The 253,270-nt window shown below is 46.2% G+C and overlaps 11 protein-coding genes across 21 annotated transcripts; 8 read left to right on the forward strand and 3 right to left on the reverse strand.

Moving 5' to 3' along the window:
- The first annotated feature begins 2,643 nt into the window (after positions 1-2,643).
- Positions 2,644-17,766, forward strand: LOC139345833 (uncharacterized). Its single transcript, XM_070984684.1, has 7 exons — positions 2,644-2,683; positions 10,261-11,478; positions 13,994-14,313; positions 14,399-14,859; positions 15,341-15,591; positions 17,063-17,242; positions 17,398-17,766. The coding sequence occupies exons 2-7, from the start codon at positions 10,741-10,743 to the stop codon at positions 17,605-17,607; spliced, it is 2,160 nt and encodes a 719-aa protein (XP_070840785.1). The 5' UTR covers positions 2,644-2,683; positions 10,261-10,740; the 3' UTR covers positions 17,608-17,766.
- A 7,435-nt stretch (positions 17,767-25,201) lies between these two features.
- On the forward strand, positions 25,202-27,103 carry LOC139345446 (cytochrome c oxidase subunit 6B1-like). 2 transcript variants are annotated; one of them, XM_070984024.1, is made up of 4 exons: positions 25,202-25,297; positions 25,966-26,088; positions 26,203-26,303; positions 26,901-27,103. In XM_070984024.1, the coding sequence occupies exons 2-4, from the start codon at positions 25,983-25,985 to the stop codon at positions 26,952-26,954; spliced, it is 261 nt and encodes an 86-aa protein (XP_070840125.1). In that variant the 5' UTR covers positions 25,202-25,297; positions 25,966-25,982; the 3' UTR covers positions 26,955-27,103. The 2 variants fall into 2 exon arrangements, with proteins under 2 accessions (XP_070840125.1, XP_070840126.1); XM_070984025.1 differs by lacking the exon at positions 25,202-25,297 and adding an exon at positions 25,406-25,514.
- A 10-nt stretch (positions 27,104-27,113) lies between these two features.
- LOC139345447 (solute carrier family 2, facilitated glucose transporter member 1-like) lies at positions 27,114-45,333 on the forward strand. The gene is made up of 11 exons (XM_070984026.1): positions 27,114-28,348; positions 28,652-28,773; positions 34,472-34,573; positions 35,049-35,209; positions 36,121-36,361; positions 36,484-36,646; positions 37,950-38,137; positions 38,886-38,990; positions 39,080-39,178; positions 39,479-39,682; positions 39,783-45,333. The coding sequence occupies exons 2-11, from the start codon at positions 28,762-28,764 to the stop codon at positions 40,098-40,100; spliced, it is 1,593 nt and encodes a 530-aa protein (XP_070840127.1). The 5' UTR covers positions 27,114-28,348; positions 28,652-28,761; the 3' UTR covers positions 40,101-45,333.
- Positions 45,334-46,191: 858 nt separating this feature from the next.
- LOC139345448 (polyhomeotic-like protein 1) lies at positions 46,192-57,712 on the forward strand. 4 transcript variants are annotated; one of them, XM_070984030.1, is made up of 15 exons: positions 46,192-46,355; positions 47,788-47,915; positions 49,110-49,220; positions 49,603-49,674; positions 49,758-49,886; positions 49,991-50,149; positions 50,246-50,327; positions 50,528-51,507; positions 51,777-51,912; positions 52,015-52,187; positions 52,278-52,368; positions 52,920-53,007; positions 53,561-53,756; positions 54,824-55,034; positions 55,371-57,712. In XM_070984030.1, the coding sequence occupies exons 2-15, from the start codon at positions 47,793-47,795 to the stop codon at positions 55,520-55,522; spliced, it is 2,703 nt and encodes a 900-aa protein (XP_070840131.1). In that variant the 5' UTR covers positions 46,192-46,355; positions 47,788-47,792; the 3' UTR covers positions 55,523-57,712. The 4 variants fall into 4 exon arrangements, with proteins under 4 accessions (XP_070840131.1, XP_070840128.1, XP_070840130.1 ...); XM_070984027.1 differs by having other exon boundaries at positions 46,239-46,355; positions 49,110-49,226; positions 53,543-53,756; XM_070984029.1 differs by having other exon boundaries at positions 46,239-46,355; positions 49,110-49,226.
- Positions 57,713-76,621: 18,909 nt separating this feature from the next.
- LOC139345821 (tyrosine-protein kinase STYK1-like) lies at positions 76,622-85,569 on the reverse strand. Its single transcript, XM_070984666.1, has 10 exons — positions 85,360-85,569; positions 83,105-83,160; positions 80,573-80,776; positions 80,186-80,422; positions 79,864-80,045; positions 79,192-79,260; positions 78,638-78,849; positions 78,105-78,145; positions 77,657-77,753; positions 76,622-76,836 (listed from the first exon to the last, which is right to left on the reverse strand). Exons 2-10 carry the CDS (start codon positions 83,157-83,159, stop codon positions 76,641-76,643), a joined length of 1,293 nt encoding a protein of 430 aa, XP_070840767.1. The 5' UTR covers position 83,160; positions 85,360-85,569; the 3' UTR covers positions 76,622-76,640.
- A 2,428-nt stretch (positions 85,570-87,997) lies between these two features.
- On the forward strand, positions 87,998-117,389 carry LOC139345819 (chloride channel protein 1-like). The gene is made up of 24 exons (XM_070984665.1): positions 87,998-88,048; positions 93,281-93,584; positions 93,676-93,807; positions 93,904-94,032; positions 94,467-94,600; positions 94,756-94,833; positions 94,980-95,058; positions 95,299-95,424; positions 95,941-96,025; positions 96,434-96,535; positions 96,867-96,951; positions 98,728-98,883; positions 102,854-102,923; positions 103,614-103,724; positions 104,746-104,959; positions 105,140-105,273; positions 105,399-105,490; positions 106,019-106,090; positions 106,408-106,495; positions 107,530-107,612; positions 109,528-109,572; positions 110,708-110,812; positions 116,459-116,545; positions 116,901-117,389. Exons 1-24 carry the CDS (start codon positions 87,998-88,000, stop codon positions 117,387-117,389), a joined length of 3,051 nt encoding a protein of 1,016 aa, XP_070840766.1.
- Positions 117,390-121,011: 3,622 nt separating this feature from the next.
- Positions 121,012-162,919, reverse strand: LOC139345458 (uncharacterized). Of its 4 annotated transcripts, none has more exons than XM_070984048.1 (11): positions 162,652-162,919; positions 141,452-141,489; positions 133,886-133,921; positions 131,424-131,520; positions 128,042-128,260; positions 127,486-127,626; positions 125,991-126,146; positions 125,728-125,894; positions 124,519-124,653; positions 122,717-122,854; positions 121,012-122,112 (listed from the first exon to the last, which is right to left on the reverse strand). In XM_070984048.1, the coding sequence occupies exons 1-11, from the start codon at positions 162,677-162,679 to the stop codon at positions 121,885-121,887; spliced, it is 1,383 nt and encodes a 460-aa protein (XP_070840149.1). In that variant the 5' UTR covers positions 162,680-162,919; the 3' UTR covers positions 121,012-121,884. The 4 variants fall into 4 exon arrangements, with proteins under 4 accessions (XP_070840149.1, XP_070840148.1, XP_070840151.1 ...); XM_070984047.1 differs by having other exon boundaries at positions 131,415-131,520; XM_070984050.1 differs by lacking the exon at positions 133,886-133,921.
- Positions 162,920-180,365: 17,446 nt separating this feature from the next.
- Positions 180,366-187,378, forward strand: LOC139345476 (glyceraldehyde-3-phosphate dehydrogenase-like). Of its 2 annotated transcripts, none has more exons than XM_070984085.1 (12): positions 180,366-180,566; positions 180,797-180,844; positions 184,258-184,357; positions 184,670-184,779; positions 184,861-184,951; positions 185,119-185,234; positions 185,388-185,469; positions 185,774-185,925; positions 186,056-186,134; positions 186,376-186,459; positions 186,788-186,885; positions 187,008-187,378. In XM_070984085.1, exons 2-12 carry the CDS (start codon positions 180,822-180,824, stop codon positions 187,075-187,077), a joined length of 1,005 nt encoding a protein of 334 aa, XP_070840186.1. In that variant the 5' UTR covers positions 180,366-180,566; positions 180,797-180,821; the 3' UTR covers positions 187,078-187,378. The 2 variants fall into 2 exon arrangements, with proteins under 2 accessions (XP_070840186.1, XP_070840185.1); XM_070984084.1 differs by having other exon boundaries at positions 180,367-180,566; positions 180,792-180,844.
- A 1,587-nt stretch (positions 187,379-188,965) lies between these two features.
- On the forward strand, positions 188,966-203,245 carry iffo1a (intermediate filament family orphan 1a). Of its 2 annotated transcripts, none has more exons than XM_070984045.1 (10): positions 188,966-189,080; positions 189,409-190,528; positions 196,960-197,020; positions 197,727-197,822; positions 197,893-198,033; positions 198,101-198,285; positions 198,363-198,480; positions 199,132-199,224; positions 199,424-199,554; positions 200,286-203,245. In XM_070984045.1, exons 2-10 carry the CDS (start codon positions 189,546-189,548, stop codon positions 200,437-200,439), a joined length of 1,962 nt encoding a protein of 653 aa, XP_070840146.1. In that variant the 5' UTR covers positions 188,966-189,080; positions 189,409-189,545; the 3' UTR covers positions 200,440-203,245. The 2 variants fall into 2 exon arrangements, with proteins under 2 accessions (XP_070840146.1, XP_070840147.1); XM_070984046.1 differs by having other exon boundaries at positions 199,135-199,224.
- A 2,081-nt stretch (positions 203,246-205,326) lies between these two features.
- On the forward strand, positions 205,327-212,636 carry vamp1a (vesicle associated membrane protein 1a). The gene is made up of 5 exons (XM_070984090.1): positions 205,327-205,579; positions 206,850-206,979; positions 207,638-207,796; positions 210,509-210,560; positions 211,044-212,636. Coding segments are annotated over exons 1-5 (360 nt in total). The 5' UTR covers positions 205,327-205,577; the 3' UTR covers positions 211,061-212,636.
- Positions 212,637-212,737: 101 nt separating this feature from the next.
- chd4a (chromodomain helicase DNA binding protein 4a) lies at positions 212,738-239,258 on the reverse strand. 2 transcript variants are annotated; one of them, XM_070984037.1, is made up of 41 exons: positions 239,002-239,258; positions 238,301-238,457; positions 235,702-235,811; positions 234,906-235,148; positions 231,968-232,086; positions 231,579-231,844; positions 231,280-231,410; positions 231,051-231,189; positions 229,864-230,030; positions 228,907-229,140; positions 228,155-228,358; positions 227,872-228,080; positions 227,141-227,272; positions 226,809-226,908; positions 226,534-226,725; positions 225,176-225,376; positions 224,916-225,053; positions 224,645-224,766; positions 224,369-224,542; positions 224,092-224,233; positions 223,867-223,998; positions 223,634-223,751; positions 223,210-223,334; positions 222,968-223,060; positions 222,610-222,748; positions 222,366-222,535; positions 222,053-222,230; positions 221,258-221,347; positions 220,922-221,013; positions 220,679-220,812; positions 220,121-220,265; positions 219,783-219,933; positions 219,506-219,612; positions 219,175-219,427; positions 218,840-218,893; positions 218,524-218,724; positions 218,323-218,431; positions 218,080-218,212; positions 217,775-217,970; positions 217,440-217,615; positions 212,738-213,048 (listed from the first exon to the last, which is right to left on the reverse strand). In XM_070984037.1, the coding sequence occupies exons 2-41, from the start codon at positions 238,359-238,361 to the stop codon at positions 213,034-213,036; spliced, it is 5,895 nt and encodes a 1,964-aa protein (XP_070840138.1). In that variant the 5' UTR covers positions 238,362-238,457; positions 239,002-239,258; the 3' UTR covers positions 212,738-213,033. The 2 variants fall into 2 exon arrangements, with proteins under 2 accessions (XP_070840138.1, XP_070840137.1); XM_070984036.1 differs by having other exon boundaries at positions 229,864-230,033.
- Positions 239,259-253,270: the final 14,012 nt, after the last annotated feature.

Raw genomic sequence — 253,270 nt, forward strand, 5'->3', positions numbered from 1 at the left:
CCCCGCTAAGATGCTAATTTGTGGAATTAGAGTAAATGACTGTCGTGTCAAAGAGAGATAGAGGCTTAATTAATTTTTCAAATGCCTTTCTTTCATTTTCACACGGGAGCTGAAAGGGAAACAAATGGCCTTTGTAATATCTGCTGGTGATCTTCTCTGCATGTCTGAGCGCTCTGATGTTAACGATGATGCATCAGGATGCTTCCAGCTGCCACAGTGGAGCTTCACTTCACCGCTAAATCAAAAGTACAGTGAATGTCAGGCGATGGAGAGAGTCTCAGAACCAAAGAGGGAACAATGGCTTCCTTTAAAACCAATATAGACATACAGCGAGGAACCCGTCGGGGAGGAGGACGCGCAGGAAGCTTCATCGACTCCCACAGGCAGCGGCAGAAAATAGACCAAAACGCAAACACAAAAGCTGTTTTTTCGGTTTAGTTCTCACTTTTTTTGCAGACTGAAACTCACTTAACTTTCGCACTTTTGTTCTTACTATCGGTGCCACTCTCCTCCTACGTGTGAAGCCCACAGCTGAACACATTTCAGGTCTGATCTGCAGCAGATTGTGCACAGGGACCGCGGGAACTCGTGTGCGCTGCAGGACGAGCGAGGCGGCCGGAGAAGACAGCGAGTTCACAGTGGCTGAGCTCACGAGCACACTGATGCTCCACTGTTACTCCAAATATTATATAAGACAGGTGAGGGAAACAGCATCTTCCAGATCAAATCAGGCCTTTTTCTGATGAAGACGTGTTCAGGTTTTAGGAGCTTCCTCTCGCTCTGTGCACTGTGCATGCACATAATAAAAGGTGGCTTTTAAACATAATGATCAACAGGGTTTTAGATGTGAAGGTGTTTGATTGAATGAGGGAGGGAGGCTGTGTTTGTGTGGAGTGTGCACGGCTGCCTGTGCACAGGAATATAAGAAATATTCATCTTCATCAGCCATGAACAGCTTAGGAGGAATATGTTTTTTGGGAATAAGGGATCGTCTGTTTCTGCATGAATCTGACTTCCTTATTCACAAACCTTTGGGGAATAAACTCTGGCATGTTGGATAAGAGCTGTGGACTGAAGTCCTGAGAAGAAAAGCAGCATCCTCCCCTCCAGCTAAGTGCTTATTTTAACCCAAACCGTGATCCTTCCCTTCACTGTAGCCAAGTTTTTTTTGTGCCTAAACCGAAACAAACCTCAACCAAAGCGCTGCACATCACAGAGCGTATATCTATTAACTTAACTTTTCTTCTTTGAAAGCAGAAATGTTGGAATCCTGCAAGAGTCCTTTGTCGTTCACCCACAGCAGGAAATGATCGTGTCTGAAGTCTCAAAACAAACAAAGATGTGCTGCTTATCTTCTGTTTGTCTACAGTCACATGAATGGAGTCAGATCACCAGAACCTTCCTGTTATCTTAGTCAATATTCTTATAACTGTTTTATAACTGAACTGTTTTCTCCTGATTCAGATGACGTCACTGCATTTCTGAGGAGCTGATGGAAACACCAACTGCTTTAAATCATCTTAAATCACATCTTTGACTTGTTGTTTTCTCTGACTGCATCATTAGTAGGTCTGTCCTCCGGTCAATCAGGTATGTGGGACTTTTCCTGTCTGAGTCTTCTGCCATGACGGAGGGCGGGTCCATCTCCTGCGATGCCCTTGTGGGTGGCCGTGGTTGAGATCCATGCATGGGGGCTGGGTCAAGGCTAAAGGCTCAACTTAATCTTCAATTAAAGGAATTCAGATGCCAAAGTGATTGGAAGGAATTCAAATAGAGTTTGACCCAGCTCACGTAGAGCGTGTACAGTCTGTGTCAGACGATGAAATGTGTTTGTAGAGTAGAAAAACTCTTTTTTTAAAGGATTGAAGAGAAATAAAAAGGTAAAAAAGCAGCTTGTTTGATGGAGAAACTGATGACCATCTATAAGACCTTCTGTTGCCTCTTTTTGGTTTTGGCTTTCTTGCTGGATTTTTTTAATCACTGGCAATGTTTACATGCACAAAATATTGGGCGTTTGCCAAAAAAGACAGCATCCCTACTAAGCTGCTAATAAAGGTGTTGATATCCAAGCATTTCATGTTTAAAAGTAGGTTTGTTTCTCCCTCTCAGAGCTGACTGTAAACAGGCCGTGTGTCCCAAACTGCTGTAAAAACCCCAAACTGTGAATGCACCGTGCACATGTCCAAAGGATGCTCCTAAAACCTGAAAAATATCAGCATGTCCCGCATGTCTCGATCAGAAAACGCTCCATTTGGAACAAGGCCCAATTCAGAAAATCCAACGGGAATCTGCTGTTTACATGAGACGTATAAAAATGTCATTTTCAGACTAACATTAGTGGAATATTAACATGTATGTAAACGCAGATTAATGGTTAAATAAAGGCTGATCTGTCGCTGCACGTTTGCATTATGATATAATCACGTTAGTCATAAAAGTGGGAAAAATGACAGTCAGTCTGACTGAGTATAGGCGTGTGTGTGTGTGTGTGTGTGTGTGTGTGTGTGTGTGTGTGTGTGTGTGTGTGTGTGTGTGTGTGTGCATGTGTGTGTGTGTGAGTGTGTGTGAGTGAGCGAGCGAGCGAGAGAGAGAGTTAAAATTATCCACCTGAAGCCAATCCTCCTCAAGCTGATCAGTGCGCTGAATGGACTAAACAGCTCGGGGACGTCAAACTCGCAGGCAGGTAAGAAAACTTTTGTTTCTTTTCCACAAACTTAAAGAAAACCTTCTGGATTTCAAAGCGTTTTACGCAGAACTGTGAAATATCCTCTCACGTGAGCAACTCCGTCAGCTGGTCAGGTGGAACTCAAAGTGAGAGCTGAGCATCAGGTAGTTTGTTTACAGAGATGCAGATGATATAAATAAATAAATAAACAAAGCTCCTGCAGGCTGAGTAAGATCTTAATATTTGTTCAAAGCATCTGCAGCTTTGAGGGAAACCTGCTGATATTTATTTGCTATGTAAACTTAAGGTGGGATTCATTTGGTGATGTAACGCACGAGGGGCCAGCACTGACAGTCAACCATAAGCTGTTAGCTTACAGGCTATCAGCACATACAGCACAGCAGTGAGGTCTCATTTCTACTGAAAACATGTCTGAACCTGATCTGAAATGAGAACTTTAAAATCAGTGAATTTACCGTCTGACCTTTGGCCCTTAAGGCAAAACAGTTTCAACCAAAGGTGAGACAGACGGACCAGAAGCAGGAAAATGTGAGTGTGTTCATTCATTTGCAGCTCTGTGATTCTCTGCGATCAAACTAAAATCTCATGAAGTGCGTCTGGTGCTGACGGGCAGCAGGTTTAGCCAGAGACGCGTCCTGACCTTCGTCGAATCACGTTGCAGAGCTGTTATATGAAGAGATGAACTGATGTTCGTGTTGAGAAGACTTGAACTGAAATCTTGAAACAGCAGCTCACTTACACAAGTGCCTGTTTACACATTAGATTTACTGACACAAAATGAAAATTACTGCATTAAATTTTTAAAAAATTCCATCAGTTTTGACTTGAGGCTGAATGTGATTCCTTGTTTTGTGTTGTTGGAGTTGAGTGCTGAAGTTTTTTGTCTTGTTTTCTCGTTTAACTCTAACACCCCACCACCACCATGCTCCTGGCCCCACCTCTGCATGTGCTGCCCCTTCAGCCTCCTCTAATATTCAGTGCAGTTTTGATGAGCTTTAGATCACGTGCGGCTGAGATCTTGATGTGTTTGACACCTCGTCTTTAGCCTTTATGCAATCGCCTTATGCATCTCGACTGTTGCAGTTCTAAATACATCCTCTTAAATCATGTTTGAACTCTAAGAAACTCGGATGCTGTCAGCCATTAGCATAATCTTGGTTCAACATGTCAAATATGTGTATTTTCTGAGACTGTATCTGTTTATCAAAGGATCCGCTGAGGTCATACAGTGTTGTTTCAGTATGCTCGTCTCTCGTGGTTGTGGCCTTTGCATCCTTCCCACTTCCCGTCCTGTGCATCCCGCTGAGCCTCCGGTGCGGCGCTGACGGGTCGGAGGCCACGTGCAGCGCTGAGACCTTGGTTTGACTCCTCATTAGCGGCAGCGAGGCCAGAGGCGGCTTACAGGAGCCAAACAAAATGTGAGGAGATCCATCACCCTCAGATCAGAAACCCATCTCTCGACAGCCGAGAGTGAAGATAAACGATGTGTTATTCTAAAGACTGAGCGGTGACTGAAACCTTTGCCGGGCAGATAGTCCGCCTTCACAGACTGGATCCCGACACTGGAACGTTCTGCAGCCTTTAACTTGTCGTCGTGTTTACGGATGAGCGTTTTCTAGCCTGGATCTTCACAGGAAACTGTTTTTGTTTTAATATCTGCTGTTGTCCTCACATTGAGCAGCTTTGTACAGCCCAGCCCTTATTTGTGGCGTGCTCTTTATTATCACACTATCGTGCAACACAAGAGTGCTTCACAGGGACAACAAGCAAAATTAAATAGCACAGAATAGAGTCAACTCCACGTGAAGAGCCTATTAAAGTTGCAGAGTGCTTCACAGAATGGGATGAATATTAAATTGGGGCCTCATTAGTGGCCAGATTCAAAACAGAAACCCTCTGTCTCTGTTACTGGTGATATATTTGACCTTTGACTCTTCGCTTTTGTGCTAATGCCTGATTTAAGTCCCTATGTTGCACCAGAGAGTCCAGACCTCTGGTGGGAAACCCGAGCTCCCTGCAGAGCAGCACACAGCCAGCGCATTGTCGCATCACTTGGTTAACGTTTTCGCTCTCTGCACTTGAGCCTGAGAGCTTTCCAGGGCATCGCAAGAATTCCCAGCCGGCCAGCCAGGCGACCCCAGGCGCGGAGGTCTCTGATGAAGCTGCCCCTGCGTCAACTCAGGTGGGGTTTTGACCTGCAGGTGAAGGCAGGGCGCTGACCTGTGACTCACCCGAGCGACCCAGCAGGGGTTAGCCTGAGTCCACTTTGGCCTGAGCTCACCCTGGTCCCCCCTAATGTTGTCGTGGGAAACATAAATCCCAGCTGTCGCTCACACAGCCGTGTACCTCCAGCAGTTTAACCTTACTTCTTTTTTTACTCCTGCTGGTGGCCGATCTGTGTGCATGTGACGATAACATCATAATTTCATCAAAGTCGTTTATATTAACATTTTGCATTTTAAATGCTACATTACTGATTTACAGCTTTGTTCTGTTTATCACAACAAACGTTCTGGAAATGATAATGTATGCAAAACACCTGGCTGAGGGTTTGCTCGTCATGTACCTCCAGGAAGTCACGGCTGGGGCCTTTATCCAATGCTGCTGTGCTAAAAAACAGCTGACAGGTATTAGCATTGACTGTTACAGTCAGACAACCTCCAGGTTTCGCCGCATTTGGTGGCACGATCGGGCCAGTGGATGCAGTTCAAAGTGCGACAGTCACAACAGACTAAATTACTGACATTAAAATGTACTGAAGTAAAAATGACGGTGCAGTAAAGCCACTCAGAGCGTGTGGCGGCTCCACAGTCGAAGGCTCTAAACTGTAATTACATGTAGTCAATGTGAGGCGGGACTGGACTCCAAACGGCAATCAGAGAGTCATCTTCAGCTTTTTCAGATGATCTTAATGTAGCTGGTGCCTGTTCTGCAGTGACAGATAAACAGATCTTTGTCTTATGTCCACAGCATTAGCGTGTGAGTGACCCGAGGTTTGTTTAGAACTGCCTTTTAGTTGAAGTATTTCTATTAATGAGTACTACTTACATTACACATTTACATTTCAGCAGCAGTATGTTTACAGGAGGATAACAACAGTACGGTGGCTGGGACTCAGACATGACGTCAAAGCTACAAAATGAGAAGTAATACACCAAAATAATACATATGTTTTATGATTAGGTCGTATTTCATCGCCCTCCTAACTTTGACTGACAGTATGGGCTCGGTGGTAATTACGGAGAGAAGTGGAGACAGTCAGTTTTTTCTATATGGCCTGGACAATGATAAGACTTTTCCAATGTTTGCATTTCAATGTATAATTAAAACAGCAGGAGGAGTGACAGCGTCCCGAAAACAAACAATGAAAAGTCCTCACAAACTGCTCAAAAAACACAATTAGACACAAGCAAAAGTTAACAAAAGTCGTCACTGTGGGAAGTTCTCAGGACAAAAAGTCCTTTCAGCTGAAAGTCCTCACAACTAAAGGTCCTCGCAGTGTCCTCATAGCTAAAAGTCCTCACAAATAAAAGCCAGTACCACTGAAATCTTCAGGACAAAAAGTCAAAAGTCCTCGTAACTACAGACCTCACAACTTGAAGTCCTCACTACCAGAAGTCCACATTACAGAACACAATTACACACATAATCAGAAGGAAAAATGCACATTTCTGCAAACCACTAATATTAATATTTGTTAAATCATGGGCAGCCGATATGTTGAGACTTTTCGTCCCGGTTGTGAAGACACTGTGGTTAACGTGGTTTGGTTTGAACTCCAGAAACACTTAGTTTTAAGGAAAGATCAAGTTTTGTCACCTCAAACACAGCTGGACACTTTTGTTGTCTCTAACGTTTGTCTTCTGCTTGCTAGCTATCTCACATTGTTGTCATGCAGCCACCGTCCCCTCCTCCTCCTCCTCCTCCTCCTCCTCCTCCTCCTCCTCCTCCTGCTGCTATGAAAACTCAACTCACATACATGATATGAGCCACATCGCTTTAGAAACGTTGATACAATAAAACGTAGAAATGATGAGTTCTCATAATGAAAAGTCCTTCCAGCTAAAAGTCCACAGGACAAAACACTGAAGCCATTTAGTCTCCCTCAAAAATAAAGAAAGGAATGAAATGAAAGCTTTAATTGAGTGCAGACAGGAGAAGTGGCTCAGACTGTGTCAGACTGAACAAAAGCTTCAGCGCTCAAACAGTTTGTTTATGAGGCCGAGAGCCGGAGGGAGGCTTTTATCACGATGTATCGACAGATACGAAGACCGCTGAGGGGACATTAAAGACCGATTTGTACAACTTTGCTCTCTGATGCATTTGTTTCGCACTGAGAGGGAAGTTTTGATAATGAAATCATACTTCCAGCAATGGTTTTATGCTCATAGAGTCTGTAGCATGAGGTTTTTTATTGTTACTTCAAGTTGTGATTCAGTTTAGAGCAGTCAGTGATCATGAAGATGAAGTCTCTTGGTATTGATCTGAATTAGTGACGAAGCTTCTTTTGTCTGTTTGCTGTCTATCTTGGTCAGGACGCGACATGAAAAGCTGTTTTTAATCTCAAAATTGATCTAAAATTGTAAAATATATTCAAGTTTTTAAAATTGGATGCTTTCAGCTGCAGTTTGGGGACAGTTTTCTCTTTGCCCTCTGTTGTCGTGAACAGTGTTTTCCATCACAGTTGCCCATTTCTGTGCTGGTTGTCCATCCAAGTGTTGGAACGCTCCCCCAGCCCGTCATCTTAATGAGTCACGTTCATTCCGACATGACTCGCCTCCAGTTTACGTCCAGCCGGAGCACCTGACAGGGAGGGAGGGAGGGCTGACTCGTGTGAAGTGTTGCGTGAGGCAGGGAGGTGAGCTCAGGACCCGCGGGGGGGGGGGGGCATCTTTAAGCTGCCAGGGCTGAGCCACATGGTGGGACGTATACCCAGTGAACCTGGATGACTGATCCACACTGGGGGCTAGGATTGGCTTGACGAGATGAACATGCACATGTATGGACACATGTTAGCATGAGCATTCCCACCAAGCCGAGCAGGATGTCATGGAGGGGGTTTATTTTACCTTTATTAATATTTTTAGAGCTTTTATAGCGTGTATCGTGGGAAGAATGGGTCAGTTTTAATGAGAAATCAACAGCAGTAACAGCTCTGTGAGTCCACTCAACGCTCTTCATCTCCTGATTCTCAGTGAACACTGGACGATATTCATTGATGTGGTTTTTCTTCATATTTGCCGTCGACTGACTCGTGGTGATCACCAGCTGCTTGTCACGCACACGTTCTTCTGCAGCGACACGTGTGACAACAATGGCTTGACTTTGTGGTTCGGGGTGAGGGAGGAAGAAGTTCCTCTGGCCGAACTGGGACCCTGCAGCCAATCCCTTGTTAAATAGCATTAAATCCAACCAATCCTATTAGTCTGTCACCCTTGAGAGGAGGAGGAGAGGCGGGACGAGTTCCTGTGGCCTGTTCTGCCTCCGCTGAAGCAAACACGAGCAGATAAGATGCTCAAATCTGCCTGATGTACTGCAGCTTCAGGGGCCGCTGTGGGCACTGAAAACCAGTAACTGTATTACCTGCAACAGTGCGTATTGTATTTTAATGTAAATCCTGAAAAGCATGTCCATTATTAGAAAAGGAGACGATGTGCAGCTGTGAAACCTTTGCAGCAGCCACACTACATGCGGTCATTTATACAGGCGTACTGCCGTCCGTCCCTGCGTCTCAGAGCAGGGGAAAGACAGCCCTCGGGGTCACTGTCCTCAGTGATGCTGGTCATGAAGCGATGCTCTCCGGGCTCGTGTGCGATGCCTCGTGCTTCGCTGAGGTATCATGTCTCTAAATCCCCTCTAATGTTGTCTTTAAGTATCAGACAGCGGGCTCACTGTCAGATCGAGGCCCTCATCTGTTGGCTGCATGCACATCTCTGAACACCTCATTAAACTGCACTCAGTGTACCGACTTAAAAAAAAAAAGGAAAGAAAAAGCATGTTTGCCTTCTTCTTGTTGGCACTGTGAGGTCATCAGACGGCCATCAGAAGGTCCAGCACATAAAACCCCATAAAACCCAACTTGTTTTTACTCTTTTTGTACAGATTCAGCATTTTGATTAGAGAAATTCAAAGGGCCTCGGTGCTGATTCAGAGCCAGAATAGCTGGTTGTGTCCAGTCTTTACGCTAAGCTAAGCTAACCAGTTCCTGGTTGCAGCTTCATATTTAACAAACAGATATCAAAGATGGTATCAATCGTTTCTGACTTTTGACAACCAAGCAAAAAGGTGCATATCTCAAAATTTCAAAGTGTTGCTGTAACAGTGAACATAAACCTACAAAGTCTGACAGTGTTTGCGACCAGTGCTGTCGCAGACGGCGGACGGCGGAGACTCGGTGCTTTGTGCTTAGCGGGTGCTGTGGGTGTTTGAACTAGTGATAGGCTATGGAGATAAGAAGCTTAGAGGGAACAGCATCCTGTGTGTTCTGAAACTTCTTCTTGGCTTTGCATGTTGCTCTCTGGCTGACCCAGCAGGCAACGCGGGACACTCGCCTTATACTGTGACACACATGGAAGGTTTTTGGACTTCCGAGCTGTTTCATCCAGAGTGGGAAATTTGTTTTTCTCCAGCAGGAGACGTTTAAATGATTAGCCTTGCTGACTTTCAGTAGAAGGAAATGTCTCTGCCATGGCAGCAGTGCATCATAAATTTCCTAAAATCAAAAACCTTGATTTTCTTGATTGCTAACAAGCAACACATCAGAAAGGCAGCCAGTTCCTGATATAATTAAATAACGCAGCTACGTACACCCGGGGACATTCTGGCTTCTCTGCTAACATCAGCGTATTTTCTGGGGTCCCTCCACTCTCTCACGCCTTTGTCTCCCCTCACTGTTCTGTCTTTAAACAGCCAATGAACACGCTGTCCGGGGGCGGACGAGCTCTGACACCGATTCATGAGGCTCCGGTGTGAGTTGCTGGACTCCACAGGCCCGCCCAAGTTTCAGATGAAAACCAGCTTTCATTACTTGAATGGCTGGGCTGTGGTTTAGGGGGCAGATTAATTGACTTTAATCTTATTACACTGTGGCCTGCTGCAGTCTTGACGGACCCCCCCACTGGCCTCCCCTAGGCACTGTTTACCTGCCTGCTGACGTCACTGCCGTCTGCTGCTCAGTGCCAACGGACTGAAGCAGCGATTTGATAATTGGAGATGAATTGCCTCTGATGTTGATCCCCTTTCACTAATGCACTCACTTCCTGTTATGTACCTGAACACATTTGTACTAATATGGCGGCCATCTCTTCATACAATACTGTATTTTCTCTTTTTCAGTCCTCACTCAGATTCCCGTCCTTTAAATCTCTTTCTTCTCGTCTACTCTAGTTCTTGCTCTATTTGGTTGCAATGTACATTGTTCATGCTTCAAACAGGAAACTACGTGCAACAACATCAAAATACTCCATCATTTCATTATGTTTTCCATAATATCTCAGGACTTTTTCTTTGTTTTCTTCTTCGTTTTAGTCATACAGTATCTTGTTGTTTATCTTTTTACTCTCTCTGTCCTGTAGGTAAGAGCCCTCTGCGGTCTGATGGGTGGTTAGAAGCCAAAGTTAAAGGGATTACTCTTGGCTGTCGAACACAGGAGGTCTTTGGAGCCAAGAGGGATCACCTGGCTGGCAGCTGCCTCTTGCCCGAGACAACAGACGGACCTATCATCATACATCAGCCCAGCGTTCGCAGGTCTTGCGATGGAGCCAAGAAACCTTGTGTGATGCTGCATGGTTGTCTCGAAGGCAAACAGCTGAAGAGTTTGGCAGCACCCTTTGTGTGCTTCTGGAATACCGCCTTGGAGTTTGTGCTGCCTGTCATCTAAAGGGGATTCATGGTATCTGGGAGGAGATTTCATCTGCAGTTTTATTGCTGACATGCTTTGCCGCAACGCCTCTCAATCCAACGCCTATGACTTCCATTCATGGTGTTCGTCACAACAAAGCTAAGGCCTGGGAGGACCGTCATTTGTCAAGGAATAACTTTGACTCTGGCCAAACATGGCCCGAGACGTCAGTCCTCTGAGCCTCATGCCTTTGTCTGCAAGGCAGCAGCAATGGGTTGGAGCCTCTCTGGGGTTCGCACTCCCCCTCTTCCCCCTACGTTCTCTCATTTTCTATTACTTTATGTCGTGCGCAGCAGCAGCAGGCAGTTTGCCTGGTATAGAACACGACTATGGCATTAGCCCCAAATTTGTTTGCACTCCAATTCCCCCAGAAGCAGACCCCAGCTGCTATTCTCCACCCAGTGTGCCCCATGGACCGAGCAGCAACGGCAACACTAACGGCCACAACGGCAGTAACCGGCGGGGCATGATGTCCGACGAGGCCAAAGCCACCATCTTGCACCTGCGCGAGAGCCTTGTGAGGCAAAAGGAGACCATCCTGGACCAGCGGGAGACCATCAGAGAGCTGACCGCCAAGCTTACCTTGTGCGATGGCTTCGGTGGTCACCACAGCATTGGCCACCACGACAACCACCACGATAACCATCACGATACCCATCACGGGAACGACCACGACGACCACCACGAGCAGCACGGCAGCCACCATTCCTCCTCCTCGTCACACCACGGGCCTTCGGCGTATCACAGCAACGATCACCACTACCCCCACGGCAGCCACAGGTCCGACCCCCACCACAGGAAGGGCTCGTCGTACGGAAAACACAACTCCTTCTCCCCCGAGCAGACCGGAAAAACGCTGCAGACGCTGAAGGAGAGGCTGGAGAACTTGCAGGTGAGCGCTAAAATCTGTAATGCAGAGAAAAGACGCAACACTGTAGTTTTAAAGAGATGCAGACTATTGGTGGATAGAATCAAATGTGCAAATTGATTGCATCAAATTAGAATAAATGAAGAAAACCCTCAGGACGCTGGTTGTACAAGTTCACCTGCAGCGTTGACTTTCTGGCTCGTAGCTTCAAACACTGCGGCTGAAAGGTTTCAAGCAACGGTCAAATGACAACGCTGCAATTCCTTCCTCAAGGAGCTTGTAGTCGCAGTATACAAACAACCAGATGAGACGGTGTTAAGCCTTGATACAAATCTGCATTTTGTGATGTTTATTGTTAACAGTTAAAAGTAGAAACTTGATTCTGCTAAGCCGTGTTTGAGCTGTCCGTTCAGTCCTACTGAGGTCTGACAATTGTTCAAGAATTGAGTCCAAACGTTTGTTCTCTTTTCTATAAAGAAAACTGTAAAACTGCAGCATCTCTGTCTCCTATCTAAATATATTCCTATGGCTGTAAGTAAAACTCTGATGTTTCAGGTCAAAAGGGTAAACAATCTATAAGAGCTGCTGAGGGAGGACTTACGCCGTCTGCACCATGTAGACATTTTCAGATGCTTAGTAATGTGTCTGCAAAGAGAGGCTGAGCAGTCTGCAGGGAGGCGGAAGCCTATCAAAGGTTTGACTTAATTGGGGTCATATCTTGCGTCACTAAAGGTCACCAGCTCAGCCGGCGAATCAGCTGCCAGCGATGTCCGCTGCCAAAATGCTGTAAGAAGGATGTGTTTCATGAAGACGTGGAAACCCAAAGGACACCGTGTCTGTTCACTACATTAAAGGGCCATTTTTGACTAATGATGCATATTTTGTCTACAGTTCTGGAATAAACACAAAGAGACCACAACGATTAGCTGATTGATCGATTAGCTGATCGAAAGAAAATGAATCAGCAACTATTTTGATAATTGATTAATCCTTTCAGTCATTTTAAGCAAAAATATTACATGGAAGAATTTTCTTTGCCTTTTTATTTCTTTGTCTTTTATGATGATAAATGAAAAGCTTTTGGTTAAAAAAGTAATTTGAAGAAGTCATTTGGTGCTCTGGGACAATTAATCAGTTAGAAAATACTCACCAGATAAATCAATGATGAAAATAATCAGCCTTAAACTTTTAAGTAATATTCACACACACAGCATCCACCCACCCACCCATCGGCCATTGTCAGACAAACACCGCCTACAAAGCTAACATCACAGCTGTTTGTCGGTTGTCTCTGAGCCGTTCCGGCTCTCAATCTCTCTCCTGGATATCAGTGGCCAAGCCTGAGCTCAAGCAGGAAGCTGCTTTAACTTGATTAGCTCTCCCCCCTGACTTAAACAACCCCTGCATCCATGTGTTCATCACATGATGGAGTGAAGGTGAAGCTTAGAGGAGGACAGGGACGTGATGGAGGATGAGGAGGAGGGATCTCTGAGAAACATCTCTGGTACATCAGATCGCAGTATTGTTTTTTGTACATTAATTTGAGATGAAGGATCTGTTTCCTGTGGGGAAACCAAGCCAAGTAAGTCAACTTTGCATCACAAGCCAAAAAATCTGGGACTCACTGATCCAGATATCTAAAAGAATTCACTTTTTAACTTGAATTTAATTCAATGTGAACTCAACAAAGCAGCAAATCAGAGCTCACTGGCAACCTTTGTAGCTGTTGTTGTTGCTCTCCCAGAATTTTATTTCTAGGAGAGCAGTTTATAGATATTGCACATGATGTGAGAATATGTGATACACTTTCCGAATTGTGTCCCGGCACCTAAAACAAGCCGTACATATGGTTCTGCTGTCTCACTTGTGTTACAACATTTAATGATGATGGTGTCGCATTGCGAGACTAAGACCCTGCTGCCCGCTGGCCTGTGAAAGCCTCATTATCAGCACAGGTGGTCTCAGTCCTCGCGCAGGGAAGGTGTTGCCAGAAATCCCCTTCAATCTCCCTCAAAGGTGTGAGACAAAACAGAAGCCGGAGCCAGGATTTACCTTCCATAACTCCCTCCTCTAACAGGATGTCTACGCCACCGGCCTCTGGCCATGCGCCGAAGGCCGCTAGCCAGCCTCACCTTCAATTAGCTTCATCCTCCCTGACGAGGCTTAATCGTGGCGTGCGCTGGCAGGGAACAAAGCCGGATTTGCCGGTGAGAAAGACGTGGATGAGCAAGGGGGAGCTGGAGGGAGGACTCGAAGGCAGGAGGGGAAACTATTTGCCTGCAACTTTAAACGTTATATCACGTCATATCATGATTTTTATTCATTGTGTAGTGGCAAGTGGTAAATTTAGCCGACTTGGCTCCTACTGACCACAGACGGTTAACACAACGGTTTTTGGTACTTGACAAAAGCTCCTCGCAAAACATACACTTTGATCGAGTGTGTGTTAAAGTGCTTCCTATGCAGAAAATCACTTCCTGCCCTCCATCTGCATCCACACCACAACAAAAGAGTGACGTATGTATGTTTGCTTCTGCAGGCCAGGAACTCCACCAGCTCCTACTCCAGCTCCCTGAGAGAACTCCTCCAGCGGAAGATCACCGCTCTGGAGGAGCAGCTGCACAGCTACTACAGAGATCACCATGACTACGGTCACCATAATGACCACCACGACGACCACCACGATGACCACCACGACGACCACCGTGGCAATGGCCACCACGATGACCATCATGACGACCACCGTGGCAATGGCCACCGTGACAGCCATCATGACAACCACCATGATGACCACCACAGTAACGGTCACTATGACGACCACCATGACAGCCATCGGAACAGCTACCACAGTAACCACAGGTTAGTGATCATGACGGTGCTGTCTCATTATCGTTGATGACGCATTTAGCCACAGTTTTTGTTAACGAACTGAACCCTACCACAGGTACAATCATCGCAATGGTTACCACAATCGCCATCACGACTACCACTACGACTCGCACCACAGCCGGCAGCAAGGTCACTTTGGCAACCATCGCAGCAACCACCATGACGACCATGGAGACGACCATCAGGGCCACCACGACGATCACAGTTTCGGTACTCACCACGACGATCACCACGATGATCACCACGGACCTGGATACCACGATGACCACCACCATGACCACCACAATGACCACCATGACGACCACCACGACGACCACCATGACGACCACCACGACGATCACCACGACGACCACCACGACAATCACCACGGCTACGACTACCATGACAGCCACCACGGTGATGATCATCACCCACGGAGGCTGCCTTTCAGCAGCAAAGAGACCAGTGTGCGGGGCGCAGGGCACGGCAAGCTGGAGACAGTGCTGAGCCAACTGCATCATGGGAACACTAACCACGGTACACACACGCACACGCGCACACACACGCACACAGCTACTGCACAGTTGTCATGAAATAATTACTTTTACATTTCAGACACAAGCAGTGAAGTTTCTCACAGGAAAGGTCACAGTTTTACTCTAAAGTTAAACTTGGCAGGTCTGTTAACATCTACTGCCATTTCGACTAAACTCTGCATTTCAGATTAAAACCTTTATTCCTCAACAAAACAAAGATGAGCGCTGAGTGTGGAATTACGTTCTTGTTCTTGTTCTTGTAGCTCACACAGTCCTACTCCGTAGAGAGCTGCAGGTGAAGTAAGAAGACACATTCTGCAGCACATTAACTCTACGAACTGTCTGCAGATACTGCGTGTTAAATGAAGCTGAAGTGTTACAGCTAACCGCAGACTGTTCAACTGAAACCAGTTGCTGGTGGTAGAACAATATACGTCCTTTACAGATGAGTGACCTGAGTCTAAATCTCTTCGTCTCACCAGGAAATCACCACAAGCTGAAGAGTCCCACCGCTTTCCTGCTCGACTTCCCCATGAGGACCAACTACATGTACGCTCGGATGAAGCGGTCGGTGGTCAACGAGATCTTCGCCCTGACAATCTGCCTGTGGTTGAAGGCGGGATCGGGTCCTGGCCTCGGCACTCCCTTCTCCTACGCCGTGCCGGGACAAGCCAACGAGCTGGTGCTCATCGAGTGGGGCAGCAACCCCATGGAGCTGCTCATCAATGACAAGGTGAGGGCAATGCAATGTGAAGTTAAAGTCAGTTAACACACTCTGTGTGTGATGGTTCCTGCTAACAGTGGTTCTACTGTATATTAAAGGATTAAAGACTTCAGACTCCAGTCAAAACGCTGCTTCTCTGAGCTTTAGGGGACCACTGTCCTTTGTTAGCACTGCTAGACCAGAAAACCTGTATTTGGTCAGCTGGGGCTGCTTGTGTCTTTTCCTACAACCAGTACAGCATTTTCAATGGCTAGTTGAATAAAACAAGGTAAAATATAAATTACCACAGTGTAACTGTACTTCAGTAACTACATGGACAGTGAAATCACATACTACATCTGTAATTATAAGCACAGTACTGCGAACATTGTGGGCAGTAAAAAAGAGAGCATGACATGGCCTCATCACTTTCAGTACATTTGTGCTGTTATGCTAATGCTAAGTATTTTAAAACATAAATTCTACCATTTCTGTTTTGTTTCTGGAGCTCTGTTGATGCTGAACTGCCGTTTTCAGTCACAACACTTTGAAATTTCAGACCTGCAGAGGTCATAGCTCAGAAAAGGTTGCTTATCTGCGTTTGTGCATCGGAAGCTGTGGAAAAAATTTAGCCTTTTGCGTTTTCTCTGAGGCTGTTCGTCAGACAAGAATCTCTGACTCTGAGCCTTTTGTGTCATTAATCTCATTTTATGATAATTGACAGTCTGAATGAGGCTCGATGATTTAACGAGACGTTAACTTGTGCACATTCTTGACACAGATTATTCATTTATTTTATTAGCCTCCTAATCTTTCATTCTCTGAAAGGCTTGACACCTACAGGGAAGACAGATGTTTGTCTTCTTCCTTTCCTTGCCCCAGTTCTGAGCCCAACAAACAAACCAACAAAGCGATTAATCTGATTATCAGAACTGATTGGCCTAATTATCTGTGAGAGTGACATTACCCCGAGGGATCAACTGTCATGTCTGTTCTAGTCACACACTTGGCAATCATCAAACTGATCAATGACACAGTCAAACGATCTCTGGAATGCAGATTAAACTCGTCTTTGATTAATCTGCTGGAGTTTATCAGATTCTCATATTGTACTAATCCACTTTCCTACGTTAGCGAGCGCTTGCATGTGAAGCTGAACGGAGGTTTTTCATGGATGATGATGATGTTTGGAAAGAAGAAGGTCCAGCGTTTTCCTTGTTTTTCTTTCCTGATGAAACAAAGGAAAATCCTTCTTTCTGTGTGGATACTCTTACATGATTATTTGATCGGGGTGACGTCTGCGCTTTGATGGAACTCGTTGGTTCAGGTCAGACCTCAGTTATCCTGTTAAGCTCAGACCAGATCACTTAAGTGATGCATCTGTGGCTTCGTTTTACCAGTGATGTTTTTAAGAAGCTGTATTTCAAAGAGAAAGACAAGTTTTTTGTAACATTTCTTAAAGGTTGTAAACTTTGTCTTCTCTGTCCACCCGTGTTTGTAGGCGGTGACACTGCCCATAACCATGACGGACGGGAAGTGGCATCACGTGTGCGTGACGTGGTCGACACGCGACGGCGTCTGGGAGGCCTACCAGGATGGCGTGAAGAAAGGCTCAGGACAAAACCTGTCGTCCTGGCACCCCATCAAAGCAGGAGGGACCTTCATCCTGGGCCAGGAGCAGGTAAGACCTGCAGCATGCTTTCAGTCTGGAGATTTTCAGCAGACCTCAGCTCACATGCGCAGATGTTCTAGAAAGCAGGACTTTTGAAATGTTGTGTTGGATGTAGAAACTGTCGCCATATTCTTACTCTCCTCACTCCTCGCTGCGCCTCACAGGACACGATGGGAGGACGCTTCGACGTCACTCAGTCCTTCATGGGAGAGCTGTCCGATCTCCAGTTCTGGTCCAGAGTCCTGGCGCCCAACGAGATCTACGCCCAGGCGACCTGCGGGGGCCACCTCACCGGTGATGTCATGTCGTGGTCGGAGGAGGTGGTGGAGCTCCACGGAGGCCTCACCGAGTTCTCCTTTGACCCCTGCCACTGAGGACTGACGCCGGACCCCCGACACCCCCAACATTTTGGATAACATGCCCACGTCACAAATAGATGGACAGTGGTTAAATGTTATTTTGTCAGCGATCGAAGATGCAGGAATGATTTCTCTCTTTGGTTTTTCTTCGTTTTGTTCTGCAGGAGTTAAATAACACAAACGAACGGAGCAAGGACTTGTTTTGCTTTTTCTATATGTTTTTGCCATTCCTGTTCGATCTTTCTGCCTTCTCCACCTACACCCTCACTTCTTCGCTCTGACGCTGTCAGCAGGACGACTTTGAAGGCTCCAAAGAGCGCAGAGCTTTGGATTTACCGGCCGTGCGGTCATGACTGTGGCTGCTCTCAGAGATCCACCACACATAATAGGATTTCACTCCATCAGAACAGGTCCAAAGGTTGCCTGTTGCCATTAGCTCGCCCGCACCAGCTTGTTTTGTTTGGTATGCGAGCAACATAAACGTCACAGGAGGTGAAAGGACAGGAAGTGAAGTGAAGCCACGTGGAGATCTGAACTGATGATTCATGCTTGTTGATAAAGTACTGAATATCTGCTCTTGTTTTGTGGAGACAAAGGAGTAAAGCTGCTGCGGGACTTTTTAAAATGCAGAGAGAACGTTGGAAGACTGATTTATAAATATAGTATTTCATATTGAAAACTCAACTTTTTTAGTAGAAAGAAACAAATAATCCATGTGTTATGTGTTGTCACTGCAGAACTAAGTGTGATGTTTTAATATTCTCTGTCTCTAAGTGGATCTGCTTCTCTCCGGCCGTTACATAAGAGCTCCACGGCTCAATGTCAGACACGACACGTTGCAGCCAAGAAGCCACCTGACAGCGTTAACCGTCGCTCAGCATGTCAGCCGCCGTAAAGCTGATGTCTCCTCGGCCGCCCGTGGCTTACAGCGGGATTTACCTGTGCACAACCGATCTGATCCTGCCTATTTCCGACCAGCTCAAACCACATGGCAGAGTCAGACGCACAAACACACACACACACACACGCACACACACACACGCACACACACACACACACACACACACACACACACACACACGCACACACACGCACACACACACTTTCAGAGAAGGTTAAGAGATTAAAAGAGACATTATTGATCTCATGCTAACCGTTTGTAGACGCACCTTCATGTTTTTTTTAACAAAAGAGGTTTTTGTACGTGTAAATTGTGTCAGATTTGAATTATTATGGCGTTTCTCATGTTGTGTAAGTTTAATAAGTACATAGCACTTTCTCACCCACTCTTAACCCTGTGTTTGTTTGTAAAGCACATCTTCGGGAGTCAACCGTTCATGGTTTGTTTGTTTCCCCTCTGAGTTCAACTCAGATCGCATCCTGAGTCTCACTACAGCTGTGAATACCTGCGAAATGTTTCCTCGACTGTAATGCCAAGACGAGCAGCACTTTGAAACCACGCTCCCGTTTCCTTCCTGTGATAGTGGGCCAAATGCACGTGACATGTCTTTCATATGTTCTTCCTCCTGTCTTTGTTACGTAGGCTTCGGTTCAAACACCTCCTGCGACCAAACTGTGTAGTTTCTAAGCTGAATGTTGACATGAAACAAAATATGAGATACAACTTCATGCAGAAAAAAAACTTGCTTGTTCTCGCCTTTGGTGTGCATTTTATCATTGAGTAGGTTTTTTGTTATCTTTGTGTCTTTGGCTGTAAATATATCCAGTGTGACATTGTGTTCAGTCAACAGTTCCCCCCCCCCCCCCCCCCCCCCCCCCCCCATGTGTAAGCCAAAACTATAAATTGTAAAACTTGAAAGAGGAAGAAAATGCACTATAAGATGTCAAATATTTGTAAATATGTCAGGATTTTGAATAAAACAATTTCAAATATTTTATGAATTCAAACAGAAGTGCAAACTCGCTTCTTTGAACGTCGCACAGTGTCTGGCCTGAACATTGTTCTGTGTCCTCTGTGGCTTGTCTGGATATCAGCTGTGCTTTGCATACAGCTGCAGAGGAGCCGGTATTTTCATATGAGACATAAATCTACATGAAACACTCACCTGAGGGACGCTGGGCTCCTCGTTCGTACCTGCTTTTGAGAAGCAAAGAGCTGTTAAAGCGGCACAGAAGGCCAGAGAGCGGCTGCTAACACAGAGACGTTATGCATTCAGGCAGCAGTTACTGAACAAACCTTCAGTCCTGCTGGAGCTGATGAAACCATGGGAGTGAACAACGGATCCGCTCTGCTGGAAGAACAGCAGCAAGCATCTGCAGACAAAAGTATTTTTCTTTCTTGTGTGCATTTTAACATCAAATGCTTCTAATTTTCAGTATAACATCACGATGTTGACAGTAAATGAAGTGTTTTTATTGTTACGCAGAGATCGAGTGCATTGAGTGGATTTTCTGAGTGCTTCCAATTGACGGGTTTTATGTTTGATACCGTTAATCAATGGCTTGCATGGACTGAGTTTTACTCGTCAGCTGATGATGTTATTAACGAGCTGCTCTTCCTGCTTTGAGGATCCACTGAATAGTTGAAAGGTTCTGCTCTAAACAACAATAACAGTCATAAAAATAATGTTTTTTTCCTCTCATCTGCTCTGATGTTTGCTCATGCAGAGAGCTCCAGCTTTATTTGCTGAGGTGTGCAGAGATGCCACTTCCCTCCAGCTGGAGTGAATTTTATCAGCTGTGTTCAAAGCATCAAGGTGACATTTTGAAGATTGAACATAAATGTTTCTTTCCAGAAACAATATCCCAGTTACTTAAGACACTCTACAAGCCTCGCTGCGGCGCGGCTGAAGCCTCACCAACATTTTCAGCACTTCAGCAGATAAAACTGAAGCTATCAGCGTGTCTGGACTCCACTAGAGGTGAGTGAGCGCCGGCGTGCGAGCTACACCTGCAGAGTATCATCACAACAACGGACAGCACAATAACTTCATCACTGTTTAATATAAGGCAGTCCAGTGCGACGACACCTCCGCCCTCAGCCACACAGGGTTTACTGCTGGGCTGATGTGGGTGAACTGGCCCTTTATTTAAATGTGCAGATGGAGAAACAGTCTGTGTGCAGCTGAAGCGTTGTGCTTTGTCTTTGTTGCGTCTCAGGTTGCTTCAGTCAGCACACACATCTGGCTCATTACTTCTCTCTGCTCTGCTTCCTGCTCGTCATCATCACCCTGCTGCAGACTTTCTGCTGTGAGTACTTCAGGATGCTCTGACGCTTTTATCCTGACCCGTCAATGGAAACTGGTTTTTATTATTCATGCACATCTTTGACTGAATGAGCTTTACTTCAAACTGCATCCAGCAACAAGTGACACAAAGAGAAGAATTCAACATAACAATTAGAAGGACAGAAAAATAAACACATACATAAATATCCAAGATGAAGCCAAACTTACATGAACATTAGTTCAGGATCAGGCTGGTGTTATTCTACATGTTGTTGTCCATAAATTTAATGAAAAGAACAAATCAAACAGTGTGTTTTGGTCCATCTCTCAGCTCTGAGCCCCTTGTTTAGACATAAATCTTTCAAAATGACTCCCAAATATGTAGTTTTATTTTTTAAAAGGCTCAGTGCCTTCATAAAACAGCTGCTCACTGTGGATTTTAGTTTGAGTTGGCATTTGTTGGGGACTATTTTCAGCGGCGGATTAATCCACATTCAGTGTTCTCGTGAGTATTTGTGTGTGTTGGACTGAGTCAAAATAAACTGCAGAGTGTGTGTTCGTGGTAATGAAGGAACGTGCCAGCAGTGAGGCTCACTGATGTGTTTTTAATGGTTTTTGGACATCGGCGGCGCCACTGAGGAAGAAGATCTATGAGACAACACTTCGCGCTGATTCGTCGCTGGTTTGGGGTTTTGTTGACAAAAAGGACCTTGAACATGGCGGAGATGTATTTTTAAAAGCTAAAACTTCACGGCATGTGTTCATGTCAGAAATCCAGAATATTCTCTCCTGTCATGCCAGCAGCTGTCAGAGAGTCAAAGTCAGTCTTTATTTAGCCTGAATGTCTCCATTTGAAGGTTTGCTGAGAGGATTAACTCTTTTTGTTTCCAGTGAATCAGTCCGCTGTGCCCCCCCGACACATCCTTTATTATCCTGTATCCATGGAAACGCGTGATGAGACATTGTGTATGTCATTTTCCGTCTCTCTGCTGTGTGTGTTCGCAGTGGTTCAGATCACCTTTTTGTTCCAGTCACAGTCGAGTCTGCAGGAAAGCAAACTGAGAGATCTGACGAACAGGCTGGAGACGCTCAACCACTCGTATCGCCTCCTGTTCTCCCAGTATCTGAACCAGTACTGCCCAGTCAGCAACTCCACCACCGGTGGTAAGCTCTTAGATGGGGAGCCGGGCTTCAGGTCACTTCTTCAAAGGGCTGTTTGAGGGCTGAGACTGAAGTTAACAGAAAGGTCTAGATGAAGGTTTGGAGGTAGGTGTGCACTGTAGGTGTGAAGGTTAAGAGTGCATTTTGACAAAGCCCTCGTGTATGACGCTCAGCCAAACATGCAGCCTGTTCCTGATTTTTCCTAAAGACGCCATAAGTGGCAGCTTCCAGGTGTGCTGCTGACTCAGCAAACCTCCCCTCAGTAAATAAAGGTTTTAAAAAATTAACCTTTACATGATTAAAAGTCTGTAAATTCAATGCAAATCAGCACAAAGCATTGCCACCCTCTGCAGATGTCTGCAAATCTGTCATGAACTGCTTGTTTCCCCTCTTTTTCTCTGCATCAGAGACAGAAAGTTCCATGAAAGATGACGGCAGAGGCTGAAAATCTGAAATTCAGTTTGGTATTTTTTGTCGGTATTGACTCTCCCGTCGTTCTGCGGAGTCCAGCAGCCATCTGCAGATTAAACACCAGGACTTATTTGCAAAAACCGTTTGACCGGCAGCTCTGATTTGCATAGCGATTTGCAAAAGCACACAAATCAAAAACAGCTCAGGCATGACCGCGTCAGCTGTGCATTTTGGATTCAGATAAGAGTTCTCCCTGTGGCTACCCGCTGCAGTGGACCATATATCCTCCATTCACCCCCAAATTAATGATGGACTTTGCACTTGTGCACACACATTAATTAACATGTTCAAAACAAACCTCAGTGGGAAACATCTGGACATGATGTTAGTGTTGTTTTGATGTTTTAAGACTGTTTTTATGCATTTGAATGGAAAAAATGAGTTTATGGTTTTGTAATTCTTGCATGAAAGGGCTGAAACAGTCGTATAAGGAAAAGCATCTCATAGCAAGACATTTCTGTCCTGAGAAGGTCATGTGGAGCTTGAAGCCGATTAAAACCAACACTGAGGATTGTTTTTTGAACCCAGAGAGGGTGTGCAGTCCATGTCCGGCCAACTGGACGCGTCAGGGAGACAAATGCTTCCTGTTCAGTCAGGACAGGGCTGACTGGATCAGCAGCCAGTACCGCTGTATGGCACTGGGGGGCGCCGTGGCCACAGTCAGGACGGAGGAGGAGCAGGTGAACACGCACACACTTTGACATTTCCCATATTCCATCCATGAAGTTATTCTAAGAGTGTTTATATTCCGTCAGATCGCTCAGATCATCGCTGGAAGCTGAAACTCTGACTTCTCTTCTTAGTATTTACGGGTGTGATAGATTCTGCATCTGTCCAGTTGTAAACAGATGAGATGCTTTCCCTGTAATATCAGCTGGAAGATCACACATTTCAGAGAGCATGCGCGCACACACACTCACACACACACCATCAGAGCGAGAAGTTAAGAATAGATTTAAGACCTCTGTGAAATATGGGGACGTCTGCAGGAGCCGTCGCTGCTGGAGGTCATCTGAGGTTTTGTCTTTCACTGTTTTACTGTAACACGGTTTATGTCCTCGATGCTGTTCCTAATGAAGATGTGTGTGTGTGCATGGGGGGGGGGGTGTTGATCACACTTCAGATGATTTGTGGAGAAGAGAGAGAGAAATGACAAAGTGATGACATGTTTCTCAGGTGTTTCTGTGGAAAAGGGCCCAGAGTCTGAGCCAGGGAGACTCGTACTGGCTCGGTCTGAGGGGCAGCGGTGGTGACGGGGGCTGGCGGTGGAGCGACGGCTCCCCGGTGGAGAAGGGACCAGAGTGAGTAATGACAGGGAGGAGGAGGAGGAGGAGGAGGAGGAGGAGGAGGAGGGTTGGATGGGGACAAACTGGGCTCCTGAGGTGACAAACCGCTGACGCTGGTCTCTATTCCTGCAGCCTGAGAGTCTGGCCACATGTTGCAGGTCATGAGACGGTAAAGCAGACGATCCCTGAGTGAAACGTTCGTGCTGTCAGAGAAAAACACTCTCTGTGTACACTAAAGAGGTGTTTAAGTTAAATCTGCTGAGTCCGCTCACATTCAGACACTTTCCTCATAATTTAAACATAAAAATCAATAAATAACACTGAAATAAACAATGAGGAGGTCACAACATGAGAGGCAACAACAGGAGACTTAAAGCGAGCAGTACTCAGCACTGTTATGGGATGTTTCATCAGTGTGTTTGTTTTGATGCCATGCAGTTTAACATTAAAAATCTACAGATTAGAATATTTAAGTCTTTTATCATTATACTACTGCCGAACTGATTCCATGTCTTATTTTAAGTCAGTTACACCCTGCTCTCAGTGAAAAAGTACTCATCAGAAACATGTTAAACAAGTTATAGTCTAATATTTCTTTTCTAATGAATGAAATGTTTGAATTTTTCTCAGATATGAGATAATGTTTCAGGTCTGAGATGAAAACAAACATCATAGAAACTCCAGGCTGATCCTGAAAGAGTTCACCTTTGATTTCAGAGGAAAGCAGCAGACATGGCCGCTGTGCTCACGCTCATATTTCCTGTTTTTAAAGGAAATTTCTCTTATAGCAACCACGTACAGGTGACATGAAAGGACCGCTGAGATGTTTTTCTTTAATCGTAGATCATACTTTCGACCAACAGTATCTCATCTCTGCAGGTTTTGGCAACGTGAGCCTGATAACGCAGACAGCAGGGAGCTGTGTGGTCGACTCACCCCAGGAGACAACTACAGGACGAGCTGGTTCACCTCCAGATGTACCAGCCATCTGAGGAGCATCTGTGAGAGGAGACAAGCCACTCTTCAGTGAAAGGAAAGGAAAGGAAAGGAAAGGAAAGGAAAGGAAAGGAAAGGAAAGGAAAGGAAAGGAAAGGAAAGGAAAGGAAAGGAAAGGACATTAATGACAAAGAAGCACAACAAAACCAGATTTGTAAGAAGCAATTCAAAAGTGAGAAACTGATATATGTCTATGTGTGCTGTTGATTTACATGTAGCTGTTCTAACAATAATAATTATATATAAAAAAAATAAAATAATTCTTATTTATTTGACATATTTGTTTGTTCACATTTTCTGTCAGACTTACTATATTTTCAAGGTCAAGAACGAACTTTATGCCTCAGAGGTGATCTGTAAAATATTCTTATTTTCACATTATTTGACGCACCATTTGAACGCGCTGTTTAATGGTTTTGTGTTAGCATTAAGGCTACTTGACCATTAGCTGCTGTACCTCCTCGGTGTGTCCAGCAGGTGGCGGTGCTGCCTTTTCAAACGGTACCTGAAGCGTCATTTCTGTTTCCCGACATGCACTGCGACCGAGCAGCCCTCAGTCAAAAAGCTGCTGAGTGCGTTTGTAGCGGAATTTCTCTGTGAAAGGTAAACCGTTTCTCTCAAGAATACAATGATTGTGCTTCATCAGTGCGTTGTTAATAATCGTCTTAAAGGTTTTTATGTTTGTTTGTTTGTTTATGGATTTATTTCTAGCAAACAGCTTAAACGTCCACTAAATCATTATCTTACGTCTGCTGTCAGCTGACCGGCTTAACGTTAATTCAGCTCATCTTTATCTGTAAGGATCGACGTCAGTGAACAGGTTTACAATTTCATTACTTTTAATTTTCGGGATTTTTTTCTGTACAAGCAGCTAAACACTCGCTGTCACTGAACCGTTGTCGTCTCTAAGCTAACGTTAGCCGATCGAACCAAACGCCTCCTTTACAGACGCGGTTTGCCGAACTCCGTTTGGAAAATGCGGTATTTTAGTTTTTCCTGTATAATTGCTAAAGACGTTGCTCTTTGAGAACAATTGTAGGTCTCTAACTAGTCATTAAGGTCATCTGGTTAATTCGGCGCACAACAGTCACCAAAACTGGTACAAACTGAGCAAATAATGAAGTTTACCACTTGGTGTTCATTGCTGCTCACTGGCCTGTGCTGTGTGTTTTTAGATTTAAAAAAGCTCTCTCTCGTAATGTAGATCCACTGTCTTTCTACTGTGTGTGATCTCAGCTCAGAGATGCTCTCATGCTGATGGTCCCCTGCAGATATCCAGCAGCTGAAGATGTCTGACCAGATCGAGGAGAAGATCAAGAACTACAGGACGGCTCCATTCGACGCCCGCTTCCCAAACACCAACCAGACCCGCAACTGTTTCCAGAACTATCTGGGTAAACAAGACGGTCTGCTTCATGCAGGCCACCTCACGTAGATCTGGTGCGTAAAGTCTGGACCCTGTCAAGCTTGTTGCGATGTGTCCCCTTTTTCTGTCTGCGTCTCTGCAGATTTCCACAGATGTAACAAAGCTCTGTCTGCCAAAGACGTGGACACAGCTCCCTGCGACTGGTACCAGAGGGTCTACAAGTCCGTCTGTCCCCTCAGCTGGGTGAGTTTCACCACATGCCTGTTCATGCCTAAACACCCCATTCACACCTGGCCTTAAACTGGGATCTGCATCTGATAGTAAGTGATGTGACCTCGCCTTTGTGTTTACACCTGCTGTTTTCAATACGTCCTCGCTGTCCTCACTGAGACCAGATCTCCTGTGCTCCTGTTTGTCCCAGCGTGATGCGTCCGCCTTGTTAACAGCAGATCAGCTGCACACACAGTTATTTTTTATTAAAAATCACTCATTTCCCACCTGCAATGCTTTTTCACTCAGTCCTGCTAAATAACAAATCTTGTGGTGCTTTTATGGCACAGATCAGATGTCTAATCCGTAATTAGAGGTTTGTCTCTGTCACCTTTTTGCTTTAATATTAGCTAAAAACAAATGAAAAATTTGCTCATTTGTCGTCATCGTTTAACAACAGCTGGGATTAACTGTAACTGCATTAACGTCTCTCCGTCTCAAGACTGAGTAACTTTAGGTGCTTTATTTCTCTTCATGTGTCTCTTCAGTACATGAACACATCTTATCGTCTGTCTGCTCACATCCTGCTTACATCACATCAGGTATTAACGTCCGCTCTCTCTCCTAAAGGTTCAGAAGTGGGATGACCAGTTGGAGGCGGGCTCTTTCCCTGGAAAGATCTGATTGGACACATCCCTCTCAACCTGTCCTCATCCTAGCATCTTAATGTGAAGCATCAGCTCTTTCTGCACAGAAGCAAATGAATATATGATGTTACTGTGAACACTGCTGTGTAAAATTAGAATATGTGCATTAAATCTGTTACAAACATGAGGTCGAGCTTTACGAGCTTTTAATTTGAAAAGTCAAAGTGAGGTCACATTAAATCTTCATGTGTAGTCCTGAATTATCAGACCACTTTATTCACAAACTGCCTGATGGAGGTTTGTGGGATCAGGTCGGATAAAAGTGTCAACAAGGTCGAAACATGAGGAGAAACGACAACTTTTTTCATTTTGTGAGAAAATTAGAAAGAAGGCGGCAAACGTGGGCATGAGAGACACTGATCACTGAAAATCAAATTATTTATGTAGCCTAAAATCACAAAGCTGCGTCAGAGGGTCCACAATACAAACAACATGACATTTCAGTGCCATAAGGAAAGATATATGACGCTGTAGTACAGAAACAGAATGGCAGTATTACATAAAGTACTAATGTATTAACAGTGTTTGTCAGTCCCAACAGGAGGTCATTCAGCAGCTCTAGTCCAAGCGTATTTTGTCTCTTAGGCTGCAGAGAAACATCTCCGATCAAGAGTTAAAAGTTTAACCTCACTGCATAACCTTTTTCCACAAAGTCCGACACACAGTCAGCTGACTTCTGTTATTGTCTCTGAGTCACCAGCGGATCATGAGACCTGCAGCGTGAGCGTGACGTGAGCCTACCTGATGTGTCCGGTGACATTTCACATTGATGTGTGCAGCTGATCACAAACTCACTGTCTGCAAACAGAAAAGGCTTGAAAAGTAATCACTTCTACAACTGGAGCATCACCTGGGCCGCACCGCGTGACCCGTTGCCTCAGTAACGGGCCGCGTTGCATCAGCATCCGCAGCATCAGGCGCCCCGCGGCTCCGGTCAAGGTCGCCGGAGAGAGGCATCATGGGAAGCCGAGGAGGACGCGGGGGGCGGGGGCTTCATAATCCCTCCTCACGACCCTCAGGATCCACCTCCGTGCGCATGCGCCCGCTCAGATGAAATGACCAACTAACCGAACGGCGGCTGCAGCAGCGATAGGACGCGGTGCCGCCTCGGCTCACGGGATGCGGCGATGACGCGCAGGAGTCACGCATTTCTGCACGTAGAAGCTGAGGGGCGGAGCGACGTCACGGCATCCCAGCGTCCCAGTTTTTCATAGGTTGATGGAGGCGATGAAAAAATAAAAAAATAAAAACAAGTGCGTGCTTTTACGTGCGGTTCTCCTCGCAGCTCCTGCATGAGGCGGACTGAGACGGAGGGAGGCAGCGCCGCAGCTCACCCAGGCTTTCCTTTGTCCGGCCCGGCGGTCACGACAGGTGAGCAGCGGTTCACTGTCCCGGATCCGCTTCGCTCTGGATTTGGGGTCTTTGGGACGAGCAGGGCTGAGAAAAACCTCCAGCTTGCTCCAGTTTGACCGACAGTGCAGACATAGAAAAAGGTTAACGGAGAAAAGCATCTGCTCCGGTCATTTCCTGCTCTCTGTGCGCGGAGATGCTCTTTAAAACGCATGATGTCGATTATTAGCGGATGGGAGGGAGGGCAGCGCGGTCGTGTCCGTCCTTGCAGAGCCGGTTGGTACCACGGACAGCGCCTAATGAGGTGTGTTTCTTTTCCTGCAGCTTCCAGCGCCGGAGGGCGGGTACTGCACAGCTTTTAACCACCACCTGAAGATACCCTCTCTGCACCCTTCAGCTGGAGTAAACACATCCACCCAGCTGGTGTTCAGACGATGGAGAGGCAGGTAAGTGATGTTCAGCCCGCGTGGCTTCTGCCGTGAGACGCGTTCAGGACGAGGTTTTGCTTTTTCTTTAGCTTTTATACTGAAGAACGTCTGAGTGATCGCTGCTGAGTTGTGATTTCTGGTTCATGTGTGAAAATCATTTCTATATAAAGTGTCTGAGCCGCGCTGTGTGGGCGGCGTGGGCCTCCGTGTGTGTGTGTGTGTGTGTGTGTGTGTACGTGTACCGTGACAGCTCTGAGTCAGCCACGAGATGTGTGTTAAAGTGTGTGAGAGAAACACTGTGTGTGTGTGGATGTCCGCCATGGCTGTATGCTCGAGTTTTGTTTGAGCACAGATGAAATGAATATGAAGCTTCAGTTTGATGCTTCTGTATATTTATGAGGACCAAAAATCCTCAAAACAAGAGACAATTAATCAATTCGACGGGCCAGTTTGGGGTGAAGAGGAAGTTTATTTTTTAAGTTTAAGGTAAGGATTGTGTTTGTTTTAGAATAAGGATGAAGGTTAGGAAAGAAACAATGGAAGTTTAAAGGGATTATTTCCTTTATTTCCTCCAAACATCCTTTAAAAAGCATCAGAAGCAGTTGCAGTAGCAGAAAACAGCCCAGAATGCAATGCAGCTACAAGTCCTTCTTCACCCCTTTAAAAAGCCGTCTGCACGTCCACGTAGGAGCCACAGACGGACGCGGCGTTCATCACGCCTTCCCCTCAGGTTTCCTGTAAGACCTGCTTTGTTAATCTGATGCTCTCGGGCCTCTCCTGCAGGCCACAACCTGAGCTCAGTGAGATTAGCTAGTTAAACAAAAGTCGGAAAGCTACAAGAGAAAAAGTTCATTTGTGTAAAACGACACAAAGACCGCAGGCGGCGATGATATTTAACATACAAACCTGTTGCTGTGGTGCTCATAAACACAGGCTCATGCCTCACAGGCTCACAGGCTCCAGTGACTCCCAGTCCAGCTGCTGGTATAGTTGCACTTATGTGTGTCATCCTGTGTGTGTGTGTGTGTGTGCGTGTGTGTGACTCTGCATCCTGCTCTTATTGCTCGTGCCACCACTGACCAGCCCGTCGATGCACGGCCGAGCGATGTGAGACGAAGCAGGTCGATGCGTTTAACCTCCTGCTTTCACTCCAAACTCAGCTGATTGAGGAGCTGTGGGCCGGATTGTACTCATTGTGCTTGTGTGTGTGTGTGTGTGTGTGTGTGTGTGTGTGTGTGTGTGTGTGTGTGTGTGTGTGTGTGTGTGTGTGTGTGTGTGTGCGTGTGTGCGTGTGTGTGTGCTGTGGTTACTTTTAGCCTGTGTCAATAAAATGTCACCTCCAGGCTGTTGCCATGGAGATGGAGGAAGAAGGGAGGGAGGGGACGAGGGGAGGGAGGGGAGGGACTCTATATGAACACTGTTGGTTGGAGGGAGCGGGAGCTTAAATGAGGCAGGAGGAAAGATGATGTCGCTGTGCAACGAAAAGCTGGAGTGTGAAGTCAGAGGACGACGGGTTGAGTCACTGATTCAGGCTCACAGCAGTTGTAGTTGAAACACCTGTAGTCATGTGATCTCCAGCTTTTCTGTCTGTTTGTTTTGTCAAAGTGTTAAAGTTTAACGACATGATGTGTTTTTCATGTGTAACAGCTCGACCTTTGTCACATTATTTGTTGATTTGTGCACCTAAACTATCAGAGAGATCCTTCATTTTATTCACGTGAGGGTGCGTTTCATTCGGCCGCCTGTCGGTGGCGCCGTATCCTCTTTGCCCCCTCCAGCTGCTCCGTCAGACAGTGAAGAAGAAAGTCAGCCAGCTAGCTAGCTAGCATTGTTTGCTTTGCTCTCTTGTGATGGAGCACACTTTTTTATCCCATAATCCCACGCTGCTTCGCGCCATCATCAAGCCACATGCAAACCATCAAGTTGGATTTGTGTGTGAGGACGGTGTGATCTCATCCCGTCGTCATGGCAACGGTTACCGCGACATCTGTTCAGCTGCAGAAGGACAGCAGGCGGAAGTTTGTCTGGAGCTTCGTGAAACGCCTGAAACCTGAAACACTCTCAGCCGGCATTCAAAGATTTGATCATGTTTCTGCTCAACGCAGGACATTCAGGCCTCGTCACGTTTGGACCAATGAGATTAAAGCGCTTGAAGTCCAGCTGAGTGATGATTGGGCTGAATAATGCCAAAATATCCAACACTGGTAAGAGGAAAAAGGATCAGAGCTGTTTGAACTGAGGGTTTGTGTCCAGAGTCCAGGATGATTCACGAAACAGGGACGCTGAGGAAGAGCAGCAGGCCGGACCTTCATCTCTGCAGACATCCCAGATGCTAAACAACGCTCTGGTTGAAGTCACCAACGAGCAGCTGTGTTGGTTTTTGTTATTGATCCTCATCTGAGACGTTCTGGGAGCCGTCATGTGAGCAGCCATTTCTCCTGAGTCACTGTGACTTGACAAAAAGCAGAGACGGACACAGTCAGAGGAAAGAGGAAGGTGAACTGCAAATATAGCAGAGCGTGCGTGTGTGTGCGCGCGCGTGCGTGCATGTGTGTGTGCGTCTCACGGGGTTGATAGAGCTGCTTGCAGGCTTCTCAGACACCACACCGAGATGCATTTGGGTCTTGCGTCGCGCTCAGGGCTCCTCTCTTTCTGCCTCCTCTAATTAACTCTGAAGTGATGGTGATGATGTTAGAAGCACGATGAAGGATCGCTTTGAAGTTTCTTTGACGATCTTCTGCTGGAGGTTTCTTCCAAAGGCCGGCGACCTCTCTGACATTGGCTGTTTTGAGCAGTTAAAGGAGCAGTTCGCTGATGTTCCATCATCGTTATTTTAGCTCAGCTGTACAGACTTCAAACAAAACAGTGAGTCTGCGTTACAAACAAAAGTCTGAAGAAAGAAACTGCTGAGTCGCACTTTGAAACTGAAGCTGAGCAGTCAGACTTTCAGAAGTTAAACACGTCACAGTCTGTGATTAAAGCAACATTTCTGAATTTTCTTTGACACACAGCATCATGAATTGCACATAAACGTCATTTTATTCTAAATTATACAACCTTTGCATATTTCTAATCCTTGATTGTCATGATTCTCGCCTGGCGGTGGTCATGCTATGCTTATTATCATCAGTGAGTAGGTTTTATTCTCATCTTAGTTCACATTCACTCAGAGTATAAGAAGAATAGAAGTGATCTAAAGTCACTGAGAGTGAGGAGAGAACATCATAAACCTGCACGTGAGTTAAAAACACCTGTCGCTCATCGATCAGCATCCAGCACAAACATCGATTCACGGTCTTTTTCAAATGTCTTTAAATGTGCGACTTTCCATCCGGTTTCATTAAAGTTACTGAAAGACACAACAGGACAAATCAGCAGGGAGATGCAGGGGCTTTTAGACTCACCGGGTTATTGATCGCTCGTAAATGTCACCTAAATCCTGAGGGGATGCATGCAAATGAAGGGGGGGGGCAAACAGTGGAAAGGCTGTTTGATTTCATTAACTTTGAGAGCTGCAGAGGACTGAAAACACTGTGCAAGCGGACGATGAAAGCACAGAAGAAGACAGAAGGTGGGGTTGTGGGGAACAGCCAGGTGCAGGACCACAAGATCCTCCATCTCTGTGCTCCATCAGGATGCCTCCTCGTGTGTTATGAGCTAAACGCCGCCGTGATTCACCTCTTGGCTCGTTGGTTCAGCGTCACAGTAGCAGCGTCCGGCCTCCTTGCTGCCAGCTTCATGCTAAACGTAAGAGAACCGCTCCAGTTTGACCTTCTTTTCATTTCCCATTCACGCTTCTCCCTCGCGTTCTGATTGGTCCCGAGCAGTCGACGCCCACCGAATCCTGAGAGGTGCGGTCCTCGCTAATATTGTCCGACCTCGCTCTGTTATTGTGGCACCAAGGGCAGTGGATGGCCTGAGGCCCGCAGGCCTCTGCGCCGTCTCATATGACAGCAGGACGTTCTGCCTCGTCAGCGCAGGCTCGGTATCACAGACATCAGCACAAACAAAGACACAGTGGCCTAATTTCTCCTGCGGCGACCCGGCGTGACCTCCCCCCAGCTTCATGTGTGGGCTCAATCATGAAGCCTTTAATAAACTTTCACCTTCTCTGACCTCTGATCTGTCTGAAAATCATTAAAAACCTACAGAACGTGAAAAAAAGGTTTGACAGCCTGAAATCTCCTGGACGAGTAAACCTGACCCCACATCCGGCCCGTTGCATGCTGGGATAGACTCCAGCTCCCTGCGACCTTGATACAGAGCACCATGATGCTATATAACTACAGGCCAAGTAGTATTATTTTGTGTATTAGAAATATAATTTAAGTGTAGAAAAGTCAGTACAAGTACACTTAATTGTAGTTAATTTAAAGTATGTTTGATGTATACTTTTTAAAAATGTACCTCTAAATACATGTCATTGTATTAAAACTTATATAATAATTCTGCAATACTTAAAGGGGTATTTCAAAATACTTATAAAAAGTGTACTTTATTGAAAGCGTATTATAATATATAACTAAAAGTTGACTAAATTACAAATACTTTTAATAGTAATAAAGTGTACTTATGTGAAGTATTCTTTTTTTCAACTCCTTTTTTTAGTAAAAACAAATGTCACATACTTGGTCTGACAGGTGAAAAATGACGAGAAGTCAGAAAAACAGAAAACACATCAATGAAAGAAAAATGAAAATGTGAAAATATGAAAGAAAAATTAAACTTTCAAACAGTGTTATTATTTCTTTTATCTACGTTCAGTTCATCTAACAAAAAGGGCTCGGACCTGACTCAGGACGGGAGCGATTAGCTGATTTATTAATGATATGATGCATCTCACGGAGGCTCGTGCAGACGTTTGAACATCCGATGGCCGTGACGACAGCCAGCGCTCGCCCTGATTTCATTACAGAGATGAATCGACGGCGCTACGGGGGCCGACGCGGAGCAGATGGACGGCGTCACTATTGAATTTCTTCTGCATTAACTGATTATATCCAAGAAAAAGAAAAGGATCTGATCGCACAGATGTCTTTGTTCATGCAGCTGAAACATAAAATCTGCACATCATGTTGGTTTTAAACCTTTATTTGTGGCTTTTAGAGCCGCAGCGATTCATCGATTAGCTGATCCGAAGATGATTAAACGCCAACTATTTTGATAACTAATCAATCGTTTCATTTTTCAGGCAAAAATATCAAACTTTTGTTGGCTCCAGCTGCTTAAATGTGAGGATTTTCTTTGCCGCGTATGATAGTAAATGACGAGTCTTTGGCCTCTGGGAAGCTGTGATGAGTGTTTTGCATCATTTTCTTGACATTTTCTAGCCTGAACAACTGATCGATTCATCGTTGAAATAATCATCGATTGCACTCCTGGTAGCTTTTACAGTCTTTTTTCTTTATATTTGACTGTTGGTGTCGTGGCAGTACGTTAAATACACTGAGTGATCTTGTGTGGCTGCATGTCGGGTGTGTTCAGGCGTAGTCTGACGTCTGATATTAGAGTCTATGTGTCGCTGCATCACTCACCTGTCTGCCATCAACATGCAGTTTATTGCATCTGTTTGCAGTCTGCAGTTATTGAAAATCAGATTATATTATTATGTATTTCATCCCTCTGTCTGTCTCCCTCCTTTAACTTCCACATTCATCTCCATCTCTTCTTCTTCTTCTTCTTCTTCTTCTCTTCTTCCTCCTCCTTCTCGCTGCAGGAAAAGCAGGTGACAGGTTACCTCCTGTTCTCTCTGGGCACCGCCGTCATCGGCTCTCTGCAGTTTGGTTACAACACAGGAGTCATCAACGCTCCCGAGCAGGTTGGTGATCAGCCGGTAACCTCCAGATGTGAGCAGGTGTTTGTGAAGGGAAACATCTGCACTTCCTGTCACGTGAAGCCACTTTGTGAAGTCTGGTGACATATTCTACACTTATATCAAGCTGAGATATTTTTTTGGGAGCTCAAAAGAGGCTAAATCTGCATAAAGATGCTAGATGCTACGTACGTTTAGGAAAATTCAATGTCATCTCTGTTAAGTGCTTTAGCTTAGCATAAAGACTGGAAGCAGGGGGAAACAGCTAGCCGAGCTGCAGTACATCTACCAACACCTCGACAGCTCACTCATGACCAGATTTCTGCTTTCAGGGACAATTAGAAACGTTAGTTAAACAAACAACATGCTTCCTAAAGATAGGAAAGATGCTGCAGTATTAACATTTCTACCTTTGATTTCTGCTCCCAGCTGCTTTTCCTCTCTTCCCTTCATCCGTTTCTTTATTTGTCGCCGCCTTCAGAAACTACGGTCCTTCTTCAACGACACCTGGGTCGAGCGCTATGGCAAGCCCATCAGCCCGGGGGTGTGCACCATCGTCTGGAGCATCGCCGTCGCCATCTTCAGCGTGGGCGGCATGGTGGGCTCCTTCAGCGTTGGCGTCATGGCAAACCGATTTGGCAGGTGGGGACTGAATGTGTTCAGCGTGACCAGCTGAGGTGTGAGGTTTTCTCTATGCGGTCGTCTTTAATGAGAAGCTAACCTGTTCCTGTCTGTACAAACCACAGGAAGTAGATTTTTTGGGCTCGTTGAATGTAAATACGAAGAATTCCTGAGTGTTTTATTTTCCCTTTAATGGCTCTGTGTGTTTCCTGTGTGGCTCAGCTCAACTGTCACAAGCCATTACTGCTAATGGAGGATATGGAGCGTGTCTGTCTTGAGACCACTGCTCAGCTCTAATGTTCCCCAGAGTCGCTCCTTCATCCCTCCGTTTGCCTCTGCGCCTCAAACCGCAGCCCTTTCTCATTTCTGGCTTTCAGATTGTTTGTTTTAACCCTGCCGTTAATATGTTTTCCACGAGCTATTAAAGAAACGCAGGGTTCACAGTGGAAAAACACTTTAGCCTTCATGCTAAGCTAAGCTACTCACCTCGTGTTTAACGCAGCCGTGAGCCTTCAGAAGCGCTGACGTGTCCTTTTGAAGGGATCTGGTGATAGAAAAGACGTCCTCATATCCTCCTTCTGACACACAGGGACGCACACTCACACGTAAACACACATGTTTGCGGTGTCAAACTGCACTAACACTTGTCTGTCAATGAACTAATTAGACAGGAAAGCTCCCGACCTTCACACACTCTCATGCAGGTCAACCAGTCCTGACACACTGATGGTTATTTCTCAGTTAATCAATCAACTTGTCAATTTAGCCACAAACCTCTCGGCTGCTCCTCCCACCTCCAGCCTCCTCTCCTCTCTCCTCATCGACAGAAACAACACTGAAGCTAATCCGCTAAACTGCATTAACATGCTCTCTTTCCGCCCCCTCCTCCTCCTCCTCCTCCTCCTCCTCCTCCTCCTCCTCCTCCTCCTCAGGCGTCGCTCCATGTTCCTGGTGAACTCCCTGGCAGTGATCGGCGGCCTCCTCATGGGCTTCTCCACCATCTGCTCCTCCTATGAGATGGTGATCGCCGGCCGCCTGGTCATCGGCCTGTTCTGCGGCCTCTTCACCGGCCTGACTCCCATGTACGTGGGCGAGGTGTCACCCACTCCCCTCCGAGGAGCCTTCGGCACTCTCCACCAGCTCGGTGTGGTGGTGGGCATCCTGATAGCTCAGGTCAGCAGTCTCACTGTGTGCTGTGCTACAGTGTTTGCTTCGCCGGGAGTCTGACTCACCTGCTGTCCTCCTCGGTCACCTGCTGTCCTCCTCGGTCACCTGCTGTCCTCCTCCTCCTTCAGGTCTTTGGTCTGGAGGCTCTGCTGGGCTCGGCCAAGCTGTGGCCCCTGCTGCTGGCCCTCACTGTGGCCCCTGCTGTGCTGCAGTGCATCCTGCTGCCCTTCTGTCCCGAGAGCCCTCGTTTCCTGCTCATCAACCTCAAGCAGGAGGAGCAGGCGCGCAAAGGTACGCACGGATACTGCTGCGATACTGATGATAGTACTACTGATACTGCTGCACCGCCGCCATTCCTGCTGCTGTTACTGCATTACTACTACAGCTACTGTAATCCACTCTGCCAGTACTGCTACTGTACGCCCGCTACTGCTACTACTGCAGCTACAGATACCCACTACTAGCACTGCTGATACCTGTACTGCTACAACTACTACTAACACTCCTGCAGCTACTTCTGTTACTGCTGCAACTGCAGTTGCTACTATCATTCATACTGCCAGTACTACAACTGCCACTGCAACTACTGGCACTGCTACAACTACTGCTAACACCACTGCTGTCTCACCCGCTGCTTTAGTACAGTCATTACTACAGTACCACCACAGCCTCTGCTACAGGCATCACCACTAATGCTAGCTGTACTACTGCTGCTAGTGCTGCTATCACTACTACAACTACTGACTCTATAACGAAGTATTACAAACACAACTACAGTTACAGCTACTCATAATACTAATGCTGCTACTATTAGTACTTCTGTTGTAACCACTGCCTCTATCATTACTATAATACTACAACCTCTACGACTACTACTACTGCTGCTGCTGCTGCTGCTGCTGCTAGTATACTGCGACTACTTGTTTTACTAGTATCAGTAAAGGTGTATCTTAAGTATCAGCAGAAGTGCTGTTAGTAGCAGCTGTTTCTGCTACTTGGGAGGTCACTACTACTACTGATATGACTACAGCACTGCATCACATGCAGTACTGCTGCTTCTGACAGTATTACTACAACTGCTAACATTACTGTTGCTCCCTCAGTTATACGAGTTGCTACAGCTGTGGTGATAGAGAAATACTGTAACTGTAAGAGAAATCAGCAGTTAAGAGACACCGGCTGAGCTCAGGTGAGTCAGGGCGATGTTTCCTCCACCAGGCAGAAGGTTCTGGCATCTGCTCAGCCTGAAGCCCGTCAGGGTCGGCTCTGAGGCGCTGACCCACTTCTCCTTCACACCTCCGATCCCACGCAAACAAAAAGAGACGTGAAGCTCAGGCTCCAGTGATGGATTCTGCGACTGTCGGGTGTTTGTGATGCATTTTATCCAGTCTGTGCAGAGCTGTGACGGATGATGAGGAGAGAGAGAGGTGGAAGGAGGGTTCCCGCCGGGACTCAAACCACAAAGATGCCCTCATGTGGTGGCTTTACAGGCGAAATCCAGGGATTTGGCTCAGCTCAGCAATAAGAGCCAACAGCTAAAGTTAAACCTTAAAATACCTTAATTTTACACTGACTCTCTGTAAACACCACACAGCACTGGTGCGTCTGCGCGGCAGCGAAGACGTCAGCAAAGACCTGCAGGAGATGAAGGAGGAGAGCGCCAAGATGGCCATGGAGAAGAAGGTGACCATCCCCGAGCTCTTCCGCTCGGCGTCGTACCGACAGCCCCTCCTCATCGCCGTCATGCTGCAGCTCTCCCAGCAGCTGTCCGGGATCAACGCCGTGAGTCGGCAACAGGCAGCACGCACGCGCACGCACACGCACACGCGCGCGCACGCACACACACACACACACACACACACACACACACACACACACACACACACACACACACACACACACACACACACACACACACACACACACACACTGATGGCATGCAAGCTGCTGACCATCAGGAGCGCACACACACACACACACACACATTAGTTGTTACTGTATTGTTGTTTTAATGCACATAATATAATCAATGCATTCACTACATGCAGTACATGTTACATTAAAGGCCTGTCACTGTAATACATAAAACTAGATCAAAGCCAAATTTATTCTGAACATATTACAGCTAAAATTAAACGTACCATTAAAGAAGAAATGTCCTTATTTTCCTTATTTATCTTAAAGGTCCGTCTTCTAGATTAGCCTCTCCGTTGCTTCACATCACTTTTTCCTGGATTCATGAGACATAAAGAGTGACAGAGCTTTCAGTGACATACGGCTCTGTACCTAACTGTGTGACACTCATAAATCTGAGCAGACCGAGGCTGCGATAACTCAAAGCGAACAGCTCGTTCAGGGAGTGCAGAGGCCGCTCTGTCACAGCTGCCGTCTCTGAGGACGCGGATGTCACCTGCGCGAGGCAGAGTGCATGTTGGTACATTATAGGATCAGACCTTTAGATACTATAATTATAAAATATGCAAATCCTCATCCCTTATTTTGTCTTTTCTGTCCTCTCTGTGTCCCCCAGGTGTTCTACTACTCCACGGGGATCTTTGAATCAGCTGGCGTGAAGCAGCCCATCTACGCCACCATCGGAGCCGGAGTCGTCAACACCGTCTTCACCGTTGTTTCCGTGAGTGACGCCGGGATGCTTCTCTGTGTCCCTGCATGTGTTTGTGAGCGTTCGGCAGTGTCTCACTCCGTCCTGTGTCTGTCCTCCAGCTCTTCCTGGTGGAGAAGGCGGGACGAAGGACCCTGCATCTCCTGGGATTGGGTGGAATGGCGGTCAGCGCTCTGCTCATGACCGTCTCCCTCCTGCTGGTGAGTTCAGCGCTGCTCTCTCGTGCAGCCCTGTCTCCGTCCTCGACAGACACAGTGTTTGGACATGAGACGTATACACAGGCTCCGATCCAGTGCCAGACTCTGCAGAAGAATGTCTGAAAGCTCTTAAAGCTGCGTTAATTGATAGAAGCTGTAAACAACCTGACATACTGTCTCAATATGAAGTTGTCTCATCTATTCGTCTTCCACGCTCTCACGATCATTAGATAATCATTGAATTGAAATAAAAGATGTCGTCCTCTGTGCGTCTTCTCCCTCTGCCTCCCTCTGTCTGAGCAGAAGCACATTACCGTCATGAGCTACATGGCCATTTTTGCTGTCATGCTGTTTGTGGCGATGTTTGAGCTCGGCCCCGGTCCGATCCCGTGGTTCATCGTGGCTGAGCTGTTCTCCCAGGGGCCCCGCCCGGCGGCCATGGCCGTGGCCGGCTGCTGCAATTGGACGGCCAACTTCCTGGTTGGAATGAGCTTCCCCAAACTAGTGGTGAGCGATTGTCCGGGTTGGAACTGGTTTGGGTTTCTATTCTTATCTTTAGCGAGCACAAACATGTAACATCTGCGACTCCCCTCCTTCGTCTCCTCAGGAGCTGTGCGGGCCTTGGGTCTTCCTCATCTTCGCCGGCTTACTCATCATCTTTTTCATCTTCACCTTCCTGAAAGTCCCGGAAACGAGGGGCAAGACCTTTGACGAGATCGCCCGCGGCTTCAGCGGCGGCGCGCCTCCCACCTCCTCGTCCGCGGAGGACCCTCCCGCCAGCGCCAGCACCACCGCGCCGCTTCCCGCCTCGCCGGTGAAGGAGAAGGTCCCGCTGGTGGAGGCGCCGGCGGCAGCTCCGCCCCCCGTAGCTGAAAGCACGCCCCTTGAAGATAAATCAAAGTCCACGGTGCAGGAGAGTGTGTAGATTTAATGGGTGAAGGGGGTTAAAACGAAGGAAGAACCACAGATTTCAAAAATGCTGTAAACTGTAGTTAATTATCACCAATAGAAACTACATAATTTTATAATAGACCTGCTGAGAACAACAGCGTTATCAATTTATAGGCTTTGACCTTTAAAAGGTCATGCTTTCTGCTACGTAGACTTCCTATTTATCTGTGACATTTCCTACGATTCCTTCTTTTAAACCCTCCCTTCCCAAACTGTGAAAGGGAAGCGGCGGCTGTACAAACCACAGATTCAATCTACTGTACATTCCTAGGAGCTCCACTAAGCTACACTCATTACGGGGGTGAGTCTCTTTCACCACGGCTGTGCGTCTAGTCAGGGCCACACTTTTCCAGCAGGGCAAACACAGGTTGCGTTCATGGAGGTCGTTGCTAACAGGTGAGAAAAGGTCCAGGTGAACTCACTGCAGACTAGAAGCAGAGCGTCTTGGTGACGGCGCAGCCTTTGTGCAGGTGTCTGCAGAGGGTTCAGGTCCATGTGGTGAGACTGAGGCGACGCCGGCCGCGACCATGCAGTTTTATTCCCATATTCCTGTTATAGTGGATATTTTAGTGCAATATAACTTTCTAGCTGTAGTGTCATCATGTATTTGATTATGTTTGCTCGTGTTGTGTTTTCGGAAGTGTTCTCAAATCACAGAGCCGAGAAGGGAACTTAAAGCTGAAGCTCTGCCTTCAGCGTTTAGCAATGCCAAAGCAGTGAGCTTTAATTGCCATGTTGTGAACACGTGCGACCTCACATGTGTTTCTCCTGCTCGTTAAATTCAGGGTGGGGAATCAGCAGCAGCCACAGGTCGTACTAAGTTTACTCACTGACGGTCGAAGCTCTAATCCACAAGTTTATTCAGCTTCGTTCAGCTCCGCGCCGTCCGCGGTGCTAACGGCTCGTTTCGTGGTCCCACGCTGCTCCTCTTAGGTTTGTCGGATGGTGATGTTGGTGAAGTCCACATTTACCCCAAACAAACAACATTTCCAGAGAATTTGCTTCTGATTTATCTCTAGGCAGTGTTGGGAAAGATCACTTCCTACATAGTTTGAACTTTGAACTAGTTCAAAGTTCAGTTCACAAATTTTAAAACAAACTAGTTCAGTTCATAGTTCATAATTCAAAATTTTGAACTAAGTTCACCTAAAAATGAACGAGTTTACAGTTCTTTTCTTCCACACGTTGCTGCAAGCTATTATTTTTCAAAATGATCAGTTTTAACACTGTAACTATGCGTCAGATTTCATCTTCATATCCAATTTTGAATCCTTATCCAGCCAGGGTTTACATTAGCATTGAGGGGACAGCATTTCCCCATCGCTGCTTTAACGCTTTGTTGCTGTCCATTCAGTCCACACGAACAGCAGCTGCAGCTTTCACCTCATGTGACTGAAGCGCAGATTTTCTTTTTGAAAGCCGGCGGGCAAAGTTTGCACAGAAATGTCAGATTTTTCCCATCCTCACCGACCTTGTCATAAAACTCGTTTAAATGATCACACGACGCCTCCATGCTGCTTTGTCAACACTGTCTCTAGGTAACTACAAATATGTCGATTTATTGTTAAATCTTGTGGATTATTGCTTTACTGGAGGGTCTGTGTGTTAAAGTCATGACTGTGGCTTGTGCATTTGAGGACTGTTTTACAGATGTAGATCACAGTAGGGTTAAGTGCAATGTCTATTTTTTGTTAAAGAGAAAGAGTATTTATTATCATAGAAACTGATTATTATATAAAGTATATAATCGAGATGCTTTCCAGACATGACGTGCAGCTCTGACATTTCAATTTGACTGACGGTTAAACGCTGTAAATCGCATTTGCTGCTCTGTTTAGATGCACTTTGTAAAAGAGCAAAGCGAAGCCTTAGAGCCACAATCGCCGGTGTAGACGTGACCGAGCACAACAGCGCTTTATGTCGAGTTCGCTGAATCGTGATTAAAACGATATTTACCTGAGCGACTGTGTATATCTGACCAGGCTGTTATTAGAATATAAGAGTACAAAATGTGCAATCAATAAAGAAACTTCAACCTTATAGGAGCTTAAACTGTAGAAGCGAAGGTAATCTACACTTTAGTGGAGGAGCAGCTGTCCTGAATGGTTCCTGTTTGAGTGTCTAATCTGATTCATGTGTTATTCTTTTGTATTTTCACAAAGGGAGAAATGACTACAGCGACTCTTCAGTTGTGCTGATGATAAACTGGATTCTGTGTGAATTTCAGGTTAAAGCAAAACGAGGAGCTTCGTTCCGCCATGATTACACGACTGGCAGCGTGACGTGGAGTCATGGTGGATTCAGAAAACTGGGAGTTAATCTGTTGACCTCGAAGATACCAGATTGAAGTTTTAGTTTCATATTAAAAGCAATGTGTCTTTGGTGATTTTAGTGATTTTAAAGGTAAAGCTATGAGAGAAAACACTGATGTGATGTCGTTAGCCTGTTAGCTGATCCTGCACTTGTTTAGGTGAGCTAGCTTGGAAGTTGTATCGTCATGTGTCAAGATGAATTAGAGACAAAAAGACGAGACATTTTTTAATTATTGATGTAACAAACAGTTTTCTTTGTGTCTTAACTTTGTCTGTTAGCCGTTAGCAAACTGGCACCTGGACACTGCTGAGGATCTAAAACTACAATCTGCCTTCAAGTCAAACATGAAGCTGTATTTTGGTGTAAAACCTTCAGGTGTGCACGATGCAGCTCTGACCCAACATGCCGAGCGTGTTCAGACGCTTTAAAACTGAAGCAGCGAACAGCGTGTTTTTATCACAACATGAGCTCTGAAGCCCCTCGAGCTGCCTCACCTGCTCATTGAAGAGCCGCTGCAGTCGATAAATCATGACATTTCAAATTGAGCTGCAACTTTTAGCAAACTCTGCATTCCAACATGGAAGTTTAGATGATGATTAAATGAGTGTTTCGTCAGGTGTTGTCAAAACCAGACTGCTTCTACGTTGTGACGCCTGGTCTGAGGGTCTGCTGCAGCATGTCGGCCTTCACAGGTTTCTGTGTTACTAACTGTGTACAGCATGTTTGGTGTTTGACACGAGGTGTATTCTGTGTATTCTGTGGAGACTGCGTGAATCACTGAGGAGGGAAATAACTGTCTCTGCTGCCGTGATTCATGCTGCACTTTGAGAGTATTTATTTATGTATTAGTTATTTTTTGACTACACTGGAGAAATATTTATCTGGACAAGCACTGCAGGTGATTTGTGCTGAAGTGGAGCGTTCGATGACAGACTGAAAAACAGGTGAAAAATGTCGCTCTGCTGTCATTTGTCTCCTGTTTTAAGAGGCGTACGCCTGCGAGACGCTGTGATGGGACGTGAAAGTCCTTGTTGAGGTGGACATTTCTCTCAGTGAGGGGATCACGGTCGGAGTGGTGGCTTCGTTGTGTGTCGCTGTGTTTGTGGACGATCGTGACGTGCTGTGTTTGCACTGAAGGAGGCGTTCGGTGTCCTCCTCTCGTGGTGGTGTTCAGTGTTGTGGTCAGCCTCTCCTGCAGGGTCCCGCTTCCACGCCCACACTGCTCCTCGAACCTGAGTCGAACATGGATTCAAAACGCTTTCTACTGCTCAGCTCGCCCGGCGGGGTTTGCCTTTTGTGATATCACAGTTTCAGATACCTCCGAGATTTGTGCCCTTTTCTTTTTCTCTGAGCGCAGACGTGAAGCGAAGGTGTCTCAGGGGCAAAGGTGAGGACGCAGACTGAGAATTGGGATTAATAAGGGAGGTTCAAACGCCTAAATGGTGCTTCTGACCAGGAGGGATTTGCTTTTGGTGCTGCAGTGTGACGTGCAGGTCTGAGGCCGACTCCAGGGTCCAATCACGGCTGGTTTTCTCTGACTCACACTGCTGAGCAGAGCCTGTTGTGATTTGCTTGGAGGTAAAACTGCCAATTTACAAATGAATCAAAGACTGCAGATGAAACGCTCACCAGCAGCCTTGTTGTTCAGTAGAGATTTGGTCACTTGCCATCCTGACAGAATCGATATTTTCACACTTTGGACGACTCAGAGGTGTGTTTCTCACCTGGTCAGAGTCAATTCGTTTGTCAAAGACAGCTGAATTCAGCGCATCACAAAAGCACATGAAAGGATTTGAAACATGTCTGTGGACCCAGGCGCACACCGCTCCTAACCTTAGCCATCCGCTGTATGCACATGTACGAGCTGTCCCTGTACAAAGATAGGAGAGTACAAGTATTCATGTGTAAATATGTATTTTTTAAAAGAGCACTATTTCTATGTTGACTTGCGTGCGTTGGGCTTCTTTTCCTTTGGGGTGCACATGTTCGTTTGAAGAGGGGAGGAACCGTCTGCTGATTTTAGTTGAAAACCTCTTTAAATCTGCACATTTTGCTCCTTCTGTGCGTCAACAGGAGTCGATCACCGACACGACTGCCTCCTCTCTTTGCTTTTCCTCTCTTTCTCTTCGCTCCGTCGCAGCTACGTACTTCTATCTGCGTGCCTAATCAGACGTCGCTCAGAGCTGGTGGTGGTTTTCAGGTGTTCGGCCGCCATGTTGCCATCCTTCTCTGGCAAAATACCCAAACTACTGTATAACAAATCTGCTCTGAGTCATAGAGAAACGTCTCAGCGCCATCAGCTGCTGTGACCTTTGCTTTGTCTGTTGTTCGTCTGCTCCAGATCTGTGACTGTGTAAATAAACGTACTGATTGTACTTTGTTTGAGTATCATGTACTGTAAGTCTGCTATCTGTGCCTCTCTGCACCTCACTGACTGTCGCTCCATGTGTGTGTTTGTGAGAAAGCTTCCCGCCGCTCGTGTGTGTTGGACGAAATCACTCCCTCACTTTCACTTAATGAAACACACTCGGCAGGTCCCGCTAACAGGTGCTGCGCCACATTCACACACCTGGAGGAATGAAAAACAGCGAAAGAGAATTTTTGAAGGCTGAAAAATTTTACTTCCACAATCTGGACACTGAAAAACAAACTGTACGCGAACGCTTTGCTGTTTCTGTGGTGGTGATTCACTTGTTTTCAGGACGTTCAGGGAGTCAGATCTGGGTGATGACCTTTGTGTTTGATGGGAATGAACCGAACACTGCAGCCTCAGTGTGAATATCCAGGCTTTTTGACATTTCTCTGTGCCACACAGTGATGCACCCCAACTGTTTTTGCTTCACCTGTGTTTGTACTGTCCAGTTGTTAAATAAAATATTCATGATATAACAAGACATGTGCTGAATGTGGACTAAGAGTCTTTTTTCTCTGAGTTTTGGGTGCAGTGGAGGAGCTCCTGAAGTAAATATATTGCACATTATAAGCAGTGAAGCTATGATTTTTATTGTGATCACACATAACAATCAGCTGTAGGATCAAATTCAAAGTCAGATCTGAAGACGTGACATCCATAACAAAGCAGGCTCAGCGTGTTTTTATTTTATTGTCTCACTGATGACTAAAGTTCTTCTCTTCGCAGACCTTTAAAGTTGTGTCTCATCTTTATATAGTTTAAGAAAAATTATGAAAAGAATTTAAATATCAGACAATATGTTGTAGCCTATTTTCTAAATGCTTTAAGATGTAAACAGCATCAAATATGAGAAGCATGAAAACCATGTAAACCAGCCTAATTTTAACAAAAACAGCCATAAAGACACGAGTCTGCACTGAGTGCCACGTCGGGATTTGAGGGCCTCATAATAAATTTAGACAGTTTGGGTTTGCTGTTATAAATTTGGTGGCACAAACGAGGCAGTGCATAGATTTAATTATAGCTATTGTTAATATGAATATATATATTTTAACTTTCATGAAATTGTTTTTTGTATTTTGAACATCTTGGAACCACGTTGCAGGCTGTTCTGGCTCTAACACTGGTGCACTTTGTCGGTCCTTAAATGCATCATGATAAAAGACACTCTGCGCACATTTGGGGGGATAATGAAATCCTGATTGGAGGGTCGGGTCCGGCCCTGCACCGGGGGAAGGTGTCCCCCTCTCTCCGTCCTGCTGCTCCGTCATCCCGTCGCGCCGGAAAAGGCAGAGCAGCGGAAAAAGGAGGCGTTGCCCTCCAACAACACATCAGCTGCAAATTTATGCAAAACGGTAAAAGCGCTGCTGCTGCTGCGGCCGTCCTGCACAGCAAAGACACCCGAGCAACAACAGCAGGCTCCAGAGGCCGCCCCGACGCCTGCACACGGTTAGGAGCGGGCAGCCGGTGCAGGAGCAGGCTGAGAAACCCGGACCGGCGACGGTAAGGACGGACCGAGAGCCCCCGTTAACGTGCCAGACAGCAGCAGCGGTTAGCGGGATGCTAGGAGGAGTAGCCTCCGGTGGATCCAGCGTTAACCGGTCTGAAGCGTGGAGGGTAGCAGGCTAACACTAGCTCTGTGTTTGTGTCTGAGGGTGGATGCAGCTAAAGAGGAGGCTGGTGGAGGCTGAAGGTGGCACGCTGCTCGCGCTGGGACGGGAGGTGTGTGCGCGCGTGTGTGCGTGCGCGTGTGGTAATAATGATACTGCAGGGATGAAACGGATGGATCATCAGATGTAAACAGGCTCGTCCAGAGGAGCTGAAACTAGAACAACAAAGAAATGAATAGTTTGATGCGTTTGTGGAAACAGAGATCAGAGAGTTTCTGAAAGGTGAGCAGAGTCTCTAATGTTCTTTCCTGGGTGGGGGGTCGTTTGGGGGGAGGAAAGGTGCTAAAATGGAAAGAAAAATGAGTCGGACCGTCTGTCTGATTTCTGTTGCTTCTTCTTGTTCATGCATTTTTTTGTCCTTTCCCAAAGGCTCCTTGTACCTCCAGACTTTCTCAAAGAGTTTTAATTCTGCTGTAATCTCTGTTTTGGTGCGTTCAAGTGCACATTTTCTAATCTAATATGTTGTGGTGCGTTCATGTGCATGTTACTACTCTAATCTCTGGTGTGGTGCGTTCATGTGCGCATTTTCTGCCCTAATCTCTGCTGTGGTGCGTTCATGTGCACGTTTTCTGCTCCAGTCTCTGCTGTGCTGCATTCAAGTGCACTTTTTTTCTGATCTAATCTCTGCTGTGGTGCGTTCATGTGCACTTTTTCTGCTGTGGCATTTGCAAAAAATACAAATTCAGAAATAGGGCAGATTTGTCAGTCAGAGGGTTATTCAACATATATCAGCAGTGGCGTAAATGTCCCAACTGTAGTCCAGATCAGCAGGTATGTTATAGATGTTTCCTTTGACTCCTGAATATAGTCGAACTGTGTTGAAGTCGAGCTCTCAGGCTGTTCAGTTGACACACGTCTGTCTTTCTGAACGCAGACTTTTAGCCTCAGTGTCAGTTATCTGATGCGTCCATCAGGCTCTGCTGTGTAATATAAGAGCTGAGCGTCAGTCAGACTGAACCCTGAACTTCAACCTTGACCCCCCAGCAGCCAGTGTGAGACTGATATGTGGAATTTGAGTTTTTTAGTGGATGTTGTGCAGTTAATGAAGATAAATTATGGCGATCACGGCGGCATCCTCTAATCCACAAACCCAACCGAACCTGAAAAATGTCAGTGTTCTCCTTCCTGAAGACAAACAGCTGATGTGTGTGGATCGCTGTGTTTGTCAGGGACGGCTGCTTCTCACCAGCTGGCCTCTCGCAGACGGAGCGCCGTGTGTGTTTCTCTCTGTGTTTGACTGACGGACGGCCGCTCTGTCTCCTCAGCAGCCATGGAGACGGACGGAGAGCAGAACCAGCAGGGGGCCTCGACCAATGGGAGCGCTGCATCTGGGACGAGCTCCCGCCCCTCTCCAATGAATTCCATGTCTCTGTATGAAAGGCAGGCTGTGCAGGTAGGTGTGTGTGTGTGTGTGTGTGTGTGTGTGTGTGTGTGTGTGTGTGTGTGTTTGTTTACACTTCACAGTGTCAAAAAGGCATAAAAACAGTTTGTGTGGCCGTGTTTGCTGTAGTTCTATTTAAGATCATCCACTCGGACACTTACCCGTGCTATAAAACTGTCACTCGACTGAAATGTGTTTCCTCCACGTGAAGAGCAGCTTTTTCTTTTTCTCTGGACTTTAAATGATCCGTTCTGTTTGCTCTTTTGCTCTCAAACATTCACCAAACCGCCCGTCTCGTTGGCCCAGACGATGACGGTCCAGCAGCAGAGCTAAGGATTGTGGGTGAAGGAAAATGAAAAGATTCAGCTGGTGTTGTTATTGCCAGATGTCACAAATGTTTAACTGGAGCATTCAACAAGACCACAAGTAGGCTGCCTGCCTGGGGAGCAGATCGCACATGTGCTTCAGGTCTCCGTTTAACCAGATGAGACTTCAGGAAGCTTCTGGCTGCTCACGAAGATGAAAAACAGAAATCTGCTTCCAATAGGTTCATCAGAAACTGTTTGCTTTAAAGTGGCCTGTTTCTAGTGGCAGAATTCTGGCTGAAGTGGATTTAGGTGCTAAACGTTTGCTTGGTGTAAAGCATAATGCTGCATACGAACTGATTCTCACTCTTTTTTGGTTTAAAAATCAGAATTTGGATGTTTGTCGACGTGTGAACGGAGCTCGTTTGCGTCTGCGATCGGGAGGACGTTCGTCTTTTTGTGTAAACCGACGGGCAGAAAGTGATGAAGAGCGAGTGGAGCAGGGAGGCGAAGGGAGATTGAGCTGTGGCGGGTTGATGGAGGCTGTGCGGGCTCTTCCTCAGCTTCTGTCACCCCGCGCCGCCATCTGTCTTTGTCACCCTGCGCGCACTAATCCAGCCCGCCGCGCTCGCTTTCATCCCTCAACTTATTACTGTATGAGCCCCCGCTCGTACATCAGGCAGCTGGCAGGAGGCTTTACGCTCTGCTGCAGCATCCCTCCCTCTCTGCTTCCTCTGCCTTCGTTTCTCTTCCTCCTCTTCTCTCATTTTTCATGCCACTACACTTCCTCTTCACGTTTTTTCTAGAATTTCTCCTCCTTCCTGTTTCTTCTTCTCTCCTTCATCATCCTTCTTGCTTCCTCTCCGTCTCTTCTTCATGTCTTCCTTTTTCCTCCGTCCAGGCCCTGCAGGCGTTACAGAGGCAGCCCAATGCAGCTCAGTACTTCCAGCAGCTGATGCTGCAACAGCAGATCAACAACGCCCAGCTGCAGAACCTGGCCGCCGTGCAGCAGGTAAAGGTGTGTGTATGTCATGTCGCTCATGATGCCACTCGTATGTCAAATAAGACATGAGACACTTGATTTGCAACCCTGATGCAAACCCTGAAACAAACTCTGTTGTAAATCAGGAAGCACAGAACAAAATAAAATGGCATCACCCTGATAAACCAGCTGGTGGTCTCATTTTCTGTGTCCTCATGGTCAAATGTTGTGTGACTAAAACAAACAGAACACACCATCACCTGTAAACTGGTCACCAGATCGATAATCTCTAGTTCAACTGGTTGCTGCCAGCCAGCAGCTTGGAGTTCAGCAGCCTGTGCAAACATTAAACTTGTGATTTTATTTGAAGTAGACTGAAACTAAGAGCTCTTCCTCTTCCTCTTCCTCCCAGGCGACTCTGGCTGCCAGTCGTCAGTCGAGTCCTTCCAGCAGCAGCTCGTCTCAGACCACCAGCACCACAGCTGTACGTCCTGCTGGCTGCTCTCTGTCACGTAAAGCTCAGATTTGTAGTTCTCCTCACTCAAGTCGCTCGTTATCCTTTGACAGGCCAGCGTGACGTCTGGATCAGGTTCGACGACCAGCAGCCGTCCAATGGGCGCCTCAGCAACGTCCACAATCAGCCAGTCGGTGCTGCTGAGCGGGACGGCGGGAGGGCAGGGACAAATGTACCTGAGGGTGAGTTTGACATGAACGTCTTCAGCACATCAGTGTGTGTCCTTTGATTATATTAAACACACCTGAGCTTGTGTGTGTTTGACCGCCGTCCTGTCGTCCTGCAGGTCAACCGCTCCCTGAGGGCGCCCATCTCCTCACAGCTCATCTTTATGCCTGGCAGCACGGCGACTGCTGCCGTGGCAACCGTTGCCCAGCAGCCACAGGCTCAGCAACAGGAAACAACACCAACTTCCTCATCCAGCGGCCAATCGGATAACGACCAGGTTTGTGGGACGATTTGAGTCTTTTCAGTTGACTCCTCACTGCACTGACTCCCAGTTAATCTTGCATTTCGTCTTGGTCTCCGTCCGTCCCTCCAGGTGCAGAATCTGGCCATGCGAGGTGTGTCCAGCACCAAAGGTGTTGGTGTTAAGACTGAAGCCCCAGAGAGGAGCGACTCAGGTAGGGAGGGAGGAAGGGCAGCCTGAAAACTGTCCCTCCAGCTTCTGCTAACAGGGTCACATTCATAAGGGACGATCGTACGCCAATTTAAGCTTGACTAACAGTGACACTGGGTAAACTTGTACTCCGTCAGATGAACTTAAAAGATGTGTAAATGTCACAAACGTCTGTGTGAATCTCGTTTTTCTGTCTTCTTCCAGCTGCGTACTCGCTGGTCCAGCCCTCCCACCAGTCAAACTCCCAGTCCCCGACCAAGCCCAGCCAGCCTCAGCCCCAGCCGCCCCACATCAAAATCCCCACGTACCCTCAGCCCACCAACCTCAAAGCCCACCCATCCTCCACCTCCGGCGCCTCCTCCTCGTCCTCCACCTCCTCCATCCCTCTCTCCCAGCTCCTGCTTCACGGAACCCGGACTCTCACCACAGGAACCACAGCTCCCACAGCAGCACACACTCTGGTCCTGACGTCCAGCGCGGCATCCCAGCCCCACGGCTATCCTGTTGGCACGGCGACCATCAAACCGGCGGTCAACGCGCAGACGCTGGTGGTGCAGCCTCTGCAGAAGACGTCGCTCAGCGCGGAGAAAACGGGCCACGGCAACGGGCCCATCCCCATCCAACCCAAAACTCTGCAAGGCCTCCGCCTGCCCCTCCAGCTCCCCTCCAGGAACCCCCCTCCCATCCTGCCCGCCCCACCGCCCACCAGCGGCTCCGCCCAGCCCCCCCAGCCGCCACACATCCCGGTCCAAATTGTTGGGGCGAGGCAAAGCACGCTGGGAAACACGCAGGCTCTGGCTCTGGCTCGAGGCAGCTGCTGCCAGGACGGCACCACCGTCCTCAGCAGCTCGTCCAGCCTGCTCACCATGGTGGCCTCCATCGCTTCCAGAGAGGGTGGGGTCGTGGGCCGAGGGGTGGGGCTAAAGACTCTTCAGTCGCCCCAAGAGGCACCCTCATTGGCTCAGGTCTCTCAGGTGCATCCGCAGGCCAATCAAAGCTCTGGACAGGCTCAGAATGGACCCCTGGCCTCGTGCCCCGCCTCCTCACAGTCCCCCACTGTTTCCTCCGCCCCCGCCTCCATGTCTCGCTCCTCCCTCTCCCTCCCCCTGACGACGGAAGAGCAGAGAGGAGCATCAGCTGGTGTGACCACCAATGGAGATTCATCGGAAAGTCAGACGCCACAGGTCAGCTGATCACGCACTGCCTGTGAAACAGGAAGTGTGAAGTTCTCCATTCATTCGCAGTACTGCTGGTAGTACTTTTAAATACAGGCTGTCTAAATACTGTACAGATTTTTGGATTTTGGGCTCCTACACTCTCAAATGGGCTCTGGAAACAGTCTCACCCTGAGGTGGTCTGAGGTGGTCTGAGGTCAGGGTCTACATGAGTCCAGTAGACGTTGGTGTCTTTTCATCCATTCTGCTGTTTACACTGATGTTAATTTATTTCTTAGGGAAAACAGTTGACTGGCTCACTAAAAAGAAAATCAGACTCCGCTTCAGCCAATGACGAAGATGGCCCCTCCCCTCCACGGCTCCAGCCAGTCAGAGATCACGCCTCAGCACTCCCGACCAATCCCGTCAAAGCAGGTAACAGCATAGAAACAGAGTTCTTGGCTTTGTTCTCAGCAGACTCGCTGCTGCAACACAATATTTACTTTTTTCCTGCTCCTCTCCCCCCCCCCCCCCCAGGCTCCGGGGCTCCTCCTCCGGCCTCCTCCTCTCCCTCCCCAGTGCTGGCAGTGTCCCGTGGGGTCTGCGGCCAGGGCGAGAGGGCTCCTCCCCCCCAGGCTGTGGTTAAACCGAACGTCCTGACGCACCTCATCGAGGGCTTCGTCATCCAGGAAGGGGCGGAGCCTTTCCCTGTGAGTGCATGGGATTTGTAGTTTCTCTAACATCTCAGGCACAAGACGTACAACACCTTCCTTTTACCAGTGTTTGTGTTTGATTGACAGGTATGTGGTTCAGTAAAGGACTCAACCGGTGAGGATTTAACCAATGACAGTCCGGACACGAACCAATCAGAGACTGTTACGACAGCGACAGGTAACAGTCAGACTGCTCTGAAAGTGCTGCGCCTTCCAGACGGGCTCGAGGGTGGAAAATTGCCCAGATATGTTCTGGACTCATCTGTGGGTGCAGTTATCATTTATCAGTGCTTTATAAATTTACAATCCTTTAAATGCACTGAAATTGGATTTTTAGCATCATGTGACTAAAATATATCCAAACTCTTTGGAGTTAAAAGGCAAAGGCATGAATTTTAAGTGCTAACTCGCACTTAAAGCTAACCGTCCATGCTAATTTGCTAGTCAACCTCGCCAAATCTATTTAGCATAATTTAGAAAATGAGCCTTGTTTGTCTGAGCCGGGCCACAGGAACGCTCCGAGGCTTTAATCACCACCTTTCCACCTCCGACTTTGACTGGAAGGCAGCGTGAGAGCACAGTGAAACGCTACAGCCTTCTTTTCTCATTGTGACACGACGATAAGCTAAAGCTGCTTTCATTTTCAGTCGTGTGTTTTCTTGGATTTCACAGTGTTTATGTGCACAATCATTGAACGTGTCTTTACCGTCTGCTCTGTTCTCCCCTCAGTGCTGAAGTGTGAGTACTGTAAAAACTTTGCTCCCGCCAGCCAGTTCAGAGGCACCAAAAGGTTCTGCTCCATGTCTTGTGCCAAGAGGTACTTCAAGATGCATGAAATCTAATATATGCAGCGGAAGCCACGTTAGAACAAACACTGCTGCTGAGCGCTTTCCTGTGTCACGTTTGAAAGAGAAATCAGTGATGGTGGGGAGCAGCTCGGCAGCAGTGTGAGTTCTCAGGTGGCTGCAGCTGCATGTTTCACAGCATGCCTGTTTTCTGTCCTCATGTGTTAATGGGATGTTTGGATACTGTGATAATGCCTCTTCATCACTTACGTCTGTGTCCATGTCAAACTGCAGTGCAGTCCACTTAGTTCTGTTCCTTCACTCTCTTTTAGATTTTCCCCATATTGAAATGTACATCGTATTTATGGTTTCACTGTGTGAACAATGCAGTCTGCATTGTTTGAGGCAGCATATGATTTTACATTTCTGCTTCTGCTTTGCATTTGTCCCTTTGCCCACTACATGTGTATGGATTACATACCCAGTATGGTGCAAAGAGATAAAAACTGTATGTGTTGCTCGTCTTGGCTTCAGTACCGTATATGTCACTCTTTGTCTACGATACAGTATGTATTGGTTCCCCAGGTACAACGTCAGCTTCAGGCAGAACTTCTGCGTGCGGCAGGGTCAAGGTCAAGGTCACGCTCCGGATCAGGATCAAGGCCACGGCCACCTTTCCAACTCCGACGAGGAGGCAGGGATGACCAGGCGGAGGGTCCCCCGCAGGACGAGCTCAGAGATAGCCAGTGCCAAGATAGCAGGGAGGCCCATACCTGTGAAGGTGAGAGGGAAGTGCACCTGACGCGGGTCTGGAGAAACGATGGAAAACGAACTGGTTGTTTGAAAGGTTTGGTAGATGAGTGTGAAATGATATGAATTTATGAGGTAATAAGACTGTGGCAGGTACCTGAACACTCAGGTGAGGCTGTGTGGATGCCACTGATGACTGTTCTGAGATGTAAAAACATAAAAACTATTCACAATTCAATCCAGTCCACAACTGGTGTGAGCTGATGCTGATGTTATCATGAAATTCACTTCAGTTTGCCTAGAAGATTGCTCAGTTAGTAAGGAAAGGATAGTTAATTTGAGATCAATTCAGCTGTCATTACATGGCCAAAAGTATGTGGACACCCCAACGTGACACCCATAGGATTGTTGGAAATCTTGTTCTTAAACCATGAGCATTAATCTGCTGCATCACCAGATTAAGATCCATTCCAGTTCATCCCAAAGGTGTTGTATGGGGTTGAGTTCAGCTCTGTGCAGGCCAGTGAGGCTCATTCTCACCAAACTGGGAACCCATTTCGTTAAAGAACTGGATTTGTTCAGGGGAACTTCCTCAAAGTGTTCCCACGAGGCTGGGAAGGACACTTGTGTTAAATATTAATGTAATCTGTAGCATTAAGATTTCCCAGGGGCCCTGGACCAGTGCGTGGAGGAGGGTGTCCACATACTTTAGGCCACAAGTCAAAATGCAGTAAAATAACTTCATGTATGAACACATCTTCAAGTAAAATCAGCCAGTGTGTGAATGAGACAGTGGGCTGGGCGTATTCAGAGGTGGAGGCCAGTTTATGGCTCCACCAACAGTTTTCAGTCATATGTGTTAAGGTTGTCTGCCCCCTAGTGGCTGCAAACAGGCACTGCAGGCTGTACAACCAAAGGACACAACTAGAATCACTCTCCTCTCTTCTCTCTGTGATGCTGCCAACTGTTGTTTTCATGTTTGTTATATGCAGTAAGAATGTCTCACACACACACACGCGCACACACACACACGCACACACACACACACACCCCCCTTGCCTTGCTCACGGCTTCCTCTGCGCCTCCTCCTCCCCGCAGTGCCGTTCAGAGTCCAGCCATTCAGAGGAGGAGTCCAGCGGAGAGGAGGATGAAGACGACCCCATGTCCCTCTCGCCGGCCTCCTCGGCCTCCTGCCACCAGCCGCCGCCTCCTCCGCTCCTGACGGAGAGTTCTGCTCCCAGCTGCCTGCCCGCCAGCCCCGGCCAGTGGAGCGTGGAGGAGGTGTCCCAGTTCATTTCCTCACTACAAGGTTGGAAGATCTTTACAGTAAATCCCTTCATTTTTTTAAGCAGATATGCTTAAAATGACTAGTTTCACCTTCTTGAATGTCAGTCAAAACAAGCAATATTTTCCCGTTTTATAGACTCAACAATCAGTGAATGGAGGAAATCAGCAAATGAATCAATAATGGAAATAAGGATTAGCTGCAGCCCCAGTTTTTTATGTTCATTTTTGCTTAAATATCATAAACTTCTCCTCTTTTCTTGTTTTCTTCCACACTTCTTTGTTCCTCCCTCCTGGTTTATTTTCGGTTTTCTCCTCCTTCTTCATTTTTCTATGTTCCTCCTCCTCCTCCTCTTCGCAGGCTGTGAGGAGCTCGCCTCCCAGTTCCTGTCGCAGGAGATTGACGGACAGGCCCTGCTGCTGCTGAAGGAGGAGCATCTCATGTCCACCATGAACATCAAGCTCGGTCCTGCCCTCAAGATCTGCGCCCACATTAACAACCTGAGAGACTGATGTCCGCGTTTCCGTGAATCCACCGTGTTCGAAGTCGAGCCCTGAGCATTTACCCCAAACTCCTGGTCCACATCCAGTTGAGATGTGGAACTGGTTCCAGAGCAGTCAGAGTCCTGCAGGTGAATGTATGAGGTACAGTTCATTTTCCAAACAAAGCCAAGGCTCTTGAAGGGCTGCAGCACTTCAGTCTGGTGTTCATTCGTCTCTGTTACAGTATCGATCCCTGCAAGTCTGTCGTGTCTGTGAGTCAAAAATGCTGAAGATTACCAAAAACATTTTGGTGAGGTTACGCGTTCTCGAAAAGTCGATTTCTGCGGTTTTTACAAAGTGATTTCATTTTGCTTTTTAGATGCACAGTTTCAGTCTCGTGCCTGTGTTGTAAGATGCAGAAATGAATGTTTTGAATGTATTTTCAGTGCAGAAACGGCTTCTGTAATCAGGGTCAGTGCTCGCACAGGACGCCCACCTTTTAAAGCTCCTGTACAGGGCTGCCTGTTCGCAGGCTCTGACCCACGCTGCGCTCATCCTGCTTCGTTTTGTTTGTTGCGTTTCATATCTCTGCTTAAATCCAACAAACCAAAAGGAAAGAAAATACTGAAAAAGTTTACAGACGAACACGCTGCTCCTCTTCGTCGTGTCATTTTGTACAGGACAAGTTATTTCTGGAAGATTCGTTCTCTTCTTTGGCTCTGAAATCTCGTCTTTGACTAAATGAGATCGTCGGGAACATTTTCCTCAAACACGTTATTCATGTTATTCCTGAAACGTGTTTTTGATCGCAGCTCTTCCTCTGATTTCAGATGCAGTCAGCACAGAAGTAGAACAGAAGTGCAGCAAAGAAACATTCAGACTTTAGTTAAAATCTACCTAAAACCTACAAATCAGCTAGTTTTGTTCTGACTGATACACAAGTTTTATTTTCAGGAAAACCTAAATGTGATGTATGTTAAAACTTTCAAAATGATAACGTTTTTGCACGAATAGGCATTATCAGTTTTAAAAGGTGACGCTTTTATTTTGGCAGTGTCCTATTCTACAGTTGACAGGGTGGAGTTAAACTACAGGGTACCTGCTGCAGAAATTCAACCCAAACCCCGAAAGGTTCGTTTGACGTTTCATGTGAGGCTGATGCTGCGTATAGTTTTCTCACATCTCGACCCTGTTTTTACACGGAGCAACAGTTCATGAGACACTGCAGCAAAATGCTTTTCCAGAACTGTTTTCACATTAAGATTTTTTCACTCCAGGAGATCGGCCTTTTTAAGTTTTTTTAACAGAGGGCTTATTGTTGACTCTCCTCTTAAAATGGACTCTAATCTGCAAAATCTGTGACGGTTTTATTCTGTCAGGCAGTTTCAGGATTTGGTACAAACGGTGCAAACCAGCTGCTCCTGATCTAACAGAAGTGTGTGTCTGAGCGAAGGGTAACGTCACGGCTGTGAAGTGTGAAGTGACGTGAAGTTTAAAAGAAACGCTGAAACAGATGAAGAATGAAACTTAGCTGCAAACTGACTATGATGCTGTTTGAAGAAGCATCTTTAAGCTGCGTTCACAAACAAAAGCAGAAAGTCCGTGAGAAGAAAAGCCAGCAGCCACATGTGGACCTGTGTTTATGACGGATGACTAAAAATCAAACCTGAATGAATGAGTGTGTGAGTGAAAACCTTAAGCTATACTGTAATGAGTGTAAAAAAATGCCTTTATATTAAAATGCACATTTGTTTGCTGGATTGCCTTGTTTAAGCTTTTTACTGTAGGAGTTCTCTCATGTTATCTCTCTGTGAACCTTGTGGCCTTTCTCACTAGTCTCTACAATAGGTTTAGATGAGGATTGTCTGTTTTTTAACTGCTTTTCATATCATTCCTTGTTTTATATCAGTGCTTACTTTTTTACAATTGTTATTTCAAGCAATGACATCTGTTGCCTTTCCCAAAAAGCGTGACTGAATAGTAGCTACCTTGATCAAGGAAACTTGCTGTCTTCCTCATAGCTTTGTCACATAGCGTGTACCAACAGTATTTACCTTTCTAGCTAGCTATCTTTGGCTTTATTGTTAGTGACTGTGGCTATTACAGTATTTTCTGTCGAGAAGGATAATAATCTTTGATAGCTGTGTGTTTATATGTGATAGTCGCCCCAGGATTTTGGAGTATTTAAATCAGCTGAGTCCTCGGCATATTGTGAAGACCAAAAAAAAAAAAAAAAAAAAAATGTGAGCCACAATTTCCCAGTCAAATCACTGCAGCTGTGTGGTGATTACTGGTTTAAGGTTTCTTAACAAGCAGACCACCTTGACTTTGTTTATTCAATCATTGCTCTCTCAAAAAGTAGCACTTTTCCCACAAAACAAACGGATTCTGCAAAAAGCCTTTTCTTATTTATACATAAAATGAGGCTACTTCAGAATTAAAACGTGTTCGCTTGCAATAATCAAAAAAACTGCAAAATCTTGGAGGGACTGAGTGTGACGTGGAAAGGCTAACAATACTATCATGCAAATAAATAATCAAGGAACTGTTTTAAAACTGCGCTGCCTGTGTTTTTATTTCTGAAACTGACCTACAAAGGACGGATGATTCATTCTGGTTTAATGCTTTGATTTCATATTGGCATGCCGGGTTTTGCATGGATTCATAATCAATGTCACAATGAGTAAGATTGGTTAGGATTACAGTAAAAGGAAAGCCAATCAGACTGTGCCTCTGATTGGCTTTCCTTTTACTCAACGTAAAGAGCGCAACAATGCCCCTATTTTATTTATTTATTTTATTTTATTTAGCTTCCCAGCCCCAGTTACAAGCTTAACAGGGTAGTGTAAGACGCTGGAATGACCTGGACCTTTAAAGCTTACTTTTCCAGGCCTTAAAAAAAAAAGAAAGAAGGAAAAAATGTACTGAGCAGGAATATATGGGAGCTTTGCATGTATGTGTGTTAAAATCAGTGTATATCACAAACATCGGCACTTTCAGTCCAGGCTATTATGGAATCTTTGTCATCCTAAAGCTGTGAACAGTTGTTTAAATTTAGACACTTCAGGCCAGACAGGGTGTGTGTGTGTGTGTGTGTGTGTGTGTGTGTGTGTGTGTGTGTGTGTGTGTGTGTGTGTGTGTGTGTGTGTGTGTGTGTGTGTGTGTGTGTGTGTGTGTGTGTGTGTGACAGACATGTGTATTGGACATTTGTGAAAATACGGAACAAATCGCGTCCCAACATTTAATTGTCAATTGAAGGACGATTCCGTATTTTACGGGACGGGTGGCAACCCTACCTATAATTGAGCTTGAACAGCCAATTATGTGGAGAGATTGCTGCCTCATACAAAATAAAACAAATAGAGAACAGAAATATGTCAGCTAAGACGCTACATTAATGATCCGTTCATGTCAGGAAGCACCCAACAAGCCATAGCTTCGATGAGCCACAGACGAACGGAGTTCGATTCGCCTGATCTAACAAGCAATTGATGAAGCACTGAAAAAACACTTTAAAAACCTTCTCATGGTCAATTCTTTAAGCCGAATTACTCAGCAGAGCCTACTGATTACTTTCCCAGATCGAAACGCGCGGACCGACGCAGATTTTGGAGAAAAAGCGAGATAACTTTAAATTTGTGGATTTTTGACTGTGGTTCGGCGAGCCCCGCAGCGTCCCGTGAGAGTCCTCACTTCGGGACGAAAGCGACTGCCACACTGTCAAAAACAGTTATATTTCTCCGTAGATTTTACAAAAGGATCATAAATTATCGCTGAGTTTTAGGCGTGTTATTCAAATGTGTACTCTTTCCATAATGAATCTTACCTGGACACAGTTTCATGCAAACGATGTCCTCGTGCGCCTGAGGTGAACGGCGGAGGCCGTGATCTTGCTGGGCAGGTGGAGGTCTGCTATCCTGCACGTTCACATACAACCACATTGACTGTGCGTGTACATGTGTGAAAGAAGATTCATCGACCGGTATCGAGGAACACTTTTAAGTCAAATTTCAGGTTTGTGCGTGAGCTCAGAGCGGGACACAGTGGAACTACACTGTTAAAAGGGATTTGGGCTTTTAGTCAGAAGGACTATTGCTGTCAAGCTGAGAGAACTCTGCCCATTACAACAAAGTAAGAAGAGTTCAAACAACTGCAACTTGAAAAAAGCGCGGAAACTCCATTCCATTCAGTTAACTTCAGCAAATACGCATGCGCCCGTAATGTGACGTCACGCGCAGTGTTGAACTTTATATTGAGCCACCGCCATCTTTTTACCTCGGAGCCAGCCGTCCAGTAAGTACATTTAAAATTATTTTAGCTTAGTTAGTTCATCTGTTGGTAATGTGCACTGGTCGTCTAATGTCTCTCCATCTCAAATGATCCGTCAAGATATTAAACCTGTGATGAATATTTCATGTTCGTTCTTTTTCGGAAATACCTTAGCATGTAGCGCTAGCTAGCTAGCGCCGCCAGAGTGAAACAGCAAGTTAATGTAGGGTTGAGCCTCATATTCGACTGTAACAAGTATTCGGCACCGACAGTGTACTCTTATAGGAGTGAAACAGTGTGAGACTTGTCTTTATTATTACGGAAAAATGTGTCAACTGTGGGAATATTATACCTGGATCAACACGCTAATATATGTGACTTTGCGACTTGTACAAGAGGCTTTGCTCGCACTCAAACAACCTGGCACAGGATTGACAAGGCAGCGAAATAACAGAGCAACTTATGTTCCATCAGGAAGAGGAGTGGAAAAACACTGACCACTGCCGTAGTGTATGGATATTTTTTATATAGAGTCAGATGCTGTATAAACACGTAGTTATAGATGATTGTTTTCAGGTGTGCCGTTACACTCTGTATCCATGGCAACGCGTAGCAGTGGGGGTGAACGGCCACGCAGCCCATCGGCTGCGTGTGGGTTTTTTGGCCAGTGGGAAAGGAGCCCTATGCCGTTTGAAAGCGGGTCGACCAGTTTAAATTAAAAAAAAACAAAACGTGTCAGCCCGGTAACTATGAGCCGCTTCCCCAATGAAATTAGCGGGGTCGATGCGGGTTTTTTAATGCTAGTCGACCCGCTAGAGATCGGCATATAGCTCCTTTCCTATTGACCAAAAAAACCCGGGTATGATCTCCATCTGGCAGCTGCCACCATAGACATAATATACGTAGACGCCTCATTGACTGACGCTTCTTATTCGCTCCGTGTACAATATGGCGACCGTTGACCTTCGAACTTGAGTGTGCGGGGCAGTACTTCCGGGCAATACTTCCGGTGCGCGTCCGACAGCAAGAGACAACAGCAACCGAGAACCAGAGATAAGCAGAGAGAAAGTTTTTCACAATGAGTGTTTTTAGGATTAAGGAGAGGCGATGTGCATTTCAGAGGGTGAGAACCTCGGCACTTCATTGGCCTGGAAAAGTAAGATTTAAAATTCCAGGTCATTCCAGTGTCTTACACTACCCTTTTAAGCTTGCAACTGGGGCTGGGAAGCTAAATAAAATAAAATAAATAAATAAAATAGGGGCATAGTTGCTCTCTTTACGTTGACTTTGATTGGCTCTGGTGCTAGCGGAGACCCACCCAATATGGCGGCAATGCTGGATTACGCTCCAGCACGTAATGAGGCGTCTACGTATATTATGTCTATGGCTGCCACCGCTGTGCGTTGCCATGGATACAAAATGTAACGGTACACACATCACTCATGAGAAGCTCTTTTTTCTCGCTGTCTTGTCAGTGCTGTGCCATGTGGCTTCTGTTTTTACAATGTAATCACTTAGCATTCAGATGAGTGACATGGCCAAGTGTGTCCACTTTATTATAAAGTCGTGTTTATTTCATGTGAGGATACATTAAAATCTGGAAGCTTTAAATTGTGAACTGTGCAATTTTTCAGAGATTTGTAGCGATGCACAGTATTTTGCACATCTAAAAATACACATACACAATAAGGAAACTGAACTTAGTGTGTTTTGTGCTGATAATGGTTGTATATCTTTCTTTCTTTTTTCTGTACAGGGTTACTTCACTTCAGCGTAGGCTGTGCTGTTTGGGGCAACTGCCCCTCAATGAGGTGGTCCTGCAAGTGTTTCTCCTCGCTGAACCAACGCACACTAATTGTCCATTATATGTCCACCTTGTTTTCATTTTCTGACTTATTTCTATTGCTCTGTTTGGAGGAACACTAATCCATGTGATGTTATAGAGAAATTGTCAAGAGAGTGGACATTTCAGTAATGTTTGAATGTTTTCATTTTCAACATTTTGAGCAAGTTTCTCAGATACATTTTTTTGTTTGTTTTTATGACTCTTTGCAATTTGGGGGGGAGAGGAGGATGACAGCCAAGCTGTCCTCCATGACAGACAATGACTCCCACCCACTCCAACACACACTCACTGCACTGAGGAGCTCCATCAGTGACAGGATGCTACATCCAAAGTGTGTGAAGGAGCGGTATCGCAGGTCATTCCTTCCTGCAGCTGTCAGACTGCACAACAAGAACTGCTGAAAGTAATTTTTTGATAATTTATCTGTAAATCATCTGTAAATTACCTGTGCAATAATCTGGGCAAAAACTGGTGCAATAATCTGTGCAATTCATCCTGTACCTAACAGTCCGCAAATACAATTTATAATTTAATAATGCTTATTTTTATATAATGCTTATTTTTATTACACTCTTTTGTATATACTTGCTGTTTTTTACCTAATTCTATTTTTTACTGGTGCTGCTGTACATTGGAATTTCCCCTTGCGGGACAAATAAAGGTATATTGAATTGAATTGAATTGAATTTACTGCAGCAACTCTGAACATTCACTCAGAAAGGAGTGAATGTTGAACTCAGAGAGTTATTGTTTTTCCCCAAAGGATGGGTGCGCTTCTTTTTATTTTTAGCAAAAGTGTGTTAGAGGGTGTAAGGGCTATTTTTTTTAATATGTCCCAAGGAAGGTCTTTTTTGATGTCTCGACATCCATTGACACTTATTTTGAAGCAAGGCTGCTTGAAGTTGGCCTTGTTGGGGGTTAAATAAAGGTCTTTATTGAATTGTCTGTTCAGCTATTTTTTCTTGGTTTAATATTGAGTTTGTCTAATTCTCATGGAGATTCTTTGTAGATATTATTTTGCTTAAAATTTTGAAATCTAGCAATTTCCATAAACTCAAGTAACTTGGCAATAAAGCATGAGAAAAATAATAACGTTGCCCTAACTTGATAAAATAAGTTCAACCAACATCTTTTTTAGTTTTCTTAAGTAATGTTTTCCAGTCCACATCACTTGATACAGAAAGTTGAGTCAACAAATCGCAAGTTGTATCAATTATGTATTCCATGTTGAGCCAACTTGATCCACAGTTGTAGGAACTTGATAAAATAAATTCAACCAACATCTCTTAAAGTTATCTCAAATAATATTTTTAAGTTCAACTTACTGGATACAGGAAGTTGAGTCAACAGACTGTATGTTGCATGAACTCATGTTTTGAAGTGTAAAAAACTTGACACTATAAGTTGACTCAAATTAACTCAGTCAAAGCAACAAGATGACTTGAAATAGTTAAGTCGGGTCACCTAAACTTTTTTTTTTTTTTTTTTTTTTTACAGTGCATGCTTCTCCGCATTTATCCCATCCTCGGTCTGTCGATCCTCCGCGGCAGACCAGGAGCGGTGGGCTGCCAGCTGACAGCCGCCAGCCGACACCGGCGCCCGGGGACCAGTTCTCCTTCGGTGCTTCGGTTCTCCTTCCTCAGGTGATCTTCTTGCATGTTTTTGGTGGGAGTTATTTAAGGAGGAAACGTTACGTTCATGCAAACTCCACACAGAAAGGCCCCCTTTTTTCCTCGAGCAGCAGACACCGAAGGCGTGGTGGAGGACGCCACCAGCGCCCACAGCGGGATTCCAGGGGCCTTCTAGCTGTGAGGCGACAAGTGTGACCACTTGTGCAACCGTGCTACCCTACAAATAAGTGTCTGACATTATTATGGAAAGAATCCATACAGAGATACTTCTTTGTTGATGAGTAAGATCTGTTTTGCTTAAGCAGAAACAGCTGTTGTAGCGCTGTCGCCAAAGCCACCAGACTCCATTCAAAAAAACAGTCATTTTAGCATTTTTAAAAAAACTTCTTCAAATGCATCAAAAACAAAATAAAACTCGACAAAAACCTTCTTGGATCACCTTTTTAATGTTTCGGCAACAATTACTAACTCTGGATTGGTTGAAATAAACTTTCAATTCACCGAATGGGGAGAGGAACGAGAGAGCTGGTGACGTCAGAGAAGCAGCGGGGAAACAGCACTTTGAGTCGGAATGTTTAATATTTTTACACTTAGACTGACACTACTACATAGACATAAACATGGCGGACTTGGTTCTTGGTAAAAATAAATAAATAAATAAATAAATAAATAAACAATAGTAACGTACAGCACAATGGAAACTCTGATTTTGTGGCTCCTGTCCATCATGAAGTTCTTTCAGCAGGCACCAAAACAATGCTGCTTTTTTTCCCACAATCCAGTATTCATTTACATATTAGAATGTATGGATTTTTCAACATTTTGAATATAAATTAGAATTTAGGATATTAATTGACAGCCCTACTCCTGATTTTGATGATCCCCCAGTTTTTTGTCTGGTGCCATAAGATGATTTGTAATAACTTTTATTAGCCCTTTTTATTTAGTGCCATCATCTGGTCAAAAACTTGGTGCATGTCCATATATCTCAGAAAAATATCCCCATCAGCTTTGACTTATGTTAAGTGCTAAGTAGCAAGTGTTGGCGCACTAACATGTTTACCATTATGCATACTATTAACATCACACTTGCTAAACATTAGCACATTAGCATTGCCACTGTGAACATGTTAGCATGCACACGTTAGCATTTAGCTAGTGCTACTGTGCCCAAGTACAGCCTCAAAAATTTGTTAGAAGGTCTGTACACTCATGTTAGAATATAAACTGTATAATGTGTCATGTACTTCAGTTATCAACAACAATGCAGCTACCAATGTTTTTTACGGCCTTTTCGAGTCTTAGCCTCATTAAATTATTGCTGTTATTTATTTTTATTGTTCGATAGCTCTTTTTAGGATGCCAGGTTGTTTCAAGGCTGAAATCTTACGTATGATTAATGAATTTATTAATTCATCAAAACCAAACCACCACCTGGTTGTCACTGCAGCGCCATTTTGCCAGCCTCCTCATTTCTAGTCACACCAGTTTGTGTTGTTATTGACTCGAGTCCCGCACACATCAATACAGTTTGTTCCAGCGGAGTGCTTACCTGTGTGGGGAAGTCGGATGAGGTGTGAAGATATGAAAAGAGGAATGGTAACTGTAGATTTATGGGTGGCTGTGCACTGTTCTCAAATATTTTCTATACTTTTAGTCAGGTTTTCCTGTTATTCGCCTGAATTCAAAGGAATTAAAGCTGAAGAAGATACAAAATAGAAGAACTGGGTGGCGATGTCATTTGATAGATATGAAATTCTTAAGTACTTCAGTAGTTTGAGGTTATGCGTCTTTACAGGGGCTTTATTAGCACTTAAAAATCTCCTTAATCTCACAAGTACATCTCATTTTTTGGCTGCAGACCAAGCTTTGATGCCTCATTACGGTAAAGCTTTAAGGGAGAGGCGATTTCCTCAGGATACAGTTGCTTATCTTCTCCTGAGTGTTTGGAGTTTACATATGCTGCATGCTTTTCACAGGCTGTGTGGATGCACAGGATTTCGCGGAGCCGTTTTACAGCCCTTTGTTTTCTGTTGGCAGTCTGTGAACATAAGAGGGTGTTGGCTAGCTACACACTACAGAGACAAGGTGATTAAAAATGTCTATACCCTATTTTTAGGATGTGTGCATGTACGGTAAAATATCATCGATTTACAGTCAAATCTAATTGTTCCGCTCACAGTTCAGAGGCTAGCGGCATGGCATTCTTACGTCTTTACCACCCAGGCCATATGATGTGAATTAGCCATTAAGCAAATGTTAGCAATGCTAGTATGCTAAACTAAGATGGAGAACATGGTAAACATTACACATGCTGAACATCAGGATGTTAACATTGACATTGTCAACATTGCGCCCGGTAGGGTTGCCACCTTTCAGAAATGAAAATAAGGGACGCCCACGTCAGCTCCTCAGGACCATGACCACCACGTTTTATTTTGGGCCACTGTTTGTAGTAAAGGGGTGATCAAGAAAGCAATTAGTCATACTTAAAGCTTGAAATGCTTTATTACCAGTGAACACATTCTTTACAAGAATACATGCATCCCTATTTAACATACAATGAGAAAAATATATAACAAAGTGCCATATGCACACAATTTAGTTAGTGCACAATCAATTAGCCTAGTTAATGAGATAGATCAGATGTCATCCAAACAGTTAAACCACACTAATAAAAGAATTTATGTAATGATCACTGAACACTGTATTCCTCAAAAATATAAACATTTTGACATAGATTACTCAGAAAGCTCTACAAACATTTTTAGTCTAGGAAATGATCTGAGCAGCAGCAAAGGGCAGTTTTCCCTGGTTAAACTCCAACAGACGCTTGAAGTTGAGGAAGATTCCCTGAGCTGTTTCAGGCCTCAGATAGCTGCAAATTTAGATTAAACCACTCAGTCGACGCTGATACTCATTATAAAAACATCAAGTGAAAGATTCTCCACGGCGTTAGGCTTCATGTTACCCTGGCATATTCCGCCCGGGTCCGATGGACGTCTGAAACATCAGACTGAAGGAGATGGGAGGTGTGAGATCGTTTCCTGTGGCGGGCAACTTGACCTTGTATTTCCCGAAGAGATCAGTCAGCTCCTGCTGCTGCTGGGTGTAGTTGTCCAACTGAAGGTTGTATCAGAGGAAGCTGGAGTGCCCGGAGAGAACCCCGTGCACGGGAAGAACATGCAAACCTGGGAATCGAACCTGCAACCTTCTTGTTGCGAGGCACGTGCACTACCTGCTGCGCCACCTTGCAGCCCTATATCTGTAAATATAGAAAAAAAAAAATAAGATAATTGTGTTGTCAGGGTTAGTAGTTCAAAGGTTTGCTGATACTGTAAATAAGAAATGGAATAGATAATGTAACGAGGTTATAAGATTTTAATTTAGAACACAATATTTTTAATTAACAATTTAAATCTAACACAGAACGTAATCAAACAGAAAAAAAAAAAAAAAAAAAAAAAACATCAGCACCTGTCAATCATTTTTTGTCAATCCCATTTTCTGCAGGATTGTTCTAAACATGAGTGAAGCATGAAAAAAGGTAAACACACAAAATATGAAACATTCCGACTCAACGTGCTGTTTCCCCGCTGCTTCTCTGACGTCACCAGCTCTCTCGCTCCTCTCAACCATTCGGTGAATTCAAAGTTTATTTCAACCAATCCAGAGTTAGTAATTGTTGCCGAAACATTAAAAAGGTGATCCAAGAAGGTTTTTGTCGAGTTTTATTTTGTTTTTGATGCGTTTGAAGAAGTTTTTTAAAAAATGCTAAAATTCCTGTTTTTTTGAATGGAGTCTGGTGGCTTTGACGACAGCGCTACAACAGCTGTTTCTGCTTAAGCAAAACAGATCTTACTCATCAACAAAGAAGTATCTCTGTATGGATTCTTTCCATAATAATGTCAGACACTTATTTGTAGGGTAGCACGGTTGCACAAGTGGTCACACTTGTCGCCTCACAGCTAGAAGGCCCCCAGAATCCCGCTGTGGGCGCTGGTGGCGTGTCCTCCACCACGCCTTCGATGTCTGCTGCTCGAGGAAAAAAGGGGGCCTTTCTGTGTGGAGTTTGCATGAACCTAACGTTTCCTCCTTAAATAACTCCCACTAAAAACATGCAAGACGATCATCAAAGGAAGGAGAACCGAAGCACCGAGGGAGAACTGGTCCCCGGGCGCCGGCGTCGGCTGGCGGCTGGCAGCTGGCAGCCCACCGCTCCTGGTCTGCCGCGGAGGATCGACAGACCGAGGATGGGATAAATGCGGAGAAGCATGCACTGTAAAAAAAAAAAAAAAAAAAAAAAGTTTAGGTGACCCGACTTAACTATTTCAAGTCATCTTGTTGCTTTGACTGAGTTAATTTGAGTCAACTTATAGTGTCAAGTTTTTTACACTTCAAAACATGAGTTCATGCAACATACAGTCTGTTGACTCAACTTCCTGTATCAAGTAAGTTGAACTTAAAAATATTATTTGAGATAACTTTAAGAGATGTTGGTTGAATTTATTTTATCAAGTTCCTACAACTGTGGATCAAGTTGGCTCAACATGGAATACATAATTGATACAACTTGAGATTTGTTGACTCAACTTTCTGTATCAAGCAATGTGGACTGGAAAACATTACTTAAGAGAACTAAACAAGATGTTGGTTGAACTTATTTTATCAAGTTAGGGCAACATTATTATTCTTTCTCATGCTTTATTGCCAAGTTACTTGAGTTTACAGAAATTGCTAGATTTCAAAATTTTAAGCAAAATAATATCTACAAAGAATCTCCATGAGAATTAGACAAACTCAATATTAAACCAAGAAAAAATAGCTGAACAGACAATTCAATAAAGACCTTTATTTAACCCCCAACAAGTCCAACTTCAAGCAGCCTTGCTTCAAAATGTCGAGACATCAAAAAAGACCTTCCTTGGGACATATTAAAAAAATAGCCCTTACACCCTCTAACACACTTTTGCTCACAAACTGAAATTACACTGTCCCACACATAAATAATAATAATAAAATACATAAAAAGAAGCGCACCCATCCTTTGGGGAAAAACAATAACTCTCCAAGTTCAACAGAGTCCTTTCTGAGTGAATGTTCAGAGTTGCTGCAGTAAATTCAATTCAATTCAATTCAATTCAATTCAATTCAATTCAATTCAATTCAATTCAATTCAATTCAATTCAATATACCTTTATTTGTCCCGCAAGGGGAAATTCCAATGTACAGCAAGCAAGTACATACAAAAGAGTGTCATAAAAATAAGCATTCTATAAAAAAAAGCATTATCAAATTATAAATTGTATTTGCGGACTGTTAGGTACAGGATGAATTGCACAGATTATTGCACCAGTTTTTGCCCAGATTATTGCACAGGTAATTTACAGATGATTTACAGATAAATTATCAAAAAATTACTTTCAGCAGTTCTTGTTGTGCAGTCTGACAGCTGCAGGAAGGAATGACCTGCGATACCGCTCCTTCACACACTTTGGATGTAGCATCCTGTCACTGATGGAGCTCCTCAGTGCAGTGTGTGTGTGTGTTCGGAGTGGGTGGGAGTCATTGTCTGTCATGGAGGACAGCTTGGCTGTCATCCTCCTCTCCCCCCAAATTGCAAAGAGTCATAAAAACAAACAAAAAAATGTATCTGAGAAACTTGCTCAAAATGTTGAAAATGAAAACATTCAAACATTACTGAAATGTCCACTCTCTTGACAATTTCTCTATAACATCACATGGATTAGTGTTCCTCCGAACAGAGCAATAGAAATAAGTCAGAAAATGAAAACAAGGTGGACATATAATGGACAATTAGTGTGCGTTGGTTCAGCGAGGAGAAACACTTGCAGGACCACCTCATTGAGGGGCAGTTGCCCCAAACAGCACAGCCTACACTGAAGTGAAGTAACCCTGTACAGAAAAAAGAAAGAAAGATATACAACCATTATCAGCACAAAACACACTAAGTTCAGTTTCCTTATTGTGTATGTGTATTTTTAGATGTGCAAAATACTGTGCATCGCCACAAATCTCTGAAAAATTGCACAGTTCACAATTTAAAGCTTCCAGATTTTAATGTATCCTCACATGAAATAAACACGACTTTATTATAAAGTGGACACACTTGGCCATGTCACTCATCTGAATGGTAAGTGATTACATTGTAAAAACAGAAGCCACATGGCACAGCACTGACAAGACAGCGAGAAAAAAGAGCTTCTCATGAGTGATGTGTGTACCGTTACATTTTGTATCCATGGCAACGCACAGCGGTGGCAGCCATAGACATAATATACGTAGACGCCTAATTACGTGCTGGAGCATAATCCAGCATCGCCGCCATATTGGGTGGGTCTCCGCTAGCACCAGAGCCAACCAAAGTCAACGTAAAGAGAGCAACTATGCCCCTATTTTATCTATTTATTTTATTTTATTTAGCTTCCCAGCCCCAGTTGCAAGCTTAAAAGGGTAGTGTAAGACACTGGAATGACCTGGAATTTTAAATCTTACTTTTCCAGGCCAATGAAGTGCCGAGGTTCTCACCCTCTGAAATGCACATCGCCTCTCCTTAATCCTAAAAACACTCATTGTGAAAAACTTTCTCTCTGCTTATCTCTGGTTCTCGGTTGCTGTTGTCTCTTGCTGTCGGACGCGCACCGGAAGTATTGCCCGGAAGTACTGCCCCGCACACTCAAGTTCGAAGGTCAACGGTCGCCATATTGTGCACGGAGCGAAGGAAGCGTCAGTCAATGGGTGCTTTTCATTACGTTGAATTGTGCCTCCTCGTCTCCTCTCTCCTTCATCGACCCGGAAGTCGTTTCCCCTCCGCCATGATGAAGGATCTTCTAATTGCTTAAATGCACCTGAAGGAGCGAGGAGAGAGGTGGCTTCTGAAGGAGATCAGAGTGAGGATACACCGGTGTAGCCTACGCGGAAGTCTTTTATTATTTAAGGGGCGTGTCGTATGTGTCGGACTGACGCTGTGGAGCGAGGATTTTTCATTTCGGAGTTTCGTTTCCTCTGTCCTCACGTCCCTTCCTCGCATCCCTCTTTCATGTCCTCGCTGGGCGGAGCTAAGACGCGAGGAGAGGAAGCGAGTGGAGGAGACCAATTTATGGAATGAAAAGCACCCAATGAGGCGTCTACGTATATTATGTCTATGGTGGCAGCTGCCAGATGGAGATCAGACCCGGGTTTTTTTTGGTCAATAGGAAAGGAGCTATATGCCGATTTCTAGCGGGTCGGCTAGCATTAAAAAACCCGCATCGACCCCGCTTATTTCATTGGGGAAGCGGCTCATAGTTACCGGGCTGACACTTTTTTTTTTTTTTAATTTAAACTCGGTCGACCCGCTTTCAAACGGCATAGGGCTCCTTTCCCACTGGCCAAAAAACCCACACGCAGCCGATGGGCTGCGTGGCCGTTCACCACTGCTACGCGTTGCCATGGATACAGAGTGTAACGGCACATCTGAAAACAATCACCTATAACTATGTGTTTATACAGCATCTAACTCTACATAAAAAATATCCATACACTACGGCGGTGGTCAGTGTTTTTCCACTCCTCTTCCTCATGGAACATAAGTTGCTCTGTTATTTCGCTGCCTTGTCAATCCTGTGCCAGGTTGTTTGAGTGCGAGCAAAGCCTCTTGTACAAGTCGCAAAGTCACGTATATTAGCGTGTTGATCCAGGTATAATATTCCCACAGTTGACACATTTTTCCGTAATAATAAAGACAAGTCTCACACTGTTTCACTCCTATAAGAGTACATTGTCGGTGCCGAATACTTGTTACAGTCGAATATGAGGCTCAACCCTACATTAACTTGCTGTTTCACTCTGGCGGCGCTAGCTCGCTAGCGCTACATGCTAAGGTATTTCCGAAAAAGAACGAACATGAAATATTCATCACAGGTTTAATATCTTGACGGATCATTTGAGATGGAGAGACATTAGACGACCAATGCACATTACCAACAGATGAACTAACTAAGCTAAAAATAATTTTAAATGTACTTACTGGACGGCTGGCTCCGAGGTAAAAAGATGGCGGTGGCTCAATATAAAGTTCAACACTGCGCGTGACGTCACATTACGGGCGCATGCGTACTTGCTGAAGTTAACTGAATGGAATGGAGTTTCCGCGCTTTTTTCAAGTTGCAGTTGTTTGAACTCTTCTTACTTTGTTGTAATGGGTAGAGTTCTCTCAGCTTGACAGCAATGGTCCTTCTGACTAAAAACCCAAATCCCTTTTAACAGTGTAGTTCCACTGTGTCCCGCTCTGAGCTCACGCACAAACCTGAAATTTGACTTAAAAGTGTTCCTCGATACCGGTCGATGAATCTTCTTTCACACACGTACACGGACAGTCAATGTGGTTGTATGTGAACGTGCAGGATAGCAGACCTCCACCTGCCCAGCAAGATCACGGCCTCTGCCGTTCACCTTAGGCGCACGAGGACATCGTTTGCATGAAACTGTGTCCAGGTAAGACTCATTATGGAAAAAGTACACATTTGAATAACATGCCTAAAACTCAGCGATAGTTCATGATCTATTTGTAAAATCTACGGAGAAATATAACTGTTTTTGACAGTGTGGCAGTCGCTTTCGTCCCGAAGTGAGGACTCTCACGGGACGCTGCGGGGCTCGCCGAACCACAGTCAAAAATCCACAAATTTAAAGTTATCTCGCTTTTTCTCCAAAATCTGCGTCGGTCCGCGCGTTTCGATCCGGGAAAGTAATCAGTAGGCTCTGCTGAGTAATTCGGCTTAAAGAATTGACCATGAGAAGGTTTTTAAAGTGTTTTTTCAGTGCTTCATCAATTGCTTGTTAGATCAGGCGAATTGAACTCCGTTCATCTGTGGCTCATCGAAGCTATGGCTTGTTGGGTGCTTCCTGACATTAACGGATCATTAATGTCGCGTCTTAGCTGACATATTTCTGTTCTATATTTGTTTTATTTTGTATGGGGCAGCAATCTCTCCACACAATTGGCTGTTCAAGGTCAATTATAGGTAGGGTTGCCACCCGTCCGTCAGCGTCAGTGGAGATGATTACTATTAGACTATTGTGGTTTGATTGATTGTTTAGGATGTTGAGTTTTTAAAGTCGGATGAATGATCATTTATTTAATATACAGCAGTATCAGCCAATATGGCCATTTAAAGAACAAATCACACTAATGGATTAACAGTTAATAGATAAATATTGTTAAGAGAAAACGTTTATTTTTAAAATATATATACATTTCCAAAGAGCTGGAGGGAAATCTGAGATATAAGAAGCAAATGTCAGTTCCTGAAAGATTAATTGGCTGAGATGCTGAAAAGAAATGACATGACCAACCTTGAAAATGGAATGGATCTGCTAAAATATGCCGAGTCATGTTATGTAATGCTTTGGGATTATGAATGTCAAATGACATCTTTAGCTGACTCTGTAACGACGATTAAGTCATCCTGCTGATCAGTTTTGTGCTTTGACCTCTTCAGCTTCATTGATTTTAGTAAATATATGCTTGAATCTGAATTTGATGCGACAACACGTTTCAACAAGTTGGGACAGGAGCAACTAAAGACTGGGAAAGTTGTGGAATGCTCCAAAAACACCTGTTTGGAACACCCCACAGGTAAACAGGTTCATCAATTTTAAAGCTTACTTTTCCAGGCCTTAAAAAAAAAAAAGAAAGAAGGAAAAAATGTACTGAGCAGGAATATATGGGAGCTTTGCATGTATGTGTGTTAAAATCAGTGTATATGACAAACATCAGCAGTTTCAGTCCAGGCTATTATGGAATCTTTGTCATCCTAAAGCTGTGAACAGTTGTTTAAATTTAGACACGTGTGTGTGTGTGTGTGTGTGTGTGTGTGTGTGTGTGTGTGTGTGTGTGTGTGTGTGTGTGTGTGTGTGTGTGTGTGTGTTTGAAAGCAGCAGTGGACTGTGGGCCGACACACATGATGAGTTGGCCAAAAAGAAAAAAACCTTCCTCGTTTCAACAGTTTGTTTTGGTGAAGTTTTATTCCAACACAAATTAGTATAAAAACTTACTCAAAGTTTAATACGCATGTCAACAGGTTATGTGAGATGTCTGGTTTTTGTGTGTGTGTTGCGCACACGCATGCATGTGCCTGTGCTTAACTTTACATTAAATAAACTCAGCGCACAAAAATGAAGAAGAGGCAAAAATGAGAGAGAGAGAGAGAGAGAGAGAGGGAGAGAGAGAGAGAGAGAGAGAGAGAGGGAGAGAGAGAGAGAGAGAGAGAGGGGGAGAGGGAGAGTGAGAGAGAGAGAGAGAGGGAGAGAGAGAGAGGGAGAGAGAGAGGGAGAGAGAGAGAGAGAGAGAGAGAGAGATGAAACTGTTTCTTTATTAAAATCTAAAATTAATTCATTTATACATTTATTAATATGCCATACCATATAGTCTGTATTATGCTCTTTAACAAAGTATTTCAGCATGAAAGCATTTGTTTTTAATGTGTGACAGCGTCCTGTATCATAACTACATCTCTGACGTTTGTAACAAACCAAACCGTGTGAAAATCGGGTAAAAATTAGAGGAGTTATGATGATAATTGTAGCTGGACACACACTTTCCTCCGTCGAAATAAATGCACTGGGGACGCATGGGAGACCCATCCAAGATGGCGGCCGCGCTGAGCGTCAGCTCCAATAGGAAGCGTCAGTCAATGAGGCGTCTACGTATATTATGTCTATGGTGAGGATCTGCGGCTGAGCGGTAAAAACGTAACTCAGATAATAATAAAATGACGAGACTGTTTAAAGTTGTCAAAACGTAACGATAGCAGCGTGTACTCTGTCTCTTTATGTTTGTGAGAGAGGTCATTTTCACACACTGATGAGTTACGTGAGAAATTAATAAATGCGCCAGGAGCTGCTTTGCTAAGCGCGCGAGCTCAGCCGTACAGGCCTGGAGCTAACAGCATTAGCATGAAGTTGTTAGCCGACTGTCGAAGAGCTTAGCTGAAGTTAAGCTGTTTGATAATTGAATAGAATAAGCAACTGGGACATCTCGTGTTTAATTAGTGTTTTCTCTGGCTGGTGAAGCGCCTGAACTGTTGAGGCGACATTATGTTTTGTCAGGTGTTTTATTTCATAGTGAATGAATAATAACATAATATTCCATCTTTTTTACACTATATTTACATTTTTGTTTGTCATTCATGTGACATTGTTTTGCTTTAGCCTTCATTTAAAACCTACACACAATGTTAAGTTAAAATAGAAATGTATTTTCACTGTACTCATAAATTCATTTGCTGTAAATGTTATTGACATTATGTTGATTGTACAGTTTACATTATACTGTATGAAGATCCCTAAATGGTGGAGCCCGGAGCCGAGAGCTGCTGACCTTACCTGTCTCCTGCCACAGCGGTGGTCAGGGTCTAGCATTTGGGTATAAACCCAAATCCTGGACCCTGACTCTGCCTCTTCTTTGACTTTGCTCGGAAAAGACACTTACCTTCAAAAGCACTCCCAGTTTCTGCTGAAGGACTGATCGGTAACTGTCACTGGTTTAAGTGAATGGACTAATTCATATTATTGATATATTGTTGTTTGTGGTTATGGTGATTTTCTTATAGTTGAGTGATCCAGTGTAATTGTAATCTTTACTAACTCTTTATGTTGATGTGGGCTACCATGCTCTGAATTTAGTGCAAGGTGTTGTACTGTATTGTGTCAGACTGTGACCTGGATCAGGACTTCAGTCCTTGAGGAGGATCCTGTTGGGCTCAGGCTATGCTTAGGTGTCAGAGACTCTTCAGGTCAGGACTAAGGTTCAGTCCAGCTTAAGGTATACAATACTGTTCAGGTTACAGAATACAGTATAACACCTGCAGATGAAGCTGTATGTGGTTTGCAATAGATGATAGGGACGCAGCAGAAATCTTGATTTTAAACAGAATTAGACCAAGCTTCATTCCCTATTGTCATTAATTCCAGCAGTTCACCAAACTCCATTTTCAGCTGACTTTTAGTTTTTTTTTTCTGTCTGAGTCGTTTAGTAAAGACAAATAACCCTGCCAGGGGTTTTTTAGTTTTCATCTGAATTAGGGCTGTCAGTGTAACGCGTTAATTAGATTAATTAATTACGCTGCAAATTAACGCGCTATAAAAATTTACGCAATTAATCATGAGTCGCAAGTCAATGCGCAAGCATTTTAAATTTGGCCCTTTGAGTGACCCGTAGGCTGCAGTGAGGTCGCATCTTACCTGCGCCACTGGTCAAAAGCAGGTTGACAACAGACATGGATGCGACACCGGAGAGCGAGGCAAGCCTACTTGGACCTTTGAACGGCAAGTTTATTTATAAAAAGAACAAAGACGGGACTGTTAACAAGAACGCAGTGATTTGTACCTTGTGTAAAAAAGAATTTTCCTACTGTATCACCGTAGCAGCTCCAGCCTGAATTATCATTTAAACACTAAACATGTAGTAGCTGCTAGTGCCGCTAGTGCTACCGTGAGCTCACTCTGCCAACCCACACTTGCTGAGTTAGGAAAACGAATGAGCAAAGCCACGACAGAAAAACTGACAAACTCAATCGCAAAGTGGGTTGCTGCTGATTGCAGGCCGACTTCAATCGTGGAAGACGAGGGCCTGAAAGAGGCGTTTCAGATAGCATCATCTGACTCTAATTTCCAGCTACCGTCGAGAACTACAGTGATGAAAAGAATTCACCAGCTGTAATGTGAATGTCAGTGAATTGTAATGTCCTAGAATTCAAATTCTTTATTTGGGGACCTTTAGCAGATATGAGATTAAAATGCGATTAATTAGATTAATTAATTACAAATCCTGTAATTAATTAGATTAATTTTTTTAATCGCCTGACAGCACTAATCTGAATACGTGGAATCATGCTAACTCTGAACTCTGTGTTGTAATGATGCAAAAACCTAAAGCTTTCAAGTACCGAACAAAAAGTCATCATCACCTGATGGTCCATATAGAAGTCCTAGTTTTATAGTGCACTATTATGGTACCTTCACACTGCTGCAAAGTGCACCCCCTGACCTGTGCTGTTCACCTTGAAAAACTGTGTGTTATACTTAAAAAGTCCAGGATGCATTGTTTTCTTTCATTACAGTCTTTTGGATGACTGTGGTTGACAACAAAAGAAACATTTCTAATCAATATATTAGTCTTTAATAATATAAAACGAGTGCTTTGTAATGCATGTTAAATGTCCCAAAAGTGCCAACAAATATAAAACACAATGTATGCTTCATGTACAAGAAATAAGTATAATGTGTTTTTTTTCCCAAATAAAGTTCTTTTGAATGAATTCTTCCTTCTTGCAGCAGCACTTCTCAGTCTGAAGACAGTCCACCAGCAAATGTACTGACTGATGACACTCTCAGCCCATTAGAGTACAGCGTAGTTGTATGCCTCTCCATATCCCGCCTCCCTGAGGTAGTTCTCAATGTTCAGTGGTTCAGGCACTCTGATTACTGTCCTCCCATTGGCTGATTTCTCTCCCGCCTCGAGTTTTCTAATTAGCTCCGACATGGAGAGACGTTGTTGTGGATTCCATTGACAGCAGGATCTGATGATGGAGTTCCTGCAGACCAGGGTAAAAGAGTGAAGAACACATTTGTTAAAATATATTTATTTTCTTGGCCTAGTGTAGAAATATAGCAGGTTATTCCAACATTATACCAACGTATTGTCCGTCATTAGCAATGTGCTGTTGCCGACAGTTGGAGCTAGCTAGCATATAGCTGCCCGTTAACGGTTCTGTGGTTTAGTTTGATTTTTAAGTTAAATGTGTTTTATTTGAAATGAGCATTTTTTTGCCGTTTGCCTTGGCTGGAGGAAAACAACAACAATGAAACAAAAGTAGACAGTATCGTTATCTTGCTACTTTGCGAGCTAGCTTACAGTAAGCTAGGCTAAGATATACAGTATGTTTCTGTACAGCCAGCTTCTCGTGTTCAGTGCTTTCCTGTTAAGCTCGATACAACTGTAGTTATGGCCAGCTGATTATTAGTGACTTTAACCCACCAAGATCTTCAGTTGGAGGAAGAATAAAAAATGACAACCATGAAATTGGAACCATTGAACGTCAGTTTGTAATACTTAATAATTGCGAGTACTTGAGAATTTTGATCGGTGGGTACTCAAAAAAACAAACAAACAAACAAAAAAAAAGTCTTGTAGCAGCATTGTGTGGCTGACGCATTTAGCCAGGGTTTATTAGAAAATGTCATGCTGTACAGATTGTAAAGCCCCCTGAGGCAAATTGTTAATTTCTGATATTGGACTATAGATTCTAAATAATGATGACTCGACACTTTTTGAGATACGTGCTGGAACGACATGATTTAAAGCTGATTCAGACTCTTGCACATTGCTTGCAAAATTGGGGCTTTTCCTCTTACAGTGAGTTTGAGCAGGTGGCCGGCTGTTTGAGGTGTTTTCCTCTTTGTAGATATTGCAGGAGTTCAGTCGCCATGAGCTGAGCGAACGGTGGGTCACCTGTACACACAAGACGATTAGAAATCAGATTGAAGTACTTATTAACAAACACGCACTAAAACCATTCTAGACTCCTCCACAGCTGTAATACACACAGGTTAGGAAATCTGAATCTACATTTGAAAAAAAAAAAGTATTATTTAGTGTCTAGTCTTGCTGTATAATTAACTTGCCCCATTGTATGAATTTTCTTAAATATTCATGTTCATTATCTATTATCTCCCTAAAGGAATTCAGACTTATTCTTTGCTGGTAATGGTTGTTAACATTTTACTTAAACATTATGTAGTCCAATTCTGTGGTGCACTACACAGTTTCTCTTGGAAGTATCTAGAATTTCGAAACACCTACCGAGTGTGACCATTTCATAGAGCAGGATACCGAAGGACCATCTGTCAAGAAGAGTTAGAGGACATGTAAATAAAAGGGATCGAAGTTTGGTCTCAGATTAAACTACATCTAGTGTGTAAGTGCAAATTTGAACAGAAATGCATACTTTATATCCCCTGCTTAGTGACGTTTAGGTTAGAGACACTTCAGTCAACATTTGCGTGGACAAACTGTTCCTTGATTAAATTGTGTACCAGAAATGTGAAGTGGTTTGTTAAAACACCTTTGAGCCTTCATCACCCAGCTTGAGTTTTGGAGCATCAAAGGATAATATTGTTTGTGCATTTGGCAGCAAAGTTTATGAAGCGGACTTCTTATATATTTATGTTAAACGTGGTGAAACGTGCTCTTCTTTACATCTTGAGATCAACTGAGATAATAATCTGTAACATCCCTCCTTGATGTCTCTTGCTGGGACATTTCAATGATGTGCTGTGTATTCAGCCATCTTCAGTGCATTGTTTAATATTCTTACAGAGGACGTGGACACTCACACATCACTCCTCTGACTGATGGCTGTCCTGCCCAGCACTTCAGGCGCCTGCCACTTCCTCATCTCCATGTCCTCTACGTCCCCCGGCGAGTGGGCCCTTGTTCTGCGGTAGGCCGACCCCAGTCCCCACAGCTTTGCTGTCAGGTCTCCACCAACCAGAACGCTGCGAGCACCCACGTTGCCATGGATGCAGCGCTGAGTGTGCAGGTACTCCTTGAACATGTTCAGATAAGGACAGGATAATAAGAGGGATGCTAGTGAGGCAGACCATCAGGACCTGGCTGCGGAGGAGCAGACCTACAATAACATCAGCGAGACTTAACTATAATGTTTATGTTGTGTTCATACTTTGGCATAATTTGCATAACCTTTTGTTTAACATGACAGCATAACGTAATCTTAACCTGAGGAGAAGAATTGTTCAGACGTTTCTATATTGGTACATGAAACAGTGAGAGACAGACAGACATACAGACATACAGACAGACAGACAGACAGACAGACAGACAGACAGACAGACAGACAGACAGACAGACAGACAGCAGCTTAACCAACCAGAGCAGAGGCCACTTGTCCTGCCATGGTGAAGAGCCTCTTCTCTGTCATGTCAACGCTTGTGCTTTCCTTCAGTGAGAGAGGAGGAGGAGGAAGGAGAGGGAAAACATGTAAATGTCAGTCTCCTTATGGTTGGATGGAGTCAGACCGTCAGACCTGTCTTATGTTATGAGATATACCTCTCCGTCTGTGATGATAAGCAGCTACGACACAGGACCGTACGTCTGTCAGGCCAGTGTGCCGAGCAGTTATACAGTCCACTTCTGTGCATTGATTTTAAAAGGCAACGAATACACCTGACATTTTAGATATTAAATTACTCTAAACCATGCATGTGTTGCACAACGTGACCCAAACAATGGCTGCACTGAAGGTCCCTTCATAATTGTATGATGACCTCTGATTGTTTTCCTGCCAATTTAAATATTCTAATTAGCATCTCCCACCTGTGTAAAGGTTGGTCTGCTGTCTGATGACAGAGGACAAAGCTGGTAGAAATGTTCAGTGACCAGTTCAAAACGTTCATCAGTAGTGGCCCACGTGACATAAGATGGTTCAGGTGCAGATGGCATTAAAAGGTCTTAAATATTGCCTTTAAAATGTGATTTAATCACAAAGATTTAAAATGTGTAAATCTGTCTCCTCTTCACATTTTTGAATAGATTACCGTACCTGTCGACAGCTCCACAGGAACCCCAGCAAGTCTCTGTGCTGCAGCTCCTCCACGACCATCATGAGAGGCGACTGCACTGAAACCACCCCCAGCAGCGCAGGTAGGAAAGGGTGGGGCCCCAGTCCTGAGACGAAGGAGGCGAAACCCAGGAAGTGATGCTTCTCACTGCTGTTCGATGGTTCTGAGGAAGAGGTTAGACGACTTTTTTTACTTCTATTCAACCAGGGACATTTCACTCAGAATCAGTGCGCTCCTTTTCGAAACGCCCTGCTTCACATTCACTCAGACTGTGGAAGAAACGAGTGAGTGAGCAGATTTTACCTTTCAGCACCCTCAGGATGACGTCCCGGTTGTCCATGCGGGCTCTGTAGAAGCTGACTGTGTCATCAGGCTTGATGGAGAAGGACAGCGGCAGGGCTGTGACCTGGCTGAACGCTCCGTGGTGCCTCTCTGTGGACGTCTGTGGTACTGCAGCCAGAGTTGGCCTGACGTGCTGCTGCACTTGTTGAACTGACATTGGCAGCTCCTCATGTTCCAGTGGGTTTATCCCAGGGGGTGCTGTTGAGAGAGAGAGAGAGAGAGAGAGAGAGCGGGAGACAGACATATAAATGATAAATCTGCATCTGTGGTTGTTTGAGTCATGATGACAAATCTAACTAGAATAAGATGAAAAACGGACACAGAGGCTGATTATGCTCGGTTGCTCACCGTCAATGCCCTGTAGGTGAAGTCTGTGGCTGCGCCTTTGTGTGTGTCTGCGTGACGAGCTGTGGTAGTGCTGAGGGACTGTGATCCGTGTCTGCTTCCAATCATGGCAATACCTCATCAGGCACACGGCCAGTAGGGTGACCAGGGTGGCCAGGAGGAGCAGCGTGGGGACGATGATCACGGCCTGCTCGTGCTCCCGAACAACTGAGACAGAGAGAGACGGCCGTGTGCGAATGTCAGGTCCCAGAGGAGGAAGCGCATTTTCAACACTGTGTAGTACAAAGTTATTTGTGTTCAACGGGACAAGTTGACCTGATTAGGAAGAATGTCACACAGCAGGAACATCCTAGTCACCTGCCTCTTCTGTGTGAGTTAAGTCCTCAGCCCTGTTGTGAATTGTTGGCATGCATTTGTGTGTCAGAGCGATGTTGAAGTATGAAACTTTGCAGTTAAACTGTGCTTAACATTCTGCAGGTTTGGTTTCTGCGTATCAGTACTTTTTGCCATTTTGAGTCTGCATAATTCATGGACAGCATTTATCATAATTACTCGTCATTGACATGTTATTGCATCGCTCGCTGCCTCTGCTTTACTTGGCTGATAATGAAACAAATTTTGTATTACCGCATTGTTTCTGCATTGTCAACATAACACAATTAGACCATAATTGGATGGTAAAACTGGCCCGGACATGCTGTGATGAGTCATGCACTGACATTTGGAGAATAAGAGGTTCAGACGGCGCCGGTGGTTTGATAACCTGCATTAAGGAGCAGCTGTGCCCGAGAGTTTATTTAAACATTGAGCAGGAAATATGTGTTTCCCTGATTACGCAAGGTTTTACTCAGCTTGACATTATGTTCACATTAACTCTGTCCTTGAGTTCACTGAGTCTTTTCAGTTTTTAGTCACATCTATCCTCCATGTTGACCCTTCACTTACACCCTTACGTAACATGACCACAACGCGTGTTCGCCGTTTGCTTTCAAACCTCTCTTCTTCCTCCTCCTGCTATTGACATCCTGAGGTGGATCCAGTATTGTTAGAAAGGCGAAAGCTGTAGTGGAGGCCTTTGGTGTGGGTAAACATCGTGTTCTGGTTGTGGCACATTCTTTAGGTGTGGTGAGGGCATAAATAATTTCTTGTCATCTTGATTTTCTTTGACCTTTGGACTTTCAAGAACGTTCCTTCACAAAGACTCAACACAAGTCCAACATCTTAGGTCGTTAACACCCAATTAACTGAAATTGGATCGTTGAGCAAATATATGAGCCTAGCAGTCAGCTAAGCTTAAGCTAAGCTAAACCTCTCAGGGCTTGTGTAAGATAATATTTCAGCGATTATGACTGAGGTACATTTTTGTAGGTGCCTGAGTAATTTCGTGTGTGTTCAGGGCTCCTGGCAGTATTTTACTTGAAGAGGTAAAAAAGTTTGTTTGTACTGCATTATGATGCAGCTCAAAGTGCAGATAAATTTTAAACAGTATGTGCTGCGGCTGTGTAACTTTCACATGTCACAGAAGTTATTAAAACAAAGCGTTTGCTGAACACAGCAGGTGTCCCAAACATGGCGGCACTTTTCAGGAAATGTTCGACTGTAATGTAAAATAAATGTGACTTAAAACTAAAACATGCAAAATACTGAGGTGGTCGTGAAAAGATTATCAAGATAACTTAATAATTAACTCCAGTCACAAAGATTTCCCATCAGTATCTGTGAGTCAGCACATGCTCCGTGTGATTGTGCAATCTCACATCACCAGAGCGCCAGGCCCTCCCGTCACGCCATCCAGGATGGATGTTGCAACATGATTGTGGCGTTCTTGTTTGTAGACTTGAAGAGATCATTTCTATTCATGTCACTTTAACGGTTGTGAAGCAGACCCTTCGTTCACTGACTGCTTCACAGATCATGCAGCTGTAGGTCTTCAGCAGACGTGTTCAGCGTCTGTCAGCCAATGAACCAACTTTACAGCCAAAATGAGGCAGCTGCTTGTATTTATGACATAGTTTAATGAAAATACTCAGTAGGCAGGAAACTGAAATGCGATGATAGACAGATAAATAATCAATTAACCTGCTGATTACTTTTTATTCAGCAGCTAATACAGAAGATTAAACCTGCATTCTTTCTGCTGACCAGCAGGGGGCGACTCCACTGTTTGCAAGAACAAGTCAATGAGGAAAAACTTGATTTATTTTTAATTATGGTCTCAATGTCTATTTTCAAGTCTTCTTCAGTCTGCCATGAGGCTCATTTGCTAAATTTGGTCCCATTTAGACGATAAAGCAGGTTTTTCTTTAGAGTGTGGCTGCTTTATGATTGACAAGTTGCTACCACAGTGACCAGCCAGTCAGGATGGAGGCATAGCAATGCGTATCCACCCCTCCAGTCTCAGTTTTACCTAGCAAATACTGAAGTATGGGCATGGGAAGAGGGTTAGAAACAAGGGAAAAAGGGATGTGAGAGGAGGAAGGAAGCACAGGAGGAAGTGTAGGAAACGATGATGAAGAGTAGCAGTCGTGTCCTTACTGCAGAGGTTGTCGTCCGGCGCACACAGATTATCGGCCGTGGAGTTGGATGACATGCTGGAGAGGAAGAGAGGAACACAGATCAGCATTACCTCTGCTCAGCAGCCAGCCTAAATCCCCTAAGCTCAGGAGCATCTGCCTCTCTAATAACTCTAGATACAGTAGTAGCTGGAGGAACGAGCTGGTTCAGAGCTGCACCGCTTTGAGGGCGATCCGTCAATTTCTAGTAAACAGCAGAACACACACCCAGAAGGATGTCGAGTAATTGGGATCAGCTTCCAGAAAGTGATGCAAGTGCGTGCTGTGGCCTGTTTTATCTGCACTCACTGAGCAAACAGCAGATATTAAAGGAGGTGCTCGACGGCTTGTTTTCTGCACGTGTACTGAACCTGGTGTTAGTTTCATAGATAATAGAGAGGCAGAGATCAGCGTTACCGTCGCTCAGCAGTGACCCAAAATCCATACAAGCCTTCAGGGATAACCTGGCATTCAGCAGCCCGTTAAACTTCTCACATCACACATGAAGCACCTCACATGATTTATCCCAACATTTCCCCAGAACTGCCTTATTCATTTCAAAGGTCCTATTTTTACCACGCAGTATGTTGTCCAAAGAGTGGTTGGTTGTTAGATTTGAGGAGGGTTGTTTGTTTGTTTGTTTGTCAGGATAATGTTCGAGCAGCTTCAGAGAGATTTTTTTTGTACGTGCCGTTTGCAGCTAAAAGACTTTTGAAAACGTTTTTTTAGTTGCTGACTCGGCCGGGTGTCAGAAAACTGTGGAGGAAACTGAGGAAATGTTAGTTTTCAGATTAATATACTAACTGTCACTAACTTTCTTTCATAAATGAAGCTTTAAGGCTCCAAATGGGAACAAGAGAGATGAAACAAAGGTGCTTTATCACCAGGGACAGGTCACACCACTCAACCCTGACGCTGAAGAAGTGAAATACAGGAAATCGTAACGGACAGAGAGCTGGACGTTACAGGGAACCAGACTGGACTGACTGGGAGGGATTCTGTGTCTTTTGATCCCGTACATTTGAATTTGTGTCCCGGGTCTTTTCAAACAACCGTAATTTACACGGGAAGTAAACCACACACTCACCACACACTCTGGTCGAATCACTGCTTGTCTGAGGTGGGCTGTAATACCAGTTTTAGACCGTTTATAAACTCTGTTAGACTTGTAATGTAGCTGAATAGAACAGAAAGTGCTCAGCTTTTTAAAATATTGAATTCAGATTAACCATCACACACATTTTGAGGTTTCGTGTCAATGAAATCCAACACAGCACCGAAAGCATTTAGAGAAAAGTTCTCTGTCGATGAGCAGCTTGTATGTCGTCAGCGAGATAATGCTTAGGGAGTTGTTTTCATGCCTGCCTCATCCCTTTCTGTCATCTGAAGGACTGATTCACCATTAAAAGCACGTAATGGTCACAGCAGGCTGCTGTGGTGGAGTCAGAGTGAAGACCCTCAAAACGAACACATGATTTCATGGTTCATGTGCTAATAATGCAGCGTCATCCTCACCTCAGCACATGGGAAAATCTGACTATACAGTGTGCTTCAGGTGTGACTCACAGCATGTACACACACACACACACACACACACACACACACACACCTCTGTGAACTCACACTGGTATGTAGTAAGCATTTTTTAAGAAACACACACTGAGGCTGGCATTTAGTCTTCACAAAGCACGCATGCCACTGAACCTGTTTGTCTGCATTGTTCTCTCACATTCAAATTCACACGCATGAATAACTATCCTGCATCAACACACACACACACACACACACACACACACACACACACACACACACACACACACACACACACACACACACGTGCGCGCGCGCAGTGACAGTAGAAACTAAAATATGCTGTTAAAGACACACAGACATTCTCTATGTGGAAATGCACACACAAGCGAAGCTCTGCGTCAAAACATGAAGAAATGATGAGACCCAAAATGTCACAGCCATGCAGTGATGCCACCGCCCACCCACACATGCAAAATATGGTTACACACATTTTCTTTACACAGAACGATGCACCGGGACACATAGAGAGTGATATGACAGTACAGACAAACGCGAATATGACACACGAGGGAACAAACCAGATATAAGGAAGCAAACATGGAACTGACGTGACAGATGAGGGACCTGGTCGCTGTGAAGTTGCTGAGTTTGAGTCACACATCCACATTATTTAACTTCCCTCGGTGTTTGTTTTTCCCGTCTTACCTGGCTAACTCTCTGGAACTTCTCAGGTGTCAAAGTCTGGTGCTGCTCGTATCCAAAAACGCGAAGTTTGCTGTCCCCGCCGGCCATTTAAGGGTAGACCTGTAAGACAAATTCAAGTCCACCTCCGTCGTTTTCATGTTTTCGTCGTCAGTCTACAGCAGCGTGTGCTGACGTCCACAGACGGACTCATCGCAGCCCTGATGTCAGAGTGTCTCTTTCTGTTTTGATGTCACCAGCTGTGTTTTCTCATTTGTGTTGTTCCTCCAGTCTCTCTCTCTCTCTCTCTCTCTCTTTCTCTCTGTCTGTCTGTCTGTCTGTCTGTCTGTCTGTCTCTCTCTCTCTCTCTCTCTCTCTCTCTCTCTCTCTCTCTCTCTCTGTCTGTCTCTCTCTCTCTCTCTCTCTCTCTCTCTCTCTCTCTCTCTCTCTCTCTCTCTCTCTCTCTCTCTCTCTCTCAGGTTGGCCACACCCACCCTTCCAGCAGTTTTTCCATGTCATTCTTATCACCTGCACACACCTTGCAGTCAGTATTATGTTTGCCACGTGCGTGCATTAATGCGCCACCATTCGTGTGTGTGTGTGTGTGTGTGTGTTGAATTTCCAGACAGCTGGCTGCGTTTGACAACTTAACAGACCCGGGGTTACTAAGTGGAGGGGCAGCATGACGTCTCTGTCTGTCCCCCACCCTTCATGTTGTGTCCTAGACAACATCAATACAAAGAACTTCTGTCCAAACGAATGAATACGCTGTAATAAACCACTGAAACAGCCTTCGTCAGCTTGGACAGATACTTTTCTCTGCATTAACAAATAAGAAAATCTTAAGATAATTGTCCAGATATTGCCAGACATGAGACCTTACTTCACAGAGAGGCATATGAAAGATTATTGTCACTGAAGCTGCTGCTGTGCTGAAACATTGAGACACTTTTCGGTGGTTGACGGTCGTGTTGTCACGTGATTTGTGCAGCAGGACTGCTGACCGTGTGCTCACGTGACCTGAGAGCGCCGGCTAGTGGTGATGATGCACCTCTGTTGCCTTAAAGCTTCCGTTTTGATAGAAAGTTAGTTTTATTGACGTTTGGTACGGTACGGTTATTTTAAACCATTTCTTGGTTGAATTTACAAAGCGATCACTCCACCATGCTGGAAAAGTTTGGTCATATCGTCGACATATTGGTCATATCGTCCACCCCAGTGTAGAGGCTTTTCCCTCGGCTTCTGGAGGACTCACGTGCTGTGGTTGAGGGTGTGAGTTCATGGGGTGCAGCACCTGAATGTTTTAATAGTAGGATCAACCTTAATTTATTTACTGTGTCCATGCAGGCAAGATACTGAAGAAAGCAGCTCCAGTGCACTTGTCAGCTTAGTTTGAGCTGAAAGGTGTGACGCTGGCTGTGTGGAGACAATACTCACGTTGAGCAGTCATGACTTTTCACCTGCCGGGTCGCCTCCACCCGCCTCATCACGCCGGTGTGCTGACACACCCACAGATACTGATAGCGCTGTGGTCAGGTTTCACCTGTCTTCATCTTTATCCATCCAGAGCTGAAGTGTTTTCACGAGGTCAGTGTACTGACAGATTCTCTGTTTTAGGTGCAGTTTTTGTCTGTCTGCATTAAATTCTCCTTCAGGAAGATACTGAACCCTCAGCGGTTGCTCTGAATTGACACACTGGCTAAAGCAGCCTCTGTCCTCTCACTGTATTGTTATGCAAACTTCTCTTTCTGGTTTCTGTGTGTCGAAACAGTCACACGAGACAAGCTTTTCGATGGCGTACCAAATCTTTTTTTACTTTGATCGCTTTTCATCCCCTTTCTGATGTTTGGTGGAATCTGATTTGTCTACTTTCAGTATCATAGTCATGTGAAATAAGCTTAAAGGTGTTATTAATTCATGTTCTGCCTCGACAGCTGATGTTCAGTGTTGGTGGGAAAACAGTCACTTCAGGTGATTTAAGGCTTGAACCACAGAGGAAGCACATTTAAATGTAATTAAATATTCCTGAAACCAGTAATACCAGTAACCACTGAAAATCCAATGGGTGATGTGATGTAAGACGCTGTAGGGACACACACACACACACACACACACACACACATACACACACACACAGAGATCTAACTGCTGGATGAGCTGCTGCAACTTCACTTTTAAAAAGAGGGAAGTAAAATCCTTTTTTTTTTTTTCCCATATTCTGTGTTTTCTGTATTAATTTCTCTGAATTCAGTGATTTTCTGCAATATTCTGCGCTGTGCAGTTGATTCAGTTGTATTATTAATTTCCATCAGTGTTTCCCGCAAAGCACAGGACCCCGCTGTACGCTCTGAACCAACCACAGGCTTCTGTTTAGACGCTGAGCAGGAAGCGTTTGGTGCAGCACTTTGACATTTCTGGCATTTAGTCTTTGTAGTTAACTGCTGACTTCACCTCACGGGGGGGGGAGATAACCCCAGCTGAAGCTAGTTTACACCGTGTCTGAATATGTGTGTGTGGATCCATGCATGCGTATGTCTGTCCCTGTGTTGCAATGTAGCGTGTGTGTGTGTGCGTGAGCGTCCTGGCGTCCAGCGTGGTCCTGGTAATGCTGAGACAGACGGTGAGCGGGTGGGTTTATTTTTGGGTCAGTGACAGTGTGTCAATGGCCGCAGATGCGTCGGAAAGGAAGGCTCTGAGATACAAGCAAACCCTGGTCTGTGTCCTTCTCTCCTTCCTCCTGTTCTCTCTCTCTCTCTCTCCGTCGGTCCATCTGTCTTTCGGTGTCCGTTTGTCTGTCTCTACCTCGGCCTGTTATCACGGTTATTTCTCTCCGCTGCATTCCCGTAGCTGAGCCGCCGCTGTCATTCTGGCATGACGCACCTGTATTGGCAGTGCAAGCTGCATGTGCATGGATGGAGCCTGGCTAACTTATTGTGTGTGTGTGTGTGCATGTGAATGATCCACATACTCTGTGTGTGTGTGTGTGTGTGTGTGTGTGTGTGTGTGTGTGTGTGTGTGTGTGTGTGTGTGTGTGTGTGTGTGTGTGTGTGTGTGTGTGTGTGTGTGTGTGTGTGTGTGTGTGTGTGTGTGTGTGTGAGTTCAAGACATGGACAAGACTAATTAGCTGATGTATAACAACAGGGTCATGCGACAGGTGCTTAGACGCTGTGCACCTCCTTCACCCCTGATCTTGGCATGCACACACACTTGTGCACACACGCACGCACACACACACACACTTTATCGCTATCTTGCTATTTCCCTCTTAGCCCATGGGCCACCTGTTTTCTACCCTTTCTGCGCCTCATTTCTTAAGCCCTGAAGCCCTGATTGGTCTCAACGCATGTAGGAAGGACGTCTGTTATGTGTGTAAGACAGAATGTTTGCATGTTTTTATGTGTGAAAGTGTGTGCGTACCTTCCTCGTACATCTGTGTTCATCTACACAATGTGTGCATTTGTATTTGTGCAGGTGTGTGTTCATGCGTGCGTGCTGGTGGTCCGTCCATCTGTGCTCCAAAGACGGGAAATCTGATCGTGCATTTGCAGCGGCGCTAATCCTCGCCATTCGTGTAGTGACATGTATGTTTTTGGACAAGGCGGCGTGGAGGATATCTCAGAACATCTGGAGGATTTCATCACGGCTTTGGGATGTTTTGCTAAAGAGCCCGAAATGTTCTTGACATTGAGAGACCAGAAAAATAGACATAACGATAATGATATGTGTGTGTAATTCATATACAAAAGTGTCGCTCACCAACTTTAAGCAATATTAAAGGTGCGTTTGACAGTATAATCCTCAAGGACTAATCCATGCAGCTGCAGAGCCCCTGCGGTGTTGATTGGCTGGTATGTGAGCGCTGGTGATGGTGGTGACCTATAGAGTTTAATGGTTGTTGAAACCCTATGCCGGTGGGTAATCCAGGAAGTGTAAAGTCATCTAACCTGTGTCTGTGTGTGTGTGTGTGTGCGTGTGCGTGAATGCACTGCTTGAAGGCCATGTGGGACTCGGTAACCCTTATGTTTACGCTGTCACTCATGGGGCGGGGACTATAAACAAGCCTGTCTTGTCACTTTTTAAAAAAAATCTGAATTTGTGTGTCTCCACCTCTGTGCCGGTGTGTGTTTTCTAATAATCAATAATAATGATGATTATTGTCATGGTAATTACATCCCTGCTGCAAACGCAGGGCACGTTTGGGGGAGAGTTGGCAGCCATGTGGAGAATGTATGGAGTTAAACCCCTCTCTATTTTAGAAGACCTTCATATGCATTAGGTTTGACTTCAAATGACAGCTTATCACGGCATGCGCTCACATTCAGCGTGTAGCTCTGTGCGGAGGTATGTGGACATCACAGGACGGACAAAAGACATTCAGCGCAGTTCAAACACCATCACCGTATCAGCTGGTACAGAACTGTTGATGTGGTGTCAGTATGGCAGCAGAACAGGAGCTGGGTTTTCATCCAAATGTAGTGCAAAGTTTGGCTGGTGGCACGAAAAGGTTGTCACAAACAGCACAAACTGCAGACGGAGGGCAGGAAGTGATCTTCTATAACACACACACTCAAAATGCTTGTGCTCTGTTTACGTTTGTTCAAATGGATCAAACAAGGAGCTTTTATCAGTTACCAAAATTTGTTGTTCATAAGGGCGAAAAATGCAAGAAACTGACTGAAAACACCAGAAAAAAATGTCTTAGCTGTCTGCGGTCAGGAGGAGCCCGTTGGCTAACGGCTAATGGAGCAACATTAGCTATTGTTTTAAATCTGTGGTCATTCTAGTAGTAGTACTGCGTAGTGTATTTGTGTTTACTGTTTTGGTCTGTAGGTTGGGGCTGGGTACCAAAACTCAATACTTTTCCAGCAGCCGCCAAAAAAAAGAAGCCAATTTTAGATTATTTTACAAAGATTTAACATTTGAGGTGTTTGGCTTGGATTTCGTCCTTCTTGGGGTATTTCCTGTCCCCTCTACGTTTGATGCCTCCGTGTAAAGTAAATCAGAAACTATAACTGTGAACTTCAGGTACGCTCAGCTGGAATACTGGAGTAGTTTTATCTGTTTATACTTCCTCCTTGAAGTCCTTGAGAGACAACTGGAAGGACGGAGAGAGAGAAAGAGAGGGACACGGGAGAAACCGAGGAATATGATAAGGCATTGAAAGGTACTCTGATGGCGAGAGAGAGGAAGAGAGGTGTGGGAAGTGTAATGAGGAATATTGGATCACACCGGCACTAAATTTAGCTCAGAGTAGTGTTTCACTGGCAGAGGGGCGGGGGAGGAAGGAGAGTAGGGGGCAACGGAGGAAGGAGGTAAAGAAGTACAAGTGATTAGTGCAGAGTAGAGTTTCACTGGTCAAAACAGGAAGGAGAGGTGGAACGAGGTAATGGAGGGAGAGTGCGGGAAGGATGGATTTCTGACAACGTAACGTACTCTGGAGGCCGTGTTGGAGGCCTCCTGTCCTCGGCTGTATGGTGACGAGCAGCCGACTGCGTTTCCAAACGTACAGCTGGACCGTCTCAGCCGAGTCCAGCAGAGATGTTTCATTTCAGTGGTTTGGATGTTGTAAACCAGCAGGTTTCACCTCAGCTGATGTTTCTATAGACTGCATGAGGCACATTTGACATCATTTCATTTGGTTAATGTGGGTTAAACTATATATATTTAATCATCGTGCTTGTTCTCAAAGTTAATAACAATCATTGCTTTGGTGTGATCCAAAGTGCTGCTTGTGTTCTGCAGCTTTATAATTAGCTGATGCAGCCTATTGGCTAGTTAGCTGCTTAACAAAGCCGAATTTAGTCTTCACCGCTGTGTCATGGCTGAATTCAGGCTGAAGCTAGCCAGCTGCCCCAAGTTACAGCTGCTTCCCACCACATTACAAAGGATGGGCTGACACTGTCCAGATTACAGACTGTTTGGTGGATCGATAGCTAAAATACGGCCGGGTTAGTCCATGCAGTGGAGATGTTGACAGTCACTACTATTACCTGTTGTACATAATGTGTCACAAGCACACGCATGCAGATATGGAGGGGTGAGACAGGGAGGGAGGGGCCGCTTAACAGAGCACAGCAGGTGGATGTGAGTGAAAACACAGCATACAGTAGGTGATGAGACCAGTACGACGTTATGACACGGCGCATTAAATGAGCTCTCCTGAAATGGCTCGTCAGTCCACACAGACCACAACAGTTTACGAGGCGCAACACAGCAGCAGCCAATCAGATGTGCTTACGTGAGTGACCTTATGTGAGGAAAGTGTTGGCTTGATAACGGTTAAGTTAACCACGATTTCTTTCCCAGATTTGAAATTTCTTCTCTCATGAAACGCTTGCGGTCTCGCTCGGCTTTGTGCGTGCAGACGCCTGCCAGGTCGAGTCATCTGTGGGCCGTCTGTTGTTTGAGTCTGTGCTGTGTGTCGGCATTCAGTTACAGCACATTGTGTGTTTTGCTGCTCAGGTTTCACAGCGCATTGACGGACATCTCTGCTCACACAGCACCACCAGAAGCTTACGTGTGTGTGTGTGTGTGTGTGTGTGTGTGTGTGTGTGTGTGTGTGTGTGTGTGTGTGTGTGTGTGTGTGTGTGTGTGTGTGTGTGTGTGTGTGTGCGCACGCGAGTCTGAATCTACCGATCCATCAGTCTGTCTGTCCGTGAAGCTGCTGAAAGGTTACAGCACGGACGTCACAGCAGTTGGATGAGCCTGATCGAATATTTGTGGTTGAGACTGATTATCGTTCCGAGTCGTGGAAATGAGGAAGAGTAGCTGGGACACAATAACCACCTGTATGCTCTTTATTTGTGTTTGTGGTCGTAAAATTCATTTCAGACATTTCACCATAAACGTCCTCTTGAACTCAACGATGGACTGACTCCAGTTTGGTGGTCAAAGGTCACTGTGACCTGGCTGAAATATGACAAAAATTCACACAAATGTCTAATGAGTGATGACATTTTACATCCAAAAGGTCAAAGGTCAACTTCAGGTGATTGTGACCATAGTTCATATTTGGTCAGATCCTGAGTTGGTGGCTCTAATCTTTGGCGTCCACCTTAAAAACCGAACCGTATGAGCCGTCCACGTTTAAGAATCTGTAGCTTTTCTGCAGCGGCGTCCATATTTGAAGCATTGTCGTCCACCACAAGCTGATTGGTTGTGCCGATACTGATCTTCAGGTGATTGTTGTTGCACCGTGTGGTGAAGCTCTCTGTCAGTCCTCTGTCCTCCTCTGGAGAAATAGTCTCTAAGTGAGGACAAGGAATTGACAGCAGTAAAAAGGCGTGGACGCATGTTGGCGGCTGCCTCTTTGTCCTTTCCTTTATTAAAGTCGTGCTCAGCAGCTCCCAGTCAAAGAGCGAACATGACGCCGTCGCCTGCAAGCATCTATCACCTGGAACATTTAAGAGCACTTGTTTACCTTTTTCTTCCTGTTTGATTGGATAAGATGAGAGACATTTGTGATGTCAAAACACAGAAAGGGGTTAAAGACGCGTCTTTATTCAGGATGTGGAGGAGAAGAAGAGCGTGCATATGCACGGAGACGTATGTGACATGTCGCGTTTGCTGTAAAGGAAGAGACGAATGCAAGAGGGCATCTCCTACTGAAACAGACGTTTGTGCTGGTGAGAGACAGATGAGAATTAATGTCTTCCCCAGATGTCTCAGGCAGTTTTCATGGAGTCCGTCCAGCGGTGATAAATCTAGAGGCAGAGCCCATGTTTCCGCTTCCATTGGAGCTGTTTGGGTCAACACGTGGTCCCGTCTATTTTTAAAATGGACTCTTTCTGCTCGGCTGCCAAAGGGAGAGTACCATCGCCCTCCACGCTCTCGCTCGCTCAGGGACTACCTGTGCACGGCTATGTCCAATGAATGGACGCCAGGTATTCGTAGCACGTCGTCTGTACTAAGTGATTAATGGATGGCTTTACTGATTGATTGACAGCTGTATGGGGAGTACCAAGAGCACCAAGGAGGCTCTGGTAGACGGGAGGCCACACGCCTGCTGACAGAGAGACAGATCAAGAAACATGGCAACCATCCCCGCAGCCACGGGAGGACACGACACGGCCGCCGCAGCCATGGTCAAAATGGATACCACGGTCGACACGGACATCAGCACGGCTATCACAGCAGGCAGAGGAACAGGCATCAGTCCAACATGGAGGCAGAGGCCGACGATGGGCCGCCAGCTGAGCCCGACCTCATGTCCTCCATGAAGAAGAAACGCTCGTACTCCAAGTGCAGAGGTGAGCGACCTGAGGAAACAGGAAGTGGTGAATAAACAGATGGATGCTCCTTTTTTTTTTTTTGAGTGTTTGTGATGTTTGCTGTGGCCAGACTGCATAGCACGGGTCCAGAGATTCCTCGTGACCCGGCTGGGAGAAGACTGGATCTTCCTGGTTCTGCTGGGCATCACCATGGCTCTGGTCAGCTGGACGATGGACTATGCCAGCGCCAAGAGCCTGCAGGGTAAGACCACAGAACCCACAATGCATAGCAGAAGCCACTGAAGTGAATCCATCATTGTTTTTCTCCCGTCTCTTTCTCCGTCCCTCCCTCCTTCAGCCTATAAATGGATTTACGGGGAGCTGAGGGGGAACATCCCCCTGCAGTTCCTGGCCTGGGTGTCGTATCCCCTGATCTTCATCCTCTTCTCCTCCCTCTTCTGTCACCTGGTCTCTCCTCAAGCTATCGGTCTGTACCCCCTTTTCTCCTCACGCCACTGTTTTCATGCTTCTCTGTGCTCAACTGTTTTACTTGTGCTGAAATTGTGTGGCCTGGTCACTCTCTCAGGAAGTCAATTTGACAGTTTTCACTCCGAGCATCAAAACACCAAATAACACAGTTTATTGATGATGTTCATCTTTATGAATCAGTGAAATCAGATGCCGTAACATTTGATTTGTGTGAAAACCTGCAGTCGAAACCCTCCAGGGTGGATGATTATCTACCTCAGCTTCAACTTTGTTCAGGTTATTTCCTACCTTTTTCACTTCAGCACTGTCTCGAGCAGAAGAAGTATAATCAAACCAGGGCGGTGCAGCTTACAGACTTACGCTTTAAACATTTCTCGCCACCGTTCGACTGTACTGCTCCACACCGGTGTGAACTCTGTCGCTGTGTCTCAGGTTCTGGTATCCCTGAGTTGAAGACCATCCTGAGAGGTGTGGTGCTGAAGGAGTATTTAACCCTCAAGGCCTTTGTTGCTAAAGTCATCGGTCTGACTGCCGCCCTGGGCAGCGGGATGCCTGTAGGCAAAGAGGTGGGTGAGCTCAGTCCGTGTCTGTACTCAGATTAATGAATCAGCCTCGGCCTATACTTAGTCTGACTGCAGGCTGGTTTTGGGTCTTGGACTGTGCGTCCTGCTTATTAACATGATCATATTTCATTCTCCTGTTGTCTGTCTCCTCCGCTCAGGGCCCGTTTGTCCACATTGCCAGTATCTGTGCTGCAGTTCTCAGCAGGTTCATGTCCTTCTTCTCAGGAGTTTATCAGGTAAATTGATGTCAGGAAATATTTTCATTTACATTCATCTTTTACGTGTGATTAAACAATGCGTGCTGCATGAGATCCTCCTCGTCTATATGTTGTTTTTCTATGCTGTCAATCCCGTCTCCTCTTCCTCCTCTCTGCATCAGTAGAACCCATACTGTTACACAGACATCCTGACAGTGGGCTGTGCTGTGGGGGTGGGCTGCTGCTTCGGTACTCCACTTGGAGGTACACCGCCTTTTCCTCTCATCTCCTGCCATATCTCTGCATTAGATATTTGTGTATTTCACCAGTCACAATCACGCCTTCACCTTTAGGACAATCCCACTCATTTGACATCAGTGCACACAGGAAGCTGAAGCCGGGGAGAGCGTTTCCCAGGAAGCGTCGGCTTGTTTGCACGTCCCTTTCTGCGTTGGTTTCCGTTACTGTTCGTCTGCTTCATGCGTCCGTGTCCTTCTCCACCAGGTGTGCTCTTCAGCATCGAGGTGACGTCCACATACTTTGCCGTGAGAAACTACTGGAGAGGATACTTTGCTGCGACCTTTAGCGCCTTCATATTCAGAGTGCTGTCTGTGTTCAACAAAGACGCAGGTATTCATCTGCATATGGACATTCACAGTATGAGTACTGCATTTGTGTGTGAGACACAGGACAATATTACGTCCCTTTCTCTTTATTAAACGTGCACTAGAGGGCGCCCTCGCCTCAGTCACCCTCACCAGGCAAACTGTCAGGTCTCTTCAGCGGCACTGACTCAGTGTATGAACTGTGGCCACATCGTGCATCTTCCACTGGGTGGTGTCCTCCTCCAGCATGTCGCAGCAGGTTATTTTAATGCCTGGCTCAGGTTACTGAGGTTTCTCAGAAGAATATTAAATTGTTTCCAGACAGACCGAGACATGTCTGCTCATTTCACCGGGACGACGTTCTCCCATTGCTTTACAATACAAGGAAGACAGTACTGCAAAACACAGATGATATACCTTTTATTTACCTCGCTGTAGAAACTCTGCAGCAGCTGCTGCTGCAATGAAAGTCTTGTTCTTGTATCTATCACTGAAAGCGGTTTAATGAATTCCACCTCTTCACGTTTCCTTCATCTTCCAGTGACCATCACAGCTCTGTTCAGGACGAACTTTCGCATGGATTTCCCTTTTGACCTGCAGGAGCTGCCAGCGTTCGCCATCATCGGGTGAGCGGCTGGAGATGAAGACACACATGGCTGCATGTTGGTGTGCTTGTGTGGGCTCCGTGTGTGTCCAGGACAAGATGGAAAAATGTTAATGAGTCAAACTTTATGTAAAATCTAACATTTAAACACTGAGAATCCAATTATCAGCTGATCATTGACCTCAGGGGCAGAGAGAGGGACGTAGAGCACCGTCATGGCCACCGTCATGGCGTGGCGCGGTTTGCCCCGGCCTCATGTCTGGTAGATGTCGTGGTAGACGATGTGGAGATGTTTGTGTGTTTTCTATCTGCCATATTAACATACATGGAGAACTGTACATGCTTACTGTACAGGTGCGTGCATGATGGTGAGATTGTGTCTTAACTGGGCTCATATGACGTTTGTTTGTCTGTTTGTCTGTCTGTGTAGGATCTCCTGTGGGTTCCTGGGGGCGTTCTTCGTCTATCTCAACAGGCAGGTGGTGCTGTTCATGAGGCGACACAACGCCATGACCAGCTTCCTGACCAAATAGTGAGTCTCGGCGTGTCGGTGGGGTTGATGTTTTGAATATCTGCTGCGATTTTTCAAGCTTAAGAGCAGAATCACAGGAGCAGAAGAAGTGATGCTTTATTCCCTGGAGAGGTGACGGGGACTGCTGGGGGGAGATGTGGGGGTTTGCTATACTGTCCCTGCTGTACCTTTAATTTGAAGTATTGACCTGTGTGTCACAGCTTGTAGTTTTACTGTGTTTACAGCTTTAATCTGATCCTTGTGCTTTGGGTGTTTTCTTTAGTTTTTGCTCATTAGAAGTAATCACTAATGTTTGTTTCATGAATTAAGCTTTTCCCTGTTTCCCCTGCAGCCGGCTGATCTTTCCTGCCGTGGTAACGCTGGTCATCGCCACCTTAACGTTCCCTCCCGGGTTTGGACAGTTCATGGCAGGAGAGGTCAGAGTTCATACCTTGTTTTCCTTCCTGCCTCTCATGTAAACAAAGCAGAATCTGGGGAACGTGAATCTGTTTGTACCAGCGTGCAAAGCGGACAGATGCAGGGCAGTAAAGTCCACCTCAGCAGTGACTCATTTACATGTTTTAAAGCACCACAACACGCGTGTTTACGCTGCTTCAGAACAACACCGACATGTTGTGGCCATGATGTGTCGTAACCAGGAAACAAAATCCAAAGAGCTCTCAACTGCCAATCAGGAGGTACGTGGTTTGATCCCTGGCCTCCATGTGCTGAAGTATCCTTGGGGAAGATACTGAACCCCTGAACTGCCCCCGATGCTGCGCCATCGGTGTGTGAATTCATATGTAGTTGCTTTGGATAAAAGCGATGTTGTTGTTTAAAGCGCTCAGTTTGCTCAAAGCTGCATCTTCTTCATGTTTTAAACAATTGGGATTAGCATGTAGGATAGGAGCTGTAGGCTCCGTTGCTTCAGCGTGAAGCAAATAAAAATCTAAACTTGAATATTCTGCACGCCATCAGCGACTTCACGAGCGTCTGCGGCCTCACTGTGATGTCAGCCTTCATCCATGAATGGAAGCTACGTCGTAGCCTCGCAGCCCTCTGTGCTGCACGCTCAAAGGGCGTCAGACGGCTACATATCAGCAGCTCACCGCCCGAGCTGAGAGCTGATCATGTGTTTCACAGGTGCTCAGAATAGAACGCTTAGTGTGAACCAGGTGTGTGTGTTACATGCTGTTTTAAATGTGTGCATATGTCAGCGGGCAACACCTTAGCATGTTTTTTTGTTCGTGCCGTCGGTGCGTGTCTTTCACACCCTCGTCGTACAAATGTCTCATACTTTTCTAACAAAGTTGCAGTGTCGTGTAGCGCTTCTGACTTGATAGCGCGGCGCCGGGTGACAGACGCAGCAGCGCAGCGAGGGGAGATTAAACGCTGCCCGGGTCATGAACCAGACGTGAACCCGCGGCTTCAGAGAGGTACAGGAAAGCCTGATATTACCCGGCGCTGCGTCGAGGCCAACAGCAGCCTCTCGACGCTTCCGCTCACACCCAGTGAGGACTTTCAGGGCTTCGACTCAACCCGAGGAAGCACAAAAGTAGAAAAATCGAAGTGACGGTGGTGTTGTTCCCCCCGCGGCGGCGTCATTCAGAGACGGGAGGCGCTGCGCTTTGTGCCTGCGAGCGCGTTCAGAGGCATCTATGCAAATGTGGAGCAAAATGGTTGAAGTGAATTAGTCATTCATGAGTCATCATAAGAGAGTGAGTCATTGGACACGGCCACCCGTCCCCGTCTGCTTCCAGCACTCTGGATGACTTCCTGTTTGTTTGTCCCTCTTGACTTTCTTCCTCCCTGCACTTTTTTTTTTTGTCTCTTCCTTTTCTGTCTTTACTCTTTCCTTTCTCTTTCATCCGTTTCCTCTCTGTCACTAAAATTCATCCCTTTCTGTTTGGCCTCTTCTCCCCTCTCTTCATCGCCCTGCTCTTCCTCTCACATCCCTCCCTGTCCTCTTCCTCTTCCTCCACTCAGTTTCTCTTTCTCTCTCCATCCTTCTTTCTTATCCCCTTGTCTCCAGTTTCCTTTACACACCCCATCTTTCTCCTCTTCACCTCCTCTTCTCCTCTCTCCCTCTTTGCTGCTTCTCATGCCATTCTTTTTTTCCCTCTCTCTTCATTTGCTTCCTCTCTGTCCTCCACCCTCCTTCCTCTCTGCCCTCCACCCTCCTTCCTCTCCAACTCCCTCCTCTTCCTCTCCAGCTGATGCCCAGGGAGTGCATCAACTCCCTGTTCGACAACTTCACATGGACAAAGATTTCAGGATCTCCTCCTCCGGTCGGCCTCGGTCGCTCCGCCGCCTGGCTGCACCCGGACGTCAGTGTCTTCCTCATCCTGCTGCTCTTCTTCCTCATGAAGGTCTGTGGCTGCTGGGAAATGTGTGTGTGTGTTCACTGGATTGAATCAGTGTTTGTGTGCAGGTCAAGTGTGTGTCATCGTTTCTGTGTGTGTTTGTGTAAGTGTTGAGATTCTGTATGTGTGTGGGTGCAAGTGTGTGGCTGTGTGTGTGTGTGTGTGCGTGTGTGTGTTTGTGTGTGCGTGTGTGTGTCTGGCTCCACCTGACGTCAGCATTTTCGTCATCCTCCTCCTCTTCTTCATTAGGGACATTTGTTGCAGGTCACTCATGTTGTGTGTTGGTGACGGGGACATCTGTGTGTGTGTGTGTGTGTGTGTGTGTGTGTGTGTGTGTGTGTGTGTGTGTGTGTCTTTGTCTTCCTTTTCTTCCTGTCCAAGGTCAACAGTGTTGGCAGGCTGCCAGCAGCTCTAGCAGTCTTATGTTTTCTTGAAAGCAGCAATGCACACACACACACACACACACACACACACACACACACACACACACACACACACACACACACACACACACACATTGGAGAGTTACAGTCTTTGCTATCACAGTCCTTACTAGCATCGACACACACAGTCTGGTCTAGGTGCTGGGCTGGTGGTGAAAACGTCCCACGTCGTGCCTGCAGGTGGACAAACGATCACTGAGAACGACCCGAACAAGCTTTGACGACTAAATCGCAGTAAAAAGCCATAAAAAACAATTAGTCTCTGCACGTTCAGGTTCATGAATCGGTTTACAGGTGATGAGTGCAGGTTTGCACGCAGCTGTCTGGTGGGAGTCAAAGGTCTCATGCAGGCAGCGTGTGGTCACGTCCATTTTTAAGACGTCTCTGAGGGGCGGTGACTGTACATGTCCACGCAGATCAATGAGTGCCTCCATTAACATCCAGACAATCTCAGAGAGGAGGATTTCATCGGAAAGGAGCTGAGAGCAGTTACACCTGATCAGACCCAGGGAGGGAGAGAGGGAGAGGGAGAGGGAGGGAGAGAGGGAGAGGGAGAGGGAGAGGGAGAGGGAGGGAGAGAGGGAGAGGGAGAGGGAGAGAGAGAGAGAGAGAGAACTAATACTGGCAGCAACATGATTAACAATTAATGAGGAGCCTCGTTCAAAAAGAAGTAGAAACATATAATTCTCCCAGATGTCCACGTGCCTCAAACTGTATTTTTCACCTGTGATGATGATGATGGCACGCTCGCTCTGGTCCTCGCAGGTGTCAGACGTATCGACAGACACAAGAGTCTCGGGGGAAAGTGGACCTGTGAAGACCGTTTCACAGTCCCGCTCAGCAGATCTAACCGTGCAGAATAACAGGACAGTAAAGACTGAGGTTGTTCCAAAACCAACAGGTTGATCCTTTTTCTTTATTAGTACAAGTACTGCTTAATGTGCTTGAGTACTTCATACTGCTGCACTGACCCACTGGGAAATAACCACCGAACAACAGCCATCAGTCTGACGTCTCAGACAAGTCAAAGCCGTTCTGAAGACACAGCATCGTCCTCCTCGTGTGCTTTCCGCTCTTCTGTCAATCCGCCCTCCCCCAGTCTTGTTCTTTATTTAGAAATGGTGTGACCAGACCTTCCAGTTCAAGTGTTTCATAAATGAAAAACACAGACAGACAATGTCTGGTCTCTAAATACTCGCTTCCAGCCCGCCCACAGTCTGTTGGCTGCCACAGAAACCAGTGCCGAGTCGTTTCCGCCTCCAGTCTGCTGAAAATCTGCAGCTTCCCGAGAGCTCGAGCAGGGAAGTGAGAAACTGTTCAGCAGATTACTTTCTTAGTAAATACAAAAGCTGGCCTGTGTTTGCTTTGCAGTCTCTCTCAGTATCCACATCCACGTCGTGCCGTCCAGCATCGCCAGGTCTCCGGCCAGTTACACCACTCAGAGGCTGGGATTTAACCATTCTTTAGCACCGTGTAGTTTCCTGAGATTACAGTCTGAGACAAGCCGCTCTCGTGTCCAAACACATCTTTCACAGTTTCATTTGTGTGTTCTGTTTGTGGTCAAATTAGACAGAAATGCCACAGAAATAATTTTAGAAACAGAGTCGCTCAGCGTCTCACACTGTACTGGTTTAGTCCCAGTTAAACAGAGTGAGTGACTGTAGTGAAACTGAAACATTCAGCCAGATGTGAGAGCTCTTCTCACATGCACACACACACACACGCACACACGCATACACACACACACACCCCCGAACCACTACTTGCTTACCCCTAACCTGAACCTTAACCACTGACATAAAAATTTGTCTTATTTGTCTTAAACAACCACGGGTCGCTGATTCTGGTTCTGTGTTGATCAGATTTTAAAGAAAACCTAAAAGCATCTTGTTTATTAAGGTTCAGGCCCTGAAGGAGCAGAACCACATTAAATTTGTGCTGATTTATTATTAATTTCGTTATTATTTTTCTGCTGCAATGGCTCAAATTACTGCAAGCTAATGAGCTAAAATCATGAAAGTCGGCCGTATTGATCGGTGCAGGTGCTGGTAGTCCATCACATGTTTGCTCATAAGTCAAGATGCCTTCCTGACTGAACTCACCGGCGACGTCCCGCCTCCCCTGAACACACACACACCGAGTTTCATTCAAATCTGATGAAGGAGGGACAAAACTTAGAGTCGATGTGCTGCAGGCCTTGTGATGATGGAACGAGAGTGATTGGTTTCACACCTTTAAGCAGAATTAGCCGACTCCGCTCACCTTCATGGAGCCTCAGAGTTTTTCACTTCTACCTCTGTCTTCATCTCACATAAACACGCAGCCGTATTTGCATTTTCACTCTCAATGGCGGAGTTGAACTTGCGTGTCAGGCTTTCTGCTCCCGTCTGCCTCAGCGCTCATGACACTGATGAAAGTGTGCCGAACGCTTGCGTGTGCCCGTTTCAGCGCGCTGAGTTTCTGCATGATTGTGTTTGACTGTCAGGATTGAAGAGTGTGAGCGCCGTCCTCTCTGTCACAGGGTAGCAGCCACCCTGCGAGAGACGTGCTAATGAGTTTTTATCTCGTACCGCAGTAATTAAGTTCTCAAACGATGAAGACAAACGATGCGTACAATAGTTATCTGTTGAAAAGTAGTGTTTCCTGCCAATCCCTTCGAATCACAAGGAGAGAGCTCGGCATGGCGCCTGTGAGGGGACGCTGGTGAAGCTCTCACACACACACACACACACACACACACACACACACACACACACACACACACACACACACACACACACTGGATGTTTGTGCAAAGGTGATTATTATCTCTGATGAGTTCTCTGCAGCCGAGAACAAAACGTGCTTTTCGTTGTTTCGAAGTTACATCCTGATGAATGCAGAAATGTTTTGGTGTGAGTGACATGTGATGGACGAGGTTAGCTTTAATGTAGCCGGCAGAGGAGTCTGCACCTCTGAGCTTCTCACCAGCTCAGACTGGGACTGCCACGTATTCGCCTGGGAGCCAACCAGTGCAGCGACACGCGCGCTGCAGCTGCACTGAAGCAGCTGTTGATTAAGTGCCTTGCTCAAGGACACCCAAGGGTGATTGGGTCCCCTCCTCCACCACATACACACGCTTGTGTAACTCGTCAAGCTGCGACCAAATAGGATTTTTTCTCCCAATCAAATGCAAAAATCAGAGAGTACGAGAGCTCGAAGGGCGCAGCGGCGTTACGTCACTGCTGTTAGTAGGGATTAGTATTAGGTGCATAACCTGATCCAACAGAGGAGAAAAGCAGCTGCTGACCTCCTGGAGGAGAAGGTGGAGTCGACTCATTGTTCAGCTCGTCAAACTGGGACACAAACTTCCAACACAAGACAGGAAGTTTTGTCCAACAACGGCTGTAAGCAGTGATCAGAAACTCCTCTTCTGACTCGAACCATGACATGACTCGACGGTGTTTGCCGGCCTTGGTTTGGTGGTTTCTAACATCGATCAGTTCAGACTCAGTTCTGAGTCTGACTGGCGTCTCCCCTTCCTTGTCTTGCAGTTCTGGATGTCTGCAGTGGCCACCACCATGCCCATCCCATCCGGGGCCTTCATGCCTGTCTTCATTCTGGGTGAGCAAAGCGCCTTTATACTGGAATTTGTTTGCTCAGCAGCTGAAATCTGGAAACGTGCTGCAGAGTAACTGCTGCGAAACTCCGGTTAGAAAACATCGTTTTCACCCTTGTTTAATTAGTAACATCTGAACAAGCTGATTTCGTTCCCGAGGTCCATGTTTCATTAACTTTCCTGTGAGATTAGTTTTTATTATTCACGTCAGCGTTTGAGGAATCAGTGTCTGCAGTAGTTTGGAGTTCATCTGTTGTTTTTCGGAGCGTGACCTTTAGCGGCGCTTCACTTTAAAATATTCATCATCACCAGCTGTAAACAACTGCAAAATAAACTCAGTGCCTTTTGCACAGTCATGCAGAGCAGGTGCACAAAGCAGCAGGTTTGCAAACTTTTCAAATGAGGCCATTTGTGTCGATAGAAAGCGTGGCAGTGACTGTTACAGGCGTTCCTCTCTGACTTGATTTAATCCGGTCGGGAGTGATTTCTTTCATCAGCCTTTGCACCATCTGCTGTCACTGGAAACACTGATGACTTCAGTTCTGTTTGCTCTGCTGATAAACACCAAAAAATGATGATCATGATGTTTCTGTTTGTCTACGGATGTCTCAGACTTAATGTCAGAGACCTTGATCTTGTATTCAGGTCTTTTATTTTGAAAGCGCATTTAGCTGAACCTTCCCCCCCTCCTGTAGGAGCTGCGTTCGGCAGGCTGGTCGGGGAGATCATGGCCACCCTGTTTCCTCATGGGATCGTGTTTGACGGCATCCTCTACCGCATCATCCCTGGAGGGTACGCAGTCATTGGTTAGTCTCCCTCTCCTCCTCTGAGCGAACCCCCCCCCCCGGTCTGTCAGTACATCTGCACCTTTTCCTCACTTTCCTCCAGTCGTGATGAAGATTCAGGGACAAAATCTGTTACCACAGAATCTAATGTAACCAAGGCACACCCACCCCCCCTCTGCCACCTCCCTGTCCTCCCCCCTCCTCCTTAACTGTCAGCCTCCTGCACCCTCAGCTTGTCAGCGGTGGTCAAGATGTCCGCTTCCTTCTCTCCTGTCACTTCTCTCATCTTCTTCCTCCTCCAGCTTCTCCTCCTCCTCTCCTGTCAACTGCTGTGGCCCTCCAGTTGTCACTTGTTGTCAAGTTGTCCTCCCCACCTTATCTTCCTCTCCCTCCCCCTCCCTGTCAGCCTCTCCCTCATCCTCCTCTTCCTCCTTTCCATCAGAGCATGTGGCCACTTTGCTGTGACAGTGAAATGTCACTGTGGCTTCCCTCTGCCGTCCTCACCTCAGCCGCTGACCCAGAAACGTGGCTTCCCTTCAACCCCTCTCCTGTTGAGCCCGTCTCTCCTCTCTGTCCCTTGATCCCTTCTCCATGTTTCCTCTGTCCTTTGTTTCATCCCTTTTATCCTTCTCTCTGTAATCCGTCTCTCTCTTCAGTCTTTGCTCCTCGTTCCCTCATCCATTCTCCTCTTCCTCGTCTCACTCTTTTCATGTTTGATCGTCCTTTTCCTTTCTGATGCAGCTCTTCTGTCCCTTCTTCGTTTCACCTGCCCACATAATCTTCCTCTTTTCTTCCTCTTCTTCCTCTCCTCTTCTTTCTCATGTTTTACTCTGTCCATTCTTTGTCTTTTCTGTAAAAATCTCCATCCCTCCGTCCTAAACTTCTCGTCTTCCTCTCCTTTGTGTCCCTGCCACCTGCCGTTTCTTCACATCTTGTTCATCCTCGTGTTTCTTCTTCTGTCTTTCTTCTTTAACCTCCATCCTTCCCTCCTCCTCCTCTCCCCCCTCCTCTTCCTCATCGTCTCGTCCCATGTCTCCGACAGGAGCGGCAGCTTTGACCGGAGCTGTGACTCACACCGTCTCCACGGCGGTTATCTGCTTCGAGCTGACGGGCCAGATCTCCCACATCCTGCCCATGATGGTGGCGGTGATCCTGGCCAACATGGTGGCCCAGGGCCTGCAGCCCTCCCTGTACGACTCCATCATCCAGGTGAAGAAGCTGCCGTACCTGCCGGAGCTCGGCTTTGGACACATGAGGTTCGTTTCCTGAAAATCCTCCATTGCTGCTGAGCTGCTGAATGGTCAGCTGCAGCGTCTTATATGTCCAACGACTGTGCTTCCAGTTCATGATGAAGGCTGATTTTCTTTTTTTTATTTGCATATATTTGCAAAACATATTGACAGTTTGTTCGTTCTGCTTCTGCATCTGCTCCACAGCCAGTACAACATCTTTGTAGAAGACATCATGGTGACAAAAGTCAAATTTATATCGTCTCAGTCCACTTACAGAGAAGTCAAGCTCCTGCTGGACTCCTCATCACTCAAATCCATCCCGCTGGTCGACTCGAAAGGTAAAAGAGTTCACTCGGTTGTCTTCAAGTCCAGGTTGAAGAGTCACCGTCATCGTCCTCAAGTATGAATGAAATCATGACAACAGTCGAGGCAGTTCAGTCTGTGTCTGTCCTCCTGCTTCTAGATTCAATGATCCTGTTGGGCAGCATCGACAGGTTGGAGCTTCTGGCTCTCTGTGATTGGTGGTTGTCCCCAGAGAGGAGGCTCCTGATGGAGGTGAGGACGACTGTCACATGGTGTTCTTACTCAAGGACTCTGTGATATGTAGTCAGCTCATCGCACTGTGAATCAAAACTGGGATATAAAAGTAATTTTTAGGGTTCATTTTTGATCTACATAACACGACAGGTTGTGTTTAATTCACATCATTGTGTCTGCAAATGAGGCTGCCTGAGCGCCTCTTGTTTTTAGTGGAACAGGTTCTGTGGGTTTTTTTGTCCATGGAGAGACAAACCACGATGCCAGACGAAGAAAATGAATGAATACAAGCCAGTAAAATATTGTGGTTTCAAGCTAACTGACATGTAATTAGGGATTTAAATACTCTGACTTGGATCTCATCCTATCCTGTCCTAAGACCTGAGATTTAGATGATTAAAATTCACCTCAGAGGGCCAGAAGGAGAAACGAAGTGAAACACAGCTTTGAATTCACATTGAATTCAGTTCAGATTTAGCGACATCACCAGTGTGTATTGATCTGTTCACCTGGATCTGGATTCAGGGTCAGAGCCTGCAGGAGCAGAACCAGTCTCAGAAACACAGCTGGGAATCCTTCGCCTTTGTGGATGAGGAGGAAGAGGAGGACGGAGAGAAGGTGGGACGCTCATTTCTTACCGTTGTTTTCGAGCCATCAGTTCGCAGAGGCTGCGTTCAGTCTCGGTCCAGCCGTGTTCACTGGGAGGCTGCTGAGCCCGGTTCTGTTGCCGGTCAGCCAGTAGCTGCACGGCTAACTGAGCTAACGGCAGCTAGCCAAAGAGAGCTCCTGCAGAGAGCATAGTGAGCAGCGGACGGCGTTACTCGTGTGATGTGCTGCTCGTTGTACCTTTATACTGTCTTTAAACGCTGACCATTTGTGTAGAAAGGTGCTTCATTAACAGGGCTCACTACGCCCGGTGTGTTTGCTGTCTGCAGGGCAGCCCGGTGCAGGAGGAGAGGAACGGCCCCCTGCCTCCGTCGAAGCCTCAGGAGTCCTCTTCAAACCACACTGCTCCTGCTCCCGGTGAGCTGAGACGAGTGCATTTTAAGTTTTTTTGTTTTATGTCAGTAGAGGCGTCATAGTCATGCATTATCTCTGCACTAGCGGCCTCTGGGTCAAGGAATAAATGGAATTAACATGGTGTTAATGGGATGGGATGACAACAGCTTCAGCTGGCCAGTGAAAGCATTATGGGGCTTGTCATAGTAAAATTGATCCCTTCAATAAGTTTTTCTAACTTCTCAGAAAAATATGTCAACTGATGTGACTCAGCGTTTAGTCAGAGCCCAGATGGTCTCTGAACCTCGCCAGGTTCTCGTATGTGTTAAGTACAAACGCATCTCGTTTATGAAGTATGAAAGGAAATAATCCAACCATGACGTTATGTTATACAGTCTGTAGAGCAACAGCAACAAAACATGTGCAGGCCAAACAGCAACAAGCCGTACATTTCTTTTTTAATTGCACGTTAGCTCTCATCTCCTCCCTGAGCACCGTAAAGTGGGAAGAAGCGCTAACTTCCTACCGCTAACAGACAAGGCTGCAGAGCTGTTAGCATCCTGCCGCTGACCATATGTCCCTCCAGCCTTTTAGCTCGTGAGATAAAAGGTCAGAACGATCCATTTTCTTCATTTGTCAGTCTTTCGCGCCGGTTGCCACACTGACTGGAACAAGTCTGTTTGTCTCAGACCTCCACAGATGTCAGAAGATTGGAATTAATAACTTAGCGGCCCGAACAGCAATGAGGGACAGTTTGGCAGCGCGTTCAGTGCAAGTGAGCAGATGGAGTGTGACTGTCCATCGTGGCACAGCAAACTCCTCAGCAGCCGTCACACACAACAACAGGCAGCCTCCCATCAAACGCCACCCAGGCAACGGCAAAGAGGAGTCGCTCGCAGTCTCTCCATTTGCACCTGCTTTCACCAGAAGTCTTTCAAACCTGCATTTGTATGATTTATTGACCTTCACCTCCCTCCTCTCCTCTCCTCTCCTCTCCTCTCCTCTCCTCTCCTCTCCTCTCCTCTCCTCTCCTCTCCTCTCCTCTCGCCCCCCCCCAGACAAAGGTCCTCTGCAGTCTGTGAGGAGGACGCTCAGGAGTCTCTTCATCTCTAAGGACAGACAGACAGAGGGACAGTCGCAGGTGTGTGTTTGTTTCTGATGTAGGCTGCTTTCGGGGACACATTGCAGACAAAAGACCATTTAACTGGGGACAGCGGTCGCTTTTTGGGACGGTGGTTTAATTTTAGGGAAGGCAGAAATGAGTTTAAGTCTGTGTCACGTCCCCAAATGTGACCCAAGTTGACGCTTGTGTCTGTGTCTCCTTGTATAACTGTCTTTGTGAGAACCGATTTGAATTTCCGAGCGTGGCAGGGAGGACATGTCTGGAAAATGTGGACATTTTGGCTGCTCTCAAAGACTGTGCGAGGGTTCAGACTTGGTTTTAAGGGTATGTTAGATTAGGTTTGCTTAGGGTCAGGGTTGGGGGGTGCATGCTGGGATAGAAGTACAAACGTACGTGTGTTTTAATGTACTTTTACTGCATGTCTGTCCAGTCCGAAGCATTCTTTGACACAGACAATGCATTGGGTCTCCACTCTTGCGTTCAGAACGTCTGTGTGTTTTCTGTACTTTTCTCTGCTCAGCTGTTCAGAGATGTCTGGAGAGTCCTCACTAGTCAAGAAATTCTCCCTTGTGTTAAGACTCATTGAAATGCAAATAGCCCCCCCCCCCCGTCCATTTGGCAAAACCATCCCAAACCCGTGTCCTCACCCTGGCACTGCCAGCATATAAATATTTATCCATTATTTTTTGCCGGGTGAATTTTTCATTACGGGGTCTGCTTTCTATTCAGCAGGCACACACTCTTATCTGATTGACAGAGGCACATGAATACACATCTGCCTCCTCATCCTCAGACATGCTCCCCGAAGTCGAGCGTCTTTTCTCCAACCTTCTCTCATATGGAAATGGGGGAGCCAGATACTGGAGGTAGAGGTATTGTTCAGCTTGGCGGTGAGCCTGGCTCACGGGGAAAGCAATACGTCACGTGTTTACACGAGCAGCGGCGAGAGCCGCGTCGGAAAGAAGCATATGCTTGTAAGCTTGCGAGATTAGAATTTGATTTCTGTTGTGCCCACTGCTGCGGCTTGTAAATTACCAGTCTGATTCTCTATTATGCTTTTGGCTTCGGTCCCTGTTCCTGCAGGGGGATTGTCTCTCCAGCGCCGAGCCACAATACCTGAATATCAAATAGACTCACAGTAGGAAACTGCTACCAACAATCAAACCAAGCCGTGGCTGAATTCAGGTGTTTGTCAGCTGATCAGACGCTGGCCTTTACGGTTTTATCTGTGCTGTGATCGTGTCAGCATCTTGTTAGTTCTTGCATTCATAGAAATGCTGTAGTAATAAAATACGTATAACAAAGGATCGTGTCAGTGTGTCACACCTTCCTTTCAGTTGTGTTCAGCTGACACAGAAGTTCGCTCCCTGCTGCGACCGGCCAATCACTGCGCTCTGTTTACGTTATTTCTGCTGCTTCAAGGACAGAAGCAGCTGCCTCCACAGCGAGAGAATGAATGAGGGATGCGTCGCTAATAAATTCAGATTTTACAAAACAGGTCGCAGCAGGTGTTGGCCTGAATTTCACCCTCTGCATCCAGTTTGCTCTGAGCTCTGGATGTGCTGCGGGGCTGAAAGATGAACAGAGGAAACTGGATGACAGCAGCCTGTGATTTGTCACGATTGCTGCGAAAAGAATGAAATCCAATTTGAGATATTTCCAGATTAAATGTTGTATTTTCACAGTAAGTTTTTTATCTCTTGAGACGTAATACTCAAACGATATTTTAATGCTGAAAACACGAGAATCCAGAAGTAATTGTTGAATAATCAGATTGACTGAGTCTGCTTTGACTTCCTTTCACGTCGCTCCCCTCGTGTGAGATTCAGAGGTGACATCCAGCCCGGCGTAGAAGGACCCGAGTGTCAGAGGACGCTTTTATAAAACCCCTCATGGACAAACGTCTCATCTGTCTCTTCCTTCTTTTCTCCAGGAGCCCTGTCCTCCGCCCCTGTCAGACACCATGACCGCAGAGGAGGTACGGTGAGCATGGAGGGATGCATGGTTTCACAGAAAAGTCTCCAGCACGGTGATCAAACACTGACACAGCCCAGAATGAGTCCGTCTGAGAAAACACGAGCAGGACAATCAAAGTTCAGTTTCCCTGAATCCTGCCGTCCCAGAGCCTGCTTCTGCTCGAGCCGTCTGCCTGTTAAAGGGCAGTGTTTCCTCTCCACAGTGTCATGATTTGGAGCTTTCTAAATAAAAGTGACGTGACTCTAAAACCAAAGCTTTCTGCATGATTAAATATTAAATCAGATTTTAAAACATCAGAAATGACAAGCCTGTGACCGGACGTGCATCTAAAAGCACATTCGCAGACACACGATGAGACAGTTGCAGCTGTTTTGGTCATATTTCGCTTACATTATGAGCTTTTTAGTCCTGAATCGACAACATTTATCAAACCAAGTCATGACTGAAGGTTTACTTCACGTGCAGTCAGTGCTGGCAGATCTCAACAGCAGCGTTCAAACCCGTCACATGTAGGTCACAGGTGTTAGAGATCCGTGTCACGTTCGAGGACGGGCCTCAGAATTGGGGCACTTTTTAACTGCAGTGTGATCGCAGCCAGAATTGTAAATGAGACATCTTTTTTTGTTAAGAGCACCAAAACAATATTGTGCCCTCCAGTCCCGTTCTGTCGGCCGTGCTCCCTTTACTCTCCCTGGCACTTCCCCAGAACGGCCCATAACGTCGCCCTGTAAATTCTACGAGACTGCTGCCCCCGCCACAGCGGGCCGAGGCTTGTAGGTAAAATCCAGAGAGAGGCTAAAAGGTGTCAGACATCCTAAATCTCAGAGGGGACGCTGGTGACACGCAAGGACGCAGCACAGGCTTTCAAGGTTTTTCACAGCTGCAAACATGCAGCTAACTGGCTTCTGCCTCCTGCAGCCACACACACTCTGCAAACACACACACCTCCAGCTTTACCCAACGTACTGCTCAGTGATTTCATCGTTTATCGGTGGATAGTGGTTGAATCTGCATGTACAGCGTGTGACCCGTCATAAAAACTAATGCTGACCTCATGCATTTGGATGAAAGAGGGGATTTTTCCCACCGTGATGGCGGCTCTGAGCCCGTCCTCCTCTGTGACGTCCTTTCTGCAGATCAAGGCGTGGGAGGAGGCAGAGATGGACAAGCCGATGGAGATCGATGACATACGAGTGGACCCGTCCCCCTTCCAGCTCGTGGAGAGAACCTCGTTGCACAAGGTTGGTGAGGAAACGCAAAGATGAACGAAAACAGGAAGGTGTGTGTGAACTGTCAGTGAGTGAGATGCTCGATGGCGGTTTATTGGTTGGACGCTCAAAGGTGACATAAAGAGACAGACAACGCTCTTCTCAAACACTTCCAAAGCCGTGTTTTTTTCATGCTTTGGACCACGTTTGCATCCACGCCTGTTAGCTTGTAGTCTCATGCTTTCCCGCCTCTATTATTTAAGTTCCTTGGCTTTACTGCCACCAGCTTGAGCCCCGCTCCTAAAAACATCGACCACAAGTGGTCAAAAACTGCTCAGGGTCCCTTTAATGTCCACTTACAGGCTGAAGTCAACATTAAACAAACACCATCCATCCATCCATCCATTATCTTCCGCTTATCCGGGGCCGGGTTGCGGGGGGAGCAGTCTGAGCAGGGACGCCCAGACTTCCCTCTCCCCGGACACTTCCTCCAACTCTTCCGGGGGGATCCCGAGGCGTTCCCAGGCCAGCCGAGTGACGTAGTCACCCCAGCGTGTCCTGGGTCTTCCCCGGGGCCTCCCCCCGGTGGGACATGCCTGGAACACCTCCCTAGGGAGGCGTCCAGGGGGCATCCGATAGAGATGCCCGAGCCACCTCAGCTGACTCCTCTCGATGCGGAGGAGCAGCGACTCTACTCTGAGCTCCTCCCGGGTGACAGAGCTCCTCACCCTATCTCTAAGGGAGCGCTCCGCCACCCTGCGGAGGAAACTCATTTCAGCCGCTTGTATCCGGGACCTCGTTCTTTCGGTCATGACCCAAAGTTCATGACCATAGGTGAGGGTAGGAACGTAGATTGACCGGTAAATTGAGAGCTTCGCCTTTCGGCTCAGCTCCTTCTTCACCACGACAGACCGATACAGCGACCGCATTACTGCAGCCGCTGCACCGATCCGCCTGTCAATCTCACGTTCCATCCTTCTCTCACTCGTGAACAGGATCCCAAGATACTTAAACTCCTCCACTTGAGGCAGGAACTCTCCTCCAACCTGAAGGGAGCAAGCCACCTTTTTCCGGTCGAGAACCATGGCCTCGGACTTGGAGGTGCTAACTCTCATCCCAGCTGCTTCACACTCGGCTGCGAACCGCCCCAGCGCATGCTGAAGGTCCTGGCTCGAGGAAGCCAACAAGACAACATCATCCGCGAAAAGCAGAGACGAAATCTGCCGGCCCCCGAACCGAACCCCCTCCGGTCCCTGGCTGCGCCTAGAAATCCTGTCCATAAAAATGATGAACAGAACCGGTGACATAGGGCAGCCCTGCCGGAGTCCAACATGCACTGGGAACAGGTCCGACTTACTGCCGGCAATGCGGACCAAGCTCCTGCTCCGGTTGTACAGGGACTGTACAGCCCTCAACAGAGGGCCTCCAACCCCATACTCCCGGAGCACCTCCCACAGAATGACGCGAGGGACACGGTCGAATGCCTTCTCCAAGTCCACGAAGCACATGTGGACTGGTTGGGCAAACTCCCATGAACCCTCAAGCACCCTGTGGAGGGTATAGAGCTGGTCCAGTGTTCCACGGCCAGGACGAAAACCGCATTGTTCCTCTTGAATCCGGGGTTCGACTATCGGCCGGATTCTCCTCTCCAGTACCCTGGAATAGACTTTACCAGGGAGGCTGAGGAGTGTGATCCCCCGATAGTTGGAACACACCCTCCGGTCCCCCTTTTTAAAAAGAGGGACCACCACCCCAGTCTGCCAGTCCAGGGGCACTGTCCCCGTCTGCCACGCGATGCTGCAGAGGCGTGTCAACCAAGACAGTCCTACAACATCCAGAGACTTGAGGTACTCAGGGCGGATCTCATCCACCCCCGGCGCTTTGCCACCGAGGAGCTTGCGAACTGCCTCAGTGACTTCAGCCCCGGTGATGAATGAATCGACCTCCAAGTCCCCAGTCTCTGCTTCCTCTACGGAAGACATGACAGAGGGATTGAGGAGATCCTCGAAGTATTCCTTCCACCGCCCGACAATATCCCCAGTCGAGGTCAACAGCTCCCCACCTCCACTGTAAACAGTGTTGACAGAAAGCTGCTTCCCCCTCCTGAGGCGCCGAACGGTTTGCCAGAATTTCCTCGAGGCCAACCGGTAGTCCTCCTCCATGGCCTCCCCGAACTCCTCCCAGACCCGAGTTTTTGCTTCTACAACCGCCCGAGCTGCCGCACGCTTGGTCTGCCGGTACCCATCAGCTGCCTCAGGAGTCCTATGAGCCAACCAGGCCCGATAGGACTCCTTCTTCAGCTTGACGGCATCCCTTACTTCCGGTGTCCACCACCGGGTTCGGGGGTTGCCGCCACGACAGGCACCGCCGACTTTACGGCCACAGCTATGGACGGCTGCATCAACAATGGAAGTGGAGAACATGGTCCATTCGGACTCAATGTCTCCAACCTCCCTCGGGATCTGGTTGAAGCTCTCCCGGAGGTGGGAGTTGAAAACTTCCCTGACAGCGGGTTCCGCCAGACGTTCCCAACAGACCCTCACGGTACGTTTGGGTCTGCCAAGTCTGTCCCGCTTCTTCCCCTGCCAGCGAATCCAACTCACCACCAGGTGGTGATCAGTTGACAGCTCAGCCCCTCTCTTTACCCGAGTGTCCAAGACATACCGCCGAAGGTCAGATGATACGACTACAAAGTCGATCATTGACCTCCGGCCTAGGGTGTCCTGGTGCCACGTGCACTGATGGACACCCTTATGCTTGAACATGGTGTTCGTTATGGACAAACTGTGACTAGCACAGAAATCCAATAACAGAACACCACTCGGGTTCAGATCGGGGAGGCCGTTCCTCCCAATCACTCCCCTCCAGGTGTCACTGTCGCTGCCCACGTGAGCATTGAAGTCTCCCAGCAGAACAATGGAGTCCCCGGTTGGAGCACTTTCCAGTACCCCTCCCAGGGACTCCAAGAAGGCCGGGTACTCTACGCTACTGTTCGGCCCGTAGGCCGAAACAATAGTGAGAGACCTATCCCCAACCCGAAGGCGCAGGGAAGCGACCCTCTCGCTCAGCGGGGAGAACTCCAACACATGGCGGCTGAGCTGGGGGGCTATAAGCAAGCCCACGCCAGCTCGCCGCCTCTCACCGCGGGCAACTCCAGAGTAGAAGAGAGTCCAGCCTCTCTCAAGGAGTTGGGTTCCCGAGCCCAGACTGTGCGTGGAGGTGAGCCCGACTATCTCTAGCCGGTACCGCTCAACCTCCCGCACTAGCTCAGGCTCTTTCCCCCACAGTGAGGTGACATTCCATGTCCCCATAGCCAGAGTCGTTGTCCAGGGTTTGGGTCGTCGGGGCCCCCGCCCACGACTGCTACCCATTCCACATAGCACCGGCCCCTTCTGATCCTTCCTGCGGGTGGTGGGCCTACGGGAAGGCGGGCCCACGTCGCTCCTTCGGGCTGTGCCCGGCCGGGTCCCGTGGGCAAAGACCCGGCCACCAGGCGCTCGCCTGCGAGCCCCAACCCCAGGCCTGGCTCCAGGGCGGGGCCCCGGTGACGCCAATCCGGGCGACGTACGCTTCCTTGCTTTAATTCCTTTCATAGGGGCTTCTTGAACTGCTCTTAGTCTGACCCGTCACCTAGAACCTGTTTGCCTTGGGAGACCCTACCAGGGGCATTAAGCCCCGGACAACATAGCCTCTAGGATCATTCGGGTACTCAAACTCCTCCACCACGATAAGGTGGCAGTTCAAGGAGGAGTAAACAAACACCACAATCCAGGAATTACATCTTGTATGTACATAGAGATTATTAAAAAAGGTAGATCTGTTTGTCCGGGCTCATGCAGCAGCATCACTTTAATGAATTTGCCACTGAAATTAGCGCTGATTTGTCTTCTAATGTTCGAGTTTCTCACCATCTCTCTCACTGCAAACATCACACTTGAATCCTTGTTGTCACCTGTTGTGGACACGAGGCGTCTCTCCGGTCAGCAGCCGTCTGTCAGGATGTGCTTCACCCTCAGCGGCTGCATTCCTTTTCTTTATGCGTGATATGAATAAAACTCAAGTTGAAGCGCTCACAGAATCGACCTGCTCTGCTTTTACGCGCAGCAGCAGCACCTCTGTACGAGCCTCAGCCGGCTCTCATTCACCCACCGAGCTCATCTCCATCACTGGTTATTGTGACATTAAAAAAAGAAAAACACACAAAGAAACTGAGGAAATATTGTCAATTTATTCCATTTTCATTCAAATTTCCTCTTCATTACCTCATAATCTGCATGAAATTACTCGGATGGACAGCCTGCGGTTGATTTTATTGCGGAGTGTAAATTGACCGTGGAGGACAGTTTATGTTTTTTGTCACAGGTGTTATGCAGGCAAAGAGGCATAGAAATGGAGTTCAGCACCTCGAGCGGTTGTCAGGTCTTTTGTTGATGTTCCCTCGTTCAGCTCCTTAAGTTGTTTACCTCTGTAAAGTCTCATTCAGCGCAGGATGTGGATAACCTTGACAGAGGGGTAATTGCACATGAAAAACACTCAGAGAGAAGACTGGGATTTATTCACACGGCGTCGTCTGGCTAAGTGGAGGAAGACTCGACAGCTTTTCATTGTTTGACTGAGAGCAGAATCTTATTTGCACCCGTCGGTGGGCAGAGGCGTCGTTACGTAAACACACAAATGTTTATGCGTGGGAGTCGTGCCTGTCGCTTCGAGATGAGGGAAGTTTTCATTTGTTAACAGACGCTGTGAGGCGGCGTTTTAAAGCCATTAGAAACAACAGAAGCAGCCACAGTTAATGCTTCACAGCTCGTTTAGTGGCTGAGAGGCAGGATGCTGGCTGCCTTGCTCAACGGCCTCTCGACAGCAGTTCCTTAAGGAGGAGATCTCCGTGAAGCAGTTTGTATTTTATTTCACTGTGTGTGCTGACAGTCAGGGAGTTCGTCTGAGGATGTAAAGGCAGCAGATCGTCATGTCACGATGAGTCTTCAGTCGTTAACGTACACAAACTAACAGCCAGCTCCCTCTGTGACCTGCTGTCCGTCGTCTGACATCATGTTCAAAAAGAATTTATTAAGAGTCCAAAGTGCTGCAGAAAAGTTTGTTCTTCCGCTGAAGTCTCTGTAGTATCTGATGTGATTTCTGTTCTTTGCATTTTGTCTCTTTGATTATCAGTTTTCAGGCATCTTGTTGAGCTGTCATCTAAATCTGCTGCCAGCTTATGTTGGATTGCATCCATGGGCAGCGGATACGTTTTATTAGTATTCAATCTTTCTTATTAATATTATATTATTATTACTTGTCCAATAATAATGATGAGAAATGAAACGTTCACATTATGCCAGATCTGACGGTGATGCAGGATTTTCAGGACGCTGAAGCCTGGAAACTGTTTGCAGTTTGTTTCTCTCTTCATTTCATTTTCATGCTGATATCCGTGTCTGTGATGGAGGTGTGCTGATGCATACAAAGAGCTCATCCAGTGTGACCTTCACTGGAGTACGAACAGAGTACTTTGTGCACGGAAACCCACTGAAGGACTTCTGTGGTTCACCTGGAGCCGGCAGCCAATCGGCTGTCACCTCCGTCGCTGTGACATTGTGTGTGGACGGACGCACAGAGCCTGTAAACCGTCTGGATTCAGGTGGAGCTCTGACCCTTGACCTTTTCGCTCTGTCTCCACAGACCCACACCTTGTTCTCCCTGCTGGGCCTCAGTCACGCTTATGTGACCAGTATCGGCAAACTGGTGGGGGTCGTGGCGCTCAAAGAGGTAAGAAACTCCACCTTTTGCTCTAGATAAACACTGATCTCAGCCCTTCTTTAACTTCATAAACTCTCACAAAGCTTTTTGAATTATGTATGAGTGTTTTGTTAATCAATGTCCTCTCTGTCCGCTTCAGGCTGTCCCTGATTTGCTTCATTCCTTCTGTCTTTCCTTGTTATTGTCTCCGTCTCCTCCTTTTCTGTCCTGAAACCTCATTTTCTTCCTGATTTCTTCACGCATCCCTTCATCCCATCACTCACCCATCTCTCCTTTTTGCTAACCTCCATCCTCTCTCTGCATTTCTTTTTCCTCATCTTTCTATCCTTTCCTCTTTTTTCTCTTCCTGTTTCTCCTCCTCCAGCTCCAGAAAGCCATCGAGGGCTCCACCCGCTCTGGTGTCCGGCTTCGCCCTCCCCTCGCCAGCTTCCGTGACATCAGCAACCACAACTCTGTCTCTAAACCTGCGCCTTCCTCTTCTCCCGCCACTTCCTCAACTCTGACCCCCGCCTCCTCTCCCTCGACTCCATCCGCTCCCCAGCCTCCTTCACCCTCCCAGCACCACCACCATCATGGCCAAGAGAACGAGACGGAGGTGTGGATAGAGGGCGTGAAGAGGGAGGCGGAGGAGAGCCGGAGCAGCAGCGCGGGCAGCGGTGGCGACAGCAGCACCAGCGCCGGCGCCTGCACCCCAACCAGCAGGAGCTGCAGCTACAACAGCAACCTCACCCTCCCTCCCTCCTCCACTCCTCCCCCTGTCCCCTCTTCCTCCTCCATCCCTTTGTCCAGCCTGGGACCCCGACAGGGACTGTTTGAGGGGGACGAAGACAGCGACGATGAGCCAATGGTTTAGATTGGATGAGAGCGAGGGTTATGTTTTTTATATCGGAAAACTTTTTTAATGGTGTGAGTTTTTTTTTCTTCTGTTCTTAATCTGTCGCTCTGGTCTTTGGATACCCATTTACCTCTTTTTCCGCAGAGTACGCAGCGTGTTTGCTCGAAGCTCGGCAGTTTCTCCTGCCCTCACGCGTTCATGCTGCTGTTTCCTTTTCCTCTGCCTCGCTCGCCCTCTCTGTCTTCCCTTAATAAGCCCTCTATCTGTTTGTTTCTTCATCCTCGTCCTGCCGCACTTCCTCCTCATTGACTTTCACACGTGCAGACTCAAGCCTGATTGGTTTAACCCCAGACACGAAGCTTTCCACCAATATCAGCTGTTTTTGATATTCATGCCAAAGCAAATAAGTGATGTTTCCTGCAGGATTCTTCTCTCCAAACCAGCCTTAAAGCAGTTAAAGTGCCCAAAACTCACCACTGAAACCCTGAAAATTAAGTATTTCATTGTTAGCGTCTCCTTAAGGCACCTTAAATCGTTTAAATCACTTAGAATCATTACTGAAGGAATGTATAATGTACTGCTGTCATTAGCTTTGTCCCACTGTTGGTTTGCATTAATCAGACACGTCTATGTGTTTGTGTTTTAGAGTAATCCAAACCATCGTGAACCCCCGCGCAGTCGTGCTACCTGATCGTTTGTGTGTCTTTAAGAAAACAAGGTTTTTATGGGATGAGAGCAGGAGCTATTGATTTTTTTAACTGGCAGCAGACCATCTGGACAGCAGTGGACTAATGGAGCTGCTCAGTCCACTGTGGAAGATTGGCTAAAGCCCCAAAACGACCTCCAAACTGTGTGCTGACCTTGTGGACGCAGCCTCGGAGCTCATCTCATCACGCTTAAGTTGATAGATGGTGCAGCTGAAGGGGGCTGACGACAGCCGAGCTCGAGTCCTGGAGGTGGTTTCTTTCCACGAGGAGGGAAAAAAACACGTGACGTCTCTTAATGAGTTAGGATTGTGATGAAGACGATGAAAGGCAGAAGTTTTCATTCTGAAATGTGACAAAAAGCAAAGCGATGGCCGGCGCTCGTGGCAGTGAGTGACAGCTTGTCATGTGACGTCTGTGTGTTAAACGAAGATGACAGACAGGTATTTTCCAATCAATGCATTAATCATCTTAATAAATGACCTCTTTAGCATCATGATTATCACAGGACGTGCAGCTGCAACCACGGACTTGACTTCCTGTTTCTCAGCAAACACAGAGCAGCTCGTGAACATCTGGAAAACAGACTGAAAGAGGTTGAACGCTGCGTTCAGATTCAGAGCTGGCTCTTATTTATCCTTTCACTTTACACACTGTTTTGATTCATTATGTCAACTATCATCTACCCTCTCGCCTCTTATTGGACCTCTGATTAGCTTCGACAAAATTTGATCTGCTAACGAGCAGAAATGCCCGCCGCCTTAAACTCAGCTGCGGCTGCAGAAAAACCCTTATTTCATATGAAGAGCTGCTCAGCCTCGATGTTTGCACTCACGTGTTGAACTTCTTATCGCTCCATCGCCTCTCTCTCTCCTCTTATCTCCTGGTTTCAGTTTCTCAGGTGCTGCCTTGAAAGTCTCTAAAGCTGCATATTTAACAGCGAGCTTTTCTTTGTGTCTGAGTGCAGTAAAACCAGTGTGTCCAGTTCTTAAGGAAGCTCTGTAAGTGCTCATTTCTTTTGTCTGTCTGTGGCTGTGGGTAGAGTTTTTATTTATTTATCTTTTAGTAGAGTCAAATGTTAACTCAGATTTATAAAACTGTGAAAGATGTAGAGAAATAAAGTTTTATTAAGTGCTTTAATTGTTTGCCCTAATGTTTGGATTTGACCTTTATTTGTCCAGGTCAGACAGAGCAGGACAGTGGACAGGCAGCGCATGTCAAAAGAGAAAGAAAAGGTCTTTTACTCAGTCCCCTGGACCACTAACTGAGCTTAGTCAAGGTAGGGGAGAAATACTGTTTTTTGTCTCAGAAATTACACGAAACCATTCAAAATCTGCATTTTTTTCAACGTGGGAGCACAAAATGTCATCAGATTTTGGCTGCTCTGAACGGAAATATCCAAAACAACGTCTACAGTTTAGCACATTTGATTGGCCGTCATATTAAACATACCTTTATTTTGACGGGATTTTTGTTTCCGCCTGTGGTGTCTTCTGAAGTGGTCGCTTCCCCCTGATGCCTCTGCAGACCTCTGTGCAGTCAGGGAGTTGAAACGATGTCCTTTCGGAGGAAACTTTGCTGTTTCCTGGTTTGCATGGACACAAAGTGACCACCGGTGTAATTATACGGGATGACTGACATCTCAGTTAATTCAGTCAGACAAAAATCCCACAGCTAACCTTCATTTCGTGGCATCCCTCGCTTCCTACAGTCAGATGTATTCTGTTTGAAACTCTCAGATGTGATCTGAGCCTCGTGCGCTTGGAGACTGAACGGTTTAGAGGACGACGTCTCTGAGCAGCGAGAGGACGGACAGAGGACAGATGTTTATCGCGATGTTCAGGGGCATCGTGGGTCTCGATCAGTGGAGTGTGAGGGTGACTCGTCCTCTCTGGCAGCTGTAGATAGAGATTATGTTGAACGAGTGGTTTTTGTGTTTGTGAAGGCACACAAAGCCATGAAATTCACCTCTTTTGTCTGACGTCCTCTGGCACACATGCATCATCTGTCTCACTGTCTTTGAACTCTGAACTACACACAACTCCCCCTCATGCGTCCATGTGAAGTCTCTAAAGCATGTTGCTTTCAGGGACTTCTTCTCTCACGCAACATTTATTCACTCATTGTAAAGTAATCTGCTGCTTTTGCAACAGCGTTGACAAAAACACACAGCAGCCGAACACACAAAGTAGAACTCAGGCGGATAGCAGCGCCTGGACGTACGTACGAGGACACGTCTCCGCCTGCAGACAGTGAAGTCCACCCAGTTCACCTCTCACTGAAGGAAATACCTGAACCTGGACACAGCAGGACATTAGGTCACGGCCATTCGATGCATGTCTTCTGTGTGTGTTGTGTCTCTGCTGAATATCAGACAGTGTTGTCCTGTTTCAGTGAGTGAAACTTGTCGGCATGCGGGGGAATGTGCCAAACGGTGGGTGAAGCTTGCAGTGGAGTCCCAGCATTCATGTTAAATGATGTTTTGACCTCCTTTAGGCCCAGCAGTGGGCATCAGGCTGTGCCTTCATAAATCTGCTCAGCCCTCTGACAGGCGACATCTTCCCTAACCCTGACCTGACGCACCTTTAAGCTTCCTTTAGAGCAGATCCTCTGCGGCTTCTTTGCGTCCATCTGGCTCCGCCGCCTCGATAGGCATCGTCTCCTCGATGCCGGCTCGCTCAGTAGTCCAGCCATCACCCTCACTTATCCGCCTCCACTAGCCTTACAAATAGGTGCGAGTTATAAAAGCAGACCTTTCCATGCCATCCTCTGACCTCATGCACGTTTAATGACCTTGAGTCTCAGGAGTCTTTGTCTGGTCCTGAAGCTGAAGTATCAGGTTAGTTAAGTCTAGCATCAAGGTTTGATTCGGTGTGTTTGAGGCTCAGAGCACATGATCTGAGTGTGTGTGCAGAACAGAACAGCACCAGGAAGTATCTGTTTCCCAGAATATATATATTTTACACACAAACAAAGCTACATTCATACAAACATACATACATACTATACATACATACGATCGTACATTCATACAAATACATATCAGTTTATTGGATTTTTGTCTTTTATTACAAAAAGCAATTTGATATATTATTACTTTGTATACTGTGTTATACTGTTAGGGCTAGGTCACTGTTAAAAAGCATGCACTTTCTTTTGGTTGTGTCCGGATCAAGTGTTTGCAGATGGCTCCAGGTGTGTGCCGCAGGTCGCTCTGAGTGTTAGACTGGACTGGGTTTACCTCATCAGAACATCCCGCCTGACGAGCTGTCAATCAAAGCCAAATACACCAATTAGCTCGACAGCTTTCGGGTGTGACACGCCTGCTTCTGCTGCTAACAGCGACTTAAACCGATCGCTCCACATTGTTTGACCCTTGTGTGTTTGTTGTATTGCACTGAATTGTCGCGAGGCCCTTTTTTCCTCTTCTTCCGTCCTTTTTTGTCGTTTTGTTTGTAGAATTACACCCTCCTCTGCTGCTCGGCGTTTAGTCCTGCTTCTTTGGTCCAGTTGGCCCAACACGTTTGTGAATCCAGCGTATCCCACACGGCTTGTTTCAGCAGTCACTGAGCTGAAGTCTCTCGTCCGCCTTTTTGTTCAACGTCACCTGGAAACTTCCACCGTTCAGCAGTGAATTCTGGGGATTTCTTGGCATTTAGTTTGTGTACATTACATCCCACGTTTCGTCTGAAAAGTCTTCCTCTGACTTAAAGTGGGTTAATAGTGGGGAAGGGGTTGGGATAGAATAGCTTGATTGATTATTGAAGTATTTATTTCCTGTTTTCGTCAGTCCTCTCTGGCCCTGTGATTCAGTTGGTCGCAACAACAACGACGGAGCCTTCGTCCGCCTCCTCGTCCTTCTCCAGCAGCTGGACCACGCAGGGCGTGACGTCGAACGGTATCCTCTCCGCCACAGACTCGCACGTCTGCGCTGGCAGTCCTGGGCTCGAGCCTCTGGTAGAGGGGACGTCCTCCCTCAGCGGGGACGGGGTCAAAGAGCACGGCTCCGGCTCCAAGGTTAATGTGACCTCTTCTACCTGTGAGGACAGGAAGCGAAAGGACAGCTTGGGATGCTGCAGGTGTGCTGTGTCACAGGTGAGGGAGACAAGTCTTTTCATGTCCTCATTTAAATAATCTAACTGTCTCATCCTTTTTAATTGAGCGCCTTCATTTTAACTGAGGGCTGTGCTTGGTCCAGTTATCATTATTATTATTATTATTATTATTATTATTATCATTATTATTATTATTATTATTACCTTTATGTAACCAGGAAGTCAAAATCTCTTGTACAAGAGAGACCTGGCCAAGGTAGCAGCCAGTCAGAACATATTAAAATGCAACAAATACGACATATTAAACAAACAAACAAACAAAAAAACAATACAATATTCCAAAAGTTAAAAGATGACCTGGTTTTTGGTCATTTAAGATAAGAAATGTTAGTTTTTGCAGACAGCAAGAATAAAAATGGAGATGTAGAAAAAGGGAAAATAGACAAAGAATAAAATCAACTATATGTATGTACATCAAAGAGTAATAAAACAATGACGCCTTGAGAAGCACGGCTCAGTAAGATACGGATATTAAAATGTAGAAACAGTTCATGATCAAACCTTCGAGGTGAAGGAGGTAGCTCACCTTTGTCAGCTCCTCCTCTTCCTCGTCGTGCTGCTCAGGGATGTCTTCGGACTCGGGCTCTGGCTCCTCTCCGACTGTCTCCACCACCCCTCCGACAATATCAGCCATCTGTCCGCTCAGCTGCCCGGCGATCTCCACCTGCAGCCGGTTAAGTTTCCTGATTTAATCGCTTGTCTTTTTTTGTTGCGTCTTCCTTCAAACTGGAAGGTGATTGGTTAGATTACTAACATATGTTAAATCACAGACTGACGTCAGCTCAGTTTACGGTCACAGTCACAGAAAGAAAGAAACAGACACAGAAGACAGGAAGGAAGATGGATAAGCAGAGGATGAGCTCCTCTGTCGCCGCCACAGTGTGGTTTGCCTGTGCGGGACATCAGAGAGAAAGGACAGATACTTAGGAAGGGACAACACACACAGATGCTGAATCCAAATGCTTCGAGTCGTGAACTTGCGGACTTTACAGCATGCTACTCTGAAGAGTAAGACCGAGCAGATTTCGAGCTGTGCATTGTCAAACGTCATCAGGTCCGCTCTCAGGCTGTCATGCAGACTTCTGGCAGTGCTCCATGCAGATTTCCAGCCTGTCTCCTACCTTTCCGACTCCCCTGGCAGTTTCTCCCATCATTCACTGCACTACAGATGTGTGCTAAATATCCAGAAGACAGAAACAAATTAGCCAAACTGAATGTCAGACATGAAGGGAAATGACCAACAAAGCTGTTTCTGTTAGAAGACGCCTGAGAAATGACATCGAGACAGTATTACATGCATAATAACACACGCTGCAACTGTTACGATGACTGTTCTGTCACTCACTCCGTCTCATGATGACTGAAAGGACATTACTGTCCAGTCTGCCTGTGACTGTGCAGTCACGCAACCCCGTGCCCTGGCAAACTCTCAGCTGCTCTGTCAGAATATATTAAAGCTGGGGTGGAGAACCTCTGGACTCAGTGTGGCCTGTGAGGAAGCTCAGAAATACAAAAGAGCAACCAGTTTTTCAGGAATACAGAGACTAACTTAAGATAGTTGACTAACATTTCACATCAGTGCGTCACGGTGACTGTCAGTAGATGCAGAGTTTGGCAAGTCGAGAGTCATTAAACTCGAAACATGCAGGACTTGATGAGCTGTGAGGATAAATGCGCTTGGATGAGGTTAACAGCAGATTTCGGAGGCCCAGCGAGCTGCTTCCACAGCCCACATCCTGACAGACTGTGTTCTGGAGGCAGGTTTTGTGCTGAGCGAGCGAATAACTAAGAAGCTGAAACCTCATTCAGAGGGAAAGTCTGTGAAGTAAAACTGTTCAAAGTGTCAGTTTGTCTGGAATGATTCATAGAGATGAAGCCAACAGCATGAAACACTGAGCTGCAAAGCAACAACCTGCTACTGCGAGCAGCTTCAAAACGGACTCTCACAAAGACTCAGCTCCACTCGAGACTGTCTGCCTTAACCTGGAAAACCAGCTGCCAATACCATCATCATCACCATCATCATCACCATCACCATCATCGTCATCATCGTCACCATCATCACGATCAGACGCCAAAGAGAAGCAGTTCCAGCCATCTCAGAGGTGAGTGTGATGTGTGTGCTCTATAATTTAGTATGGACAGGGGCGTTGCCAGTGGGGGGCGTGACAGCTGCGGGACATGATAAGCTTCTCAGGTGCCCCACCCCCGAGTGTGGCCCTCAGAGGACGCTCTAAAACTTTAAACGCACCCCTCCCCCGGATTAAACTGTCATCCAGTCCGCAAACTCTGTAATCTGACCATTTGGATTCAGCAGGCAGTGCCTACGTGGTGCGCCTCGACCTGCGCCGCTCCCCACAGGTCAGCTAGCCGAGGGTGGGTGGGGGGGCCGAGGCTGTGGATGGTGCTGTTGGGAGTGGCCTGGAGGGAGTGGGAGGCACTGTGTGGCCTGTGGTCCATAGACTGCAGTCAGAGGTGGGAAAGGAAAGAGACCATTAATGATTCACCACAAAATCTGCCTCACAGATTTCCAAAGGCTTGGTTCGACTCAGAAGTAACTTGGTGAGTAATTTCTTGATGTTTAACTTTTTTTTTCTTGCAGATAAAACTTTTTCCACCCTCCACAGATTTAAAACACTCGCCAGAAACAAAAGACAAAGCTGTTTCTGTTCTTCTTCTCCAGCATTCAGCAGTGTCTGCCAGAGACTTGTGTAGGAGGAGAAGACTTTTGCCAGTTCTTTTATTTGTTTTTTGGGGTTTTTTTCCATTTTCTTCTCGTCTCTAATAATTATCTGCATCAACTTTTAATACCCCTTTGAGTCATGAGTGTGGTGCTGCAGGGAACAGTGGGAAATGTCTTATTCGTTGACTGATGCTCAGAAAATTGACTGACTGATTGAAAAGCTTTATCATAAATGAAATGTAATATTCAATAGCCTCATTCACACGGGAAGCCATATACTGTAATACACACAGTAAAGCTAACAAGTTAATTTCCACGGCGGTCTCGGTTCAGTACACCTTTTCTGCGACGCTCCCTGACCTTTTCCAGTTATTATTTCATAACTCTCAGTTATTTAATGAGCTCTGAGATGTACCAATGCAAGAACAGCCAGTGGAGCTGAAAAGGTATTTGGGTGTCACAGTTCATCATGACTCAGTTCATTCGCAGAAAACCTCCCAGCAGCCTGAGAGCTGGAGGCTGAAAACACCAATGAAAGCCGAACACAAGCAGCTCTGTGAGGCTGCACCACCTGCTTTTAGCACGTTAGCATGCTGACATGGGATAACTAGCTCCAGGTGTTTGAAGTTGAACGTTGACCTGATGATGGAGCTACATGACAAGTCGGAGGATCAAGTTTCTGGCTCAAGCGATTCAAAGCATTTCACTAAAAACCACAAACGCTTTGCTCTTACGACACAGTCTGAGATGCTGCTGCCTCTCTTGGTCAAATTTAGATCCCCAGCTGCTGTTGCTGGTAGGTGCCACGTCATTAGTAACACGCTGCGTAAAGGACCCGTTTCAGCTCTTCTGACCTGTTGGTACTGCAGAAGCTGCTGCTGCTGGTAGTGGTGAAGCTGCTGAAGCTGTTGGAGTTGGCTGTGCTGCTGCAGGGTGAGATGAGTCTGGTGCTGCTGGAGGTAACCCCCTACTGTCCCATCATACCCCTCACCAGGCGTACCCCCTGCTCCGCTGCTGCCACCTGGAACGACCACAAAACACTTTACCACAGCGCCCAACGCTCAGAGTCGCAGTCAAATGTTCAGACACAGTGCAAGAGAGAAGACTGAATCCTCGCCAGCAGCCATGATGTAGGAGCCTGCAGCGGGCGAGGCCACGCCCGAGGGCTGGCTGGTGATTGGGTCCCAGGCGTCTGAGGACGACAGGCAGTACAGGCCCTGTGAGACGTAGGTGTGAGGCCAGACATCGGCAGAGGAGTGGTGGAGCACCTGGTCTGTGGGGGCAAACACAGCAGGCGCCGGATTTTAGATAGTTTAGCAGCGATGCAAGCAAGTTAAAGACGAGATGCTCTCATGAAGCCATACGCTGGGATAAACTTCCTCTCATCCAATAACGACAGACTGATCCACCTTTAACAGCAGTTTGATGAGCCTACCTGGAGCCGCGTTGTTATTATAGAGAGTAATTCATGGAGGGCGGCTGAACGCTCAGAGTGTGGAGGAGAAACATCCCCTCAGACCGAACGCTGATATTAAGTCGCTTTTTAATCGCTGCTGTGGGTGTGTGAGCGTGCGTGTGTGTGCGCTGTGCGTGTGTGTCGGTGCTGCATGCTAGATAAAGCACAGAGCAGAGCCCATATGGTGTTGTTAATGAGAGCAGGGCTAAGTCCTTGTGCTAACCTACAGGGTCCCTCAGGGTTTGGACAGCGCTGTGCTAAACACCAGCGAGAACTGAGAAAGAAAGCGTTTACAGCGTGTGGAGGCGCACACACGACCTTTCAGACCAGAGTTTTCTTAGTTTTGAACAAGCAGAAAAAGCAGAAACGGCCACAGCAGTGCTTGTTTTGTTTAGATTATGCTGTTCCTGTGAGGTCGGATGGGGTTTTCCTAATCTTGCCTGAGCAAATTGCTCTCTTTTTATCATCCTATGTGCAGCTAAGCTAAACAGACATCTTACCACCTGAGGCTCGAACCACAAATCAGGATATGAGTTTGTTTCCCCAAACTGTTTTGTGCATTCAGCCAAGTGTAAAGTGAAATCCTCTTTGACTTCACTTTTCATGCAGTTCATCTCTCTATTTGAACACAACTCGTCTTTTAGATTTGGGCTAAATTCTCTTACCCGAGCGCTCGTGACACTCCATCACAATGTGTTCTGATATCTCAGAAATGACGGGCTGTCATCTGGATTTGTCATTTGGACGTTTTTGAGTAAGTGCCCGGTAGCAGTGAAAGGCAGAAATGTGCAGCTGTGTGCCTGCCCTCCAAAAGTCCTTTACAGCTGGTTGGCAGAATGACTGACGCGGCTGTTTTTAGTTTCCAACAGGGCTTTAATTTTCCCAAACTGTGCATCTACGCACATTAGAGAACAGAAGAGTTTAGTGTAGGGTCCAAAGACGGGACTGAGTGCGAGAAGCGTCGACACTTTCTAACCTGCAGTGGGAATGCAGTGCGTGTAGTTATGCTGTGAGTGTTCAAGCAGATGAGCTTCAGTGTGTCAACTGAATACAGCTCCCATACTTTCTGAAACCTCTGACTGGTTCCAGTAAACCCACACTAGAAGCACTGAGAGCTGAACCACGCCCGAGGCATTTGCAGACGAAGCTGCAGTACCTCTGCTGGTGATGCTCTCCTGGTTGACCTCGCTGAGATGAGCCACGCTGCCCTGGTTGGAGCCGGCCCCCATGCTCTCCCCGTCCATCGAGTTCCAGCCGAACAGAGTCGCCTCGGAGATCGCGAACTGCTGCATGATGCCTGAAGAGGGGATGAAGAGCGGAGTCACTGCCAGCTGATGTGCAGATGTGCAATGATAAAAGGAAGATCTTTGAACTCACTGAATCCCCGTCCCGGCTTTGCTGACACATGCAGATATTGATTACTAATAAACAAACAGGAGGTGACACACTGGTAGTCATGAACAAGGAGAAGCGGGATGTTTGGACGGGGCTGCGGAAAAAAGACAAATGTGTACCTAATCAAAAATGATTTGCCAGATGTGCCAGATGGTCTAGAACCGATTAAAGTTTCCAAACTTCAGTGAAGAAAAATGTTTCACCAAAATGAATATTCAAGAAAAACCAGGGTGATAACTCTGTCCGGGTTGGTCCATTTTGGGACACTCTCAGGATTAAGGCCAAAGACTCAAAGACTCAGCGTCACCTAGCCTCACCTGCAGCAAAGCGAGCCTCCTTCTCGCCATCGCTGAGGTCGCTGTAAGCGTCGTTCTCCATCCTCCTCTCCTTTTCCCTCTGCAGGTTGGTATGCCCCGCGCCCCCCATCGGCCCCGCAGATGGTTTGCCCCAGCTCTGCCATTCGATCATGTGGGCAACACGACCCTGCGCCATGGCGGTGGGCTTGGTCACTTTGTCCTTCATGGAGCGAGTCACACCTGCGACAGGTATGGGGGGGGCAGGAGGGGCAGACCAGGACATGCACACACACACACACACACACACACACACACACACACACACACACACACACACACACACACAAACACTGTCAAAACTACTTCTGGCCTCTGCAGCTGATGACACCTCCAACTGAGGCTCGGGGGGGGGATTGGGGGGTAGAATGAGGATGAGATAATGTGTGATGTAGAAAAACTGTTTTAATACATGAAACTATAATAAATAATGGTGATGGAGGAGTAAATATTATGGTATGGATGTATTCAGAGTGGGTATGAGGACATGATTGCAGCTACTTTGCATTAAAAATATAAAAATATTTTAATTTGCACTTTCAAATTTCAGGGTCCGTGCTGACGTTTTCATCTCACAGTTTTTCTTTTTTAGCAACAACCTGCTCCATTTTCACACTTAAACGCCGGCCAATGAGCTCTCCTGCTGGAGCATTCGGGGTTCAAAGCCTCGCCGAGGAACACAATAGCGGTTTTAATATTTATCTGCGGAGCGCGCCTTTAAATGTCTGCCTGCCACATCGACAGCACCCTCATGGAAACCTTTCAAATTTGTGGCTTTTCAGTTATTATTATCGCATGCTAATCATCAAAATGAGTCAGGCACCGCTCACCATCTATTCATATCAATCACATCATTATCTGCCGTTTTAGATGATAATGATGTGACTGATATGAATGAGCGGAGGATGCTTCGGAGCAGCAGTCGGACAGATGTCACACAGAGGAGAAGTCGTCAGCAGCGAGCGGCGCTTCGCCTCCCGAACGTGAGGCGACTGCACAAAGTTTGGCCTCGGAAGCAAAATGAATAATTACAAGATCTGCTGTCCACTTGGCGTTCAGGCAAAGATGTCTTTTTCTTTTTGTCTTTCCCGGTTCAACATATCAGCCTCTCAGGGATCTGAATAAACTGGGGTAATTATATGACTGAACGCACTATGAGTCAGGTGTGAACGGGTGAGGTCAGAGGTCAGGTGACGTGAACTAACTGGAACAACACATTGGACAGGCTGCCTGTGTGCTCCTTTGAGTTTGTTCAACTGAGCAGAAGAGGACGAGGATGACGGCTGAAACCCTGACAGACCCATATTAATAATTAAAGCCATTACTCATCTCCTGGTAAACAGAATAAATGAGATTCATTAGACTTGGCGTAATTAAAAACGTGTTACAGAGACTGAGAGAGGCAGAGGCAAGTAATCCTTGGGTGTAAACAGAACGCCGAGAAGGGTCCACCGGCAAGTCTCTGCCCAATTAAGATGCAAATACGGGATTCAAACTCGGCACATATACACTGAGTCAAGTGCTCGCAGAGAGGCTGATCGATAAAAAATTAAATTAAAATCAAACAGGCATGAATAAACAGAGACGGAGCTTCGGAAATTGCTCCCCCGGTCCAGGGGGCAAGTTACAGGCTGAGGTATAAATAGAAACAGTTTTTCCCCGTAGACAAAGAGAGCCAATCTCATTTGAAAATCAAACACTCCCCGCAGAGCCTAATTGGGGGATGGAAATAGGAATGGAAAGAATGGGATGAGGATGGGGGGGGTGCTGGGGGTTCTGGCTATCCAAAGGCTCAAAAGAAACAATGCTACACACTATTAAATGACACCGACAGATTTATTCAAAGTGCACCAGACACAACAAAAAGCACTTTTTTCACAGACACTGAGGTGCTACACTCACAAAGCACAGAGCGCTGCAGCCTGAAGCACAAAGCACAGAGCACAGAGGAGGCGCTGCTTCACAGAGGCCGGGCCACAGAACACATACACTACGTTTCCCAACGCGCCTGTGGAGATGCTTCGCTAAGTAATCAAAGTAAGTCGTCTCACTTACTTTAGCCTCTTTGAAATCAAAGATCTGATTGAATTTCCATCAATGACTCTGCGAAATGTGTCTGTCATTGACGTCTGCTGTTGATATCAATGGAAGAGAAGGGAAAGTAGGGAGTGATACAGGAAGGGGCACCCACAGGGGCGGCCATGTTGGTTCCAAGCTCCTCCTCCTCCTCCTCCTCCTCCTGCCCTAGAGTGAAGGTGTCTGTCGAGGCAAGGTTTCGTTTACAAAGTCCGCCGTTTACGGCGAAGGTGAAAAGATCATTTCTGGTTTGTTTTTTCAGACGAGTCTTTGGCCTCCAAGCAGCGCAGAAACCAAGTGAACGTGAAACCAGAGTTTTTATTGTACAAACGGTTTTCAAAATAAGAGCCGCTCCAGAATCAGAAGATGTTTCATTGGTTGAGTCAAACCTGGATCCTGGAATAACTGAAAAATCTCTGGTTTGAGTCTGACTTGAGGGAGCTCTGTTCACTCCCCTCATTTCCTGTTGGCTTTCTTCTTCTCTTGTTGCCCCAAAAAGTACAAAAAAAAAATCCCACTGCAGCTGAAGACTCTTTAACCTTTAACCTTGCAATAGGACTGACTTTGTGTCCAAAATGAAATTTTAAACCTTTTTGAAAATGATTTTTCATTCAATCACGTTTGTGATTCATGTTTTATTTTTTTCCATTTATAGACAATAATAACTACTACTAGTAGTGTGCATATTATTATTATTATTATCATTATTATTAAGATATTTGAGGACCACTCAGACGTTCTTCTGTCTAAACAGTCCAGATGTTAACGATTGAATTACTGCGTTCACGTTAGTAATCCACCAGCCGTGCGCTCTTGTATGTGTTTAAAAGGCCAGTGTTGTACATGACGCTGCAGCAAAGTTGGGTTTTAGCTTCATTCTGCAAAGCAGCCATACGGACCTCGACATAATGAAGCTAATGCTGAATGACTGATAACACTGATTAGATTGAAATGAAATCTTATTTTTAGCTTGTTTGTGTGCCTCATTTACTCTCAGTTACACGGAGCAGCTCGAGCAGATTCTGTCTGGTGATTACTGTCAAACCAAACCGCACATCCATCATTTGGCTGCCGCGCTGCTCAGGCACCAGACGACCATCTGACCAGCACGCGAGAAGAAACCAGAAATGATCTTTTACACAACAGGGAGAGGAAGGTCAGCCCCTGGAAGGTCTCAACAGCAACTTCACCCTCGACCCTCTGCGGAGCATGTGGAGGCAACATGGGGGCTGTTTTACCATCTAGCAGCACAGACACACACCTGACACACCTGTCAGAGAGGACTTAGCCAGGGCTCCGATCCCATAGGAGTTGGCGGGCTTCCTCTTGAGACGAGGCAGAATGGAAGTTGTGTCCTCCATGGACAACTAAAGAGAGGGGGGGGAGGTGAGGCGTGGACGAGAGAATGGAATAGGAGGGAGGATGTAGATTAAAGAAAAAGGAAAAAAACGCCAACGTGACAGGAACAATGAGAGAAGAAGAAGAGATGGAGAGAGGAAGATAAAGGAAGTGGAGAACAAGAAATTGAGGTGAAGAGAGCAGATGATTGAAGATTCAGAAAACAGTTTGAGGGAGGTGGAGGAGGAAGAGAGAAGAGGTTGTAGTGGAGGGAATAAGAAAGGGTTAATTATTTGAACACCTTGTAAACGTCTTACAGGGATCATTGATTGAAAAGACGGAAGCTGCTGCAGCTAAAAGGAAAAATGGACACTTAAGTGGTGATTCAGAAGCACTTTGAATGGACAACGGAGAGCACAGCAGCTGGAAACTGGCACAAAGTCATCATGAAAACAGTCATTAATGGATCTCGTGTTTTCACTGGTAAAATGTAAAAACGCTTATTTACAGAACAGAAAAGAAAGTAGCAGAGAGTGTGTTGCTTCTTTCGCCCGAGGACTCCTTTTCAGGGCAGCTTGAACTCTCTAGTTTAAGGGTGTCCCTCCCTCTCACTCTGCCTTCCTGCTCCTCCCAAACCATTATTGACCCTGACGTGACCCTATGAGTGGAAAAAGTCCAGGAGCTTGTGTGAAATAAAGGCAGCAATTTGAAGCGACAAGTGAAATCCCCCCGAAAACGACATAATCTGCTCACAGGGCCTCAAGTGTGACATAATTGTGTAATATTTCATCTTAAAATGACTCATTGAACGTACGCTGGACAGTGTTTGAGGACTGTTTTCTCCGCTCGTTGTGATACTCCACGTACACCCACCTGTACAGCAGCAGTACGCACGAGCAACCTGAAACTGCTTGTGTGCGTTCTACTGTACTTCCAAGCGTCCGTGCTCGTGGCGAATCAACCAGCAGACTAATGAACAGAGAACAGAGCCCGGCTCTTAACGAGGTCCCAGCAGCTAATTACAGTGGGAAAAACATGTGGACTCTGTTACACCGGGGACTGTGTGATAGATGTGATGTAATATTTGGAGTTAAACTACATCAATTACTACATAAAAGCAAGCTGATAGGATGTGGTTCCTCTGCGGTGTACAAACGCAGCATCAGCCTGTCTGCTGTATACCCCGTGCATGTAACCGTAACATTAGACGGTGTCGTAACACCGCAGCCGGGAAGTCTGGAGGCATACAGATGGAGCTGTTCTAGCAAATTCTCCTCCATTAGCGTTGTGTCCGCTCGAGCCTCCTCATCCTCACTTCTAACCCTGAAGTGGACATGCAGTGTCTAACAAAAAATATCTCAGATTTCCTTTTCTGTCACACTGTGAAATAACGGAGCTCTGGAGAAATGTCAACAGTTAGCGCAGCAGCACTGTTCGCTCTCATTGGTTAAATTTAAGCTGCAACAATGTGAGAAACCAACTACATGTAAGGTGGAAGCACCTCTGCAAAGCTTTTTAGCCTCCTTTAGCTCAGTTTTGGTTTTACGGCTGCTTTACTGAATGCTTCAGTCTCTCGGCTCTCATCAACCACATTAACAGGCTGTGGAAACCAAAGCGGAGCTAAAAGGAGAGTGAACGTTCGACTTGAATTTTGAGTTGAATGCTTTCGCCCTGTGTCTGCTAGATATGCAAATAGGGAACGTTAACCAGCAAAACACCAACAGTTTAGTTACTGCTGCAGGACAAAACTGACAAAACTTTCATTTGCCAGCACATTTGTTCGCATTTCACCTGAACTTTCAGTGCAAACTTGGTGCAGCTGGCTGCGAAAACAAACCACCAGCGTCGACCTCAAAGGCAAACAACGCTCCCTTTGGGTCAGCCAGGTCTTTGTTTAAGAGAACATTTCTCCAGACCCCTGCTGCTCGAAGCAGAAGTGTGTCTGTTTGAGATGATTTGTCTCCGGGCACATTTAGGTCAACAAAAGTCACATTGTGCTAATAAATTCTGCTGAAGGTACAGAAAGAGTTGAACAGCAATGCACTTCATCATGCAGCGCTTTCAGTGAAAACTGGGTACGAAGGCTTCAGCTGTGGATGAGATAAGCTTATTACAGCCTGTTATCTGTGACTCTGTATATATATGAAGCTTGCAGTACAGTAGATTAGCAGAGGGCCAAGAGAGGAGACGGACGGGAGGGAGAGTTTATGAGGAGAAAAGAAAAACTGGGGGAGAGGGAGAGGGAGAGAGAGAGTGGCAGGAAGGATAAACAAGCAGGATGTCAGCTTATGCACTCAAAGCACAAACTCAGGTAGTGGGTGAGTGATGGGGGGGGTGACAAGGAGAAGAGACTCAGGGGGGTGAAAAGAAGGAGATTTAAACAAGGAGACTTACATTGATTCCTTCCCAGGAAAACTCGGCACGGCCATGCTGAGGGAGGGAGGGAGGAGAGGGGAGAGAGGAGCGAGGGGAGGGGAGGAGAGAAGCACAGGTATAGCAAAGGCGGGAAGAGAAGAAGAAGAGCCTCACTCCTGAGTTACATGACTTTACAGGTTTACATTCTGGATGTGAGGCTGTCAGCAGTGAAACGTGTGAAGTCGCACTCTGTCAAGCATCCATGAGGCTTTTATTCTGACAGCTTCCTGTTTGAAGTGACCCTCGTAGTGCTCCGTGATAATCAGAGGAAACAGTGACGCGGCGTTTATGAGTTACATGACGTGTACGTGTGTGTAGCACTGCGTGTGTGTGTGTGTGTGTGTGTGTGTGTGTGTGTGTGTGTGTGTGTGTGTGTGTGTGTGTGTGTGTGTGTGTTTTCAGCTGCAGCGTCCCTTTGTCCAGCTATGCTGCTCAGTGTTCAGGTAACCAATGGATACCATTCAGCGGTGACCCTGTTGCCCAGGGCAACAACAAATCCGATGGGCGGCAAGACCTGGACACCATTTATTGTGTGTCCTCGTTAGCATGCACACACACACACACACACGCACACGCCCGATCATGCATATTCATCATACTTTACAATAGACACAAAGACGGGGACATTTTGGAAACTGGACGCTGCAGAGAATTTAAATCCACTGCTGTCAAAAGGATTTTTGTGTTTTTATTTTTTAACATCAGGCCCTTCGTCGCGCTGCCCCCAAGATTTTCGCCGCCGGCGCTTTGAGCTCGTTAGCGTAGCCGCGACGCTCGGCGCCACAGATCACAGAGCGCGTGAGAGGTGAAACAGAAAACGCCCTGAACTTTATGTCAAAGTAAATGTCAAACTTTATCTCCTGTCCTCACCAAGCTGCCGCAGCAGTGACTCAAACAGATTTATGAAATGTGAACAATGTGATCTTTAATCTCTAAAACCTGTTTGCGTGCGCGGGACCGTGTCTCCAGTCAAAGCACTGCTTCATTATTATTATAATTATTCTTTAGCTGAGCCTTTAATTCAGAACCCTTCTTTGATATAATGTGACATTAGTGGATGTAAAGAGTCAGATTTTACTTTCATGCTGTGGTTTAAACAATTATATTATCTAATTTTAACCTGCACATCAGCATTTATCGTACACGTGTTCTTCAGTTACCAGAACAACTGTCAACCTGACAAACTCAACAAACTCCTCCACCCACTACTGGACTGAAACGTCACTTTCAAGAGAGACGTTGTGCGATTTCAGATGACTAAGAGGTGGATTTTTACAGAAAAATCCAACCTTGTGTCGCCGCTCAGGGGCATCGTTCATCACTGTGTGCTGGTGGCTGCTCAGAGAGAGGCGTTAAAGAGAAAATATCAGAGGAAAAGTACGATGGAACAGGTCAGAAGCCTTTTTGTATAGTATTATTATTACTTGCAGGATTGGCTATGGACATAAAGTCATCTGTGGAAACAAACCAAATAATAAAAATGCTAATACAGTAATAACAGCTGGTGGAAGATAAAGCAATAAGAGAATAAGAGCAGAAAGCAGCGTAGCAGCCCTGATAAAATATTAAGACGGAGCCCGGCCTCTGTATTTATTCATGCCGTAATCAGCAGAAAGTCTCGAACTGGAATATCTACATGAATGAATGAATGTGAATTTGGCTCTGGCTTGGTTTAAGGCCTTATTTCCCTGATTAACAGTTTCCGTCTGGTGTCAGATGCAGGAGACGGTTAGCAAACTGAACGCATGGGCGAGCCAAAGCTGGAAGCCAGAATTAATTGTGTCTTTCTGCGGGCGCCTTTCACTGCCTGCGAAGCGTCAGTGTAATATTCATGTCAGAGATGTTTATTTTCATGACAAGTGAATGAGGAATAAGAATAATCCTCCGCTAACAAAGCAGCCCCTGAGATGGCGGAGGGATTTGCACGAGTCACCCGCCGCCTCGTTGGATTTTTGACAAGAACAGAGAAAGATCCAGAGAATCGCTGAAAAGCTGCAGTAACATCCACACCTGAGTCAGAGAAAATAAACCAGGGAATAACTTTAACCTTCACTTATTCTCCTGAACAAACATGTTAATAACCACTGAGACTCGAGCTGACAGACAAACTGAGCTGATTGAATGAGGGTTTGTTTAACCTCAGCTCACAGAGGAGCTGCAGGAGTCGTGCCTTTATTATTCTCAAAAATAATGTGTTTGATTATTGCTCGGAAGAGAAATATACTCAACGACAGCAGTAAATTATTTAGATGATAATGTGTTCGGTGTGAGAGGGACGTCGAGTCGGCCGTGAATCCCTTCAGTGTTTCTAAAACACTGTGAGCTTAAAAAGATCAAATAGAGATGTTTGTATCAGCTTCTCATAAATCACCCTTTAGTTGTATCTCATGACTTTATTTATGGTTAATAACGGTTTCACTAATGCTTCATAGAAATAACATGAATAAGAACGTTTGGGTTGCCGGGTTGTGAGAGTTCAGCTGGCTCATACCCTCCTGAAATCTTTTTAGCTCTTTAAATGTGTTCGTTAACAACGTGATAAGGTTTACAGCTAAAGCCACGCTGTTAGCTCAATGCTAACATCATTACATTAACATGCTCTCAGTGAAAATGCTAACATGCTGATGTTTAGCAGGTAAAATCTTTGGCATATTAGCCATCTTAGTTTGTCATGATTAGCATGCTAACAGTTGCTAATTAGCTTCAACATAAAGTCCATGTTAAAGTGTTTGAATACCCTCACCCCTCCCTTTCCAAAGGGCTGTTGAACACAGCAGCCTTCATGTCAGTGTAAAACCTGAAAGGGTTTTGATTTGTCCTTTCTGGGCTTCTGTAGAAACATGGCAGGCTCTGTGGAAGAGAACCCACTCCTGAAAACGCAACGATTCGTGCTCTCAGAGATTATATGCTAACATGAAAACATACGGCTGAATATTATCTTATATTTCTGCCGATAAATCCTGCTGAATCCCTCACACTCCTCCTTTGAAGTGATGAAGATGAAAGTCAGGGAGAAACTAAAGTTTTTACAGTTCATCCTGAGGCCTTTCATTAGGATTCATCCTCAGAGGACCACGATGTCACTGCCGACCGTCCGGCCCTGCCGTCACGCTGCTAGCGTGGCTAAAACGTAATTTTCTTTCATTACGAGTCTGAGATTAAGAGTCCTGAATTCTCACCAGCTGGCCCGGCTAATCATTCAGTCCTTGCTATTGATCAACGACCCTGTTATTATCATTTTGTCCCGCGGAGCAGAAACTGCAGCTTCTGCTCTCTCAATTATCCGAAAATGCAAACGCGACAGGGTTCGGGGTCAGCGTGTAGCTCGCATAGAGAACTAACAATGTGTGTACAGGATGATTTATAACGGTCAAACGTCTGAGGAGACGCAAGCGGTTTCATCTCCGTCCTTGGACTGTGTGTGTGTGTGTGTGTGTGTGTGTGTGTGTGTGTGTGTGTGTGTGTGTGTGTGTGTGTGTGTGTGCGTGCGTGCGTGCGTGCGTGCGTGCGTGCGTGCGTGCGTGCGTGCGTGCGTGCGTGCGTGCGTGCGTGCGTGCGTGCGTGCGTGTGTTCTGAACACAGCTTACGTCAGAGGTCGCAGGATTTGGATTCAGACGCACCCCTCAGTGTGTGACTGTTAAGCTCTCGTGGTCAACCGAGGACAAAAAAATCAGGCGTCATCACCGCCTTTGTGATGTGTGCGCGTGTGTGTGTGTGTGTCTGTGCGCGTGCGCGTGCGTGCTCTTATTCTGCATTCAGACGGACATAAAGCGTAGAACAGCTGAGCTCTTCCCTACAGCCTCGTCAGTGGTGGATTTTCCTGAATGGAAGTGAGGCGTGTGCAGGCCGAAGCTCCAATCCGTTCAGCCGCGATAACGTTGGCGGTCTCTCCGTAAACTCGCAGCTCAGCGCTGAACTCTGTGCTCCGGCTGCTTGAATCGGCTCTTTATGCTGATGGAGTCGCACCTTAAAGCGTCTTTCTGAAGCAGACAGTTTACACAGTAATAACGTCTCCTATCCAACTGTACTTTTTCTATACCTGTTGATCCTGATCAGGGTCACAGCATGCTTAAGCCTATCCCAGCATGCATTGGGCCAGATGCAGAGAACATACAGTCAGCGCAGCGGCATGCAGCTAATCATCTGAGTACGTGCAGTGACTCCAACTGAATGTAAGCAAAACTTTAAACTTAATCTTATAATGAAAACAGGTGTTTGAAAGTAAAAACGTTTTTATCAGGATGAATCTGGATTTTTGTCTTTTACAACATTACAAGTTTAGAGGCCCCTTCGGTCAAAAGGGTCAAAGTTTATCAGCGGGACAATAAATCACATAAAGAAGAAAATAGTGCATATTAGAAACCAGCGATAGGGTTTTCTACGACGGCCAAGATAAGCAATTAATTTGAATATCAGAGCTGTGGGATGATCGCGCTTAAAGAGCTGCTAATCTTTAAAGAATTTCATTAGTTTTAGTGTCACAAATGTAGAAATTCATGGGAAATATTCAAATCCTGCTGTGGAAACATTAGTTTTGGCATGAAAATGGAGAATATTAATGAAACTGAAGAGCGGTGAAGTGTGTAGCAGCAGCTTTTGGTGTCATCTTTCAGAAACTCATTTGGAGTCTGAAACCCTTTATTGGGGAAAAACACTAATAGTGATAAATGTCTTGAGTTCAGCTGCAGCGATTCCTCAGACGTGTTTTTGTTTTCCATCCTTTTAGTTGGACTTGTGTGAATCTGGAAGGCGGATATCCTCAGAGGACATCTGATAGCGGCACTCAGCATCGATTGGACTTTCAGTGGAACCACAAACAGGCTGATGTTTCAGCTAATGTGCCTTTCACTGAGCCTAATGCTGCAGGGATGCTTCCCCACTGGAGGTAACAGTGTGAGTCCAGCAGGATGAGCTCACACTGTAATTACTGGGTTCAATAACAAAACATGAACTATCGGATGGATTGCGATGAGATTTGGTCTCCTCGTGATGAATCCTGAGGACTTTAGCGATCCCCTGACTTTTTCTCTGGTGCCACCAGGTTTACCTTTTTGGATTTTTACTGAAAAGTCTCTAAAACTTATGGACAGATTGATCCAAAATGTGGTGCAAACACTCATGTTTCCCCTCAGGATGAGCTGTAATAACTTTGGTTAACTCTCCACCTCAACTGTACTGTGTGTTTAGCGCTAATTAGCAAACATTAGCATGCTAATCTAAGATGGTGAACATCATTTTACCTTCTAAACATTAGCATGAGAGGATATTAGCACTTAGCTAAAAGCATCTCTTTGACTAGTTTTTCATCTCTGGTCTAAAGTTTAGATTTTTGGAATTGATTTGTTTTTATTTATTGTTTTTTGTTGTTTGTTCAGTTCTGATTGTTTCCTTCAGCTTCTCTAATCGTCTGGTCGCCTTTCTGACTGGCTGTACTTTATTTATTTTGTCTGTCGTGTCTTGTTTGTCGCCCTTCCAGATCCCCCTGTTTCTGAGTCTGAATCATCTCTCTGAGCTCCTGTATTATATTTTGGCAAATCCCTCTCCACCTGCCGGCCTCTCGCTGTCTGCAGGTCTGTAAATGACACAGAGGAGTCGTGTTTGAGGAGGTAAACAACTCGAAGGCTGCCATGGGAGCGCTGCTCGACAGGGACGACGCTTGATTAAAAAAGTAATTATGTTTCTGATGCCATGGCCACCAAACGTCGACCAAAAATCAGGAATATGTGCAGAATTTCAAAGTTTTGATGCTGGCAGAAGTATAGACGTGTCTAACGTGTTTATTCTCTCCAGAGAGGAAGCAGGGAGACGGAAAGCAGAGGGGTTTGTGGGAAATACGTCTTAATTTTAACAAAGTCCATTGTAAACTGTGGCTTAACAGTGTTGTTAATAATTAAACCTTTAAATTCTTTCTGACCTTCCCACCATCGTGTGGGAGGAGAAATGAAAACACTAAAGAAAAGAAAGCAGCAGCCAGTGATGGAGAAACAGGAGGATGAGTCTCTCTCTCTCATTCATTCTACTGCTCGCTCGCTCGCTCTCCTCCCCCCAGGGTCCACAGCTGAGAAGTGATACATGGCTCAGTAATAGTCTGAGCCCTGGGGAGAGCAGCTCTGTGGCCTTGGTAAGAGACTATCAACACACACACCTTCACAGGCAGCCATGCAGGCGTACACACAGGTTTGACTGATAAGAGCCTCTGAAGACTCATACTGATGTTTTCTCTCATTGTTTCTCCTTTTCTTCCAGAAATTGAAAGACGTTCGGTAGTTTCTGTTAATATTCATCTTGTCGGTCTTGAAAAGCCTCTGAAATGGCCTTTAGACCATCATCAGCTTTTGAATTTAACAAGGATCATCAGACTTTTAAAGCTGGGCGACCCTTACAGAGCTACACTGCATTAATTAGGAAACCTTACAGATTATTGCGTTTTAAATGGAGGATTCACTCAGCAGCCGATTGATTCGCCGTCGTCAGAGAGTCGTTTGACATTGATGCATTTGTTGCGTCGCCTCTGTACTGCAGCACGTTGGTTTAATATGGAGCAGCGAGGGTGAAGTGCTGATGTTCAGCTTTAACTGCATGGTGCTCAAAGCGAAGCCCACGAGTCTCCGAAAGTAATGGGACGTCCTCCCGTCCACTCTCTGTCCCCCCAGCAGGGCTTAGCCTTTCCCCGCTCACTCTGGGTGAGAGATGGTGTCCACCCTTTGGACGACCATTCACACCTCAGCCAGTCGAGTCCTGGCCTGTCGACGCTGCTGTCTTTCCCGGGATTCTCTCATATTCCTGTAAATCTCCAGTGCTTTTAACCAGCTTGCCGGAAAATTCCCCTTATTTTCAAATCCCAGCGTTGACAGATATGATTTACTTTCTGTGAAACTGGAGCTCAGCAGAAACATGCCAACTCCAAACAGAAAGTTAAATAAACGGTCTTTAATGAATTAATGTAAATTTATCATTTCTGTCTTAACCTGTTCTGCAGGTAAGACATGAGGGTGCAGAGAGAGGTGTGTCAGCTGCCAGCTGATTGGAGATGAACCTCAAGCCTCCAGGTAAGCTGACACTGACTCAAGTGACATCACGCGAGGCAGTTTATCAGAGTTCACTCCCGCTGAACATGTAAAAATGGTGGATTCTGCCTTTAATTCAGCCAAATTCCACTGTGCTCCAGTACAGAGACAGAACAACAAAAGGTGTGACACCGTCCACACACACACACACACACACACACACACACACACTGACTCCACACAGCCAGTCGTGTTCGTTTTTCAGAGTTTACACCTGCGTGACCTCTCCTGAGGCCGAGGCGGCTCTTAGTGAGTAACAGCGCTTCTTTTTCTCACATCTCAGACGTCTGAGGAGACAAGAAGCGACTCTCCTCTCGCACGCCGCCATTTCTGTCTGTCGGCGTGCGAGAGGAGAGCTGAGGACGCAGCGCCGCCGTCTTTTGTGTTCAGTCACAGTGGCTTTCAGCGAAATGGCAAAGTAGATTGACGTGTGCAGAAATGATGGAGGCGTTAAAGAAAAAAGATGATAGCGTTTTACCTGATCCCCATCTTTCCGTACTGGCACAGCGTCCGCTGCTGGAGAGAGAAAGACAGAGAGATGAGTTTAAGATAACTTCATCATCACAGGTGCTCGAGGTGCTGCAGGTATCAAGCCACATGCAGGAAACACAGACGCAATAAACCACAAAATATCAGCCCGGGGTACACAATCGCTTTGTCTCGACCCTCCATGATAGGAGACGGCGAGCGAGGGAGGGGGAGGGAGAGAGAGGAGCACTGACAGGGAGGAAGGAGATAACAGTATGTCAAACTGAAGCAGCCTTCAACATGCTCGCTGAGGGATGATGACAACGCCGTCCAGTACTTCTCCCTCTCACACACTCGCACTCAAACACACCACGCTAAAATTAGATCAATTATCCACGGCGGGCTTTGGCACGCCGAGGGCACGACCAGCGTGAGTCACGAAGGCCGGAGACGGTTCTGGAGCGTTCGGGGGCCGTGAGAGGGGAAGCCAGTTATTATCATCAATAATGGAGCGCCACTTTAATAATTTAGTAGTAATAAAATGGAGAACTGGGGCTGTTGACCAGAAAAGCCAGAAGCTGAAGATGACTGACTTCACTCTCTCCTCACTTTGACCTTGAGTTTGACCTCAGCAGTAAATCAGGTTATTCCAAGCAGCGTGTGAACGTGTGGAAAGCATTAACGCATCGCTCATGTGTCCACGTTAACGCCGGTCAGCGACAGTGACGGGCTGATTTTCCAGTTTGTTTTTACCTGATTATCCTCTCAGACATCATCTCTGTGCCAGCAGTTTCCTGTTTGGGAGGGGCCGTTTGTTTTGTGCTAACCAGTCAGTATCAAGCGGAGAAGAAGCACTTCATGTTTGTCATGTCAGGAGAAGAAAAATAACAATTTAAGACATTTATTTCTCCTTAAGCCAGCTTCTCTCAGCCCGTGCTGCTGCGTCGACCTCATCCAATTTTCCGTCCCTCGCGCCGGGAGATGACTGTCGTTCGCCCACCGTACAAAAGCTCTGATTGACTCCATTGATTTTCCAGCTGGGGAAGCAGCTTTTAATGACCTGACCTGTAATTTGAGAGATTCGCTGAGATGTGTTTGTGCTCCGTGTTGACACTTAAATCTGTCCAGTGATGGCAGTCCACTCCTAAAAGTAAGAAAACATGAGCTGAATTCATTCCCTCTCACTGACGCTGCAGGCTTGTGTTTCAGTGCAGAGATACGATCTAATGATTTGTCCTCGTCCCTCGGTGCTTTCTCTCTCATACAGTTTTGATGCTAAATGTATTTAATAGGATACCAGATGTTTTCTGTTCCATTAGTCCGTGTGCACAAAGGTTTCATCCCTGAAACTTGCTTTTCTCAAACTTGATGATGTTGCTTTCTGTCACCGAAGCTCACAATGAGAGAGCCTCACTTTTATTATAGATGGTGTAGACAGATGGGTAATTCTTCACGGTCTGGAGGAAACGGCGGCGGGATTAGCACGCTGTGTGTCAGCAGAGGAGAGATAATGAGTCGGCATCAGCGGCGGCTCAGACAGAAGAGTGGTTTGAGTGTAAGGTTGGATCTCAAACCGGGCAGAAGTCAGAGGAGACGGTGAGGTAGAAACAACCAAAGACCATTCAGACTGAAGAAAGCTGAAAACACGTCAATGCAGAGTCTCTTCAAAGTCTGAAAATCAAAGGATGACTTTATGTGCACACTCGTAATCTGTTTAAGGAGAATCCACTTCCTGTTTCAAACCCTCATCAGACGTCAGACCTGAATATGTGAGCTGCTCTGTTCGAACACTTTGATTTGCCTGGTTTGACACTCTCTTTGATAGTTACAGTCCGCGTTTTGCTAAGGAGTTGAAAGTCTAATGCCAATAATGTGTAGAAAAGGTCGTATGGATACTCTCTCTGTGCTTGGTCACATGACTGGCAGTTAAAATTGAGAAAGTTTGTTCATTCTCGGCCGTTTTTGGTCATTCAGGCGCTGCAGAGATGACAGATTTATGCAGATGAGCAGCCTGCACAGACAGCACCAACGACCGCTTAAAGAGCTTTAAATCATGAATAACTCTGTGACTTCCCTCCCACTCTGTCTGCTGAGCTGTCCTCGCCGCCGCTGCTATGATTCACAAGCCCTGGGACGGCCGTCAGCTGACGCGGTTCACCTGGTCATCCCGGACCTGAAGGCTGCTCGAGCTCGACCGTCGGCTCCTTTTCTGTCTGGCTTCCAGCTGGCGTCCACCTTGTATGTTTTTCCTCTGCGATTCCGACACCTACACGCAGCTCATATCTCACATATCTCACACGTCCAAGCTCTTAGCGCTACAAGTAACAGTTACTCTCATTTTCGGATTCAGTATTACATTTTTTAGTTAAACGCACAAAACAAAAGTCTTCAAATCGCTTGTTTTGAATGACCACTATCGATTTCTAACAAGACAAAAGAGAGAAAAATAGAAAATCCATCATTAATGACTCAAAGTGGAAGCCATCGACTATCCAGCACCCCTAACGTCAAGTAGCTTCTACCAAAAACACAGGATACGCTGCGCTTCAGTCCAAATTTCAGAGAAAAATGATCAACAACACTTTGGGAATAAGGGAGAAGGAAGGAAGGACGTTCACTGATCATCATTTTAGATGGAGTAAAAACATAGTTTGAGTATTTCTTCAGATAGAAATGGTGCCTTCGTCTACTCGAGCATCCTATAAGGAATATAAGGAACCCGTCTAAACGCTGATGGTTTCAGTTTTCTGTAGCCGTTATGTTGTGTAATCAACGTTTAGCTCATAATGAGACATTTAAGCAAAGAGCTTCATTGGCAGTTAAACACTTAATAGAGTATGAAATTTGTTTGAATATGGGCTCCAGTGAAAATCCAGTTTTTAACCTTGTTCAGCTACGAGACACGTCAGGAGCAACATGAGCCTTTTCACACTTATCATGTCTTTTGTCACAGTCCCTCTGCTTTGTGTCACTGTGTTGCATGTAGTAATTAAACCCTGAATATAAACAAAAACAGGATATAACTCATCAGCAGGACGCTGGCGCGCCGCTCACGTGCATCCTGGCGGCTTTCTTCTTGGATTCACCGTCTTCCTGAGCGAAAATGAAATCTGTGTCCAGTGTAAGACTTCGAGCCGGCGCTAAAATTAGATTAATTATCCACGCCGTGCCTGGGCGCAGGGTTCACGACCTGCGTGAGTCAGCGAGGCCGGGGACGTTGAAGGATATTAGATTTAAGCGGCGATGAAAGGAGAGGCCTCCCCCGTGTTAACACAAATTATAACCTACATCTCTAATATCTCCCGGTAAGAAGGGAGATAAAACGCTTCCCCGCCTCCCCGCAGCTCCTGTTGGATCCAAAACGCTGCAGGAGACACTAAAATACTTCAAGTCAAGTGCTATGAAATTAGTCCAACTTCAGCTCCAAATAACAAGTCGAGATAAGGGTGCTTATGGAGAAGATTGCTTAAGTTGCTCGATATCGCTCCATGACTGTTTCAAGAAGGAAGAATCTCGGATCTCATCAGCAGAGCTTAAAAATCCTCCTTTGACCCATCACCTCTCGTTCATCTTCCCTTTTGATGAAAGGCTGACTGAAGTGGATTTAACAGCTGAAATCAATAAAGCGGCTCGGACTCACTTATCAGCCTGCTTCGTGCTAAGAGCCGATATTTCTTCTGTATTTTACTCCCAACATATGGCCCTACATCCACATCGATGCCATCGGCATTGATTTGGTGCTATCTGCCAGGTTCCGCCCCCGCTGGAGGGCGGGCTGCCAATCACCGGCGCCTAAAAATACCTCAGCCTTCATACTCCCTTCAATGGAGACTTAAGCTTTCCATCCAAATCAATATCAATAAAACCCTGCGAGGCAAGAGGTGGGGGGGGGGGAGTCATCACTGTTCAGAGGTAGAAGATACAGTTTTGAGATTTGCTCCACCTCAAGGGATAAGAAATGACAGCTCTGCACCGGAGTCGCTCGGAGCAGTCGATTCGTTCAGGTTACGCAAGATGTGAGGCTCGATTTCAAAATGCTGCACATCCATCTGGAAAGGAGGAAGACTCCAAACACTCTTCTTCTCTCCTACATGCTGCTGCAGTCCAAAGACGTGCCTAAATGGAAAAAGATAACGCTATATGGATTAATGCAGTGTAGGAAAACATGCAGTGAAGGTGTGACTTCGGCCTCCTGCTGCTGATAAATGATGCATTTGTCTCCATCTTGCTGGTGACTGAATTCAGTCCGTGACAGGATGACGCATCAGAATTTCCCAGCAGCGGCTACAACAGATCGCAGAGAGGCTGCTCTGCCCCGATGCGTTTTCATCTCAGCTTTATTTCACCAGGCGCGTCCACTCGCCTGTGATACACTCCTCCTGGGTGAAGCTACAGACGGCGCCGATATCAGAAAGCATTTTAGACATCAGCGACAGTAAATGTTTTGGTTTCAGTCCGGCTGAATCAAAGAGCGAGGACGCCTCTCTGAAGTCGCCAGTTAGCGCCAGCATCAATGACAAGTAAAATCCATCAGGACGGGATGAACAGAGACATTTCTGCAGCAGAAAAGCCCATCAGCGCGTCTGCTTTCATTGCTTCGAGGTTCACAGTCCTGTGGTGAAAAGGTTTCACTCTGGCTTCATTGAACCAGGCTTCACATTGTCCTCTGGTGCAGGTCCTTTCCCTCAAAAACACAAACTGTTTGCGGGGTATTTTCTGAGTGAGCAGCCAAATTTGCTGGCAAACCCTTGAATGACACCTGATCTGTAGGTTAGATCTGCCCAGACGCAGACAGACCAACAGACTTGAGAATTCATTCATCCCTGACAGGAAACTCACCGTGTTGCTTTGTTAAATCTATAATCTGATTTTTTTTGGCCACATGGGGGCAGTAGAAACTCAACATTGATATATCATCAGCTTTAGCAAAGCAAACAGCATATTCACACATTTGTTGTACCATTAAAGCACATTGAGTTATGGCTAACATGCAAAGCACTGCCTGTTTAAGCATCCAGCTGTTATTCATCATTCATTCTCAGGTTTGTGGCCACCTGATGAATGTATGCATGACTCACCCTCTTTTAGCTCTGTTTTTGGTCTCTACCGCCGACTGAAGGACATATCTGCCTCTACCTGCTGAATGCTCCACAGCTAACTGTGTCTTTGTGCTGTTTGCTCCTGAGCACAATGAGTTTATCACAGTTTATTCTCTGAAAACAGCTGCCGACGACACCGAGAGAGCTGAAACTGAACCAGCAGCAAAGATTCGGCCGGACAGAGAAATGATGAGCTGAAACTCTCTGTAAAGCCGAGAGAAGCTGCAGATTCAGGCGATGAGTCTCTGTATGTTCACCAAAACCACTTTAACTGAAGGAACATAACTGTTACTATCTTCCAAAAAATCCCACAAGACTTTTCTGACCCGTCACGTGGATGATTAAGCTTAGACAAGTAAACCTATGAGGCTGGGAAAAGGTCATCAGTACGTTCACCGTCTGCAGTGTCGAGGCCTCAGCATTCATCCAGCCTGACCTCCACACTGACGTGAATAATGCAGAGCAAAGCCGAGCTCGACCTGTTCACCCTCTTCACAAACATTATTGCAGGCTGTCACGGTGGAAGCACATCAGATGAAGGAGGAAACTCCTGCAGTATTTCACACAAACACCCGTAACGCAGACTTATTTCACAGCACGTGTTTGAGGCCTGGCGCAGGTGAAGAACAGCATCTCTTCACGTGGAGCGAGTTCAGCTGACTTGTTGAGCTTTGTCAGACCTGCTCCCTCTCACTGTTAATGAAAGGCTCAGAGTCTTAGTCATGACTCTGCTCTCTGTGAGTACATTTGAGATGCGACCCAGGGGATCCTGGAGGCCATTTACTCCACACAACACACCCACACGCATGGAGGCACATACAAACTCACTCACATACACCATCGAGTCAGCGGCACGCACGCCCACGCACACACCAGAGACCTCTGCGGTTGATGGAGCTCCCTGCTGGAGCCACGGGGGAGGAAGGAGAGAGGGAGAGGGTGAGGGAGACGCAGAGGGAAGCCGAAGGCTCTCAAAAACCAGAGAGGAGGAAATATTGAAGAGGAGGACAGGAGCAAAACCAATAGGAGAGACTGATCGAAGCTCACAACCCGCAGGGCAGAGGGGATGTCGAGGAGAGAACAGCGAGGGATGCTGGGAAAAAAAGATAAAGCTGGAAAGATAAGAAGAGGAGGAGGAGGAGGGCAGATAGAAAATATCAGAAACACACGAGGAGACTGTCTGCAAACCAGCGACGCCCACGCCGGCATCCTGTGAAACAACAGCTGTTTGGACTAATAAGTCTAATTACAAACAGCACCAACACTGATCACTCGATTACCATTTGATGGACATTTACCCAGAGTTCCTTGCAGTACCTGGAGGACATGCAGCTTGCTTCACAGTCATCACTGTCACTCAGTGTTAGACGACCTAATGACCATTTACACTCTGCATAAATCCCTTTTTTATCACTTGTGTTTGAGTGATCACCGGCGAGGTTTCATCTGTTATTTCATGATTTTGGCTTCGTCTTTTTGTCCTCACTGCTCTTCCCAGAGGCCTCCTGTCCGTCAGACTGTCTGAAGTTTGGGCGTCTGTCAGTGGTTTCTTTGTTTCAGATAGGAAACGCTCAGTAAACCCACCGTGCAGCTAGCTGGTGATGAAAGTGCAGCATTTAGCAGCTAGCAGCAGCTTGATTTGAACAAATAACTCCACCTGATGTGACAGCATCGCTCACACACACAATAATCTCCAAACTCTGCAGCTGCACAGTTACAGAATCCATTTTATTTAACTGTTTTGGATTTTCAGCCTAAACTCCCTCAATTTTGTCACTTTCCCATGTTTGCAGGGGTCCGTGCAGACCGTCTGCGTGCAGCTGTGATTCAGCTGTTTCTACAAAATGAAAATGATCAATCGATGATGAAAACTGTTGCAGATAAGTTTTCTGCTGACTTGCGTGGCAGAGGATGAGCGTTGAGTCCTGTGTAATTCTGCGACGTGGAGGAAAATTGACTTCTCTCTCATGTGAAAGATGCTAATTCTGATTAAAACTTCTTGGGTTTTGTGAGGCCGCAGTCGAGTGTTTGCTTGTTGGACTGTGAAGCACGCAGCTCTGAGCGTCTGTGCTTTGGTACAGTGTGTGTGAGGCTACTGACCTTTGAGGAAAAGGTCATTTCTGTTTGTGCACGAAGCCAAAGTCTCTGCAGCGGAGTCGAACAAAAGCAAAGAACCAGCAGATATGAAAGGGAAGACCTTCTTCTTCATCACCTCAGATGTCGTTTACAGTCACACAGGTTTAAAAAAAAGTTAAGAGCTTTGGTTTCCATTAATATGAACAGGGATGGACCAAAAAGCTGAGGTACAGCACATAATAATGATCCAGCTCCATTGATTTGCATGGTGAGAATTCACAGTAACAAATCAAAGAAACTGAAACAATGTAACAAATGTAGCTTTTAATCTCGACACAAACTAAAGAAACAAACTTTTAAAGGATTCAAAGTAGCTTCTGGATGCAGCTGAAGTTCATTTCTTAGGCTGCATCAGTGAAAGGAGGCGGCTCAGGTTTCGCTGTGACTGTGTTTGTTGTGATCACCGTTGTCCTTAAAAAGCCTCTGCTGCATTTTCCTCCGGCTATTTTTCTGTAGTCTGAAGATTACAAGGCCATCGGTGTAGATGACGCCGCTGCACGCTCTAATCTGTTTGGCAACAAAGCAGAAGGTCTCAGGGAAATGAATGTGAGACGTCAGAGTGTGACAGAGGAGCGCAGGCTGCCAAATGGCCTGCCGGACCTGCACGCTTCATTTAACCAGCAGCAGAGTTTTTACCTCGCTCGATCTGCCAGAGTTTGGCAGCGTGGTTGTGTTTTTTACCTTCAATCCAATGAAATATATTCAAATTTCTCTTTGAAAGAGAGTCAGATTTAGCCTACTTTATTTAATCTGTCTTCAAAGCTACACCAGCGAAGATATTTATGTGGAAGTACATCCGTTTTATCGGCATTAAACATGACGAGGAGCAGTGGTAGAGGACGGTCCTCGTCTCCACTCGCTGCGAGTTCACACAAATATTCTGCTTTTAAGAGCCGTGTGCTTCTGTCTCTGCTAATGGGAAGTTAGCAATTAAAACCTAAAATCCAAACTACACCGCAGACATGAGATGTTTGCGTCACCGCTGCAGACTTTAAAGATGATCTATGATCTGTCCTCCCACGTCTTTAAGAACAGAAGCTAACTTGTCATCAGGAGGAAAAGGCGTCACCCACTCGCTCCCTGAACAAACCCTTCACCAGAGCAAACTTTTATATAAACTATTATATTACTTTTATTTCTGCAGCGTTTATCTGTGTTGGTTCATAAAAGACGTCGTCCTGCCCATAGGCACGTTGGAGTTTTGTGCAACCAACAGTCAAAAACACAAAGATGCAGCAGATTCATACATTAGAGGAGCTACAACTATTTGGTGCTATTACTTTATGAATGATCAAACCACTCCATGAAAACAGTTGTTTCACCACAGACCTGTTTGCTGTCCTTTGGGTGCAAAACTAACTAGTTCAGCTTTAATTTTGCAGGTTGTTTAAGAGCAAAAAGGTACAAAAAAGAAAAGACTAGAGGATGGTGAAAGGCGCCGGGGGAGGAGAGGATGAAGGGACTGAAAAGGCAGATTTGTGGGAGAAAATGTGTTCCATTTAAAGTAGTGCCTTGCTTTAACCGCTCCCCCAGGACTAATAAAGCTGCATTACTGCACCACAGGGACTCAGGTGGGAGAGGAAGGGTGGGCACAGGGAGTGAGGGAGGGGGAGGCAGACGTGAAACAGAGGGGAGGACTGAGGAGGAAGAGTGGTGAAAATTAGGGAGAGGAGGAATTGATTGCTCAGGGAATAAAAAGATGTGGGATGGGTGGATGAGGAGGGACAGGTATGAAACAGAGCAAGAGGAGGTGGATGGGGGGGCAGAGTCAGTAGGGCGGAAAAGAGGAAGCTGCCACAAACAAGTCATTTCCACAACTTGCTGCACATGGATATACACACAGACACGCACCTGCACATGCATGTGCACGCTGACACACACACACACACACAAGCCAGTGTCTAAGGAAGGGTGGCATCGTGGGACGCTGCAACAATAGGTCCTGACAGCTCTCTCTGGCAGACCCTCGCCTGTCTGCTGCCATCGCTCTGGGCATCGTGTGTGTGTGTGTGTGTGTGTGTGTGTGTGTGTGTGTGTGTGTGTGTGTGTGTGTGTGTGTGTGTGTGTGTGCGTGCGCGTGCGCGCGCGTGCGCGTGCGTGCGTGTGAGGTGACACGCGGTCTGTGACAGTGATCTGAAGTGAAGTCTGGAGTCTGACTCACCTCCGCTTCAGCGGCTGACGCTCTGAGCCGACACCGAACACTGAGGGAGTCCTGCTCACTACGGCTTCTCGGGGTAATACCTTCATCCCTCCCTCCGTCCGTCCGTCCTTTCTTCTCAGTGTGTGTGTGTGTGCGTTTGTTTTCTTAGCACTGTGGTATTTTTGGTCTGGACTGGTCTTATCAATCTTTCATGCAGAAGGTGTCTTTCATCCCTCTAAAAAGCTGAACCGTGTTCCTGGTTTCCTGTCTAACATGTATGTGCTGGATGGTGAACCAGGAGCGTGTGCATGGCCACGAACAGAAAAAACCTCTTCACACTGACAGAAGCCTCGTTTTTGCAGCTACCTTTCAGTGGCTTGTGTGCTAATTCCAGGTCGGCCGGGGTCACCACCGTGTCGCCGCTCTGATGATGTTGTTCAGGGTGAGATCCTCCGCCGTGCCGTCAGAATAACACGAACACTGAGCCGTGCGCCGGCTCGCGGTCAAACCTCTCTAATGTGGTTTTCTTGTACAATCTTCTGAGTGTGAGGAACTGTAAATACACGTCAATACACGAGGGGGGAGATGCAGTTTAAATAAATTTGTTGACGCTCCAGCCTGATGTTCAGCCTTCCTTGAACTCCCATAACAACAGGGATCATACTGTAGGAAGCGAGGGGCGACCCTCACCCCCATCCGGCACCTCTGGGCTGAGGAGCACCGACTGTGAGCCAGGCCTCGCCGCCCGACTTGTGGCTGACTGCGAGCGAATCCCTGCTTCAGGCTCCAAAATGTGGTGGAAAGACCGAAACCAAAAGAGTGGAGGCGCAGATACAGTAACATGTGGGTGAAGTCTCGTCAGAGTCAGTCAGTTTTTCTGTATTAAATAAGATGGATGGATGTTTTCACTGTTGGATATTGAATAGCCTCTCTCTCTCTCTCTCTCTCTCTCTTTCTCTCTCTCCCCCCCCCCACATCTCGCTCTCTCTCTCTCTGTCCTTCAGGTCATAGCTGCTCATGGCCGCCTGTCAATCAAATTATTGACCAGTCGCCTCACTCCGTGAATCCATCACCTTCTGACTTGCTGCCAAGATAACACAATCCATCTACAGGTGTGAGTGTTTGTGTTTGTCTACACACACACACACACACACACACACACACACACACACACACACACACACACACACACACACACACACACACACACACACACACACACACACACACAGTACACGAGGCATCCGTCAGTCGGTCCATCAGCGGAGGTAACGCAGTCAATATTTTGGAGTTGGGGAGGGAGGAGGGTTTTCCTGCGTAAGGCGATACCTCAAACACACCTGACAGACAAGAACAAACACACTGAAATGTTAAAGTGTTTCACTAGAAAGCAGCTTTTGGAGAATCCCTGCGTCCTGTCAGAGTATTAGGGCTGTTTTACCGAAGACAAACTGTGCAAAGTTCATCTCTGCAACCAAGTATTTCAAAGACTGTTTGGTGATATTATGTATTTTTCTTATTGTAAACAAATTCCATGTCAAACCAGAACCAATAATGAATGTATCTACTAACAAGTATGAGGGGTGGGAGGAAAAAATGGATCCACTTAAGTCACGTAAGTATAGTAAGCCTTTTTTTATGTAAGTAAAAACTTGTGTGTTAGCTCGATGCTAACACATAATGAGAATTATCATAAGCTTGCTAATGGAAATTAGCATCGCCACTGCCGTATCATCTAAACAATCCATTTTACTTCACAGGCTTAACATAAAATGATGTGTGTACTCATAATAAAAGTCATCTATTTCCAGTCCTCTGAAAACACACTAATAGCTGCTTATCTACTCTCTGTTTTGGTCTTTTCCAGACAAATGGGGCCGAATCTCGTTGTCAGAGGTAATAAGAGATAAACAGACCAGAACGTATGACCGATGCAAGACACTGTGTGCTCCCTGCATGTGGAGAGCCAACAGATAAGCTTCAGTGCTTGTCCCGATAAAGGTTTTTATAAAAGGACACTGTGTGCCGGGACACACTCCACACAGCCCCCTGCGACCTTGGACAGGGTAAGTGGGTTAAGACAATTAAGGAATGTGTGAGGACAGTTTGGGTCGCTGAAGCCTGCGACGGAGCCAAAACTGTGCCCACACTCATCTTGTGAGCCTTAATCCCAAATTACTGCTGTGACAAAGAACAGTTGCTTCTCAAGTAATTGAGACTCTAATTGAGAGTCACTGAAGAAGCTGACTGAAACCTCAGAGCAGGAAACAGCTCGTCGACCTGCTCACTGTCTGAAGCAGCAGCGGAGGCCGCAGACGTGAGCTGTGTTCAGTTTGCTCCGCCGCTCGTCACGTCTCTGGCTGGCAGCGTCAGGCTTCCATGCTGAGAACCTGGAGCCAGGACGCGGCCACAGAGCCGCTGTGATGCAAATTTAGAGCTGAAAACGGGAAATGAGAGACTCAGAAAAAGACGAGCCTGAAGGAAGCATCGCCTTCTTTTTCCATTACGGGCCCGAATCGATTCGGCTAAAAATAGAGCCTGCAGGACTCCGCCCTGATGGCGTTGCATTCGCAGATGACCGCACAGGCCGAGTGTCACATCAGATGCGACTTGCATTATCCAACCTGGGTTTATTTATGTGGAAATCGAGCTGCTGTCTGCCAAACCGCGAGTCCGCTCTTCACTCGGGGTCGGAGCGCCTCGGCTCCGCCGCTGCTTCCTGCCAACTGAAACACGGACGCCAAAACAAGAGCACGCTTACAGACTGACGGGTGATATTACGTCTCAGATGGCACGAGCATTGTCAAACAAACCCTGGTATGACGTGTGGATTTCATTATTAATATCCTTTTGATATTGATATGCTGCACATGAGAAGGATGTCAGTGAATCTGTGCAGCTGATTATCAAAAATCAATATAACAGCTGTCATTTTTACGCGTCATCAGAGCTTTTTGTCTGATGCACCTTCAGCACGATGAGCCTGTAAACTTGGTGAATAGCTAACCTCAGTAACACTGCAGTATCACCGCTCATTGAGCCGTCCAGGGCTGGATAATGGCCACGCTGAAGCAGGAAATCTGTTAATTAAGGGCTTCAGGGTTGGAACGTGAACAAAATATTCATGGTTTCCAATCAGAGGTGACCAAATCCCTGTTTATTTTTATTTTGAAGGCACTGGTGGAAAGTAGTAAACAGCATCTTCTGTTTGTTGTTATTTGGACAAACGACTGGCTGAGCCACGTCCAGAGCTGCTTCAGAACAGCAGAAAACCTGAATCATAAATCTGCCTTTGACTAATTTCTTCTCTCTGCTGCAAGACGTGAATCCAAACAGCCAATGAGCTCACCGTCCAGAAGTTAGCCGTCAGCGTGCGAACCGACGGTGTGTGTGGAGCGTTGCTGTGTGTGCTGAGTCTCACACTTTGAGACTCTGTCTCTCTGTCTCTCTGTCTCTCTGTCTCTCTGTCTCTCTGTCTCTCAGTCTCTCAGCACATAAGAGGGAACTTCAGTGTAACTATGACTGATTGAAATGTCAGTCGTTCTACATTAATGTCATCGATTTCAGCGCCTCACTTTCAGTTTTCCTCGGCGGATTTGCGTCCACTCGCGTCTTTGAATTGATCTCATGTTTAATTTTGCCGCGTCTAAAGTTTGCTTCCATCAAAAGATCTAAATTTGTATTCATTGATCCTTTTGCTCTCCACAAACTCCTGAAGGAAATATTTGACTCTTTAGCTGCTAAATGTGTTCACAGCTAAGTGCTGCTTCGTCTGCCGTACAACACGTTTAGCTTTTCCCTGAAAACTGACACGCAGTTATTTGACTTTGCTAAAACACTGCTTTGAGCAGCTGTAAGTAGAAATTTAGCTGCCTTAATCAATGACACTTCCGACTTTAATGCAGTTGTAATGATGAACTTCTTCACATGACACATAACTTGCGTTGATTGCCTGGATTACTGCTGCTACTTAATTTTTAGCGAGCATGCTTTGACAGCTGCAAATCACTCCACTATAAACTGTAGACTTGAGTGTGAAGTAAATAAGTTTGCAGACTGTGAACCATCAAGAACAGAAAAGCCATTTTATTTGGTAATGCTCTAAACGACGGCGGCGAAGACATTCCCAACACCTCGGCTGTGAAGCGCTAACACCTGCAGTGAGACCCTCGGTGAGAACAGCCAGTCCCACTGTGCCGCTCCGTGCGACCTTGTGTTTTTCTGCATGCCTGCATCTCTTTTTTAAAAAAGAAACCCCGTCTTCATGTGATGGTGACTAACACCAGCGTCCAGCTCCAGCTGAGCTTCACTACGTCAGTACAGTTGTAAATACGCAGCAGCAGCAGCAGTGAAGAAGACGTGCCGCCTCGCGCCCTCCATGCTGCTCTGCTCATTGTCAGCCGCTGCCTCGGATTTGGAGGCAGATCTGTTAGACTGAAAACAATTTCCAGAAGCTGTTCTTCCAGATAAAAAGGCTTTCAGGCTTTCTCGTCGTGGCACATTGTGGAAACAGTGAAACGGCAATGGCTAAATCACCTCCAACATGTTTATGGTACAGAGTTCAACTCACTGCAGCTTCAGACGACGTCTGACAAAACAACCAGAACACAACTGCTAGAAGCACAGACGACAACAGAAGCTGCTGGCTGGAGTTTGCTCAGTCGTCTGCCTGCCAGATGTTTCCAGTGAAAACAAGGTAGGCCAGAGCCAATCAGAAGTGGAATACAGGTGGGAAGAAAGCTAATGCAGGGAGAGTGTGTGCCTCTTTCAGTCCAACGGGACATTTTTCTGACCATCGGGCTTCGTCATAGCGGGCGTTGGAACAGTGGCATGGCACCAAGAGCAGACGCTCGGTGGCTTGATCCGGCCTTTTGGCTGAACTACACCGGCTGGTTCAAAAGGCTTGATCGGCAGCTTCATGGAAATGCCATGGCCGGCTCAGCTGCAGTCAGGAAGTAGGCTCCAACGTCCACAAAGGCTTCATGTAATCTGGTTATTTTCCATTTGCAAGACGTAAAGAAGCAAAAGGGATCCTGTGCAGGCTAAGCACTGTAAATAAAAGTGATCGATCGTGCAGGATTTTGTGCTTCTTTCACAGTCAGTATTGACCTGACACACCTGTTTATACGAACCTCTGGTGTGCAAGAGCTTTGTAGTAATTGCTCCCTTTCAGGACTGAAATGACACCTTTTGGTGCCTCGCAGCAGTGACACCGAACACTTTAAGTTCCCTGATATGACAAATCCTGAGACGTTGGCCGTAGAGCAGATATATTTAGGCGCAGTCTAGACTCGGCTGCACTGCAGTGCAGATTTTCTTTCCCAGGTAAAACAGTCTCAACATCTTTCACACAGTGGATGTGATCGGCCTGGACGACGGCCTCGAACGCCTCGACCTCCTGCGGTCGTCTTTATTCACACAAACCTCTGACAGCCGCACAAGTCATCGCCTCTCTGGCCCTGATTGTGAAGTGTGGAGATGGAGGTGCAAAGCCTCTGCGGCTGTCCCGCTGTCAGAGTGATGACTGCTGAACATCAGCTCTTCTGTAACTGGAGGATAATTGAGTGCAATGGCAGGCGGTGACGCTTTGGTTCGGTCGTACACAGCGGAGGGAAACAACGCGCTGGCCGAACCGTGACGCTGCGGCAGAATGTCGGAGGTAATCGAAAGAAATGCAATGAAAACACAAATGAAAACAGATGTTTTTTGGTTCTTCTTATTTTCCACAGATCACCAGAGAGAAGATCTTGTTTCTTTAATTCAACATTTGATTCACTTACACCGAGTCAAGGGTGAGATGTGAATAACGTAAGAGGAAACGCAGGGAGAGAGAGCTGTTGACCCATATTTACTGTAACATCTCCCTCCCCTCCCCTCCCCTCCCTCCCCTCTCCTCCCCTCCCCTCCCCTCCCTCCGTTTCTCATTGACCTCCCTCTTTTACCCCGCATCTATTTTTAGCAGCAGCCGCTCTCACTCAGGCCTAATATAAGAATAGATGCTCCTCTCAAGAAACACAGCAGGAAACATTCTGCAGGCAGTGAAATGGAGGGGTGGGGAGTGGGGGGGTCCTATCACCCTGACCGATTTAACAAGCTCCGTCAGTTTTCAAGTTTGCCTCTCGATCCCTGCAACGCTTTGGTTCAATCCTTCAGTCTGACTTTTAGGGCCATTCTGGTGCTTTTACTGTAAGCGGGGTTTTACTGGACTATCAAACCGTTTATTTCACTAAAACACTTAACAGCTCCCTCCTGCTGAAGGTGATGGGGCTCTACAGTATTCCCTTTTCCCTCCCCAGCAAGTCTATATTTTATATTTTTGTGGCATCAGTATGCCTGCACTCTGCCAATATTCTTTATTTCTTTAAGCTGCTTGTTTTCAGAATATAAACATCCATCCTCTCTCTGAATAAACTGATTGTTTCTAGTATTGCTGTTACCACACCGAGTTGGTAAATCTTAACCTAATTGGTCTGTTGATGGTCGAGTGTCTGTGCACTAACACTGCAGCGCTGAGTCTCAGGGGCCCTCAGTCGACATCTGTTGCATTCATATGTGAAAATTTGTATATCATAGCAAATAAATTATGAGAAGGATTAAATGCAAACCTTTCTCCCTAATTATCGCCTTCTTATTTTACCCGCTAGTACCAGCAACTTTCAGACATTCTGACTGAGGTTCCTCGTTGTGAAGCCGGTCTTTCAGCCCGTTTCGACCTTGTGTGAAGTGCTCGGCGGGCTGAGCAGAGCAGGTATATGTTCTTTATTATTTATGCTCTATTCCAGCACATTGATGCAGCGCTTACTATGAGGAGAAAGACTTCTTTAAGGTGTTTGGGTGAACAGCGTAGGACTCTCAAACCTCAAACCTAATGCTAATACCGACTGCTTTGCTGGTGCAGTTCTGCATATGTTTGCACATCACCACCACCTGCAGAGCAGTGCAACACTGTGACACAACACAGTATTGCAGTAAGACCCCACAGGTTACCTGTAAGTCTCATAAATGGAGGTTGTCCTCTCCAGAGAACTTTAGCTTTGGTCAGCCTGTATGTTATCCATGCTGAAGCAGGAAGTGCTGTGACAGTGAGCACTCCACAGGACGACATTGGGATTGATGATTGGGCGAACTGAGTCTTTGAATTCAACCTCAGAGACCAAGTTCTGCATTTTGTTTCCTACCAAAAACACTTAGTTTTCTTCACCATGTGCTGATTTTCCCTTAACTTAACCAAGCAGATTGATGCCTAAACATAACCAGGCCTTCTCCAGAGGGGCAGCAGATAGGACCATGTTTACATGCTTGTATGTGCTTCAATGCTCCGGTCGAGAACGTAGGGGGTGTTTGTGTGTGTGTGCTTGTATCTTTGTGAGAACTGACTGAGGACATCTTCGGAAAAAGAGGACACTTTGGTTGGTCCTCACTTTCAGACAGACCCTCAAAGGGCTGTTTGAGGGTGAAGACTCGGGTTTCAGGGTCAGGGATGCTATGCTATGCTATGCTATGAAATGCTTCATGTCAGTGAGCGTCCTCACAAGAATCAACAAGAAGTACAAATGTGTGTCTGTGCTTGAGTAGTTTCCCAGTTTCTCTTTGAAACAGGAAGTCAATAAAAAAGCTACGATAACGATGTTAATGTCAGTGTTTTTATCCTGAAGGTGGCAGCCTGCCCCTTCCTTTGATGTCCTCAGCCCCCGTGAGCAGCGCCTCACTACAATAGGCTTTCTCTCAGGTCTTCAGTGCACCTGCTCCCAACAATGCTGCCACTGTGTCCCTGATCAAGGTCGTATGAAGTCTCACCACAAAGTCTTCTTCTCTCGCTCTGTGATGTGTTCTGCCTTTGCTTGATTTCCTATCAAACTATGCTTTCTGTAGGTGACACTACTGTTAATTGAGCAACCCCCCCCCCCCCCCCCCCCCCCCCCCCCCCCCCAAGTTCCTACTCTTCTATTCTTAACACACAAACAGAAAGACAAACTGAACTCATCATTAAGTTGTAGATATTGTCGAAGCAAAACAAACGTGCCTGGGACGTCAGATCAGCTACAGTCCTGTAATATGATGCAACATTCGTGGTCTGCAGCCCGCATTGTTTCTCTGCACCCCTCCCTCGAATAACACCACACTTTATTGCTCTTTGTCCCCTGAGTTCAGCTCAGATTTTTACGAAAACCTGAAGCATTGCTGCAGATTCAGTCGACCTCTCTCCCGCTCACAGCATCCAAAATGAGAATATCAGCCGGAGTGAGATAACGTGCCCGACACATAGCGGGCGTAATATGCTTTGATCTACTTCTGACACTGCAAATAATGGAGAGAGAAGGAGAGGGAGGAAGGGAGGGAGGGAGACTGCCAGAGGAGATAAGATGAGAGGAGAAAGCTAAACACAAAGGAGAACACACCCACTTATGAAACCAAAAAAAACACCGGGACATCATTTTGGCTCTTCACACCACAAGCTCCTGCTCACAAAACAACCCTCCACTCCTTCCCTTTACTTATCTTTCCTCGCCAATCGCCTCCTCCGTCCTTCCTCTGATCTCTCTCTGTCTGTCCGCCAGCTCAATGACAATCAAAGGTCAAATTTTCCCTCCCTTCATTCAAATCCCCCAGCAGCCCCCATTTGTTTTCATAAAGCAGCTGATGAGGCTTTGATGGAGCCTTTAAAAGACGGGGGGAGGCGATCGTCCTCCGGGATAATGTGTGTGTCTGCATACATGAGCACGTGAAGCTGCATGCTTCACTTAATGGGAAATGATGATGCATAAACACACACGCACACACACACACACACGGGCGGCCATGCTTTCCTTGAACAGACAGCAGAGCGGTTTGAAGTGTGTCTCATGGGTCTTACTGTCTGTAGTGAAGAGGCTTCTGCAGAAGACTTCAACCTTTCCGGGTGTGCGTGTGCATTCTTATGCTATCTTCTGAGGACCCATTGTAGACCTTGAGTGTGAGGACATTTTTGGGAAATGAAGGCATTTTGTTCTGATACTTGAGGTTTAAGGACTGAGTTTAGGGTTAAAGCTGAAGTGGAATTTTAATTCTCGCTTTTTGTGTTATGGATAACTACCTTTATATTTGGATAAACCGGCCTCTGGGTGGCGGTGGCTCGCCTTTGTTGAGGCTAGGCTTTGCTAAGAGATGCAGCTTTGGTGCTGGCGGCTGACCGGGTCACAGCCACGTTTAGCCTCTGAATGGAGATTCAGAATTTGTCTGCATTAGGATTTTAAGATGACTGTCCCTCCAGTCAATGTACGACGTGCTCTACCTGCTGAGTGCAATTACACAGATACAAAGGAGGGTCTAACTGGCATCAACTAGCTGCTGGTTTAATGGGTCCAGTTGTGCTAATGGGAAGGTTGACCAGGTCGTCCTGTGATCTCTGTGATCTGTGATGTAAGTCCACGATGGCTTTCACAGGATCTTTGGCTAACAGTGTGGGCTCCTGCCTGGGTTGAACTGAAGTAATACTACAGTAGTATATTTAGTTCCCACCCACACAGATATTGCACCAATCAAATTACCGGTAACCTTGGCCTACTGATAAGACGCAGTACCAAAATTCACTCCCCCTGGAGCAGACTATTGTAGGGGGGCTGTCACTACAGGGAAATGAGCTCTTATGTTTGCTAAAAATGAAATTTGGACAGAGTAGGTTGTTTGAACATGACTTCTTTTGTTGAGGCATGAACTGCAGATGGAGGGCAGGAAGGGATTTTCTGCATGGGAACATAAGGTTGCTCAAATCAATCAAACTAAGAAAGCACAAGAAGCTTTTATCGAGTACCAAAAGTTCTACAAAAGGATGAAAAATGCAAGAAATTGACTGAAAAACTTCAGAAACAATGTCTTGTTAACTGTCTGCAGTGGGATGATGGTGGAAGTGGTGAAACATTAGCTGCTGTTTTAAATCTGTGGTGACGGATTTAAAGTAACAGCTACAAGCAACACGACTAACACTTGTTAAATCAGCGTTAACGGCTTCACATAAGACAGCTGAACATAAATAACGTACTCTGTGTTGTTTAGCGATGATCCACGTCTTTAGTGGCGTTTCAGTGGACCTTTGCGAGCGGTTAACCGAGCAAACAACCGTAACGTAAACATCAACATTCAGCACCGCGGCGCTGAACGTTTGTAGCTCGGTTAATCCACAGAACGATAAAAGCTACGAACCCGAGCAAAAACCAAACAGCAGAGAACCCGGAGTACCGAGGTCGGGAACCCAACCACTAACAAAAAAAAAGTCTGTCTCCAAACTTTTGCCTGCTTTCCTTTGGTTTCCACAGCAGAGCGACGTCTGGATGAGCAGCTGGTTGTTTCATCTGCTGCCTCAGCAGCAGCAAATCTCTCAGTTCAGCTGAAAAATCGCTCCTCTTCGTAACATTAAGGTCACATCCATGTTCTGATTTTCTCTCGTAGTTTCATCTAAACTAGCTCATTAAGAACTTTCCTTCATCTCGTCCACTGCAGTTCTCACTTCCTGCCCTCCGTCTGGATTTGACATCATGTGACTGCAAACAGCCTGTTCTTACCAACACTAACGACATGTATGTTCCTCCAACCATAAACTGTCATTTGGTTTAGGCTTTAAGGTCAGATGTAGGGTGAAGTCAACGCTCAGGCGTCATGTAAACGATGGTCCTCACAGCTGAAGTGTGGAATCGTGTGGCTGTGGGTGTCCGACATCATTGACTTTGCAGAACTGACCTACATGTGCAGAGCGTTCAGGCACACCTGAGTTTACCCAACCCGGCTCTGACTCATCCTGCACGAGTCATGCTCCCAGCTTCCTGTTCATATTTGTGTGTGTGTGTGTGTGTGTGTGTGTGTGTGTGTGTGTGTGTGTGTGAGTGTGAGAGAGAGAGAGAGAGGGTGAAACCCGTATGCACTGCCTGCGTCTTCAATTTATTACGTCGCTGCATGACGCACAGTAGAGAGTCAAGGGAGAGGTGAGGAAGGAGAGGATGGAGGGGAGGAGAGAAAGGAGCAAGGGATGAAGGAGAGAGGAGGAGGAGACGGGAATTTTCTCAGACACTCAGCATGCAATGACCTTAGTTTTATGTCAAGGCGGAGGTCTCTCTCTCTCCACCCACCCACCCACACACACACACACACACACACACACACACACACACACACACACACACAGTCGTGTTTCCATCACTTCAGAGGACATCACACTGACTAACATTCATTTCCCACAGACTGACCCTAACCCTAAAGCTCACCTTAAACCGACTCTTCAGCCTAAAATCTGATCGTTCGCATTACGGAGACTCGCGTTTGTCCCCAGAATGATGGAGAGCCAACACAGTGCAAACAGCTTTATGTCAACACAACATGAAGAACACGCGCGCGCGCGCGCACACACACACACGCACACTGCCTCCTGCTTGGTGTCATCCATGTGGAGACGAGACCGTCAAGCCGCATCTTATTCCGCTCACATCCGTGCTGCCTGTCTGTCCCGCCTCTCCCCTCCGCGTCTCCGCTCCAACACACACACACACACACACACACACACACACACACACACACAGATGTAATCCCTATAGTAAACTGTGCAGACACTACACCCCAGAAAAAGACTCAGAAGCACATCTGAAGCGCTGCAACTCCCCGCAGCCTCGTTCCTGAAGTGTCAGAGGATGTCTGCGCCGGTGGCTCCTCTCTCCACCTTATTCTCCTCTTATCATCTCATTTCATTCATTTCATCATTTCATTTCTTCTCCCGACCCTTTTCTCAACATCTCCGCCCTGCAAAACCTCAGACACGCATCCCCCCCCCCCCCCCCCCACATGTCAGAATAGAAAGCGGCGCGTTCTTACTGATCGTCCGGGATCCGATGCAGCCCATGTTGTCTTACAGAGGCTCGTGCAGCTCGGGGAAAATAAAATCCATCCGTCCAGCGGGCATTTCTCCCCGGATTTCTCTCTCACTCTCTCTGCGCTTTCCCCTCTCCTCCTCTTCTCCTTCTCCTCTCTGTCTCCTCTTTTTTCACTGTCCTCCTCTCCTCCGTATGTGAGAAAAGGAGAGGGTGTGTGTGTGCGTGTCATCCGCTTCGCTTCCTCTCTCTGCTTTCCGTCGTCACACACTACTGCCCCCCCCACCCCGTCATTGTCGACGTCTCTCTCTCTCACTCTCTCGCTCACGCACGCGCACATACTCAGACAAACATGCATGAACACACGCACACACAGTCAAAGGTAGATTAGATACACACACAATCAAACATGAACACACACGTTGCTTTGGTCAGAGTTTACTGACTCATGCATCGCTGAATTCTGCATCCTTCAGGGGTTTTGCATGTTTATTTATGCGAGTAAGTAAAAGTTTTAAACCACATTTTGTGACACGATGAAGCTGCTGCTTCTTACAAAACACTGATGCCATCGTGACAGGTGTTCCTATTATTTTGTCCACCCCATTTATCTCAAATACACAAGCTAAAAAGCAGAAACACCTCTGCATGAACGGCATCATAAAATATCTGAAGTCCCTCGCTCGTCCTGAGCGCTTGCATTCGGCTGCAAACAGCCGCCCCAGCGTGCGCTGAAGGTCACAGTCTGATGCAGCCAGCCGACCCGCTGCATCTACAAAGAGCACAGAACCGACTCCGAGGCCCCCAAACTGGAAACCTCTCCCAGCAGCGTGAGCCGAGGTACATGAAGCAGGCGGAGGGGAAAATGTGCCAAAACAACTCCAACATGAGCCAAATCTGGCTCTGCTCAGGCCAGAAAGTGACATCTGAACCTGTAGCTGTGACTTTAAGACCTGTCACCTGGCCGCCATGCGCTCAGCTGACCTGAGGTTACCCATTAACTTTATTACATCCATTACTGACCATTAGCTGCAGGTTAGCGGAGCGCTGACTGTGTGTTTGCTTCCTCCCACTCTGTGTTTTATGTGTGTATGTACTTTCAACAGAAGATGCACTTTAAGTATAAACAATAGAAAAAGATGAAATTTCTTCATAAATTACATTTGGCCCAGACGAACGTTACTGGCTTGAATTTTGGCTCTGAAAAGTTTCTGTCTTGTTCTTATGTGGAACAGAAAAGCACCAAATACACAGCATGTTTACATCATTTATGCTGTGGTAGCGCTGTGTCCTGTGTTTCTCCTGCAGACGCTAGCGGTGCAGATTTGTCCCCGTGTCTCTTCTACAGCTGTTTTGTCCTCGTACGGCTCTTAAACGTCAGAACAAAATGGTGGCGTGAGGAAGAAACCCTCATTGTTGGTTCCTGTTTGACGGCTGTGAGAGGCTGACATTTATATCTCCGAAACGATTTATGCTCTCAGACTTCGCACCTTCTGGAAATATCTCGGAGGGACGAGGCCGTCGCCTACATCTGACCGCTTGAACCTTTGCCTTTTCAGTCGCCTGTAATGTTTGCGAGCTGGAAGTTGGTGTTATTCCGTGGACGCGTTCATTATCTCGCCATGCCAAAATGTCAGCCGATGGCCTAAAATAGTCCCTCCACACACAAAGCGGCTCCTCAGCTCCAGCAGCATCATGCTTACTCATCGCCTGCTCTCAGACGTTGCCCCCTGATGAACTGCCTAATTTTTCTCCTCATCACTGGGGGATATGAAAGTTTTATTCCGCTTGAGTGAGGGCGAGCGTGTGTTGATACGAGCGGTATCTGATGCATGTAATATGTACCGCGCTCGAGCCTGTTCGAGTCTGCAGCTGGGCTCCTCTCGTCCCTCATCTGTCTCTCTCTAACAATGTCGTACAGCTGTTCTCCCCTTCCAAACACATCTGCCCTCGCCTCCTCTCTGCCTCCCCGGCCGCCTCCCTCCGTCTCAGTCGCACACAATTTGAATATGAAAACACGTTCAGCTGAGGAGCGCAGGCGAGGGAGGACGCCGCTCCCGACTAAATTAACTGGATCTCAGACGGAGGACAGAAGTGCAGCCTGAACGCCACGCTGTGAACTTCACACTCAATAAATTCACAGACGACTAAGCTGCAGAGACACATCGACGACTAACAGCAAAGAGAGTTCAGAACATCCTGAACCAAACTCCTATTGTGTACAGAAAGACTTAGAAATAAGCTAACAACTGTTCGTAACTTCCCTCCAAAATGACAAACGTAAGCATTTTCTCATCATTTGTCTGTGCACTCGACACCGCTGTAGTGATGGCGCAGGTAGGTTACATGGTTCAGGTTAGGAGAAGATAAAAGTAACTCCCACCTTGAGTTAATTTTAATGTTAACTCCTTAGCAACACTTCCACTGTTACATGCTAACAGCGCTAGCTAATGTTAGTTTAAGTTTAATTACATTACACATTGAAACAGATGAGGACTATGATGTTAGCAGTTAAAGTTAGCTAACGTTAGCCTAACGTCAGCGACTGATGTTAGCTAACATTAGCCTAACGTCAGTGACTGATTTTAGTTAACGTTAGCAGTCTCGTCCAGTTCGTCCAAGCAAATAATGTACAAATGTGCCAAAATATATGTAATGAATATAGATACGTCCCCCAAAATGATCCTGTAATGATGGAAGATTCAGCTTTTATTTGGCTTTTATTCAGCTTTTATTTGGCTTTTATTCAGCCTTTTACCGCTACACGCTGCAGGGTCAATGTACATTCATGAAAATGTTCAGATTTATAGATATTTGTTCAGTACGAACTAAACGTTCAGTCTCAAACTTGCTCACATTTCTTCCTCTGAGAAGCTTCCTGTAAAAAGCTGCATCATCCCCTCAGGTTTCATTAAAAGCGGCCTGTTGATGTGGCAGCTCTTCATCTTCACTTTAATTATAGCTGCCCCATCAGACCGGGCGGTGTAATTCTCCTGAACGCCGGAGCACCGTGCCAACATGTGTCATCCTCCCTCCGTCATCAGAGCTGCACCAGCGCAGTCTGAGACGTTTGACAGATTTACAGTCCTCACCGCCACCCTGACGTCACCGAACGGGGACAGAATACACAATTAGTGACCAGTAATTACAGAAGTGGTCTCAAACAGGTCAGAGATCAGCCTGCAGCTACACGAACTGCATGTTTCTTCGACATGTTTCTGTTTTGCTCCATCGACTCAGCAGCGACCAAAACTCTGCTTTACCTCCACGCCAGCAGTCGTCTCGTAGGAAAAGAGGTTATATTTTTCAAATGCTGCATTATCTAATTTGGGAAAATCAGTTTCCGGCTCAATATTCGGCATCTGTCCCCTTTATTTCGGTCTCTCTGTCTTTATTTTGAGCTCACAATCAAATTAGACGCGTTCAGCTGAGAGCAGCTCGGCGGTTTCTTGGCCCTCTGATGCTTCAGCTTTCCCTCATTACTGTGACAGCAGGGCACAGTAATGAATACCCCCCCGCCCCCCCAGCTTCTTGTAAATGTAGTTTTGTGTAGTTTCTTTAACCTGGATGTCCTGTACTGTGATTATAAATACAGCAGTGATGCACTTGTCAGACTTTATCAGCACACACACTGTTTATTGACAGCAGTTGTCTGAGGAGAGCAGAAATTAGACTAAAGGGAGTAATGAGATCATAACTAAGCAAAGTAAGTAACGGGGTGAGTTAGTTAACATTTATATCAATTAAAAAAAGGAAAATGTACTTTGCTCCCCCTAGTGGCCGTAAGAAGAAAGACAGCCTCACAGACAATAGCATGCTGCTTTTTCCAGTATTGATGGCAAATGTATTCACATAAGAAATAATCAAATGGATGTTTGCCTGCTCATGTATTGTATAAAATTATATATGCAACTATTTGTTTAAAATATCATTTATTGTGTTATTTTCCTGCAAGTTGCTCTTTAAATCTCAAATGTTCTCAGTTTTTAAACAGACTTCTGTTGAATGAAACGATCATCATCTCATGCTAGCAGCATCAAGAAAATCACTTTCAGCTCGGTAACAAAGACGCTGCATGTGCGTTCACGGCACCTCCGTGGACCTGATCTTCATCAGTGACCGTTAAATGTCTCATTTGGCATCAATATCTTCTTCACAGAGGCCAGCTCGTCTTCGCTTCGGGCTCATGAAAGCAATCTGTACCTGGTATTAGAGAGACAGTCACTGTTGAATCACAATTGTCTCAGACAGAATGAGTCATTTGACTTTTAGCTCAAGATTTCAGAGCCAGAAATAAACATGTGGTTTTCCACTGTATGCAGGTATATACAGTCTGATGGACCATTATGTTAGATGCATATTATCAGATGCAGTATGTAACGGCTGGTGAGCTCATTTAAAATGTGTGGGACAAAAGCACACTTTAAATTCACATCTGCATGTTACCTCTTAAAGAATATTTGCAAATATGGCCCTTTATTGTCATCAGGTTAAAAATATTCTCATTTAAAGGTGTGTTTGGGGAGGAGATGGAACGCATGCGGGTGGTCTTTGTTAACAGTTTGTCTGTATGTAAAGGATAAAAAACAGAGGAAGGAGGAGGTATAGAAAGAAAGAAGGAGGTAACACCCGAACGACCGTGGGTGCTTTCCAAATAAAACTTGCCTGAGAGGGTGAAGGGATGGAGGGATGAAGAGGAGGGCAAAGTCTCTGAGTCATGCTGAGAGATGAGGACAAAGAATTCAAGCAGAGAAAATTTATGGGGAATATGAGCTTCTGTAGGAATAAAAAGTGGAGATGGAGAGGGAGGGGGGGGAGGAGGGACCAGGAGGAGGTCTATTAGTATTCTGGCTGAGAGAGGAGAGGAAAGACAAGACAGAGAAGGGGGAGATGGAGGAGGGGAGATGGGGGGGAGCTGAAAGGAGAGATGGGTGAGGTAAGGTGAGGATGAGGGAGAAAGAAGCTGAAGAAACCGAGCGAGCTGACAAGAAGGAGAAATGTTGTGTGTCTGTATTTGAAGACAAACACGTAGCTTACTATTTATAGCTGAGTGTGTGTGTGTGTGTGTGTGTGTGTGTGTGTGTGTGTGTGTGTGTGTGTGAATGCATAATTGTACAGCTGCTTGGTGGTCTGTTTGTGTGACGGTGTGTTTGTGAGGGGACACATGAGGACACAAGAAACGCTGAAAAGCTTCACTGGACAATCGTTCTTAAATTTCTTCATTTCTTGCAAAACAAACCACATGAAGAACGAGAATTTAACCTCTGTGTCCATTTTTTGGTGTCTTTTCCTCATGCTGCAGGCCAGATGTCCTTTATAGGACTCTGTAAGTCTAGCATTATTCTACATTACCCACAAATCCCATCAGACGACCCAAACCAACGAGGTTTAAGCCCGTCTCTGAATGCTGCCTGACTTCCTGTCTGCGGCTCTCGGCTTCTTGCTGGAGACGTAAACACCTCCCAAATATATATTTTCATTTCTTTGAAGGGTCAGTAATTTCCTAAAACAGCTTCTTTTTTTACTGTAGTCTTTAGCAAACAAACTGGAGGGAGTAGTGCATTTGTTGGGGACTATTTTCAGCGGCGGATTAATCCACATCTGGTGCTCTAATGACTTTTTGGGGAAACAGGATTGTGTCAAAAACAGCGTGTCTGTTCACAGTGATGAAGGACATGAACATGTGATGAACATGTCGTCCAGTGCAACAGCTGGTGTGTTTTAATAGTTTCTGGACAACAGTGGAGCTCAGTTAGCTCATTGTTTAGGTCCATGGCTGCAGTCTTTATGGTGGAGTGTTTTAAATCCATTAGCAGCTGTTTTAAGCTCCTTCAAACCCACTGTTCACGACCTGCTCAGCACCAAACGGTAGATGGACAAAGGAAGCAACTAGCTGGTGAATATAGTGGTTTGGATCCTCCATATTTGTCCTACCAAAACAATTGTCAGCTTTCGTCCACAGATTTTAAGAAGTGACAAACCTTTAGGACGATTCAAACGGCCAAGGGGAAAGTCAGCCAACATAAGAGGTGCTTTGTCACTTGCTCTGTGTTGTAGCTGAAGTACAGTTGCTCGTTATTAAAAGCAGTTAACGGAATATGTTTCGTTACCATCCAGTCAAAGGTGAGTTTGTTTCTTCTTTTTGGTTTATTATCTGTCTTGTATAAATCTCCACCTCCGGCTGCTGTCTGCGGGATGAGCTTCAGGTCAGGAGCTGCTGAAGGTGCTGGTGTTGAGCGTCCTCAGAAGTGTCTCTGTGGACGGTGAGATGTGTGTGTGGATGACGGGGCGGGTCAGGACGAGGTGAAGGCAGCAGCGTGGCTGTCTGCTGGGTAATCCTGTCCTTGGCAGCCGGAGCGGAGGACTCACTCCTTAACTGCTCACCCCGACTGCTTAAAGATGCCTCCAGGCACAGGGTTTCCTCTGCAGAACGGGAGGGGCGGGACAGGGGGACAGAGACAGACACATGATGTAAGTCAGTGCATATAAACTGTGTTAAATCTACATCTGATACGAGCTGATTTCCATGCAAATGTTTGCCAGTTTTAACCAATTTCTGCTGTTATGTGATTATCAGCAGTTGTTTCATCAAGTTGAGCAGTAGATGGCGCCAATTCTCCCATCAGGAAACCATTTAACCACCACAGAAGAAGAGAGCACAGCCTCAAACAATGTGGTGAAAATGTAGAAAACACATAGAAACATGACATTTATGTTTGTTTCATGTATTAATGTGAAGAATGTTCCTTCAGATCTGTGTGGATCCTCCTCCTCCTCCTCCTCCTCCTCCTCCTCCTCCTCTTCTTCTTCTACTCTTTGTGGAAACAGCTCATCAGTCATTTGAGTTAAGTGTTCCCATCCATTCCCTTTAATTGCATTAACACTTATTAAAGTTTTTTCCAGATTTTGCCGTTTCCATCAACCGTTTCTAATGAAATCGTTCAAAATGTGCAGAATACACTGACGGAAACACAGCAGTTGATAAAATACAGTACTAATAAAGTTGGTTGGCTTTGAATTGCTGCTTTGTCCTCATTCAGCAGCAGAGGACCAAACAGCACTTTAACAGTGAAGTTATATAGGTAGAAAAAAACAGGTAGAATCTAGAAAACATGTGATGTCATATCAGAAATAAAAGCCCCAAAGATAAGAAATAACATAACAAACAAAAAATATAAAATATCAGCTGACAAAGAGAGGGATGTGGTAAAACGCTGCAGGAAAAAAGACTGTGTGAAGATAATCTTCATCTGTCTTTGTATCTGAATGTGAACTTCCTCCATTGTGTTTTCTCACCACGAGCACCAGGACATGAATGACGACGTTCACACACACACACACACACACACACACGAACATGGAGACACACAGTCCAGCGGCAGCTTCACAGAGCTCACAGTAAATGCCATAACGATTGATCCCACACTTGAGTCCGGCTGAATCGATACTCTTTGTTTTCTGCTGGCGGCGTCGCCCCGCTGCTCGCCTCCCTGCTGCTGCGAAAAGGCCTCTGAAGCCACATTCAGGGCCGGCGTCAGGCTTCTGAAAGCCAAACAAACCGCTCCTGAGGGTCCGCTGCAGTGTCTCTGTGCAAAGCGCGGAACCAAAACTCTGTAATGGAAACTGTGAGAGCGCTCAGCTGGTTTGGAAAAGGCGAAATGTTCTTGATTATGTCTCCAGCATTTTTTAATCAGACAAAGGACCGCAGGGCCACAGCGCTGCCATGCAGTGCAGACAGAAAGGACTGGAAGAGCTCTGTACCACAGCACTTTGGATTTTAAATTAATCAGCGACTGTGAGGTCAAAGCGCTGACTTTAAGCTTTAATAGAAGGGTCTCACATCCACATTAAGTGTAGGAATTACAGCCCTTCTGATGCAAAGTCGCCCAATTTAAGGGAACAAAAAGTAATTGGATAAGAGTCGATGGCGTGCAAATCCTCTGCAGTCAGGTTTCCATCCGAACGTTGCTCGAATTTAACAGCATTTCAAGAAAAACTGCAAAATCAAATGCACATTTCCATCCACTGCTGCGAGTATTAGGAGCTGATTTGTTGGACAAACTGTTGTGAAACAGGTTATCAGAGGTCATGTGACAGGCTCGGTCCAGAACGATCCCTTTGGCTGTTAAACAACACTTCATTTGGTTTGCCTGTATGTTAATGATCACTGTCCTGCTCCATATTAGTGGCATATTGACTCTTTAATGACTAGTAAAGAGCACTTTTTAATCTTATTTTGCAACCACTCGGCCAATAACTCAGAGTTTCCCCTCAGTAACCTCCTGATTACTGCTCATTGATAATGATCAGGGGGGTTTTGTACATTAATTCATATCTTAATAGCCGTAACACCCTGAATAAAGTGATAATAAGTGCTTCACAATGACCAATGATAAAGAGGCAACATGCTGCTAAAATGCATGCTAATAGGGAACTAGCTAACAGTGAGTATGTGTGTTATGATATAAAGTGTGACCATGATTTGAAGAAGTTTTCCTGAGTTTATCTGAAATGAATACAAGCCTTCAGCAGCAGAGTAAATCAGATCTTAAGCTCTTTTTAGAATACGTCTCCGTCTTTCTGTTTCCCAGGACGGTCTTTCTGTCCCTCTTGAGCTGCAGTAGAAGTAACATAGAAATGAAAATCTGCATTAAAAAGGCTGCGACTTCAGAAGATAACCTCCTGATATCAGACTGAACTTTAGACAGAGCTGCAGATTTTGTCCAACTTCTGTTGGACACATTATCGTCTGTAAGCAGTGACGGCTGCAGCCAGTAAAAACTGTTCAGAATAAATAATGAATCCATCCACTGCATCATCTGTAGTCTGCACAGCTCCGCCTTTACCTTCGCTCTCTTCCACACGTGCATGCTGCTGCAGGTGTGGTGGGGGGCAGAGGCTGTCGGGCTGTGTGAAAGTCAGGAAAACGGTGAATGTAAGAGGGTGTTTGGACTCTCCACGTGTCGACATGTGAGGCTGAACGAACCAGCTTGATGATGCACTGAGACCTTTCTTTATTTCTCTGTTCCCCTCTTTTCTCTGCCTGCTTCTGCTCTTCTTCATGAAAATCCCCAAATCTGGAGATTCAAAGCTTTACTCTTCAAAGTGCTTAATGCAAGGCGTTAAGCAGTTTTTTGTTTGATACTTACACTTTCACTGATGTTGCTTACAGTGTTTATTCTGCATGTTTTTACCTGTAACTCTGTTTACATAATACATAAACATACAGAAACTCTTTCCCACACCTGCCGCAGAGAAAAGTCCCCGCAGGTTTCGTTTCTGGTGTTGTTCTCTCAGAGGCTGAGGAGGTGATCTGAGCGACAGCAGCAGACCTCAGACCAGCCCTGAGTCGCTGTCGTCAGAGAGGACGGCAGATAAGCCGCCGAGGTGACGAGCTCCCCGACGCCTCGGCAGGAAAATCTGACAGAGCCTGAGACAGCACAAAGCCCAGGTGACACGCACAGAGTGGCAGGTAAGTTAGCGGTGTGTGTGGTGGGTTTATAGCTGTGTGTGTGTGTGTGTGTGTGTGTGTGTGTGTGTGTGTGTGTGTGTGTGTGTGTGTGTGTGTGTGTGTGTGTGTGTGTGTGTGTGTGTGTGTGTGTGTGTTTCTTGGAGATTCTTTGACTCCCTTCATGCTGTCTGGACGTCGCTCTGTCTTTCAGTCCGTCGAGCTTCTGCAGGAGTCACATGTGCAGAAAAGCTTCTTTGAATGCTTAAATCGAGTTTTTCAGTCTTTATTCATCCCACTGCAGATTTTTTTTTATTTTCTTAAGTCGTTTCCGTCCGTGATTGAGTCTTTAAAACCTTATTTCATTAAAACCGGTGAAGAAATGTCAGTGCATTCAGAATATTTCACCGCAGTAGCTCAGCTGCTCGAGCATGCGTCCTGTGATACGTCCTTATGAGGCCTAAGATGAGTCCTGTGGCCATGAGGCCATTTGCTGTGGGGGGGGGGGGTCAGGGGGTAAAATCGTCTCCTTCCACTTTAAAAAATGAAGAAAAAAACCTCTGACCTGACCTCTGATCAAGAAAAATGACACCTGAGTCAGTTTATCCACTGATTAAGGCCACGAGATGCAGTTAAAAAGATGCAAAAATAAGTTCAAATGTGTTTCCTGCACTGGAAGATTTAAAGGATTAAATTACAAACTACAGACTTGACAGAGGATGAAAATACAAGAATGATACTTTGAAGTGTCCTCCATCACAACTGTGGCCAAAAAGTCACCGGAGCCACCGAAAGCAGGCTCACGAACATGAAACATGACTCAGCTGCTGAATGCCACGTGACACAGCTCTGGAGGAAGACAGGAAGTGGACGCTGACTTGGTTTCACACATAAGCTCAAAGTCAGCTGAGCCTCACTGCTGCTGTCTTTACCTGCACTTTGAGACACCTGTGTCACAGCTGCCTGCTCACCGAAACCCTCCAGCCAATCAGAACTGAGAATAAAAAAACACACCTGATGCATTTTGGGAGCTTTCAAACTAAAATCCAGACAAACCAAATCAGTTTTTCTTAAAGACGTTTTATTCCCACAAAGCGTCATAATCATCAGCATCAGGTTGGAAGAAGCTTTTCTGTCCTGCAGTGACTGAATTCATGAGTAAGAGGCAGATTTAAATTGTTTGATAACCTCATTTAACCCAACATGACCTTAAAACGTGTCGGCCACTTCTGTACAAAAGCACAGAATTAATGAAAAAATGATGATTGAGTCGATGTTAAGACAAATTAAAGAATGAAGGGGAGGGAGTGTGTTAATGCATGGACGCTGCAAAATTAACAAAACAAGTATTGAAAATGAAGTTTTGTGCGAGAAAATGTCCAGAACATAATTTGCCATTTGTTGGTTTGTCAGGAATAAGATTCTTTAAAACGCGTTGAATCGTTGATGTTGTTTATGTGAGGAAACAAACAAACACAAACAAACAAACAAACAAACAAACACGCTTCTGTGTGTCACATCTCTGCTCAGTGTGAGCTAATAAACTGCTTTCAATGTAATTCTGAATGGAAACTCCCACACAGCCCTCCTCAGCACCATCCATCCATCCACTTACCTCTCCTCACCTGGTTTCCTGCCAGTTATCCCAGCATCCTCTCTGGCGAGCTGATTAGAGGCCCCTTCCTGTACCAGAGGACGAGACAAGGGCGAGCGCTCGCCGTCTGCCAGCAAAGCTCTTAGCCTCGCTCGGTCTGGTCGAGGCAGACGCTGCAGCTTGATGAAGACGGATGGTCTAATCCTGCGAGGAGAAGGTGGGTTAAAATGGCGGCCGGCCGCACGGGACTTTGTTTAATGAGATCATCACAAACCGCTGGACTTCCTGGTCGTGATCTTCAGGTCAGAGGAGTTTTATTTGTCGCCCACGTCGAGCTGTTTGACCTCTGGAGCCTCTCTTCCTTTAATCTGTATTTGGCCTCATGAAAATATGGCAAAGTGTCAGAAATCATCAAAATAAAAGAAGTCGCATCATTACAGGACGCGTTCGTTACTCACCTCACCTGTCGGAGGCTGGAAGGAAAAGTAGAAATACCCGACTATGAATACTCAGAGTCCTGCATTCAGAACGTAAATGAAAAGTTATTTTTATTTTATTTTTTTTTATAAAAATACCGTATTGACTCTTAGACAGTCCAGAAATAAACTCACTCCAGCCGTCTCTTAGCCGCCTTTAGCAGATACTGTGTTGCACTTCAACCGCTTGGCGAATAAAAAGGCTGAAAATCCATTGTAGAGGACAAAGCAACGAGTTCTGCGTGCTCTTTTCCACCTTTCATCCTCACAGTCAGCTGGTTTGATGAAGAGGACTCCACACGCTGAGGAAGACCAGGAGATGTGCTCGAGATCACCAGGAAAAGCTAATCAGGGTCTCTTGAGTGATCTGCGCTGAAAGTTCTCAGCTCAGGCCGTCTCGGCTGATCTTCCTCAGCGGGTCAGCGGGTTCTGGTTTGAGTCCAGATGTGCTCTCAGACCGTTTTGTTATGTTGATGGTTCCTCTCTCGCTGTCTTCACTGGAGGGCGCCACACTGCAGTGAAAGAGGGGCTCCACCTGAGTTCCTCAGTCGTCTGCTGATCGGGAGGTTTGCTCTCCTCTTCTCTCACATCTGTCCCTCAGCCTCCTCTTCTTCTTCTCCTCTCTGTATGTCGTCAGATCACTTCTTCTTTATTCATAAGTTTGTCTGATACTGAAGAAGAAACAGGCAGCACATGAGCCTAATGCACAGGACTATAACGCATCTGTTATGCTCTTCGTTTCTTCAGGCTCTGTTCACACTGGAACCAGAGAATCCAAATTCAGATTTTCCCCTTAAATGTGACTGAAATCTGATGTTTTCTGATCAATAAAAAGTCGCTCTGTTAGCGGTGTGGCTCGACCAATCACTTATACATAATTGCTGCGAAACAAATGAGCCTCCATCAGCCTCAGCTGTACTCTGTTTAGCGCTAATTAGCAAAATAACACGCTGAGCTGGGATGGAAATGCACTTTTTACTGGCCTCCTGAAAAAAAGGGACAGAGCAGGTTTGGATCACTGAAGCAGACCTTTTGGAAACCTCTGGGATGAAGATGTTCAGTGGTGATGGGAAACTGAGCTTGTGACCTGTTATCTCCTTTGCTTACTCCAGGAGATTTTACCGCGGCTCGCAGCGCTGCTAGCACGGCTGCAGACGCTCATCAATCTTTGTATCCTGATGAAGTTTGTGTTTGTGTCTGTGATGCTGTTTTTTGCTCAAGCTCACTGCAGCTCTTATTTTAAAGGTGAAGCCCGTCATCTCATGTGCACCTGAAGACCTTAGTCCCTGAGAAACAGCCACCATGCACAGGTGCTTAACAAGTTCAGAGCCTGAAAGTGAGAGAGAAGCAAAGCCGGATTGGTTTAAAGTCACAGGTGCGTCGTTATGGAGACGTTGGTGGACACGATGATGCCGAACGGACTCCGTGTTTGTGGTCCCGGTGGCCCAGCGGGTTTGGTCGCCCACTCCCGTCATCTGGACTCAGATCTGCTTCTTGACCTTTTGCAGTGCGTCTTTCTTTTTCTTCCTCCCGCATCCTCTGTCACAATCCCTCTTTAATGAAGAGGAGCTGCTAGAAATGTCATCATCCTAAAATGAAATTAGGAAAGGTCACCTCCATAAACAGTCTGAGCCTCCCGGGGCGACTCAGCCGCTTCGTGGAGTTCGCTGAAGAAGAAACTTGTTGACTTCCTGCTTTGTGGCAGCAGCTTCCTGTTTATTTTTTCATAGTGATGTTTTTTTTATTCATTGTTTCACAACAAGCACAAACTTCATTAATTCATCATTCTGCAGCACAACATGCTGAGCTGTTGTCCCTTTAGCTACTCACAAAACAAAAATTATATATATATAAATGGATGAATAAATAATAAGTGGTAAAAATAAGTGTGTTATTTATGGCTGTGTGGAGGATGAGCTGAGCCTCAGCCTGAGGACAGAGGCGGCTCTGCAGTCTGCTGGTAGAGACTCGTTATCACCTGGCAGACGGCAGCAGGGTGAACAGGCTGCGGCTGGGGCGTCTTCCAGGATCCTTCGGGCTCTGTGAGGACACCTCACCTCGCAGATGTCACGAATGCTCATTACATCGGTACCTGTCGATGTTCTGGGTGGCTTTAATCACCTGCTGCAGAGCCCCCCCCCCCCCCGTACTGGGCCATGCCAGTTTCAGGTAAATCCTGTCTGAACAGTGCTACCTGCTCTGATCACCTGACCTTCACCAGACACCTTACTACAGAGCGCGATGTCCGCTCTTTGTTCATGTGAGCATGTGAGAAATAAGCTGTGTAGCAGTTCATTTTGGCTGATCTGTGGCGACCTTTAGCGCATCGGTCGTGTCATCAGACCGTTCCGGCAGTGCTGACAGCGAAGGCATCACTGGAGCGCAGAAAGCAGAAGAAAGGACGACGAAGCATCTGAGCCTTTTTCCAGTAAACTGTGTTTTTAAGACACGATGAGTCAGGAAATGTGTTCAGTTCTATGTGAAAGTGGGAGCATGAGAGACTTTTACCACAGCAGCACTGTGTCAGAACATAGATTAAAACCTGTACAGGTGGAGGGTTTTAGCTCAGCTGTAGTGGAAATTAAAGGCCAACAGCCCGCTCTGCTGTGACATGCAAATCTGCAGCTGCAACCGCTTTCTGCCTCTGGACACGTTTCCAAAACGGGCAGATTTTCTCAAAATATGGACGTTTCTACTGAAGCCTCATCACCTCTGCCGTGCGTTTATCATGTGCTTCTGAAAACCAGACACCTCCATAGCTGCACGTCAGCTCGTACCAGCTCGGTCCATCCCTGAGGGCTCCGTAAAGACGCTCTCTGTGTGAAGTTTGAGCAGCTGCTGCAGAGCGTTACTGGTACCTGTGACATGTGGACGCCATGGATCCATCGTGTCTCTACAGCTGGCTGTGTTTCATTCTGTTGAACTGAAATGGGCCTAACCTCCTCGGCGGAGGCAGCGGAGTGAAATCTAACAGCCTCGGGTCACAGAGGGGCTTCATTAAAGTCGAGGAAATGTGGAAATCCAGAAGCAGAAAGCAACACATTTGTACAGTCTGAGAAGCAGAAAGACAAATGTCAGACAGGACGGAGCGAGACTCGAATAAGCAACCAGCTGTCCAACCACAGGAGTTGTCATAGCAACCAGGTTCCCTTTTGTTTGATAAGGCACGCCTGTGGTGGATCATGGGAATTATCAGTGCAGCTGGAATGCACCTCTGACCAATGACAATGCATTTCTCAACTCGCCGTCGTGTGAGCTGCAGGTATGTGCGCTGTTACGCCACAGCGTCCGCACAAAAGAGCCCCGTCTATCTAATCTCAGCGGTTTCTCTCTTTGTGTGCTGCGAAGGTTTCGTTCATTAAAACAAACCTTCAGTCGCATCTTGGCTCCCAGACGTTCTCGCCCCCGACGGTGTTCACCTTTGACCCGGAGCGGCGGTGCCCGGCTCAGCCCGTCGTCCCGCCAAATGTCACACCCTTTGACATATTGAGAGAATCTGACGAGAGCTCAGGCTGCAGGAGGAGGCTGAATGTCGTATTAATAGGCTGACCTTTACTTCACCCCGCGCGGACTTAAAGAACTGCATGTTCACGGGCGCCGGGCATTGTGGGGACTCGGACCCGCGTGTGAGGCGTTCATGACTGCTGCTTATTGACGGACGTGTAGACTCGAGGCTAACTCTTGAGTTCGAGTCTCATTTAAAGGACGAAGTATTGTCTGTGTAAAGCACAAATGTGGATTACTCCGCCGCTGAAAATAGTCCCAAACAAATGCACCGTTTCCTGTTTGTTTGCTAAAAACTGCAGTGAACAGCTGTTTTATTTTTCATCAAACGGGCTACTTTAATGATCTGGATTCAGTAATCAGCACATCCCTGCAGCTCAGACTGAGGATAATGTTTTGACAGCACGGCAGCTACTGACTCGGCCTTCGTCCCTCGAGGAAACGTCATACAGGCTACTGCTGCCACAGCTCAATGAACTTTTCCTCTCTTGCTGCCCCACCTCCTCCACCTCCTCCTCCTCCTCCACCTCCTCCTCCTCACCAGGGTTATCTGACTGCACTCTGGAGAGAGCTTCTGATTGGTCAATGCTCAGGAACATGTCGTGGGAGATGTCACACCAAACGAAACAGGTCGTTCGGCACGTCCCACCACACAGGTGTCGACGCCTGATTCACGATCAGCCACGCCGCCGCTCATTCGTCTAAATGTTATGTGTCTCAGTAACAAGTTGTTTTAGAAGCCTCCAGTTTGTTTTGGCGCCCTCAGTCCAGCCACGTCGCCTCATAAACTGCCCTGCCCACACCATCAATGCTGCTCCAGTGTGTTTGAGCAGCGTGTCGACAGAACATAATGGATGTGAGTTATGATCTGTGGCGATCGGGCCGATTATCCAAGAATAGACTTGGACAGTGTCTCTGTGACGGAGACACAGGAGACGCAGCTCTCAGTCAACACAAACATCACGTTAGTCTTTGTCAGCTCACTGAAATGATCGTGGAGCTGTTTGTGAATTCATTTATGATTGGAGATATCAGATTCACAGTGCATGACTCAAAAAGAGGTGCAGAGTTTAGTCGTAATGCTCTGTGATGTGCTGCACACTGTGTGCTTCGAGAGCCGTGCTGGAAAATGAACCTGCTGATTGTGATTCAATGCAGCTTATTGCAAATACGCGCAGCACCAGGAGCTCCAACTGCTCCCTGATTACAACACCGAGACTGAGCTTCATCAAACACACCCAGCAGGTGTCACACGGCAACGAGAGACATGTCCTCCGGTGTGCCGCGAAGTGAGAAGCAGAGTTATGTCATTTTCCCTTCGATCGCTGATATCTACCGTTTCTTCAGGTCCACTGAGTGTTAAAAGGCAGAAATCTGTGCAGCCGGTGAGGAGAGGGTTTAATCATTAGTATTGATCACCAGCTCGTGTCGACACTGAGCAGATGATAGCAGATTTTATGGCGGTGGGACTATGAATAACAGGAATCAGGCTGTTTGCAGCTGCATGACCTGCAGTGGGATCAAACTGTGACTGAAGCAGCGTCCAGCCGGAGTGAACCCGCGTGACATTTCCTCTGCACCCCCCCGTCTGCGTGCTGTGGTTCACGTAGCAGCGGGGGTCACATGACCACCCTGTTACACACTGAACATGACACTGGGCGGGGCGGGGCGGGGCGGGGCGGGGCGGGGCAGGGCGGGGCGGGGAGCCTGGTTTTGGACTGAGGACCAGTTAAAGATCATCCAGGCTGAAAGCGTCTGACCTCATTCACAGAGTTCCTCTCTTAAATCTGTGTGAAGTGATTAATGTGCTGAGTGGTGTTTGTGTTGTCAATAGCTTTTATTTCTTAATCGATGGCACTGAAGCACATTTGTTGCAGCTGAACGGAGCGTTTGTGAGAGCAATGCAGCGACAGTGATGGATGTTTATGGTGGTTTGTGAAAAAACCCAGATTACAAAAAAAAACTGGGACGCAGTTTAAAGGATGAATAAATCTGAATGTGATCTATGAAAACAAATTATTTCATGTTTAACCTCATCAGCTTCACTGATTTCTGTAAATATCTGATTATTCTGAATCTGAAGCAGCAACACGTTTCAAAAACACCTGTTTGGATCATTCCACAGGTAAACAGGCTCATTGGTAACAGGTGAAAGCATCATGATTGGGTATGAAAGGAGCATCCTGGAAAGGCTCAGTCGCTCATAGAGGATGGAGGATGTTCACCACTTTGTGAACACATGATTGGATGAAGGATGCAAAATGAGCTCATTGAAGACCAGTGTGACAGTTATGTGAATTAAGGTTTTATTGTTCTGTGTTTTGTATGTTTTATTGGCGTATTCGCCTACTTATAGATCTTGTTTCAGATAAAAGTTTAAGTAATAAATTGTACCCAAAAGTCCTGGATGATGAGAGTGAACGCAGCACAGCAGAGGAGGCTGTGACATTAACATCTGTCTGCAGTTTGGGCTGCAGCTGTTTAATTAAAAAACTGAATTAAAAAAAGGTTTGTTTTAATGCTTATGAATGAAACTTCATGTAGTTTCTTCTTTCAGAATTCCTCCTTTAATTTTCTTATTTATAAGAAATCTAAGTTTGGCCTCCGTTTGCCTGGAACTACTTTCTGTGGCGGAGGATCGGTTTGACCGTCTAACTAAAAGCAGCCAGTCCCTCAGCGCAGATGAGTTCACATCTTTTGTATCTCCTGTCGGCTGCTCTAAAAAAACCCGTAAACCTGTTGACTCCTGGCTTTAAAGGGACTCACGCGACCTTGGCATTGTGGGCGGGGGCGTGCCCGGCGGCGCGCGGCGGGGATAAATGGCTGCGGGACCTGAGCTCGTCCCCGCGCTCGCTTCGCCCGCAGAGGACCCGCAGACGGAGCTGCCTTCACGGACGGTGAGCCTGAACTCTGCTCCTCTTCACTTTTGCTGAAGTTTAGTTTGGTTTTGGTGGAACAAAGTGATTTTCATTCCCGTTATTAGTATTAAAAGTTTTCTTAAAGTAGTGAAATCACCTGAATCTTCCTGATTCCATAATGCAGCTTCTTGTTTTTGCATGGTGCCAAGTTTTGTGTTGTTTTTGGATGAAATCTATATTAAATGTGTTTTGAATCTCTTCCAGTGCAGTGAGGACTAGACCATATCAGACAAAATGGTGAAGATCGGAATCAACGGGTGAGTTGATGCTTTTTATTTGGATTTAGTCACTTCTCATCTTTACAGCAGAGAGGCAGGGTTTGTTCTTCAGGACAGGTTCATGCTGCAGAAAAATCCCTGATTTTAAGTTGTAATTCATTTTAAGTTGTTTTAGATTTTAGATTTTGCGTGTCACTGGCAAACTTTAAATAGGATGTTTATTAATAAAAATATAAAAGAAAAATAAAGTGCATCCAAAATCCTCCAGCTGATCCTCTTCTTCCATGTCTGAAGAAATGTGACACACTGGCATTTTCAGGCATCCTGTGGCTCATTAAGTGTGCATGAGAGGAGGAACATCAGGAGCTCTCTGCTTTACTTTTCATATTCAGAGCTTTCAGCTGCTGCTTCCATCAGATCAACGCGCTGCGAGGGCGAGAGCGGAAAAGACTTCATTTCCTACATCGCTGATGTTAGAAGCGTCCGATAGCTGGGAGAGTAAAGGTCCTCTGAGCACAGGACCCTGACAGTGTTCCCCTGACCCTCACATGATTATCTGAGAGTGGATTTTAATTATTTCACTTCAAGACGAGAGAATAATCGAGTCAGTTGAAGGAGAGGAAATTGGAAATGAGGATGTGATTCATGGAGGAGAGATGGAAGTCCTCAATGATGGGAGTGAAACACCTCCTCATATCCTCAACATGAGAGATGATGTTAAAAGTATTTATGTGTTTCACTTTACTGAAAGATCAACAGACGTTATACATTCAAGCTGAGGCGATTGGTCGATTAATCAATGAGTCAGTTAATAGATTAACTGAGGACATTATTATGATGAAATGGTGAAAAAAATACAAACCACTGAATAAAATATGGACATTTACAGATGTTTGTGGGGGCTGTAGCTCAGCTGGTGGACTGCAGTCAGCATTAATTGGCCGGTTGATGAATTAAAATGGACACACACACACACACACACACACACACACACACACACACACACACACACACACACACTCTCTTCAGTGTTTCCTGCTGAAGCGAGCTGCAGCTCCTCCTCAGCGTCTTTCTATCTGAGACTTTCTTTGTCCAAAGCTGTTAAAGTGACAGCAGAGGACTGTGGACAGGCTCCGTCTATTCTCTGGTTATTTATAGTCCGGTGGTGTTGCGGTGTCACGGTTGGCGTCCCCTCTTCCTCCACACCCTTCAGACCCCTCCAATCCCCGCTCCGTCTGTATCGCTGCCCTCCTCAGCTGTCACATTCCTTTTATTCTCCCCTCGTCTATTTTTAACCCTCTAACCTTTCCGCTGAAGTTCAGGCATCGTCCGGCCGGCGGTTCACGGACGCTGCTCAGATCACCAGCGAAACATTTCCTCCTCCTCTGCGAAGCAGCTGCTGTCGAGCTGCGGGGGGACTGAGCTGCTCGATCCTGGCCTCGTACCAACACCAGCACTGAGCCTCAGAAACAGAAGATGGGCTCCGGTCCATTTTGGCCTTCTGGCTGCTTGATGGCGCCCCAAAACTAAGCTGCAGCGTCACTTTCCCTCATGTCTGTTCCTCCCACAGACGACAGTGAGATTTTAAAACTGACAAACAGATTAACAGATTGAATAAGTTTCACAGTAATTTAGCAGCTCTTCATCTTTTTGGCTCCTGAAAACGCAGCTCTGAAAGGAAAGTGGAGATGACCAGAGCTGCTCTCTAAACTCAGGAGACCTCAAGCTCTCGAGCTTTGTCTGATTTAAACTGGAAAGCATCGAATCTTTTAAAGGTACAGATGTGAGAAAGCGGGCGATGCCGGCACACGTAAAAGCCGCCATCATTACGCTGAACTGCAGCAGTGACCTTCCTCCAGCAGCGACGTCCTTGTTCCGACACGACTGTGGAGACTCCTGCTGCACCGTGACCTCTGACCTTTCTGTAGACGGACTTTTATTTTGGCGCACGCCCTGTGTGATTGTCACATGATTATGTTTCAGGCCATGAGAACATACATGCAGTATGTGACGTGACCTTTGAGTGCTAAGACGCACGGCGTTACATAACAGGACTCGGCCAGTGCTGGATGCCTGAATCATAAATAGTGCAGTTACGGTAATATGATGGCGGTGTGAAAGTCTTATCGTCCGTCTCAGCCAGCTGGACGCTCAGGCTTGTGTTACTCTGGATTTTTGGACTCGTTTTAATGTCTCCGGCTCGTTTTTTTGGATGTAGTTTTACTGATGCATCCAGTTAATGCCTGCAACTCAGATTTCACTCAAATGATTTGGATGAAATTGTGTTTATCTAGCTTTTTGGTCATATTTGATGTTGTAGTTTGTAATGTTGCACAGTATCTTAATGCATTACAGTATTTATTAACTCCTCCGCATATGTAAACAACAAACAAAACACATTTGAATGAAACAAAGCAAAACGTCCTCTGTCTGTCAAACATGATGTGTCCTTCTTCGTCCCTGGGCCTCATTTGTCTTACATGGTGTCTCCATGTGATGACACAATGACTTTCACTGTCAGATCATAGTGAGGAAGCGAAGCCAAATCAGCTTTTTGGATCATTTCGTTACCAAAGAGGTGGTTTGACTTTGATCTTTTCATTAACAGTCAGATGGAGGATGTATTAACAACACCGGGACTTGAGAAATACTTCTCCTTTCCTGCCTCCCAAACATCTGCAGCAGCCAACAAACGAAGCCTCCTCAGGCTCTCAGATGTTCAATAAGACATCGAACAGCGCAGGTCATCCCACACACAGCAGTTTAGATTATCAGGAGTGGACCTGGACAGTTGTCTTAGGTCCTTTTTATCGGTCAGTCTCTGTCTCTCTCTGTCTTAGACGATCACTCATTTCCCTCTCTCCTCATGCGTGAAGTCGTCAGTAATGTGGAACGTAAAATCCGCTGCAGACTGAACATCTGTGCCTCCGTTCGCTCCCCTCTCCAGTTTCAGGCCCCTCTCTGTTTGACGTGCTGTGACGGCAGCCATATTAGGCCTAAACAGGCTTTTGGCTGCTGGTGCCAGCTATTGTAATCTTCAGTCAGGGTCGGCAGGCCTTCTATGGCCCTGCTGTCCTCCGCCGCGACTCCCCATCTCGGTTTGAGCTTCGGTGCCACCTGCTGGTCAGAGGCGGTGGATGAAGCAGGTTTTGTTGTGCATGTGAAGCTGCTGTAAGTTAAAAGATTAAAGAGGTTTATGAATTATTCGGTTTGGACAAAGCAGGCTTGAGAGGGACTTAACTTCTGCTTCCTGCCACTTCAAGTCTGCACATCGTCCTTGTTCTGCAGTCTGAGGTGGCATGAAAATGTTCACGTCTTCAAAGCAAGTAAATATTTATCTGATTTAATCACCAGAGAACTCCTGTGAAGCTGTTTGATCCATGTTTCACGTCCGGTCGGTTTGAGCTTTCTAAACAGTTTCTCCACGCTGACTTCATCTTCCCGCTTCACAGATTCGGACGTATCGGCCGCCTGGTGACCCGCGCCGCCGCCATGGGAGGCAAGGTCGAGGTGGTGGCCATCAACGACCCCTTCATCGATCTGGACTACATGGTGAGAGGAGTGGCTGATACGCTGCAGATGTGTGTGAGACCCCACAGTTAAATATGGGGAAGCATGATGCTGTAAGCTAATGGTGTAAAGTTTAGAAGACGAGTCAGTGAAATCGTCTTTGGGTTATGAGAAGATATGAAATTAGGAGTTTTAAAGTGGAGTCGGAGAGCAGCTTTCAGTTTGGGAAACCCACCTGTGGAGATTTGATGCTTCGTGGTGCAGCTACGCTTTGATTAGCACCTCTGATCTTTGGTTATTTCTTATTTGAATCAGTCTTTTCCTCTAAGATGTTGGTATGAACACTTGTTGCAGGTCTACATGTTCAAGTACGACTCCACTCACGGTGTGTGGAAGCACGGAGAGGTGAAGGCCGAGGGCGGGAAGCTGGTCATCGGCAGCATGCACATCATGGTCTTCCACGAGTATGTGCTGCTCACACTTCCAGATTTACGTGTTTTTCCGTGAAACGTTGTCTAACCTCTCCTACATGTGATGATGCACAGGAGGGACCCCGCCAACATCAAGTGGAGCGATGCTGGCGTCGACTACGTCGTGGAGTCCACCGGCGTGTTCACGACCATCGAGAAAGCCTCTGTAAGCTCTCAGACTGATGTCACGGACAGCAACAAACATTTTCATTTGTTGAGAGCTGATGGAAGCAACTTTCCTGTCCAGTAAATTGTTTTTCGGCAGCTCAAAATGACTCTGTTTGTTTCTGTGCGTCTGTGTCATGTCCTGACCTTTGACCTATGTCCCTGCAGGCTCACCTGAAGGGTGGAGCCAAGAGGGTGGTGATCTCCGCTCCCAGCGCTGACGCCCCCATGTTCGTCATGGGCGTCAACCACGAGAAATACGACAACTCCATGAAGGTCGTCAGGTGAGTTTGCCTGCGCTGACCGTTTAGTTCGACCTTCTTACTTTATTCATCTCAAGTTTCCAAGATCATCTCTTAAAGTGTGCAGAATCGGAGCGCTCCCTTCGCTTCCACTGCTTCGTTTCATGACGTGCGCTCGCTCTCTTGTCTCCACAGCAACGCTTCCTGCACAACCAACTGCCTGGCTCCTGTTGCCAAGGTCATCAACGATAACTTTGGCATCGTCGAGGGTCTCATGGTAAAGAACAGACATTTCACAGATTAAAATTACACACTGCTGTTCGCTCACATCCTGTGGTCGTCGGTGTGCTTTGTTGACTCATAATCTTCAGGTAAATTATGTTTCTTAGTGTTTAAGACCAAAAATTATGAGACCAGCTTCCTTCATCACAATCCTGATGGTTTTTTTCGATACTGAGCGCCAGATAAAATTCTCTCATCTGGTAGTTTAAGGCTAGATTAACACTTGATTGGCCAAAAACAAAGACACCAGATGTCATCTTAACAATCCTGTTCAACGCACCAATCATCTTCTCTTGCAGAGCACCGTCCACGCCATCACCGCCACACAGAAGACCGTCGACGGTCCCTCTGGAAAGCTGTGGAGGGACGGACGCGGCGCCTCCCAGAACATCATCCCCGCCTCCACTGGAGCCGCCAAGGCCGTGGGCAAGGTCGTCCCCGAGCTGAACGGGTGCGTTTAGTGTTTCCTAGCTGAGCTTGACCTCTGACCTTCCAGTGGAGGAGAAGCTGAGAATCATCTGTATCTGACGTGTTTGGATGTTTTTGTGTGTTTCTGACTCTTGAACGTCTTATTCTCACAGCAAACTGACCGGTATGGCTTTCCGTGTCCCCACCCCCAACGTCTCCGTGGTTGATCTGACCGTCCGTCTGGAGAAACCCGTAAGTTTCACTAAAGCATTAAAATAGAAAACCTGAAGCTTTATTAGCAGCAGTTACTCTGGAACAAATATGCAGCTTTAACTTCATTTTACGTTTTCATTTTTGACTGTAATTTTGGGGTCAAATTGTGAATTTCGAGAGATTTGTCATCCGTTGACCTCCATTGTTTTGAAACAGAATTCTGTTTCTCAGTTTCTCGCCTGTGTTATAAATCAAATTAATTTCGTGTCTTGTCCTTCAGGCCAAATACGACGACATCAAGAAGGTTATCAAGGCCGCTGCTGAGGGACCCATGAAGGGAATCCTGGGATACACAGAGGACCAGGTACACACAAGTCAGGTGTTGGTAGTTTTTATGGGAATGTGTGTAGAGCCATGTGTTAGCCACTAGATGGCAGCAAATCTATAATAATGTGGCAGATTAAGAATCCTTTAACCTCCATAGAAACACTTATAGTCCTCATTCCTCTGCAGGCCTGTTTGTCTTTTAAAAAGATGAAGTACCTTTTAACTGAACACACAGTCAAATCTGCAGATATTTGTACTTTGTGCATTAAAAAAAAATCCTGCCCACTTGGATCTAGAACCAAAAATGACCCAGCTCCTTACAAGCCATTCACACAGCTCTATATCCGCTGCATGTGTGTGCTCAGGTTGTGTCCACAGACTTCAACAGCGACCCTCACTCCTCCATCTTCGACGCCGGCGCCGGCATCGCTCTCAACGAGCACTTTGTCAAGCTGGTTTCATGGTGAGCGTAAATGATGAACAGTTCCTTCAAACTTGCAGATTTCAGCATAAAAGCATGACAGCCCGCGCTTCCCTCTGGTCATGAGGTCACGTCTCCTCTCTCTGTCCGCCGTCTGTCTACAGGTACGACAACGAGTTCGGCTACAGCAACCGTGTGTGCGACCTGGTCCAGCACATGTTCACCAAGGAGTGAAGTCCTGTCGCGACTCATCGTTCCTTCCCATGATTCCCTCTTCCTCCACCTGTAACCGGATGCCTCGCCATCCAGCCCCGGGAGCAAACTCTTCTACAACAAGATGATAATACTAGGAACAAGAATGATAAAAGTACCTTTTTATATGATCGTCACCTCTGCTCTGTCCAGCAGTACGCGGTGTTTGTGGAGATGATTTCCCATCACTGAACTGTCTTGTACTGAATGGTCTTGTTGCACTAAACATGCACAGTGGCCCCTTTGCACTTAACATGATAATAAAGTCCTCAGTTTGTGGAAAGACTTGTATTTTTTATCCTGGCTGTACACCTCTGTGTCCTGACAACAGGATGGTTTTTATTATTTGAAAGGCTTCAGTCAAACTGTCTGTGGTGCTCTTCCTGTCCAGACGAGTGACATTGAGTTTGGTGCAGAATAATACATTAGTTTCTGGGAGAATGGCCAAAATTTCATTAATTTGTTCGACACAATTAGGCTGAAACCCAGAGAGGAAGGCAGGGTGGAATTTAGGAGGAAGCCATGCATATCACTCCTGATCATTTCACATAAATCGCCTGAGAGACTCCCCGCTTAGTGCTTTAAACGTCACTTTTCATTCACTTGTATGTTACCAGGCAGAAAACTTCACCCAGATATTCAGTCATTGGACTAACTGAACCATTACAGGCGACCCAGCAAACATTTTGCATCACCCACGGTCTCTGTGGAGTCACTTTAATATGTCCCACATGCAGCAAACAACAATTTAAAGATGCAAGCTGCGACTAATGGGCAGCTCGAGTTAAACATTACTGCACAGACGTCTCAGTATGTGTTTAATAAACCCATATTGCATTGACGCATTTAGTCCAAATACGTCATTTAAAGTGAGATTTTCAACATTTTTCAGGCAGGATCTTGAGGCTGTGCTTTTAGTCCTTCCCACACGGTGTCATTGAGTTTGCTGCAGAGTATGAAATGAGCTTCTGGGAGAAAAGCCAAAATCCAATCTTTAGCTTGGCGTCCGGAGGAGAAGGCCGAGGTAAACGGAGCGTTTTCTGGGTTAAGAGGAAGAAATCTGACGGCTCAGATAAATGCAGAGTTAAAGTCTCACTCGTTATTGTATGATGAAGAAAATCTAAATGTGTTTTTGTTCATCGTTCAGACAAACCGGCCAATCAGTCCTCTGACATGCTGAAACCGTCAGTCGAGAGTTAGCGAGGTAGTGCTAGCCAGCGTTAACCATGATGAACTGGGTATGGTTTGATAATTAATCTGGAGGTGTGTTTGTTAGTTTAAATGGGTTAATTAGTTTCCAACTAAGTTGCACTACTGGAGCCTGGTAAACTATTAGCTAACCATAAATTACTAAGGAGAGAGGAGGCAGTTAGCGAGCTAATGCTAGCAGGCTGAAACTAAACATATATAAATACATGCATAGTGATATAACTGAATGCTTAAATAAATGAATAAATATAATTCTTAATGATCATTAAATTATGTATGCATTTATTGAAGCATTTTGTTATATAATTCTTGGTTTATGAAAACTTTAATTATACAGTTATTTAAGCTTTTAATTAAATCATTATTTATGTATTTAGATATTTCTTTTCAGCCCTTAAATCCACATTAACCCTAAGTAATGAATTCACCTGTGACCGACCACTGTGAGCACCAAACTGCCTGAAAAAAGGTAGAAATTTGTCTTTTTCAGAACATTTTGAATCACTGTTCTTTATGTCTCTTCATCCTCTTCAGGATGAATGTTTTCAGTCCCTGTTTGCTCTGCGTCAGCGCAGGTGCACCTCTGCTCTGGTCACTACGGTAGCTGAGACAGGCCGCCCGCTGCTCCTCTACCACCGTGTAGACGGTATCTGAGCGCCGCAGTCACTCGCTTGTTTACTGCTGAGCTGTGCCGCACCGCCGCGCGACGCTCCGCTTTGGACTCATTTCACCTCATTTCTGGTGCCAAAGTTTGTGTTTCCTCCTCAGACTTGCAGGTACGGTGTTTCCGCTTTCATTAGAGCTACAATATCTCCTTTTGGCTTTATTCTAAGGCTTAGAATAAACGTTTTGTGACTGCGCGTCACTGCTGATGTCCGGACCTGAAATCAGTCCTGCGTAAAAGTAAAGTCGCTGATGTGATTGTGCTGCAGGGAGCAGCTGCGCGTCTGCGGGTTCAGAGGCACCTTGTTGTGTTAGATACGGGTTTTATTCCCCACAGTCCATCAGCGGGGGCTTATTGTAATATTCTGTTTGGAGTTTGATATTTTGCTGCCGTTTTTAGGCCCGTGAAGCATCCTTTTAACCCGCATTATCTGACTCCAGCACACAGCTCCTCTGCGTAAAGGTGACATCAGGAGGAGGACTCAAAGCGAGGCTGCTGGGCCTGATTCCGGTTGGGGGCGACACTCCGGTTTTAGACGGAATTACCTGCCGAGTTGAACACACAGAAGTCTGGGTTCATGCCGGATTTTGAGCACTTCAGATTTTCCTATTCTAGCATGAATCCGGTCCTGGGGGAGAGCGGCTTCCTGGCCCCACAGCAGCACCACCACCAGATGACGGGCCAGACCGACTCTGCCATCCCAGAGCCCGGCTACTTCCTGGGGGACCACGGCGGGTTCGGGCCTGACGGGTTGTCCGGGCTGGACCTGGGCGCCCTGCCGCCGTCGGGCCTCGCCTACCTGCACCTGAGCACCCCCCTGCACCGCGTTCCCCCCGCCGCCACGGCGCTGCGCAACGACCTGGGGTCCAACATCAGCGTCCTGAAGACTCTGAACCTGCGCTTCCGCTGCTTTTTGGCTAAAGTTCACGAGCTGGAGCGCAGGAACAAGGTGCTGGAGAAGCAGCTGCAGCAGGCTCTCGAGGATAACTGCGGAGGGGACGGACACCAGAAGCCGCTGACCAAAGACATGGCGGTCCAGACCGGATTTATTGGGCCTATTCCAGGCAGACCGGGCTTCATCCCGCTCCACAACGCCAACAACTCGGCCTACCTGCCCGGCGGCCTCCTCTCCCCAACCCTGAACCCCCCTCCTCTTTTTGACAATAAATACCTGCTGGGGAACAACCTCAACCCGATGCCGGTCTCCACGGATTCAAACTCCAACGTCACCACATCCGGTTTCTCCATCAGTCCGGCCCTGAGTCCCACCGACCCGTCCAAACCCATCACCAACATCAACGAGAAATACGCCTCTCACACCGGCACGAACACCAACAGCACCCTCCCTCCACCCCCGCGCTTCCTCCCCGGCACCATCTGGTCCTTCAACCATACCCGCCGGTTTGGCACCGGGAGGGAGTCGTGCGTCACGGGCCCCGGAGTCTCCTGGACGCACCCGGACGGCGTCGGGGTCCAGATCGACACCATCACGCCTGAGATCAGGGCCCTGTACAATGTGCTGGCGAAGGTGAAGAGAGAAAGAGACGAGTACAAGAGAAGGTAAGCCTGCTCGCACTTTGACCCCAGAGCTGCTTCAGAGGTCTAACATGGCCGCGTAGTTTGGATCAGCAGTTCTCATGAAGACATTTTGGCTGTCCCAAAGCTGGTGGACACAGCTGACATCAGTATCACAATAATATGAATAGTTTACCAATCTTGATATACATCATAATCTGGAAACATCACATTAAACAAATCCTTAAATTCAATGCAGAGAGCTGTTGTTCAGCTGCACACCAGAAAAACTCTAACTCATGTTAAACTTTAAGTTAATCAGTTTGCTGTGAGGGATGATTTATCATCATACATGCCGTCACCGATATACAATGAGGAAACTGATCTTGTGGGCTGTATGTGCTGTGCAGTTTTCTGCAGGAAAAAGCAGAAATCAAAGTGTTCGACTGCATCGCTGTCTGAGGGTCATCACATCACTCTGGATGGTCTGTTGCACCGAGGGACGCAGACTTCAGGGGGTTGTAATAGATAAAAGCATTACGCAGGAAATGTGCAGCTCCTTTTCTGGGAATGACACCGGCTTAAACCACCAGTCAGACTAAGAAGTATTGATTTGCTTTGGATGGCAGCATCAAGCAGAGGGTGTGCTGTCAGGTTCAGGGCACACCTGCAGTAACTGCCTCCAAGCTAACAGAGTGGTAAACAAAGTAAATGCTAACTTCTGGGTGTAGACATATGATGTCAAGTGTCACTGCGGCAGAAAGTACAAAAAAATTCATGTAATATAGATGAATAGCCTAAAAACTGTATAGCACTAGCTCAGTGCTAACACTTAATGGGAATTGCCATTATTGCGCTAAGAGAAATTAGCATCACATAAATCAGAGTGCACTCATACTTCCAGTTTTTCATTAACTAAGAGCTGCTGACTTCTTGATTCTGACTCAATCTGCTGCTCTGCGGTTTCTCCAAGGAGGGCTGAATCAGGGGCGACAGGGGGACATTTCGCCTCCCCTCAAGAGGCTTCTTCAGGTCTGACTGACTGATGGGGAGTCCGAGGTATTTAACCTCTGTGGGGTTAGGTTCAGGTGGAGCCTTGACCTGAGGAGTCGGTCCTCCTGTGTCGGCTCTTTGTTTAATGATCGTTTGGTTCTGCTGATAAACGAGTCTGTGCATCACCTGAAAACCTGAAAATGCAGAGACGTGTTGTTCCAGTGATGCTGCTGAAAAACAACCCGGAGGCTGAGAGAGTGGTGTGCATTGTGTTTGGAGACGTGACTGATGTGCTTTACAGTCTCTAGAAGTGTATGATGAAGGGTATGAGGAGGGTGTGCTTTAGGGCGTAGCTGCCACGACAGGTGCTCAGTCAGATCCAATCAGGATGGAGGCGTAGCACTGCTTATCCATGGGAGCCCCACCCACTCGTCCAAACATGGTCACTTCAAAAAACCAAGATGGCGACGGCTGTAATGTTGAACTCAAGGCTTCAGTGGGTGACATCACCGAGGGTTCCTGCTTTCATTGAGCAGAAACGAGGGATTGAAGCGTGTAGCTGTGCGGAGGCAGTGATCTCCTGAGTGTCTCCGGAGGGTCATTGAGGCCTGCGCTGCAGATCACTGAGGCGGACAGTTTGACGATAAGAGTTTTTTACGTTAACTGGCATTGATTTGGTCCAGTGTCATCAAAAAGTGGACGTGCTCTCGATGAGTCATGAGTGTGAGAAGTGCTTTGACCTGGAGATGTTGATTTCTTCATCGCTCGACACCTTCTGACTCATCTGTTTCACAGATGAATCTTAATGGCTTTTACTGAACATTTAGCCTCAGGAGATCTAATCACGTGCCACAGCCGGATGATGCAGACGAATGCAACAAACCAATAGAAATGCTTGTGAGTTTGCTGCTCTTGTGTTGCTTTTCAGTGGAGGAATTAGTGCCTGACGTGTGGAAATGCTCTTTAAACGTCCATTTTGTCTGCAGGAGGCTTTGCTCAGCATGCAGCTTGTGTTTCTTTGTGCACTGACGTGTCCCACACTCACACACTGACACACATTAACACACTCACCCACTGCTGCTTTATGCTAAAAAGCACTGACCTCAGTGCTCTGCGCTCCAGCCTGCTGAGGCAGGACGCCGCTGCAGGACAAACCTTCAGTCACATCGATTTCGGAAGCAGCAGGATGTTTTACTGGACAGCATAGCTCACTCTGACCCGTGTGTTCCTGCGCTCATCATCTCTTCCATTTTAGTGCTGCACCAAGCTGCATTCATGATTTTCAGGTTTGAAAGCTGTGAAAGTGACGGGAATGATTCAGATGTTTGAGGGCGTCCTGATGTGATTTCATGTTTGATCCACAACTGCAAAACAAAAGTTCATCAATTAAGTAGAGCGGGAAAGACTTCAGAAGCCTCTGATGCTTTTAATGTTTGGAGTTTTTAGTCGGCTGCTCCTTTCTGTTCACCTCTGCACCGGATCAACAGCTTTGGATCTATTTTTCTAAATGCAAGAAATGTGAAGTTTTTTTAAAGACGGCATCCTGAAGATGTGCGTGTGTTTGGCACACTGCTGGAGATTTTATTTCACGACATGAGGTCACTGCAGAGTTGCAAAGTGGGAGGTTGATTTGGACCATCCAGGCTTCCATAAGATGAACAGCTGTATGAGGAAAGATGAGCTCCCATGGTGCATTTCAGTAAGAAGCATCCAATCAGAGATCTTAATTCACACTTCCTAGAAACCTGATAAATCACAATCTCTAACTTATGCATCTGACTGGCTGACCCCCCCGAAACACCCCCACCACGCCCTCTGACGACTGTGACCAGGACATTTTATGTATTTAATATTTAATTTGATTGTTTTAAATATTTAATTTACTGTTAGGTTATAGTTTCTGATTCTGAGGACATGAGTGCTGCGTGTGCTGAGGAAAACTGACGATCTCATTCAGAGACGTTTGAAACAGGAAGTCGCAGTGAGGTAAAAATACTTCCCAGAAGCAGCGGCGGCTCCCGTCTTCCTGCGCAGTTGAAGGAGTTGTGCTTCGATCTCTCTGTGGATGTTTGTCAGGGGAAAGTTTAATGTGAGGAGTTGTTTTTCGCTCACGTGATCTTCCTCTCCTTTCTGTCTTGGGCCTCTGTGTTTTCTCTCTTTCTTTCCTTCCTCCTCCTCCTCCTCCTCCCTGCTGGGGTTCGTTCTGGCACCTGCAATGCAGCACTGGCCTGTGACCGGCAGCAGTGATGTCACCCGGTCTGCCATGGCTCCTCTGCCTCCCTCTCACTGTCTCTTTCTGTCTCTCTGCATGCGTCTCATCACGTTTCTCCCTCTCCTTCTTTTATGGCCTCTCTGTTTTCTCTTCCACTGTGTGCTGCCGTCCCCGCTGACTCCTCTTCCATCTCCGCCTTGTTTCACCCTCTTCTGTCCCACGTGAGCCTCTGCAGCGTCAGGCTGGCGCTGGCATCATCGTTAACGTCTTCATCCCAAACCACACCTCCCCCTTTGCTTTTCTTTTTTTCTCTTGCTCTCATAATTCAGCTCAATGAAGCCGAATATGTTGCCAAAGAATATAGACTACATGGCCAAAAATATGTGGACGACAAAACACTGCACCCGTATGTGCTTGTGGAGCATGTGGGTCCAAACCCACATGCATTCATCTGCAGCTGTGAAAGCTTCTGCTCTTCTGGGACGACTGTCCATCAGATGTTTGGACCTGGCAGCAGGGACGTTCACGGATCAGACCTCAGAATGTGTTCAGGTTCATCCCAGCGGTGCTTGATGGGGTTGAGGTTCAGTCTCTGTCTGTGCAGATCAGTCAAGTTCTTGCACACCAAACCTTGAAGACTTTCATGCACAGAGGGACTCTTGTGTTTAACAGGAAAGGGACAAACGCAAACTGTTGGCACAGTGTTGTCTGAAGACCTGCCGTCACTGGAATAGAGACCAAATGAGTGTCCACATACTTTTGGCCCTATTGCATTTCTGCACACGCCTGCTTTGTCTCCACAGGCTTAAACGCTCAGTCTAAATGTCGACTCTCTCACCTTTCCAATATCACCTCATAATGGATGCACTGTGAGGATGCAGTGAGTCACTGTGAGTGTGTGTGTGAGTGTGTGTGTGTGAACAGAGAGAGATACCAGTGGAAAACAACAGCGCCACCTTGTGCATGAACACAAACAGGCCACCCAGCTTGCTTGTTGCAGGTACACAGTAGCTGCACACTTCACATCACTGCTGGTTATTTTCTGAAACAGATCAGAAGTTTTCAGACTGATTTCCTCCTCTGCAGGCAGCTACTGGCTTCACTTCATTTCATTTCCACAGTAGTGAATATTTAGTCATGTAGTGGTCAGAGATGTGTCACTGTGTGATGCTGATGGTAAAGTTAGAGCCAGGACGTGAACATCCTCACTGACGGCCGGAGAGCATGCACGATGTGGTGACATCCATTATAATCAAATGAAGCTGCTGTGCTGACCAGACGCTGTTTCTGTGCTGCTCATCTCTATTTGTACGTGACTGCTCCAACAAAGTTAGTTTAAACTGCACAGAACTGTTTAAAAGCTGTCCACAATCATCTGTGTGGAAAAACACTGGCAGTGCAGCCAGCAGGAGGGATGCGTCTTCGTCAGGAGGGTGGAGAGTCGCTTTAAATCTCCTCAGAAAACACTGCTGACACTCAACCACAGGCTGCAAAGACCAGAAAAAAACTCTCTGCCTGCTAAGGTGAGGTGTACCTAACCCCAACCCGTCTCCATCCAGGCGTCCAGATGCAGCTGTCAACACCTCAAAGCTCACTGTCTGTGTAATCTCGACCCCGGCTGATTCCCTGAAGCTGCTGTAACTGCCTCCCAGCAGACATGAGAGCGCCGTCGATGTTCTCATCAACAGGAAAGTGAATCCTACGACATTGAACCAAAACATGAAAGTGCTAAAGCTGTCTGTTGGCAGACAGAACTGGAGGTTGTGTCTCGATGACTGATGCAGTTTTTCTAAAGAGGACACTTTAACTTCACGCTGTTCTCTCCAGTTTCCTGACATCACAGCTCAGGAGTGCGGTGCAGCCGCTCGGCCTCAAGCCTCATAAGAAACAGCTCGGTTTATGATTCAGATGCCCTTTAATGAGCTTCAGCGTCACCCTGCAGTCATGACCAGTCGAACAGTAAACAGCTTCTGTGTATCCAGTCAGACAGTGACAGCCGGCAGCCTCACTGCAGAGCCACGTGTTGAGACTGACAAACAGATCAGAGCAACATGTCCTCTGTTTATCATGTCAGAGTGTTTCTGCCTCTGCTCTCTGCAGCTGAAGTGAACCTGCTTTCACTCCGTGCATGTAACCTACACGTGACTCGTACCAGAGCATCGTTTCAGTGCTACAGCAGCTCAGCTGAGCGGCGTGTGGAGGACAAAAAGGACGTAAAAATGGAAAGAGGCCAGAACAGCTGAGATGAGATGAAATGCATCAGTTCAGCTGCAGAAAATAAACAGCATGAATGAGACGGTTTGGCCTGAAGGTGCAGCAGTGGAAAGGGTGTCAGTGATGTACGGTGGCTGTTTTAGGACATTTCACGCTCAGCTTGTCAGGCTCAGCTGTGCTCAGCTCTGCTTTGTGTGTAGCAGCTGCTGTTAGCATCAACAGTGGAGGTTTTAAATGTGGGAGAGGGAGAGCTGCTGAGATGGACTGATGCATCATCTCCAGTGTTATTAGGATTCAGTCCCTCTGCATGTTTCCTTGTAATGTTGCTGTATTTAATATTGCTGTGAGGTCATATTTGTGCAGAACCTGAGATGAATGACATTTCAACAGAGGGCCAATTAGCAGAAGTCGTACAAGATGCATATGAGAAGCTGCAGCGTGAGCTCAGCCTGTTTATTTCTGTCTTCCCTCCTCAGTGACTGTAGCAGCGAGCTCTTCGTGCTCTTCATGCACGCTGCGTGGTCTCTCCTTATGTAACACCTGCTGAGTAACGCTGCTGGCGGCAGGAGGAGCTTTGATGCTGTGTAGGTCAGTCAGGTAACCGTGGTGGGATTTACCTTAAAGCTGCACGGAGGAAGATGAGGGAGGTGGATTCATCCCTGAAACTCCTCACCTGCCTGAAAACAAGCCACCAGCATCACATGAGGCCACACATTCAGCTGTGATTGGCTGCTGGGATTGTTATTAATTAATTATTGTTGCATCTATCAGTGTGATGCAAGAATAGAAATACCAAAAGAAAAGTATCTTCAGGTATACCTTCATGAAAGCTTTTGAAGCAGTCAGTGTGATTAAACCTGTGATCGTCTTAGTGCTGGTTTGTCTTCATAGTGTGTGTGTGTGTGTGTGTGTGTGTGTGTGTGTGTGTGTGTGTGTGTGTGTGTGTGTGTGTGTGTGTGTGTGTGTGTGTGTGTGTGTGTGTGTGTGTGTGTGTGTGTGTGTGTGTGTGTGTGTGTGTGTGTGTGTGTGTGTGTGTGTGTGTGTGTGTGTGTTGCAGGTGGGAGGAGGAGTACACCGCCAGAATGGACCTGCAGGAGAAGGTGGCTGAACTGGAGGAGGTAAGTTTCAAATGCTGTGTCACCAAACTGCTCCAGCTCAGAAGTCCATTAAAGAAAACAGCTTTTTAAGATGCAGTCAGTGTTTACCTGTGGCCACATGTTCCCACCAACAGCGCAGCTCTTCTCCTCTAGTCCTGCAGATCACACCTCTTCTTCTTAGTAACTTTACAGCTGATCCGAGGGATGAAGAGCATTGGCTTATTGTCCTGGACAAATGGAGAAATTCTGGTCAAATATCTGTTTATAGACACTTTGCCCATGTTTTTGTGTCTAAGTGACTAATGAGGGCAACAGTTTTTGAAACTGGCACAATGAGAGTGCTGCAGCCACGAAACAGGCTGCAATATAATCCTTCTGTGCATCAGTGAAGCGTCGCTGTACGTCCACTAAAGGTGGTTTTTCCACTGATGGCCTCAGACTGTTATTCTGTCTGACAACATTATGAGAAGGTTTCCTGCAGAGCCGCCACGTCGCTCTCACCAACGCCGCCAAACTCCATTCACAGAAACAGTAATTTAATCATTGTCAAACCTTTAATTTGCTGAATCGGGAGAGAGCAGACATCAGAGAAACTGGAAAAAGAGCTCTCATATTGACTGAAGTCAGTCTGATCTGTGGCTGCAGCTCCAGTTTGTCTGGAGGTTGAAATGTGTTTATCTGATCTAATATTCAGAACATTGACTGCAGACCGTCTGTGTGTCTCCAGGACCTGCAGGAGAGCGAGGTGTGTCAGGACGAGCTGGCTCTGAGGGTGAAGCAGCTGAAGGCCGAGCTCGTTCTCTTCAAAGGACTCGTCAGCAACGTAAGTCGGCTCTGAGCTGCTTCGTTACCTGAGCGGGAAAAACGGTCTGAACGTCTTCTGTCTCCATCAGAACCTGTCCGACCTGGACAGTAAGATCCAGGAGAAGGCCATGAAGGTGGACATGGATATCTGCCGCCGCATCGACATCACCGCCCGCCTCTGCGACGTCGCCCAGCAGAGGAACTGCGAGGACATGACTCACATGTTCCAGGTAGGTTTGCTGGTGCCGCGCGCTCCGCAAATGATCCGCCTTCGCTAAACACGCCTCCTCCCGACAGGTGGCCACGCCCCCCTCCACGCTGAGCGGCCGGGCCAGGAAACAGAGCGGGCAGTCGGCGAAGGGCGGTGACGGAGACGAGCTGAGCATGTCCGAGGGCGAGGGAGGCGGGGCTAAAGACGAGGAGTCCTGCAGCACGTCGGCCAATCAGATCAACGAGCAGATGCAGAGGATGCTGAATCAGCTGTAGGTGTTTTGACCAATAATGTGGAGACACGCTGATGTTTATCCGTGTGGTTAACGTGTGTGTGCGTGTCGTCCAGGAGGGAGTGCGAGTTCGAGGATGACTGCGACAGTCTGGCCTGGGAGGAAACCGAGGAAACTCTTCTGCTCTGGGAAGATTTTCCTGGATACTCACTGGGAATGGAAACACAGGGGGAGGTACGCGCACGCACGCACGCACGCACGCACGCACGCACGCACGCACGCACGCACGCACGCACGCACGCACGCACGCACGCACGCACGCACGCATGCACGCAGCTTATATTCATTATCAGTTCAGTTCTCACATCATGTCAACAAACCTCACGTCTTACTGAGCCTTATAGCAGCCTTTAAAACACTCTCACGTACAAAGTAGACGAATGCAGTTCTCAGTGGTGAACTGTTGCTCCCAAACACTTGAACTTGCATCTTTAAGCAGAGGGAATAGTGAGAAGTCAAAGCAGGTCAGATGAAACTGAAGCTGAGGCGCCGGCTGAGTGAACGGCCTCTCCGGCTGCAGAGACATCAGCAGCTCTTCCTGGATCTGTTTTCCCAGGGTCAGGGAAGCCATGGGTGTTCCCCGTCGGGGGCGCTTTGTCCCACTTGGCTGATCTGAACCTGCTCAGCAGAAAGATGCTCACACAGTTTTAACAGTGCTGCAAGCTTCTGTTCCAGTAAATCATCATTATTTTAAGCTCTAGAAAAACAGTTTTCAGCATATGTTCAGATGTTTCTCTAATATTTGGTGTTGTATTGAAAAGCTGTCACGTGGTTCTTTTGCTCCTCGCTGAGGTCTGATGACGCTCTCACATTTCATTGCTGCAGCAGGAGGAGTCCATAGAGGAGGTGATTAAAGACACGGAGTCTCTGTTCAAATCCAGAGAGAAGGAGTACCAGGACACCATCGACCAGATAGAGGTCAGTCTGTTTTCCTGCTTTGTGTTTGTGAGCAACGAAGCAGCCTGATGGAACGATGGCGGCTGTCAGTCACACAGTGACGTCCGTGGGCGCCGAAGCAGCCCCTCCCTCGTCCCACCTGTACAGCAGGAGCGATTGTAGTCGTTAGAGGTAATCGTGCCGCGAGCGTCACTGGATTTGTGTTTTCTGTCCCGCTCAGCTGGAGCTAGCAACAGCCAAGAGCGACATGAACCGTCACCTGCACGAGTACATGGAGATGTGCTCGATGAAAAGAGGGCTGGACGTCCAGATGGAGACCTGCAGGAGGCTCATCACGCAGAGCGGAGACAGGTAGTGCACGCACACACACACAAAAAGACACTTAATCTGAGGGTTTAGGGAGGCAGACCCTGTGTTTGGGTTGTCTGTCCATCACTTTCTCCACCATAACTCAAGAATTCATCTGTTTATTATGACAACATTTAAAATCTCTCACAGCATAAAAATGAAGTGAGGAAGGTCAAAGGTCAGCTTCACTGTGATGTCATGATGTCCATCATGCAGCAGCGTCACCATGTGTCACATTTGGTCAGATGCTCTGATCTTGAGACTGTGCTGATTGGTTGGATCATCTGTGCCGCGAGCCGATTGGTTGTGCTGATATTGATCTGCAGGTGATCGTCGTTGCACCGCGTGATGAAGCTCTATCGCTCCTCTTTGGTTGTAATTCCAGTTAAAAGGTGTTGATTCAACCTCGGGATGATTATAGAGGGTGGACAAAATAACAGGAACACCTCTCTGTTTACCTCCATAGAACCAGCAGCACCAGATTTGGCTTTTCCTGCTCTGACCTTTCAAAATATCTGCTGAAAAAGATCCTTTCGTGAATCATCACAGAGCTCAGCACCAAGCTCTGTGCCGGGGAAATTCACAGCAAGAATGAAGAGGAGAGGTAGAAAAAGAACAAGTTGAGCAAATAAAAAGATAAGATAGTGTTAATGAAAGCTCAGCAGGATCTGCCTCTTCGGGGTCGGCGTGGAGGAAACGTTCGAGCTACATGAGCGTGTTTTCTGCCTCCACAGGAAGGCCGCCTCGCTCATCACTCTGATGGTGGACGACTCGGACAGCGAGGAGAAGGAGAGGAAAAAGCCGGCTCTCCCCGCCGAGTCAGAGGCCGGCGATTCTTACTGCGACGCCAACGCCGCCATCCCTCCTCTGTCCTGGAGGAAGCCTTAACACACAGCGACGCACTCCTCTCTGCTTCCACATCTGTTTGAAAACAGGAAAACAAATCAAGTTGTGCAAAACTGTAGATTATTTTACAACCAACAGGTTAGATTTTCTTGATCTTTGCTGCTCACAAAAGGTGAAAACTCACACCAATCACAAAAGCATCATTTCTGTAGAAAACCCTTCAAAGCTGTCAGTCAAAGATTGGAGCTTCACCAACAGAAGGTGTAGCTGCTGCCCTCCTGTGGCCATCAGCTGTAAGTGCACCCCAGTGAAGGTCAACCAGAACAAAATGGCACTTTAAAGACCCTCACTGACTAACTGTCGGCCTGAAAAAGACATAGTCGATCTAATTTTGCACACTGACGTCTCTGTTTAGCGCAGGAGCTGCTTATTTGCACAGATTCTGTAATGATGCCTTCAGCTGCAGGTTCGCACGTGTGCACTGAGGCAGTAACGCACAAACAAGTAGTTTGCACATAACTGTTCATGAAAGTGATGAAGAGTGATGAACAGCTTCAGTAATTCATTTGCACTTATTTATTAGAATGCAAGGCGTGTTTTTAGTCTGTATTTTATTCTGTAATCCTATTATGTGAAGCAGCTTTAAGTTGTTGCAGGTAAAGTTGAATTTCTAAAACATGATGAACCCAGTTCAGTTTTCTGGGATGAGAATGAAGGTACAGTCACTATTTACACATCTGCAATGATCAAAGCCCGACTTGCCTTAAACTGAGATCCAACAATATGACACCTCCTCTGTCCTGAAAATGCATCAGAAAAGTTTTAATTTTCCTTCACAGATGAAACTGCGTCATTATTTAACAAAAAATCATTTAAAGAAGATTTTTAAAGTAGATGTTTGATAACTGCAGCTCAGATTTCTGAACATAAAAACACTAAATAACATTCAAGGCTGTAGCTACCAACATCCTCAATACTGCTTCTGGAGATTTTATAAGAAAATTACGATCTAAAGAGCCGTTTATGGTCTGTAATTACTGACAGATTACACACGGTGGGTTTTTAAAGGGTAATTATTATATTCAGAAATAAGTCAAAATCTTTAATGTGACGTCCAAACTGGAGCTGAAAATCCTCTAAGACGGTCAGGAGATGATTGACTGGATAAAAATTGTTTTTTGAACAGGAAAATACGCTTGTTTTTTCTGTAATCTTTGCTCTTTTCTCGTGACACACTGGAGAGTTTTTCCTCCTCAGGCCGTCTGTACATGTGGCTTCATTTAATGACATCACAAGCCAAAAAATGATGGGAGCCACTGACTTAAAGTCATCAGACTGGTAGATAAAAATAATGTAAAGTGTCTAAAATCGTGACCACTGAGGCCTGAGATGCTCAGACAGGTGAATGTTACTGTCACAGACTAACGCTCTAACTAATGATTACTTGCATTATAGATTAATCCTGCAATTATTTTCTATGAAATGCCAAGAAAAGGGTAGAAAATTACTAATATTTCCAGTATCAAGAAGAAGAAATCGACTAAAACAAGCAAATATTCATGTTGGAGGAGCTGAAACCTGAAATTTGGGCTCATATTTTGCCCATCAATTAAAATTAAAATGAAAAAGTAATCGATTCAGTGACAACTAACAGATTAATTCAGTGAAAGAATCTGAAGAGCTCAGGTGGATTTTTCCTCTAAATTTAACAGGAAGGTGTCATATTCATGCGCCATCAGCCACAAGCCAACGTCCCCGTTAGCATATGCTAATGCTAATGGAAACTGAAATCATTAAAGCTCCTGTTTAAAAACTAACGAGCGTCGTGAGAGAGCTTGTGATTTAGAGACAGATGACATTTAAGGGCATTTCTGTTTTTCTTTTACAAAAGTAAAAACCTATTTTAGGGACGTTTGTCCTCAAAGATGTACAGTTTGTAAAGGCTGAAATTGTATGTAATGTACATAATAAGGCGGCTGTGTATAACGCTGAACTGTAATGCTGTGAGATGGTGTAAATGTACATTTAGCTCAACATTTATAGCATCGTTTAGTTTTAGCATCGTTATTGCTCCAGTGTGACTTGAATTAGACGTCTCGGTAGCCTCAGACACACCTGCAGCGGTGATTAAAGCTGAGTTTATTTTTAAAGGACGCGTACAAGTGGAGCGAAGACGCCACGGTGCAGGAAGTGGCTTCAAAATCTGGATTTTTTTTTTTTAACCGACTTCGTGCCGGTTCTTCTGTCTTTGCCGCCATGCTGCAGCGAACGCGTCACCGTGCACCTCGTTGAACACGTCTTCGATTAACGGATCATCTGCTTATTCAGTAACCGGCCATGTTCACCACAGAAAACAGTCATTAAAGGAACACTTCCAGCTTCAGCCCTGAAGTCCTTCACTCTCTGTTACTGACGGACTGAAGCTGAAAAGGTCAATTTGCTCCTTTAATGTGAAACAAAGTAACTGCAAGTGTACAATAGACTTCAAAGCTGAATACAAACGTCTCACCTCATCAGACTGTACAGACGCTGCTTTAACGCAACTGTTGACATCTATATTATCAGACTGTAAATAACAACATCTGTGGAGAGGAAGCAAAGAAATGAATTGTGAAAGGGAGAAAATGACTTGAACGCCTCATGAAGCTGATTAAACAGGAAATATGGGTGGAAAAGCGGGAGAAAGAGGAATGCTGTTTCTGAGCTCTGCAGCGGTTTGGATGCACATTCAGGAGCCGAGCTGAACGAGTCTCTGTGCATTTCATGAGCTCTTGAAGGTTTTTCTCTCTCAGGATGCAGAGCTGGATGTTTGATGAAGAGCTGCACACAATAAAAGACGCTGAAAGTCTGTCGGAGTTTTGCTCGTTTTTCGGGGAAATCAGATCTGAGTCGGATCCTTTTCTGCAGTAAAAGAAGCAAAAGCACTTTGTAGACACACCCGATCAGAAGTTCTGCACGAAAAACGTTAAAGTAAATCTGAGTATGTTTGTAAAGTGAACTTAAAGTAAAGAAATGTGAGTGATGTATTATTACACACACAGTGGTGCAAAGTAAGTATTTCTGTACTTCGACATTTCAGAGAGAAATATTGCACTTTGAAGATCTTTTAACTCGATGCTTCAAGCGTCTGAAGAGGTTTGTTGACGACATTAAAAACATGATGCGTTACTACACATAAAACTACCTCAAATGGTGCAGCACTGTAGTACTAGTACACAGTGGAAAGCAAAGTACATTTACTGAAGTACAATCGTGAGGTGACTTTCTACGTTCCAACATGTCAGAGGGAAATATAATTTTTACTCCATTACATTTATTTTACAGCTTATTTTCTTTGCAGATTCAGATAAAATAAATTAGAATTGAAAGATAAAATGATGTATTTTCATAGATTAATACTCAGCAGTGTGTAAAGTAGTTAGAATTCGCTCCAGCTTTGCCAGCTGCAGCATTAAAGTGACGTGTGCTAATGCATCAATAATGAGAATCCAGAGATATTTCACTCCTGCGTGAGCACTTTAACATGATTAAACTTGGATTTTATCAGATGCAGAAAAACATCATGATATCTGCATTAAATATGTCAGTCTGCCTCTAATTTACAGGTGAATTTATCAGTAATTTAACTTTGCATTCAGGGTATTTTTACCTTTTAAAGTTTCCTTATTCAGCACATTTTTAGTGACAGAAAGTTACTGAATACTGCAAACAGGTAGAAGTACTTCATCCAGCAGACAGCGTTCATCGATCAGACACCTGATAGCAGGATGTATCTGGGCGTATTGATCAGCCTCAGTTCGCTCGTGTCCTGATTCCATTCGACCTGCCTTCTGTTTGTCTGGCTGAGCAGCCAATCAGTGAAGAGGAACAAACAGCGAAGCAGCAGAAGAAGAACGAGCCGCTGCAGCACATCAAACACAGCACGACCAACAAGTACTCAAATACTGCAAATAGTACTCCACTTTTACAGCTTGTAGATACTTTATATATTTCTACTGCAAAACACCACAGAGGAAGTCTGGACTGCACTTCATCTGACAGTTCATCAAATATTTTACACATTTTACTACTCAAATCTTCTAGAAGTACTTCAATCAGCTCCACCTGCCACAGCATTAAAATACTGCTCTCATGTTAAAGCATCAGTGCTCAAGAAGGAGTACTTTTTATACTTCAAGTACATTTTACTGCTTCTGTACTTTTAATTAACACAAATTTTAAAATCAGTACTTTTACTAGTAATAGAGTATTTTTGACATAAATACTTCTTCTATGAACACTGCACAGTAGTGGTACATAGTTAGTACCTCATATTTAGGCCAATCTTGAGGTACTTTGTTCTGCTACTAATAATTTTAATATTCTGAATTCATGAAAGATCAATAAAGTTTTTCTGAATCTGAGTTTATAATCCAGAAACTTCACCAACAACTGGACAAACCTAAAGATCAAAGTTCATGAGGAGAGAAAATGAAGGCCGAACAAACGACTGAACATGCGGGACATGCGAGCAGCAGAAGAGGAGGCCTGGCAGCACACCTGCGTTTGAGTCTCACAGGTGCGTTTGATTCGTCAGCGCCGGTCACGTGACAAACCTCTCTTTTCCATGATCCCACCCAAATCTACTGATCCCGCCACACAAACATTTCAAACTGTCCACCTAAACTCACTGATGCTTTTTAGAAAACATTTGGTTTTTGACTCACAGTAACAGCAGAGAGCAGAGAGGCGCTGAGCGGCGGCTGTGCGCAGCCTCACTGCGCACCTGAGCAGGTGAGCTTCACCTGTTTACTGCGGCCATGTGCGCATGCGCGGTACCCTGAGCGCTATTTAAAGGGACAAATACTGATTCTCCATTAGTGGTTATTACAGCTTCTGATCGGGACCGTGTTTGTGCGCGTGGTTGCGTGCGCGCGCTCGGGGTGTGACGCAGATATTTTTAATCTGTTGCTTCAGTTCTAGTTTTTTTTTTGTCTTGAAAGAAAAAGTGAATCAGGGAATGAGAAGACTCGTCCTCCATTTATATTCATATTTCTCTCTCTCTCTCTCTCTCTCTCTCTCTCTCTCTCTCTCTCTTTTCCTCTGTCTCTCTCCCCCTCTCATCTCTCTCTCTCCCTTTCTCCCCCTCTGCCTCCCTCTCTCTGTCAGACTCAGATTATCTCCATCATCCTGCCGCCGAGATGTGAGTACTCCCAGCATATTTCTCTCATTTTTAAACTCTGTAGAAATCAGATCTGTGAGCAGGAATATTTATTTATTGCAGCTCTTTGTTGGTTTCATCGTGTTTCATTCTGCTGAGCTGAAACTTAGTCTGGAAATTTCTGGGCTGCAGCTGAAAAACTCCAGTGACTCACCGTCTGACTCACCTCCATCAGTACTGTGATCAGCTGTTTTATCACACAGTTATTCAGCTCGTTTTTGTAAAAGCTGAATAAAGAAGTTAAACTGGAGCTGGTTGTGTTTCATGGATGTTGCGTTGTGGGGGAGGGGGTGGGGGTATTATTGCGTGCATGTTGATCTGCCTCAGTCATGTCAGCCCTCTCTGCTGCTGCACTAATCTTTCTCCATTTTGCCTCTGGAAAACAAAAACAGGCTGTTTGGGATTTTGTCATTTAAGTGTTTGAGTCGCTGCGGCCTCTTACTTTGATTATATGGACGCCAAAAGTTTGATGAGTCATGTTTCAATTACTGAGTTTGTGTTTCAAAGATTCAGATTGAGCAGCTTCTGCAGATTTCATATTCAGAGTGGAAGCCAGTGGTGGAGGAAGTACTCAGTGCGACGTAAAAATACTCTTTTACTAGTAAAATAAGTCCAGAACAAAAGTATCTTACAGAGGCAGCATCAAACACACTGAAAGCACCAAAAGTAAAAGTCAATTATGCAGAATTTCAGAATAATATATATGATATTACTGGGTTATGATGATGAATTTACATTACTGTGTTCATCACTTTAATGTTGCAGCTGCTAAACATGAAGATAATTTTGATTTAATCTGTCAAAAGCAGAATTATTTGTTGGTTCGATTTGGTTTTTAGTGATGCTAATCTGTAAAGTAACCAGGAACTAAAGCTGTCGAGTCTTACAAATGAAAAGTTACATTTCTGAGAATAAAATGCACCTTTGGTCCCTTTAAAACACTCGTTAGCTTTGCGGCTTCTCGCTCTGGTAGATCAGTAACTGATGTTAGTGAATGTAAGACTGAGTTAGCTGCATAACAGACAGCCACGCTCGCTCCTCTTACACTTTATTTTAGCACTTAAAATAATCATGTAATTGTCACTTGTGGTCAAAATGTGCATCGTCTCCTTTTTGCAACACGATAACTAAATTATATCTGCCTTTGAAGATGTGAAGCGAAGGAGCCTGAATTTGACCACAGATGGCTTTAAATTCTTCTGAACTCATCTTCTTCTTCTCTCCGTTTCTCACATGCGCTCTCGGCCTGCAGGTCGACTCCAGAGGCAGCAGGCACCGCAGGAGGTCCTGGGGGCCCGGATGGCGAGGGGGGCCCTCCGGCTCCGGCCCCCAACCTCACCAGCAACAGACGGCTGCAGCAGACGCAGGCGCAGGTGGACGAGGTGAGGAAATGGCATCAGCTGCACACACACACACACACACACACACACACACACACACACACACACACACACACACACACACACGTGCTTTCACTGAGCTGCAGTTGAGTTTAATGTCAACAGGAGCTCAATATTGAGGATCATTTCACTTGAAAATCAAATTAAAATGGTGAAAGAATTTCACTCTAATACTGAAAATAATCCGACTATAATTAAACATTCAAAAGAAAAAGAAGCACAAACAGAAAACTTCTCATTAATTTTATCTATTGAAGATCATTTAAAACGTTTGCTTCCAGCAGCAGACGCAGGTCACAGTGGAAGGTGGGACAGGATGCAGATTAAATGTGCAAATAAATGAAATCAAAGCTGCAGACTGCAAAGAAAATGACAATTCAAGAGTGAAAGTGAAAGAAAGAAATGTTTATTTTGTCTTAAATCCTCCACATACAGTAATTACAGTCAATATGAGAAAGCATGAAACTGGCCAGATGTTTTTTATTCATTCCTGATGACACCTGATCTGTCAAGCTAGGCTAACTACTGGAGCTAACTCGGTTAGAGCGCATCTATTGGTTCTTTTCTTAAGTCATTAAATCACAGCTGTGGTCATGATTCGATGACGTAAAATCTGACACATTGCACGTCCGTCTGTCAGGTGGTGGACATCATGCGCGTGAACGTGGACAAAGTCCTGGAGAGGGACCAGAAGCTGTCGGAGCTGGACGACCGGGCCGACGCCCTGCAGGCCGGAGCCTCGCAGTTCGAGAGCAGCGCCGCCAAACTCAAGAACAAGTACTGGTGGAAAAACTGCAAGGTGAGCGTGTGTGTGTGCGTGTTTCCCATCATGCATCAGTCCTAAGACTATAGCATCCATGAATCAGTACATCACTTGTGTCTTAGCAGTGGCTCAGTTAGCATTTCGTGCTGCTGCTGTGACTGTGCATCGTTAGCAGACAGAGCTGCGTGCTCAGGCCGCCTCAGACACAGGAAGTGCGCTTCACTGCTCGCCGCCTTCCTGTAACTTTACCCACAGATTAGATTTAGTTCATCCGCTGATGATAATGTGATTTGATTCTGCTTTAGCTTTCAGTGTTTGAGGTGACACACGCAGAGGAACGTGAACGTCGCAGTGAGAGAAAACAGTTAGAAAACAAGCCTGAAGGAAACAGGAGAGGCCATTTCCTGTTTCCAAATTAAAAGTAAGACACTTTGAAAAGGTCTTAATAACATGATAGAAGCATCCTTCTCGTCTGAGTGCAAACAAACCAACAGTTCTATAGTTTGTTTTGTCTGATCGTAGCTTTTCATTCACTTCACATGAATCTGGACTCTGAAGTCGCTCGTCCCACCTCACACTCTGCCGGGTTAGAGATTTTGGTCAAGATTAACCAAAATCTGACACATACAAATGTAATCCTTCTCGATCATCTCTTATGACACATTAGACTAGTGCCTGTGTATTTTCTGCTGTGTTTCTGGGCATCAGCTTTTGGGTAATTGGCCAAAAACAGTGCATACAGCTTGATTCGGGGCTCTATAAGAAGGTGGTGACCTGGGGTGCGTTCAGCCCCGACAAAACGTAGCAAAACCTTTAACTAAATGGAAGCGTTGGTTCCTTGAACACCCTGTTGTGTTAGACAAGCTCGCTGACTTTTAATTTGGTGGGGTTTATATATACGTGACTGCTGATTGAGTAACGCCTCTGACACACCCACCAAGTGAAAAACCTGTCGTTCAATCAGGAAACTGTTGCCAAACGCGCACACCAATTGAGATTGAATGTGCCCCGGGTGCCAGATCGTAAGCAGCAAAAATGAAACTTGCTGCTCACGATCTGGCAAACAGGAAGTGCTAAAAGCTGCAGTTCCTCGATTGGCCACTTGAGGCTGGTTCCAAAAGTGAGTCATTGCCCATAGACCCCTCCAAAAAAAGTTCTCTTTAGCTAATTTCCCTGTTCGTGACGACTTTAGAGGGTCAGTTTTTAGAGAACTCTCTCATTTAAGATGTTACATTTTTAAGTTATGCACACTCTCGTGCTCTGACTGCTTCTGCTTGGCTGTGGTCACACTGTGTCATAAAACAACGATCAGTCTGACTTCTCGATCAGCCGCCATCTTTAACCTTCATCCACCTCCGTCACCGCGCTGCCCGCTGTTCATCCATCCCTCCGACCTCGACCGCCAATCCGCTTTGAGCTCGCCATCGGCTCATCCGGCCTCTGACGGGCGGATGCTGCCTTTCCAGAGCAGCCAATCAGAAACTGCATGAGGGATTACATTAGAGGAGAGTTTGACTGACAGCGACCAGGAAGTCAGAGAGAAATCCCAATCTGGATTACAGTGACAGTCAGGGATTAAAAAGACAGATGTGATCTGTGACGTAACCCCACCTACCCCCAGTACACACAAGTACACACATTTATGTACTTGTACACTTGTGAGGACCCTCACTGACACAATGCGTTCACTAGTCGCTCATATTAATGCCAAGTTTGTGTTATTTAAAGTGTTTTGGGGGGATTAGAGGTATAAAGCCGGTGATATATACAGTATATAAAAACCTCATGAAAAGACTCAAACCAGCAGCGAGTGTATCCACTAATAACACTGACAGATAGATCTTCTTCCTCTGTGCTGTAGATCTCCACTGTCATCCTAAAAATATTAAAACACACCACAAATTTATTTTAACTGAACCCCCCACACACACACCGTCCTGCTGCCACAAACACTCACCACTACAACAAATGTGTAATTAATTCACCACTGAAAGTCGTCTGAAAGCCCGTTTTCCTGCTGTTTTAGGAAATTAATGAACCTTTTATGAACGTGAAACTGTGGATTGTTGACAATAACACAACATGTAGAATAAACCTAATCATGAAATTCATTCATTTTCACAAACAGCCTCACAATCAGTGCACAAACATCTGCTTTCTCTCTTTTCTCTCTCTACACACACACACACACACACACACACACACACACACACACACACACACACACACACACACACACACACAAACACAAGCCAGTACCAATCTCTCTCTCTCTCTCTCTCTCTCTCTCCATCTCTCCATCCCTTTGTTGTTGTTAATCTCGCTCGCCCTCCCCCATCAGAGGAGATGTGATTTCCTGTCTGTCAGCAGCTCTGGCTCTCATGTCATCATGTGGATTTATTTATGCAGTATTTTGGCACACACACACACACACACACACACACACACACACACACACACACACACACACACACACTTACATACCACCTGACTGTATTCGTGTTGTGTAACATATTGTGCGCTTTGGGTGACAAAAACATACACACACTGTTACACTAAGTGCTAAAGAGTAAGAGTACTGTAGCTAAGTACAATTTTGAGGTTCTTTTACTTAACTAGAGTATTTTAATTGTATGCTGCTTTATACTTCTGCTCCACTACATTTGCCTGACGGCTGGAGTTACTTTGCATATGAACGTATTGTGGTTGTAGTTCTTGTTGTGACTGTGGTTCTTGTTTTCCTTCCAGATGATGATCATCATGGCAGTTATAGGCATCATATGTGTTGGAGTCGTCTTCTGTGAGTAATCCACCATCACACACAAACATTTGTCAAAGATATTTTTGTTTTATGGTATTTTTTGTAAATTTCTTTGCGGTTTGTTTTCAAGAAAATCTCAGCCGCTGTTAAATGAAAAGTGTCCCCTCTGCCACCACTTTGACCCATGACTGAAAAACAGGGTTTTCTGATTTTATTAATGGGCCTCACAGGATGAAAGAATCAAGATTTTGGTGACCTTTCCTCTAGCGCCCCCCTCAGGAAGGTTTGCTGTCACCATGAGCTTTGGTTTTTTAGTCCAGATAACAGGCAGAAGACATTTGTTTTTAAGATTTCTAACATTTTTCACGCAGAACATGATCACTGAGCAAAGACGGCAAATCATATCAGAGAAAATGTTTCACAAAACGTCAGAGAATTGTTGAAATTCCCATTTTTCTGAACACATCAGGACTTCCTGTTCCCTGAATGTTCCACGATCCTTCCTCTGCTCTTCCTCCTCAGTGTATTTCTTCTACTGAGCTGGTCTTCAGGGATGGACACAGAAGTTGCAGGACAAGTCTGCGCCAACGCCACCGAGCCTGCTCTTCACCCTCCTCTTCCTCGCCGATGCCTTCCTCAGAAACTCCCGTGCATGGTCTGTAACGTGCTCCGGCGCCTCCTCTCTTTCTCTCTGCTCCTCATGGGAAACGTCTCTCCGGGCAGGAATCCTGAGTGGAACCACAGGTGGATGTTCTTTTCATGCGACCCCGCTGGGAGAACCGCAGCGCCTCGCTGCATCAGGGCAGCTTCAAATCTGAGCTCATTTACCAGAAAATAGACTAAACTGACGCTTTCTTCCTGGTTCTTGCTGTATTGTCCTGTGAAACATCAAATTCCTTGTAGCCAAGAGATTGAACTAAAACAGAAATTCTTAATTTAAAACAGTATTTGCTGCAGGTTTAAAATCCATTGACCCAGGTTTGCTCATCAGACGCGTTCACCATGAAACTGAAAGCATCTCATACATCATGTGATGTGAGTAAAGCTCTGTGGATCATGTTAGTTTGTTTTCTCATGTATGTGCAGGACAGAGAAAAGTTTTCAAGAGTTAAAGGGACAGGAAGTGATCTGTGATGGTGCAAACTGCAGACTCAGTCAGGATTTTATGAAAGTCATTTCACTTATTTAAAAAGTACAGTATCAGTAAAATGTACTTAAGTATCAAAGTACTAGTTCTGTAGTAAAATATCTCCTGTGAGTGATATGTTGTTATATATGACATGAGATAGTTATAGGGGAGACAGACAGTCAGATAAAGGTTCAGTGTTTGAGTGGAAGTATAAAACAGCCTAACATGGAAATACTCAAAGTACAAGTGCCTCAAATTTGTGCTTAAGTACAGTGTTTCAGTAGACGTACTTAGTTACTTTCCTCCACTATTTGCTTTCTCGTTCATTCATTGCTGGGCTTTAAAACAGGCTGTCACTGGTGGAGTTTTTGTTTTAACGAGCTGGTGATTAACTGGAGGTATTAATCAGCTGCTTCTCGACTCCTCAGGCCAGGAGATAATTCCCATTAGACACCAGGTGTGTGAAGATTTAGAAATACAAACTTGTTTGTAAAAAGATTTTCAAAGTTTCAGACAAACTGATGCTGAGGAAATCTGGGTCAATGGATCCTGCCTTTCCCTCTCTGCCCTCTGCAGTATTCCTCAGGAACGCTGCCCCCTTGCTGTCAGCATTGGTACTGCTACTGCTGTTCTTCCACTTTTAAGCAGAAATTTCATTTCCTGGAGAAATTCAGGATCAGTTTTGACTCTTTGTTCTCCGTACGTCTGTCCAGCCTCAGTCTGAGTCATCGTGATGCAGCATCAGTCTTGTTTTTATTCTTATTGTCTTGTGAACCAACCTGACTTGTGTTTTGAATGTCTTTGTTCTGAACTTGCTTGAATGTGATTCTTCTGTACAAAGGCTTTGAGTTGTGTAACAGCAGATGGAAATGGAAGGATAAACAGTCACGTTTGAAACTGTGAATGGCTGACGTTGAGTATTAATCCCACTGTGTTCAGTGTTCAGTTCTGACTGTGGGTTTCAAATAAATTCATGTTTGCGGCAGAAATGTCGTCTTGTGTTTTTTTTCTGCCTGCTGGTGACAAACAGGAAGTGTAAATAAGAAAAAAAGCTTTGTCCCCCCAACTGACCACAGACAAGTTATTCCTTACATTTTTTTATTTAGGTCCCAAAAAACCATCATAATAACATTATATCAATAATATTAATACAGAAATTGAAAAAAGGAGGAAAAAAAATAAAATAGCTTTTCTGTCCACAGCCTCAAACTTCGGGAAGGGATTCGATCCTCCAGAAAAACTCTGTAAAGTCTGTTTAGGGAACAAAGTGAACCGGGCGTGGCTTCAAGCTTGAGCGCGCTCTCCGTTAGTCTGCTGTGCACCAATCAGGAATGTCGAGGTGAGGCAGGGGGTGGTTTTCGAGGTAAAGAGCAGAGTTTCAGTCTACTGCTGCGACATCTGAAGGCGGGAAACACAAACAAGGACGTTACTTATGTTTACAAAAACACGTTTTTAACGACTTAGCTGAAAATATATGACAACAGCAAGCAGGTGTTAGCTTAGCATAAAGTCTGGAGACAAGGCTCACTAATTAACACACTGAGTCTCATCTGTTAATTTATGCAAAAGTGTTAAACAATTGGACAGAGGCAGGCTAACAGTTTCCCTCTTCTTCCAGTCTTTATGCTAAGCTAAGCTCTGAGGAGCTGTGTGTTAATCTGTGATAGTTTTGAGAAAAAGCTGAAAAAAAATCTGCTTTATTTCATTAAGTTAAACATTAATTTTGACATTATTTAAATGAGTGTACCAGTGTCTGTACCTCTACCTCTAGCATGTGTACGAGTGTCTGTGCCTCTACCTACAACATGTGTACCAGTGTCTGTGCCTCTACCTCTAGCATGTGTACTAGTGTCTGTGCCTCTACCTACAACATGTGTACCAGTGTCTGTACCTCTACCTACAGCATGTGTACTAGTGTCTGTGCCTCTACCTACAACATGTGTACCAGTGTCTGTGCCTCTACCTCTAGCATCTGTACTAGTGTCTGTACTAGTGTCTGTGACTCTACCTATAGCATGTGTACTAATGTCTGTGCCTCCACCTACAGCATGTGTACTTGTGTCTGTGCCTCTACATACAGCATGTGTACTAGTGTCTGTGCCTCTACATACAGCATGTGTACTAATGTCTGTGCCTCTACCTACAGCATGTGTACTAGTGTCTGTGCCTCTACCTACAGCATGTGTACTAGTGTCTGTACCTCTACCTACAGCATGTGTACTAGTGTCTGTGCCTCTACCTACAGCATGTGTACTAGTGTCTGTGCCTCTACATACAGCATGTGTACTAGTGTCTGTACCTCTACCTACAGCATGTGTACTCGTGTCTGTGCCTCTACCTACAACATGTGTACTAGTGTCTGTGACTCTACCTGCAGCATGTGTACTAGTGTCTGTGCCTCTACCTGCAGCATGTGTACTAGTGTCTGTGCCTCTACCTGCAGCATGTGTACTAGTGTCTGTACCTCTACCAGTAGCATGTGTGCTAGTGTCTGTGCCTCTACCTACAACATGTGTACGAGTGTCTGTGCCTCTACCTACAACATGTGTACTCATGTCTGTGCCTCTACATACAGCTTGTGTACTAGTGTCTGTGCCTCTACCTACAACATGTGTACTCATGTCTGTGCCTCTACATACAGCTTGTGTACTAGTGTCTGTGCCTCTACCTGCAGCATGTGTACTAATGTCTGTGCCTCTACATACGGCTTGTGTACTAGTGTCTGTGCCTCTACCTACAGCATGTGTACTCGTGTCTGTGCCTCTACCTGCAGCATGTGTACTAGTGTCTGTGCCTCTACCTGCAGCATGTGTACTAGTGTCTGTACTAGTGTCTGTGACTCTACCTATAGCATGTGTACTAGTGTCTGTGCCTCTACCTGCAGCATGTGTACTAGTGTCTGTACCTCTACCTGTAGCATGTGTACTAGTGTCTGTACTAGTGTCTGTGACTCTACCTATAGCATGTGTACTAATGTCTGTGCCTCCACCTACAGCATGTGTACTTGTGTCTGTGCCTCTACATACAGCATGTGTACTAATGTCTGTGCCTCTACCTGCAGCATGTGTACTAGTGTCTGTGACTCTACCTACAACATGTGTACTAGTGTCTGTGCCTCTACATACAGCATGTGTACTAATGTCTGTGCCTCTACCTACAGCATGTGTACTCGTGTCTGTACCTCTACCTGCAGCATGTGTGCTAGTGTCTGTGCCTCTACCTACAACATGTGTACTCATGTCTGTGCCTCTACCTACAACATGTGTACGAGTGTCTGTGCCTCTACCTACAACATGTGTACTCATGTCTGTGCCTCTACATACAGCTTGTGTACTAGTGTCTGTACCTCTACCTCTAGCATGTGTACTAGTGTCTGTGCCTCTACCTGCAGCATGTGTACTAGTGTCTGTGCCTCTACCTGCAGCATGTGTACTAGTGTCTGTACCTCTACCTGTAGCATGTGTGCTAGTGTCTGTGCCTCTACCTACAACATGTGTACGAGTGTCTGTGCCTCTACCTACAACATGTGTACGAGTGTCTGTGCCTCTACCTACAACATGTGTACTCATGTCTGTGCCTCTACATACAGCTTGTGTACTAGTGTCTGTACCTCTACCTCTAGCATGTGTACTAGTGTCTGTGCCTCTACCTGCAGCATGTGTGCTAGTGTCTGTGCCTCTACCTACAACATGTGTACTCATGTCTGTGCCTCTACCTACAACATGTGTACGAGTGTCTGTGCCTCTACCTACAACATGTGTACTCATGTCTGTGCCTCTACATACAGCTTGTGTACTAGTGTCTGTACCTCTACCTCTAGCATGTGTACTAGTGTCTGTGCCTCTACCTGCAGCATGTGTACTAGTGTCTGTGCCTCTACCTGCAGCATGTGTACTAGTGTCTGTACCTCTACCAGTAGCATGTGTGCTAGTGTCTGTGCCTCTACCTACAACATGTGTACGAGTGTCTGTGCCTCTACCTACAACATGTGTACTCATGTCTGTGCCTCTACATACAGCTTGTGTACTAGTGTCTGTGCCTCTACCTACAACATGTGTACTCATGTCTGTGCCTCTACATACAGCTTGTGTACTAGTGTCTGTGCCTCTACCTGCAGCATGTGTACTAATGTCTGTGCCTCTACATACGGCTTGTGTACTAGTGTCTGTGCCTCTACCTACAGCATGTGTACTCGTGTCTGTGCCTCTACCTACAACATGTGTACTAGTGTCTGTGACTCTACCTGCAGCATGTGTACTAGTGTCTGTGCCTCTACCTGCAGCATGTGTACTAGTGTCTGTACTAGTGTCTGTGACTACCTATAGCATGTGTACTAGTGTCTGTGCCTCTACCTGCAGCATGTGTACTAGTGTCTGTACCTCTACCTGTAGCATGTGTACTAGTGTCTGTACTAGTGTCTGTGACTCTACCTATAGCATGTGTACTAATGTCTGTGCCTCCACCTACAGCATGTGTACTTGTGTCTGTGCCTCTACATACAGCATGTGTACTAATGTCTGTGCCTCTACCTGCAGCATGTGTACTAGTGTCTGTGACTCTACCTACAACATGTGTACTAGTGTCTGTGCCTCTACATACAGCATGTGTACTAATGTCTGTGCCTCTACCTACAGCATGTGTACTCGTGTCTGTACCTCTACCTGCAGCATGTGTGCTAGTGTCTGTGCCTCTACCTACAACATGTGTACTCATGTCTGTGCCTCTACCTACAACATGTGTACGAGTGTCTGTGCCTCTACCTACAACATGTGTACTCATGTCTGTGCCTCTACATACAGCTTGTGTACTAGTGTCTGTACCTCTACCTCTAGCATGTGTACTAGTGTCTGTGCCTCTACCTGCAGCATGTGTACTAGTGTCTGTGCCTCTACCTGCAGCATGTGTACTAGTGTCTGTACCTCTACCTGTAGCATGTGTGCTAGTGTCTGTGCCTCTACCTACAACATGTGTACGAGTGTCTGTGCCTCTACCTACAACATGTGTACGAGTGTCTGTGCCTCTACCTACAACATGTGTACTCATGTCTGTGCCTCTACATACAGCTTGTGTACTAGTGTCTGTACCTCTACCTCTAGCATGTGTACTAGTGTCTGTGCCTCTACCTGCAGCATGTGTACTAGTGTCTGTGCCTCTACCTGCAGCATGTGTACTAGTGTCTGTACCTCTACCTGTAGCATGTGTGCTAGTGTCTGTGCCTCTACCTACAACATGTGTACGAGTGTCTGTGCCTCCACCTACAACATGTGTACTCATGTCTGTGCCTCTACATACAGCTTGTGTACTAGTGTCTGTGCCTCTACCTACAACATGTGTACTCATGTCTGTGCCTCTACATACAGCTTGTGTACTAGTGTCTGTGCCTCTACCTGCAGCATGTGTACTAATGTCTGTGCCTCTACATACGGCTTGTGTACTAGTGTCTGTGCCTCTACCTACAGCATGTGTACTAGTGTCTGTGCCTCTACATACAACATGTGTACTAGTGTCTGTGCCTCTACCTACAGCATGTGTACTAGTGTCTGTGACTCCACCTGCAGCATGTGTACTAGTGTCTGTGACTCTACCTACAACATGTGTACTAGTGTCTGTGCCTCTACATACAACATGTGTACTAGTGTCTGTGCCTCTACCTACAGCATGTGTACTAGTGTCTGTGACTCTACCTGCAGCATGTGTACTAATGTCTGTGCCTCTACCTACAACATGTGTACTCATGTCTGTGCCTCTACCTGCAGCATGTGTACTTGTGTCTTTGCCTCTCCCTGTACCTGTTGTGTCTGTGCCTGTGTCTGTGTCTCTGGTCCTCGGCTCGCCAGCCGGCTCAAGATGTTCCTCTCTGACATCTGCAGTCGCACGGCAACCGGTGGTATCCGGGCGATAGTTGCCGGGAGGCGGGTGACATCCGCCTTCATGTCACTCAGCAGCTCCTCCAGCTGCTTCAGCACTGAGAGGGCAAGAGAGAGAGAGAGAGAGAGAGAGAGAGATTATTATCATTATGATTGTCAGGAGGGAAAAGTGGAACACACTGGTGTGAAACAGTTAATCTGATCTCCATGTGTGAAAAAGTCCTCTGAGATGTCCCACTTCCTGCGTCCCGCCTCACCTTTGTGCAGGACGGCGTTGGCCGGTTTGTTCCCGGACATGGACTCCTTGCTGAGGTGCTGGTGGGACTCGGCCAGACACTCCACCTCGCTGAAGCGGGTGTTGAGTGCCATGGAGGGGTGGGAGGGGTCCTCTGACATGTTGAGGTAGGCGGCGCGACGCAGCTGCTCCTCGATCACCAGCGCCTGCTCCAACAGCTGGAGGGGGGAAGAGGAGGGGGGGGGAGTCAGCGTTAGCTTAAAGTCAACGTAAGCATCACTGAACAGCTGAGAGCGTCCTGGTTTGTCGTGGGACAGGTCAACCTACCTTGAACCTCCTGGCGAGAAACTTGTTCTTGATCTCCAGGAAGTTGCCTCGGTTCATCTCTCCCTTAAAAGGCTCATTGAGGATGGCGAACTTCACGTCGTTCTGGATGTCCTGCCAGCGGGCGTAGCCGTGTCTGGAGGCGCCACGGTCAAGGGGAACAACGCGACAACATCGAAACAACACCAAAAAGTTCCCGGTTACACCCCCGCCCCAGAGAGCCAATTACAAGTGGGAAAAGGATACTGGATGATGCCAGCCAGCAGCCAGTAGTCATGACGCCGGTGCCAGATCTCGTTGGTTTTCTTCGTAACGGTGGCGGCGCGCTCCTCGTTCTGCCACAGAGAGTGAAGCTCTGCAGGAAGACGATTAGAAAAAATTAGAAAATGAACTTTAAACTGCTGTGTGTGTGTGTGTGTGTGTGTGTGTGTGTGTGTCTGTGCTCACCTGTGAATCCTCCATCAGCGATGTTGAACATGAATCTGGTCTTGGCCTTCTTCTTCTCCTCGCTGGCTGCTCCGGTGGCGGCGGCGGGGGCAGCGGTGGCGGCTGAGGCTCCGCTCTCCTTGTTGCTGTCTCCGTTCTGCAGTTTGGTCGCCTCCTCCGGCTTCGCCGCCTCCTTATCCTCCTTCAGATCTGCAGCAGGAGCTTAGAAGGAAACATGAGAATAAACCTTATTATAGCAGAGATGTACTGAGAGCAAAACTGTTTACGCACTCGAGTTATTTCCTGTTTATTATGACGTATTAATATGTATATGTACCTTTCTTTTCATCTGCAGGAGGAGTGGTGTCCATCTTTTCTGTCTTTTCTTCTGCTGCCGAACAGAGGAAAACAGACATTTTAAAGATGAAAACACAGGATGTCACTCTTTTGGTCGTGACTTTCAGAGACGACGTCTGACTGCAGCTCAGATTCACAGACTGAATCCTGAAATTCATGCATGTTTGGAAAGTTAAAAACCTTAAAGGAATGTGAACGTTTTACATATTTCTGTCCTGGATGAATGGAAACGTGTTGCGTTTTTCTTTTAATAAAGAATAATTTAAATGTCTCCACACATACGACGACCTAAACAATCAAAAACAAACAGTTTACCTTTGACCTCGGGGTCCTCAGGTTTGACCTCTGAAGCCTCTGTCTTGGCCTCTGAAGGCGACTTGGTCTCCTCTCCTCCCTCTGGACTCTTCTTCTCGCTCTCTCCCTCCTTCTCTTTCTCCGCCTCCTTCTCTTTCACGCCCTCCGCCTCGCCGTTGCTCGGCTTGTCCGTCTCCATCGGCTCCTCGCCGTTCTTCTTGCTCTCCTGCTCCGCCGCCGGACTCTTCTCGTCGTCGTCCGGGATGGCGATCACCTGCAGGGAAAGTTAATGTTGTGACACATCCTGGAAGAATAAAAATGTCCAGAATCCTCAGACATGTTGCGACTGTACCTCGTCGCTGGCCTTTGCCGGCTCTTTGCCGTTCTTCTCCGCCTCGGCCTCCTTCTCCTTCTTCACCTCCTTCTCTGCCTCGTCATTCTTTGACGAAGAGTCGTCGACTGCAGAGAAAAACACACTCCTTCATTATGTTGTTTCAATGTACTTTGTAAAAACCTTCTTCAGGATTCAGGAAGGATTTATTTTATTTATAGTAACTGATTACCACAGTTAGTGTAATGCACTAAAATCTGAGAGTGTGTGTGTGTGTGTGTGTGCGTGCGTGCGTTACCTGGGGCAGGTGTGTTGGGCTGCGTGTCGGCGGGGGTGCCAGTGGACGGGGTTTTTCCGGGGGACTCTGGCTGAGCTGCCTTTTTGCTCTCCTCCAGCTCGGCCATCCAGGGCATCGACCACTGACCATTCACGTGCTCGAACTCCTGAACCTGGAAGAGGCAAAGCCGACACGGTCAGAACGACGGCGACTCGTCAGAACGGCGGCGACTCGTCAGCGCTCGACGCGTCGCTGCTGAAGAAGCATATCCGGAACCACTGAACAGTTTCCTTTCCTGCTTTATAATCTGCTTCCTCTATTAAAGTCAAGTCCGAGAGAGACAAAGCTGCGTTCGTTACCTTCTTGCGAATGAGCGACATGACGCCGATGCGGGTGAGGACGTGTTGCCGCGACAACCCTTCTCTGGGGACGCCGTCTGCGAAGGTCTCGGCCCCGTCGGCGCCGGGCTCGCAGAGGTGACGCATGAACAGGGAGACGTAGGCCCTGAGAGAGGGAGAGTAAAGGGTTAACAGGGGGGCGCGAAAATATGATATGAAGGAAATAAAAGAGTTTGTTTAATGTGATAAAGAGCTGAAAATCCTCACAGCTGATTATAAACCAGACATTTCTTAATTTCTTTCTCTACATAGAAATATAAGTGAAGTTTAATTAAAAAAAGTTTGGCAAAAACAGCCAATAATGGTATCAAGACTGTCAAATAAGCCGAAAAAGAACAAGCAAATACACATAGATTACAGGGATGATTTAAAAAAAAAATATGACTCATATGATCAAATTCACATTTTAATGAACCGAGTCTGAAACTTCGTGGTCTTTAGAGTCTCACTGATGTCCAAACATTTGTTTTTGGTGTGAGACGGCTCACACTTTGTCGGAGGCATCGAGCCCTTTCTTACTTGAACTCTTTCTCAGACTTCCCTCGCAGGTCTCGGACCAGCCACTGGGTGGTGAAGGCATCCTGGGGAGGCATCCCATAACGCATCACTGCGTTCAGGAAGGCCTTCCTCTGCCGAGAGTTGAAACCCAACACCTGGAAACAGAAAGCGTCAGGATCGGATTACAGAAACAAAACACTCCACCGCCTCTGAAGCACGAGGATCCGTTTGAAACAGACGTCCAGGACGAGCCGAGCTGCTCACCTCGATGTTGCCTCCCACCCTGGCCAGCAGGGGGGGCAGCGGTTTGTCTTTGTCGTTCCTCAGGCCCTTCCTGTTCGGCCTGCGGGAGTTGGCTGCAGAGAGGAAACAGATGGCGATTATACCGATAATGACTGAAGCTCTGCAGGGAGGCAGGTAAGCTGCATTAATTATATCTTTATTCCTGGTGTGTAGCCATGACACCGCTAATCCCGAGTCTTCTGATGAAACATATTTGTTCATTTGGGCTTTAAAAGGGAAAAAAAGCTTCCAGATGAAATCTAGAAGAAACATCTTTCCACATGTGACACCACAACACCAAATGAAAGTGGCTCTCACCTTCTGTTCGCTCGTCAAAGTCCTCGTCTCCCTCCTCAGACGCCACGGAGTAATCTGATTGGCCGTCAGACTGGTCGTCCTGCCAATCGGCTTTGAGAGAAAAAGGAAATATTTTTTAATCCGCAGCCCAGGAAGGCTTCAACAAGTCAAGACCTGCGACCTCCGACATTCAGCTTGGAGGCGAGACGGCGAGCTGGGTCTGAACTTCTTTCTACTCCTGACGCTTCACACGTGAACAACAGACAAACACGAAGGACGTCTTCTAGGACAGACCGTCCCAACAGTTATTAACATATTTAACGATTACTGTGTGTGACCGTCTCTGTCGACTGCAAACCCTCAGATCAGCTCAACGTCTGCTCCTGTGGTAAAAAACTTCCCTGCTTACGTACGTGAACACAAACGTCTCTGCTGCTGTGTCATAAACTGTCCCCACAGTCTGTCCTCCTGTGGCCCAAAGTGTGTGTGTGTGTGTGTGTGTGTGTGTGTGTGTGTGTGTGTGTGTGTGGGCGGCTCCGGCATTTTCCTGCTCCTGCTGAGCAGACTAAGATCATGGCTGTTCTGTGCTGTGCATTATGGGTAATGCAGTCTCATGATTCAAGACACACAATCATCCCTTTGTCAAACGTGAACACTGAGCGCAGCTCGGCGTGATCGCGCAGCTCATCCCACAAAACTGGAAACAGTGGAATAATCTGTGTAATCTGTGTGTTCAGACAGTAAACACTCGAGAATTTAAAGACTCGGATTGTGACCAAGCGTTTTCCCAACTCTGAAGACGTCCTCCGTTCTCACCTCTGTCCTCCTGAGAGCCGTCGTTGTAGTTGACCTGCTTGCGGATGCGTTTGCCTTTGCCCAGGTTGCGAGCCAGATCCTCCTGCTGCTGCTCGTAATGGTGACGCAGCAGCTTCTCCCAGTAGTCTGGATCCACGCTCTCCTCCTGCTTGATGATCTCCCGCTGCACCTCCTCCTCCTGAATGGAACGATGGAGAGACGTGGAAACTGTGAGCGCTGTGGGTACTTAAGCTTGCCTTTGTTCAGATGATGCTCATTTCTTTTCATCTGTCCCCCACTGATTACACTAACTACACTACTAGCAGGCGCTCACCTCCTCCTCCTCGTCTTTGACCACATACTGAGCCACCTTGAAGGAGCTCAGGTACTCGTTCATGCTCTGCAGCTCCGTGTCATCGGTGGCGTCCTGGTTCCTGTCCAGCAGACGGTCGATGGCCTTGTCGTCGTAGTGAATGACGCTGCTGTCCTCCTCCTTGTTCTCACCTGAAAACACGCATCAGTTAACATCACCTCCGCGTAACTCCGTCCCTGCAGACCTGCACGGCCTCCGCTCTCACCTTCTCCCTCGTCCTTGAAGAGCTCCTCCGTTCCAAACTTGAGGATGTCGTCCAGCTCCTGCTTGGACATGGAGCCCGTCTTGGATCCGAGACCAGGTCGGACCACCAGATGAGTCAGCATCATCTTTTTCTTAGCAACCTGGACAGAGGAGGAAAGATGGAGGCAGCGGAGGAGAAAGAGGGATTTGTTAATATGTTCAAAGAACTAAAAGTGCGACACAAATCAGGTTTTAAACCAGCTGCACAAACTGTTTTAACATGTAGCTTGTGTAGTTTTGTCTTGGAAAATGACCACCTCAGCTAGAAACGTCCTGTTCCTCTTTGGCAGCATTAATTCAGCTGCAGCTGTCCTGTTTACCTGAGTAATCCTCTCCTCCACAGAGGCCTTGGTGACGAAGCGGTAGATCATCACCTTCTTGTTCTGACCGATACGATGAGCTCTGCTGAAGGCCTGGACACGGAGGAGAAGCATGAACAGTCGAGTTAGGAGCTTTAAAAAGAGCTGCTGGACTTTTCAACAAGCTGTTTCTAGAACTTTTACACGAATGACAGTGAAATAAAACCCACTTTTATACTAAAACAAACATGAAAACAGTGTACCTGGATGTCGTTGTGGGGGTTCCAGTCAGAGTCGTAGATGATGACGGTGTCGGCGGTGGCCAGGTTGATGCCCAGACCTCCAGCCCTCGTCGACAGCAGGAAGGCAAACTGCTGAGCGCCAGGAGCTGAGGGAAAAAACGATGGAGAGAGAGAGAGAGAAAAAGGTCACTTTACAGCAGTTCTACAAGTGTGCGTCAATCAGCAGCTTCTGCATTGATGAGAAAAGGTCGAATAAAAAGCTATTTAAAACTGCTGAGGAAGTATTCAAGGTTACGCTGTGAGGAGCTGGGTTAAGAGCTTATAGTCAAAGCACAAGAAAGAGAAATGAAAAAGAAAGCAGGCTTCAAAGAGGGAAGGCGCAGAAAAGGCTGAAGACGAACCACTAAAGGAAACAAAACGGCGGCGTCTGCGCTCGCAGTCTCACCGTTGAAGCGATCGATGGCTTCCTGCCTCATCCCTCCGGTGATCCCTCCGTCGATCCTCTCGTACTTGTAACCCTCGTTCTCCAGGAAGTCCTCGAGCAAGTCCAACATCTTGGTCATCTGCAGAGAAACACGGGAGAGGAAAGGCGGTGAGACTTTAAATTGGGAAAATTATGATGTTGCTCTTCCATCAGAGCCTGAAGGTGGAGACGAAGACGTTTCTCTGGTCTCTTACCTGAGAGAAGACGAGCACTCGGTGTCCTCCCTCCTTCAGCTTCCTCATCATCTTCTGCAGTAACAGCAGTTTCCCAGCAGCCTTTGTGAGAGCGCTGCCATCATACATCCCATTGGGCATCTTTGGAGCTTCCTGTTTGGGGCGACCAATCAGACATGTCAGATTTGAAAACAGTGAAATGACTGTTTGGTGACAGACGGCTCCTGAAAGACGTTTGGCTCTTACAATGGCAGCCGCGGGGAAGAGGTAGGGGTGGTTGCAGCATTTCTTGAGGTCCATGACGACGTTGAGCAGAGACACCTGGTTTCCTCCTCCTTTGGTGTTCAGAGCCTCAAAGTTTTTCGTCAGGATAAATTTGTAGTACTTCCTGCAACCAGACGACACGCACATTTAACTTAGGCCTCTGTCAGTGCACAAGTCTGACCTTTTGGAGAGATCGAAGCTGAGAAAAACAAAAAATGACCCCGCCATCGTAGCCATCGCCCCCTCCCTCCCGACTCACTTCTGCATGGGGCTGAGCTCCACTCTGACGATGAGCTCGGTCTTGGAGGGCATGTGTTTGAAGACGTCAGCCTTCAGCCTCCTGAGCATGTGCGGACCCAGCATGTCGTGCAGCTTCTTGATCTGGTCCTCCTTCGCGATGTCGGCGAACTCCTCCAGGAAGATCTCCAGTTTACTGCGAACACAGAGGGCGAATAACAGCTGCTGAGTCTGCAGCTTCATCAGCATCGTCCAGGGCCTGAAGATGAACATGTGACAGAACAGAGCCGCAGCCTACCTGAACCTCTCAGGTGTGAGGAAGTTGAGCAGGTGAAAAAGCTCCTCCAGGTTGTTCTGCAGAGGAGTTCCAGTCAGCAGCAGTTTGTGCTGCAGAGGGTAGTTGTTCAGCACCCGGAAAAACTGCAGCAGAGGAAACAAAGAAAGCGTTTTTACAGCAGCTTCAGCTTCAGAGAAACTTTTACTCCAGCTGTTAATGAGAAATCACTGACGGTCCTTTAAAGGACAGTTCAACCACAATGAATCCCGTGTGTCTACATGCGTGTCCGCACCTTGGACTGGTTGTTTTTCAGTCTGTGGGCCTCGTCCACCACCAGGCAGGCCCAGTCTATGGAGCCCAGGATGGCCATGTCGATGGTGATCAGCTCGTAGGAGGTGAGCAGGACGTGGAACTTGATCGACGAGTCTTTCTGTTGGAGGACATCGATGGAAAAGGTGTTAAAGTAAGACTTTCAACCTAATTTTAAAATGTCGGCTGATTTCTGTGGAACGTTTCTATTAACTGTCTTCATTGGGCGCCGCCTCCTCTCACCTTCATCCTGGACGCCTTCTTCCCTCCGCGGATGGCGTTGTCCTCGAAGGAGAACTCGTTCTCCCTGATGACGGCTCTGCTGTCTTTGTCTCCCACGTACGTCACCACGTACATGTCGGGGGCCCACATCTCAAACTCTCTCTCCCAGTTGATGATGGTGGACAGTGGGGCGCTGACCAGGAACGGCCCCTTAGAGTGGCCCTGAGGTGGAGAGGGGAGGTCAGCTTAACATGTGATGCAGACCAGAGGTCCTGGGTTTTATGTAATAACGCCTGTGCGAGCTAGCATCACTGTCACAAGACAAACGAGTCTCTATTCAGTCCTGAGATTCATCTGTGTTTCACTTTGCAGCTGACTCAAACCTTCGAGGCACCAGGAGGCTCAAAACACGACTTACTGGATCAGATCTTTGATAATGTTGAACTTTCTACATGAGCCAAAACTAATGAGTTAAAAACAATCTGACGATTATCTTCTGTGTTCATTTTTCTTGATGAATCTTTTGGTTTTTAGTCAAAAACAGCAAATAAACATTCTTCTTCCACCAAATGCCAAAGCTGACATTTCAGTCCAGAACCTAAAGATATTCAATTTACTACCACAGAGGACTGAAACACCTGCAAATATGTACGTTTCTGGCAATTTTGGTCAACAACTTAAACTTAAAGATAGTTCCAGATTAATTTCTGGTCTAATTTTTACATATAAAAGACTGAAAACTCTCGACAAACATCCTGATACTGTATCGTGGATTCGAGTCATTTGTGACTCAGCATCTCCTCTACCTCTGAAAACACATAGAAAGCAAAGTAAAACACCGAAAGGCTGAAAACATAAAACATCTGCGGTTTAGAAGAACGTTTCCAACCTTTATGGAGCTCCTGCTGCTCTGGCAGGAAGTGTAATCTGACCTCCCACCTTTAGGTGGCAGCAGCCGCACATGTGATCATTGTCTGAATGTTTACTGTTTCAGATCGAACTTCATGTCGTCAGATTTCACTTGACTTATACAAAATGGCTGGATGGCTCCCGGCCAATAGGACGACAGCTACGCAGTGACACACAGGAGGGCTCAGCAACGACTGCTCAGCCAGGATTCAGTTAAAAAAGGTCAAATTCATTAGTTTTAAACAAAATATGGAAGAAATGTAATAAAGGATCATGAAGAGGATGAAATTAAGTCAAAACTCAGCTCTGAGCTCATGCAGCAGCTCGTGTTTGCAGTAAAGCGGTTGAGAGGAAACATTTCCAAAGCTTTTCACCACAAAACCAGTGTATACAGTTTCAGTGTGTGTGGCCCCCGAAGGAGTGAAACACACTTCTTCACAACAGACAAACACCATCTCACAGCCACCCACCTCCTTATAGAGCGAGTACAGGAAGACGGCGGTCTGGACCGTCTTGCCCAAACCCATCTCGTCAGCCAGGATGGTGTCGGTGCCCTGAGCCCAGGAGAAGCGCAGCCAGTTGAGCCCCTCCAGCTGGTAGGGGTGCAGCGTCCCCCCCGTGCTGTCCAGGTACTCCGGCTGACGCTCGAACTTTATGGTCGGCTGGAGACAGAGAAGATGTCAGTGTTAACAGAACATACTGGATGAAGTCCATCATGGTCAGTGAAGAAGTCCTGCAGACTCACGTCGACCACGGGGTTCTCCGGAGGTCTGTCAGGCCGCTTCACTCTTCCTTTCAACTTGATCTTCTTCCCGGGTTTCCCCTCCTCTCCCATCATCAGCTCCCTGACACACACACACACACACACACACACACACACACACACACACACACACACACACACACACACACACACACACACACACACACACACACACACACACACACACACACACACACACACACACACACACACACACACACACACACACACACACACACACACACAGAGTTAGCAAAGGAGCAACTGTCGGTCGACGATGTGTGTTCGTGTGTGTCGGGATCAGTCTGTCTTACCTGTGGTTCCAGTACTGCACCTTGTAGGTGTCAAAGTCAGGGACGTCCATGTCCTCGGCCTCCCAGGTCGCCTGGTCGTACGGCAGCTCTCTCCACTTGATCAGGTAGTGGACGTTATTCTTCCTGTCCACGCTGGAAACACAGCAAAGCGAAGGAAAAACTCACTTTAGTTCAAGTTTTCCCTCATGTTTGGTTTGATTAGCCCGTGTTAAATTTCACATTATCTTATTAAATGTACCATTCCAGGCGTGCATTAACTGATAGAGCAATGGCTCGTCAATGTCGAACAAAATGTTCCTGTAATTGGGTGAAATATGTAATAAAAACCAGCTTAAATCTCTTAATTTATACGACCTTCGAAAAAGAGAAACCTGTGCCAAAGAGTGCTTGTATAAAAGGGAAAAGGCCAAACTGCAGAGACAGTTTTTGTTAAATAAAAGGATAAATAATGAAAGAAAAGGACGGAAACATTAGACTGAGTGGTGCATCTTCTCAGGGGAACATCTCACAGGCAGAGACTTCAGATATCATCAATAGAAAGTAATTGGAACAAAATTCAATGAAAGGTTTTAGAAACTCCATCCGGGACTGGACGTGTTGGACTGACGGTAAATTCTAAAGCAGCTCTATTCTGATTGGCTGCTTACTTTATTATTAGCAAAATGAAAAGGCTTCACATAAACGCAGTCTCGTGTTTTCTATGAGGAAGAACTGCAGTTCAAATCTTCTACCTGTGGTTGAGGATGCGGTGGATCATCAGCCACTCCATCTTGATGCCAAAGCGCAGGTACTTCTCCTCCAGCTGTGCGTACATGGGGTCCTTGTTCTTCCTCTTCACGCTCTTGTCCTCCTCTCCCTCGCCGAAGTCGATGGGGGGCGGCTCGTCCATGTCGTTCTTCCTCTGGTAGTTTCTGAACATCACCTGGCAGTGGAGCTCAAGCTAGACGGGGGAGGGAAGAAGAAGGTTAGAGTGTGTGTGTGCGTGTGTGTGTGTGTGTGTGTGTATTCACACACCTGCAGCTCAGTGACCCAGGAGCAGTGCCAGTACGACATGTTGGACCACTTGGCGAAGAACTCCCTCTCCGGCCGCCCTGCCAGCGGGGCGGGGTCGGGGGCGTCGGCCGGAAGGTCTGGAGGGCGGGGGACCGGCGTGGGGGCAGGAGGGTCCCCCCACCGCCACGTCAGGATCTTCTGGACCTTCCCCTTCATGGGTGGACACTGGAGGAGAAGAAATAAGAAATAAGACGCATTTAAAAGACGTCCAGGACACTGTGATGGACACTAATCAGCAGACCTGCGCACTTCCTCTTAGCCTCTTGTGTGATTATAAGTCTTTCCTGCTGTTTTTCCAACTCTTTTGAAAATCAGTTTATCAATTTGCTGTCTGTTGATTCAGCTCTGCTTCCACGTGCTACAATTACTCTAAAACGTCTCAGATCTCAACAATATTCCAGGATTAAATAAGCGATTAAACCTGCTTCATGTTTCTCTGGTCGCTCAGAGAGGATCTCGTGCCTCTGCTCTGGTTTCTTGAGGTGTTTGTGGATTGAGACCATGACTGTTTTTTTAACCACTAATCAAACCGTGCTGACCCGAACAAGCACAGAAAACACCTCCCGGATCAATAAAGTACTTCTTCCAATCAAGCAGCGCCGAGCAGAAAAGTCCACTGGATCGATGAGTAAACTTTGCTGCACGCCGTCGCCGCTCTGACGGCTCAGGCTTCCCGTCAATCCCCCGTTTGACCCCGACCGTCGGCGGCTCACCGTGCAGCGGGGGCAGATCCACTCCCCGTTGGGGATCTCTGGGAGCGGCGGGTTGAGGCAGTGGATGTGGTAGGACGAGGGGCACGAGTCGCAGCAGAGGAGCTCTCCTCCGTCTTTGCACACCCTGCAGAACTCCATGTGGTGGTCGTCCTCCTCCATCTCTCCAGCCTCGCCGTTGTCTTCGTCGGCGTCTGAGCCCTCCTCCCGGGCCTCCCACTGGATGCCCTCCTTCTCCTGGAATTGAGGGAAAATTCAGGTTTTACATTTAAAGTTTCTGTACCGCTTAACTCTTGATTTGAGGGTTTAAATCTGTGTTTAACGAGGAAAAACAGTCACACTGAGACCATTCCTCAGACCTGCAGAGACCATCTGCTGAGCCCTCTTCAGGAAGAATCACTCTACTCTGGCACTCTAAAAATCTGACTGTTGAGCATCACTTAGCGGTCAAGTTATGCTTGAGCAAAAGCAATGCTCGCTTTTTGAGTCTGGGCTTCACAAAGGAGCTGCTGCAACAGTAAACTCCCTCAGTTTTATCGCAAGAAATGCATCAAATGCACCACACGAGCTTCTCCTGCAGCTCAATCCTCTTCTGCACTGTTCGTCTGTGCGCTCAGTATTTTCCACACAAGTCGCGATTTTGGTAATAAATTGCTAAATTTATTACAGCGGTGTATTTACCTACACATCGACACACAATATGAGATTAAATACAACACGGACAGGCTCTGAGAGGCAGTGCAGCAGCAATCAGCGCTGCTATAACGAGAAGAATAAAAGGACTTTGTTCTGGTCGTGTTTGAGTGTTTGGAGACAACTATCAACGGCAAAAGAAGTGGATTATACTGCAGGAGGTTTGAGGAGTCTCTTAATTTACTGTCACCTCCATTGTTTGGTGCTCGGGATGATGATGTTATGTTTTCCTTTCAGTGGCTGAACCTGAGTCGTGTGGTTGCTTACACAGTGCGGGCAGCTCCAGGTGCCTTCGGGGGCCTTCTCCATGTCGGGGTCCAGGCAGACCATGTGGTACGCTCTGGGACAGGTGTCACACAGGATGATCTCTCCGCCCTGCTGGCACACCTCGCAGTAGTCCTGGTGGTCCGTCTCGTAGCCGTCCCCGTCCTCTGCTTCTGGTTTAACAGAGAACACGTTCACCGAAACGCCTCCTGACATTCTGATATTTACCACAGGATGTGATGCGTGCTGCCATCCAGGCTCAGGAGTTTTGACATTCTGCTGCGTGTTTATGCTGTTTGTCAGAGGAAAACCCACTCGTGAGTCATTCTCCCCCCTCGACAACCCATTTCCTCCACAGCATCAACAGACTGCGACTGAAGGGTTTCACGGGGGGAAATATAAATATCCACCTCGGCGGGAAAATCTGCCTTTTAATGCTCATTCCTCCATATTTACTAAATCTGATGCAGGGCTAAATAAAACTAAAACTCACAGTGAAGAGTTTGACATTCTGTCAGAGGAGCTGTGGCGTTTCTTAACGTGTTTGACATTTCAGAAAGAAACACAACATCCTGTGTGTGCGATCTGTCAGATTTCAAGGACTACACGTTCAGCAAATAGCCCTAACCTTTCACCTCAGGTCCCCAGAGACCAAACCGAACCCCACAACTGCACTTTAGCGGGATTTCCACTCCGAAGCAGCCGCTTGTTGAGCTCTATCAGATGTTGATCTGAATTCAGCCGTGATGCCGTCTGAGCGCCGCGTCGCTCTTGTGACAGCAGCTACAGAGGATGCATCAGTGGGCACCAACCAAGACCAAGATGTCGTCTTCTAAATTTACCAAACTCTGCTGAGTCAGCCACAGTGACTAATGTATGTATGTGTGTGTATGTGTGAGTGTGTGTACACCTCCTCATGATGTTATGCATTCCTAAGACTTTTAATGCTTGGCTCTGCGTGAAGTCATTACCATTCACTGCTGTTTGCTTAATCTGCGATCTGCAGGCTGCATCTGCAGCCGTGCACAGCTCAGCAGGTAGAGCCGGGGTGACGGGCTCCCACAGGTTCCACAAAAACTACGGCACATTCAACCAAGGCCAATCAACAGTAAGAGCGGGAAGAAAAACAGGTGAAAGGAAGGAAGACTGAACTGCGTGTCGGCTCGTGCACCCAGCGAGCGAAGGCGTACCTTTCTTCTTCTTGGGTTTGCTCTTGGACGGCTTCTTTTTGCTGCGGCTGCTGCGGCTGTTGGATCCCTCTGAGACGGAGACGCTGTTCATGCTGCCATCCTCGAAATCGCTGTCCACGTCGGGCTCGTCCTCCTCGCTCTGCGCCACACGGGAGACAAACGGCTTATTTAAACACACTCTGCTGTAACGTCTCAATAAGGAAAGGTCGGCGAGGACGGCGGGTCGTACCGACGAGCGTTTCCGCTTGCTGTTGAAGCCTCCCAGTTTGATTTTCAGAGGGGCCACTTTCTTGGTCTTGGCATTATTCTTCTTCTCCTGTGGTTTCGGTGTAGACTTTGACTTCTTGCGGGCGTTGGGACCTGCCCACACAAACCAGAAAGGCGGAGGTCAGTCACGCACAGAGCAGCATCAGACCCACAAGCTGGGTGACTAAACAACCAACGGCTATCAGAGCAGCGATTTCCTTAACAGACGCACATGCTCTGATCCCAGCATGTTATTTCATTCACGCCTCATCTCCACTGTACCTTTGCCTTCCTTTGTCTTAGCCTTGCGCAGAGGCGGCGGCGGGGGCTGCTGAGGCTCCGCTGGGGCCGGCGGCGCCGCAGCAGCAGGGGCGACCTCCGCCACCATGTTGTCGACGGCAGCCGGTACGTTGGCGGTGGCCAGGGCGGCGTTGGCAGCAGCGGCTCCTCTCAGAGGGTTGTTGGTGCTGAACTCGCGCCACTTGGCGCCCAGAACCATCATCATCTTGGACACGGCGATCTTGGGGTTCTTGGCTGCGATGAGGGGCCTGGAGGTGAGGGAAACAAAGGAATGGAAGGTTTTGAGGAATCTCCTGCATGCGTCAACACTTGGTATCATCCACCAGCGGTCTGTGACACATCATCAGGTCTGTGTGAGCGTATCCAGCTACCTGACAAATTGGCTGAAGGCCTTGTAGTTGGTCAGGGAGCGATAGTCTTCCTCAGTGAAGACGTGGTCGATGTCCTCCATGCCCCAGTCGTCGAGCAGCTGGGCTGACGACTTCGGCTCCTACAGGAAATGAATAAAGAGGAATAAAAAAACATCACCAAAGCTGCACAAAGCCCATTAAAAAAAGAGTGTGAGCTGTTACAATCACACCAGCAGGTAAAACACCTGCACTGATGACAGAGAGCCTCATGGGTAAAAACTTCACGTAACGTTACACAGCAGCTGGAAGATGTTGCCAACAGTCATGAGTGACAAAAGACTTCCTGTACACACGGCACACAACGTGTGCTAAAGAGACCAGACGAGGTGCCGAGTGCATTTCTGAACGTTATTATTCACAACAAACTAATTTCACGTAAGAAGCTGCTGCTGGACGCCGGCGGCGGCTGATCACGCTCTGACCGAGTGACAGGCGTGTGGGAGCGGCGGTGGCGTTTTTAAGAGTGCTGCTGCGTTTTTGTGCATCACAAAGGCCAAAGCTTCCACCTCTGACAAAAACACCTTTGTTGCTTCCCTGGAAAGCCATTATCGTAGCTCACAATGAACAAAATGATCATGCCGCAGGTGCTCAGGTTATCTGAGTCTTTACACAACAACTGACTTCCATCTGGAATTTATGGAGATTTTTTTTTGGTTAATTTTGACCTAATTGTCTTTACCAGAGTGTATCTGTGGGGTTTAAGTAACTGATGAAGAACATCTGAAACGAGCAAACAGACACCATGAAAATTCATATCTGATACGTAGATTCTGATTTACCTGCTGCTTAACTTGGTCCCAGCTGTCAAACGGCTGATTGACAGCTGCTCACATCGAAGCAAACTCAGGCTGAAACTAACAATTATTTCTTTAAATGTGCTCATTATTTTCTTGATCAGCTAGTCTCGCTCCATAAAATACAGTCTGAAGCTTCATTCTTAATGCTTTTGTGTATTTATGCTGAGAATCTGATGGAGCACATTCATCAAAGAAAGGTGGTTTTATTTAAACCTTCAAAATGCTTTATTCAAACTGACGGTTTTGCTCAGGATTTTTTTTTTTGTCATTATTAAATTTGACCTAAATGGACGATTCAAACATTGGTTACAGCCCTGGTTTCACCATCATAATTTCAGAGAGCGTGAATTAACATCTTCACATGCTTCCTTTGTATCGCTGATAGTTCAAAACCGCAAACATATTCCGTTTATTATCACAAAAGACAAAGAAAAGCAGCAAAACCGCAGAATTCAGACGCTGGAGCCACAGAATCTCTGGCATCTTTGTTTGAAAAATGAGACAAATCAATCATCAAAGCAGATGCTTGTTGATTTTTTGTTGACTGGAAATCTAAACGAATCGTCCCAGCTCGGGTCAGAAACACCTCGGGGCGGTCGCCTGCTCAGACTGGGAATATTTCAGCCAGTAGAACCAACTCCTTGCAGACTGGAGCTCATCCCCTGATGTTTAAAGGCCCTGAGCAGGTGAGCACTGATTTCAGCTCTTCATCTCTGATGCAAACTGTGCCTTCCTCCTCCTCCTCCTCCTCCGGCCGCCGCTTCCCGTTTGGCTGTCTTGCAGAAGGCGCTGCAGACCTGACTGAGGGCGGCTCTGCCGGCGAATTAAAATGTGTTTATCTAACCAAAAAGAAAAGGGTCACGAGCGCAGTGCGGAGCGGCGCTAGGCGGGGTTACCATGGTAACAGCATATATGCCTTACAAACCTGCCCCAGACACACACACACGCACACACACCCCACGCCACCCCTTGCATAAGTGTCATTAACTACAAGGCCCCCTATTGGCCGCCGGGCTCCAAGTCCAGCAGACAGCTCTTTGTTTAACATCCCTCACATCAGACTCCATTACAGGTGCGCAGCCCACAGGCGCTCATCGCAGCGCAAAGGACGGCCTGTCCCAAAAGTTTCACTCCAAAAACAAAGACGTCTGGTTGATAGGAACTAGATGCTCAACATTTTAATCCAAACACAGGTGCCTGGGCCCTGCCCCCAGCTGCATGACGCCACACCACAGCTGCATTGTTTGGTTTGGCGGTCACACTTTAAAAAAAGGCTCCATCAGCGATTTGGCCCATTAACTTACGTACACTTTACACCACAGCTGATTATTTAGCAGAAGACGCTGTTGTGTTTCTGAAATTTTAATGTACTTTTTTGTAGCTCAGATATACGCTGGTGTGCACTGATTGCTGTACCTGATGATAACCCATCAGCAGCAGTGACATTATCAATAAGAGGTGATGTAGAGGAGGCAGCAATGTGACAGTAACAAAACTTTAATTTAAACGCGCAGCAAAAATCCATCTTAGCACTGAGGCCGGTCACCAAAAACCTTAAGCTTAAATGATTTGAAACATGTACTCTTACGATTACTCCTGCACACAGAATCAAACCAGTGCAGCAATCAGAAACACAACAGACGATCCAGTGGGCAAAAACTTCAATCTGAGACGAATCCCTCACTTCTCGTGTCCTAAATCTCACTTTTATTGCTGCCCGTCGGCCACCTGACGCGATGAAGTTTGACCGATTCAACGTTTATTGTAGAAGCGATCGATGCTACACGTGCTATATTTGGGGAAGCCTGCAGCCTGAGCTGACCGTAATTTAGCTTTTTAATTAGATTCCACACAAGTACGCATGAAACCAGGTTCAAACGAATTCCTATAACTCATTACAATTATTGAGTTTCTGGATGTGCGGAGGAGATTTTTCATGGCTGATTACGGTGCAGATGCTGCGTCTGATGCTTTTCTGCCCTGAGAACAGACAAACGCTCCCTGCCTGATTCTCTGAAATGTTCAAAGAGTTAAGAATGAAGCTGATTTATGAGTTGAGAAACTTTGCGATGACACGTTACTTTCTGCGTGGCTTTACTCACCAAGTCATCGTCGTCATCTTCGTCCTCGTCTTCCTCGGGCTCTGGGTCTTTCTTCTTGGAGGCGCTCCTCTCGACCCCAGCGCTGCTCCTCTTCTTCTCTTTCCCGCTGCTGCCTCTCTTCTTCTTCTTGCGTCCCGGAGTGTAGTCGCTGCCCTCGCTGTCAGAGCGCTGGGCAGGGACGCCGTCTTCGGGCTCCTCCGCCCCGCCCATGTCCATGGGCTCTGGGGAGCTGATGGGAAGCTCCTGGAACAAGGAGGGCAAAGACAGGAGTCAGCAAACTGAGAACACAACATCCGAGGATAACGGGAAACGGACACGAGAGCAGATTTCTTGCTGGAATTGGACAAGATTTTCTTACAAGAGAGTGAAACACTGCGAGATTAAATCTATTCAAAAAGGATGTTTTGAGAGGATTGAATTAGATTAAAAAAAGACTGAATGGTTATCAGCTTGAAAAAGATAAGAAATAAACAGATTAGATTTGTTTGTCATGTAAAATAAAGAAATATGAGAAAGTTTAAGAGTAAATAAAAAGATTTGTCGGCTAAATTGTAGCATATGAAGGCAGGAAGTCTTTTACAATCATAACTACTTGCCATCAAACTGGATGTGATTGGCCGTTTTGATGACATGAGAGGATCCACACACACACACACACACACACACACACACACACACACACACACACACACACACACACACACACACACACACACACACACACACACACACACACACACACACACACACACACACACACACACACACACACACACACACTAACCTGCATCCTCACCTCTCTGCGTGACCGCCTCTTGCTGCCCTTGCTCTCTCTGCTCTTCTTGGCCTTCTTCTTCTTCTTCACCTTCGGAGTCTCAGTCTCCGAGATCTCCTCTTCCTCATCGTCTACACATCAGGCCAGCGGAGACATTTCACGGTTAAGACATACAGACGGGCGGCTGTGCGGCGGCCTGTTTGGGCCGCCTGGTAACATTACCGAGCAGAGAGACGTGACGATGCATCACATCAGCAGACATGTTCAGCTGTAAATAAAACACAAGCTCCACGCCGGCGCTGAATTAGCTGATTCAGCAGGTAAACAACTGACGTATTGAGCCATTTCTCTCGTGTACTTGTATTTACGTAAGTATCTATATTGTGATGTTGTTCAATCAGGAAGAGACGGGCTGATTGTTGGGGCTCATACTTTAGTTAAGCCCACCGGGACGCCACATTTCCCCCTTTGCATTGATCAACTTTCCTGTTTCAACAGGGCACAGAGTTTTTTCTTGGCTGGATAATTAAGGCCTCTCTCCACCCCCGCCGGGCTGCAACCACATTCACCTGGTGTGAAGTGATATCAAAGTGGTTCGTGATTAAAAACCAACAGGGGACTGAGAAACAGGACTAGAAAAGCGAGCGGTTTGGGTTGCCACCCTGTTCTACATGGTGCCCTTGGGGTGGGTGAGTCAAAGCTTGCTGCAGTGGTTCAGACTGTCATTTACAACTGATTAGTCATTACGATATACTACACACCCCTGCAGGCCTTGTGACAGAGAAGACCTCAGTCCAGAGTTTGGCAGCGCCTCAGCGGCTCCAAAGCGAAGCGGTATGGCGCTCGGAGCCTATTAATGTAATTGACTATGGTAAAAAGTAAATGGCAAGCTGCCATTAAGATGTACCTGGTATGGAAGACGCTGTAATGTGATGAGCTTTTTAGGTCAGATAAAGGAGACCGGGCCGTGTGCACAACCGTAACTTCATGTGGGGGGAAAGAAATCCATGTTTAAGGACTGCTGAAAGAAACCCAGAGCTCACACTGAGGCTCCCTGCGAGCAATGTGATGGTGCTTTCTGTTTGCTGAAGGTATGAAAACATGAACGTGCCCATAAGCTTATTAAAGCCCAGAGACGGACAGCGGGCGTAAGATCATCTCAGCCTTAAGATAAGAAACAGAAACAAACTGGATTCTTCTTCACATTTGATTTCCTGTAGACTTGAAATGGCATTCAGAGCTTAAAATAAAATACATAAATTCAAGTCTCAAGTTTTGACTCAGAACAATAAAAAAAACAAGTAAAAGGGGAACTGATGACAAAATACTTTAAACTGCTCAAAAGCAGCAAAAGCTAATCTTAAAAGTCAACACATGCAACTGATTTACAATTTGTCTGCGAAAACTTGCAATTAGAGCTGAAGCAGATCAATGAGTCTATCATTCGGAAAATTAATCCAACTATTTTCAGCATCTGGTGAGTTTTTTAAGCAGACATGAATCATTTTCTGGTTTCGGCTCACTCTTTTATATTACTGTAAAATGATCATCTTTGACAGAAACATCAGAGGTGATCGACTCTGGGAAACCGTGGTGGACATATTATTTTGTTCCTGACAATTTATAGCCTCAATGATTCATCAATAATGATCAGAATCACGAGCTGCAGCTTTGACTTGTTACTTAAACTTGCCTCAGTGCAGGCTTCTACCCGAGTCCACGTGCATTTCCATTGTCTGAGATCATAACATGACAAAACAAACACGACTTGCATCGAAATCAAATTTAAGTTGCTCGTTCATACGCGCAAAAACGTGCATTTATGTCGGAAAACGTAAAGTGCGTCCGCAGCTTTCTGCAGGCTTCTGTTTCTGATTGCACAGTATGTTGTTTACACAGCATCACTTGTCAGATTCAGTACAAAAAAGGCGCTATTTGATGAAGGAAATGCGGCTTTTGACTCGATTTTAGCACTTGCGGCTACTTGTAGGACTATTTGTTCTCAATGGTTCCAGCGTGCACGCGCGTGCTCATCGGAATAATACAAACTGTAAACAAAACGTTCTTCGGTCGCAGCAGCTCGTCTAAACCAGCAGCTCAGTGTTAGAGAAGATTAACGGTTAGGTAAGATGCTATATAGATTTTTTTTATATGCAGTATTACTTTTACTTTTTCCCCACACTCAAACCGAAGGCGCCGGCCATGAGGAGGGGAACGCTCCAGAACGTCATCCGCCAGCTTCCAAGCTAACTGGCTGCCTCCATCTTGTCATCGACACGTAAAAAAAATACCGGTAGCTGGCTAGCGTTAGGCCCCGGGAACATGCCGGTCAGTCGGCGTGACTTCACGACAAAGCATCTATCAGCCACGCCGCACCTGGCTGTGGTCGGGGTAAAGCAGAGTGACTTTTAAAGGTGTCGATCGGCAGTGCAGCCGCGAAAAGGAGCGACTTTGCTAATATTGCAGCTAGCATTAGCTACCCGGCAGTTAGCAGCATTGACTAGCGAGCATTTTGCTAACGAAACATGATTGATATGAATGTCACAAAACATCTGCTCATGCTAGCCTACAACCAGTGTGAACATTAGCAACCCGAGCTAACAAATGAGCCTTGTCTTACCGTGCATTAACCGGTCGTCGGGGGCTCCATAATCATCTCTGTCATCCTCGCTTCCAGACATAGCGGACAGCAGAAAACTTTCTATTTAGTTAGCTAACAGTTTAGCTAACTAAATAAAGTTATTTGTTTGTCGGATAATCCAGAGTTCTGACTCAGTCTTGCGTCGGTCCAAGTCGTGGTGTGTATCGTGTAGTTGGGAGAGGGCAGCCGGCCAGGTTTCGACAAGGGAAATAAGAACAAAAAAAGAAAACGGAAGTGAATATTTAGCAGCAAAGAGCTTTGAAAACACGGCACCCGGTAAAACACCGAGCAGCACAAACAGCCACCGCATGGACTTCTTCTTGGGCAATAAATCCAACTTTATCTGTCCATGAAGTTGGACAGCCCACGAAGATTAGCACCCTCACTCATTCCATCTCTGCGTTCAGCTGACATGCCATCTTGCCACTATCGTTAGTTTCCGTACCATTAGCATGCGTGCTAGCCGAGCTTGACCGGCGGCCAGGTTCAGATTTGAGACGAACTAAAGAAACGAGCCGCACCATTCACACACTCTCACACACACACACACACTAATATCTATCTCGTTAATCACAAATTATCTCCGTAACAAGCCGGCATCCGAGGCTATCTTACCCCGACCATCTTGCCCTGACTCAAGTAAATTTACAAACAATACAATCAAAAACTGAGATACTCACAACTTGATTCACACAGCTTCCAAAAACCAGTAACTCCGGGCTCACTTTGTCTATCAGTCAATACTTGGAAGCTCTTTTTGTTAAGGTAACGGTATACATACAATTTAAATATATTTCCGTGTTTTTGTGGCAGCGTGTGCGCACGACGCCGTCTCCTCTTTCTCTCCCTCGCACACTACACACACCCCGCGCGCGCGCACACACATACAAAGAGATCAGGGGGCAGGCATCCCATAATATCCCCCCATCCACACACACACACACACACACACACACACACACACACACACACACTTCAGTCACCCCTCCCCCACTCTGCATAGTTACCTTGCAACGTACAGACCATAATAGTCAACTCACCCCTCCCTCTCCTACAGTCTCTTCCCCATTCCTCCATGCACCCCCCCCCTTAGCAACCAGGGTTACCATGGAGACGCTCACCCCCTCCCACCCCGTGTGGCATCCCATAATAGTAATGAGCGCAGTCACTGACATCCCTCAATGAGCATAACTCCAAAAAGAGAGAGATAGGAGAAAGGAGGGGGGGGGGACGAAAAGCCGTCACATGGCAACTGTGTGTGCCACATGACTGCTTAACTTGAGTGTGCATGTTTGCATGTATGCGCAGGCACTGTACTGTATATGAGCCTGGCTGCTAAGGACTGCACAGGATATAGATGCACTGCAAGGCCGATGATCACCTTTAAAGCACCCTAGGGTCACCAAAAGTGGGGTGACACCGGGTGACCTGGGCGTAACCCCCATATGAGCCATTATGAGTCAGAATATATGATTTCTTTATGTGCGTGGCTCAGCATCAAGCCAATGTTTTCATCAGCACAAGGGGCCCGAGAAAATAGGTTGACTTTGGGAATAAAAAGTCTTGCGAATGGGTCGGCGTGAGGTGGAAAAGTCAGGCTGCGTGCACGGCCCTCCAGGGAGGAGGTCACAGAGGTCAAGCTGTAGTCAAAAAGCTTCAGGTCTGCTGCTTCAAGATCCCCCCGGAACAAGAAACAGGGAGTCCAGAAGTACAAGAGCCAAACCAACAGCTGAGTTAAGCTGTCTGCACACACACACACACACACACACACACACACACACACACACACACACACACACACACACACACACTCACACACTCACACACACACTTGCTCCACAGGCTGCCTGGAAATGCATTGCAGTCAATGGTGGGAAAAACGTCTGGGTCCTAGACAGTTTTTTCCCACCATTGACTGTAGTACATTTAGACTGTGCAGCAAAATGCAGAACTGTTTGTGTTGAGTGTGGCAGAGAAGCGTCTGAGCGGCGTTGTAGCGCGTGCCAAATCAACAGTGTAGTTCTGTATTTATCAGGGTGAGTTTGCGTTGTTATTGTAGCACTGCAGGACACATGCACTCTCCCGATGTCACTCACGAGTCTGCAAAAAGGCCCAAATTCAACAGCTGTCTCCAGCCAAAGTGCGCTATATAGCCAAAAGTATGTGGACACAGCAACACCTCAAATAGGCAACATTTTGATTCCAGTGGCCTCTTCATCAGATCAAAACTCATATGCTGTGTACACTGATTGGCTGATAAGATAAGATGGCAGGTGTGGTTAACTGTCTAACCCGCTCTGCATGATCTCAAAATAAGGAGAACATCATAAAAACTCAATTACATCAATCCCAGCGAGTGGGAGCACAAAGGCGGTAATACATCAGTACATCTTTCATGGGACATTTTCAAAGATTTCATGGTATTTTTGATATACTCTTACTGTTTCAACACATCAGCGCCCCTGTGTATAAGTTTGGCATGGAAGACCGCGACTGGCCACAGGGGCTCCATCCAAAAAAACTACTCAGTCCAGTAAAAACGTTGAACCCAGCCCAGCGTCACCTGAAAACATACTGCGCTGCCCAATCAAATGCAAACAATTTCGCATTCCTATTAAATTGCTCTACTTTGCTGAAAATAAAAACGACCGACGTGCACTGAATCCTCCCTCTATGAAGGTTATAGTGTTCAGTTTTGCTGAAGCTGTTTCAGAGTGGATCATCTTGGAGGCTGCAGGCTGTGGTGCTGGTGAACTGTGTTGCATTGCAGGCTGTTGTATGAGACTGCATTAGTTCTAGCTAGGTGTTCCTAATAAACTGGAAAGTGAGTGCATGTGATATGTTTTCTATAGATCTATGCATTGAATGCTTCATTATCAGTATTAGGATAGGTGCATTTTTCTTTGACTTTATTTTTTTAAAGCAGCCTCTGTCAGGACCCAAATGGTGACATGAGTGAAGGAGGCAGTTTTTTTTTGTTTTTTTTTTACCCCCCAGCGTTGTTGTGGGTCTAAACTCGACCTTATTCACGAAGTTGCCTGCTGATGTTTGATGATGAGGTGTAGCTCACAGTCCGTATTCTCGTTCATCCCAAAGGTGCTGGATGGTACACGCCAGTCAAGTTCGTCCTCTTCATGGACCTGGCTTTGTGCACGTGGGTCTTCCCTAAATAGTCTCAGACGTCCACACACAGGGTGTCCACATACTTTTGTCCATATAGTGTGTGTTGTTGAATATAAAGGAGAATCTGGTTTGGAGGAAAACTTGTAAGATAAGATGACAGCTGGTGGTGATTTCCTGAGGTGAGTGTGCATTATTCACTCATAATGAATGACTTGTGCAGAAAAAAGTACCAGCCTCTTGTCCGCCACGCCGACATAAGGATTAATCATTACATCGCAATGTGCACAAACGTCATATTTCCTGCGAAACTGGGACATTAGCACCAGTTTTCAGATCGTTTTAATCCACGGGGGATTTATGAATCCACTAACAAATTATTCATGTCAGCATATTGTTGCAGTGCCCTGACACTTTGGCTTTTAACCCCCTTCAAGCTGTCCCCCTCCCTCTGGCTGGAGCTAAAGGCCTCTCTCCTCATGGCCTCTTTTCTTTCAGGGGATCACCAGCCGGCTCTGACCCAGCACACCTTTTCTTTCTCCTCTGGCCTTTCCTTTGTCCCGCCGCCGAGAGCGGCTTTCCTCGCAGAGAGCGACTTCGGAAAACAACTTCTCTGTCTTTCTTTTCTCTCCATTTCTTCCTCTTCCTCTCTCCCTCGGTTTGCATCTTTGCCCCCCTCCCCCACACTTCTCCTTTCCTTGACTGTGGACACAGTGTTCATGTGTGCATTTGGGGAGGTGGAGGGGAGGAGGGGGTGTAGGATGAGGGGTTGGTGGTGGTGGGGGGACATCCCATAATCACCAATCAGAAGGATACTGGGGGCAGTTGTCATAGAAACCTCGTGCACGGCTCTCGACGCCCCTCCCACCCCGCCACACTCGCAGAATTGCATATCACATAATGATAATAATATCATTTCTGAGGCAAAAAGGAAGAAAGGAGGAGGTGGGGGAGGGAGGTGGGGGGAGACTACAGACCATAATAGTGCTCCTGTGCTGCTGGTCGCCATGGAGATAAGCAAAGGGGTGGTGGTGTCGGTGGTGGAGGAGGGTTACAGGCGGGTCAGATTATCATGTAAGTCAAAATGCATACCATAATACTTCTTGACTGCCCCCCTCCCCTCCCCCCGCTCAGACACCATCTCCGCTCCACCTATCCTGCCCCTCAGTGCACGCTCTGACGCTGCACCGCATAACAAAGTGCAAATGGATTTGATCAGACCCAACATGTCTGCCACATGAGATAACGCACAGTGGCGGATGACAGATGGAGAAAACCCCCCAAAAAAGAAGGGGGGAGAAATGAGATTGGTGCATCGAGGTCGTCCACGCAGCTCCGATGCGAAATCTGCTGCGTCGTGACCTTTTCGTCCGTCACCTTTCTTATCTGTACCATCTCTGGATTAGTGATAAAACAATCAGTCCACCGAAAACTAAAAGGCAATGCTGATAATAAGACGACTTAATCTGCGCAGCCATGGTGCGCTTTTGCTAATCGTAAGCGCTGCGTTAACGCTACCACACAATACGTCTTGATCTGCACAGACACAACCTGCAAATTCTGTGCTTGAACTCTACAAATCAACTGTCGTTCTGTCCGATTTGTTGCAATTCAATAAAGTCTATTCAAACAAGACAGCAGCATCCATAACAGTCTTGACTAAAAGAGAGAAAGGCAGCGTTACTTTGTCAAAGCAGCAGAAGGTAAGACGAGCTCTGCAGAGAAGTTTAATTTGATGTCAATTGAAGCCGCCACATGTAAAAGAAGCAGATCTCTGACAGCCGCCATGAAATCTGACTGTAGATCCGCTCAAACTAAAGACAGCCAACCAAAATTTGTGACCTGAAATCCAGCCAATGGTGTCACAGCTGACTGTCGATTGTCCAGGCATTGTGCACATCAAATGACGACCAATCAGGCAGAAATTTAACCCATCCTAGAATTAGTCAGGGCCCACCAGTTCTGGGTTAAAGTTAGGCTAAATCCATACAGCGTCTGCCCGGTTTGAGAGACTTCAGCCGTGCTAGCAGCTCTGTGACGCTGTGCTTTGGGACAGCAGTCCTTTTAGCTCAATGCTAACTTTAGCATGTTGTCGTGCTCACAGTGACATAGCTAACACGCTGATGTTTGTCAGGTATAATGTTCACTCTGTCTACCATCTTAGCTTGGCGCGTTAGCATGCTAAGATTTGCCAGTTAGCATAAAACACAAAATATTAAACCAAAAAAATTGCACAAATTCATATTTTGACCTGCAGGTGGCGTACAATGTAACAGTGTAATATTTATCATTTTGTTTTTCTCTTTCTCTGGTCTTATCTGTTCTTACCTGAATGTGCCCTCTGGGAATCAGTGAGGGTAATATTATCTTATCTTAGTTTAAAACCATATATTCCAACCTCATGGTGGTGCCAGAAGAAAAGTCAGGCGATGACCGACATCAGTAGGATTCATCCTGAAGGTCTGTAGAAAATGTTCTGCCTGAGAAGTGTGACATCATGAAGCCGCCCTGGTGCTGTGGCTGAAAATGCCAAACACTCCAGCTTCTCAGATATTAAAATGTGCTGCTTTTCTTTGTTTCATATAATTAGAAACTGAATATCCAGGCATTTGTTGCTTAATTGCAGTCTGTTGTAATGTTTGTCTGTCATGGCTGAAGCACCCTTGTCCCTCCCAGTTCCACTGTGACTGGTCCCAGTGCAGACAGTGTGGGACCAGCCGCCAGCCGGGCCAAAATCCAGTTGTGTTGTCTGTAACAATGATTTTTCACCCATTTTTTGTGCAGTTTTGAATCGATGTTGGTCAAGCTTCCAGATCAGGTTACATCAAAACGCCCTCGTGTACTGTATATCTAAATTGATTTCACGGCTAACTGCGGTGAATATAATGAATTTCAAGAGAAGCTTTTGCAGAAGGACACTGCAAAGGCTCTACAGTAGTTTGGGCGGTAAAGCAGGCAGACCGCCGCACATAAACGCATTCATGGCTTCATCTCTGCTTCAATAATTTACATTACAGGGGACAGGGAGTGCATTGTGCTCAGTGTGCGTTCACATAGTTTGCCGGTGAAGTTTTTTGATGAATTCCCAGCTGCCGTCCTGCCTGTGTCACCGTGCTGCCTCGTCTCCGGGTCTCACTACCTTCTTGTATGTGAGTCATCTGCACCTGAAGACAGATACGATTTCCCTGATATACATCACAGTCTGTGCACGTCGAGCTGTGCACGCACACACACATGCACAAAGCCTGTATGGACTGGGAGGAGGGAGGTGGGCGAGCTACCGCGCACAAAAACAGGCCTAGGCCAGACCATAATACTCACCCCCCTTACTTCACTGCCTCTGCCCCTCCCCCCACCTGACAACACAGACATCCCATAATAATCATGTGCGTGCACCCCCCCCCCATCGCCTCCTCCTCCTTTCTTCTCTGCTTGGCCTGCCTCTCCATAATAATCACACTTCTAATTCGCCTCCTCTTTCTCTTTCACCCCCCCCACACACACGCCACCGCCGCCATCATTTCCTGTGTTATAGGTTCCTGAAGTGCAGAGTACAGTATGTCTCCCCAAACAGAAGCCACTTAAAGAGGCTCAAAAAGCCAACCTTCCTATCTGTGACGTCTTCATCGCACTTCACCCACCCAGAGGTCTCTCTCTCTCTATCCAATAGATATGGCCTGTTTACTCACTCTAAACCACAGGCACAGTTCATCTTGTTGTATTTTCCATGGTTTGGTCATTAGAAAGTCAAACCGGACACCAGATTCACTTAACACGGTCATTAAAGGCGTCGATGCTGGATTGGTGTCGACCCCTCCACAGGTCCCAAGATCAACTGGAGAGGTCAGAAGAAAGAAATCTGTTATGCAGACTGTTTATTTTTGACCTCTCTCAAATGGATTGCTTAATTCTTGCAGAATACTGCATATCTGCACCTTTCAGGCCTCTAAAAATCATTCAGTTGAGATAATCTGCGAGGGAAAAATCACTTTTTGGTTGAACTGCTTACAACTCACATCCACCGGAGTGTCGGGCTGGCTGGGAACCCCTGTGTTCAGATTAGTAAATCCTAGATTTGGTGGGTTTAATGGCGCTTTTCCATTGGCTGTTCAAATATATTTGTAGTTTTTGTGTTAACCTACCATGAGCAGATGCATTTAAGCCTGGAAGTTGGACTTTCGGTGCTACAGTACAGCGTCATGTTGCAGCACCATTGTTCTATTGTTTAATGAAAGCTCTGAGACCTGGTTATACTCATGAACCCTTGTTGTTGAATAGGTTGTTTGCACATGACGTCACGTCACTCTTTTGTAGTGGCGTGAACTGCAGACAGAGGACAGGAAGTGATTGTCTGCATAGGAAGCGCTATAACACACACACACACTCAAAATGTCTGTTTTGAGTTGTCTACAGTCGCTCAAATTGATCAAACCTAGAAACCACGAGGAGCTTTTATCAGTTACCAAAAGTTTTGTTCATGAGGGTGAAAAATGCAAGAAACGGACAGAAAAAATGTCGTTAACCGTCTGCGATCGAGTCAGATGATGGTGTAACATTAGCCGCTGTTTTAAATCTGTGGTGATATATTTAAAGTATAGCTACAAGCAACATGACTAAGACTTGTTAAATCGGCATTAACAGTTTGACATAAGACAGTTGAACATAAATAATGTACCCTGTCTTGTTTCGCGACGGTCTGCGTCTTTAGTGGCATTTCACCAGACCTTTGCTAATGGTTAACCTAGCAAACAACCATAAAGTAAACGTTTGTTGCTAAAAGTTGACAAAAGCGACCGTCATCCTGGAGCGCCTTGGTACCGAGGTCGTGCACTCGTGATTTTCTGTTGATACCTTTCTCTCATAATTTCATCTGAACTAGTGCAGTGGGAACTTTCCTCCAACTCGTCCAATGCGTTTTTCACTTCCTGCCCTCCATCTGGATTTAACATCACGTGACTGTAAACAACCTGTTAAATCTGTAGGAACCTCAGAACACGTCGGCTATCACGACTCATGTTTCAGAGCTTCCCGTGTAGCCAGCAGATATTCGGTAACAGGTATCGAGCCAAGGCTTCCTCTTCTGGTCCTTGTTGACTGTCCGAACTTGCCTCCTCTCCTCCGTGAGGCCTCTTTGGTCATATTGTGACTGTCTTCTGATACCTGCAGAGACAGACATGATCTTCATCCGTGTCCTCTATCACATTTCTAGAAACAGAGCAATGTTTCTGAAATCTGTTATAGTCGTGATTCCGCCTGATGTCAAACCATTATCTGAATCAGAGCTGTGTGGGTCCTCCAGGTGCAGTCACTGACTTGCTCATGTTTGCAGCTGCATCAAAATGTGAAAGTCATGGCACAAGGACACACGGAGCTGTACATACTGATCGCTGAGGAAATCAATGGCAGAGTGGCTGATGGGAAGTCTTTCAGACATGGAGCAGTGACGCTGAGCAGCAGCTGAGGAGAAGCCGATGTCTGATGATGCTTTTCCTCTCTCCTCTCTCCATCCAGTTTTTAAGATCCATTAAACAACAGGGACTTAATTCAGATTCTTTGCTTCAGGGCCACAAACAGCCGTTATGCTGCGTGGGGATGATTTCCATCTTGAGTTTGACTGCAGACGAAATTATCAAGCATGTTTGATGGTGACAACATAAATGGCAGTTAAACAGGCACAACATCCCTCTGACAGAGCGGACAACCAGAGTATATTTTGACCCTGATTCGACAGTTCTGGAGACGCTGTCCTTATCAATGAGGGTCCTAAACCTCAAAGAGCCGTGTCTCCAGTGGACTGTTTCTGTTTCAGGCAGCCATTGGTCTCCATTTATTTCCATAAAGATAAAAATCTGTTGGCAGGCTGCTGACACTTGGTTGCCATGTTAATCCATCAGTGAACATGAAGTCTGCATTTTAGCAAACTTTGACTAAAAGGTCAAAAACGTACAATATCACAAGCATGGTAAAAGTTTAGTTACAGGAAGTGATGTCTTTAGTTGTCCTGGTAGTTTTTGCCTTAGAGTTTTGTGTTTCCACGATTACGCCACTAATTCCTGTTTACGTCTCCTCTCAGGCTGCGGTCAAATCTGACAACAAATCAGAAGTCGTGAGCGTGAAACCTCCTGGAATCCGCTCCGAATTAATGATTAATGAAGAGACGAGGATGACAGCAGAAAAGACATTTTTTTTCAAACTTTGAAATTCAACCTCAGAGGCCTGCCTGCACGCACACACGCGAGCCGCCATTTTATCTTACCCTCTTACCTTCTCCAAAACACATGCATGCACTCGCTCGCTCTCTCTCATGCACACATTATATGCTCGCACGTCCGCCGCGCAGACACGCGCACCCAACCCCCACCCAATCCTCTGAACGACACACACATGCAAACACGCACACACCCTTTTCCCTGGTACACCACCACCCCCCCACCCCCCTCCACACACACACACACCAAAACACACATACCTCCCCCTCACACACGTATGCCCCCCCTCCCAAGCACGCACACACTCTCGTGCACGCTAACACACACACCCTGTTCCCCTCCCCCCTCCCATTCCATACCAGGGCACATCGTGACAAAACAAAGAACACCCCATAATAGTCAGAGTCGCCCAGTATGCATGGTAACCAGTTATGTCAGAGATGAAGGCATTGTGAGGGTGTGTGTTTCACTGTATATATGAACACACACACATTCATACAGCTGTGTGTCTGCAGATAATGCTCACTTCATACGTAAACACACAGACACACACATTGAGGATACACAAAATTACACACAGACACACAAACATTCCACAAACCCACATATATACACCACCCACACACACACCAGAGCATACACAGACACACAAAATTACAGGCTTACGGGTATACATCCAGACACTCATGCTAAAACACAAGAGCGCATGCAGCCACATGTACACACCCAAACACACACATAAAAGTCCACAGAAATAATGACATTCATGAACAAGAACAGTGAGACAGAGGAAGGTACATAAAACACACACAAAACCCGACACAGACGGACACACACCAACAGGGACAATTCAAAAGGAGCACGAGAAGATTTAACGTCCGGACACAAAAAGTGACACGAAACATGAAGGAAAGACAAGAAGACAAGGCTTAAAAACACGGACAGATGGACAGACGGACAGGAGGTGGACGCACAAAAGTGAGGTGACAGATATGAGCACAATACACAAAAGTACAAACTGAACACACGCACAAAAACAGACACACCAAATGAAACACACTGCACACCGTACGTCCCTCATTGTAAATGCACACGAACACACACAAAAGGAAAGAGAAGAACAAAAGTGAAGGTCAGAAAGCCTCAATTAAACACACACACCTCCTTAAAAGTGCAGAGACACACAAACATAAACACACACCGGCTGAAAGACGCAAAAAACTGAAACCAACACAATGTTGTACACACAGACAACAATACATTCAACACACACACATGTACACAGGAATACACACGAGGCCACAAACACACACAGGAAACCATAAACAGGGAAACAAAAGTTAGAAGGTGTCTCTGATGGACAATCACTACTTTTATTTTCAGAGAAAAAAACGTCCACTGATTGAAAATCTAGTTGTAGATGGATCAGTGATCAGAAGAGTGTTTAGGTTCAGCTCTCGTGACCGTTTGATGGTTTGTTTTGTCCTTAACTCTGATCATTTTTAACGTTTCAGTGACAAACGTCAGCGTCGCTGCATCCTGCACGTCTTTTTCTTTACGTTCAGCTGTAAACAGACGTGGTCGCGTCGTTCACAGTCAGAGTAAAGAGGCTCGACGTTCTGCTTCTCCTCCTCTCTAACGTATCTTTGTTTAGGCAAACTGTGCACGCGTGCACGTGTGCGTCTGTGCACGTGCATGTCCTCCGAGAGACGAGGAGGGAAAAAAAAGGAAGGAAAAAAAAGAGAGAGAGGTCAGGTTTCTATCCCATGATGCAACTGTCCCCCCTCCCCTCTTTCTTCTCCAAGCTGGTTGCCAGTGGCAACGCACTTATAATGAGGTCAGATGGACATCCAATAATATTCACCAGCCAAACCAGCAAGCAGCGGAGAGCGAGGCGTGTTGGGACAGACAGCAGTCAAAGTGTCAGAGGCTGAATCAGCAACAAGACAAGATGGCCACCAAAGAAATGGAAGACGCTGCACTGACTCATCAGGTCCCACAAAGCAAAACTGAAACTGACCTGGAATCAGCTCGTTCACTGCACCTGGTCGTTACCTGGTCGCTAGGTAAGTTTGGACACGCGAGAAGTTTGACTTCAGTCGCAGCTTTAAAACACAGACAAATAACTTTAAAAACTTCTGAAAGGTTTAGAAAAGAAAAAAGAAAAACATCCCGGAACAAAACTGAAATGAAAAATGTCTCCGTCAGTCACAGCTGAAGCACAAACGTTTTATCAGAAAAAAGTACTTCAGCTCTGAAAAGTAGGCGAACTTATTCTGCAGATTGGCCCCATTCAGACATCTGACTGGGTTATTATATGACTGACAGATTGTACTGAATTTAACCAATAAAAAAACATTTTGTTTTATAAAAATCATGTTTTAGGGCAAAGTGTTTGAGATGTCGACTAAAGAAGTGGAGTAAAAAAACTGTATTTTCCTCTAAAACTCAGTGGAGTAGAAGTATAAAGCTGCGTCAGCTGATACCTTTGAAATTGTTCTCAATGTTCAGATTGCGTTCATTGATTTTGAAACAATGAATCAAATGAATTGAAGTCAATGGTGGCCTGAGGTAAAAAAAAAAAAAAGAATAGATGTGGACGACACACAGCTTACAGCTCGTTCATGACTCGACGTTTGAATCGTGGATATTCTGACGTAACATTTAATCTACGAATCAGTGAACAGACTCATTAAAAACTCATTCCTGAAAACGCGTTTCATCGTCTTTTAATTCAACTTTAACTTGAACTCAAGCTCAAGTTTTGGGTCTTTTTTTAGACTACATATCTTGAAATCGGAGTTGGGTACTTTCCAACAGACCGACACACCTGCCAGCGCAGAGAAACAACTCAACCGAGAGGAAACAGAGTTCAATGAATGAATAAATGGATTTTTCTCGGGGGGGGTGTGTAGTGGGGGGGGCTGAAGTGTCATGGCCTCCGCGTGAGTCAAACACACAACCAACATAAAAGAGAAAAACATTTTTCGTCTGCTCTGGGATTGGCTGTCGTTTTAGGGATCAAACCCTTTCAGACTGAAAAATGATTTTTGATCATTTTGGTAAAAACAGTGTATTAAACTGGTGCTGTTAAATGGCCTTTTTCGTCAAAATGGTCAAATTTTTCGGTCTCAGAACAAAGACCTGCAGGACGCCTGGCTGATGATTTGTTTTTAATATACCTTCAGTCCACAGTCATGATCCCACATCAGCCATCGCTGGGAGGAGTGAACATGTTGTAATAATGAGGAGAACTCCCCGCACTCCGTATCAGCACATGATTACAAACTGTTGTGAAATGGAGGTGACTCAGGCGTTGAGTGAAGACCTCAGCTGAGAGGACTTAGTCCTCCACACCTCAAACCCAGAGAGGACAGAGGGATGATGGGAAAAAAGGGATGAAGGGATAGAGGAAGGAGGAGAAATGAAGACTAGATTGTGGCGGGGGATGAAGAGCGAGGAGGCTTCTTTGGTGCGTTCGTCAGCCAGACAAAGGATCGAGCCGCTGTGAGCCTCCATGCCACATCGGTCTGAAGGATCCATTTTAGTCTGCCAATCAAAATGAACCCAGGTCATTTACATACTGTATTCACCAGGGCCCTCTCAAAACCAGGGGAACACCTCCCCCTAGTGTTCACTGTCGGGTACTGCATTAACCCTCCAGTCACCAAACGTCATGACAAACGTGTGAGCAGGGAACAGACTGAGTCCAAATGTGCCACTGGAATAATATAACTCGCAAAACGAGTACTTAAATCAGATAACAGTTAATTTATATGTACGTTTCTTTTGAAATGACACATCTATGGTAAAATGAAGAGACGTATTAGTTTTAAAAAAGATCTTCAAATGTGCCAAACAATAGTTTTGTGTCCTAATTCTGCCTTTAAATAGTGAAAGATTAATGATTTTTAATGATTTCCTTGGCCGCTTTCATCAAACTTATTAGAATTACACTCTAAAATGCCTGTTCAGGAGTAATCGTGCATATTTTCTCCTGTACTTTTAATGTATTTTATGGCAACTCATATATTTAAAGACGTGTCCAGTAAACAAAAGACAGTGAAGGTTTGGTTGAATTTTACTTTTGTTGTTCTGTTTACAAATGTGTATTCTTGTCAGATCTTAAAATCTATTAATTAATTTCTATAATTAAGTATCTTTAATTTAGAAGTGTCGTCCATAATAAAGTCATCTATGTGGGAAAAGTCACACCAGAAAAGTATTTTCTGAACATCTAGTACAACTACATTTCCAGATACCTATTATTTATTTGTTCCCATTAATCACAAGCAAATGAAACTGTTTAATTTTGACCATTTTAGGCATTTTTATTAGACAGTAATTTTATTCAGAATAATGAATGACAATGCAGAAGGAGGAAACAACATTCAAGTACTGTTTTTATTATTTCCAAACACCCGCCACTTCCAACATTCATCTTTCAATACAGAGCAGTTTTCCACATCTGTAATTATTGCTCCAGCTGTTTTTTTTTTTTTTCTGCCACTAGAAGCTTATTATGAGGATTGTTTAGTTTGTCAAACCAGGCTGACTGCGCTGACTCTGGCTCAAATTGTTGGCACTCAACCATCAAGTAATAGTACAATTATCTAAAAAGAAAAGAAATAAAAACTCAAGTGTCCAAAAAAAGCTAAAATAATGTTCCTCTGGAAACAATAAGGAGCAAAGAAAAAGAAATATAATACTTGTAATTAACCATACATCATCAAAGTAAAGTGTAATCTCCAAAACACTGGAAAGAAGCAAAGTGGAATTTTAGTTCATATTAATGGGGAATGCCCACAGATAATGATTTCAGTCACTGTCTCTTTGGCCCTGAACCAAGATTAACAACCTATAAAACACACAAATATGAAATTTCATCAGTTATTCCACCTCTAACATAAAAACTGGTCCTCAGATCCTCAGTTAGCAAACTGCTTTTACTTGTTTGTTACACAAAATTTAGCAAAAAACGAAGCTCGTCTTAATTTTCTTTTACATTTTGAGTTTTCTGGAGAGTGAATTTGAACAGATGACTTGAAGAACGCTTTTCTGAAGGACACAGCTGTATGTTCTCATACAAGAAGATAGTAGCGACATAAAACAAAGCTAATTTGTGTTAAAATCCTCAAACAACGGTTTGAATTGTGTGAAGCTGCTGAAAGACATCTAATGGTTTGACTGATGAGGCATCAGGGTCAGCTCTTAAACAGCTGATTTCTGGGGTTCAGCTGAGACTCTGAGATGCACACAAACAGGATTACTCTGCTGCTGGCCAAAGGGACAACACAGATGAACCTTTACACTGAGCGGTAATCCCCTTTAAGGCCTCCAGGAGGTGCTAACACACCCGAGGGCACTTGAGGTTCCAGTCAGGCCAGGAGGAGAGCGAAGCGTGAGCAGTGTCAGTGAATGTGAGCCAAGGAGGTTACAACACGTGTGATGCTGACAATTAGCTGTGTGTCATTAAAGATGTTTTGTTTGTTTGTTTTTTAGAGTTGGCTTTTTTTTTTCTTTTTTTTTTTGCTAAAGTAAGAGGACTGCTGGGAAACCGAGGCTGCAAGATAAGATCCCCAGCAACTGCATCGAACAACCTTAGCTTAGCATAAAGACT

Source organism: Chaetodon trifascialis, chromosome 17 (assembly GCF_039877785.1).
Source record: "Chaetodon trifascialis isolate fChaTrf1 chromosome 17, fChaTrf1.hap1, whole genome shotgun sequence".
Lineage (NCBI taxonomy): Eukaryota > Metazoa > Chordata > Actinopteri > Chaetodontiformes > Chaetodontidae > Chaetodon > Chaetodon trifascialis.

What these genes read in the sequence shown, in the direction of transcription:
- LOC139345833 (XM_070984684.1), top strand. Translation starts at nt 10,741, where the DNA reads ATGGCCCGAGACGTCAGTCCTCTGAGCCTCATGCCTTTGTCTGCAAGG. An exon ending in AGCTACCACAGTAACCACAG is followed by an intron (nt 14,314 to 14,398) that starts GTTAGTGATCAT and finishes ACCCTACCACAG; the next exon opens with GTACAATCATCGCAATGGTT. An exon ending in TCATCCTGGGCCAGGAGCAG is followed by an intron (nt 17,243 to 17,397) that starts GTAAGACCTGCA and finishes TGCGCCTCACAG; the next exon opens with GACACGATGGGAGGACGCTT.
- LOC139345446 (XM_070984024.1), top strand. Translation starts at nt 25,983, where the DNA reads ATGTCTGACCAGATCGAGGAGAAGATCAAGAACTACAGGACGGCTCCA. An exon ending in CTGTTTCCAGAACTATCTGG is followed by an intron (nt 26,089 to 26,202) that starts GTAAACAAGACG and finishes GCGTCTCTGCAG; the next exon opens with ATTTCCACAGATGTAACAAA. An exon ending in CCGTCTGTCCCCTCAGCTGG is followed by an intron (nt 26,304 to 26,900) that starts GTGAGTTTCACC and finishes TCTCTCCTAAAG; the next exon opens with GTTCAGAAGTGGGATGACCA.
- LOC139345447 (XM_070984026.1), top strand. An exon ending in GGAGGAGCAGGCGCGCAAAG is followed by an intron (nt 36,647 to 37,949) that starts GTACGCACGGAT and finishes AACACCACACAG; the next exon opens with CACTGGTGCGTCTGCGCGGC. An exon ending in CCGTCTTCACCGTTGTTTCC is followed by an intron (nt 38,991 to 39,079) that starts GTGAGTGACGCC and finishes TCTGTCCTCCAG; the next exon opens with CTCTTCCTGGTGGAGAAGGC.
- LOC139345448 (XM_070984027.1), top strand. Translation starts at nt 47,793, where the DNA reads ATGGAGACGGACGGAGAGCAGAACCAGCAGGGGGCCTCGACCAATGGG. An exon ending in CGGAAAGTCAGACGCCACAG is followed by an intron (nt 51,508 to 51,776) that starts GTCAGCTGATCA and finishes TTTATTTCTTAG; the next exon opens with GGAAAACAGTTGACTGGCTC. An exon ending in GTTCATTTCCTCACTACAAG is followed by an intron (nt 55,035 to 55,370) that starts GTTGGAAGATCT and finishes TCCTCTTCGCAG; the next exon opens with GCTGTGAGGAGCTCGCCTCC.
- LOC139345821 (XM_070984666.1), bottom strand. Translation starts at nt 83,159, where the DNA reads ATGTCATCCAACTCCACGGCCGATAATCTGTGTGCGCCGGACGACAAC. An exon ending in GCCGGACGACAACCTCTGCA is followed by an intron (nt 80,777 to 83,104) that starts GTAAGGACACGA and finishes TCTCTGTCTCAG; the next exon opens with TTGTTCGGGAGCACGAGCAG. An exon ending in TCCTGTGGAGCTGTCGACAG is followed by an intron (nt 79,261 to 79,863) that starts GTACGGTAATCT and finishes CTCTCACTGAAG; the next exon opens with GAAAGCACAAGCGTTGACAT.
- LOC139345819 (XM_070984665.1), top strand. Translation starts at nt 87,998, where the DNA reads ATGGCCGCAGATGCGTCGGAAAGGAAGGCTCTGAGATACAAGCAAACC. An exon ending in CTCGGCTTTGGACACATGAG is followed by an intron (nt 104,960 to 105,139) that starts GTTCGTTTCCTG and finishes TCTGCTCCACAG; the next exon opens with CCAGTACAACATCTTTGTAG. An exon ending in AAGAGGAGGACGGAGAGAAG is followed by an intron (nt 106,091 to 106,407) that starts GTGGGACGCTCA and finishes TGCTGTCTGCAG; the next exon opens with GGCAGCCCGGTGCAGGAGGA.
- LOC139345458 (XM_070984047.1), bottom strand. Translation starts at nt 162,679, where the DNA reads ATGGGCTGCATCGGATCCCGGACGATCA. An exon ending in CTCTCTGACAGGTGTGTCAG is followed by an intron (nt 128,261 to 131,414) that starts GTGTGTGTCTGT and finishes TACCTGTCGCAG; the next exon opens with GTGTGACTCGCTCCATGAAG. An exon ending in AGCTTCTGCAGTACCAACAG is followed by an intron (nt 124,654 to 125,727) that starts GTCAGAAGAGCT and finishes CTCTGACTGCAG; the next exon opens with TCTATGGACCACAGGCCACA.
- LOC139345476 (XM_070984085.1), top strand. Translation starts at nt 180,822, where the DNA reads ATGGTGAAGATCGGAATCAACGG. An exon ending in CGACCATCGAGAAAGCCTCT is followed by an intron (nt 184,952 to 185,118) that starts GTAAGCTCTCAG and finishes ATGTCCCTGCAG; the next exon opens with GCTCACCTGAAGGGTGGAGC. An exon ending in TTTGTCAAGCTGGTTTCATG is followed by an intron (nt 186,886 to 187,007) that starts GTGAGCGTAAAT and finishes GTCTGTCTACAG; the next exon opens with GTACGACAACGAGTTCGGCT.
- iffo1a (XM_070984045.1), top strand. Translation starts at nt 189,546, where the DNA reads ATGCCGGATTTTGAGCACTTCAGATTTTCCTATTCTAGCATGAATCCG. An exon ending in AGAGACGAGTACAAGAGAAG is followed by an intron (nt 190,529 to 196,959) that starts GTAAGCCTGCTC and finishes TGTGTGTTGCAG; the next exon opens with GTGGGAGGAGGAGTACACCG. An exon ending in ACACCATCGACCAGATAGAG is followed by an intron (nt 199,225 to 199,423) that starts GTCAGTCTGTTT and finishes TGTCCCGCTCAG; the next exon opens with CTGGAGCTAGCAACAGCCAA.
- vamp1a (XM_070984090.1), top strand. An exon ending in CGCAGGCGCAGGTGGACGAG is followed by an intron (nt 206,980 to 207,637) that starts GTGAGGAAATGG and finishes TCCGTCTGTCAG; the next exon opens with GTGGTGGACATCATGCGCGT. An exon ending in ACTGGTGGAAAAACTGCAAG is followed by an intron (nt 207,797 to 210,508) that starts GTGAGCGTGTGT and finishes TTTTCCTTCCAG; the next exon opens with ATGATGATCATCATGGCAGT.
- chd4a (XM_070984036.1), bottom strand. Translation starts at nt 238,361, where the DNA reads ATGTCTGGAAGCGAGGATGACAGAGATGATTATGGAGCCCCCGACGAC. An exon ending in AAGATGACGACGATGACTTG is followed by an intron (nt 232,087 to 234,905) that starts GTGAGTAAAGCC and finishes CATTTCCTGTAG; the next exon opens with GAGCCGAAGTCGTCAGCCCA. An exon ending in CGCTGATGGAGGATTCACAG is followed by an intron (nt 218,432 to 218,523) that starts GTGAGCACAGAC and finishes GTCTTCCTGCAG; the next exon opens with AGCTTCACTCTCTGTGGCAG.